Source organism: Bufo bufo, chromosome 2, assembly GCF_905171765.1.
Source record: "Bufo bufo chromosome 2, aBufBuf1.1, whole genome shotgun sequence".
Taxonomy (NCBI): domain Eukaryota; kingdom Metazoa; phylum Chordata; class Amphibia; order Anura; family Bufonidae; genus Bufo; species Bufo bufo.
Window position 1 is genome coordinate 492,768,808 of NC_053390.1, and position 288,358 is coordinate 493,057,165.

Here is a 288,358-nt window from a genome sequence, read left to right on the forward strand (position 1 = left end):
TGGGAAGAAATTGGTCAGATTGGTTGGTGTAATACAGCCCTTATGCACCAATTTCTGGCACTGTTCACTGTTGTTATCCTAGAGCAGTGTTTCCCAACCAGTGTGCCTCCAGCTGTTGCAAAACTACAACTCCCAGCATGCCCGGACTGCCTTTGGCTGTGCGGGCATGCTGGGAGTTGTAGTTTTGCAACAGCTGGAGGCACACTAGTTGGGAAACACTGTCCTAGAGCTCTTAGGACAGACAGACACCAGGTGTATGCAATAAAACCCTTCCCTGGGTGCGTCCAGTGAGGTCTTTTTTATTTACCATAAAGCCTGGGGGCACACCTCTTATATACCAGTTATTAAACTGACCGATAACATGTATAATACCCAAAAATGTATCTACATGGGGAGACATTCTATTATTAGATTAAGCATATGATTTTGTATGGCTGTCCCTGAAAATATTGCTTGTTCATCTGTTCCTCTTTCCTTGCATTGTGTAAAAAAAAAAATTTGAGTTTTTGTAGTATATGATATTAGGTAGACATTTAACCATTTAGGTACAATTAGCACAATTTATTCAACCACTTCAATTATTTCACAAGACTGATTAAAAAATTTCACTGTTATAATTATATGGAACATGCAATTTGGATATTTTACAAGGAGCGAAGTAGAAATCTCCTGCTCTGGGACTCTGTAGCAGACTTTTTTTGGGCCAATGTTCCCCGTAACCACAGAAATCCAGGCTTCATTGCTGGGAAGGTTTTTGGTGGCTTTAGAATTTGGAAACATTCTCTCATTTTTGGGACAAAAGGACCTCCTAGACTCAGGGTTGAAAAGGAAAGGGAAGCACTTCTTATTTGAGGCCTTTTCCAGTAAAACAATAAATGACTCAAACAAAAACCACCTGTGGCAGTCTTGCTTTAGATCCAGCATCCTCATTTCAACTCTTAAGCCAGTGGACCCTATGTGCAGAGAACAGCAGCCATGGCAGCTAAACAGAAAGTCAGCAGAGGCATCAGACAGAAAATCCACCATACAAATAATAAGAATGGAGGACAAAAGCTGTTCTCTAGTGATACCGCCTCTAAGTGGTCGATCCAGAGTTTTTGAAATCTAGCCACTAGGGTAGCAGCAATAGCAGGTTTAATGCTGCAGCTGAGGCTTCCCATTTCTTTCTCAAGTAGATTTAACGGTTCATTTGTTCCTTATTTTTTGTGTAGGGACAGTGATGGGGAACATTTTTCTAATAAACTTTATTTAGAGAACTTGTACATTTATATGAGAAAAAGTGCCCTGAAATGTCCATTAGCAGCACTCTCTAGCATTGCTAAGGCATGTTCATCTACAAAGTACAGAGCAGTGCTCACTGTGACAATGGCTGGGGTTAGTTCTTTTGCCATTCCTGCTGGCTCCTATATATTTCTAGAAATCAACATATATAATATGCACATATATTTGCTCTGCCCTCCTGCTATATTGACACTGATCAACATGGCCAGTACCGACAGTGAATAATTCTTCTGTATCCCTGGAGGCCAAGTAACCAGCCACTGGGAGATGCAGGGCAGATAGTGCAGTCAGCACTGGCTATTGAAGAGGAGGGGCTGATTTACAACATACCATATAGGGACAGTATATACAGGGTGGGCCATTTATATGGATACACCTTAATAAAATGGGAATGGTTGGTGATATTAACTTCCTGTTTGTGGCACATTAGTATATGTGAGGGGGGAAACTTTTCAAGATGGGTGGTGACCATGGTGGCCATTTTGAATCCAACTTTTGTTTTTTCAATAGGAAGAGGGTCATGTGACACATCAAACTTATTGGGAATTCCACAAGAAAAACAATGATGTGCTTGGTTTTAACGTAACTTTATTCTTTCATGATTTATTTACAAGTTTCTGACCACTTATAAAATGTGTTCAATGTGCTGCCCATTGTGTTGGATTGTCAATGCAACCCTCTTCTCCCACTCTTCACACACTGATAGCAACACCGCAGGAGAAATGCTAGCACAGGCTTCCAGTATCTGTAGTTTCAGGTGCTGCACATCTCGTATCTTCACAGCATAGACAATTGCCTTCAGATGACCCCAAAGATAAAAGTCCAAGGTCGTCAGAATGGGAGACCTTGGGGGGGCCATTCAACTGGCCCACGACGACCAATCCACTTTCCAGGAAAATGTTCATCTAGGAATGCTCGGACCTGACACCCATAATGTGGTGGTGCACCATCTTGGAGGGATCTATCCAATGTGGGTTAGTGTCAGACCAATAGCGGTGGTTTTGTTTGTTAACTTCACCATTCACATAAAAGTTTGCCTCATCACTGAACAAAATCTTCTGCGTAAACTGAGGGTCCTGTTCCAATTTTTGTTTTGCCCATTCTGCAAATTCAGTGCGCCGATCTGGGTCAGCCTCGTTGAGATGCTGGAGTTTGTAAGGGTGCCATTTGTGAGTAGCTAATATCCGCCGAAGGGATGTTCGACTAATGCCACTCTCCAGTGACATGCGGCAAGTGCTACGCTGTGGGCCCTTGCTGAATGAAGCTAGGACAGCCACTGATGTTTCTTCATTAGAGACGGATTTCATGCGTCCACATTTTGGCAAATCCAACACTGAACCAGTTTCACGAAACTTAGCAAGCAGTTTGCTAACTGTAGCATGGGAGATGGGTGGTCTCGTAGGGTGTCTTGCATTGAAATCTGCTGCAATGACCCGGTTATTGTGTTCACTAGACATCAACACAATTTCTATCCGCTCCTCACGTGTTAACCTCTGCGACATGTCAATGGCTGTAAACAAAGAGAAACTTGTAAATAACTCATGAAAGAATAAAGTTAAAACCAAGCACACCATTGTTTTTCGTGTGAAATTCCCAATAAGTTTGATGTGTCACATGACCCTCTTCCTATTGAAAAAACAAAAGTTGGATTCAAAATGGCCACCATGGTCACCACCCATCTTGAAAAGTTTCCCCCCTTACATATACTAATGTTCCACAAACAGGAAGTTAATATCACCAACCATTCCCATTTTATTAAGGTGTATCCATATAAATGGCCCACCCTGTACTATAAATCAGCTACTTCCTGAGCACTGCTCTGTACTGTGTAGACTGATATGCCTTAGCAATGCTCAGAGAACACTGATAAGGAACATTTTAGGGCAAGTTTTCTCACATAAATGTACACACTCTCTAAAATAAAGTGTATTATAAAAATGTTCTCTATCATTGTTTCTACACATTAGAAGAAAAAAATAAATAAATGGCAGTTACACTTAAACTGCCACAGAGATTATAAAAAATAAAAAATCCTATCATGCTTTTTCCATTTCCTAGAAATAACTGACTGAGGGGTTGAAGATAAGATAGAAAAGATTTTTCTCTATTCATAAAAATGTTCAAACATTTTATCCTGCACAGACTGTGGTTCTTTCACACTTTCAGTCCATAGTAGATCTCATTGCCTTCACCAATACATTAATATTCCCACTTGAAAAAGCAACTTCCCTGCCAACTCATCTACTGAGGAATGCTCCTCAGCAGGCTGTAACCCTCCATCAGCCTCCAAGCCAATGACAATGGGTCACTGGCACTAGTAGGGAGACTGGATACACCCACTGAACTACTTTGATGCTGTTTAAAGAGGTTGTCTCACTTCAGTGAGTCTTCAAAAACGGGCGTATCTAGATTCCGCTCGGAGATGAGGGGAATGAAGACAAAAAGAGGGGGGGGGGGGGCGCACAATAGGATAGTGCGTCCAACACAAATATAAGATCATTAAAAGACAAAGGTGCTCACCTTTTAGGGTTGTGCTACTGATAGGCACAACACTATTGTAGGCTTGTATAATTTAGACCCTTTATCCAGGACTGCAGCCGCAGAAGAAGTTTCTTTGTGATCAGATGCCTAATCCCCCAAAGGATACTTGTAGAGGAGAGAATTCTGGTCAGGCGCAAAATCACTGGTGGAGAAGGTCTTAAAGATCAATTCTTCTTTATTTAAGGGTAGCGTATATACATCTTTAAGACCTTCTCCACCAGTGATTTTGTGCCTGACCAGAACTCTCTCCTCACTTCAGTGAGTGGCTTTTATCATGTAGAGAAAGTTAATACAAGCCACTTACTAATGTATTGGCATTATCCATATTGCTTCCTTTGCTGGCTGGATTCATTCTTCCATCACATTAACCATGGAAATGAGCAGTGTATACAGACATCCCTGCAATCCATCAGTGGTGGTCGTGCTTGCACACTATAGGAAAAAGTGCCAGCCTGTCTGGTGGCCAGGACCATGGGAGCGCATATAAGCTTTTGTTTTTTTCCTATATTGTGCAAGAATGGCCACCACTGATAGATTGCAGGGTGGTCTGTAACCATGGAAACAAACAGTGTATAATGTGATGGAAAAATGAATCCAGCCAGCAAAGGAAGCAATATCGATAACAATATATTAGTAAGTAGCTTGTATTAACTTTTTCTACATGATAAATGCCACTTCCATTTTAATCACCTACTAAATCAGTGAAGGGAACTCATCCTTTGCCAATTTCCCAATGTAAGCTTGACAGAGGTTTAGTACAGAAAGATGACTCTTCAGAAACCTAAGTAAAAACCCTAAAACTCTCCAGGGTATTGAAGTCTCAGTGGTGGTGTCGGTGTTCTTGGCATGCTGAGCAGGATACAGCATGGGATCGCAGACTCCAGGAGCAGAAAAGGTAGCCAATGCTAAAGTTCCTCTTCAGCCATCTCCTTTTGGTTTAAAAACTGGCTGTGCCAGAGCAAGTGTCCCTAAGCTTCTCCCACTTAAATCCCATATTGCTGACCACTTTCTTTTCTCTGCCTCATAGACCGGAAGTCCTCATCAGTAGACTTCCCGTTCAGGGATAAACAGTCTATGAGGCAGATGGGCAGACAAGCATGGCTCGCAGACATCCGCATGCAACTGGGAAAATAACTTGCCCACCACCTACACACTGGAGAGGAGGCCAGAAGGTACAGGGTTCCACTCTGTCAACAGCTCTTAAAGGAGACAGGCTGGCTGGGATAACCCAAGCTTAAATTTCAATACTGACTGGGTCCCCACAGATTTCCATAATAATGATCCTATATCCCTCGTCATGAAACAGAACTGGGGATGTGAATGCTGTTCCCTCCTTTAAACAATTATAATTCCTGTTTCCTGTCCAAGGGTCCAAGACCCCCTTTTCAAACCTCAGATGAGACCCCATCAGACCTCCAGGTTAAACCCCTGATATCAGACCCCCTTTAGACCTCCATGTCAGACCGCCATATTAGATCCTCAGACCCCCTTTACAAACCTCAGATGAGACCCCAACAGACCACCATGTTAGACCCCTCAGATCAGACCTCCATGTCAGACCCCCACATTAGATCCTCAGAACCCCATCTCAGTCCTCAGATCAGAGTCAGACCCCCATATCAGATCACACCTAAAATTAATAAACTTCCTTCTCCTGCTCCGCCGCTACTCTCCAGGTCCGGTGTGCTCTCCTTCAGTGTCCTCTTGCTGATCTTCTCCAGGCCCACGCAGCACTCTAACCTGACTGTGTACAGCAATTGAGAGTGCTCCACTGATAAGAGGGGCCCAGTTTCAATTGCAACTGTTGCAACTCCTATAGCTATGCCACTGATAAAGGAACACTTGGAACAGCACTGAAATGGACGGGTGAGGGTTTTTTTTATTTTTATTTCATCCTAGCCCTTTAAAAATTTCCCCATCACAAAGAATTTACAGCTGTTTCAGTGGCAGACAAGAGGCTACAGATGTTTATTCAATAAAGTACAATTAAAGTTCCAAACATCAAAGACTATTATTGCATACCTGTCCAAAGCTGGTCACAGAGCTTCATACTGTGTGACTAGTGCATCAGTTTACAATAAATAAATATCTGGAATGGCATCCCTCTCTAAAGAGCTTTCTAGCAAATTAGGAAGCCTGTTACACTTTAGTGGTTTGCTAAAGCATATATGGTACAGACTATGAATCAAACAACGACAACTCCACATATAAACTATTAAGTAGGTTCTACAAAAGTTGCAGAGTGACTGACATGAGAAGTGTTGCACTGAAGATATGACGGCAAATCTTCCCTTCCACCTGGTTTTATTTCAGGTATGATCAAGATCCTCTGCACAACAGTGTAAGTACGAGTATGAATTTACCAACATCTTAAATGGGTTCCCTCACAACAATATAAGTTATGGACCTGAAAGTGCTCAGCCTAAAGAAACAAAGCCACTTACCAATTCCCCAGCGCTCCATTCCAGCGCTAAAAGGTCCCAACCCCGCTGCTTCGATCCTCTGTATACCAGAAGTGTGATGTCCCATCATCATGTGCTCACCACACTTCCAGTCCACAGAAAGCAGAGTGTATAGGGCCCAGTGAATAGGTAAGTGGCATTGTTTTTTTTAGGATGAGCAATGTTGGGCCCATATCTAAATATCTAGCAGTTATTTAAGTGATAGCACAGATGAATATTTAACAGGTACATGTATATGGACATTTTTACAAAGATTCAAAGATAATTTTATTCTACAGTCAAAATAAAGTTATAAAAACATGAAAAAGTTAAATAAATTACTTGTTTACACATCAACCTTAGAATAGTTAAAAACACACACTCTGTTTTTTGGTGTGCAAAAATCTAAACTTTGTGTTTGTATTCAGCTGAACACTACTTTTGGCTTATTTTCCTTCATATCCACAAGTCTTCCAGTTATTATAACAAGCTGACAATCTATAGCATTTTATCTGCTTATCTACCTAAATCCTGAGAGGTCATAACACGTATGGGGGTAAAATGTTAACAAAATCACTATCGAACCATTAGACTAATGTGAACTAGGGAGATTTTCAACAGCACTCAGGAGGCACTTATTTAAAATAGATTGTTTTCTTCCAGAAGCTTTTAGCCCCTCACTGAATAGACTATGAGAAGTTAAAGTGGATTTGACCCTGACCATAATGAACACAGCATGAAATGTTTCTATACAGAAAAAAAATAAGGTTTTCTTAAAAGCATTCCTGAAGAATCCAACGTGTGGTGAAAAAAAAATATATGGCTACACTGAAATAGCACTACTTTGATGGGATGACAGCATCAGTAGGCGTCACAGCATCCAGATAAAAGTTATTGATTTGGTCTTTGTACATTTTGGAAACTACTGGTCTCTTCAGTTTCATGGTGGGGCCTTAATAAAGTAAAGGAAAAAATTGGTTATTAATTATGTTGCAATAGCAGCAATGTATACAACCATTTTAAAAAATGTAGGCCTAGTCCACACTTACATGTTTGGTCAATGATTGTGAGCCAAAAGTGTGGGTCCAACAACATAGAACAGGTGTGAATCTTTTCATTATAAAAATAGGTATAAAGGAAAAGGCTCATTGCAGTAAGATAAGCCCAGAAATATCCACCAGCACACAGACAGACTATTGGCCCACAGTAAGCAATGTCAAAATTGTCCTCATTCCAATCCAGTGATTACCGTATTTTTTGCCCTATAAGACGCACCGGTCCATAAGACGCACCTAGGTTTTTGGGGAGGAAAATAAGAAAAAATATATTTTTTACCAAAAGGTGTGCTTTTGGTGGGTTTGGAACCAATGGTGGTCTGTGGATGGCACTATTACTGGGGATCTGTGGATGACAGACACTGTTACGGGGGGGGGGGGAATCTGTGGATGACAGACACTGTTACGGGGGGGATCTGTGGATGACAGACACTGTTACGGGGGGGATCTGTGGATGACAGACACTGTTACCGGGGGGATCTGTGGATGACAGACACTGTTACGGGGGGGATCTGTGGATGACAGACACTGTTACCGGGGGGATCTGTGGATGACAGACACTGTTACCGGGGGGATCTGTGGATGACAGACACTGTTACGGGGGGGATCTGTGGATGACAGACACTGTTACGGGGGGATCTGTGGATGACAGACACTGTTACGGGGGGATCTGTGGATGGCAGACACTGTTACGGGGGGATCTGTGGATGGAAGACACTGTTACAGGGAGAACTGTGGATGGCTTGCACTGTTACAGGGGGGTCTGTGGCTTGCACTGTTACAGGGGGGTCTGTGGCTTGCACTGTTACAGGGGGGGATCTGTGGCTGGCACTGTTACAGGGGGGGAATCTGTGGGTGGCACTGTTAGAGGGGGGGAATCTGTGGGTGGCACTGTTAGAGGGGGGGAATCTGTGGGTGGCACTGTTAGAGGGGGGGGAATCTGTGGGTGGCACTGTTAGAGGGGGGATCTGTGGGTGGCACTGTTAGAGGGGGGGGGAATCTGTGGGTGGCACTGTTATATATGTGCCATCCACAGACCCCCCCACCCCATAACAGTGCCATCCACAGACCCCCCCACCCCTTGACTGTGCCATCCACGGATATTCCTCATAAAACTATCATCCACAGATCCCGCCGCTCCAGTATACAAATATAAGATGTCTTATTCAATTAAAAGGGATTACACATGCCCCCCCACTCCTAATAGTACCGTACATCCTAACAGCTTCAGTAGAATGCAGGCAGGCAGGCCGGCGCGTCACGTCACTCCCTGACGTCACTTGCCTGCGCCGCCTGCTTCATTCATAAAGTAGGCGGCGCAGGCACGTGACATCAGGGAGTTACGCTGCCGCCCGCCCGACCTGCCTGCCTGCATTCTACTGAAGCGGTTAGGATATACGGTACTATTAGGAGTGAGGGGGCATGTTTAATAACTATTAATTGAATAAGACATTTTATATTTGTATACTGGAGCGGCGGGGCTATAGTACACTGACTGCACCCCCCGCCGCTATTGCCGGCCCCCAGTCCCTCCCCGCTCGCTCGTACATCGCAGCCTGTGATGTAAAACTGTCAGCATTTGCCCCATAAGATGCAGGGGCATTTTCCCCCCATTTTGGGGGGAGAAAAAGTGCGTCTTATGAGGTGAAAAATATGGTATTCTTTATTGCAGGATAAACATTTTATTAGAACACTGTATTCTGATATTTTGATATGAGCAAAATAAAAAATATATTTGTAACCAAGTGCTGGATTGGAATAATACAATCTTTCCATTATACTTGATCTGACTGTGAGCCAAAAAGTATGAACTACAGATGTAGCAGGGGTAACACACACTCTTAACCCAAAAGCAATTGCTTAACACATTTAGTTACATTTAATTTCGATAACATGTCTCATAAAGCATGTTTGTTAACCCTCCTACAGCCGTAGGTATTAAGGTCCTGTTACAAGGACTGATTACTGCTTCATCTTCAGGAAAATGAGAGCTGCAATTTTGTGTATCATGTCCTCTAAATAGAATTTACACAGACCGATCTGCTGCACAGAAACTGACACTTGGTGCTGGCTAAAAGACATGATTACCTGATGAACGAGCAAATGCTCATTTATGGGATGATTGTCGGGATCTTTTACACAGGCCAGTTATTGGAAAGAACAGTTTCTACAAATGCAAATCCCAGATAATTAGCCAGATTGTCCATGTTAAACAACCATTACAGTGAAGTTCTGATTTGGAGCCACTTTCCTGATATTACAATTACTTAATGGACTATTCCAGTAAGCCCAAATAGAATGGTGGGTGCTGCCACAGCCTGTATTCTTTTACTGTTCTACACAGAGCTAGTTGTGACTATGCACACCTTTGCTTGCAAACAGTCTGGAGTTTATACAAGTGAATACCTAGAACTCTGTTTCCTAATATTTGAAGCAACTCCAAACCAGCACTATATAATGGTCTCAAGAGCTAAGGCTGGTTTCACACCAGCACTAAAATGTTCCAGCAGGCTGTTTCGAGAAATTGCCTGCCGGAGTTCATCACATCCAGCGTAGTCGCAAACTGGCAAAGCACCACAGGACCTATTGACTAAAATGGGACCCGGCAGGAATCCGGCCTGTTTCCGGCATTAGTGCCGACATTCGGCTGGACAAACACTGTTTTTGTCAGGCTGAATCCTGACACTAATCACGGAAACAGACTGGATCCCCACTGGGTCCTATTGTCATCAATGGGCTCTGGCAGGGAAACGTAGTATTTGGCTATGCCAGATACAGGGAACTCTGGCGGGCTTTTCATCTACCGGACCAGTCTGCAAGAACACTTTTGTGCTGGTGTGAAACTAGCTTAAGCATCACCTGGAGTAAGGATGTAGCTTCTCGATACTCACCTAGTTCTCCTCCAGCAATAGAAAAATCCTTATCCAGAAGCATCCACTTCTGGACTTTTTGTGCATTTGATGTGGACTTCTCATTCACTGCATTTACACTTTCCTGAATAGCAGCATACACCAGCTTGTCTTTGGGTCCTACTATGTCGGACACTTTGGTAGCTTTACTGCCAAGTTTCTGGCAAAACTCTATGGCTTCTGTAGTCAGTTCATCTTCTGGTTCCCCAGTGTCAAAATTTACATTGCACTATTGGAGAGAAGAGAAACATTAATTATCATCCGTGGGACAATGTTCCCATACTGTAAACCAGGAATATAAGACAACAAGGATATCTGCGACCATGTAGAAGTATAAAGGCCACAGGCAGAGTGCATTTTTTAAAAGTCACAGAACCACTAAATAAATTCTAACAATGTATAATTTTAAGCAGGGGGTATTACCAGAAGTAGGTACTACCTTCTAGGGGTACATTACAAAGGGAAACCTCATGCCTCCCTGATTTTTTATGTCACATTATCAGTAGGAATCCTCATATGAATACCTCACAAAGTGCTTCTTTAGTTTCAGGGTCTCCAATACTCAAAGTTCTTAGAAATTTGACGATCTCTCTCCAAATTCCTGAGGCCAAAGTTCCTAACGATATTGGTCCTGGGCCTGAACTCCCCATCCCCATAAGCTGGCATCTGTGGATAGCAGGATGTAGGGGGTTCAGATTCCAGGGAACCTCTTGCTGTAGGATTGCTAGACCGTTTTATTACTCTGAGCAGAATAATCTTCAGATTTAGGGATCGATTGTCCTGCTTCCAGCTAACCAGAACTAATTTCTGAAGAAACTATGTTGATGCAAGAGGACATTAAACCTAAAATGCTCTTGACCTCTCAGTGAGAATCAGTTTTTTTTAAAAGGTTGAAATTGTTTCTCTGATCACCACCTGTTTGGGAATCGGTAGGAACAAATGTTGTTCAGAAGAATAATATAATTCTCCCATAGTGTTCCCCTGTATTACAATGCCCTTTATAGTGCCAATATATACTGTATATAATTTCCCCCTGTAGTGCCAGTATATAAAGCTCCCCTGCCTCCCCCTCTGTAGTGCCAGTATATATATTGCCCCCTGTAGTGCAAATATATAACACTCCTCTGTGCCCCCTCTTTAGTGCCAGTACATACAGTCAGGTGCATAAATATTGGGACAATCGACACAATTCTAACATGTTTGGCTCTATACACCACCACAATGGATTTGAAATTAAACAAACAACATGTGCTTTAACTGGAGACGGTCAGCTTTAATTTGAGGGTATTTACATCCAAATCAGGTGAACGGTGTAGGAATTACAACAGTTTGCATATGTGCCTCCCACTTGTTAAGGGACCAAAAGTAATGGGACAATTGGCTTCTCAGCTGTTCCATGGCAAGGTGTGTGTGTTATTCCCTCATTATCCCAATTACAATGAGCAGATAAAAGGTCCAGAGTTCATTTCACGTGTGCTATTTGCATTTGGAATCTGTTGCCGTCAGCTCTTTGGATCTCATCTTGAGAGTTGTCACCGTCAGTGAATCAAGCCATCATTAGGCTGAAAAAAAAAAAAAAAAAAACTATCAGAGAGATAGCAAAAACATTAGGCGTGGCCAAAACAACTGTTTGGAACATTCTTAAAAAGAAGGAACGCACCGGTGAGCTCAGCAACACCAAAAGACCCGGAAGACCACGGAAAACAACTGTGTTGGATGACCGAAGAATTCTTTCCCTGGTGAAGAAAACACCCTTCACAACAGTTGGCCAGATCGAGAACACTCTCCAGGAGGTAGGTGTATGTGTGTCAAAGTCAACAATCAAGAGAAGACTTCACCAGAGTGAATACAGAGGGTTCACCACAAGATCTAAACCATCGGTGAGCCTCAAAAACAGGAAGGCCAGATTAGAGTTTGCCAAACGACATCTAAAAAAAACCTTCACATTTCTGGAACAACATCCTATGGACAGATGAGACCAAGATCAACTTGTACCAAAGTGATGGGAAGTATGGAGAAGGAAAGGAACTGCTCATGATCCTAAGCATACCACCTCATCAGTGAACATGGTGGTGGTAGTGTCATGGCGTGGGCATTTATGGCTGCCAATGGAACTGGTTCTCTTGTATTTATTGATGATGTGACTGCTGACAAAAGCAGCAGGATGAATTCTGAAGTGTTTCGGGCAATATTATCTGCTCATATTTAGCCAAATTCTTCAGAACTCATTTGACGGTGCTTCACAGTGCAGATGGACAATGACCCAAAGCATACTGCAAAAGCAACCAAAGAGTTTTTTAAGGGAAAGAAGTGGAATGTTATGCAATGGCCAAGTCAATCACCTGACCTGAATCCGATTGAGCATGCATTTCACTTGCTGAAGACAAAACTGAAGGGAAAATGCCACAGGAACAAGCAGGAACTGAAGACAGTTGCAGTAGAGCCCTGGCAGAGCATCACCAGGGATGAAACCTAGCGTCTGGTGATGTCTATGCGCTCCAGACTTCAGGCTGTAATTGACTGCAAAGAATTTTTCGGCCTTATGTACTATGTTACTAAGTATTAAAAAGTGAAAGTGTTATGATTATTATTATGTCCCATTACCTTTGGTCCCTTAACAAGTGGGAGGCACATATGCAAACTGTTGTAATTCCTACACCGTTCACCTGATTTGGATGTAAATACCTTCAAATTAAAGCTGACAGTCTGGACCTGGCTTATGTTCTTCCTGTAGAGCTAGTATATAATGCTGCTCCATCCCCCCCATAGTGCCAGTATATAATGCTCCCTCCCTGTAGAGCCAGTATAGAATTTTCCTCCTGTAGTGCCAGTATATAATGCCCCCCTAGTGCCAGTATATAATGGCCCCCACTGTTGTGCCACCCCTAGTACCTGTATATAATAACTCCTCTGTAGTGCCAGATAAATATAATGCTCCTCTCCCCCTTTCTTGGTGCCCCCAGTAGCGACAATGTGTAGTATTTAAAAAAAATTTAAAAAAAACACCCACCCACCTCATTTCCATTCCTGTGGCCTGAGTTGCCACTTCCCAGTACAGGTGGTGCTAATGAAATTACCACTCCTGCAATGGGTCTCACGTGAACTCTTGTGCCATTCTACTGCCTCATAGGTCTGAAGCCGATGAAGCTGAAAGGCCACAGATGCGGCCATGATAGCGCCCCCTTTACAGGTAGTGAGGTTGCACCCTAGATGGATGCCTACATTTGCCTACCCATCGTCCCAGCCCTGATTGTTTGGTCTTGGAATTGTTGGGATTAAGCAGGAAACCTCTGCCCTTGCCTTGTTTAGGGTAACTATCTCCCCATCTTCCCTTTTTCTTTTGATGACTGGTTCTGGTGCTGGTATCTGGGTCTATGGAAAAGCTGGGTTTTGTTTTTCCACATGGAAAGAAATTATCTTTTAAAGGCAATAGAGAATAATTTTTTTCAGATAGGATATCTCCTGACCAGGATTTTAACCAGTGTACGTGTCTGGCGGAGTTGAACAAGGCCCTATTCCTGACTGCAAACCATGCAGATTCGACCAAGGCATCATCCATAAAAGAATTTCTTCTCATAATGTTTTCATTATAAGGTGTGATACTAGTTATTTTAGCCACAAAAACATTGACCTGGCCACCAATGTTGCAACTACATGATTCCCATGCTCATCTTAGGGTACTTTCACACTTGCATTGTTTGATTCCGGCAGGCAGTTCCGTTGCCTGAACTGACTGTATGCAAACGCATGTCATTTTTTCTGACTGATCAGGCATTTTTCAGACTGATCAGGATCCTGATCAGTCAGAAAAATGCATTGCAATACCGGATCCGTTTTTCCAGTGTCATCAGGCAAAACGGATCCGGTATTTATTTTTTTCTCATTTTTAAAAGGTCTGCGACAAATTCTTAAAGGTGATTGCTGTTTTCTTCCCACTGTCCTAAAATCTGCTCCCTTAGGTTAGAATTCATTATCTTCTTCCTTTTTGCTCTAAGGACCCCAAACATCTTGTCTGGAATACACCTGGGTTGAGGTACATAAATGTCCTTGTTTTCTCTTATCATTGACCGTAGCGACTCAATATCTTTTGAGGAGACGTAATATTTCCTTTCCTCTTCCACAGAAGTAGACTGATGAATCTCTTCCTCTTCTTCCAATTTACCCTCCTAGAAATAGTGGCTTTCCACATCTCCCACTGAAATCTGAATCCAGCTCATGTCTAGGTTTTTTCAACAAGCAGGAGGGGAAGAGCTGACATGGGGAGAGATGGTGGACATGGAAACCTGGACTACTACATGAATCAGGGGTTGCTCTTCCTTCACCACTTTTGCAATTCAGTCCAGGAGGAAGGTGTTTGTTAGAGATGAGCGAATTTTTCTAAAATTCGATTCGGCCGGTTCGCTGAATTTTTTGAAGAAATTCGGTTCGATCCGAATTTATTTGCAGTGAATTTAGTTAAAAAAAAGTCTATTTCCTGGCTGCAGAAAGCCTTTATAGTTGTGTAGAACACTGTGCCTTGCAGTAACACGCATACGGAGTCTGCTGTAGTAGTGAAATAATACTGTGAGTCCGTATGACATGCAGATGACAGGTGTCGCTCTTAGAATCACTGCACACTTCACTTATTTGGGCAGTCACGAGGCCAAAACTGACCAAATAAGTATCAACTCAGCCTTACAGGTCAATGTTAGCACCAAGAAGAAGTGCACTCCTTTTACACCGTCAGCTGATTCCACATAGATTTCTACAGAACCTGTTCTATTAAACGCTTCTACAAGTAGAGCCCCCCTGACAGAGTGGAGAGGGTGTCAGCAGTAAGTTTGTGTTGACGTCACTGTTTATTTTGCCCTTCCTCTGATCTGTTGTCACGAACCGGCAGGACAGGTAGTGAATCCTCTGCACCAGAGAGGCGATGGCGCGGGTTGTACTAGAGGACCGGTTCTAAGCAGTTACTGGTCTTCACCAGAGCCCGCCGCAAAACGGGATGGATTTGCCGCGGCGGTAACTACCAGGTCGTGTCCCCTAGTAACAACTCGACCTCTCTGGCAACTGATAAGGCGTGGTACACAGGGAGAAGGCAAGAGCGTAGTCGGACGAATTAGCGGTCAGGGCAGGCGGCAAAGGTTCAAAGGCGAGTGGACGGTAGCAACGGGTACGGCAACAGGTAAGGCAAACTAACATCATAGGGAACGCTTTCTCTGAGGCACAAGGCACAAAGATCCGGCAGAAGGCTGTGGGAGGAGAAGGTATAAATGGGCAGTGCACAGGTGCAGCCTAATTAAGTCAGCACTGCCTCTCACAACCTTAATAACCCCTTTGGACCAGGCACCAATCACTGGTGCACTGGTCCTTTGAATCTAAGAGTCCCGGAGCGCGCGCGCCCTGGAGAGCGAGGATGCACACGCCGAGACACTGGATTGCTGCCTGGGGACATACGCTGTGAGCGCTCCGAGACCAGCAGGGGACCCGGAGCGCTCAGCGTAACAGTACCCCCCCCCCCTTTGGTCTCCCTCCCTTTTTGGTACCGAAGAACTTGCGGATGAGACTGCGGTCCAGGATGTTCTCCTCCGGCTCCCATGACCTCTCCTCAGGACCGCAGCCCTCCCAGTCGACCAAAAAAAATCTTTACCGGCGACAGGGGTGGGAGAAACAAGCTTGGGAGAAAAACGGTTAAAGATAGCAGGTTTAAGAAGGGAGACATGGAAGGAGTTATGGATTCGGAGGGAGGGAGGAAGATGGAGCTGATAAGAAACTTGATTGATACGACTCTTGATTTTATAGGGTCCCAAGAAACGAGGGCCCAACTTGTAACTTGGGACCCTAAATCGGATGTACCTAGAGGAGAGCCACACCTTGTCACCCGGGCGAAATTCCGGTGGAGATCTGCGTCTCTTGTCAGCTTGAACCTTCAAACGGGCGGAAGCCCTGAGGAGAGCAGCGTGGGTTTCTCGCCAGATGGAGGAAAAATCCTGTACAAGACTGTCAACGGCAGGTACAGAAGAAGGAGTGGGAGACTGCGGCAGCGGTGGAAGAGGATGACGGCCAAAAACTACAAAGAAAGGAGACTTGTTAGAGGCAGAGGATTGTTTGTAGTTGTAGGAAAACTCCGCCCAGGGAAGTAGATCAGCCCAGTCGTCATGGCGAGAGGATACAAAGTGACGCAGATAGTCACCCAAAATCTGGTTCACCCGTTCTACTTGGCCGTTAGATTGAGGGTGGTACGAAGAAGAAAAGTCCAATTTGATCCCGAGCTGGGCACATAGAGCCCTCCAGAATTTGGAGACGAATTGTACCCCACGATCCGAGACAATTTGTTTGGGAAGGCCATGGAGACGGAAGATGTGTTGGAAAAATTGTTTGGCCAACATGGGTGCAGGGGGTAGACCGGGCAGGGGTACAAAGTGAGCCATCTTTGAGAAGCGATCCACCACGACCCAAATAACGGACTTGCCATGGGAGGAGGGAAGATCAGTAATAAAGTCCATGGCGATGTGAGACCAGGGAACTTCAGGAACAGGTAGAGGCAAGAGGAGACCCGCTGGTCTCTGGCGAGGCGATTTATCCCGGGCGCAAATCATACAGGCCTGGATGAAGTCCGAGACATCTTTCTCCAGAGAAGGCCACCAGTACCTTTGGGAGATAAGTTGGAGAGACTTTAGCACCCCTGGATGACCGGCAAAAGGGGAGGCGTGGCCCCACTTGAGAATACGCAGCCGCTGACGTAGAGGTACGTAGGATTTGCCAGGAGGAAGAAGGCGCAGGTCCACGGGAGCGACTGTAATAAGGCGTTCTGGAGGGATAATATATCGAGGTGTTAACTCGTCGCCCACCACATCAGAGGAGCGAGACAGAGCATCTGCCCTAATGTTCTTGCAAGCCGGACGAAAATGGATCTCAAAGTTAAAGCGGGCGAAGAACAGAGACCAACGAGCCTGACGGGGATTTAATCTCTGAGCAGACTGGAGATAAGCCAGGTTCTTGTGGTCCGTGAAGATGTACACAGGATGTGTGGCGCCCTCGAGTAAATGTCTCCATTCCTCTAGTGCCAATTTAATAGCCAGCAGTTCCCTGTCCCCAATGGAGTAATTTCTCTCTGCGGAAGAAAATGTTTTTGAAAAGAAGCCACAAGTTGAAGTCTTGCCCCGGGAAGACTTCTGGGTGAGGACGGCTCCGGCTCCCACCGAGGAGGCATCCACTTCAAGAGAGAAGGGCTTGGTGGAATCTGGTCTAGAGAGAACGGGTGCAGAGGCAAAGGCGGATTTCAGGGACTGGAAGGCTTCCTCGGCTTGGGAAGGCCAGGATTTGGGGTTAGCTCCTTTTCTAGTGAGGGCCACGATAGGAGCTACCAGAGTGGAATAGTGAGGGATGAATTGCCTGTAGTAATTCGCAAAGCCCAGAAATCTTTGTATGGCTCGGAGACCAGAGGGACGTGGCCAATCCAGAACCGCCGAGAGTTTGGCTGGGTCCATTTGAAGTCCTTGGGCTGAGTAAATGTATCCCAGGAAAGGCAGGGAGGTCTGTTCAAATAGACATTTTTCAAGTTTAGCGTATAGGCGATTTCTCCTGAGACGAGTAAGAACTTGTTGCACATGGACCCTGGGTTGATCCAAATTGGAGGAAAAGATGAGGATATCATCCAGGTATACGACCACTCAGGTGTAAAGTAAGTCCCTGAAAATGTCATTGACGAATTCCTGGAAGACAGCAGGTGCGTTGCAGAGGCCGAGGGGCATCACCAAATACTCAAAATGGCCGTCCCTTGTGTTAAAGGCGGTCTTCCATTCGTCTCCCTCACGGATACGGATCAGATTATAGGCCCCTCGGAGGTCCAATTTAGTGAAGATCTTAGCCCCTCGGAGACGATCAAATAGCTCAGAGATTAGAGGCAGAGGGTAACGGTTCTTGATGGTAATTTTATTAAGACCTCTGTAGTCAATGCAGGGGCGGAGGGAGCCGTCTTTTTTTGTCACGAAGAAAAAACCGGCCCCAGCAGGAGAAGATGATTTTCTTATGAATCCTCTCTGTAGGTTCTCACGTATATAGTCGGACATGGCAAGAGTCTCAGGAGGTGAGAGAGGATAAATTCTGCAGAAGACATCCGTGAAGGAATGGTATGGCTTGGGCAGCCCAGAAGGCGGAGAAACTTGCGGATTCTGTTTGACCAGAGCAGGCTTGAGACAGCGGTCCGAACAGGAGGAGCCCCAATGCAGGATCTCACCGGTGGACCAATTCAGGACAGGACTATGACGTTGAAGCCACGGCAGACCCAGGAGGAGTTCGGAAGAACAGAAGGGAAGGAAAAAAAACTCTAAAGTCTCGGTATGAAATATTCCGATGTCCATCTGTAGAGGCTGGGTACGGAACTGCACGGTGGCTGAGAGTCTCTCACCGTTAACAGTAGAGATGAAAAACGGCTTGGGTAGACGGATTACTGGAATACGATACTTGTCAACCAAGGTGGCGTGAATGAAGTTGCCAGCTGAACCGGAATCCAAGAAGGCGGCTGCGGAGAAAGAGGACTTGGAAGAGATGATCAACTGCACGGGTATGATGAGACGTGGAGAGGAAGAATCCACACCTAGCAATGCCTCTCCCACGCTTACTAGGTGCGAGCGTTTCCCGAACGCGGTGGACGGAGAGGACAATCTCTAAGGAAGTGCTCGGTACTGGCACAGTACAGACACAGGTTCTCATTTCTGCGGCGGCTTCATTCTTGCGGAGTCAAGCGTGACCGATCCACCTGCATGGCTTCCACGGCGGAAAACCCAGTAGCGGGTTGAGGTGGATGCGGAAAAACGGGAGCCAGACGAGGAAAGCGTCTAGGACGAGCTTTTTCCTTTTCAAGGAGGAGTTCCTCCTGTCTTTCGGCGAAACGTTTGTCTATCCTAGTGGCCAGCAAGATGAGGTCACAAAGAGTGGAAGGAAGCTCACGTGCAGCCAGAACGTCCTTTACTTCACTGTTAAGTCCTTTCTTGAAGGTGGCACAAAGGGCTTCATTGTTCCAGTTCAGCTCAGAGGCCAGAGTGCGAAACTGAATGGCATAGTCACCCACGGAAGAACCTCCTTGGGTCAAATTTAGTAAGGCAGTCTCTGCGGAGGTAACCCGGGCAGGCTCCTCAAAAACATTCCGGAACTCTAGGCAGAAACTCTGGACGGATGCGGTGGCAGGATCTGCGCGGTCCCATAGTGGTGTAGCCCAGGCCAGGGCCTTCCCAGACAGTAAACTGAGAATAAAGGCTACCTTGGCTCGCTCAGAAGGAAACTGGTCGGACAGAAGCTTGAGGTGGAGAGAGCACTGCGACAAGAACTCACGGCACTGCTTAGGATCTCCGTCATATTTGTCTGGTAGGGACAAACGGATTCTGGAACCGGTGGTAACTGCAGGCGGAGGTGATGCAGCAGGAGCAGACGGAGGAGCTGGCTGTTGCAGAGAAGGCAGGAGCTGCTGCAACATAGCGGTCAACTGGGCCAGCTGTTGACCCTGCTGGGCCACAATGGTGGTGAGGTCCTCCAGGCTTGGCAGGGGAAGATCAGTGGGATTCATGGCCGGATCTTACTGTCACGAACCGGCAGGACAGGTAGTGAATCCTCTGCACCAGAGAGGCGATGGCGCGGGTTGTACTAGAGGACCGGTTCTAAGCAGTTACTGGTCTTCACCAGAGCCCGCCGCAAAGCGGGATGGATTTGCAGCGGCGGTAACTACCAGGTCGTGTCCCCTAGTAACAACTCGACCTCTCTGGCAACTGATAAGGCGTGGTACACAGGGAGAAGGCAAGAGCGTAGTCGGACGAAGCAGCGGTCAGGGCAGGCGGCAAAGGTTCAAAGGCGAGTGGACGGTAGCAACGGGTACGGCAACAGGTAAGGCAAACTAACATCATAGGGAACGCTTTCTCTGAGGCACAAGGCACAAAGATCCGGCAGAAGGCTGTGGGAGGAGAAGGTATAAATGGGTAGTGCACAGGTGCAGCCTAATTAAGTCAGCACTGCCTCTCACAACCTTAACCCTTAATAACCCCTTTGGACCAGGCACCAATCACTGGTGCACTGGTCCTTTGAATCTAAGAGTCCCGGAGTGCGCGCGCCCTAGAGAGCGAGGACGCACACGCCGAGACACTGGAGTGCTGCCTGGGGACATACGCTGTGAGCGCTCCGAGACCAGCAGGGGACCTGGAGCGCTCAGCGTAACATCTGTCAGAACAATAACCCACAAAAAACGGATGCTGTCTGTGGAGCATCTGCCTTCACTCGGTCAGCTATTGGTCAGTAATCCATCAGTATTGCTAATGCCAAAAAAAACTCGAGTGGATCCAATACAGAGATGACACGTGAAGCTGAATATTTGCATGTCTTCTGTGTTTTGTACCCACTTTTGCTTTTGGCTACCAAATCATAAGCCAATTCTGATAGGACCATACAGGTCTTATAGCTGCTACACATAAAGGATCCGTTGTGAGTCTCATTTTTATTTCCTTCTGACAGATCAGAAGAAGGGTCAAATAAATGATTATGTCAGCCAAGCCAAAAAGGCTAAATCGTGGCCCAGTCATGAAGTGGGGAGGGTGGGAACAGCATGAGGAGACCACAGAGAGGTCCAATGACAGAGTGAGGAGGTGGCGGCAGCATCAGGAGACCACAGAGTGGCAAAGTGACAGTATGGAGGTGGCTTCAGGATCCACAGAGTGGCAAGGTGACATATTGTGGAGGTAGCAGCAGCATCTCCTGTCCGATTGGATCATCAATAAATCATTGATGGCCTTTCTCTGTCCGTATAGTTGGTCCAACATATGGAGGGTGGAAGTCCAATGGGTGGAAACATTGCATATCAGCTTATGTTGTGGGATGCCGTTCTGCCGCTGCAGCTCAAGGAGGGTGTGCTTTGCGGTGTACGAGTGGCTGAAGTGCATGCAAAGTTTGCTGGCCATTTTTAGGATGTTTTGCAGATGGGTAGAAGACTTCAGGAACCGCTTGACAACCAGACTGAACACGTGTCCCATGCAGGGCGCATGGCTCAGCCCTCCTTGACGCAGCACCGACACCATGTTCTTCCCGTTGTCGGTCACCATGGTTTCCGATTTTGAGTTGTCGCAGAGAAAGCCAGGATTTGATTTCTTCCTGAAGTACACAGAACAGTTCCTCCCCTGTGTGACTCCATTCTCCCAGGCAAACCAGGTGCAGAACAGTGTGAGAGTGATGAGAGGGGCATAGCTGGTGACATTGACTTCACAAGAGATACAGAGCAGTGGAGTTCAGCCACCTCTATTTGCTTCCCCCGGTTTACTGCTCCCGAATTAAAATTGGGGCAACCAGCTTCAGCTTCCTCTGATGTCTATGCCTACGGAGTCCTTTTGTTATGGCTTTGCACAGGAAGCAAGAATGTTACGCACAATTCTGATGGAACTCCTGATCTTAAGAAACTGGACTTTGACTCCAAAGCAGAGACTCTCCTGTCATGTCTTGTGTGCTGTGGAGATCAAATGCAGACGGAGCAGATAAAAACACATGATAATTTTCAACTTACTGAAGCTGCTTGATTTAATTGTGAATAGATGGTAAAAGCAAAGTCTGCTGGTGTGTTGTCTTTAGCGTCTTCATTATGTTTAATGGAGGACCCAAGACGACATAATTCGGTCCATACAGCAAAAGGAGGTCTACAATCACCTATCAATTTTCTCCCAAAAACCTGTTTCACATAAAATATTTCCCCACTATGTAATTCAGCCCATACTGCAAAAAATGGCTTTACCACATATAACTGCACCCCTGAACGACAAATAGGCCCTTATTTTTTAAGGCTTTTCAACATAAGTGCAACACTGAACGGCAAATATATTTTTTCTTTTTCCACTAATACACGCCACAAAAGGCTTTACAACAGATAACTGCACCGCTGAGCGGCAAATATATATTTTATTTTTGCCACTAATGCACGACAAAAAGGGCTGTAATTTTAGCACTTTACCATACAACAGCTAATAAGCCCTTTTTTCCCCACTAATACAAGCCAAAAAATGCTTTAGAACGTATAACTGCACTGCACAAGGTCAAAGAAGACGTATAAATATTTCCTTGTAATAAACCCTGTTAATGCCTGTATCAAACAGCACTTGCACCCTAATAAGAACGATTTTCTGGAATTATAGAGCTGTATAATGGCAATTTGGATCCCCAGTCAGTGCAGCAAGGTGTAATCTGATTGTTCCTATTACCCAGGCTGTAACCTCCCCTACTGAACCCTGTTCAACATAAATGTTGTGGAATGATTCCTCCCTATCATTTCCCTGCACTTGTAAATCGTTTTTATAGCACAATGACATTTTTTCTAACACTGTCCCTAGCGCCTGCTGACGTCTCTCCCTGCACTAAGTACACTGGTAAATGGCAGAATCCAAGATGGCTGAGGCTATTTAAAGGGCTGTGACATCACAGGGCTGGCTGGCTGCTGATTGGCTGCATGCATGGCATTATGGGTGATCCCGCCTTCCCATAGTTACTTTCTCCATGTCCTCACACATGCAGCAGCCATTTTAGGAAAAAATGCGATTCGTTACCAAGAAGCGTGAGGAAATTTGGCTTCGGTGCGAATCAAATTTTTCCTGAAATTCGGATCGAATTCCACTATGTCTGCTTCGATTAGTTCATCTCTATCGTTTGTTATAATAGAGAGTAAAGGGGTTCACAGCAGCATGTCCGGTGTGACTATTTATTGGGAACCAAGAGTGCACACACAAAAAGATACAACGTTTCGGCTGCGCAGTAGCCTTTATCAAGTATACAGATACAAAAAAGTGAGCAGTCATATATACATCAGAGTGGCCACCCATGTGACATAGTGTAGCCAATCAGCTAAAAGCTCAATCTCATCAGCACATGTGTAATAATTAAAATGGCCTGAGCTCCAATCAGACTAATAATAAATAGAAGCTATGTGTATCTGATACTCATTGAAACTCATCCAAATGCCTCAGCCATGTCGCTTCCCAAAGTCGGCGTCTCAACAGACGTGATGACGTCACGTGATGATGTCACGGACATGCGCAGTTGAGACGCAGACTTTAGGAAGCGACATGGCTGAGGCATTTGGATGAGTTTCAATGAGGATCAGGTACACATAGCTTCTATTTATTATTAGTCTGATTGGAGCTCAGGCCATTTTAATTATTACACATGTGCTGATGAGATTGAGCCTTTAGCTGATTGGCTACACTATGTCACATGGGTGGCCACTCTGGTGTATATATGACTGCTCACTTTTTTGTATCTGTATACTTGATAAAGGCTACTGCGCAGCCGAAACATCATATCTTTTTGTGTGCACTCTTGGTTCCCAATAAATAGTCACACCGGACATGCTGCTGTGAACCTCTTTACTCTCTACCATTGCTTATGGGACTGCTGTGGATCGGTGGTCCTATCGCGGCTGGTGCATTCCAGATTGGTCAGGAGGTCCATTTGTGCTGCTCTGCAACTGTCTTCTATCGCTCATTTGGATCCTAGGAGCGGGCACTGGGGATACGGTTACAACTGACCGATGGATGTACCCCTTGGACCGGGTAAGACCTCTGAGAGGGCCAATATGAGTGCATACTTGTATACTGAAGAGGACATTCACAGGTTAATTATTGAGGATGCCAGTGATGTGACATTCCTCAGCACTCCATCTATTGACCTGCTGAAAATAACATTTTAAAATGAGTCAAAGAGGCTCACTACCATGGAATTGCACCTCAACATGCTGAGGGAATACTACAAAGCACAACGTGTGCCCAGAGGTTTAAGATCACACCTCCGCCCTAACCTCTTTCCCAACAATGAGGACTTTTGTAAAAAGTTTGAGTCCGTTAACAACAAATATTCCTTTGTTAATGCTACTAAATATCGAATATTTGCAGAAAGAGGCTGAGAGCATTAAGAAATCTCTTGCCACTCTGGAGGTGCAGATTCAAGGTCTGCTGTCTGCTGATGATTTTGTGGCTCACAAAGAAAATATCACTCAACATGTCCAACGGCACAGAATTGAGGTTGAAAAAAACAAAAGAGATAAGTGGCACCGTGACCTGGAGGACTATCAGTCTGGATGGATATACAGTATGATTGGCAAAACCAACAATCTCTTAACAGACCCCCCAGAAGAAGGGGAAGAGGGAGGAGATTTGATCAAGGTCATTTTGGCTTTACAACAGGTGAATCTGAGTCAACAGATGAGTCCACCAAGTCTACTTTTTTAGGAAGAGCAATGCACGCAGCGGGAGGAAACTCTGACTTGGCGGCAGAAAACACCACAGAGTCCATAAAAGACTAGCCGCCACCTATGTATCCGGGATACAATCAGGGAGTACGAGAGAGAGTGACGAGACGCATGCACAAGAAATAAATAATCTGGTGGTCAGCATATCATCTACTGAGTTGAACGACGACCAGATAAATGTTTTGCGACATGGACTTTCCTTATGTCTTATGGCGGACATTGATTGGTTCGAGATGCAACTTGATTTATGTTTTTTTAGGCGGCTTAGATTAAAAGCATTTTTTGATAACAATGTCAACACCAGGGGTACCCCCAATAAGGAAGTTGCTGAATTGTCCTTGGCCAAATTTGAGCTACGTAACAAGAGCAACTTCATGCCCCCATATAACAATCATATTGTGGAATTGTATATCCAAATAGTCATTAAATATGGTAGATCAGAAATTTGCAAGAACGTAGTAGACAGCAACAGTATAATCCCAATATGTCATATAAAGAGAGGGAAGCCCTCAAGGCATTGACACAAAACAGGGACTTCACTATCAAACCAGCCTACAAGGGGGGAGCTGTGGTTGTCATGGACACGGACAGATACATAGGGGAGATACATAGGCAGTTGGGTGATGCAGAAGTGTATGAAAAATTGAAACAGGATCCCAAATGGGAGATTGCCAGGGTGGTGACTGATATTGTTGATACAGCACATGCACAAGGCATTATTGATTCAGATTTATGCCAGTTTCTCAAGGTACCTTTTCCCATCACCCCGCTGATCTATGTTCTCCCTAAGATACACAAGCGGTTGGTAGACCCCCCCGGGCAGACCCATTGTGTCGGGCAGGGGGTCTATCTTCAGCAATATCGCCATATTTTTGGACAGACTGCTCCGTGTCCACGCAACCTCAGCTCCCTTCTATGTCAGGGACACGGGACACTTTTTCACCAAGTTGAGTGAGATCACTCTACCGGTCCACTTCTATTTGGTGAGTTTTGATGTGGTGTCTCTGTACACGTCTATTATGCACGACTATGGATTAAATGTAGTCGATGTGGCCCTGGCCGGCACGGGACTCACTCTTGATGCGTGCCATTTTGTCCTCAACCTCCTAGAGTTGGTCCTCAAGAGGAATTATTTTCTCTTTGGCAACACCTTTTACCAACAGTCACGCGGTGTGGCCATGGGGTCCAACGTGGCACCAACTTATGCCAATATTTTTATGGCGGAGGTCCAGGACAAATTGGTATACGCATCACAATTTCAACAGTGGGTCCTGTGCTGGTGGCGCTACATCAACGACACTTTTATGATTTGGAGTGGCTCGATGGACTCCTTGAATGAGTTCCACCAACATCTTAATAATGGTGTACCTGGGCTTCAATGCACTGTGACTGCCTCTTCTAAAGAGTTACAGTTTCTTGATGTCAGGGTATACCGTGAAGGAGGTGTATTAAAAACTGACTTGTACAAAAAGCCTACAGATAGGAACAATCTCTTAAGATATGACAGTAATCAGCCACGCCTCATGCTTGACTCCTTACCCTGGAGCCAGATGCTGCGTGTGAGACGAGTGGTATCTGATGATGACAAATTCATGAATTGTATTGATGAGATGTGTAATAAGTTCTCCAATAGAAGATATCCAGGCAGGCTGCTAGATAGAACGAGGACCAGGATCTCCTCGGCTGACAGAGTGTCCACTTTTCAAGTCTCTCCTAGGAGAATGAATGCAGGACGCATCCCGTTTGTATCCACCTATGGCAATCACAGTGCTGATATAGCACAGATTTTGAGAAGGGAGTGGCACATTTTACACAGGGGCCTCCCTAAAGTAAGTGAATTTGACAATCCACCATTGATGGCATACAAACGGGGTACCAATTTGCATGACAAACTGATTAAGACTGACACGTGTTATGTTAACAGAGGGGGCCAGACTTATTTGATGCCCAGAAAGACTGGGAATTTCCCTTGCTTGGGTTGCTGTAATTGTGGGAACATGTTGAAAGGTAATACTTTCGTTCACCCATACAGTGGCAAGAAATTATTGCAGAATATTACACGTGCCGGTCTAGGTTTGTCATCTACATGATCGTTTGCCCCTGTAATTTGATCTACGTGGGAGAAACGACCATGGAGATTAGGGAGCGTATCAACAAACACAAAAATACTATAAGGAAAAAAAATTATGGACAAGCCGGTGGCTAAACATTTTATTGATTGTGGACACTCTGTCAGCCAACTGAGATTACGGGTCATCGATTCTGTTGAGGTCCCTAAGAGAGGAGGGGATAGGGAGCGCATGTTGAGGAAGAAAGTTAAAATTGATTTTCACATTACAATCCCTACAACCCCAGGGACTCAACATTGAATTTAATGTAAACAGTGTAGATAGAACATTTTCATTTATTGTTGTCCGATCAGGTGACGATCACGTGGGCTGATCATGCACTCTGCATGTGACTTGCTGTATGAGCGCTCATTGGTTGCAGGTGTGGCCGCATCAGAGAGAGGTGTGACCGCATCGCTGATGCTCGTGAGGACGTCACGGACATGCGCAGTGGGTCTGTTGAGACGCCGACTTTAGGAAGCGACATGGCTGAGGCATTTGGAGGAGTTTCAATGAGGATCAGGTACACATAGCTTCTATTTATTATTGGTCTGATTGGAGCTCAGGCCATTTTAATTATTACACATGTGCTGATGAGATTGAGCTTTTAGCTGATTGGCTATACTATGTCACATGAGTGGCCACTCTGGTGTATATATGACTGCTCACTTTTTTGTATTTGTATACTTGATAAAGGCTACTGCGTAGCCGAAACGTCGTATCTTTTTGTGTGTGCACTCTTGGTTCCCAATAAATAGTCACACCGGACATGCTGCTGTGAACCTCTTTACTCAGTCTCTACCATTGCTTATGGGACTGCTGTGGATCAGTGGTCCTATCGCGGCTGGTGCATTCCGGATTGGTCAGGAGGTCCATTTGTGCTGCTCTGCAACTGTCTTCTATCGTTTGTTACAAGTCGCTTGGAGCATGTAGCACATTTCTTCTTATTAACCTCTGCAAGAAGTTCTTCTCATTCTAAAATAAAGGAAGGGAAACAACCTGACGCACAAAAAGTCAGAAGAGAAATAGGATGGTGACCTCTGAGCATGAACTGTGGACCCCACTTACATGACCCTAAATATGAAGCTTTGGAGTAGTCATATTAACCAGGCCAAAGTTCTAGGCTCCTATAGCATTACAGTTCTGAAACCAGAAGACTGTGCCTCTCTAGTCCATGGTATGTAGTCCATGTATGCTTTATCCTGATATACAGGAAGAACACTGGAGGGTGGTGGTGGGAGGGATCGTTTAACCTCTTTGGGTTCTTGTTCCTACAGATGATTAAAAGGACAACTTCCTGTGGTGCTGTCAGAAAAGACATCCTAGAAATAAGAACTAGTTTCGACCAGCCAAGCTCAGGAAAAAACTGACAAAGCACTTCTGCTGATCCGGGCTGTTAGAGCCAAGCCCCCCTCTACACTGCACATGAAACCTGTGCAGCACTTAGACTGGGTTGCCATGAAAAGGCGGAAGTCCAACCTAAGGCTATTGACCACTGTAAAAAGGCATATTGGTTGTCACTAAGGGATAAAATGGGTAACAAAAAAAATATATATATATGAAGGAGTATTCTGTTTAGCGAAGATACCTTCAAGGTCAGCAGCATGGAAAGAAATTTTCTCTTGTCCCCTATTACCATGACATTACTAATTATCGGTAGGTGTTCCTTCATGGCATCCTCAATGGGCACAGGAGGGATATTTTCACCTCCTGCTGTAATAATGAGCTCTGAAATAGAACACAAACAGTCTGAACGTGCATCAACACACCTAATATACCCTTTGTATACAACAATCTGCATTTGTAAAGGTAGTTTTTTTTTTTAAGTCACTGCATTTTTTGATGCAGTTTTTTGAGCCAAAGCATATATGTATCCCATAGGAAGAAGATGTACAAGTCCTTCCTTTATATTTCCTCTAAATTTGAGTCCACTTCTTTGGTTTAAAAAAAACTACATGAAAAACTGCCACAAAACTGTAGCTTTTTGCCCCTGCCCTTAAAAAAAAATAAAAAATAAATCACCTTTAATTCTACCAGTAATGAACAAGAATCCTTTGTCATCATGTTTTCCAATGTCTCCTGAATGCAGCCATCCCTCTTCATCTATGGATTCCTTTGTTTTGACCTCCATGTTTAGGTAACCCATAAACACATGTCGGCCCCAGAATAATATTTCTCCACTGCCATCACCGTCTGGCTGGTAGATTTTTGTTTTGCAACCAGATATTACTCTTCCACAACTATAAAAGTAAGAGAGGGATAGGGGACAATAGTACTATCTATTTTACAATGTTTTGGCATGAGGACATCAAAATAGGCCAATAACACATGAAGTTTAGTAGCAATAATGGATTTCCAATGGTCACCCCACCCCACCCCACACAGGATGATTAACCATCTTTTCTATATACACATTGATACAGAAAAAGCTGTCAGTCAATCTGTGTAGGCGCATCGTGCCCAATCTGCGTATGACATCGTGCAGCTTCTCTTCACCATTCCCTGGTGTCAGACAGGACAGCAGAAATCAGCTGACAGATTTACTTCAAGTGTGTAGTTCCAAGGAAATGAAAATGCAATGAAAACATTGATAGTAAATAAAAGTTTATATACAAGTCAAGTGTACCTGGTAATTCTGAATGCATCAGGCAGGGAAATAGTGTGTGGACCGGAACTTTCACTCATTCCATAAAGTTCATATACAGGGATATTGAGGCTGAGGAAAAATTCCAGAGTATCCTTTGTAATAGGAGCAGCTCCAGTGTAGCATTTTGTACAGCGGTCCAAACCGAGAGCTTTGCGGACCTTCTTAAAAACCAGTTTTTTGGCCATATAATACTTCACTGGTTGTGGAGATACTCTGTAGCAGCAAAGATATATTTATTATCAATAACAGTACAATGACTTTCTAAGTAACAAATTATTCCAAAACATATCTTATACAAACAGCAAGCCAACTTCTCAAATGATTACCGAAAAGTTATGCTAAACCATTTTAGAGAAAAATCATATTAGTATGATGAAGATCTACTAGAGCAAATTTTTTAGTCTTACCCATTCATTCTCTTTAAGTTTGTTTCTAAGCCTACACCTTTTGCCCAAGAAGCCACCTTGCGTCTGATAGTTGAAGATTTGGCTGCAACGGATTTCATTTTCTCCTGCATTTTCTCCCATACCCTAGGAACACCCATAAATGCAGTCGGTCTTACTTCTTTTAAGGTGTTTACCAATGACCCCTGAGAACAGAAAGTACATGTTTAAAAGGGATGCTTCCATCAAAATATTTTTATCAGTCACATCTGTGAATATTTTATGTATTATTTTTTTACTAAGAAACTGGTGGATGTATTCTATATCTAATTTTTTGAAGTAACCCCATGTATTTTACTTCCTGTACTTGCTTTTTAACTTACTCTTTATGTGGTCTTCTAGCATGGCAAACAATCTTGCTTGACTTTCAGTCAGACCATTTCTATGTACAGAGAAATAGCTGTGTCTCTTTAAAGTGCCCCTCCAGGTCCACTAATTCTGAGGCTCTTCTACTGCCATCCAAGATGGCCATACCACTTCTCAGACTCACACTGTGCATTTGGTAGCTCAGAACACTTTCTACTTGTCCAGCCCTGCTCTTAGATTAGTCAGCCCTATTCACATGAGCAAGTGCTGGCCAATCAAAGGGCAGCAGGAATGAATTGTCTTGGACTACCAAATGCACAGTGTGTGTGAGGTAGTCTGAGAATTGGTGCGGCTATCTTGGATAGCAGAAACGGAGCTCAGGAATTGATGGATCTGCATCTAAAAAGAAAAGAAGTGTACCATGTAAGTATTTTGGTTGTTCACCAGTTAATGAAAATATTTTACCTTGAACCAGAGGGTCACTTAATGAAATTAAACGTTAATCACTAATCCTTTTTTTTCACAAATGCTGTGAGCTCTAGGCTGTTTAATTAGCAGTACAGAAAAAAGTTACCTTCAAAGCATCTGGCATAGCAAAATAAGTGGCTCCACCATACTTCATCGTCAACCAGATGTCTATCATCTGCGCTGCAACATGACTAAGGGGCAAGTAACTAACTACTATTTCTTGTTGGTCAGTAGCCTCTCTGAGACGAACTGCCCTTCCAGCTGCTGTGGCTGTCCAAGTGATCTGAAAGAAAAAACACATTACATTTATAATTTATCAATAAAAGTGGGTCCGTCAGAATAAAGGGGTTGGGTTAACCTAGGACAACCCCTATAGGGCAGATAAACATCATAGTTAGAGTGCCAAACTGTGTTTAAAGGGAGGCAGTCATGTCATTTTCACCAATATACTGTAACAGTATTGCCCAAAAGACGACTGCAAATGCATTCCAAACTTACCTGTGTGTGCTTTGTGTCTTTATTTCATATCCCAGAAAAGCACTTTTATTCTGCTGAAATACAGCTACCCAGTTCCCAGCTGGTTTGTTCTGGACACTTGTAAAAGCCCGCCCAGCTGGACACTTGGAAGTAGGTTTTCAGCAGAGTAAAAGTGCTTTTCCTGGACATGGAATAAATATTTCATATTGGTGAAAATAACGTGACAAATACAACAAACATTTGGTACTTACATTGTCATGGCTTAGCATTACACCCTTAGGCTGTCCAGTGGTTCCAGAGGTGTAAATCAGAGTGCAGCACTGGTTAGGCTTCTGGGAAGAAATTATTTGGTCCAGCTGAACATCTGGGACATCTTTGCCCAGCTCCATGAATTCTGCCCACTGTAGAGATAGATTTTTACAGTGATTACCTTGGCCTTTGTTACTCTAATAAAAAAAAAAAATGAGTTCCATAGAATTAAAAAATGTAAAAATTGTAGGTCGTGACCCATGATTTGAAATGAGACCTTAAATTTCTCCAATCGACCCTCTAGTGTAGAAATGTGTATTGTTGTGCATTTTCATAAGTGTACAATGTATCTGATGATACTATATTCAATATGGATGATCATTGCCTTTAACAACATGTGATCAGCATGAACCTGAAAAAAACCAAGATGGGTTCATAGCAAGTTCAATGTGTTAAAAGTGAATATATAGAGAAGACTATACTTTTATTATTGTTTAGAGACATGGATTTATCTACACAGGTTTCTCTAAACTTGTCTGTCTGAGGAACAATGGGTGTTTCATGGCTAAACCATGATCTGATAAGAGACGTCCATAAAACACATCTGGTGTGGAACAGATATCTATTCATATATTCGCATATAGATATATATTCCTGTGTGCATTTATTTAGCGTTTGAACTTATTAATGATTCATATATACTATGCAATATTGATGTATTATAACCAAATATTATTAATGTATATTTATGTGTCTGTATCTCATTGAGAGGATATATTCTAGGGGATATAGAATTTTCTTAAATAGGGTTTATTTTAGAGGAGCTGATGTTATTTCAAACATCATTACTCAATAGCTGAAGACAGTTAAGGTACACAAACCAGAAAAACCATCCTGACTCCTATCTGCCCCATAAATTCAGGGATTAGGAAAACTTCTGATACCGCCAGTCAGTCTGAGCCAAGTGTCAGAAAGAGCCCCTCCTAATTGATTTAAGGTGTGAAAGGGCAAAGTTTAAGTAGTAATAAAACAATCTGGATATATGTTAATTCTTAAAATATTCAAAATTGTTATATGATACAACAGTGCCATCAAGTGGTAGATGGGCAGAAGTTTCTTAGGAATGTCAATTAGATGACATCATCCCCATGTTTAACATACGTCACACCCACCTTATCTAATTCGTTATCCCTAATCCAAGAGGGGATGGGCATAGATAAGGATTGGGATATCTGATCCAGTTTTGGGAGAGCAAACACTTTCTTCAAACACTTCACAAACCTCACAAAAAGAAAAACTTCACAAGGACTTCACAACGGAACTATTTTACAAAGATTCATTCATCAGCATCACTTCACACGTCAGGAACATACCATAGGACGGGACATATCTGAACCTTGGAAAGCTGGGTCCATACTAAAAGCTCTTTATCCCAAAGCCAGGGGTAATGTATAATCTATTTCATTTGCAGTAATTATAAATCGCTCCAATTGGCATATAGTTGAGACCCCATTATTAGTGGGTCAATAGTGTTAAAACAATAATTTTATGGGAAATTTTAATGAACGTGCACATCATTCGAATTCCTGTAATATTGATATCAGAGTAGAATCTCTGATCGGATTTTATTATCCGTAGTTAGGCCAACGGGCGTATTTATAAGGTGTCTCTTACTGCCATATTCTTTGATTGAGCATAAGGGATTTTCCACAGATTCATTTCTATTGTTTTATTGTTGTTGTTACATTATAATATTTTGGTAATCAGTATACTAATTGGTAATAATTTGATAATAATTTGAATAACATTATATTGTACTTGGTGTACTAAATTAAGTGAGCCCGGCGTAAACGGCGGAGCATCATCTTGTGGTCAATTTTGATATTATCCTTGTATTCATTTGTATGCCATTTTTACTGCATGTATTTATTTGTAATAAATTATATTTTATATAATTAATTGCACCCTGTTTCATTATCTGCACAAATTAACTTTAGATCTCATCAATAAAAGAACTGGCGTTTATATGTCCGCCAATAAAAAATTTAATTTTTAATTTTTCATATTTCATAAAAATATGAAATTATAATTTTTATGATTTCATATCTTATATGAAATAAATACCCGACAGTATACATTGGACATGCACTAAAAGTGGCTCCATTTAGATCAAAGTATGAGCACTGTCCCACTCCCACACCATAGGCAGGCCCGGTGCTATAATAATAAGGCAGACCAAGCGGCTGCCTTAGGGCGCAGAGACGCCAAGCCAAGGAAGAGGGTTGGAAAAATGAAACTTTTTTTTTATATCTGTATATGTAGCGCGGCGCCCTGGGATCTCACTGCCCTTGCTATTATCCCTTGGCGCCGCTCCTTCGCCCGCTGTGGCCCCCGTTACTGTCTCCAGCACCGTATGCTAATTACTACTAACTTTCCAACAGGGAGGAGACATCAGCTTCTTCCTGGCGATTGGACAGCGCTACAGCCAGGGAGAAGCAACGCCCAGGAGAGAAGCTGAGGTCTCTTCCTCCCTGCTCCGATAATAGTAATTATCATACAGCGACGGTAACGGGGGCCACAGCGGGCAAACGGAGCGGCGCCCAGGAATAATAGTAAGTGCAGGGAGATCCCTGGGCGGCGCGCTACATCTACAGATAGTTATCTTACAATGTTTGGACCCATGAAAGGTCCTCTTTAAATAAATCATGATTGAGGGGGAGAAATGTGCCATGGGGGGGGAGAAATGGGACATGACACGAAGGGGGTGATGTGACATAGAGGGGGAGAAATATGACATGGGGGGATGCCAAAAATCCTTGCACCGGCCCTGACCACAGGCTGTATACATACTGTATATATGTTGGGTTGTTTCTCTTTTATTTCATCTTTGTACTGTATAATTGCTTTCAAATGAGGCAACTGGTCCTGAATCTAAAAAGTCAAAAGAGTTTGTAAAGTGTGAGAGAGACAGCAAAGTTACAGATTTGGAGCAATTATATTTTAAGTATTAGTCAGTCTGCAAGATTAGCTGGGTTCCTTGGATTATGGACAAAACAGGGATTTCTACTGCTACAGCGGCATATCCTTAACTAAAAACATTTTAAAATACCAATGGAATCAAAGACACTTACCAGCTGATGCCAATGTCCAACTTATCTAAATGTAACACATCAATATTCAGAAAGCTATAGTCACTATATTTAGTAGCAAATACAGATGGGCCATCCTGTGAAAACTTACCTGTAAAATTTTTTGAAGCTGCTTGCGATTTTCTACTACCAATATATTAGCCTCACAGTTTTCCGCCACATAATGACATGCATCTGCAGAGTTTGTGGTGTAGATGCCCACAGCAAATCCTCTACAAGAGAAGTTTGCGTTATTGTTTCAGTACCACACTCACTAGATTATATATCAGCATGTACTGGATTTCCAACACAACAATGTTTCAGCAGTTAAAATAAGTACTGATAAGCAATCATCAACATAAGAGACTCTGGTCCCCAAGACAAGTACTTTTACCTGCAGGGGTTAATCTAAAACTAAACATATCTCCATCCCCATCTCTAAATATGTGAAATTCAATGGGACAGAGGAGCTGTAATTACACCTGCTTGCCACTGAGTTTTACAGGGGAAGGGAAAACACCAAATACACACCACAACGAATAGACAACTATCTAGGCCCCAAAAGCTAAGGAAGAGGGATGGTGACCTATTAATCCCTAGGCCTTTCCCTAACTTCTGCCAGTATGAGCAGATCCTGATGGTGGAAATACTCATGCATCGGATACCTAAAGCCCTGCTAAAACGGACGAGCCCTAAAATAGGTAGCATGGGATAAGACAGCTGGTTCCTTCCAGAATGAAGGAACCTGCGTCTCCCTAAGTCCTAGAAACAACACACACCAGATAATAAGAAACAGCGAAGGCAACAAGTACTTAGCTTAGAGATGTATGGAGAAGCAGGAGATCCAAGACAAACCAGCACTAGCAACTCCAAGCAGAAACTATCAACCGCATAGTCAGCATTGTGAGGCGGATCTAAATGGAGCCTCATCACTGATAACAAGCGGCACCTTAGGAGAGGTGAGATCCTGCCAAACAACAACATACGTAGAAGAAAACAGAGAGACCTGTCAGATAGCCTCACGTGCAGCAAGTCTATGCGATCTTCTCACCTCTCTTACAGGAGGGACCGTGACACTGAGATGTTGATAGTGAGCAGGTATGATAGGTCATCATTCATCAATATAGGAAATGGGACAACTTATGAGACGGCTTAAACTTATGGGAAAAAAAAGTTTCTCAAAACAGGAACAAGTAAAGTTAACTAAATTACATGTAAACACAAAAGTGTTACATGTAGTTTTCAAGTGTCAAAATGCATCTCTACGGACAGTGATATTTTTTTTTTTTGTTTGGTGGCAAAATAGCATAGGAAAGCACATTCTGACAACTATGCAGTATCTACTGTGTGGCACAAAATACTAGTTATATATAGTTGTATTGAAAAGCACTGCATTTGGGGCTGTGGAGTCACTGTGGATAAAATTCATGTCCACCCATTAAAGTCTGTGAACACACCTGCACATCACTATGGTCTCTTCAAAAAGTAACGCCTTCTGATCCACACACATGGCTTGCTCTCGTTACTAGGATCGGATATGCCCCTAATTTCTGATAGGTGTGGGTCCGAGAGGAAGAATCCACACCTATCTCTAGAACAGAGCCTGCAAAATGAAGGTGTGTGGACAACACATGCATGTCTCCCCCCCATTAATTTCTCTGCGACTGCTGAAAATAGCCGAGCAGTGTGCTTCCTATTCATTTCTATGGGACTTCCGAAAATAGATAAGTGTGCTGCTTGGCTATTTTCACCAATCCCATAGAAATGTATTAAGGGGGGGGGGGGGGGGGTCACGCATGCACGGTCAGGTCTCCTTCACTTTGCTGGCTCTGTTCTAGAGATATATCCTAGCCATATGCCCCCAATGTAACAGATGGGCCAACCCATTTAAGTGTTTTGTCCTCCTAACCAGGGTTTGTTTGTTTTTTTACAATTCACGGGATATAATTATTTTGTGATAACCATTACCAAGTGAATCACTAACCCCAGCCCCCCCTATATCCCATTCACCTATTTTTCCAGCACTATCACCCATCTGGTCCTCCTGTATGGCACAGTGATAGACTGCAGCTGTCAAGTGCCGTACAGTTGCAAGTTACTGTGCACATCCTCTGAACACTCCTTTCTAATAGTTGTCCCATGTAAAGCTAACTAAAGGCCAACGTTTTTTTATTTTTATTAGTTGTTTAACGTGTAGAATGATAAAGGGGGGGGGGGGGGAGTTGCAGAGAGCAATGAGGAGAAAGCCAAGCTATTAAATATATTTTCTCCACTGTATCCACTGAGGAAAATAAACTGTCAGATGAAAAACAGAGTGTAAAAGTAAAATTCCCCATTAAAACTGGCCTGTCTGACCCAGGAAGAAGTGCAACAGTGTCTGAAAAAGATTAAAATAGATTAAAATAGACAAAATCGTCAGAACCAGATGGCATATACCCCCATAGAATTAAGTAATGTCATAGACAGACTCTTGTTTTAAATATTTAAGGAGCGTTCCACAGGACTGGCACTCAACAAATGTGTCAATATTAAAAAATGGGTAAAAAAACAGAGCCAGGAAACTAAAGGCCGGTAAGTTGAACATCTGTTGTAGGTAAACTGTTTGAAGGTTTTCTTAGAGATGCTATCTTGGAGCACCTCAATGAATATAAGCGACTAACACAATCAGCATGGCTTTATGAGGGATAGGTCATGTCAAATCAATTTAATCAGTTTCTATGAGAAGGTCCGTTCGTATATCTTGACTTCTCCAAAGCATTTGATACTGTGCCACATAAAGGGTTAGTATATAAAAATTAGAATGCCTGGACTAGGAGAAAATGTCTATATGTGGGTAAGTAACTGGTTCAGTGACAGAAAACAGAGGGTGGTTATTAAGGGTATATACTCAGATTGGGTCACTCTCACTAGTGGGGTACCACAGGGCCCTATTCTCTTCAATATATGTATTAATGATCTTGTAGAAGGATTGAACACTAAAATATGAAATTTTTGCAGATGACTGAAAAGTGGGCCAGAGAGATATTTAAAGGGATTCTGTCACCAGGATTATCGCTATAGCGATATTTATATGTGCCCATCAGTCTCCTTGCTGTGTTTAAAATGATTCCACTGTTACTGCTCTGTGTGTGTTAGATTCTTATAAAAACCGATCTTATTGATATGTAAATTACCTTGGTCAGTAGCCCAAGGGGTTGTCCCACATCTGTTGGAGCTCAGCCGTGCCTATCGATCCGGAGCCCAGCGCCGTCTACCACTTGATTTATTCACTCCACTTGCCCTGACTTAATTTCTTCTCAGTGCCGTAGTCTCGCACAGGCGCAGTGGACACTGTATTCTGCGCCCCGTGCGGACTACTGGCATCGGCTTCGACGAGTCAACAGCGCATGCGCCGGCTCCCTGCGCACCATGCTGGCACCGGAAAAGGGAGTCGGCGCATGCACAGTTGACTCGTCGAAGCCGATGCCAGTAGTCCGCACGGGTGCAGACTACAGTGTCCACTGCGCCTGTGCAAGACTACGGCACTGAGAAGAAATTACGTCAGGGCAAGTGGAGTGAATAAATCAAGTGGTAGGCGACGCTGGGCTCCGGATCGATAGGCACAGCTGAGCTCCAACAGATGTGGGACAACCCCTTGGGCTACTGACCAAGGTAATTTACATATCAATAAGATCGGTTTTTATAAGAATCTATACAGAGCAGTAACAGTGGGATCATTTTAAACACACAGAGCAGTAACAGTGGGATCATTTAAACATAGCAAGGAGACTGATGGGCACATATAAATATCGCTATAGTGTTAATCATGGTGACAGAATCCCTTTAAATCCCATGGTGTAAGAGATGGGAATACATTTTGTCTCCGAGTACAAAGGTTCTTGGTGGAAAAATGCAGAATGCTGACATGGCACTGTGAAAGATGGAGAGGGTTAAATAGAAAAAGGCTATATGAAGATAATAAGATGTGTGTGTGATAGTGCCCACCCCACACAAGTTTCCTCTTTAGCAGAAAGTAGTCTGAACCAGGAAGTGCGGGGGGAGGAATGGAAATCAAACGTATGGTCTTATGGTCTGTATCTTGTACCCGCAAATTTCATGTTCCTCATATGATGGTTTGAAGCCTATATTATTGTGAGCTTGTCTTTAAATTAAACAGAGACTTGTTTGGATACAACCCTGATTGTAGTATTCAATTCTTCCGAGTTCTCGATACCTATTTGCCAAACTAATTTGGAACTCAGCATAAATCAGAGAAAGGGTCTTTGCCCTGACAATTCTTTGGCGCCCAATGTGGGGCTTGACCAGTGGACTCTTGACCCTGCAGTTCCGACCACGACGGGAGGAGAACTGGACTTACAGATAAAATATACAGCGCTGTAAGGTAAGAACTTTATTCTTACACAGTATATCTGTGTTTCCCGTGTCTTCAACCGGGTCCGATGCAGCGGGTCTATTGAAGTCTTACTGACGGTCAAGTCTATTATGGTAAGAACCTATTTATGCTGAGGTATGGGATTTGATTGGTTTTGGGAAACATTTGGATTGGTCATTGGTGTTGTTATACATGTCTTGGTTGTTGTTTGAATTTTGGATCATATCACAGAAAATGCCCGTAGAGGAAATAGTGAACCATGGAGTCCTCTGGGAAAGTGTTAAGACAATATAGAGTTTTCCTATCTGTAATATAGTTGATATATTAACAGGAGATTAGTGAGGAAATCGGCTATAAGGAAGCAGATAGATGGTTGTCGAAATTTAGTTTTAACTAAATATTTCAGATGTCTGGTAGAGAAATTCTTAACACAGACATGGGCAATACACATAGTATAATTGAGGGGTACAAATTAGCCAAACACAGTCGAAGATGTAGAAGGAAAACAAGACAAGAAAAAGACAGAGAAGGTGTTACAGAAGGCGGGTATGAAACGTGGTAATTTAGATTCTGAAGTTTGGGATAGGTTTAAAAGAACACATAGTGGTTGGATGAAGGATCAGATATGTGAAGAGGTTGTGGAATGTTGGCATCGGGCAGCAGAGAAAGTGAAGAATGAGAAATGGCCAAGCGTAGCATTTGGAGGAAATATGTATTATGATACCAATGGGAAAAAGGATGATGTGGAAAGACTGGAAGACAAAAAGTGTCCAGTACCCTGTGCTCCACCGCCCTCTTATCCGATGGTCACGAGTGGCCCGGGATACTGAACAAGTGGTGTTTGTGGAAATCAGGACCCTGACTGGACTGAGACATGTAGAGTTTGTGGGGCACCGAAGCCCAGACCACGGACAGGACTGTACCTAGTGACTATCAGAACAAAATTTTATTCCACGACTACCCGCACCACCACCACCAGTTGATGGGCCTGCAGAAGGAGTAGACAGGGCAGACAATCAGGCTCCCCAAACCCCACCAATGAGAGGTCAGTATGAACAACAACACATACTGTCATATTTACCTTGGAGTCCTAAGGATCAGATGGGACTTTTAGGTAGAATTCCTGACTCACTGACAAGACCTATTCCTGCCCACCGTATGTTACAACAGATACAAGCCACATATAGGGCAACATGGGCTGACTTAAATGACTCAGTGGCCTTAAAAATAGGACAGCGCGGTCAAACGGATATTGTGAACTATGCCCTTTAACCAGGGAACTGCCACCACACAATTAACACCGGGCTGAGAAACAGCGGCATGACGTAGGTGTGCCGCGCTCCTCCTCTGGCTGCCCTCTCCTCTCTCTCCCCGCCTCGCTCTTGGATGTGGATCCTGAAGGAACGCCGCCCCCTGGCCAGGCCGGGCTAGTAGAGCCTAGATGGGACTGTGATCTACCTTATGCTGCCGCCTGCTGCCCGCTGTGTTCCGTCGTATGCTGTCTGCCTTGACCCGCCACCTGCTGTCCGCTGCCTGCTGTGACCCGCTGCATGCTGTTTTGCTGTCTGGGAGGTGCTGGGTGTTGGAGCTGGTAAGCCACCTGATAAGTTGGGCTGCGGCTCCTGCTTTATCCCGCCGCCTGCTGCCCCCTGTGACCAGCCGCCTGCTGTATACTGTCTTCCCTGACTTGCCCTGACCCTTCACCCGCTGCCCACTGCCTGCCGTGACCCGCTGTATGCTGTTTTGCTGCCTGTGAGGTGCTGGGTGTTGGAGCTGGTAATCCACCTGACAAGTTGGGCTGCGGCTCCTGTGGGTGAAGTAGGTGCTCGGTGCCCGTTGTCCTGTGGGTGAATTTGGTGTCCCGATCCCGATGCCGAATGTGCTGACCTCCGGGCGCTGTTGGGAGACGGTAGTGGGTTGGTGCTCCCGGCAGGGGGCAATGTGAGGCCTGCTTGTGCTGTTTGCGGTCCCTGTTGGAGAGCCCGGCTGTTTGTGGCAGTCAGCTGCGAGCCCTGGGGCTGTCAGCCGTGTGGTTTGCTGTGGTCGCTGGAGTCTGAGGTCGTGAACTCAGTGGAACGGTTCCCCTTTATGGGTAAAGTACAGATGAAGAGTCAAGGCCCATAAAGACCCTCTTCGATTTACAGTTGTCTGGACCCTGCCTTTTTTTTCCTTTGGATGGACTGCCCCTCTTGATAATTTCAGCCGCTAGCTGGAAATTAAGTGGGGCGTTCTGATATCGCATCTATGTGGCTGGAAAGTCATACCTTTGGGGCCGCAGTTTGAACGCAAGAAGGTGCACCCACTGGGTATCCTGCTCCTGCATTCTGCTTATGGGACACATACCCTAAATCTGAGCTTCAACAATTTATTTAGACATTAAGTGGGTTTGCTCCACTTCTATCTATATGACCGGTATATAACTGCTGGCAACTCTATTTTAGCTTGTTAGTGGTTCTGCTCCGCTTCCGTTTATATGATTGTTATATAACTGCAGGCAATCTTATTTAGCCTGTTATTTGGGGGAAGTAACTAGTTAGTTCGCATTTACCCTGAGTGTCTGGTTTTTACATCTACTCAGTATCTATCTTTTTCTCCGATGTGTATATCTAACCAGTATCTATCTCTTTTTCCTATGTGTACCTGCTAATATTGATGAGTGGTGCTCTGTATATATATGAGATATTAGTGTGTGGGAACTGTGTTCATAGTTGCAATATATCGACTTGTTGGTAAGGCTGATTAGTCAGCCTGCATTTGTGGGAGGGGCGGAGGCTCTTCATATACGAGCCACAGCCTCACTCACAGGCGTGGGTTCTCAGGTGCACAGCTGCTGCTGGGTGTCATTAGCAAACTAGCTTCTCTGGTGGTAGGATTTCTCTTTTCAGCATGGAGCCAGAATTGAGCTTGTTGTTTTTCTCTCTGCTACCGTAGCATGCACGTGCCATACAATGTAAGTAGGTTGGGCCGGGGCCGTCTCTCCTGGCCGGTCGGAACCGACTTTGCTAGCAAATGGGAGGCTTTGCCTCTGAATCTGCTACCTCAAGTTTGCTCGTTGGGGCTAAATACTTCTATTTCTTTTCAACTTGGTTTTGTGTCTCCCCCTCCCCCCGCTACCACCATCCTTAGACTTCACGTATTTCACTGCTCCATGTACTTAAAAACCCTGCTGCACTTTTATGCTCTGCTGTTATCCTGAGTGACATTTACACTTTTGGCTTTTATTTTATGTTTTTATGCTGCATCCGCACGTCTTTACTGTCCAGCACATTCCTACTCTTGGTTCGTATTCACTCAGATTGGTCTCACATTCAAGCTGCGGTCACCTGTTGACTGTTACATCTCATTCCGTCCCCAGCCGACAGCCGGATCTGTATTACACGCCTGTTATTACATGTTGTGTACTCGGCTTACAGCTGCTACTGTTACTCCATTTTTATTCTCTGGACGCACAACCACCCTGGTGTTCACACCTTGCTCCACTCACAACCAGAGCTGCGTTCATGCATCGACTGATATACCATGTTTGCTCTGCTCACTGTGAGAGCTGTGTTTACACGTCCGCTGTCACAACATGTTCATACTAGGCTTGTTTCAGAGCTGCATTCACGTTCACTGTTACATCATGTTTATGCTCCACTCACATTTAGAGCTTCTGTTCTACCAATTTAATTCTCGGCCACACCCAGAGGTGCATTCACACTACGCTGTCAAATCATTTTTTTCACTCCACCCTCGACCAGAGTTGCATTCATCCGTCTATCGATATATCAGGTTTACTCTACTCACACCCAGAGCTGCGTTCACACGTCCTATGCTACTACAGGTTCTTTCCATGTCTGCTGTCACATCAAGTTAATATTCTGTTCACATCCAAAGCTGCGTCCGCATGTCTGCTTTTACATCTTGTCCTATACGCCATTCCCATACTCAGAGCTGCGCCCATACCATGTTTTTTAGGTACCACTCGCATCCAAAGCCCCATTTGTTGTTACATCATGTGTTGTACTCTGCTTCCACTCAAAGCTGCATTCTCCTGTTCATTGCTACGTCATGGTTTTACTCAATAATCTCACCGGGGCAGTCTGCACCCACCGCTCTGGTACCTCTCTCCCGACAAACATAACGGCGTTCTTTTCAGGCTTACGTTCCTTTCCTCGGTGGTCTGTTACATTCCATAGGCCTACTTTTCTGTTCACCTCAGGGAGATTTTTTTTATTTCTTTTTGGTCTTCTTTAACCCCTTAGTGACCACCCATACGTGTTTTTACGGCGGTCACTAAGGGGCCTTAGGCTGGGCCGCCGCGTTTTTACGGCGGCACAGTTTAAGCGCCGCGCGGCTCCCCCGTGCAGCGGGGAGCGCGGACCTGGCTCTCACATGAGAGCCGGGTCCCTGCTCTAACAGCCCGGAACAGCAGGAGTGCCGATCCGGGCTGTTTAACCCTTTACATGCCGGGCGCAATGGCGCCCGCTGCATGTAAAGTGGTGACAGAGGAAGCGGACTCCCTCTGTCTCCCATCAGCACCCCGAAAATGCGATCGCGGGGTGCTGATGTGCTGGGAAGCTTACCTTGCTTCCGATGAGGGCCCGAGCCTGTCTTCAGTTACTTCCAGCAGGCTGTGCCTCTCTGGCGCAGCCTGCTGGTCAATGTTCGAATAGCATTGCTATTGAAATGCAATGCATTATAGAGATAATGCATTACATTTTAAAAGCAATCAAAATACTGTATATTATAGTCCCCTTGTGGGACTATTAAGTAGTAAAAAAAATAGAAAAAAAATACACATTTATTAAATAAAAAAAATTCCATAAAATAAAAAAATATGCCTTTTTTTCCATTGAAAATACGCTTTTCAATGAAAAAAATTGCAAAAAGAAAATATCCCCCATATGTTTGGTATTGCCGCGTCCGTAACGACCGGGACTACATAAATATTACATAAATTATCCCCTATGGTGAACGCCATAAAAAATAAAAAAAAACAGAATTTCTAATTTATTCTTAGTTTCCACCGAAAAAAAAAGTAATAACAAGCCATCAAAAAGCGGCATTTACTCCAAAATCATACCCATGAAAAATACAAGTCGTCTTTCAAAAATCAAGCCCTCACACAATTCCATATAAAAAAATTAAAAAAAGTTATGGGTCTTGTGAAGTGGCAATGCAAAATAATTTTTGGGGTTAATAAAAGGTGTTTTATTGCAAAAAAAAGTAGTAAAACGTAAACAAAATTATAAGTATTTAGTATCACTGTAATCGTACTGACCCAGAGAATAAAGATATTATGTTATTTGCACCGAAAAATGAACGCCCAAAAATGTATAATGTAAAAACGCAGTGGCAGTATTGCTATTTTTCCCCATCTCCCTCCCAGAAAGAGTTAATAAAAGTTAATCAGAAAGTTATGTGTACCCCAAAATGGCGCCATTAAAAACTACAACTTGTCCCGTAAAAAACAAGCCCTCATAAAGCTATATAGACGAAAAAATAAAAAAGTTATAGCTCTTGGAACGAGACCATAAAAAAAGGAAGAAAAACGCTTGGTCATAAAGGCCCAAACAGGCTTGGTCACTAAGGGGTTAATCCTGGTTCATATTCACTCAGACTGGTCTACTTTAAAATAAAATAAAATAAAAAAATCGCTTTCACTGCTGCAGTCCGAGTCGTCCGCCGCTTTACACCGCCTGTACGCGTCTACAGGACGGGTAAGCTCCTTCCCTCAGTCCATCCCCTCCACAGGACTCCTCCGATCAGCCCTCATGTGTTTCCCTGCTTCCGGTCGCGGGGTCGGCGTGCGTTCCAGCGTAGGAACGCATGTTGAGAGCCACTGCCAGACTTGTGTGTTTTGAATTACAGGTGGTGTCCTGGTTAGTACTGTGTCATTGCTGCCCAAACTTACCGGTGCTCGCTCCTCCCGGTTCCTCTATGCTATCTACAGCGGCATTTTGCAGATCAGGTTCACACACACTGACATCGCTCTTGATAGTGGCTTGCAGCTAAACCAGCTCCTCTATTCCTTGTTGTGGTTGCTAGGAGCTGGTCATACAATGCAAAATCCTCACGTTGGCGGCGCATGCTGGGCTGTGTTTTACATGAATACGACTCCCCTGGGTTGGAAATACACAGCTTCAGCCTAGACACTATGCACAGTCACTGCACGCTGACCATTTGCCTGCCGTCATCTGCACTGATATATAGTGGTAGCAGGGCCGTTCTGTATGTGTATGTTCATTTATTCATATGCTATGTTTTTTCCTGTTTCCCACTGGATCGCCCAGGCTCGTACCTTCCTCTGTCTCCTGGATCGCCCAGGCTCATGCCTACCTCTGTCTCCTGGATCGCCCAGGCTCATGCCTACCTCTGTCTCCTGGATCGCCCAGGCTCATGCCTACCTCTGTCTCCTGGATCGCCCAGGCTCATGCCTACCTCTGTCTCCTGGATCGCCCAGGCTCATGCCTACCTCTGTCTCCTGGATCGCCCAGGCTCATGCCTACCTCTGTCTCCTGGATCGCCCAGGCTCATGCCTACCTCTGTCTCCTGGATCGCCCAGGCTCATGCCTACCTCTGTCTCCTGGATCACCCAAGCTGTCATCTCCTCAGTTATTCCTCCTTCTGACTCGACTCGATTTTGTTCTACTGGGAACGGGTACGTTCGGTTTATTTTTTATGTATCATTACCCGCGGTCCATCCAGGCCCTTTTCTTCCTTCTCTGCCTGGTACGTTCAGGTCTGGTCTCCCTGCATGTCTACTATTCCAGGTTTTTTCCAGGGTCTCCCGCTGTCGGCGGATCCGTCCAGGCTTAGCCTCCTATCCATTAAGATACTACCCCATGATCCGCACAGGCCCCCTACTCTTTCACACTCGTCTCACCCATGCCTGTCCCTTCCTGATTTACTTTTTCAGGTCGGTCCTTCACCGGGCTACGTAATGCGGTATTTCTGGGTCACCCCCCTTTTTCTTTTTTCTTTTTTTTTTCAGGTGATGCCAGAAGCAGATCCCGCAGGGTCCCCTCTCCCAGCCTTCAATTCCCGGGTGATGGATTAGAGTCCCTCCTTTCTCACGCCAGGAACCTGGTACAACATTCCCTCTCCTCCAACATGGCCAGGAATTATCAAGCCGACTATAAAATATATAAAGAATTCTCGACCCCACGGCTTCGGGGGCCCGGTGACGGCTTCGGGGGCCCGATGACTGTTTTTAGTCCTGCTGGGCTGATTGCCTGGTTGGTTGTCCATCTGTGCATCTGGGCTGATTTGGCCCGTATGTATCACATACATAACTGCTTCCCTAATTTCCTAATAATCCATGTTGATTGCTCACTTTATGTTTTAGGTTCGCCCTACAGCATCATTGTCATGTCTTACGCAGATATTTCGTCTTGCTTTAATTGTTCATGCTTTCGGTCAGGTCCTGCCAGAGGAGGAACAAGTAGGGTAATTCCCTCTAGCATTTCAGTCTCTGATCGTAGTCGATCATATCTTGCCAACCAGGTCCCCGCGCAAAGTCTTTGCCTTTTTACAACGACCAGGAATTCATTTTCGCCGGTAGCTTCATTGCAATTGCATTCCCTCACTCATGGGAGGGCATAGACAGAATCTTGTATATTATGGCTTCGTAGCTTCTTTCCGCACTAACCTCAGACTCCCTACAACCACGTTGAATCGAGTTTTAGACAAAGTTCAGCATTTCCTCATGGTAGAAGATTCAGATAGTAGGTCGGTCTTCTCGTCTCAAGCGTTAAAACAATTCTCAGGGGCACACAGTAGAACAACGCGCGGACCACGGCTAGCAGATAGCTGTTGTCTGGGGAACTATTCAAGGATTCTCTTCCTATCTACATAGTTCTTTTTGGCCCTCATTCCTGCATAGTCTAGGCAGTTAGGTTTCGGTCCCACGATCTCCTGAGGCTAGGGCATTGCCAGTACTCCGTAGAACCAAAACTTTACAAGGTTCATTTGGTTTTCATGATCCATTTCACAACGTATTCCCGGTCCTCCATTCCGCTTTGGGGCAGTATCCGCAATATTGAGTATCATGTCTCTGGCCTTGTCATCCACAAGATGGGTTGTAGGTCTCCTTCTGGCCTTGCCTCATACACCCTGAATTTTTCGCTCTAGATCCCCGACGCCTCGCAGTTGGCTTCGGGATTAGTTTGCACATGCTATTCGAGTTCCTTTTCTACCCTACTTGGCTTGGTTTTTGCCCACTTATAGGCCTACCCACGATCATGGCTTAGGGCACACAACAAGCCATTTAGTCAGGTTAGCTAAGACACGCCTAGCTGGGTTAGGTTGTTCCCGTTGTTTCTCTCCCTAGGGTTCTTCAGATCTCTCTTGGCCGTAGCCATGACCACAAATATAGAAATGCCGCCAAAATATCGTAAATCAGTTGGACTGACCTCTCCAAAAGGTGGATTAGGGGGGAGCCCACAGGCTCAATTAGATAAATTTTTGAAGTCACCACCACCTAAAACTAGAGGAGGGGTACAGAGATCTGTTCCTCAGGCTGAGCTAGGTTTAGATAATACGGACCGGTTAGAACAGGGCTTATCAAAGACCAGTTCCTCCCATAGTGAAGGCTTTGAGAACATTAAGAAAAAACTGCAGGATATACTGGGAGTTGTAAATGCTACTAGTACCTCGGTTGCAGAGTTGGCCTCTTCCCTTGCAGTAGTACAAGGGGATGTCACCATAATAAGAGACGAAATGACGAAGCTGAGACTAAAGGTGAAGGAATTGGAATCTGCAGTTAAATCTGTCACTGTAGAGAACGGTGTATTAAAGAACAGATTAGAAGAAGTAGACGAAGACCGTTCTTGGTTAAGAAGGAAAGTGGTAGAGCTGGAGGATAGGTCTCGCAGATATAATTTGCGATTAGTAGGGTTCCCAGAAGGGGTAGAACAGGATAACCCGTCGAAATTTATTCAGAAGTGGTTGGTAGAAAGTTTGGGGCCAGATTATGATGCATCTACCTTCTGTGTGGAAAGGGCCCACAGAATTCCCTTTAAAAAACCTCCTCCAGGGGCCCCTCCTAGGGCAATCTTAGCAAAATTTGTTTGCTCAAAGGACCGGGACTGGGTTCTTAGACGTAAAAGAGAAGTAACAAACACATTTTTACAGTAATCTGATATCAATATTTCCTGACTTCTCCCGAGAGACCCAAAGTAAAAGAAGATCTTTTTTTGATGTTAAAAAAAGACAGATTTCAGCCAAGATTAAGTATTCAATGTTATATCCCGCTAAACTGAGAGTGGTACATAATGATTCTGTCAGTTTCTTCTTCACACAGGCGGAGGCGGTGCAATGGCTGGATTCAAGGGGTTTATGAAATAGTATGAAAAGGTGGCGAGGAGGGAGGTTATTGAGGGGAGGTGGCGGGGGGGAGGTTTGGTGGAAGGAGAGAGGTTGATGGGTATTGTGAAATGCCTTGTCAACCATGCAGGGGATTTTTTGGGGGTGGGTTTAAGGGAGGGATTGGCTGCCGTCGTCTGCTTCGTAGCTATGCGTGCCTCTCCGTTAAGATGGGGGACTTGGAAATACCTTTACTCATAGGATATGCAGTGTAACATTCTATGTTGGAATGTGAGAGGGTTGGGAGACAGAGTGAAGAGGACGGTGGTATTTGATCTCGTGGTTCGTCATCTGCCTGCGATTGTGGTACTATTAGAGACCCATGCAATATCAGACACGATTTATACATTGAAAAGGAAATGGGCTTCTCTTGAGTACCACGCTTGTTACTCTTCTTATGCAAGAGGTGTCAGTGTATATATTCACAGAGGGATGGAGTTCCAACCGTTAGATAGTGTCATTGATAAAGAAGGGAGATATGTATTTCTTCATGGGTATTGGAAAGGGCAGGAGGTGATATTGGCCTTTATGTATATCCCCCCACCATTTAAATCAACGATTTTTTTCACATTTAGCCCAATATATATCCACCAAAAATCAATGTGCGTTATTAGTGGCAGGTGACTTTAACGCAGTACCTGACCCTGAGTTGGACCGGTTCTCTTCGCTTTCTGGGCACGGTCGCACTGGGTCCCCTTTGACTGCTGTGTGCCAGGAGCTGGTTGATATCTGGCGCCACCTCTATGGCAATAAAAAAATCTTCTCATGTTTTAGCCAGTCATACGGGTCTATGTCCCGTATTGATCTGGCCTTTGCAAGCCAGGATCTGTGCGGTCGCGTCCTGAGAATGAAGTACGAACCTCATGGAATCTCGGATCACTCCCCAGTTCTGATTGTGTTTTCGGAGGCTCCAACTTCAGGAAGAACTTTTAAACTGAACCCGCACTGGTTTGAGGTGATAGGGGAGCAATCCCGATTAGACCAGGATATTCAGGAATTTTGGGGCTTCAACGTAGGCTCAACACACATTCATTATGTGTGGGACGCGTTGAAGGCCCATATTAGGGTGTAGGGAACAACAACTGACAGAGTCAATAAGGAGTTTACGTGCCGCATTAATTGACTGCCACAAGGAGCAATACATCAATCAGTTAAAGGAGGCTAATTCACAGCTTAAGACACTCTTATATAAAAAAGTACAACACAAGCTCCTATTTCAAGGCCAGAATAGTTTCTGCGAATCTGGTAAAACGGGCAGGTTTTTGGCTCGTTTGGTGGCCAACCAGAGAGAGGCTACCAGTATAACAGAAATTAGGAATCTGGGGTGAGATCCGCAGAGGAGATTAGAGAGGAATTTGTGAAATATTATTCTACCCTCTATAAATCTGAGTCTATGCTTAGTCGTACTGACATGGATCAATTTCTTCAACAATTGGAGCTCCCCCAGTTATCTATTCAAGATAGAGAGATGTTGGACTCCCCCATCCTTTTGGAGGAACTCCATGCGACTCTTCCCTCCCTAAAATATAGTTCATCTCCCGGCCCAGATGGATTGCCGTTTGAAATGTATAGGTACCATGCCAAATCACTCCTGACGATCCTACTTCAAGTTTTCAATGAATCGTGCGCATTCGGCTCTTTACCTCCATCATTTAGAGAGGCAGTGATTATCCTGGTCTTGAAAAAGGAGAAGGATCCATGCAATATGGGGTCATATAGACCTATATCGCTCCTAAATACGGACTATAACATTTTTGCAAAAATTCTGGATAGTCGCTTGAAGAGGGTTATAGCTTGTCTGGTACACCCTGACCAGACGGGCTTTATCCCGGGCCACCAAATACAGATGAGTATATATAGGGTCTATCTGAATCTGTCTGTTGTGGGCAGTATAGACCACTCCATCCTGTCCTTAGACGCCGCAAAGGCGTTTGACAGGATGGAGTGGCCTTTTTTATTAGTTCTTCTCCTGTTATGATGCGGAGAGGGATGAGACAGGGTTGTCCCCTGTCTCCCCTCCTCTTCGCTCTTTTTATTGAACCGTTGGCTTGTCGGATCCCTTTAGATAATTGTATAGATGGCTTCGGGGTGGCGGGTGTGAGCGATAAAATAAGCCTATATGCAGATGATGTGATTCTGTTCCTGGATCAGGGTTGGAAAATCCTCCCGTATGTGATAGAAGTAATAGAAGACTATGGTAAACTATCAGGCTATATGATCAACTGGACAAAGTCATCGCTCCTCCCGCTGAACCGGAAAGCTGTAGATGAAGGGCAGCGAGTCCGCGTCTTGGTTCCTAACGATACCTTGGATTATTTGGGGGTTAAGATTGGGGTTCCTATAAGTAGGTTTTATGAGCTTAATTTGGCCCCAGTTTTGAATAAAGTTAGGGCCAAAGTTGGCGCTTGGCGGAAATTGATACTGGCACAGACAGATCGAATGGCATGGATTAAGATGATTATTTTGCCTATAGTCTTGTTCCCGATGTGTGCTTCCCCCATCTGGATCGACGATATCTTCTTCCATAGATTGGAGACCTTGATTAACGACTTAATTTGGGGAAGGAAGAGGGTGCGTATAAAGCAGAGATATTTATGGTTGTCGGAGGCAGATGGTGGGCTGTCACTACCTTTTTTTCAAGGTTATTATTTATGTGCACAGATTCAGCGTTGTTGTTATTGGAAAGAGAGCTTACTTTCACGGTATTTGACTAAAGTTATCGATAGGCCAATAGAGAATATTTTTGCATGTTTGGAGACTGGGTCTATGGGAATGAGGAAGTCCTTGCTGATCCCTTGCTCACTACAGAGGGTGTGGAACAGGCTGAAGGAGATCCTTAAAGTCCCCGGTCCGTTTGTTTTCACCCCTCTGTGGGGGAACAGGGGGCTGGAGGAATTCTTCAAAATTACAGATTTTGGTTATTGGTCACGAAATGGCATCAATAGGGTGTCTCACCTTTTTCATGTAGGTCGTTTTAAATCACTTTCGGAATTTGGTTTTACCGATAGTTCACCATTAGATTTATTTATGTATGCACGTTTGAAACATATATTTGAAGCCTCTAGGAATAAGGGTCGTATTTTTCCGCGAGAGAATATATTCTTTGATTACTGTGACGCTCAGAAGGATGTGAAGGTGAAGATATCTAGATTATATGCTAAACTCCGAATGGCACTGGCAACTGTAACACCTTTTAAAAGCCCAAGTAAGTGGGAGCAAGAGTTTAATTGCCCCCGAATACAGTGGCCCACTATCTATAGGAACGTGAGAAAGGCGACAGTTTCCAGTGCTCATAGATTAATCCAATTTAAGATTCTCCATAGATTGTACTATACGCCCAAAACCCAAGGAAAATTTCCCCAAAATAAGGACCGGGACTGTTGCTGCCCTAAATGTGGATATGTAAATGCAAACTATGTCCATTTGCTTTGGAGCTGCAGTAAAATAAGAAAATATTGGGATGAGTTTTTTTCTGCCCTACAAAAGGAATTTTCGATGAACTATAACCCGGGAATCTTGATAGTGATTTTTGGAGATTATGGCTCAGAAACGGAAGTCCCGCCCCAGGTTAGACGGATTTGGAGGAGAGGATTGATGGTAGCGAAAGCTATACTGATCAAGTATTAGGGTTCTGTCTCCCAGCCCTCGTCAAGGGAGTGGGGTCTATACCTTCAACAAATTTAAATATATGAGGATATTGAAAGGAAATGGAGAGTTGCACGCAGAGCTACGTAGCTATATTTAATATAATTAATATTGATATTATGTCACACTTGATTGAACGGAGGGGACGACAGCGAATGGGGGGGGGATATAATGATGTTTATGATTGTTATATTATATACACTGATGTGACTAATATTGGTTTATGTATTAATTTTATGCTTTCTAAAATAAAAATAAAGATAAATTTAAAAAAAAAAAAAAATAGGACAGCGCCTGTAGTTTAAAAGACGTAATACAGGAGACTAAAGAAGACGTAGTGGCATTTGAGTCTAGACTACGGACAGTGTGGACAGACATGGATTGGGATACCACTGGACCTATGGGACAGAAGTTACTGACATCCGCTTTCATGGAGGGACTGAGACCTGCCCTCCAGACAAAACTGAAGGCATGCAAGCCTGAATGAAGGGTGACAGCACTACCTCATTTAGTTGCTGCTGCTAAGGGTTTAGAACTAGACAGGTCCACTACCAAATCCTCAAAAATCTATATGGTACAAGGACAACAGAGACCATGGTCTGGTCAACAGACCAGACAGAGGAGGGATGACTTCAGATGTTAAAATTGTGGCAAACCTGGTCACATACGCAGAAACTGCCGGTTACCCCCTCAAGAACAACAGGTGAACTCACAGAACCAGGGTTCAGTGCACACCCCTGGTCCGATAACCTCACAATAGGAAGTTGGCAACCCTGTGTCCTTATCTGCCATGACCACAGTGACCGAAGGTTGCCGGATCAAAATACCAGTTCAGGTGGATAATCAGCAGGTTCCCTTTTTAGTTGACACGGGGGCAGCCAAAACCGCAATTAATCCAGATTATGTGAAACCATGGCAGATAAGTGGACAACGTATACCCGCCTCAGGGTTCACGGGGGAAGTTGTTTTTGTTCCTGAAACTATACCAATGAAGTTGAAAATCAAAGATAGTACAGCGGTTACTCAGTTGTTAGTAAAATAAAATATCCCATTCAATTTGCTGGGTACTGATGTCCTGCAGGCACTAGGGGATCATATTCACTTTAATGAGGATGGTACTACACATTTAGATATTGACACCCCTGATTATGTTTTAACCTGTGTTCTAGCTTTACACCTGGAGCCGGACCAAACATCCTGTGTGGTACAATTGGAGCAGGACCTGCAGCCAGTCCCTGACAAATTGTGGGCAAAGGGTAAAACTGATATTGGTAGATTGGTGTCACTCCTTTTATGGTTCATTTGAAAACCGGGTGCAGTCCACCTCGGGTCCGCCAGTATCCTCCGAGTCACGCACAAGAACAGTCTGTAACCGACCAGATTGAACAATATGTTCAAATGGGTGTCCTGGTGGTTACCAACTCACCTGCCAATACTCCCCTGTTTCCGGTCAAGAAAAAGGCCTCAAAAGGTCAGCCTATAACTTATAGGATAGTACATGACCTAAGGGAAATCAACAAGGTCCCTGTCCTACAGACCCTGATTGTCCCCAATCCACATACCTTGTTGATGCAAGTGCCTTCAAAGGCTTCATGTTATACTGTGATTGATCTTGCAAATGCATTTTTCAGTGTTCCTATCCACAAAGACTGTCAATATCGGTTTGCATTTAAAGGGATTCTGTCACCAGGTTTCACCCCTGCCAGCTAAACATATGCTGATGTTCAGGGCCTCATCAGGATTCCTAATGTGGGCTTCTAAATGTGATCCGTAGCCTTATTTTGCTAAAAAACAGGTTTTACTAACCTGTCACTCAAAGAAATAAGGTGCCCAAGGGGATGTCAGGGGATGTCAAGGGATGCAAGGTGCCCGCCGCACCCACCGCCGTTCGTGCCCAGCGCCGCCTTTCCAGACTTCTGCACCGCCTCCTAATCCTCTGTGCCGCCTCTCGCTCTCCCTCCATCCCCCCCCTCCTCCCTCCTCCTGCTGCAAGATCTCGCGAGTGCGCACAGGGCTCTGCCTGATGCGCCCGTGCGGACTTCTCGATTTGGCTTCTTGAAGCGAAGTGCGCATGCGCCAGCACTTCACTAAACCCAGGTATGACCTGCACTCTGGCGCCAGCCTCTCAGAGCCCTGTGCGCACGCGCGATATCTTACAGCAGGAGAAGGGGGAGGGAGAGCGAGAGGCGGCACAGAGGATTAGGAGGCGGTGCAGAAGTCTGGAAAGGCGGCGCTGGGCGCGAATGGCGGTGGGTGCGGCGGGCACCTTGCATCCCTTGACATCCCTTGACATCCCTTTGGGCACCTTATTTCTTTGAGTGACAGGTTAGTAAAACCAGTTTTTTAGCAAAATAAGGCTACTGATCACATTTAGAAGCCCACATTAGGAATCCTGATGAGGCCCTGAACATCAGCATATGTTTAGCTGACAGGGGTGAAACCTGGTGACAAAATCCCTTTAACTTTAAGGGTAGACAGTATACCTGGACAGTACTGCCACAGGGTGCCCAGAATTCACCCACCATGTATACTCAAGCCCTTCAGTCCGTGTTGACAGGGTGGTCAGTTCCAGATGGTATAGTCCTTTTGCAATATGTTGATGATCTGTTGCTTTGTGCCCCCAGTTATGAAACATTTAAAAATGCATCATTGTCATTGTTGATCTTTCTGGCAGAAAGTGGTTGTAAATCTTCAAAGGACAAACTGCAATTTTGCCAATCCCGTGTTACTTTCCTCTGTAAGGTGACTGGCACCTTCTGGCAAACAGTAACCGAGGAAAGAAAACAGGCTGTAAAATACACCACACTCCCTCGAGGGCCAAAACCCCTCAGAATGTTTTTGGGATTGGTGTCTTATTACAGACCCTGGATTCGAAATACATCCATGTTGATGCAGCCTTTGTACAACTGCCTGAGTACTGAACCTTTTTCTCTCAGTGACCAGGCAGAAGAGTCTTTTTACACTCTCAAATTAGCAATTTTGTCAGCACTTGCACTGGGAATACCAACTATGACCAGCCTTTTAATGTTTTCTGCTCAGAGCCGAGTGGCCATGGCACCTCAGTCCGGACACAGAAACATGGAGACAGGCAACGTCCGGTTGCCTACTTTTCTGCCAGATTAGATCCTGTAGAGCGCGGAGCCCCTTCCAGTGTCAGGGCGGTCGCGGCAGTGCAACTCATGGTGGAAAAAGCATCAGAAATTTTGCTTGATTACCCCCTGGTGGTACAGACTCCTTATGACATTCAAGGAATCCTCAGTCAAGTACAGGCAAAGCACATATCAATGGCCTGTCAACTTCGATTGCAATGCTGCCTCCTTATGCCTGACTCAATTACATTCAAAAGATGTACGATTCTGAATCCTGCAACGTTGCTGGCCATTACAGATTCAGAAATGGGGGAGGGAGGTACAGGGTCTCTTTTAAATGATTTAAATGAAAATGATTCACATGACTGTGTACAATTGATGCAACAAGAAAAGTCTGGATTTTCTCATGTACATGATCAACCTTTGTCTAATCCAGATCTTGAGGGTTTTTTTGTAGATGGCAGCAGATACATGGGTGAGGATGGTTGATTTCATACTGGATATGCAGTGGTCACGCAACATGAGGTAGTATTGGCTGAACCACTTCTTCCTCACATGTCAGCACAGGAGGCCGAGTTGAAGGCAGAAGTTGAAGGCTAGCTGAAGCGTGTAAAATGGCAGATAGTAAAAGGGCAAATATCTTTACAGATTCCAGGTATGGCTTCAGTATTGCACATGACTATGGCCCCATCTGGAGGGCCAGAGACTTCCTCACTTCAGCAAGGCAACCAATTAAAAACAAAGATGCTGTGTTTGAACTAATGAACACACTGTTGCTTCCAGAGGAAGTAGCAATTGTAAAGGCAAAAGCACATACCAGGCAGGAAACTGGTGAGACTAGGGGCAATGACAGGGCAGATCAAGCTGCCAAACAGGCGGCATTGAAGCCTTGGAACTCCGAGGTCCTCCCTGTCAGCGTCCTGAAGCCGCACCACATGTCTGAAGACGTGCTTGTTAAACAGTCTGCACAGGCAGATGAAAGAGAGAGACTCTTGGGTACAGAAAGGAGCAGCCCTGAATGAGTAAGGTGGTCTCTGGAAGGTCTCAGGTAAAATCTGCCTCCCAGGGCTCTCTACCCTATGATGGCACAAGAGGCCCATGGGCCCACACACCTGGCCAAAGGGCCAATGGTGGACACTGTGCTGAAGAAATGGATTGTTTCTCCACAACTGCCAGCAGGTTTGTACAGGGTTGCATGATCTGTGCTCTGAATAACCCAGGACAGGTAGTAAAAACACCCAAGAAACACACACCCAGACCATTTTACCCATTTCAGAGATTGCAGATAGATTATATACAACTTCCAAAAGTGGGAGTATACAAATATGTGCTTGTGTGCATTGATCTCTTTTCAGGATGGCCAGAAGCCTACGCTATCGGCTGCAAATGCTAAGAATACAGCAAAGAAATTGGACAGTAAACTTGTCTGCAGGTATGGGGTTCCAGAGGTCATAGAATCAGACAGAGGAGGCAATTTCACTGGGGAGGTGATGAGGGAGATAATGGGAGCTCTGGGAGTCACTCAGGCTTTCCACACGGCCCATCACCCCCAAAGCAGCAGCAGTGTCGAAAGATTGAATGGCACAATAAAACTAAAAAAACAGAAGGCCATGAGAGAGACTGTAAGGCCCTGGACAGAGTGCCTCCCACTGGCCCTGTACTCCATTAGAACCACCCCTGTAAAAAGGTCTGGTTTATCCCCTTTTGAGATATTATTTGGATCTGTGCTCAGACTAGGACTGTATTTTCCTCAACAGTTGCAGCTCCAGACTGACAGCATGGTCAGTTACATGAAGGCCCTCACCCGCAGGTTAGAACACATGCATAAACAAGTGTTTGCTTCACTTCCAGAGCCTGACTCAGTAGAAGGAACTCACAGTCTGCAACCAGGTGACTGGCATGTGGGAAAATGTCTGGATCCCAGATTTGATGGTCCTTTCCAAGTACTGCTGACTACACACACACAGTGGTGAAAGTAGAGGGAAAACCCAACTGTATTCATGCCTCACACTGTAAAAAGGTACAGAGTCCTGAAAGAGGAGGATCCTTGTACTGGTAGTCCTGTCTCTGAGCATCCAAGCTCTGCATGTGAACCTGAAAAATGACTGGGACAATGCCCTTATCAAGCATCATCAGGTCATGTTGAAGAACATGACAGGTGTGGATAAATATAAAAACTGTTGGATCTGCACTCACAGTCTTGTGAGTTCAAAGACTATGCCTTATCTGGCCATTTCAGTACCGTGGTCAGAGCTAGCCGACATGAACTGCAAAAACTTCCTATCGATCAGGAGGCCAGAAAGTGATAGCCTCAACTTTAATTCTACAAGTAATAGTACAAGTAGTTATAATAGTTTTAGCAATATATATGATTATTAAAGTTGTTTTAATATGTATAAATAAAATCTGCACAAGAAAGGGACAGTATCGAGATTATTGAGACAATCTGGATGACTGCGTCACCTTTAGGGAATCCAGGATTTATACTGGCAGGTGGGATTAGCCCATCTTAAGTACCGGAGGTGAGGCTTGTGGTCCCCAGATATCTCAAAATGTGGAAATTGTGAGAGATGGGAATCCACTTAGTCAAAGGTTCTTGGTGGAAAAATACAGAATGCTGACATGGCACTGTGGGAAATGGAGAGGGTTAAATAGAAAAAGGCTAAATGCAGATAATAATAATGGTCTTATGACTAGAGATGTCGCGAACATAAAATATTCTGTTCCCGAACGGCGAACGCGAATTTTCGCAAAATGTTCGCGAACGGGCGAACCGCCATAGACTTCAATAGGCAGGCGAATTTTAAAACCCACAGGGACTCTTTCTGGCCACAATAGTGATGGAAAAGTTGTTTCAAGGGGACTAACACCTGGACTGTGGCCTGCCGGAGGGGGATCCATGGCAAAACTCCCATGGAAAATTACGTAGTTGACGCAGAGTCAGGTTTTAATCCATAAAGGGCATAAATCACCTAACATTCCTAAATTGTTTGGAATAACATGCTTTAAAACATCCAGTGTGTGTATACGATCAGGTATGATGTTGTATCGATCGGGTAGTGCAAGGGTTACGCCCGCTTCACAGTGACAGACCAAACTCTGACAGACCAAACTCCCCGTTTAACGCACCGCAAACAGTCCATTTCCACAACCGCAAACTCTCCATTTGCATAAAGTTGGATAGCAAGCGAGCCATGTCCCATTCCTTGTCCTCACTGACGTCATTGAATGTCTCTTACTCCACCCAGCCACGTACAACAGCAAGGGTCCCTGAAAGGTGACAACAAGCCCACTGGGACGCCTGCTGTGGTTGGTCTTCCACCTCCTCAAAGCCACCTTCCTCCTCTGACTCCTCTTCTTCAGACTCCTCTCTCTGCATTGCCGCAGGTTTAGCAATCGACGACGACAAGGCTGCTTCTGGTGGTGACCACAACTCTTCCTCTTCATGCTCATCTACGTCCTGATCCAGCACTCTTTGCAGGGCACGCTCCAGAAAAAACGCATATGGGATGAGGTCGATGATGTTGCCTTGGGTTTGACTGACCAGGTTTGTCACCTCCGCAAAAGGACGCATGAGCCTACAGACATTGTGCATGAGCGTTCAGTAACGCGGCCCAAAAATACCCAGCTCTGCAGAGGCTGTCCTTTTTTTTAGGAACCAGGAGATGGAAAAAGATGCTTGGTCGGTCCGCTTACTTCTAATTTGGGGCACTGTGCATGCACCGTGCAATGCCAATATGAGTGGTATGTTAAGTAGTACTATTACTATCAGTAGTTCCCTAAAATTGATGTCACTTCTCCTTGATGAGGAAAAAAGAACTTTTGAGAATACGTCAGAAAAATTTAAAGTACTTATAGAATCGGCCCTCAAAATTAAATCTGATCCTGACTTTGACAAGAGGGAATCGTCCCTTCAAACAGCGGTAGACAGATTCCAGAACCTCATCAAGGAGAGGAAACATAGACAATTTATTAAAGATTTGGGAGAATTCAGAGAAAACGGGGCATATACCTTTATAAGGAGTAATAACTTACAGACCGATTCAGAAATCTCATCTTCGGAACCTGACTTCTCTGATTCGGAGGGGGCAGTTTTCCCAAATACCAGAGGAACGATTAGAGGGGGCCGCTACTCAAGGGGACGTAGAGGTGGTCAGAGATGGCGATGTTCAAGGGGACAGAGGCAATAATTGGGCGGGGATCGGGGGGGGTGGACATTCAGGCCCCATGCCATCAGGGTCCCAGAATCGCTTTCAAACAGATAACATGCCCCAGCAAATTCCTCATCTAAATGTAGCCAACTCTGCCTCATTGCCTGCTCTAATTTCTCTACCATCATCTTCCTCCTCCTCTTTTTTAGCCAAAGGCCCGGCCTCTTATCAACTAAGGGACCGGAACAGGAACAATTGAGTGACAAACTACAGGTAATTAACCTTTCTGACTACAGTTTGACTCCTGCAGAGACGACCCTCCTACAGAAGGGATTATCATTTGTGCCCACGACAAGACAGGATACCTTTAAGTGGATAAAAGATCTGAATCTTTTTGGGAGAAAGCTCAAGTGGCACAAATTTTTCCAAAATTGCAATAAAAAAACCTGCCTGGACCTAGGGATCAACCCAGAGGACTTCCCTGATTTTCAAAATCTCATGGAACTCTGGGAGGAGAGCATAAAAACACCTGGTAAAGGTCCATTTACGGAATTACGATCTCGAAGTACCAGGTTGCCACCATTAGTCAATACTGAGCATATTGACATTTTTTTGCGCCTGGTGACCTCTGAGATTGAACAGTTACAAACGATTGATCCCTATCACTCTAATTTATCTGGGCCAGAATTCAAGGCTTTACGAAACTTGGAGGATAACAAAAACTTGATTATCAAACAATCTGATAAGGGTGGCAATCTGGTACTGCTCGATCATGACAAGTACCAAAAAATGTGCCTCACTCTATTAAATGATAAAAAAAAAGGTATAAAAAAATCCATTCTGATCCTACGGAGAGCTTTCTTGCAGACCTGACCAGAATATTGGTCCAGGGTTTGCAACAGGGTATTGTGAATAAAACCGAATTTGACTTCCTACTTCCTAAAGCCCCCCAAACGGCTACATTCTACTGCTTGCCAAAAATACATAAGGTGGTACACCCCCTTAGGGGATGGCCCATCGTATCAGGTATTGATTCCCCAACACACCACACTGGAATCTACCTCGATAAGGTACTTTGTGATTTTGTACTGACCCTACTATCGTTTACTAGGGATTCTATGGATTTTCTCCGTAAAATTGAAACGTTATCTGTTAACCCCAATAGTATTCTGGCAAGCATAAACGTGGAATCGCTTTACACGTCCATTCCACACGACCAAGGAATTGGGGCTGTTTCCTCGTTTCTCAACACCAGAGGTACTCAGTTTAACCAACACAATGATTTTGTTTTGCGGCTCTTGGAATATACCTTAACACATAATTTTTTCCTGTTTAATGGTTCCTTTTACCACCAACTCAGGGGGACGGCAATGGGGAATTCCTGTGCCCCGACGTATGCCAATCTCCTCCTGGGTTGGTGGGAGGACCAATATGTCTTCCTAGATCAGTACCGTTGGTGGAGCGAGAATATCACCTTTTGGACTCGCTACATCGACGATGTGTTCCTGATCTGGGAGGGTAGCACATCCGCTTTCCACAAGTTCATTATTACCCTCAATCAAAACGATATTGGCTTGAGCTTTACCTATGAGACGCAGATGGAGCAGATTACGTTCCTCGATGTAGTAGTGAAAAAAACCGAGGGGACCCTGAGCACTTCGGTGTATTATAAACTGACGGCAACCAATAGCATCCTTCATTGGGATAGCCATCATCCACTTGCTGTAAAGAGATGGATCCCTAGGGGGCAGTACCTGCGGGTCCGCAGGAACTGCTCCTCAGGAAGTAATTTTTATTTTGAATCACATGTGCATGAGCGTTCAGTAACGCGGCCAAAAAATACCCAGCTCCGCAGAGGCTGTCCTCTTTTTTTAAATAAAAAAAAAATCCGTTCTTAACAGTTTAATCTGTGTTTTGTCCCCTATCAGGGGACATGTATGGAATAGATTTTAGGAACCGGGAGATGGAAAAAAGATGATTTGTCGGTCCGCTTACTTCCAATTTGGGGCACTGCACGTGCGCCGTGCAATGCCAATATGAGTGGTATGTTAAGTAGTACTATTCCTATCAGTTTAATCCCTGTTACGTCCCCTATCAGGGGACGTGTATGGAATAGATTTTAGGAACCGTGAGATGGAAAAAGATGCTTGGTTGGTCCTGCTACTTCCAATTTGGGGCACTGCGCGTACGCCTTGCAATGTACTGTGCCACCAGATAGGAATAGTACTACTTAACACACCACTCCTATCTGGTGGCACAGTACATTGCAAGGCGTACGCGCAGTGCCCCAAATTGGAAGTAGCAAGACCAACCAAGCATCTTTTTCCATCTCACGGTTCCTAAAATCTATTCCATACACGTCCTCTGATAGGGGATGTAACAGGGATTAAACTGATAGGAATAGTACTAAACACACCACTCATCAGTTTAATCCCTGTTACGTCCCCTATCAGGGGCCGGTCTATGTAATAGATTTTAGGAATCGGGAGATGGAAAAAGATGCTTGGTTGGTCCTCCTACTTCCAATTTGGGGCACTGCGCATGCGCCGTGCAATGTACTGTGCCACCAGATATGAGTGGTGTGTTAAGTAGTACTATTCCTATCAGTTTAATCCCGTGTATGGAATAGATTTTAGACAACCACAAAGAGTTGTCAATAGTTGACACACTCATGACATAAATTTTATTCCTCTATGCGTCAATCTTGGTGTAGTGATGACTATGCTCGTGCGCACGTTTGGGAGATTGCAGGCGATGGTTTTTTTTCAAAGCCTATGGTCGTGCTGAGGTAGTTCAGTGACAGTTAAGTGACCCAGAAAACAATGATTCTGCAGTGTGGGCCCATTGTTGGCCTAGTAGGCTTTAATGATCACCTTAGATGATCACAAAGAAAATTAATCTTTTTTCTATGCAAAATTATCCAGCCGATCGCTTTTAGTCTGTTCACAATGAAGCAACGACCTTATCATCAGAGGTGTGCCAACATTGCCATTGCCAACACACTCAGAGGTGGTCGCTTCATTGTGATACGCAAGCCCCATCACCACAACAAGGTAACGATCACGAAGGGGAATTGACACATGTATGTGCCTTTTTTTTAGTTTTGTTTTTGCAGCCACAGTGCAGCACCAGAGGCCAGAAAAATTACGCATGTACACATGCCTGAAAAATTAGGTATTGTCGTAGCAGCGGCCAGAAAAATTGATGTTTTCCAGGCAGAAAGTGCACTAAAACATTGCGGCTTGAATCCTAGTTGGTGGCGGATAAGTCACACAAGTCACCCGGCATGCAGAGATAAAATACAGCGTGTGAACCATTTTTAGCCCAAGGCAGCTCATCTCATCAGGCCTTTTTTAGTCAAATGTATCGCCCACTGTCAGTCCCTTCGGGATCCATGCCTCATTCATCTTAATAAAAGGTGAGGTAATCTAGACTTTTTTGACCTAGGCGACTTCTCTTCTCAGTGACAATACCTCCTGCTGCACTGAAGGCCCTTTCTGACCGGACATTTGAAGCGGGGCAGGCCAGAAGTTCTATCGCAAATTAGGATAGCTCAGGCCACAGGTCAAGCCTGCACACCCAGTAGTCCTGTCCTTGCCGGCGCGGTCGTGGTAGGAGGAGGATTACTTTCACCTCTTCCCCTGTTAGATTCCCGTCGTGCTGTGACATCACCCTTATACGCTGAGTAAAGCATACTTTTTAACTTGTTTTGGAACTGCTGCATCCTTTCCGACTTCTGGTAATTTGGTAACATTTCAGCCACTTTCTGCTTATACCGGGGGTCTAGTAGCGTGGCCACCGAGTACAGGTCGTTCTCCTTCAGCCTTTTTATACGAGGGTCCAGCCTTTTTATACGAGGGTCCCTCAACAGGCACGACAGCATGAAAGACCCCATTTGCACAAGGTTGGATGCCGAGCTACTCCTGTCCCGTTCCTCGTCCTCACTGAAGGTCTGTTCTTCCCCCCAGCCACGTACAACACCACGGGTACCAGATGGGTGACAACGAGCACTCTGTGATGCCTGCTGTGGTTGCCTTCCTCCTCCTCAAAGCCATATTCCTCCTCAGACTCCTCTTCCAGCATTGCCGTAGGTCCAGCAAGCGATGCTGATAAGGCTGTTTCTGGTGGTGATGTGACCACAACTCTTCCTCTTCACGCTCATCTACGGCCTGATCCAGCACTATTCGCAGGGCACGCTCCAGGAAGAAAACAAATGGGATGATGTCGCTGATGGTGCCTTCAGTGCGACTGACTAGGTTTGTCACCTCCTCAAAAGGACGCATGAGCCTACAGGCATTGCGCAGGAGCGTCCAGTAACGTGGCCAAAAAATTCCCAGCTCCGCAGAGGCTGTCCTAGCACCCCGGTCATACAAATACTCGTTGACGGCTTTTTCTAGAACATTAGGAGTGTTGAATTCCAACGTGTCGGGCTGTCGCAAATCAAACGCCTCACTGGCATGTTGTTTCGCCGCTGAATATCTGAAAAGTGCGCCATGGCCGTGTAGGAACGCCTGAAATGGCCACACACCTTCCTGGCCTGCTTGAGGACATCCTGTAAGCCTGGGTACTTATGCACAAAGCGTTGTACAATCAGATTCAACACATGTGCCATGCACGGCACATGTGTCAACTTGCCCAAATTCAATGCCGCCAACAAATTGCTTCCGTTGTCACACATCACTTTGCCGATCTCCAGTTGGTGCGGAGTCAGCCACTGATCCACCTGTGCGTTCAGGGCGGACAGGAGTGCTGGTCCGGTGTGACTCTCTGCTTTCAGGCAAGTCAACCCCAAGACGGCATGACACTGTCGTATCCGGGATGTGGAATAGCCCCTGGGGAGCTGGAGGGGTGCAGTTGATGTGGAGCAAGACGCAGCAGCAGAAGAGGACTCAGCCGAGGAGGTTATCGAAGAGGATGGAGTAGGAGGAGTAGAGGAGGTGGCAGCAGGCCTACCTGCAAGTCGTGGCGGTGTCACCAACTCCTCTGCAGAGCCACGCATTCCATGCTTGGCAGCCGCCAGCAGGTTTACCCAACGCGCAGTGTAGGCGATATACCTGCCCTGACCGTGCTTTGCAGACCAGGTATCAGTGGTCAGATGGACCCTTGCCCCAACACTGTGTGCCAGACATGCCATGACTTCCTTTTCCACAATAGAGTACAGGTTGGGGATTGCCTTTTGTGAAAACAAATTTCGGCCGGGTACCTTCCACTGCGGTGTCCCAATAGCTACAAATTTTTTGAAGGCCTCAGACTCCACCAGCTTGTATGGTAAAAGGTGGCGGGCTAAGAGTTCCGACAAGCTAGCTGTCAGACGCCGGGCAAGGGGGTGACTCTGTGACATTGGCTTCTTACGCTCAAACATTTCCTTGACAGACACCTGACTGTGAGCAGATGAGCAGGAACTGCTCAAGGCAAGAGACGGAGTGGCGGATGGTTGAGCGGGGGCAAGGAGGACAGAAGTGGTTGACGTGGCTGAAGATGCTGGACCAGGAAGAGGATGGCGGCTTTGAGTTTGTGTGCTACTTGTACTCATGTGTTGATCCCATAGGCGTTTGTGATGTGAGATCATGTGCCTTCGCAAAGCAGTTGTACCTAGGTGGGTGTTGGATTTCCCACGACTCAGTTTCTTTTGGCACAGGTTACAAATGGCATCGCTGTTATCAGAGGCAGACACAAAAAAAATGCCACACTGCTGAGCTTTGCAATGACGGCATTCTGGTGGTGGCAACAGCATGCGTTGATTGGCGCGCTGTCTGGCTGACCCCGGGAGCCGATACATGCTGTCTGACTGTGCCACTAGCTCCTTGCGAAGACCTCCCCCTGCTTCCAACTCGTCTCCTCGTCCTCTCTGTTTCCCCATCTGAACTTTCCCCCTGTTCTTCTTCTCTTCGAGCGGGCACCCACGTGACATCCACGGACACATCGTCATCATCAACCGCTTCACTTGTATCTGACAACTCAGCAAAGGAAGCAGCAGCGGGTACAACATCATCATCATCACACCGTACGTCCATGTGTGTAATGCTGACTGACAGACATATCCCTGTTATCTACATCCTCTGGCAATAATGGTTGCGGATCACTCATTTCTTCCAACTGATGTGTAAATAACTCCTCTGACAGGTCAAGTGAAGCAGCTGTGGTGCTAGTGTTGGTGGTGGCGGCAGGCGGGCGAGTGGTAACTTGAGAGGTGCCCGAAGCTGAGCTGGAGCAGGATGGTGCATCAAGGTTCCGAGCGGAAGCTGTAGAAGATTGGGTGTCCTGTGTTAGCCAGTCAACTATGTCCTCAGAACTTTTCGAATTCAGGGTACGTGGCCTCTGAACACTGGGCATTATTCTAGGGCCAAAGGGAATCACAGCACCACGACCACGACGGCCCCTGCGGGGTGGCCTGCCTCTGCCGGTCATTTTTTTTATATTAGTTTAGTTGTACTATGCAAGCTACTGTGACACCAGATATGAGTGGTGGCACTGAGCACTGGCAGTAGTTGGCACAGTACACACTGTAGGCCTAACACACACGCTTGCAGGCAACTAACTGCAATTATAATACAGTCAAAAAAGTTTTAGTTTTTTTTAATGCAAGCTACTGTGACACCAGATATGAGTGGTGGCACTGGGCAAGTGGGCACAGTATACGCTGTGTGCCCGACACACACGCTGTAAGGCAACTGCAGTTAGATTACAGAGAAAAAAAAAGAAAGCAGACTGATGTACTAGCCCTAAAAAGGGCTTTTTGGGGTGTTGTCAGGACGCTGTCCTTACAGCAGATCAGATCAGTCTTTCAGAACTGGAGTGGACACTGAATACACTGGCCTAACTATCGATTTCCCTATTAAAATCAGCAGCAGCTGCACTGTCCCTCCTCTCACTAAGACTGCAGCTTCCGAATGAATCTAAAATGGATGCGGTCCAGGAGGTGGGAGGGTCTGGGAGGGAGGGTATGCTGCTGATTGGCTGGAATGTGTCTGCTGACTGTGAGGTACAGGGTCAAAGTTTGCTCAATGATGACGTATAGGGGGCGGACCGAACATCGCATATGTTCGCCCGCCGCCGCGAACAAGCGATGTTCGCCGGCGAATAGTTCGGGACATCTCTACTTATGATCTGTATCTTGTAACTGCAAATTTCATGTTCCTAATATGATGGTTTGAAGCCTATATTATCGTGAGCTTGTCTTTAACCCGTACATGTACGGCACTTTGATCGGGCGTGTTGAGGAAGGGTTGAGACGTATGCATATATATCCATGCATGCCTGCAAACATGCGGGCATGTATGGTATATATATGCATACATTAACCACCGCATCATGGGGTGATGTGCGCAGATGTGCCCAGCATCTGCGCACGTCTGCCCATGGTGATCCCCAGGGGCTCATGGTGGCCCCTGTGGGAAATATGTGCCCCCTGGAAGATTGAGCCCCCTTATAATGTAGGGGCTTGTGCCCCCTTATAATGTAGGGGCTTGTGCCCCCTTATATAATCATGTGGCCCCTGTGGGAGATCTGTGCCCCCTTATAAGATAGGGGCTGTGCTCCCTTATAATGTAGAGGCTCTGCCCTTTTATAATATAGGGGCTGTGCTCCCTTATAGTGTAGAGGCTCTGCCCTCTTATAGTATAGGGGCTGTGCCCCCTTATAGGATGTAACTATGTCCCTTACATCCCCCTTCATAATGTATACGATCAATGTATACACGTGTATGGATGTGCCCCATGTGTATATATATATTAATTATATCCCCCCCCCCCCCATCTCCATAGGCTGTAACCAGGTGCATCGGTGTGAATAGGCCCCAAGCATTCACACCGATGCAATCTGGCTTATTGCATCAGAATGACCGGACTAGGGTCCGGTCATCCTGATGGATACAAAGAGCTCAGATTCAACAGAATTGTCTCTAGCGCCACTGGAGATGATTATGCATGTTGGAAGAGGAGAAGAAACCTCCCCTCCTTCCATTATGCACATACCGAAAGTGCGATTACTATCGCGCTGTCCGGAATGCCAGGTGCTGCAGGCGGGAGATCAAAGACTTCTCCCGCCTGTCTGCTAGAAGCGCGGCCCCGCTGTGCGCGTGCAGGGACGCGCGGGCTGGCGCGGTGATGTCATATCGCCGTGGCGGCCCATGTGTCCTGACTAGGCGCGCGCGCGCACAGCGGCCCGGGAGTGCGGGCTGCAGGGTATAAAGCCCGGCAGCCCTGCACATAGGGAGAGCGGATCGGGACCCCCCCCCCCCACCTGAAAGAGCTACGCATCCTGCGCTCAAACCCGACAAGAGCCGTGCCGCCCCCCCCCCCCCCCCCCGCCACTGAAGGAGACCCCCTGGACGAACGAGCAACCCCTAGACGAACGAGCAACCCTTGGACGAACGAGCAACTAAGTATCATGTAGGGTTACCAGGGGTGTATAGGGTTACCAGGGGCAATAGGGCTTATATAGGTTGAGATATAGATAAGGGGCAATAGGGAACAAGGGGTATATAGGATAGGGTTACCAGGGGTAATAGGGAAATCGTTGGTGGGATAGAGGATATATATATATATATATATATATATATATATAAACCAAAAAAGGGGTCACAGCAGCACAAGACCAGAATCACGGGTGCAAGTCCTCTCAGCCGCAGGCTCAAACGGCTATAGATGAGTATAGTATCCAAAGAATGAGGCAGCACTCCAGATAAAATGAAAAAAAGTGGATCCTTTATTCCCCTCTGTGCAACGTTTCAACCGTCTCAATGCGGTCTTTCTCAAGCATATCAAAATGGTGTCATACACGGGTATATATACCCACAATCCATAGCAAACAATAAAAGTGACAATTATATGATATTAAGTGTATTTATGTGACAAAAACAATATAAAGTATATCAAAACTGACGTGATTTGTATGACCTGATGATTTACATAACCTAATATTCTACACAGTGCAATACAGCGTACATGTATATATTGATCATAGTAATAACATGAGTTAATTGACCATAATCAAGTTTATCAACACCTGGGTGCATAAACAGAGTGAATAATACAGTGAAATTAAAACCAGTCACACTGTGGCGCATGGACAGGAGCTCCAAGGTCCGCGTCCTCACCGCTGAACCACGCATGCCCAGAGTCCTCATCACGTCACAGGGGCAACACCCTCAAGGAGGAGCCCAGCGCCGTCACAGTGGAGACGTGTAAACACCTGACCAGTGCAACCGTCACGTGACCCCTCAAGAGGATATGTCAGGCGGGACCCCGCCCACGAAGCCGGACTCGCGTCGCCAGGCAACAATATACACATTGCTGTCACGGCAAACGCCAGCCCAACACCGCGCGCAGCGGCCCGCCCCAAACCAAGGACAGATTCGGACAATCGGCAACAAGGATCAGCAGGGGAAGGGGAGAGAAATACTGACACCGGGAGAGAAACACAAAGGGCACAGTAACATAGAAGTAAATGAATAGATAGAGGGAAACCGATAAGTTCACCTAAGGGTCACTATATATGAAATTCTTAGATGTAAAGATAGGGGTAACAGTGGTTTGTTAAAGTATATCGGCACTAGAATAAACCTTCATGATTTGTGCCATACTGATAATATAAGACAACAGGACGGGGACCAAAGGGTCACGCCGCTCTCACGGCAGAGACCCCAGGTCCATTGAGGGTTTGGGGCCAGAGACATGTCCATGCCACAGGACCCAAACCCAACAACCGACCCCTAAGTCTGTCATTCAAATAGAAAAAACCACCACTCCAAACAAACAATATAGCCATGGTTGACCCACATATTATATAGCATAAACAATGTACATGCGCCCCAAGGTTCTCCCCCATCAGCACAGTCCCAACACAGAGACGCAGAACAGAAGGCACACCGTCCATGAACACCGCCAGCGGAGCACCAATAATCTAGAGAAAGAAAAAAGATAGTATAAGTAATAAGGCAGTAGAAACTATACATCTATCTGAAACAAATGAATTACTTAATTGATGACACCAATGAAGAATTCAACATACACCAGGGCATAGAACGGAGAGGAACACAAGAAGATAATGAGCAGCCACATCCTATACTACACTCCACTTAAAATCAACATTGAGACCATGAGGTCTCAGTGTGTTGAGACGATGGATCCATCTTAGCTCACGTTGTTTGAGAGCCAATGTCCTGTCTCCTCCTCTTCTAGACAAAGTGATATGGTCCACTAACATAAATTTTAAATCCTTCTCCTTATGGTTGGCCTCAACAAAATGTTTAGGAACCGGCAGGTCTTTTCTTTTTTGTCTGATGGAAAACCGGTGATTATTTAACAGTGTCTTTATGTCACAGGTGGTCTCCCCTACATAAAGGAGGCCACAAGGACAGGAGAGCACGTAAATCACAAAGGAGCTGTTACAAGTCAAAAAATGACTAATCTCATATTGGGTCCCCGTAACTGGATGGGTGAACCTCTCCCCCTTGGTCATGTAGGCGCAATTAACGCAGCCAAGGCAGGGATAGGAACCCTTCTTACGAGAACCAATGTGAGTCTGTACCAATGTCCTAGCCGGAAGATCAGCCCGGACTAGCTTGTCTCGAAAATTAGCAGAACACCTATAAGAAAGCAAAGGTGGCACAGTCAAAGCCGTGATATTGGAGAAATTGCTCTTGAATATTGACCAATGTTTGCGGGCAATTTGAACACTTTGTTCCGAAAACGTCGTTATGAAGGGTATCCTCTCCACTTTATTATGTTTGTCATCTACTGGTACATGTTGTGGATTTTTCACCCTGGTAAGGTGTTTATCAATCACCCGAGCAGGGTAACCACGTTCCCTAAACTTATGTACCATCTGTGTAAGGCGAGTCGGGAGTAGATCTGGATCCTGTACCACCCTTTTAACCCTGAGTAGTTGACTGTATGGTACAGAATTGATGATAGACCTTGGATGACAGCTGCTGTAGTGCAGCAACGTATTACAGTCAGTAGGCTTGGTGTAAATGTCCGTAGATAATTGATCCCCCACTATAGTGACAGTGGTGTCAAGAAATTAGACATGGGTGGTCGAGTGCACAAGAGTAAAACTGATGTCCTGGTCCATATGATTCAAAAAGTCATGAAAGCTCTCAAGAGCAATAGTGTCACCATGCCAGATGAGGAAGACGTCATCTATGTATCGCCACCACCCCAGAACTTTGCTGAAGTGGTGGGACACATAGACAAGGTCTTCCTCGAGGGCCGCCATGAAGACATTGGCATAAGTGGGTGCCACATTAGACCCCATGGCGGTCCCTCGTAACTGAAGATAGAAACTATCCATAAACAGAAAATAATTATTCCTCAAAACCAATTCCAAAAGATGGATAATAAAATCTTGACAGTGTAGAGAATAATTGCTGCCAGATAGCTGTCTCCGAACTGCAGCCACCCCCCTATCATGATCAATGGAGGTGTACAGGCTCGTGACATCAAAGGATGCCAGGAGACAACCATCTGGCAGCATAATGTCAGAGATTTTATCCAAAAAATCACCAGTGTCCCTGATGTAGGACCTGGCGCTGATCGCATAATGTCGAAGTACTCGGTCCAGGAAAATGGAAATATTGGAAAAGATGGATCCCGTGCCCGCAACAATGGGGCGACCAGGCGGGTCCATCAGTGCTTTATGAATTTTTGGAAGTACATATATGACTGGTGTACGTGGCTGTGACACGATTAAAAAAGAATGGAGCTCACCATCAATAATGTCCTGACCCAATGCTGTATCAAGGACTTTCTTGATGCATCTAACTATATTGAACCTTGGATCACCAGTCAATACCTTGTAAACACTCTGATCACCCAATTGCCTCCTAATCTCCTGAATGTATTTGGGGGTGTCCATGACAACAACCGCACCACCCTTATCAGCTGGTTTGATGGTGAGGCTGCTGTCACGGCACAAACCCTCCAAAGTAACAACCTCAGCAGTGGTCATGTTGGGAAATCTAAGGGGCGTGTTGGTAACCTTTTCACGTAGGGAGGCTATATCATTAGAGACAGCCTTCCTGAATGTGTCCAATGCAGGTGAATTACTGTGTGGTGAAAAATCACTCTTATTGAACAAACCAAACGATTTCAGTCTCAACTCAGTATCAACAGTATCTACAGTCGACTGGTCAATCAGAGGGCGACCTGCAAACCAAACCTTAAGTTCAATGTTCCTGTATAGGCGTTGCAGGTCGACCTCCAAATGGAACCAGTCGACTCTAGTAGAGGGGCAAAATGAAAGGCCTTTAGACAGTACATTATTTTGTATATCAGACAAGGGTACAGAGGAAATATTTACCACAGTGGAAACATTTCTTTTCATCATTGGGCCTGATTTCCCTTTCTGCGTAACGCCATAGGTTTGATCAGTTCTGGAGGTTTGAGATTTCCGCCATCTGTGGTGTCTTCTGCCGCCCCGTCTGGTTCTCTGACCGTCACAGGGCCCATCTCTAAAAAAGACTTGGTGGATGTAGGATTATATATGTTGTTAGTGGTCACGGACCCAGACTGTCCCAACGGATGATACTTCTTGTTGATCGGGCGATGTGGAGGGAATTGTCTCTTCTATGCCCTGGTGTATGTTGAATTCTTCATTGGTGTCATCAATTAAGTAATTCATTTGTTTCAGATAGATGTATAGAGAACCTTGGGGCGCATGTACATTGTTTATGCTACATAATATGTGGGACAACCATGGCTATATTGTTTGTTTGGAGTGGTGTTTTTTTCTATTTGAATGACAGACTTAGGGGTCGGTTGTTGGGTTTGGGTCCTGTGGCATGGACGTGTCTCTGGCCCCAAACCCTCAATGGACCTGGGGTCTCTGCCGTGAGAGCGGCGTGACCCTTTGGTCCCCGTCCTGTTGTCTTATATTATCAGTATGGCACGAATCATGAAGGTTTCTTCTAGTGCCGATATACTTTAACAAACCACTGTTACCCCTATCTTTACATCTTTGAATTTCATATATAGTGACCCTTAGGTGAACTTATCGGTTTCCCTCTATCTATTCATTTACTTCTATGTTACTGTGCCCTCTGTGTTTCTCTCCCGGTGTCAGTATTTCTCTCCCCTCCCCCTGCTGATCCTTGTTGCCGATTGTCCGAATCTGTCCTTGGTTTGGGGCGGGCCGCTGCGCGCGGTGTTGGGCTGGCGTTTGCCGTGACAGCAATGTGTATATTGTTGCCTGGCGACGCGAGTCCGGCTTCTTGGGTGGGGACCCGCCTGACATATCCTCTTGAGGGGTCACGTGACGGTCGCACTGGTCAGGTGTTTACACGTCTCCACTGTGACGGCGCTGGGCTCCTCCTTGAGGGTGTTGCCCCTGTGACATGATGAGGACTCTGGGCATGCGTGGTTCAGCGGTGAGGACGCGGACCTTGGCGCTCCTGTCCATGCGCCGCAGTGTGAGTGGTTTTAATTTCACTGTATTATTCACTCTGTTTATGCACCCAGGTGTTGATAAACTTGATTATGGTCAATTAACTCACAGTCATGTTATTACTATGAACAATATATACATGTACGCTGTATTGCACTGTGTAGAATATTAGGTTATGTAAATCATCAGGTCATACAAATCACGTCAGTTTTGATATACTTTATATTGTTTTTGTCACATAATTACACTTAATATCATATAATTGTCACTTTTATTGTTTGCTATGGATTGTGGGTATATATACCCGTGTATGACACCATTTTGATATGCTTGAGAAAGACCGCATTGAGACGGTTGAAACGTTGCACAGAGGGGAATACAGGATCCACTTTTTTTCATTTTATCTGGAGTGCTGCCTCATTCTTTGGATACTATACTCATCTATAGCCGTTTGAGCCTGCGGCTGAGAGGACTTGCACCCGTTATTCTGGTCTTGTGCTGCTGTGACCCCTTTTTTGGTATATATATATATATATATATATATTTATATATTTATATATATATATATATATATATATAATCTATCCTCTATCCCACCAACGATTTCCCTATTACCCCTGGTAACCCTATCCTATACACCCCTTGTTCCCTATTGCCCCTTATCTATATCCCAACCTATATAAGCCCTATTGCCCCTGGTAACCCTATACACCCCTGGTAACCCTACACACCCCTGGTAACCCTACCCTATATACCCCTGGTAACCCTACTCCCTATTCTATATCCCTACCTATTAGTCCTATTACCCCTGGTAACCCTACTCCCCTTATTAGCCCTATTATCTATATCCCTACCTATTAGCCCTATTACCCCTGGTAACCCTACAACCCTATACTACACCTCTTGTCAACCCTATTACCCCTGGACACCCCTGGTAACCCTTTACACCCCTTGTTGCCCTGATCCCTGATTTACCCTATTCACCTCCCGCAGTCCTATCACTGTATTTGTGCTTTGTGGTCGGCTTACACCCCTGTAAGACCACCGTTAACCTTCGTCTACCCCATAGGGATAGTATATAGAACCAGGTGGGTGGGCTGTTAATATTGAATGTGTGTATTGTATAGATAGTTTGTGGGTGGAATTTGGGAACGTGTAGTCTAGTTTAGTACTGTATATTTAGTGTTGTATTGTTAGTGCATTGCGTGCATAGTGTATTGTTTAGTATTAATAAATACTATGTTTGGTTTATAACTATCTGTGTGGCGTGTAGTTATTGGCGATAGTCTAGTTAGGCGCATGCAGCTAGCTTAGTGATTAGCGTACGGTATAGTGAAAATATTGTATTTATTATATAAAGGTATAAATAGGCGGAGTCATCAATAGACGGCTCCTCCCATTTATGAATATTAATCACTGATATTGGCATAAATATTAGTGACTAATATTCCCCCTTTACAGGGCGGGTGCAGGAGATGCGCCCGCCCAATCCGCGGCAGGCGTCCGGCAGTCACTGATAGCCGGACCCCTGCTGCATGCTCCGGCAGTCACTGATAACCGGACTACTGCTGCATGCTCCGGCATCGGTCAAATCACAGATGCCGACGCATTAACCCTTGATGTGCCACGGTCAGCGCTGACCGCGGCACATGCGATGTTCTCGCGGGTATCGGAGCTGCCATCGGGTCCCCGTTCTGCTGTCACAGGGACCCGATGGCATGGAAGACAGCGCAATGCCTTCCTTAGGCATCGGGGTTGCCTTCCGGGCAGAGCCTGTGAGATCCAGTCCCCTGGATCTCACGGGCAGGAAGCTGTATGTGTAATACACACTATATTACACTTACAGCCAATGCATGCCAATACAGAAGTATTGGAACACCGTACATTGTAAAGGGGATCAGACCACCAAAAGTAAAGTGAAAAAAAAGTTACAAAAATAAAGTTTTCCCCAAAAAATATAAAAAGTTTCAAGTAAAAAACTAAATATCCTTTTGCCAAAATAAAGGGAAATATATTTTTAAAAAAATGGGTATAAAAAAAAGTAGACATTATGGGTATCGCCGCGTCCGTATCAACCGGCTCTATAAAACTAACATATGACCTAACCCCTCAGGTGAACACAGTCAAAAAAATAAAATAAAAACTCTGCTAAATAAACAATTTTTTGGTCACCTTACAACAGTGCAACACCAAGTGATCAAAAAGGCGTATACCCCCCAAAATAGTACCAATCTAACCGTCACCTCATCCTGCAAAAAATGAGCCCCTACCTAAGACAAAAAATAAAAAAACTATGGCTCAGAATATGGAGACACTAAAACATCATTTTTTTGTTTCAAATATGCTGGTATTGTGTGAAACTTACATAAATAAAAAAAGTAGACATATTAGGTATCGCCGCATCCGTAATAACCTGCTCTATAAAAAAAAATATATATTCCATGACCTAACCCCTTAGGTGAATAAGGTGACTTCAGACCTGAAATGGTCCTGAAAAAGTGGGTTTTAGAAATTTTCGGAAAAATTTCAAGATTTGCTTCTAAACTTCTAAGCCTTATAACGTCGTCAAAAAATAAAATAGCATTTCCAAAATGATTCAAACATGAAGTAGACATATGGGGAATGTAAAAAAACTTTTTGGGAGGTATTACTATCTATTATAAAAGTAGAGAAATAGAAATTTGGAAATTTGCTAATTTTATAAATAAAAATGATTTTTTTTTTTAACTCCATTTTACCAGTGTCATGAAGTACAATATGTGATGAAAAAACTATCTCAGAATGGCCTGGATAAGTAAAAGCGTTTTAAAGTTATTCACACATAAAGTGACACTGGTCAGATTTGCAGAAAATGGCCATGTCCTTAAGGTGAAATATGGCCGTGTCCTTAAAGGGGTTATCCGACTTAAATAAATCTATTCTAATTGCTTTTATTGTAGACCAGTGAAAGTTTTATTAAAATCACTTTCATCACCTATCTATCACTGTTTGGCCAGTTCAGTTCAGGGTCATGTTACACCTGACGTCAGTAAGCCTGCTCTGCTAATGACGTTTCGTTTACAAGCTTCTCCCTGCTTGAGGGAGTGTCCAGGCTCTGTAAACGAGACGTCAGAGCCTCTGGTGCCCTCCCCCCTCCAGCTCTCCTCACTGCCTCGGCTCTGGTATGCGATCACTCATGTGCACTTGTGCAGTACATACCAGAGCCGAGGTGATCTCCAGCAGCACAGGGTATGTTTGTCCCTCCTGCATTCACTGGGGCTAGAGGTGGCAGTTTGTAAACGTTCCCCTCTGCATCTGGGGATCGTTATTACAGCCCTGCCCCCCCTCCCCCACACTAGTACACATTGAACACCCCCTGGGAAATATAAATAAATAATTGGCCATCATTATTACCATCATCATTATTCAGCTATATAAAATCCTTATCTGCCACCAATATATGTATTTATCTAAGCAATATCCATATTGAATATATATTTGAATAATATAGATATTGCTTAGATACAGATAATGCTAATGAAATTTTCACACTAGCGGCAGGACGTATCCGACAGGCTGTTCACCCTGTCGGATCTGCCCTGCCGCTATTTGGCCGTGCCGCTGGAAGGATCCGTTATTGCAATGCATTTCTAGACGGATCCGCACCTGGATCCGTGTACAAATGCTGTCAGTTGTCACACTGATCGGCGGATCCAGCAGGCACGCAGCTCCGACGACGGAGCTGCCTTGCGGATACGGCATTGCAAAACAACTGAAGGACGAATCCGTCCTTCCGGTCTGCGCATGCACAAACCGGGAATACTGTGAAAAAGACTGCCAGAGGGATCCGTCCATCCGCATGACAAGCGGATAGACCGATCCGTTATTGCAATACATTTCCAGACGGATCCGCACCCGGATCCGTCTACAAATGCTGTCAGTTGTCACACTGATCGGCGGATCCAGCAGGCTGCTCCGACGATGGAACTGCCTGCCGGATCACACTAATGCTGTGTGAAAGTACCCTAAAAAGTCGGAAATCCAGTACTTTTAGTCAAGCGGCAGCTCGCTGTGCACTGCTGTGCTGCGCCATAGCTCCACCACCGTCCCCTTTATAGTCAATGGGGACAGAGCGGCAGTCCAGCGGCACGGCCAAATAGCGGCAGGGCGGATCTGACAGGGTGAACAGCCTGTTGGATCGATCCTGCCTCTAGTGTGAAAGTACCCTTAGGCTCCATTCACACATCCGCAATTGGGTCCACATTCGTTCCGCAATTTTGCGGAACGGGTGCGGACCCATTCATTTTCTATGGTGACGGAATGGATGCGGACAGCACACAGTGTGCTGTCTGCAGCCGCATTTGCAGGGCGCTGCCCCGATCTTCAGGTGCGCAGCTCCGCAAAAGATAGAACATGTCCTATTCTTGTCCGCAGCTTGCGGACAAGAATAGGCATTTCTATAGGGGTGGCGGGCGGGTGTGTTGCGGATCCGCAATTTGCGGGTCCGCAACACACAACGTATGTGTGAATGGAGCCTTAGTGTGATCCGGCAGGCAGTTCCGTAGTTGGAGCTGCCTGCCGGATCTGCCGATCGGTTTGTCAACTGACAACATTTGTAGACTAATCCGTGTGCGGATCCGTCTAGAAATGCATTGTAGCAGAGCTGTGTGTGTACAGGGTGCATGCAGCAGTGTAGCAGAGCTGTGTGTACAGGGTGTGTAGTATAGCATGTAGCAGAGCTGTGTGTGTACAGGGTGTGTAGTATAGCATGTAGCAGAGCTGTGTGTGTACAGGGTGTGTAGTATAGCATGTAGCAGAGCTGTGTGTGTACAGGGTGTGTAGTATAGCATGTAGCAGAGCTGTGTGTACAGGGTGTGTAGTATAGCATGTAGCAGAGCTGTGTGTACAGGGTGTGTAGTATAGCATGTAGCAGAGCTGTGTGTGTACAGGGTGTGTAGTATAGCATGTAGCAAAGCCGTGTGTACAGGGTGCATGCAGCAGTGTAGCATAGCAGGAAGTCTGGTAGGGACTCGGTGACACGATTCTTTTGACTAATAAACACTCAGACAATTCTCTGAGTCCCTGCAATAACTATAGCCACTACATCACAGTCTGCTCCACTGCATTCACTGCAGCAGAGCCGTGTTTGCCAGGAGCAAGTCCCTCCTGACCTTCGGTTCACTTGAGAGCCGACTCAGCAAGTGAACCAAAGATTCAATGAGCTGAGCATGCGCATTGATCTTCAGTTCACTTGCTTCTGCCGGCTCAGGAAGTGAACCGAAGATCCGATTCATGAATCGGTTCTTTTGAGTGAACTGATTCAAATGAACCGATTCATGAAAAAGATCCGAACTTCCCATCTCTACTGTACAGCTGCAATGTGACAGGAAGATCTTCTGCCCTGTGTGTGTATTTATTTATTTTTATGCAAAGTGCAGAGCAGGGTGAAGGAAAGGTCAGGTTGTTCACGCCCAGAAATATTCATGAGGCAGAGCTCAGGCTTTGTTGTTATAAGCCCCCTCAGCATGTACTTCAGCATGTAAACAAAGCAATGACAGAACCATGAAAAGGTGTAAATATGGGTTTTAACTTGATGAAATCTAGCTTAACCAAATTGTATGTATATCCTGATGGATTTTAAGTGTTTTTTTTGTTTTTTTATTAACTCGGATAACCCCTTTAAGGGGTTAATTTAGCTGAAACCTTAAAGGGGTCATTCAGTAAAAATAATATTGACCTATCAACAGGATAGGTCATCAACATCACATCAGCAGGGGTCAGAGTCCAGGCACCCCTACCAATCAGCTGTTTCGGGAAGCTGCGGCACTCACTGGAGCTCTGGCGAGTGCGGCAGCCTCCTGGGCACTTACCAAGCACAGCATCATACATCATGTAACGGCTGTGCTTGGTATTGCAGCTCAGCCTTACTGGCCTGAATGGGGCTAAACTGCAAATAGGCCATGAATAGATAAGTCACATGGCCTAGGAAGAGGCTGCTGCAATGTGCCCGGCCTTTTTGAACAGCCAATTGATATGTATTGGGACAAGGTTATACGCATTCTTAAATGTCTATAGACACAATGAAACAATGCTGAAATAGATAATGAGTGATGGAAGCAAAGGATTCCATGCAGAATTTTTGGTAGGATAGACATTTAGGTCCTTGAAGTTTATAATGGTGCAGAGGACTATATGGTTTAATACCAGATAAAGTAACCCTTTCTCTGGTATTAGGGTTAGAACGGTTTTGTACAAAAGATCTAAGCCTTCTCTTAATAATGCCAAATACTTTGTAGAGTGTGACCTTAAAAGGGTTTTCCGACATTTTAATACTGATGACTTATCCTCCAGAGAAGTCATCAGTATCTGATTGGTGGGGGTCCTGTGAGAGCTGTGGTCTTCTTGCAGCTTACTAAGCACAGTGCTGTATTATGACCAACATTTTGTAAATTTTCTAGACACTATATGGATGGATATCTTTATACAAGATATACAAAAAAAACTGATAAGAACAGTATTTTACACTATCAGAGTGCCCATCCACCAGCCCGAAAAAAAGCTATACCAAAGTCACAATACACTAGGGTCAGAAAAATAGCAACAGATCTGTCAATCCAACAAAAAAGGATTGAGGAGATTACATCAAGATTTTTGGATAGGGATTATCCACAGAAGGTGCTATTGGAGGCTCAAAAAGACGTAAAGTCATTGACTACTTCTAAAAAATATAACAATTATGGAGAACCTTCATCCACAAATTTCACTCTTTAAATCGCCGTCTTGATAACATCATCCGTAAACATTGGCATATTCTGGGAAAGTCATACCCCTCAGTTGAAGAATTAAAAAATCTGCCGCTTATCTGTAACAAGCGGAATTCCAGCCTCTGAGATCAGCTAGTACAAGCCGATATCGGAAGTAGAAAAGGTAGTTGGAAACAGCAGACCCTCAAGTCAAAAAAACAGGACATTCCTGTGCTTGCATGGCACACAATGATCAAATGTGTTGAAGGCTCCGTTTTTCTACCATCCACGAACTGGGAAAGCATTTAAAAATCAAAGGATATTACACATGTGATAGTTCAAATGTGATATATCTGATAAAGTGCCCATGTGACTTGATATATGTGGGGGAAACTATGCAGACTGTAAAAGAAAGGATCAGTAAGCATAAATCCACTATACACAAGAAAAATCTTCTGCTGCCAATACATTCTCATTTCCACAGTTGCAAACATACTATCTCACAGCTAAAATACCAAGTAATAGAACAGGTCCACCAACCAAGAAGAGGGGGCGATATTAAAAAGTTGTTGTTAAAAAGAGAAGCATTTTGGATCCACATGTTGGATACCTTGCAACCTAGAGGTTTAAATAGGGACTATGAGATCATGAGTCTGGGAGATTAAATGAATAAGATTCACTGCCTGTCACAAAAAAAAAAGTCACCACCTGGATTTAACTAAGCAAATAGGTATGAGCCTCCTATCGGATAATTACTGCATGGGAGATCATCTTTCAGCTAGAAACAACTTATTTAACTCCAACTGGTGCAATGAGTTGCTTCTCATTTCTTAAACAACCATGTCGAAAGACACATCTCGTGGTCATGGAAAAAGATGTTAGTCTGTTTGAGAAGGGTCAAATCATTGGCATGCATCAAGCAGAGAAAACATCTAAAGAGATTGCAGAAACTACTAAAATTGGCTTAAGAACTTTCCAACGCATTATTAAAAACTGGAAGGATAGTGGGGACCCATCGTATTCGAGGAAGAAATGTGGCGGGAAAAAATCCTTATCGGCGACCACTTAAACGTTTGGTGAAATCAAATCGAAGAAAAACAACAGTAGAAGTCAGGGCTATGTTTAATAGTGAAAGTATTATGTATTTTTTTTTGTTTATTTAAATTTTGTGTGCATCACTTTCTATTGGATAATGTATTCATGATGTCACTAACATGTGATCCTATCCCTTAACCTATAAAATGTCACTATGTATCAGTTTGTGATATCAGTTGAGATAGGCTGGACGGGCCGAAACGCTTCCTGGAAACACCATGATTTACTGGCTGTCATAAAGAATACACCATGTTGAATGACATACGCCTTCTGGGATTACTTGCACATTGATTGTGGGGATTGCCCCTTACCGTGCAGAGCGGATAGCAGATCAAGTGCTGTTGGACTATCTATATTATCCTCCAGATAAGTCATCATTATCCGACTGGTGGGGGTCCTGTGAGCTGTGGTCTTCTCGCAGCTTACTAAGCACAGTGCTGTACATAGTATAGCGGCTGTGCTTGGTATCGCAGTTCAGCCCCATTCACTTCAGTGGGGTTGAGTTGCGCCTAGGCCAAGTGACAGATGAACGTGTCATCACTGGCCTAGGGAAAGCTATGAGTGCTGCTGCCTTCTCAAACAGCTGATCGGTGGGAGTCCCGGGTGTCAGACCCCCAACGATCAGATACTGAAGACCTATCCAGAGGATAGGTCATCAGTATTAAAATCTCAGTAAACCCCTTTAAGTATATAATCCTGAATCTTTCTGGTCGAGTGGTGATGCAGTTGAGCTGATAGCGTTCCTTATATAAATTATATTTTTGACCCAGGAACTTGTAAAGATACCTTCCCAGGCCTGAAATAAAAAAAAGATGACCCCCTCCCCCCACCTGAGGCCTGGCGTCATTGTTGGGTAGAATTTGAGAACAGAGATTGTGACTTGTAAAGGAGGCCTTTGGACCTACTACCTTTTCCACTCAGAACCTTTCTTAGAGTCCCTAAAGTCCTCCCTCCTTCCATTTTTTCTTGTCAGAGGCCTTTTCAAGAATATAAACTAAAGCAGACCTGAAGAGAAATTTCCCCTAATAGGGCAAAGCCCACAACTTAGAATTGGTTCCCACATCTCCCTTCCACCCTTTTAACCACATCATCTGACGGGCATAAAAATATAGACGTCTGTTAAACTCATCCTTACAGCAAATGGAACCAGGACAATGGGGACACCTGGTGGAAAAAACATCGTGACAACGCCTTAGTGTTTCCAGCCTGTCATGCCTAAGCCATGGGCAGATTTCGGCATGCTTCAAGGGTGCCAGGAAGTGATGTCATCAATGACATGTTACCAGGTCATGTGACCATCACATGGCTTGCATCATAACTGACCCACTACCAGGTAATGTGACTGGTCACGTATCTCACCTCATTAGGGACCAGATTAGTGTCATGATAAGCACACTGATGAGTCACGTGATACAATATCACATAACTCCCATCACCAAGAAAATTCATTATGATTATTAATATTGTTAGCAGGATCAGATGGCATACACCCCCGTATCCTAAGAGAATTAAGTAATGTCATAGCCAGACCCTTATTTCTGATATTTAAGGACTCTATACTGACGGAGTGTTCCACAGGATTGGCGCATAGCAAATGTGGTGTCAATATTCAAAAAGGCTCCAAAAACAGAGCCAGGAAACTATAGGCCGGTAAGTTTAACATCTGTCGTGGGTAAACTGTTTGAAGGTTTTCTAAGAGATGCTATCTTAGAGTACTTCAATGAGAATAAGCAAATAACGCCTTATCAGCATGGCTTCATGAGGGATCGGTCATGTCAAACTAATTTAATCAGTTTCTATGGGAGGTAAGTTCTAGACTTCGAATCAATCGATGTCGTATATCTGGACTTCTCCAAAACATTTGACACTGTACCACATAAAAGGTTAGTATATAAAATGAGAATGCTTGGACTGGGGGAAAATATCTGTATGTGGGTAAGTAACTGGCTCAGTGATAGAAAACAGAGGGTGGTTATTAAAGGTCACTGTCACTAGTGGGGTACCACAGGAGTCAGTATTGGGCCCTATTCTCTTCAATATATTTATTAAGGATCATGTAGAAGGCTTGCACAGTAAAATATCATTTTTTTCAGTTGACACTAAACTGTGTGAAGTAACACAAAAGAGGACATTATACTGCTACAGATGGATCTGGATAGATTGGAGGCTTGGGCAGAGAAGTGGCAGATGAGGTTTAAACACTGACAAATGTAAGGTTATGCACATGGGAAGGAATAATGCAAGTCACCTTGGCAGCTGTTGCCAAGGCCAAAAAGATAATGGGTTGCATCAAAAATGGGCATAGATGCCCATTATGAGAACATAGTCCTATCACTTTACAAATCATTCGTCAGACCAGAGGGTTCAGAGGAGGGAAACTAAAGTAATAACTGGAATGGGGGGGGGGGGGGGGGACTATAGTACCCTGAAAGAATCAAAATTAGGGTTATTCACTTTAGAAAAAAAGACGACTGAGGAGATCTAATAACTATGTATAAATGTATCAGGGGTCAGTACAGAGATCATCTATTTATCCCCAGGACTGTGACAAGGGGACATCCTCTGCGTCTGGAGGAAAGAAGGTTTGCACACAAACATAGAAGAGGATTCTTTACGGTAAGAGCAGTGAGACTATGGAACTCTCTGCCTGAGGAGGTGGTGATGGGGAGTTCCCTAAGAGAGTTCAATAGCGGCCTGGATGTATTTCTGGAGTGTAATATTACAAGCTATAGCTACTAGAGATGGGTTGTTGATCCAGGGAATTATACCGATTGCCTGATTGGAGTCGGGAAGGAATTTTTTTCCCCTAAAATGAGGAAAATTGGCAGCTACCTCAGTTTGTTTTTTTTGCCTTCCTCTGGATCAACTTGCAGGATAACAGGCTGAACTGGATGGACAGATGTCTTTTTTCGGTTTTATATACTAGGTTACTAGCAGCAAAAGTGAAGGAGGTAAATGTTCAACAAATATATGTTAAAAGAATGCAAAGATATTATATAATAAAACCCATCATGTGACGAGGACCTCATCATTACATGAAAAAAATAAATAAAATCAAATAAGTAGAATAAGTGCAAATCAAGTGCTAATTGCCAGTAGTGTTTTATTCATTTTCATCACGAAATGCATGGGGAGTGGGGCACCACTGGTACTCGGCATCTGTTTCCATTGTATCCTGCCTTGTTTTTGGTACACTGTTGCCTGTTTACTGATAGCAGTCTTTTTACACTGTGTGTGTTACTTGCCATATACATATTTATTGATGGTATTGTTTGGCGCTTGATGTTTAACACTGGGTGTATTCAGTATATGTGGTTTATATGTGATCTTGGCTTGGTGCTGCTACACATTTTGTCCACCAGCTGTCCCCCATTGTCCTTTCAGTTTCGATTTGTGTGAGTCATTTTAAGACATCTTTGTATTTTTATGGTATTTATTAGTAAACATTTATAGTGATTTTGATAGTGGTTTACATGTCTTTTTCTGAGTATTATAATGTTACCCAGTGTAATTAGGTCAAGTTTTGATATGTAAATCAGTCTTATAAAATATACAAACTTACCCAGCAAGTATAGCTGCTATATTGGCTATGAACCACTCAGCAGAGTTGAACCCCAGAATACCCACTCCATGGTATCGCTCCAAACCTAACTAAAAATAACAAAAAAGTTTCATGAATAAGTTGAAAGTGCAGAAACTACACAAAAAAAAAAAGTTATTTTACATTTTGTTATTTACCTTTATGAATCCTTTAGCAGCCAGTCTGCACTGCTCATGGTATTGTTTGTATGTCAGTTTGATCCACTGGTCTCTCTCTTTAGATGCAAGGGCAACATAATCCCCATATTGCTTAACAGCCTCTTCAAACATCTGATTAATTGTTACTGGAGGAAGACAGGCCACGCCAGATTCTTCCATGCGCAACTGCACATCACTGTCTCTCTGTGTTGTCCACAGCATCAGGCCAGAAGTGTCAGGATTTGAAGAATTGCCTGTAGAGATGGAGGATTTAGATGCATTCTTAGTTTTGTTTCAGTTGGAAGACAGTTTTCAATAAGGACTTTATTAACACAAACAAATAAATAATAGTTGGTGGGTGGGGGTCTATTGAAGGAGATGCCCAATATGCATAATACTGTATATGGCGCAACTGACACAGGTAAGGGTTTGAACGGCTGGTTTGCCTTTACCTATGTGGGTGAAGGTGGCTGGTAGTAAACAAAGTGTTACAGGTATTAACAACCTATCTTCCTGATAGTTCATCAATATCAGAACAACAGGTGTCTGTCAAAGGACACCCCAGCCAATCAGCTGTTTCGGGCTGCAACAGCACCAGCTCAGTTTTAGTACGCCGGTGACGGAAACCACTCGGTTTTCGAAGCCTTCGGTTTCCCCTTTGGATACTGGTAGTGTCAGGCGATTTTTCCTGTATTTCAAGCTGGCAGTTCAGGGGGCATGTCCTTTCTCATGGGTATGTCCTTTCTGCTGAAGCTCTTTCCCTGTAACTGTCACTGTGAATAGACCCATAGACTGCAATGGTTTGTAGCCTCAGTGATGTTACTGAGGTGATGGGGGGGGGTAGGAAAAACAGCCGGTAGTGCTATACAGATTTTATTGAATAACTCAGTCTATACTAAGGAGAACTATGATATAGTGGTAATAACTGAGACATGTCTGGATGATAGCTATGACTGTTTGGAATGTACAGGGTTACAGACTGCTTAGAAAGGATCGTCAAAACCGGAGTGGGGGAAGGGTTTGCCTGTATCTAAAGTCCTGTCTAAAGCCCACAGTCCGAGAAGATATAAGTGAGGGACATGAACATGTGGAGTCACTGTGGGTAGAAATAGACGGAGGCAAAAATAATAATAAATCACTAATAGGAGTTTATTATAAGCCACCTAATATACCAGAGTCCACAGAAAATCTACTACTAAGGCCGAATGCACACGGCCGTGGAATGCCGGGCTGGATTCCTGTTCAGAGCAGGAGCGCACTGAGTCATTGGTTGCTATGACGCCGTGCGCTTCATGCCGCCGCTGCACGACAGTAATACACTCGTATAGTGTATTACTGTAGTGCAGCGGCGGAATGAAGCGCACGGCGTCATAGCAACCAATGACGCCGTGCACTCCTGCTCTGAACAGGAATCCAGCCCGGCATACCACGGACCGCTCTCGGCCGCGGAACACGACAGTGTGCATTCGGCCTAAATGAAATAGATTAGGCAGCAAATCAAAATGAGTGTTATTATGGGGGACTTTAAATTCCCAGATATAGTTTGGGAAATGGAGATCTGTGGATCTCATAAAGGAAGCAGGTTCTTGGCAATAACCAAAGACAAATTACCTTTCCCAACTGGTTCAGGATCCAACTAGAGAAACGGCCATACTGGACTTAGTATTAACCAATAGACCTGACAGAACAACAGATGTGCGGGTTGGGGGACACCTGGGAAATAGTGACCATAAAGTAATAACCTTCCAATTGTCATTCAAAACAGTGTTTCAGCACCCCTGCTGATCAGCTGACTGAAAAGAAGGCCGCTCTCCGTGTAAGCGCAGCCTTCACTTTATGGTTTACCTGTTCGCCGTCGACATCACAGCAGTGAGCAGGTGTAATTACAAGCCGTCCATTCATCTCAATGGGACAGCTCATTCCAATTCAAGTGTATAGGAATGAGCTGTCCCATTGAAATGAATGGGACAGCTTGTAATTACAGTATACCTCCTCACAGCTGTGCTATTGATGGCGAGCAGGTAAACAATGAAGGGAAGGCTGTGCTCGCACGGAGAGCGGCCTTCTCTTTAACCTGCTGATTGTCGGGGGTGCTGGGCGTCGGACCCCCGCCAATCTGGTATTAATGACCTATTGACTTAGGCTACTTTCACACCTGCGTTTAGGTGCGGATCCGTCTGGTATCTGCACAGACGGATCCGCACCTAATGCAAACGCTTAGATCCGATCAGAACGGATCCATTTGCATTACCATCCGTTCTGAACGCCGCCAGACTGATGCATTCTGAGCGGATCCGCGTCCACTCAGAATGCATTAGGGCTGGACGGATGCGTTCGGGGCCGCTTGTGAGCCCCTTCAAACGGAGCTCACGAGCGGACACCCGAACGCAGGTGTGAAAGTAGCCTAAGTCTGGACGGATCCGTTTGCCTCCGCACGGCCAGGGGGACACCCGAACGCTGCAAGCTGTGTTCGGGTGTCCGCCAGCGGAGCGGAGGACAAACGGTGCCAGACTGATGCATTCTGAGAGGATCCGCATCCACTCAGAATGCATTAGGGCTGGACGGGGCCGCTTGTGAGAGCCTTCAAACGGAACTCACAAGCGGAGCCCCGAACGCTAGTGTGAAAGTAGCCTTACATGTCATTTGGTATTAACTTTTTTTTTTCTTAATTTTTTTTATTGAAGGAAAGTAAACATACAGAAAAGTGCAAACAGTAAGATTTAAAAGTACTGCATAATAAGGAGTCCGGCAGTCACTGATAGCCAGACACCTGCTGTATGCGCCGGCATCGGTGAAATCACCGATGCTGGCGCATTAACCCCTGCACAGCCGCCGTCAGAGCTGACCGTGGCACGTGCGATGTCCGTGCAGGGCAGAAGCAGCCATGGGGTCCCCGCGCTGCTATGACGGGGACACGATGGCAGGGAAGGCAGCCCGATGCCTTCCTTAGGTATCGTAGCTACCATCCGTGACAGCCTGAGATCCAGCCCCCTGGATCTCAAGCAGGAAGTCTGTAAGTGTATTGCAGTGTGTAATACACTTACAGCCAATGTATGACAATAAAGAAGTATTGTCATGCATTGTAAACGGGATCAGACCCCCAAAGGTTGAAGTCCCAGAGTGGGACAAAAAAGTTAAGTGAAAAAAAAATAAAAAATTTAAGTAAAGTTTCAAGTAAAAAAATAAAATAAAAAGGAAAAAAGTTAAAAACTTAAAAAATAAATAAATAAATAAATAATAAATTGTAAAAAAAAGAAAAAAAAAAAAAAGAAAAAGTAGACATATTAGGTATCGCCGTGTCCATATCCACCGGCTCTATAAAAATATCACATGACCTAACCCCTCAGGTGAACACAGTCAAAAAAATAAAATAAAAACGGTGCTAAACATTTTTTGTCACCTTACCTCACTAAAAGTGCAACACCAAGCGAATAAAAAGGTGTATGCCCCCCAAAATAGTACCAATCAACTGTGCCAAAACAGCTATTTTTTTTGTTACCGTGCCTCACAAAAAGTGGAATATAGAGCAACCAAAAATCATACCCTAAAGTAGTACCAACAAAACTGCCACCTTATCCCGTAGTTTCCAAAATGGGTTCACTTTTTTGGAGTTTCTACTCTAGGGGGTGCATTATGGGGTCTTCAAATGTGACATGGCAGCTTAAAAATTATCCCAGTGAAATCTGCTTTCCAAAAACCATATGGCATTCCTTTCCTTCTGCATAATGCCGTGTGCCCGTACAGCAGTTTACGACCACATATGGCGTGTTTCTGTAAACTACAGAATCAGGGAAACTACAGAATCCAGAGGAAACAAAAAAGGCTGGTTTTGAGAGCGTCATTTATATAAGCAGGCATATAATGCAAGTTTGCGTGTCGCGTGTTTGGATTATAGTGTGCGTTTGTATAAGTGTGCAACTTTAGATTAAGGCCCCTTTCACACGAGCGAGTATTCCGCGTGGATGCGATGCGGGAGGTGAACGCATTGCACCCGCACTGAATACTGACCCATTCATTTCTATGGGGCTGTGCACACGAGCAGTGATTTTCACGCATCACTTGTGCGTTGCGTGAAAATCGCAGCATGCTCCTCTTTGTGCGTTTTTCACGCAACGCAGGCCCCATAGAAGTGAATGGGGTTGCGTGAAAATCGCAAGCATCCGCAAGCAAGTGCGGATGAGGTGCGATTTTCACGCACGGTTGCTAGGAGACGATCGGGATGGAGACCCGATCATTATTATTTTCCCTTATAACATGGTTATAAAAGGGAAAATAATAGCATTCTGAATACAGAATGCATAGTAAAAACAGCGCTGGAGGGGTTAAAAAAAAAACAAAAAAAAAAAAACATGTTATAAGGGAAAATAATACAATCTACAGAACATTGATCCCAAGCCCGAACTTCTGTGAAGAAGTTCGGGTTTGGGTACCAAGGATATAAAAATATATATAAAGTTTATTGGACACAACAACACACACGCATTAAAAAATTGTATACAACATAGAACAAAGTGCGGTATGCAATAGAATATATGAAACCGACACACACGTGGGTCAGACTGGCCAGGAAGTACGGAAACGTATTCAACAACATCTATCAAACATCGCCTTGGCCCGACGGGATAGGACCCAGGCAAAGAAACCATTAACCTCAGTCGCTGCACATTTCCTGGACTGTCACCAATGTATAGTCTCCAGACTTAGGATTGCGGGACTTGATCTGGTACGCACGAATCTGAGGGGAGGATCGTCTGCCTCTCAACTACTGCGTCTCGAATCCAAATGGATTTTCAATCTGGACACAGTTGCTCCACATGGATTAAACGAGGAACTTACGTTCACTGGTTTTTACCATACTTGACATGGAGGGTGGATCCTAAACCCTCATGGTTGGGGGCCATCCACTATTCCCCATCTAGGCAGTCGGGATGTATCTTACAAACCATGGCGAGAACACAGGAACAGCCACATACATTCCCTATGCCTTTCGAGCACTCACAGTGGGGGTGTATATATATTTTTTTGGGGGGGGTCCTTGCTTTATGTGGAGGTATTCATGTTATTTCATTCTATAGTGTGCTATTCAGTTATTGCATTGAGATGGGTAATGGCCATATATTATGATACAAATGGGGCACGGAATATTCACTGCCTCTATGGGGGCTCTATACGGGGGCTGCAGTTAGGGCATAGATTATGCAAGGCTTACACTTTATAATATTATTATGGGTATTCTGTTTAATGATTTAAACTCTGATTTGTACTAATCCCTTTATGTCATTTTTTACAGGTCTTTCTCACTTCTTCACCTTCATCACTATTGCGCACGCACGCTTCGGGCACCACTTTATCCACCATGCTTTTCACTTCCACACTCGTGGTCTTTTTACTTTGGTCTCACTTTATCACAATTCTTTCCTATTTTTTAGGTCTTTCTGATCTTGGATTATAAACTAGGGTCATCTATTATTATGCACATGCATATTATTGTTCACTTTGATTAATGATCATGCTCATTAAGGGATGTGTATTGTGAGTTTTGACAGCACCATGAATTGAGGTGTTTGGTCAGATATTCCTGATACATTTGCATACATATGCCTCCATGTGCACTCATTGTGTTATATATAATTTATGTCCATATCCTCTCTATACATTGTATGCATGAATTGTGCATATAATGTATATGCTCTATTCTCCATCAGTGTGTTCATTGCCATGTATGTATTATCACATTATTATAGTGGATCCATCATGATTATCATCTATACATGTATTAGTGGTTATATATGCACCTATTCTACCACTGTCATATATCATGTATATGCCTCTGTTTGATCGGGTACAACACTGCCTGTCCCAGATGTATGCAGAAAATGCATTATTACCATCAGACCACCCCTATTCTTCCTGGTCCCCCTTAGTATGCTGCCGTGCCTCTGTGCGTGTGCTGAGCGCATCGTGCGCTCCACTATTCACAGTGGAGCGCGCTATGCGTTCCACCATGCGTTCCACAGCGGCACCTCACTTCCGGTCATGTGATTATTCACATCCGGTTTGGTAATATCGCTCGGCTTACTTACCAGCCTGTCTGGCATTGCCGTTGCGGCTATAAACAGCCTCATTTTACTTAGTTTTGTCCTATGATCTATTTGTCTGTGCCCACTGTGTCCCCATCTTTTATGTGGCTGTGTTTTTGGCTGGTGGGGCACATATGCGTTCCACCATGCGTTCCACCAGCCGATCATGTGACCCACACTTCCGGTTTCCTGCTCTGACTGGAGCCTGAGATGTACACACACTGGCCACAGTTCCTGCTGCACAGGTGAACGTAATTATACCTCATCTAATATCCTATATTAACTGACGCCCTAACACACAGTCCTTTACCCCTGAGGAAGCCGGATTGCTCCGGCGACACGCGTTGGGCGCTTGTTATGTTTCCAGGTCCACTGCACCAGCTGGATATGTAGGTTTGGCCCTTGATATTTGACCTTATGCTGGTCTATCTGTATCTTCAATTTTAGTGGTCTTACCTTACCTTACATTTGCTACATGTGTCTTATTGTATTGTTTTATATGCTGGTTGATAACGCATACATCTACATGCGATAGTTCAGTGGACCTGTGTGTGTCGGTTTCATATATTCTATTGCATACCGCACTTTGTTCTATGTTGTATACAATTTTTTAATGCGTGTGTGTTGTTGTGTCCAATAAACTTTATATATATTTTTATATCCTTTATGGTTGGATGTGCATTCATGGGGTGGCCCTTTTTGACTCTCTCTTTGGGTCAGATGACTTGTCATATGTAGCTTTTTCCACCCTTTGCACTCCTTTTAGTATTTGGTGTGCCCCCTGTCTCTTTAAACTCGGGTTTGGGTACCAAACATGCGCGATTTTTCTCACACGCGTGCAAAACGCATTACAATGTTTTGCACTCGCGCGGAAAAATCGCGGGTGTTCCCGCAACGCACCCGCACATTTTCCCGCAACGCCCGTGTGAAAGGGGCCTAAGTCACTTCAGATTCAGGGACTTCACTGGGGGACTGCAGCAAATCAGTTTCTTATTACTGCATTATATTGTATTTTTCGCTTTCTTTGTGTAATATCCATTGAGTATGTGTTCCATTATTGACAGCGCAGTCCAGTGCACATCTTGTCTGATGTATGCAGTCCTAGAACAGCCGTTCGAGGGTGTATATCATTGTTTAAAATGTGAGCAAATTACCCACTTGGAATCACAAATTGAGTATCTAAACGGGCGAGTTTCAACACAGAGGCGTTAACAATTTGGAAAAGAGTTTGCTGCTCACTGAGCAAGCACTCTATGGGGTAGATGAGGGGGAGGGTGAAAGCGAAGAGGCTGAGGAAAGTAAGGTAGGTAGCTGGGTAACAGTTAAAAAAGCGGGTAGAGGGAAGAGTGCCAGGGAGGCTAGCCCTGATCTGTCACACCCCAACAAGTTTGCACGGCTGGCAGATGAGGGGGATGTGTGTAGTGTCCCACTAGGTTAAGGTGGGCACTGCACAAAAGGGGTTAATGTGTTGTTATTACCTGTAATGTTATATGTATGCATTTCCCTGTGTTAGCTGTAGTTTAGCCTCCCAGACGTTAGAGGGAGCTAGAGAGCCCTAGATATATATAGGAAGGCCCAGACAGGGGAGTGGTAGTTCATTCCAGGGGACTAGAGGAGTTACTTCGTCCACCTGAAGCTCCTGAGGCTAGGATTAGCTCAGTAGAGACACCCCAGTTGCAGGACAGCACCTCCTGGGAGAAACCTGCAGCTTCCCAACCAAGCAAGGATAATACAAGTCAGATAAGTACCCTGATGGGCAGAGGTTCTAGAAAGTACAGCAAGCGCCAATACTGGAGAGAGGATTTATATACCAAGGATTAAAGCCAGCATTTAGGCATCCGGGCCTTGGGATCCAGCCAGCTAGAATAGCTGAAGGGGATAGAGCAGCATTGCACTGCAAAGCATTAACCGTTGTGCCCTCCAAGTATCTTGCATGATCAATACCTGCCATTATTCAAAGTCTACCTGCTTGTGAAGTATTGTTCAAGGGACTGCATTATCATCACAATCACCTGTAACTGTATGTACAAAGTTGGACTGTGTTCACCAAGTAAAGCAACGTTTGGTTTATCCACTGAGTACTCAGTTATTCCTCCTATAAATCGGTGTGCCACCGTTACAGGCACTGGCGTCACGAAACCAACAGGGACCTTGCCCCAGGCACTCAAAATACCTGTAACATCCAGGGCACCTCATCCACCATCCGGCCTGGTCCCTACATACCGAGTGTGCCCCAGAGGAACTGTGTCTACCTCTCATTCACTGCTGCATGCCTGCCCAGGGTTCTCTAATATAGTGAGCAACCCTCGATTGCCTATAACCGTGACCTCGCTTCGCTATACCCTGCAGGTCTGGCGTGCTGCATAAATTGGCGTCACGAACAGGATTTACGGAACATTCCTGCGCCATTGCGGATAAAAAAATGTGTGCTAAAAACTGCCCTAAAGTGACCAAGCCCTATTGTTTTATTCAAAATTGCTGGGCCAAGGAACTGAAAAGAATTAGCGGTGTGAAGATAGTGTTTTCTGGACTGTTTGCTGCTTGTTTGAGCCACCGCTTGCTGTCAGTGAATAGACAGCCATTTTGCCACTTAAACCTGAGGTGGATTACAAGTGCGCCCGGTGAACTGTTTGGCGCGAAAAAGAGGACTTTGGCGCGAAAAGAACCAGGCGGAGTCATCACCCAGCCGGCGAGGAGGAAGAACGCCGCCCTGTCTGGAGAAAAAGGTGCCGCCTACCTGAGTCCCGGAGCTACGAGAGGCCGCGCCCACCTGCTGACGCTGTACGCAGGACGTCCGACGCCCGTAGCCACGCATCTCGCGAGACTTGGAGCGAGCACCACCGGAGTGAGTACCAACTTAAAACTGTTGCCGGCTCTGCTATTTACCTTACCGGAACGTTCCCGACCCCTGCCAGGGCACCGGAGGGAGCCCCGTTAGCGACAAAAGACTTTTCTGTGGAAAAAAAAAAAAAGTTATTATCATTGCTGCTCCGGTCCGCTCTGCTACATTTAAAGGGCCATACTCACCTAGCAACGCCATGTCCACCCCTGAGGAAATCGGACAGGTGGCCCCAGTCGTGCCTTCTGGAGTATCCCCAGCCGACCCTAGGGCCCCTGCCCCCGTGGCACCGCCAAGCATGATGCCGCTAACTATGCCGTACTATTTTGGGGCCCCCTGGTTCCCACGTTATTCAGGGGAAGCCCATAAGTTAAAGGACTTTAGGGAACAGATACTGGCCTTGTTCCGGCTTTACCCCATAAATGCCGAACAGCAAATGGAGATCCTCCTAGCTCAGTTGAAAGGGGCCGCCCGCAGGGAAGTCATGTCGTGGCCCCGCTCTGAGAAAAGTAGCCTGGGCACCACGTTTGAGGCCAGAACGGTGTCAGAAGTTAAAATGCGTTTCTTCAGCAGAAAGCAGCAACCTGGGGAGTCGCTCCGTGATTTTGCCCTGTCCTTACAAGAGACACTGAGAGCTGTAGTCCAAGTAGATCCTAAAGAAGCTGAGGACCAGGACCGGACTCTTAGAGAGCAATTCATTGCAGGCGTAAGTAATGAGCATTTAAAGGGCCAGCTACGCATGTTGTCAGCTCAACACCCCCACTGTGCATTTCTGGACTTTAAAGAATTGGCCATCAGTATATTGGGCCAGAACCCTGCTCCAGGGCCGGCAGCCTCCTATGAACCCCAGGCTTGCCAACCAAAGACTGTTAATGTGGGACCTGCAGGAGTCAGTCAGGCGACCCAAGCTCCAGTTACAGACGTAGTGGCAGCCCTCATGGAGCAAGTGAACCATCTTACTCTAAGTCTAGAGAAGGTGTGCAAAAAGATAGAGGAATGGGAGAGACCATTATTACTAGAAGATGAAAGTCCTCTTCCTCCAAGGCTCCCACCTGCATATGGAGACGTATATCCAAAAGAGCCTGATGGGCGACCAAGGTACCGGCCCAGAAGCAGAAAACAGCCTGTCTGTCACCACTGCAAGAAATATGGACATACTGAATCAATGTGCTGGCAGTTAAACGGGCAACCCCTGAGGCAGAGGACCGCCCCTCGGGAGGTAGAACAGTAGGTCCAAAGGATCCAAGCTGGATGCCTAAGTATGTAGGATCCCGTCCAAAAATTAATATATGCATCAACGGGATACCCTTTGAAGCCCTCTTGGACACTGGGTCACAGGTCACCACCATTCAACGGCCTGCCTTTGACAAGTTCTGGGATCCAAGTCTTCTCACCCAGCCACCAGAGTCCTGGCTAGATATCATTGCTAGCAACGGTAAGCCAGTGAAAGTGCATGGGTATTGGGAACCTACCCTTCAAGTGGGAGAAGCCACCCTGCCACAGCAAGACGTGATTGTGGTACAAGCAGGAGATAAAGGAGGACACCCTGTGATCTTAGGGACTAACGTTCTGAAAAATTGTTACTCTGAAGTGCTTGACGCCTTAAATCAAACTATATCTTCAGCCTCACCTGCTTCCAGAAGAGTTATCCAAAAGACTATTAGTGTGCTGAGTGCTCAACAAAAGTTTGCCAACAAGAAAGGAGAAATTTGCACTGTCCGGATCCGGGATAACCGGCCGATAATTCTGCCTCCAAATTCCCAGATCATCCTGTGGTGCCGTGCTGTGTTAGGGATCCAGGGCCAGGACTATCAAGCCCTAGTGGAACCTATTCCCTTTGAAGATCATCCCTTCGTACGGACAGCCAAGAGCATGGTGACTGTGTCTCAAGGTAAAGTGCCTGTCCGTTTAATTAACTTTGGTGATCATCCCGTTACTCTCCTTAAACACTGCCCCGTTGCTCAGCTTTTCCAGATGTCTTTCCAGGATGTAATCCGTCTGCCTGCCACGGAGGCGTTCCAGACCACACAGAGCAACAGCACCCCTACGACATCCTGGTGGGAAGAACTACATGTGGGGAACGAATCCACCCCAAGAGAGCAAATAGAGGGAGTCCTGAGGCTGGTGAAGGAGCACCACCAGGCTTTCAGTAAGCACTCCACGGACTACGGAGAGGTCAGTGTAATCAAACACACCATACCCACTGGCTCTCATCCTCCTATTAAGGAGAGGCACAGACCCATACCACCTACTACCTATCAGTCTGTGAAAGAAATGATAAAAGAGATGAAAGACTCTAATATAATCCGGGACAGCCATAGTCCCTGGGCTGCGCCCCTAGTTCTTGCCCGAAAAAAAGATGGCAGCATAAGGTTCTGCGTGGATTACAGGAAAATTAATCAAATCACCCACAAAGATGCATATCCATTGCCATGCATTGAGGAGTCCTTGACTGCTCTGAGGTCATCAGCCTATTTCTCTACCTTGGACTTAACCAGTGGGTACTGGCAAGTACCCATGGCCCCAGAAGATCGAGAAAAGACTGCTTTCACTACCCCTATGGGCCTGTTTGAATTCAATTATATGCCTTTTGGACTGTGTAACGCTCCAGGAACGTTCCAGAGGCTGATGGAACGTTGTTTAGGCCAAAGGAATTTTGAGACTGTACTCTTATATCTGGATGACGTCATTGTATATTCCAAGACGTATGAGGACCATTTAAAGCACCTGGGTGAGGTGTTTCAAGTTCTTGCTAAATATGGCCTCAAGATCAAACCATCCAAGTGCCACCTGCTGAAACCAGCGGTCAAATACCTTGGGCACGTTGTCAGTGCCGATGGAATACAGCCTGATCCTGATAAACTGGCTGCTGTCCGAAACTGGCCTACTCCAACGACCGTGAAAGAGGTGAGAAGCTTTCTCAGTTTTGCAGGGTACTACAGGCGTTTCATCCCGCACTTCGCACAAATTACGGATCCCATCCAGGAACTGTTGAGGGGGCATCCAAAGAAGAGCCCGAAAACCCCTATTCCTGTGGAATGGAACCAAGAACGGGAAATTGCCTTTCAAATCCTAAAGAAGAAGTTGACTGAACCCCCTGTTCTGGGTTACCCAGATTATCAGAAGCCGTTCCTCCTCTACACGGATGCCAGTAAAAGAGGCCTGGGGGCCGTGTTGGCTCAAGTGCAAGACAACAAAGAAAGGGTAATTGCCTACGCCAGCAGATCCCTGAAGGGAGCTGAAAAGAATGATCAGAATTACAGTTCTTTCAAGCTGGAGTTTCTTGCCTTAGTGTGGGCTGTGACTGAAAAGTTCAAAGACTATCTCGCTGCCACACCGTTTGTTGCCTTCACGGACAATAATCCCCTGGCGCATCTGAACACGGCCAAGTTAGGGGCACTGGAGCAAAGATGGGCCTCCCGCCTTGCCAACTATGATTTAACTGTGAAGTACCGGGCAGGCCGCTCCAATGATAATGCTGATGCCCTGTCGCGGCTTCCCACTACAGAGGCCCCAGATGATCTAAAAGATGCCTGGGAAGAAGTGGAGATGCCTGCGTTCTACAATAAGTTCGCCCAGCAGGATAATATCCGTACTGAAAATCTCCCTGCTGCTGATCTTCCCTCAGATGATCCTGAGTCCGGAGGCGATCAAGAAAGATGGATTAAGCTCCAGTCCGAAAGTAGAGTCCTGGGTGAACTGCTGGACTTCCTTACCAGTGGGAAAATCCCTGAGAGAATCCGCAGGAAGAGTGCAGACCCAGAACTAGTAAGACTGTGGAGACATCGCTACCAACTATTCCTTCAAAGAGGCCTGTTGCTCAGAAGGATCCTGGATCCAGAGTCCTGTGATAGAGTCTACCAGATTCTCCTGCCACGTCGGGATGCCAGCCTGGTACTGGACATGTACCACAACCAGTCCGGACACTTCGGGGTGCAAAAGACTGAGGCCACTATACGGAGGAGATTCTATTGGATTGGGATGAGAGAAGATGTCGAGAAATGGTGCCGAGAATGCACTGCCTGTGCTGTGGGGCGGACGGAACGCCATGACCAGAGGGCGCCTCTCCATCCTATTGTAAGTACAGCTCCTCTAGAATTGGTCGCGATTGATCATGTGAAGTTGGAGCCGAGTCGCTCTGGATATACATATGCCATGACTATAATTGACCACTTCACCAAGTTTGTCGTAGCAGTGCCTGTGAAAGACCTGACAGCCAAGACTACAGCGGAGGCGTTCTGGAAACATTTTCTTCTGCCCTACGGCTGTCCAGAAAGGATCCTCACCGATCAAGGGTCTGCGTTTGAGTCACAGCTGTTCCATAATATGTGCCTGCTGCACAACTGCCAGAAAGTCCGGACCACCGCCTATCATCCGCAAGGTAACGGACTCTGTGAAAAGATGAATAAAACTCTCATTGAAATGCTGAGAGCAGTACCCCCTGACACGAGGGGTGATTGGCCTACTCTGTTGCCACAACTGATGTACACTTATAACAACACCATCCATTGTTCCACCGGTTACACCCCGTTCTACCTGATGTTTGGGCGACAAGGTAGATTACCTGCGGATCACTCCCTGGGGGTACAAGTGCCGGATGTGATCAACCCACTGCCCAGGACTGATTGGGTAGTGGAGCACCAGAGACGTCTTCTTAATGCCAAGGAGATTGTGCAAGAACGCATGGAGAATGTCCAGGAACGCCAGCAAAAAGACTACGACCAGACTGCCCATGCGGGACCCCTGGCTCTTGGAGACAAGGTTTGGTTGAAAAACAATCACCGGACCAGCAAGTTGGACAGCAAATGGGAAAGGATTCCCTACCTGGTTACTGCCATACCTAATGCTGCAGCCCACATATACCAGGTCTCCAGAGAAGGAAAAGGTCCCCAAGTTGTTCACAGGAACCGCCTTAAGCCCTGTATTGAAGGAGAACCAGTGGCGGAGGAGATGGAGTCTGAGCCTGCTGAGGAGGAATTGCCGGCTCCACCTATGGACCCTATGCAGGCTGTGGAGAACTTGATCCACGATAAAGAGCCACTCCACTGGGCCCTCACGCCTTGGCTGAATTTGCTGGTTCCTGCTCCTGTTCCTGTTGGTCTCCCGTCTCAGGAGACCTTACCTCAGAGAGTTCCTGAAGAAGTTCCAGAGGCGGTGAGCTCCCTTGACCTTGCTGAGTTCAGGCAGGAAGAATCTCCGCCACTAAGGAGGTCTACCCATTCTACCAGGGGACACCCACCTGTGAGGTTTGAGGACTACATCATGAGCCCAGGTAGCCCCTCACGGGAAACCCCTGTTTAACTCTGTTGTAAGCCTGGGTACGGACTCATATTTGTTCTTCGAGCCTCCAAGGACTTTACATCGTTTTATATTGTTCTACTGTTATATTAAGGACATTTTGCACTTATGGACTATCCTGGTAATAATGCTACGCTGCACCAGGTCAGCGCCCCTGTTCCCTTCCATTATCCTGAGAGAAGAGAACAACGCCCCTTTTCACCATTCCTTCAGTTTAATGTTTGTATTGTTGCTGTGATATTTGCCATGTATGCCAGTTCTCATTTTGTCTTTCAGGCTGCAGTATCCAGCTGGGCAGGGCCCCTCCATGTTGCGCCGAGGACGGGCAACGTTATAGCGTGGTGGTATGTAGTGTCCCACTAGGTTAAGGTGGGCACTGCACAAAAGGGGTTAATGTGTTGTTATTACCTGTAATGTTATATGTATGCATTTCCCTGTGTTAGCTGGGTGTCAGGCCTGTCAGGGTGTAGTTTAGCCTCCCAGACGTTAGAGGGAGCTAGAGAGCCCTAGATATATATAGGAAGGCCCAGACAGGGGAGTGGTAGTTCATTCCAGGGGACTAGAGGAGTTACTTCGTCCATCTGAAGCTCCTGAGGCTAGGATTAGCTCAGTAGAGACACCCCAGTTGCAGGACAGCACCTCCTGGGAGAAACCTGCAGCTTCCCAACCAAGCAAGGATAATACAAGTCAGATAAGTACCCTGATGGGCAGAGGTTCTAGAAAGTACAGCAAGCGCCAATACTGGAGAGAGGATTTATATACCAAGGATTAAAGCCAGCATTTAGGCATCCGGGCCTTGGGATCCAGCCAGCTAGAATAGCTGAAGGGGATAGAGCAGCATTGCACTGCAAAGCATTAACCGTTGTGCCCTCCAAGTATCTTGCATGATCAATACCTGCCATTATTCAAAGTCTACCTGCTTGTGAAGTATTGTTCAAGGGACTGCATTATCATCACAATCACCTGTAACTGTATGTACAAAGTTGGACTGTGTTCACCAAGTAAAGCAACGTTTGGTTTATCCACTGAGTACTCAGTTATTCCTCCTATAAATCGGTGTGCCACCGTTACAGGCACTGGCGTCACGAAACCAACAGGGACCTTGCCCCAGGCACTCAAAATACCTGTAACATCCAGGGCACCTCATCCACCATCCGGCCTGGTCCCTACATACCGAGTGTGCCCCAGAGGAACTGTGTCTACCTCTCATTCACTGCTGCATGCCTGCCCAGGGTTCTCTAATATAGTGAGCAACCCTCGATTGCCTATAACCGTGACCTCGCTTCGCTATACCCTGCAGGTCTGGCGTGCTGCATGTGTAGTGTCCCACTACGTAAGGGGGGGCACTACACAAGGGTCAAGTTGTTCTCCACCTCCTGTGGAACATGGTCATGGTATTTTATATTGCATTGTAATGTGTATTTTCTTATTATCTCTTGTGTACCAGGCCTGTTAGGGGTGTAGTTCCTCCTCCTAGGCAGTAGAGGGAGCTAGGGAACCCCCTAGTATATATAGTTAGGCCCGGACAGGAAAGAGTTAGTTCAATCTAATCCAGGAGGCTAAGTAGCTCAGTCTAGCCTGCCTGAGGTCCCTGAGCAAGAGAAGCTCAGAAGTTAATCCAGGGGAAGAAGTTACCTCCTGAAGATATATAGCACCTTGAAAAGTACAGTGCAGACCCATTTTTATCCAGCCAAATAGAAAGCTGAAGGGCAGAAGGATATTTACAGCAAGAGGATATATACCAGAGGAAGGTTTCCCTACCCAAGGATAAAGCCAGCAATAGGGCATACGAGCCTTGGTAAAAGCCAGACAGGATCTGAGAAAAGTACAGCCTGATCTGTAAGTGTTATTCCCTCTGTGTATCTTGCAAAGACTTTGCCTGCCATTTGTATGAAGTCTGCCTGTATTCAACATTATGCATATGGAACTAACTGAAGACTGCATATAGTTGGACTGTTCACTAAAAATAAGTTCTGGTTCACTGCAACTTTGTGTACCTCAATTATTCCTACAACAAATCGGTGTGCCACCGTTACCGGCACTGGCGTCACGAACTTTAAGGGATCTTGCCACAGGCACACTAAACCTACAACACCCAGGGCACCTCACCTACCACCTGGCCTGGTCCCTATACACAGAGAGTGCCCCAGAGGATCCATGTGCCAGCCTCTCCATCACTGCTGTACGCCTGCCCAGGGTATATAAAAACTGAGTACCAAGAGCAACCCTCGGTTTGTTAACTACCCCTGTGACCTCACATTCGCTCACCCTGCAGGGCTGCGTACTGCAGATGTCGGTTCAGGGACAGAACTGCTGCAGCCGGACACTTCCTCTGCCAGTCAGGAGAATGTCAGCTCCAGTAAGCAGGGGACCTGGAGAGCAGGGCAGGGCAGACAGGTGCTTGTAGTGGGAAACTATTATGTGGCTGAAAAGAAGACAGAGACTCACCTGGAAAAAGACTGTGTGCTGAATCACCCAGGGTGGCGCTACCCCAACGTGCATTTCAGCGTGCCTTCATCTGGGGGTAACGCCATCACTGTGAATCGTGTATTTAAGAGCTCTCTCAACCAATAGAAGGTTGAATAACCATACCTGTCCTCAGCTGTGGATGTCAAATGGCGCACGAGGCTGTATTCAAACCGCGCCCAGTTGCCTCCCGGCCGGCGTCCCGCCGACACGCCCACACCACACCACGTGACAAAGTCACATGATCGGACGATGGTGGCGTAAGGACGCACAGGCGAGAGGCGCCGAGGAGAAGGATAAACACATTGCCAGTCAGGAGAATGTCACCTCTTATCATATAAAAAAAAACACCTCACATCATATAACCCGAGTATCTCCACGGACATAGTACATAGGTGGTGCGCACCACTATAGAATACATAATTAATACCAAAAGTTCCGTTTTACATAAGGTATACATGAAACAAAAATACATGTGCAATAAATAAATCTAGGTACCGGAATACATAATAAATGCAAATTTTGTATAATAGTGTAAGAACCAAAGGTGATACAGAATTAAGCCTTTGTTATATATGGTCGATATGAAGAATAAAGAATAATAATGAGCATAAAGTGCAAGTGCATATACTGCTGTATGGGATATAGATGAAAATCTATAAAGTGACAGTGTGCATAGAGGTAATATGTGCAAATATATGCTCGGGGAGTGAATGTCTGCATGACTAATGCAGAGCAAAAACTTATAATGGAGGATTGAGGGGGAAGGGGGGTGAAAAAAAGTGAAAAAAAAGTGATAAAAATGTATGTATAAAGTGAATGGTGGAGCACAAAGAATATAAAATAGGTTACAGTTCATATCAACCAATACAATAGAAAAGACTGTGCATGATAAATGAAGAGTAAGGATACTGTATGCGGTAAGATGCATTTTTGTTTCATGTATACATTATGTAAAACTGAACTTTTGGTATTAATTATGTATTCTATAGTGGTGTGCACCACCTATGTACTATGTCCGTGGAGATACTCAGGTTATATGATAAGAGGTGTTTTTTTATATGATAAGAGGTGACATTCTCCTGACTGGCAATGTGTTTACCCTTCTCCTCGGCGCCTCTCGCCTGTGCGTCCTTACGCCACCATCGTCCGATCATGTGACTTTGTCACGTGGTGTGGGCGTGTCGGCGGGACGCCGGCCGGGAGGCAGCTGGGCGCGGTTTGACTACAGCCCCGCGCGCCATTTGACATCCACAGCTGAGGACAGGTATGGTTATTCAACCTTCTATTGGTTGAGAGAGCTCTTAAATACACAATTCACAGTGATGGCGTTACCCCCAGACGAAGGCACGCCGAAATGCGCTTTGGGGTAGCGCCACCCTGGGTGATTCAGCACACAGTCTTTTTCCAGGTAAGTCTCTGTCTTCTTTTCAGCCACACAACATTCAATATCAGGATGGCTTCATGAGGAATCGGTCATGTCAAACTAATTTAATCAGTTTCTGTGAAGAGGTAAGTTCTAGACTTGTACCACATTAAAGGTTAGTATATAAAATGAGAATGCTCGGACTGGGAGAAAACGTCTGTAAGTGGGTAAGTAACTGGCTCAGTGATAGAAAATAGAGGATGGTTATTAATGGTACACACTCAAATTGGGTCACTGTCACTAGCGGAGTACCTCAGGGGTCAGTATTGGGCCCTATCTCTTCAATATATTTATTAATGATCTTGTAGAAGGCTTGCACAGTAAAATATAAATTTTTGCAGATGACACTAAACTGTGTAAAGTAATTAACACTGAAGAGGACAATGTACAGCTACAGATGGATCTGGACAGATTAGAGGCTTGGGCAGAGAAGTGGCAGATGAGGTTTAACACTGACAAATGTAAGGTTATACACATGGGAAGGAATAATGCAAATCACCCAAACATACTAAATGGTAACACTGACATGGAAAGGGACCTAGGAATTTTAATAAACCGTAAACTAAGGAGTAAAATCCAGTGTCAGACAGCTGCTGCCAAGGCCAATAAGATAATGGGTTGCATCAAAAGGGGCATCGATGCCTGTGATGAGAACATAGTCCTACCACTTTACAAATCACTAGTCAGACCACACATGGAGTACTGTGTACAGTTCTGGGCTCCTGTGAACAAGGCAGACATAGCAGAGCTGGAGACGGTCCAGAGGAGGGCAACTAAAGTAATAACTGGAATGGGGCAACTACAGTACCCTGAAAGATTATCAAAATTAGGGTTATTCACTTTAGAAAAAAAAAAAGACAACTGAGGGGAGATCTAATTACTATGTATAAATATATCAGGGGACAGTACAAAGATCTATTTATCTCCAGGACTGTGACAAGGGGACATCCTCTGCGTCTGGAGAAAAGAAGGTTTTTACACAAACATAGAAAAGGAATCTTTACGGTAAGAGCAGTGAGACTATGGAACTCTCTGCCTGAGGAGGTGGTGATGGGGAGTACAATAAAAGAATTCAACAGGGGCTTGGATGAATTTCTGGAGTGTAATATTACAGGCTATAGCTACTAGAGAGGGGTCGTTGATCCAGGGAGTTATTCTGATTGCCTGATTGAAGTCGGGAAGGAATTTTTTCCCCCCTTAAGTGGGGAAAATTGGCTTGTGCCTCTCAGGTTTTTTTTTGCCTTCCTCTGGATCAACTTGCAGTATAACAGGCCGAACTGGATGGACAAATGTCTTTTTTCGGCCTTATATACTATGTTACTAGCGCAATAAATATTGAGTTTTGTTTGTCTGTTAACCCTTGCTTAGTTAGTGGGAATTTTTTTTTATTAAAATGGATACCTGCCAAAAAGTGAAATTTGGAAATTTCATCTCCATTTTCCATTAATTCTTGTGGAACACCTAAAGGGTTAACAAAGTTTGTAAAATCAGTTTTGACTACCTTGAGGGGTGTAGTTTCTAAAATGGGGTCATTCTTGGGTGGTTTCTATTATGTAAGCCTCACAAAGTGACTTCACACCTGAACTGGTCCTTAAAAAGTGGATTTTGAAGATTTGCTTCCAAGTCTTCTAACGTCCCAAAAAAATAAAATGGCATTCACAAAATAATCCAAACAAAGTAGACATATGGGGAATGTAAAGTAATAACTATTTTTGTTGTTATTACTATCTATTATAAAAGGAGAGACATTTTTGTAAATTTGGTATTTTTTTATAAATAAAAATAAAATATTTTGACAAACTTTTACCACCGTCATGAAGTACAATATGTGACGAGAAAATCTCAGAATGGCCTGGATAAGTAAAAGCGTTTTAAAGTTATTACCACATAAAGTGACATGTCAGATTTGCTAAAAATGGCCTGGGCAGAAAGGTGAAAAATGGCCTGGTCCTGAAAGGGTTAAATGAGAGTTTGATAACAGTAATAGGTTATTGAATGATATGTGATTAATTTGTATGTGACAGGTTTGCCATAGGTTATTGAATGATATGTGATTAATTTGTATGTGACAGGTTAGCGTCCTGGCTGCCATAGTAACACTGAACGCATTTTGAAGACTGATCAGTCTTCAAATGCTTTCAGTTCACTTGCGGTGTTACGGATCCGGCGGGCACCTCCGGCATCGGAAGTGCACGCCGGATCCCAAAAACGCAAGTGTGAAAGAGCCCTAAGGCCTCATGCACACGACCGTATTTGGTTTCAGTGTCCGTTCCGTTTTTTTTGCGGATAGGATGCAGACCCATTCATTTCAATGAATCAGTGTGCTGTCCGCATCAGTATGTCCGTTCCGTTGCTCCGCCCAAAAAATAGTGCATGTCCTATTTTTTTCTAGTTTGCGGACAAGGATAGGCATCATTACAATGGATCCTCAAAAAAAACGGATCCGCAAAAAAACGGATGCCATACGGAACATCATCCGTTTTTTTTGCAGACCGCAAAACACATACGGTCGTGTCCATGTAGCCGAACACGCATCGTTTGGTCCGCAAATAAACTTTCAAACCAAGTCAATGGGCACATCAGTGCTTGTTTAGGCACATGCTTGGAAATAAATGAGTGTAAAAATGATATTAGGAGGTGGGAAAAAAACTACTTTCAGGGAAATCGTTGTGATACAGCTTCTCTTCCCAAGACCTCGCCCTCCTCGCTGAATAGATCCAAAACAGATTGTGTAGAATTTCGTATGGAGTGAGGTAGACTTTCAAGCAGAAAGGTGCATGAGCTAGTATATCTTGTATTTCGATTAGAGGTGACTGTAGGGGGATAGCATAGGGAGATGACTGAAGCCATCTCCAAGCTACAAGTTTACTTTTAACTATTGGTTTGGGTGATCTATCCACGCATGGATAGCTGCTCATTCCCACCAAGAGACCCGTAAAGGGCAATCCAAAGTTTGACTGCTCCATAGGAACCCAGGACCTGCTGGGCTGCCTAGTGTACCTATTAACCACCCTTGATAAAGAGAATGGCCCTCCCATACATCTCCGGGTCGGGTAGACCAGTCCCACCGTAGGATCTGGGACTCTACTCTACTGAGAATAGAATATGCCAAACGTGCTCTCCTTCCCGCCCCTATAAAGGCTTGGATTTGCCGTTTCACTGTAGTGTAGTATGATCTCGGCACAGGGATGGGTAACACCTGTTGTAGATGCGTTAACTTAGGCAATATAAGTGATGTGACAATATTCTTCCTGCCAAACCAGGATAGCATGAAGTTTTTTAGTGTGGAGAGCTGATCTGTTAGCGATTGTAAGAGGGATATACCGTATTTTTCGCCCCATAAAACCCACTCCCCCCCCCCCTGCATCTTATGGGGTGAATACTAATGAAGCGCTTCCATTATGGAAGCGCTTCATTAGTACCGGAGGACCGGGAAGTGGTGAAGGCTCTGTACTCACCGCTTCCTGGTCGTTGGCTCGGCAATCGGCTGTGCACAGCGTAAGTGCACTCTGACCTCACACTGTGCGCCGCGATACACAGCCGACAGCAGGATGAAGAGGATCGAGATGTGAGGAGCGGTGGCGTCCAGGAGCAGGAGGGAACGTGAGTTTTGCACTGGGGGTTGATGGCTGACATATAGGGGTTGATATATGGGGCTGATGGCTGATATATAGGGGATAATGGCTGACATATGGGGCTGATATATGGGGCTGCTGGCTGACATATGGAGGCTGATAGATGCCTGAAGATTGGAGGGTTGATCTGAGGCATTGGAGGTCTGATCTGAGGTCCGATTAATTTTGGGGGTCCGATTGCTGGTCTGACCTGAGGTGTAATGAAAAATATTTTTTTCTTATTGTTCTAAAACCTAGGTGCGTCTTATGGGCCGGTGCATCTTATAGGGCGAAAAATACGGTAGTTAAGTCGGAAAAGTGTTGAAGAATTAGGCCCTATCTTGATAACAAGATAAGCAATATATGGGGTGTCCCAGTTAAAGGGGGAATTAGTCAGGAAGGTTCATGCTTAATATATGGGATTTGTTCATATCAATTTTAAAATTGGAGAAAAAACTAAATTGTTCCAAGACACAGTAAATGCAGGGCAGTAAGTTTGCTGGATTCATGGTCATAATGAGTAAATAATCTGCAAAGGCTGCTATTTTATGTTCCTGTGGACCTATTTTGACTCCCCTGATCTCACCTCACCCCCCCCCCCCCCCAGGGATCCTAATAGATAAAGTTGTGGGATTTCCTCTGTTTGATGCTCTGCATCATAAATTTTGAAGCTTTGTTTCCATGAGCATAATACTTAAATTGAGAAAGATAAAGCTTAGCTGAGGTAGTGTTCAGTAAGTTTCTCAATGTAGCTCATAGATCAGTGAGTGCAGCAAGATGAGTGTCTAGTAGGGATTTTTTATGTAGGCCCTCCAGGTTTTGTATCTGAGAAAGAAGCGTGTCTATATGGAGCACTCTGCATATAAACTAACCTCTCATATACTGTATGCCTTATGGGCATCCTATAGAGTGTGGTGTGCGGTCCCTGGGAGGGAGTTGAGAGAGAAAAATTCCTCAAGTAGTTTTTAAAAACGTATTAAAGGCTCTCTAGGAGAGATAAGTTGCTCATTTAAACGCCATCTAAATGAACGAGGTTCCAGGGTAGGCACTAGGATGGTGAGGAACACAGACAGGAGAATGGTCAGATAAGTGCATAGTGCCTATACGGGCACGAGTACCGAGCTGCAAGTGCTCTTTGGATATGAACAAATAAATCAAGCCTCTGATAGGAGCCGTGGACCATTGAGAAGAAGGTGTAGTCCTGGGTGGAGGGATTCACAAGTCTCCAAGCATCTAATAGGGACCAATGTTGTATTTTTTTCTTAACATATCTAAGGGCCTTAGCAGAGATCGCAGATTTCTTAGATGTTGAGTCCAAGTTAGGTTCCAATGTTACATTGAAATCACCACCACACCCTCTTTATATGACTCCAACAGTGAAAGCACCCCATCAAACCAGGTTATCTGATTAACATTAGGAGCGTAAACATTAACAAAAGTGTATATCTGATTAGAAACTTAATACAAAAATTTGTTCGCAATCAGTCGGTTGCTGCTGTATATAGGGTTCCCACCCCAGGCTATATATTCACTAAATTACAGCAAAAAAAATTTTTTTTTTCTGTGTTTGCTCTTTTATTTTGTTTTCAACAGAAGCAGAGTAACATACGGCAGTACGTGTGAAAGTTTTCGGCTATGCAAAGCCTTCTTCAGACAGTGAGAGATTACAAAATAAAGCCATATGTAAATACTACATTCAAATAACAATATATTGTTATAAATGAAGAGAAAAAAATAAATAAAAAATATACGAAAATAATACAATATATATTACAGATGTCGACACAATGAAATCACGGAAATATAGATAATATCTTGTCCGGATCTCGAGGTCACTGGGGCAATATCCACTTTTTCACATAAGAGAAAATTTGCGTTGTAGCATCCTAAATAACTCACAGCGACACAAGATCATCTAGGAACCATGTGTTCCACTGGCCGGATGTATATAGAGGCATGATAGAAAATTACAGGCGCATTAGAAATTGGAATCTTATGTATTTCATTTGTTAAACCCTACAGTGTAATGAACTGGTTCTTATGTGAAAAAGTGGATGTTGCCCCAGTGACCTCGAGATCCGGACAAGATATTATCTATATTTCCGTGATTTCATTGTGTCGACATCTGTAATATATAGTGTATTATTTTCGTATATTTTTTTCTCTTCATTTATAACAATATGTTATTTGAATGTAGTATTTACATATGGCTTTATTTTGTAATCTCTCAGTGTCTGAAGAAGGCTTTGCATAGCCGAAAACGTTCACACGTACTGCTGTATGTAAGGGTACTTTCACACTTGCGGCAGGACGGATCCAACAGGCTGTTCACCCTGTCGGATCCGTCCTTCCGCTATTTTGCCGTGCCGCCGCTCCGTCCCCATTGACTATAATGGGGACAGGGGCGGAGCTCCGGCGCAGCACGGTAGTGCACGGCGAAAGGCCGCCGGACTAAAAGTCCTGTATGTCCGACTTTTTAGTCCGGCGGCCTCTCACCGCGAACTGCCGTACTGCGCCGGAGCTCTGCCCCCGTCCCCATTATAGTCAATGGGTCGGAGCGGCGGAACGGCGAAATAGTGGGAGGACGGAGCCGACAGGGTGAACAGCCTGTCGGATACGTCCTGCCGCAAGTGTGAAAGTACCCTTACTCTGCTTCTGTTGAAAACAAAATTAAAGAGCAGACACAGAAAAAAACATTTTATCTGCTGTAATTTTGTGAATATATCTGATTAGAAATGGACCCTTTGAGTAAAATATATCTGCCTTCTTTGTCTTGAAGTTGGTAATAACTTTTAAATGCTTTTACTTATTCAAGTCATTGTGAAAATGTTTTCTCGTGAGGCATTGTACTCAAGATAGTCATGTAACTACATGGGTCACAGTAGTAGCAATTGCATCCAGGCCCGCACCACAGATTAGCAGGGCTGGGCCATGGGAAATGAGCACTTCCATTGTGGAATCATTCATCTTTCTATAACCAACTGTATGGTCGTTCTCAGGATGGAGGCCTGCACCGCATCACTGACAGCCGCCTTGAGGTAAGTATTTGAGTTTATTATTTTTATTTGACATTTTTGTACTGGCACACATTATGTGGAGCACTATGGGGACATTGGCTCTACTGGGGGCACTAAAAGGGGGTATTTTTTGTACCAAGGGTACTTTCACACTAGCGTTATTCCTTTCCGGTATTGAGTTCCGTCCTAGGGGCTCAATATCAGAAAAAAAACTGATCAGTTTTATCCTAATGCATTCTGAATGGAGAGCAATCCGTTCAGTATGCATCTGGATGTCTTCAGTTCAGTCAGTCACTCTTATGGTATTTGGCCGGAGAAAATACTGCAGCATCCGGATCGGTCTACAAATGCTATCCGTTTGCACACGGATTTCTGGATCCGGCAGGCAGTTCCGGCCATGGAACTGCCTGCCGGATCTTCACAACGCAAGTGTGAAAGTACCCTAACACACAAAAGGGGGCATTTTTTGGACAAGCATGCATTATAAAGGGGGCATTTTTGTACTGGTGCACATTATAAGGGGGCATTTTTGTACTGGCACACATTATAAGTGTATTATTGTACTGACACATTATAAGGGGGCATTTTTGTACTGGAGCACATTAGGGGGAACACATTGTAAGGAGAAGTATTATTACCTGGCACAATGGTGGCATCATTACTATTGGGGGCACTGTTAACACTAAGTGCACTCTGGCAGAGAATTATTACTATTGGTGGGACTTTGGGGAGCACTCTTAGGGTCCATTCACACGTCCGTTGTTTCTTTCCTGATCTGTTCCGTTTTTTGCGGAACAGATCTGGACCCATTCATTTTCAATGGGTCCTGAAAAAAAAAAAATCAGACATTGAGCTGTCCGTTTTTTTTCAGGACCCATTGAAAATGAATGGGTCCAGATCTGTTCCGCAAAAAACGGAACAGATCAGGAAAGAAACAACGGACGTGTGAATGGACCCTTACTGTGAGGGGCACCCTGGCACATTATCAGTTTAGTCAATTATTTTTGGGGCACATGTTTTTTTGCTGGGCATGGTAATTTTTTTAGGGGATTGTGTGCCAATAATTGGGGGCATTAACTGTGTGGCACTAGTATTTTCAGGGAGCCTGTTTCTGCAGTATACAGTAGTATTGAGGAGCACAGTGGGCACAGTATTGGGGGTGGCAGGATAGGGTGTTTCCTTGTGGGAAGACGATGGAAAAGTAGGAAACCAAGATGCCTGTTTGTCAAACTCTGCAGAGACAAGAAATGGCTCAATGAGGAATGAGAACATCTACATCAATTGAGACATCACTGGATGTAATAGGTATGTGGTTCTGTATTACCCATGTTTTGTAGTGCTGTATATAATGTTTCCCAAGTACGCCTTTAACAGTACAGCTGGAGGGAAGTGGTTAGATTGATGAATTTGGCATGGGGGAGGGACTTGTTTTAATTTTTGCCTCAGGCAGCAGAATTGATCGGTGCAATCCTACCCCAAATCACTGACAGACTGACCACGACCACACTATTGAATTTTTGCTCCTGGCCAGAGCCATCCCTACAATACACATGCAGCACGTGGAAGGCAGCCCAGGCTAAGTGATTTCAGAGACGCTGGTAAGCTGCCAGAAGAGCGGCGTGTGGATGGCCTGCAGTGCAAGTGGAGCCGCAACCTACAAGGTGTGAAGTTGAGGTGTGAAGGGACATTGAGGGTAGGCGGGCCCAAGTTGAACTTTCAGCAGGACCCATGAGCCTTTAGTTCCGTCCCTGCTCCATGATAGCGGTAAATTTGAGTCGACATGCTTTACATTTATTTACACTGCTCAAAAAAATAAAGGGAACACTTAAACAACACAATGTAACTCCAAGTCAATCACACTTCTGTGAAATCAAACTGTCCACTTAGGAAGCAACACTGAGTGACAATCAATTTCACATGCTGTTGTGCAAATGGGATAGACAACAGGTGGAAATTCTAAGCAATTAGCAAGACACCCCCAATAAAGGAGTGGTTCTGCAGGTGGTGACCACAGACCATTTCTCAGTTCCTATGCTTCCTGGCTGATGTTTTGGTCACTTTTGAATGCTAGCGGTGCTTTCACTCTAGTGGTAGCATGAGACGGAGTCTACAACCCACACAAGTGGCTCTGGTAGTGCAGCTTATCCAGGATGGCACAACAATGCAAGCTGTGCCAAGAAGGTTTGCTGTGTCTGTCAGCGTAGTGTCCAGAGCATGGAGGCGCTACCAGGAGACAGGCCAGTACATCAGGAGATGTGGAGGAGGCCATAGGAGGGCAACAACCCAGCAGCAGGACCGCTACCTCCGCCTTTGTGCAAGGAGGAACAGGAGGAGCACTGCCAGAGCCCTGCAAAATGACCTCCAGCAGGCCACAAATGTGCATGTGTCTGCTCAAACGGTCAGAAACAGACTCCATGAGGGTGATATGAGGGCCTGACATCCACAGGTGGGGGTTGTGCTTACAGCCCAACACCGTGCAGGACGTTTGGCATTTGCCAGAGAACACCAATATTGGCAAATTCGCCACTGGCGCCCTGTGCTCTTCACAGATGAAAGCAGGTTCACACTGAGCACATGTGACAGACGTGACAGAGTTTGGAGATGCCGTGGAGAACGTTCTGCTGCCTGCAACATCCTCCAGCATGACCGGTTTGGCATTGGGTCAGTAATGGTGTGGGGTGGCATTTCTTTGGAGGGCCGCACAGCCCTCCATGTGCTCGCCAGAGGTAGCCTGACTGCCATTAGGTACGGAGATGAGATCCTCAGACCCCTTGTGAGACCAAATGCTGGTGCGGTTGGCCCTGGGTTCCTCCTAATGCAAGACAATGCTAGACCTCATGTGGCTGGAGTGTGTCAGCAGTTCCTGCAAGACGAAGGCATTGATGCTATGGACTGGCCCGCCCGTTCCCCAGACCTGAATCCAATTAAGCACATCTGGGACATCATGTCTCGCTCTATCCACCAACGTCACGTTGCACCACAGACTGTCCAGGAGTTGGCAGATGCTTTAGTCCAGATCTGGGAGGACATCCCTCAGGAGACCGTCCGCCACCTCATCAGGAGCATGCACAGGCGTTGTAGGGAGGTCATACAGGCACGTGGAGGCCACACACACTACTGAGCCTCATTTTGACTTGTTTTAAGGACATTACATCAAAGTTGGATCAGCCTGTAGTGTGTTTTTCCACTTTAATTTTGAGGGTGACTCCAAATCCAGACCTCCATGGATTGAAAAATTTGATTTCCATTTTTTAATTTTTGTGTGATTTTATTGTCAGCACATTCAACTATGTAAAGGACAAAGTATTTCAGAAAAATATATAATTAACTCAGATCTAGGATGTGTTATTTTTGTGTTCCCTTTATTTTTTTGAGCAGTGTCTATTTATTTAAATCAAAAAATGTACAAAAAAAATTTAGGAAAATTCACAATTTTCTAAATTGGAATTTGTCTGATTTTAAGAAAAATAGCGATACTTCATAAAATAGTTACATTCTCCATATGTCTACTTTAAGTTGGCATCATTTTGTAAATGTCAATTTTTTAGGACGTTAAAAAGGCTTAGAATTTTAGACGTTATTTTCTTTTACATAATAGAAACCACCCATAAATGACCCCACTTTAGAGACTAAACACCTCAAGTGTTTCAAAACTATTTTACAAACTTTCTTAACCCTTTAGGTATTCCACAAGGAAAATGGAAGTGAAAATTTCAAGGGCATGGCCTGTACACTAACATAGCAGATGCATGTCGATAATCTATGCATATACCCGGTCTCTGAGCCTCACACCTGCTCCCAGACTATCCCTAGTCTGATACAAAGGGGTTGTGCGTCATCTGACCCCTCTGGTGCTCTTTTTTTGACAGCAGCCTACAATTGGCCTCATGCTGGGACTTCAATTTGAAGCCACCATCTGGAGTGCATCCCAGAGTCTCAGAGCGCAAGACCTTCCTGCCTACCCTTCCATTGCCCTCCGTTTAGGTGCAGGATTCAATAGCCAGATGCAGTTATGACCATGCTTCTTCATCTCCACCAGAACCAGCTGCGCTGCAGAGGCTCATTGCTGGTGCCATCTTGGCCCCAGGATGATCGGCAGCAATTGTCTCTCAACATAGCCATGCTACCTGGCAGATGAACATCTATGCCTTATTGTCTGCCCGGATTCTATGTCAGGCCTACGCAGGGCCGCTGATAGAAATCATGGGGCCCCGTACAGCATACATGACGGGGCCCCCTTCAGCTCCACCCCCTGATCCCTCCTTCAGCCACACCCCTGGCCCCGCCCTTGGCCCCTCCCCAGACGCCGCCTTGAAACAACATGCAGATTTGTCTACAAGTGATATTTATTTTTCTCCAGCCAGTTATAAGTTTTATTATCCAAAAAAACATAAGTAATGTGGATGACACTTATGGGGGGATCTGTGGATGACACTTATGGGGGATCTGTGGATGACACTTATGGGGGGGGGTCTGTGGATGACACTTATGGGGGGGGTCTGTGGATGACACTTATGGGGGGGGTCTGTGGATGACACTTATGGGGGGTCGTCTGTGAATGGCGCTGTTATGGAGGGGATCTGTGAATGGCACTGTTATGGAGGGGATCTGTGATTGGCACTTTTATGGAGGGGATCTGTGGATGGCACTGTTATGGAGGGGATCTGTGGATGGCACTGTTATGGAGGGGATCTGTGGATGGCACTGTTATGGAGAGGATCTGTGGATGGCACTGTTATGGAGGGGATCTGTGGATGGCACTGTTATGGGGGGATCTGTGGATGGCACTGTTATAGAGGGGGATCTGTGGATGACACATACCGTATATAGCATCTTATGCTATATGTCATCCACAGATACCCCTCCATAACAGTGCCATTCACAGATACCCTCCATAACAGTGCCATCCACAGATCCCCCCCATAACAGTCATCCACAGATCCCCCCATAACAGTGTCATCCACAGATCCCCCCATAACAGTGTCATCCACAGATCCCCCCCATAACAGTGTCATCCACAGATCCCCCTCCATAATGGTGGAGCAGACAAACCTGTACGCCCAACAGTTCGTTGCTCAACACCCGGGCTCCTTTTTGGCCAGGCCCGGTGGCTGGACACCGGGCAGTGCAGCCGAGAGGAGGACATTTTGGGGCCTCGTGCTGCATATGGGCCTGGTCAAGAAACCTAGTGTCAGGCATTACTGGAGTGGGGACGTCCTCTACCAGGCCCCACTTTACAGTATGGCCTTGACATGCTCCCGGTTTGGGGCCATCCGGAAACGTCTGCATTATTCAGATAATGCAGCATGTCATCCCCCCAAGGTGATCCTGCCTATGACCGTCTGTATAAGATACGGCCGGTCATCGATCATTTTGGGGACAAATTTGTACAGGCCTATGTACCTGGAAGGGAGGTCGCGGTAGAGGAGTCTCTCATTGCGTTCAAGGGGAGACTCATTTTCGGCCAGTATGTGCCCTCCAAGCGGGCGAGGTATGGCGTGAAGCTATACAAACTTTGTGAGAGTACCTCAGGGTACACTTACAAGTTTCGTGTATAGGAGGGTCGAGATTCCCGTATTCAACCCCCAGAATGTCCCCCCACTCTGGGTGTTAGCGGGAAACTTGTGTGGGACCTTATGTACCCACTGCTAGATAAGGGTTACCACCTTTACGTGGATAACTTTTATACTAGTATCCCCTTGTTCCAGTCCCTTGCCGCCAGATCCACGTCCGCTTGTGGGACCGTGCGGAAAAATCAACGTGGCCCACCCCCTCCAGGTACCTATCCCCATGGGTGCGACCCGTGCCCTTACCAGTGAAAACCTGTTGCTGGTCAGATATAAGGACAAGAGGGATGTCCTTGTACTGTCCACAATTCATGGTAACGGCATCACCCCTGTCCCTGTCCTCAAGCCCGATTGTATCGTCGACTACAATCGGTATATGGGAGGAGTTGATCTCTCTGATCAAGTCCTCAAGCCATATAACGCCATGAGCAAAACCCGGGCATGGTACAAAAAAGTTGCTGTCTACTTGGTGCAGGTTGCCTTGTACAACTCTTTTGTACTATCCCGAAGCGCTGGCAACACAGGGACATTCCTTCAGTTCTATGAGGCAGTCCTCAAGGCCCTGATCTTTTCGGACCGGGAAATAACAGGCCGGAGAACCTCGGGAACTGGAGGCGCCCGGATCGTCCCTGGCCAACACTTTCCAGGTGTGGTCCCCCATACTGGAAAGAAGGGACGAACCCAAAAAAAGTGCAGAGTGTGTCGCAGGAGGGGGATACGGAAGTGCGACACGTGCCCCGATCATCCGGGCCTCTGCATTGACGGTTGCTTCAGGGAGTATCACACTTCCATGGAGTACTAAATTTATATCCCAATTTAGGCTACTTTCACACTTGCGTTCAGAGTGGATCCGTCTGGTGTCTGCACAGACGGATCCGCTCCTATAATGCAAATGTTGGGATCCGTTCAGAACGGATCCGTCTGCATTATAGTTCAGAAAAAATTCTAAGTGTGAAAGTTAGTCAGACTGATCCGTCCAGACTTTACATTGAAAGTCAATGGGGGACGGATCCGTTTGAAATTGCACCATATTGTGTCAACTTCAAATGGATCCGTCCCCATTGACTTACATTGTACGTCTGGACGGATCCGTTTGGCTCCACACGGCCAGGCGGACACCCGAACGCTGCAAGCTGCGTTCAGATGTCCGCCTGCTGAGCGGAACGGAGGCCAAGCGGAGCCATCCTGATGCATTCTGCGCGGATCCGCATCCACTCAGAATGCATTGGGGCTCTACGGATCCGTTCGGGGCCACTTGTGAGAGCCTTCAAACTGAGCTCACAAGCGGAACCCCGAACGCTAGTGTGAAAGTAGCCTTAGCCACTGACATCGGATAAAAAAAAACTGGTTCTCAGACTAGACACCCAAAAAAAACTAAAATAATAAAAATAAAAAAAAACTATACAAATTAGGTATCGCTGCGTCGGTAATAATCTCCCCTATAAAAATATCCAATGACCTAACCCCCCAGATTAACACGGTCCAAAAAAAATTAAAAAAAAACGATGCAAAAAGAACTTTTTTGGTCACTTTACACAACAAAAATTTTAATAGCAAGCGATTAAAAAGTCCTATAGCCCCCAAAATAGTGCCAATAAAACAGTCCTCTCATCCCGCAAAAAATGAGCCCCTACATAAGATAATCTGCTAAAAAAAAAAAAAAAAAAAAAAAAAGACTCAGACTTTAGAGATACAAAAACTTTTTTTTTGTATCAAAAAGGATAATAGTCTAAAACCTAAATAATTGTAAAAAAAAGTAGACTTATTAGGTATCGCCGCGTCCGTAAGAATCTCCTCTATAAAAATACCCCATGACCTAACCCCCCAGATTAACACGGTCAAAAAAACAACACTGTGCCAAAACAGCTATGAGTTAACAACCAAACAAAACTTAATATTTATTACCCTGATACTGCAGTTTACAGAAACGCCACATTTGTGGTCGTAAACTGCTGTATCACTAAAAGGCAGGGCGCAAAAGGAAAGGACCGACATGGTTTCTGGAATGGGGTCACTTTTAGGGAGTTTATACTCCAGGGGTGCATCAGGGGGGTTGAAACAGGACACGGTGTAAATAAACCGGTCAATAAAAATCAGCCCTCCAAAAACCAAACCTTTCCCTCTACGCCCCGCCAGAGTCAGGGCAATAAAGATACAGTCTTGTTTGGCTGTTAACCCTTGCTTTGTTAGTGGAAAAAATGGGTTAAAATGGAAAATTATTTAAAAATTTCATTTTTTTGCCTTTCATCCCCATTTGCCAATAACTCTTGTGCAACACCTAAAGGGTTAACAAAAAGTTTGTAAAATCTGTTTTGAATACCTTGAGGAGTGTAGTTTCTAGAATGTGGTCATTTTTGGGTGGTTTCTATTATATAAGCCTCACAAAGTGACTTCAGACCTAAACTGGTCCCTAAAAATTGGGTTTTTGAAAATTTCTGAAAAATTTCAAGATTTGCTTCCAAACTTCTAAGCCTTGTAACATCCCCAAAATATAAAATATCACTCCCAAAATGATCTAAACATGAAGTAGACATATGGGGAATGTAAAGTAATAACTATGTTTGGAGGAATTACTATGTATTATAGAAGTAGAGAAATTGAAACTTGGAAATTAGCAATTTTTTTCAAATTTTTGCTAAATTTGGTATTTTTTTATAAATAAAAAAGATTTTTTTTTAACTTCATTTTACCAGTGTCATGAAGTACAATATGTGACGAAAAAACTATCTCAGAATGGCCTGGATAAGTCAAGGCGTTTTAAAGTTATCACCACTTAAAGTGACACTGGTCAGATTTGCTAAAAATGGCCTGGTCCTTAAGGTGAAATAAGGCTGTGTCCTTAAGGAAACATAGAAACATACAGGGAGTGCAGAATTATTAGGAAAGTTGTATTTTTGAGGATTAATTTTATTATTGAACAACAACCATGTTCTCAATGAACCCAAAAAACTCATTAATATCAAAGCTGAATATTTTTGGAAGTAGTTTTTAGTTTGTTTTTAGTTTTAGCTATTTTAGGGGGATATCTGTGTGTGCAGGTGACTATTACTGTACATAATTATTAGGCAACTTAACAAAAAACAAATATATACCCATTTAAATTATTTATTTTTACCGGTGAAACCAATATAACATCTCAACATTCACAAATATACATTTCTGACATTCAAAAACAAAACAAAAACAAATCAGTGACCAATATGGCCACCTTTCTTTGCAAGGACACTCAAAAGCCTGCCATCCATGGATTCTGTCAGTGTTTTGATCTGTTCACCATCAACATTGCGTGCAGCAGCAACCACAGCCTCCCAGACACTGTTCAGAGAGGTGTACTGTTTTCCCTCCTTGTAAATCTCACATTTGATGATGGACCACAGGTTCTCAATGGGGTTCAGATCAGGTGAACAAGGAGGCCATGTCATTAGATTTTATTCTTTTATACCCTTTCTTGCCAGACACGCTGTGGAGTACTTGGACGCGTGTGATGGAGCATTGTCCTGCATGAAAATCATGTTTTTCTTGAAGGATGCAGATTTCTTCCTGTACCATTGCTTGAAGAAGGTGTCTTCCAGAAACTGGCAGTAGGACTGGGAGTTGAGCTTGACTCCATCCTCAACCCGAAAAGGCCCCACAAGCTCATCTTTGATGATACCAGCCCAAACCAGTACTCTACCTCCACCTTGCTGGCGTCTGAGTCGGACTGGAGCTCTCTGCCCTTTACCAATCCAGCCACGGGCCCATCCATCTGGCCCATCAAGACTCACTCTCATTTCATCAGTCCATAAAACCTTAGAAAAATCAGTCTTGAGATATTTCTTGGCCCAGTCTTGACGTTTCAGCTTGTGTGTCTTGTTCAGTGGTGGTCGTCTTTCAGCCTTTCTTACCTTGGCCATGTCTCTGAGTATTGCACACCTTGTGCTTTTGGGCACTCCAGTGATGTTGCAGCTCTGAAATATGGCCAAACTGGTGGCAAGTGGCATTTTGGCAGCTGCACGCTTGACTTTTCTCAGTTCATGGGCAGTTATTTTGCGCCTTGGTTTTTCCACACGCTTCTTGCGACCCTGTTGACTATTTTGAATGAAACGCTTGATTGTTCGATGATCACGCTTCAGAAGCTTTGCAATTTTAAGAGTGCTGCATCCCTCTGCAAGATATCTCACTATTTTTGACTTTTCTGAGCCTGTCAAGTCCTTCTTTTGACCCATTTTGCCAAAGGAAAGGAAGTTGCCTAATAATCATGCACACCTAATATAGGGTGTTGATGTCATTAGACCACACCCCTTCTCATTACAGAGATGCACATCACCTAATATGCTTAATTGGTAGTAGGCTTTCGAGCCTATACAGCTTGGAGTAAGACAACATGCATAAAGAGGATGATGTGGTCAAAATACTCATTTGCGTAATAATTCTGCACGCAGTGTAGAATGTGTCGGCAGATAAGAACCATTTGGCCCATCTAGTCTGCCCAATATATCTGAATACTATGGATAGCCCCTGGCCCTATCTTATATGAAGGATAGCCATATGCCTATCCCATGCACGCTTAAACCCCTTCACTGTATTTGCAGCTACCACTTCTGCAGGAAGGCTATTCCATGCATCCACTACTCTCTCAGTAAAGTAATACTTCCTTATATTACTTTTAAACCTTTGCCCCTCTAATTTAAAACTGTGTCCTCTTGTGGTAGTTTTTCTTCTTTTAAATATGCTCTCCTCCTTTACCGAGTTGATTCCCTTTATGTATTTAAAAGTTTCTATCATATCCCCTCTGTCTCTTCTTTCTTCCAAGCTATACATGTTAAGGTCCTTTAACCTTTCCTGGTAAGTTTTATCCTGCAATCCATGTACTAGTTTAGTAGCTCTTCTCTGAACTCTCTCTAGAGTATCTATATCCTTCTGGAGATATGGCCTCCAGTACTGCGCACAATACTCCAAGTGAGGTCTCACCAGTGTTCTGTACAGCGGCATAAGCACTTCAGTTTAAGGAGTTAAAGGGGTTTTCTGGGATTTTGATGCGGATGACCTATGCTCAGGGTTTGTCAATAGTATCTGACACCCGGGACCCCCCGCCGCTCCTATGAGCTCAGCAGCCTTCTCTCTGCTTTTCCTAGGCAGAGTGACGACGTTCATCTGTCACATGGCCTAGGAGCAGCCCAGCCCCATTTAAGTGATACAATGTGCAGCGCTGTGCTTTGTAAGCTGCAAGAAGGCAGCGGTGCTCACAGAAGGATAGGCCATCAGTATCAAATTCTCGGAAAACTCCTTTAAGAAAGAGAAAGCTAAACAAGTATTTGATTTATTAACCCATATTAAACAACTTAAGAGAATGGCTATGATATAAACCACAGATGCTACATTAGCTGAACTTAAATCCCTCAGTGTTGAACTTAAAAACTTGCTAAAACTTGACTCTAAAATGCCATACATGAAATCCCACATGTGGCCATAATCTTTTGCCTATACATACAACATGGCTCAAGAGTAAAAGAGAACCATGCACATTTGAGGCCATTGTGGCGACTTACTCATCTTGCGCTGAGACAGCTGTAGAGGCTTGGGGGGTGAAATAATAAATAGAAACTGTGCTCCTCAAGGTATTTATTAAGGCGTGTAGTGAGCATTTTGACCCCACTAGGAATATGAAATGAAAACTGCCCAATGTCATGCCATCTAAGACACACCACACCCTTCAAATTGTTAAGCTGGCTATACTGGGTAATGAAATAACATAAATGTGTTTCGTACACTGCAAGGGTCGGAAGGGAAAAAACACTTTTTGGCTTTTGCAGCACATATTTTGATGGGTTTACAGGCAAGCATGATGCTTTTATACATCCTCTGGGGTACCAGCACAGCTGTTTTCTGACGACCATTTGTTTTTTATTTTTCTCTCAATAGGGCTACATGCACACGACCGTTCCGTTTTTTGCGGTCCGCAAAACGCGGATGGAGTCAGGGTGTGCGTTCCGCAATTTGCGGAACGGCACGGACAGCCTTTAATATAACTGCCTATTCTTGTCCGCAAAGCGCGGACAAGAATAGGACATGTTATTTTTTTTTTTGCGGGGCCATGGAACAGAGCAATGGAAGCGGACAGCACACGGAGTGCTGTCCGCATCTTTTGCGGCCCCATTGAAGTGAATGGGTCCGCATCCGAGCCGCCAAAACTGTGGCTCGGATGCGGACCAAAACAACGGCCATGTGCATGAGGCCTAAATGTGTGAGTGTTTATTTTTTTGCAGGATGAGTTGCCATTATCATTGGTTCTATTTTGGGGTATAAATTACCTTTTGATCACTTTTTATATTACTTGTTGGGAAGCACTATAAGGCCTCATGCACACGACCGTTGTGTGCATCCGTGGCCGTTGTGCCGTTTTCCGTTTTTTTTCGCGGACCCATTGACTTTCAATGGGTCCGTGGAAAAAACGGAAAATGCACCGTTTGGCAGCCGCATCCGTGAGCCGTGTTTCCTGGCCGTGAAAAAAATATGACCTGTCCTATTTTTTTCACGGCCAACGGTTCACGGACCCATTCAAGTCAATGGGTCCGTGAAAGAACACGGATGCACACAAGATTGGCATCCGTGTCCGTGATCCGTGGCCGTAGGTTAGTTTTTATACAGACGGATCCGAAGATCCGTCTGCATAAAAGCTTTTTCAAAGCTGAGTTTTCACTTCGTGAAAACTCAGAACCGACAGTATATTCTAACACAGAAGCGTTCCCATGGTGATGGGGACGCTTCTAGTTAGAATACACTACAAACTGTACAAGACTGCCCCCTGCTGCCTGGCAGCATCCGATCTCTTACAGGGGGCCGTGATCAGCACAATTAACCCCTTCAGGTGCGGCACCTGAAGGGGTTAATTGTGCTGATCACGGCCCCCTGTAAGAGACCAGGGCTGCCAGGCAGCAGGGGGCAGACCCTCCCCCCCTCCCCAGTTTGAATATCATTGGTGGCCAGTGCGGCCCCCCCCCCCCCCCCTCCCTCTATTGTAATAATTCGTTGGTGGCACAGTGTGCGCCCCCCCCCCTCCCTCCCTCTATTGTAATAATTAGTTGGTGGCACAGTGTGCGCCCCCCATCGGCCCCCCCTCCCTCTATAGCATTAACAACATTGGTGGCCAGTGTGCGGCCTCCCATCTCCCCCCCCCCATCATTGGTGGCAGCGGAGTTCCGATCGGAGTCCCAGTTTAATCGCTGGGGCTCCGATCGGTAACCATGGCAACCGGGACGCTACTACAGTCCTGGTTGCCATGGTTACTTAGCAATAGTACAATAGTAGAAGATTCATACTTACCTGCTGCTGGCTGCTGCTGCGATGTTCGTGTCCGGCCGGGAGCTCCACCTACTGGTAAGTGACAGGTCTGTGCGGCGCATTGCTAAATGAACTGTCACTTACTAGTAGGAGGAGCTCCCGCCCGGACACGAACATCGCAGCTCCCAGGTAAGTATGATGGGGGGGGGGGGGGGGGAGATGGGAGGCCGCACACTGGCCACCAATGTTGTTAATGCTATAGAGGGAGGGGGGGCCAATGGGGGGCGCACACTGTGCCACCAACGATTTATTACAATAGAGGGAGGAAGGGGGGGGCGCGCACACTGTGCCACCAACGAATTATTACAATAGAGGGAGGAAGGGGGGGGGCACACTGTGCCACCAACGATTTATTACAATAGAGGGAGGAAGGGGGGGGGGGCGCACACTGTGCCACCAACGAATTATTACAATAGAGGGAGGAAGGGGGGGGGGAGGCCGCACTGGCCACCAATGATATTCAAACTGGGGAGGGGGGGAGGGTCTGCCCCCTGCTGCCTGGCAGCCCTGATCTCTTACAGGGGGATATGATAGTACAATTAACCCCTTCAGGTGCGGCACCTGAGGGGTTAATTGTGCTGATCAAGGCCCCCTGTAAGAGATCGGATTCTGCTAGGCAGCAGGGGGCAGTCATGTACAAAGTTTGTAGTATATTCTAACTAGAAGCGTCCCCATCACCATGGGAACGCCTCTGTGTTAGAATATACTGTCGGAAATGAGGTTTCACGATCTAACTCATATCCGACAGTATATTCTAACATAGAGGCGTTCCCATGGTGATGGGGACGCTTCAAGTTAAAATATACCATCGGATTGGAGAAAACTCCGATCTGATGGTATAAAAGGGACTCCAGACTTTACATTGAAAGTCAATGGGGACGGATCCGTTTGAAATGGCACCATATTGTGTCAACGTCAAACGGATCCGTACCCATTGACTTGCATTGTAATTCAGGACGGATCCGTTTGGCTCCGCACGGCCAGGCGGACACCAAAACGACTTTTTTTTCATGTCCGTGGATCCTCCAAAAAACAAGGAAGACCCACGGACGAAAAAACGGTCACGGATCACGGTAAAACGGAACCCCGTTTTGCGGACCGCAAAAAAATACGGTCGTGTGCATGAGGCCTAAAGAAAAGGCAGCAACTGCTTTCTGTTTTTTTTTTTTCATTGCAGCATACACCCTACGGGAAAAATTACATGTTCCCTTTATTCTGCTGGTCAACACCATTACAAAGATACCAATTTTGCTTTATTTATTTTTTTAACGTTTTACCACTTTTACACTTTTCTATTATGATGGAATGCAATACAGAATGCCTCTTATAGGCTTCCGTGGTGCATGCCATCATAGAATTCTATTATGGTCAATGGTAACGGAATCCATTACGGAATTCTTAGATAATCTGAACGCCAAACTTGTAAATCGCAAGTTTGCTCGACACTAATCTGGATGCATCAATTCAGTTCAGTTGTATTTTGGGTTCGCACAAAACCACTGCAACCAGCAGCGTTTGTGTGTCCGGTTTGCAAAACTGAACAAACCATGAAAATCAATGTAAGTCAAGTCAATGGTGCCTGATCATTTATTTATTTATTTATTTATTTATTTTTTTGTTACAGAGGTGTCAATTGACTTTAAATGATTTTCATGCCTGATCAGGTTTGTTCAGTTTTGATTTATTACAACCGGATCCGGATGAAACAGAGCCATCAGGATGTATTAAATGGAACGGATCCTTTTAATTCAGGTTTTGAAAGCCTCTGCTGGATCTCAAAATCTGAAGTAAAAACGCTGATGTGAAAGTAGCCTAGAAGATACATGCACTGCCGGAGATAACAGACAGCCAAATATCTCCCTCCCCATACAACAACAAGCACATTTCAGGAATATGTGGAAGGAGGAGAGTGCTGCAGTCATACCGTCACAATGAGCAATGTCTGCTTCAACCTTTTTTTTATCCCCATGTGGACCTTCATTTTCAGGGTCAAAAGGTGCAGGATTTGTCGCTGACTGCTCATGCACCATATCTTCTTTGCTGTAATATTTCAAATAAAAACAATTAAATATTGTACAGTAGGAAATAAAATAGAACATTCAAGCTAGTAGTAAGTCAACTATAGTTGTATAGTTGGGCAAAAGGGCCAACTATACACGGACGTATATGTATAATATGTATGCTTATTGCTCTGTGCATGGTTACTTACAGTAAAAGCGAAGTTCTACACTTCTTGTATATGTATAATAAAAGGACAATATAATCTGAAGGCACATACAATTATCTGGTAAAAAAAAAATAAAAAAAAATGATCATAAAATTTATACACTCTTTGAAAAACGAAAAACAACCAAACCAGATAAAAATGTACAATTGCTTAACACTGTATCCTATCACAAGAGGGTGTAAAAATGAGTACTCCTCCCACTGCCCTATAAAAAGGTTCTCAGAGGCTACTTTTGGGCAGTGTACTTCTTGGTGAGAAACTGTTAACTGCAAGACAAGCCTCTATGATGCACCTGGCAGATCATTGGACTGAAAGAAGCAGGATGTTTTTTTTTCAGAAACTACCCGCCATCTAAGCCATTCTAACCTAACTGTTAGGAGGAGTTGAAAACATTAGGGTACACATAAATGGGCAAAGGGCTCCAGACGGCCCAGACCGACCTCCAGTAGAGAGTGGATCGTTTGATCTGCCAATAAGCATGAGCAGTTCCCACAGTTTCATTGTCTACCATCCAGACATGAGCGACACCCGCTTCATTACATACCCATAGCAAAAGGAAATTTTGTGTCATGGCACCCATTACATGTCTTACAATTATTAGCCAGGCACCTCACCTTTATTTTAAGTGGTGTTGTGAATGAGAAACCTAGACCTCTATGGAATGGAACGTATAGTCTTTAACAACAAATCTAGGTTCAGTTTTGGATCAGACAACATTCACTTTCAAGTATGGAGGCCTTGTGGTGGCCGCTTCAATCCTACTTGGCTTTGAAGAGACACACTGCCCAACTGCTGGTGTGATGATCTGTGGAGCCATTGCATTTGACAGTCAACCCTAGTAGCGATATGAGGGAGTCTAACAGCCTAGCGATATGTGCAGGACATCCTAGGGCCACATGTGTTGCCTCTCATGTCAGAACCCCCCCCCCCCCTTCACACACACACACACACACACACACACACACACACGCACAAAGGGTTCCCAGGAATATCTTCTCCGGGTTGCAACATTTTCTTGGCCTGTCTGGTCACCAGATTTATCGTCTATTGAGCATTTATGGGACTGGGACACAAGCTTCAGCAACCTATAAGTGTGCAGGATCTACAGGCCTAGCTGCAACATCTGTGGGCAAATATGCCACAGGATACCATACAGACGCTGTATGCCTCTATGCCCAGTTGTAGCTCAACGTGTATCCAGGCAGCCCAACAGGATACTAGAGACTCCTGTCAAATGTACAGTTTTTCCCAATGGACTTATCCTTTCACTCCAATGTTGTAATCACTTACATATATCATCATTGCATTCACACAAAGTTTAATTTGATTCCAACAGCTCCTTCTCGGTGCATTCCCCCCCCTCACCCCCTCCCTGAGAATACATTTGCCACTAAAGTCCTACTATCTAAATTGAGAGATCTTTAAACATCAGAGATTTGGAATTAAATAAAAGATATAAGTGTAAGATTTAAAAAGAGCTTACTTTTGTGAGGAAGTTACAAATATATCATTCAAGCATAAGTCTTGTTCTGTGGTCTCACGTGGCTTTACATGTACATCCATAGCAGACATGTCAGAATAACACTGCTGTGTCACTAAGAGAAAAAAATAATTTTTTTTAGTTTATTTTACTCACTTATATAGTGCTGACATATTCCGCAGAGCTTTACAGACATCATCATCACTCGTTGTCCCCAATAAAGCTCACAATATAAGATTCCTATAAGTGTCTTTGGTGTGTGGAAGGAAACCCACGCAAACACATGGAGAACATACAAACACCATGCAGATGTTGTCTTTGGTCATATTCAAACCTTGGAATCCAGCATTGGAAGGCTCAGTGCCTTGTACGTAATCGTACACACAGGTATTCAAAATGTTTACTAGAATATATAAGAAAGGGCATCAAAGTTCACCAAGGATCCAACAGTTTTCCTAGCTTGTGGTCTACAGCAAGTAATAATAGCACATTGTGTTATATACATTTAGAAAAGTTCAGTAATATTAATTAAATATATTTTATGTTCTCTTAATCTAAGACCCTTATTTAGCAAAAACAGTGTTAAGCAGCGTGTTCTCTTCTGTCCCTTAGGTATCTTCATGCTGAAATTGTGCCTAAAATTGTGTTGCAACTACTCAGTAGTAAGTTCCTCCTGTAAAGAGCAGAGGAGGAAGTTCACTACTGGGAATGCCTGCAGTCATCTCAGAATTGACTGCTTTAAAGGGGTGGTCCGGGAAAATATCTAATATATAAAGCTGAGTGTATATGTATGTATGTCCACTAAAGGAATCCGCACCGTCGCATTTACAATCACGAAATTTGGCACACAGGTACATCAGGTGTCTGGGAAGCTCTCTAGGACGTACCGTTCGAGATATTCCCAAAAAATGCATTAGCCAATAGAAGCTTGGTCACATGACCCTTATCAGCTATTAGAAGCTCTCAGGTCCTTCAGCCTCCACATACAGTTTTACTTCAGGTTTCAATAACAACCCAGCCATTTATTTTCACTGCTGTAGATGAGTTTTAAAAGGAAACCTGTCACCAGGATAATGTTTTTATCCTCTGAAAATCCAGTTTATTTGGTATGCAAAGGAGCCAGTAAGGTGCCCAGAGGGCCGTCATTCACGCAGGAAGGAGCCCAGACATGCCCCCTGCCACAATGTGTTCACAATGTGTCCACCCTCAAAAGACTTAAAACCCCGCCCCAGGTCCTGCTAAGCAACGCCCAGACTTTCTCTCTGCAGCTCACACTCACTTAGGCTCCACTACACTTAAGCTCCATTCAGACGTCCATAGTGCATTGCGGATCCGCAAATTGTGGATCAGGCAATACACCCAGCTGGCATCCCCATAGAAATGCCTATTCTTGTCCGCAATTGCGAACAAGAATAGGACATGCTCTATTTTTTTCCTGAGCTGAAGATCGGGGCCGCGCTCCAGAAATGCGGATGCGGACAGCACACTGTACTGTCCGCATCTCTTCCGGCCCCATAGAGAATGAATGGGTCCACACCTGTTCCGTATAATTGCGGAATGGATGCGGACCCATTCTACGGACGTGTGAATGGACCCTTAGAGTGGGCTGTTCAAAAGGACACTCTCCCGATCTGGTTAGGCCACGCCCTCTCCCACTTCTCAGCCGACTGAGATTGATAAAATGAAGTTAAAAATCAACTTCTAGGTCCCACTAAGCCACGCCCATATCTGGTTAGGCCACGCCCCTCCACTCCTTAGCCGACAGGGATTTAAAAAATGAAGGTAAAAATCAACCCCTGTCAGCTGCAGAGGTGGGAGGGAGGGTGACTTTCTCCCTGCAGATCACTCAGACAGCATAGTGCTGCTGTCTTAGAGTGAGCTGTTCAAAAGGACACGCCCCCGATCTAGTAAAGGCCACGGTTAAGGGGGCGGGCCCCTGTGGAGGTCACTGTCAAGGGAGTGGTATGCTGTGAAAGTCACTGTTAAAGGGGAAGGCTGCTGTAAAGGTCAAAGTTAAGGGGGTGGGCTGCTGTGGAGGTCCAATTTTAAGGACATGGCACTGTGGGGGCTCAGTGTTAAGGGGTGGTGGGCTGTGGAAGTCACCGTTTTAGGGGCGGGGTGCTGTAGATGTCACTGTTATAGTGGATAGTGTTGAAATCTTTTAACAACACAAACATTAAATGAAATAAAATATATATATGTAGCTTAAGGCTGACATGTCAGCCTGCATTTGTGGGAGGGGCGTAGGCACGCTTAAAAGGAGGCACGCCCTCTGCTCATTTGCATGCATTTTCGGTGCCTTTCCCGCCATTAACGTCACGCCCTTTACTGCCGTGCTGCTCATCAGGTAAGTTTCTGCGAGTTCTCCACCGATGCTAGTCGCTCGTTCCGGCTGCCAGGGTAAGTTAAGTGCTATCCTCCCGAACCCCCTCCCCAGCGTGCTTCTCCTCCTCTGCCCGGTGCAAGTCACTACCCACCTTCTACTCCAGGTGATGCGGCCGGCGCGGTCCACGCTTCCGGCGCCGGCATGCGAAGGTCACGTGGGACGCCGGGCAGAGTCTCCGTTGCCTCGGCAACGGAGCCGGCGTCCCGGCCTGCGTAACGTGATGGGCTCCCCCTCTCGGCTCCGGGCACCGCAGCGGCTTGCTCTCATTCCTGGTCTGGCCCTGTCACCCAGGGGTTGGGTCCGTCCTGAGCCAGGGCCGCGCCGGGGGTGCCGCTTCCACTCCACCGCAGCTGCTGGCCGGCGGTTGTTAGTTCAATAAAGTTAGGGGAAAAAAAAAACACATTTAAATCATGAACTGCACCCTGGTCCCAGGCTCCGCTGAGGTCATGCGCAAACACCAGGAATGACAGACAGTGTCTGTCATCCTAGTCCCAGTACCATTCTCCTCCCTGGACACAAATCAAATTATTAAGTCGCATATACATATGTCAAGTTATTGGCGGGCGCGTTCTGGTCTGCTTATTCTCCCCCTCACGTCAACAATTGTTTTGCAGACCCCGGGTGCAGCGTCACTCTAGCGACGCTCGTCAGCCAGGTTGCTCTCATTGGTGCCGTCTGATCCAACCATCGCTCTTCCACTTCGCTACATCCACGGATATTTCCGGTAACTGCTGCTCTTCCCACACACTCGCCGTGTCTCAGTCCACGCTGCAATGCAACTTCCAAACCTTCTTGTCACCCGCGCCAGGGTCACTTCGTAGTCACCGGGTGGTCTCCAGTCACGGCTCAGGTTACCATGTTTGCTTCACCATCATGTCGGTCAATAGCACGCTGTTGCTGTTACGTGTCAGGCCTATGTAGAGATGGTCGGTTCGGCCAGGCTTCGCCTCTGCCATCCACGGCCTGTTCCGCCCAGGCGTTCGCTCCTTCTTCCTCATTTGCCTGACACTTTCAGATTCACGTGTTGTTGACCTTTCAGCCTGTCACGCTCCAGGCTTACGTTCACGTCCCACCATGTCGGGTGCCTGCCACGGTTCAGGCTGACGTTTTTGTTCAAATGTATCATCTGTCGCCTGTCACGTTCAAGCTCACGTCATCTCTCATCTGTTGCCAGTCACGCTTCAAGCAGCTCACAGATTGCAATGTATCATCTGTTGCCTGTTACGTTTCAGGTTTACATTTTTACTTATCTGTTGCCTGTTACGTTTCAGGCTTACGTTTCTAACATACCATGATCGTTGTCTGTTGCGCTTCAGGCTTACTTTTCTACTGTACCATGACTGTTGCCTGTTACGTTTCAGGCTTACGTTTATAATTTATCATCTGTTGCTCGTTACGCTTCGGGCTTACGTTCATAGCATTTCATCTGTTACGTATCAGGTTCACGCTGATAATTACCATTTCTGTCGCCTGTCACGTTTTTTCAGACTCGATCCATATTCTTTTTCTACGGTACGATTCCAGGTTTGATGTTCAATTTTTATGTTTTTAAACTCCCTGTCGGAAGCCACGTCCTTGTAGCTCTTACGTCATTTCGCGCCTTAGTCTGGCAAGGTCCTCCACAGTAGCGCCCGTTTTACAGCACTAGGCACTCGCCCACCCTAATTTTCTTTTACCACCACTCACGGTTCGGGTGTTGCCTTCGTAAATGCGGGGCCTCCAGCTCAGCTATTAATTTTTGTTTGTCACCTCACAGCTGCAGTATGTCGCATATTTCGAACATCGAGGAAGCCCTATCAATTCCTGAGACACCCGCATCAGAGCAGCCCAGCTTCTCATCACTAAGGAGTTGAACAATCGCAAAATTAATTGCGGAACTCAACAGGAGAGGGATCCAACACCCTGCTTCCGCCCGGAAAGCAGAATTATATAGACTGCTCATGGCTGAACCAGCGGCCCCGGACTTGGAGCAAGTCTCCATGTCCACTTTGCAAGTGTCTCTGACACAGTTACATGCCATGATGAACACCATTGCCTCCTCAGTCTCGGACGTGCAGTCCAGACTCCTGGCCGTCGAATCCCACCAGGGGCTGGCATCTGAACGTTCCGCTTAACCTCTGCCTGTAACCTCCACTGCAGGGCTCGTTCCCCCAGGTAGGGTCCTTTGCGCACCTGAGGTAGCTCCAGCGCACTTCATCCCCAGCAACATCAAAAAGGATATTTTAGAGGGCAAGGACGTCAATCTGGCGTCCATCCTGATAGCTACCCACGACACGGTAGAGAGCAAAACCATAGCTTGCGGCGACATGTCCATCGTCCTCAAAGCTAGGGATCCCCGTCTAAACAAAAAATTAACCATCACGGAGTTCGCCCTCGCGTTTAGTTTATTCAGGGATGTCATCTGCTCTGTCCATCCTGAGAGGCGGGAGGAGTTAGACACGTACCTTTACAGGGTCACAGACTTGGGCCACAAGTACGGTGGGCAGGCATTCTACGATTATCATCGCTCCTTTTCAGCCAAAGCCGCCGCCGCACTGGTCCAATTCCAGCACATCACGAACTGGGCGGCCATGGATATGGAGCTTTTCTGCCGGCATTTCGCGGGCCTCAGGGCCCCGGCGTGTGCGTCTTGTCAGTCCATCGCCCACTCCGCTGATTGGTGCCCCAATACAGGTTCCTCCACGTCCCATGGCAGATCCCTTCGCAGTAGCTCCGGGTCCCTCCAACGGTCTGGCTCAGCCACGGACAAACTAGGACAGCCAATAGTCTTCCTGGGCAACAGCCAGGTTTGTAATAATTTCAATCAGGAGGCTTGTTACTACAACAAACGCAGGGCCCTTCATGTGTGCGCAGGCTGTTTCAGGGCTCACCCATAGACGGCGTGTCCACAAAGATCAAGGCCATCCTGACTAAGCGGGGTCAATGTGGTTCTGCTAGAATCCCTGTTGCGCAATTATCACAACCCTCAGTTGGTACAGTTCCTGGTTTCCGGGTTCACCACCGGGTTCCACAAGGCTCTGGTAGCCAGGGGCGTACATAAAAATCACTGGGCTACTTTGGAGGTTCTATGGCATCAAGTGGCAAGACCAGTATTTCTTTGCCAATCGCCTGACGTTCGGGTCCAAGAGCAGCCCCTGGCTGTTCGACCAGTTCGCTCAGGCATTGCACTGGATCCTGGTCAACCACTGCGATTGCCCTCTGGTCATCCATTACTTGGATGACTTTCTTCTAATCGAAAGCCCAGACCGCCAGCCGTGCAAGCTCCAGGCTCTGCTTCGGCTGTTCGCCCAACTCAATGTTCCGGTGGCACCCTCAAAAACGGAAGGCCCCGCAACGGTAATTACCTTCCTGGGCATAATCCTGGACACAGGGAAGATGGAGGCCAGGATGCCAGCTGAGAAGTTAGCAAAAATCAAGGAGGCCATCTCAAAGGCAGCAGGCAGCAGGACATGCGCCAAGGTGGAGTTGCAGTCCCTACTAGGCATGCTCAATTTTGCCACCAAAGTCATGCCCCAGGGCAGGGCCTTCATGTCCAGGCTCCTTCAGTTACTCCCCTCAGCCCCCGAGCAAGACAGCCTCATCACTCTGGACGCCCAAGCCATGGCCGATCTGGCCATGTGGAAGGACTTCATGGCGTCTTGGAACGGAGTCTCTTTATTCGTACCTCAGCTGGGGCCAGCATCCACCTTGATTTTTTCGGACGCCGCCGCCTCCGGAGGTTTCGCGGCGATCTGTGGAAACCAATGGTTTGCGGGCCCCTGGCCACCCGAGGTTTCATCAGCCAGAGGCGCCTTAAAATCATCCCCGTTGTTGGAATTCTATCCAATCGTAGTGGCGGCCCAGGTTTGGGGCAGCCAGTGGGCCAACTCTTCCGTGGCGTTCGTCACTGACAACCAGACAGTGGTGGACATTATCACCAAGGGCAGGTCGCAGTCACCACAGATCATGTCTTTTGTCCGCAGGCTGGTCTGGCTCTCGCTGGAACACAACTTCCATGTGGCGTGCCGGCACATTCACGGTGTTCATAATGTGGCCGCAGACGCCTTGTCCCGCTTTAATTTCAAAACTTTCTTTCAGGTCATGCCAGCGGCAGACCGAGTGGGGTTACCTCCTCCGTGGTTTCAAAATCTGGTGATGGATTAAACCGTTTCATTGCTTCAGCAAAGTCTTTGATGCGGAAATCTTTATCTTGTAATACTGCCAGAAACTACAGGACCGCTTGGAACACCTTCAACAGGTTCATGGTCCTACATCCGAGACAAGACACTGACAAGACCACTTACATCACAGCTTTCATAGCCTACTGTCACATAGATCTAAAGCTATCCTTTAATACCATCAGACTGTATTTGGCCGGTGTCCAACATTTCCACATGTTGGAGGACCCCGAAAGTAGGTCGGTTTTTCTGTCCCAAGCAGTCAGGGCAACACTCAGGGGTGTTCAGAAGAGTGGTCACGCAGCCATCCCGGGCAGGCAGCCCGTGTCAGGGGAATTATTTAGAAAACTTTCAACCTCCCTAGATGGTCTTCCTTTTGGGCTCCTTCCCAGCACGGTCATCAAGGCCACAATGTACCTTCGTTTCTATGGGTTCTTAAGACCCGGCGAATTCACCCGCACTTCAGCAAGGTCCAAGGGTCTAACCAGGGGTCAGCTAGTATGGCACCACGACCATTTCTCCTTACACCTCCTCACTTTCAAAACCTCGCAGGTGGGACCACCAGTGGAGGTGAAGTTCTTCCAGTCCACTAACGCATGGTGCCCAATCCAGGTACTCAGGAGCTTGCTGGCAGCTCTGGGGGACTCCGCCCCTGACCGCCCATTGCTCCCGTTCCAGGCCTCGGCCCTCACGGCCTCGCAGTTCATCTCCCACGTTTGCACCCTGGCGTCGGGCTTGGGTTTCGACCCCAAGGCCATTTCAGGGCACTCATTCCGTATTGGAGCTGCATCCGCGGCTTCAAAGCACAACCTCCCCGGCCACGTCATCCGCAAAATGGGTCGCTGGCGCTCCTCATGCTTCACACGTTACATACCTAACCCTCAGGCCGAGATATCCCAGGCATTCCACAGTTTGGTATTGTAACTTGGTCCGCTGCAATAACGTTTTTTTTTCTCCCTACTCATGTGTGTTTTTGCCCGCTTTTAGGCTTACCCGCGGCATGGCTAAGGGCACCTCTCCAGCCATATTAGTTAGGCAGGTTGGTTTTCCTCTGTCAGGTCTCGGCACGTTCGGGGCGCTAGCTCTCTGCCGTAGCCATGACATACATAGAAAAGGTCAGGCAGCACTCCTTAACATGGAGCTGTAGCTGTAAGGTGCCCGCGGTGGTCCCTCGATACAGGACGGATAAACAACACAGAAAATCTGCAGCACTCCTTGAAGTAAAAGAATGTGTAGTTTATTCACACATGTCGAAAATTGACGTCAATTTTCGACATGTGTGAATAAACTACACATTCTTTTAGTTCAAGGAGTGCTGCGGATTTTCTGTGTTATATATACATACATACATATATACATATACACTCACCTAAACACACCTGTTCTATTTCTCATTAATGCAATTATTTAGTCAACCAATCACATGGCAGTTGCTTCAATGCATTTAGGGGTGTGGTCCTGGTCAAGACAATCTCCTGAACTCCAAACTGAATGTCAGAATAGGAAAGAAAGGTGATTTAAGCAATTTTGAGCGTGGCATGGTTGTTGGTGCCAGACGGGCCGGTCTGAGTATTTCACAATCTGCTCAGTTACTGGGATTTTCACGCACAACCATTTCTAGGGTTTACAAAGAATGGTGTGAAAAGCGAAAAAAAACATCCAGTATGCGGCAGTCCTGTGGGCAAAAATGCCTTGTGGATGCTAGAGGTCAGAGGAGAATGGGCCGACTGATTCAAGCTGATAGAAGAGCAACGTTGACTGAAATAACCACTCGTTACAATCGAGGTATGCAGCAAAGCATTTGTGAAGCCACAACACGCACAACCTTGAGGCGGATGGGCTACAACAGCAGAAGACCCCACCAGTTACCACTCATCTCCACTACAAATAGGAAAAAGAGGCTACAATTTGCACGAGCTCGCCAAAATTGGACTGTTGAAGACTGGAAAAATGTTGCCTGGTCTGATGAGTCTCGATTTCTGTTGAGACATTCAAATGGTAGAGTCCGAATTTGGCGTAAACAGAATGAGAACATGTATCCATCCTCTGATGGCTACTTCCAGAAGGATAATGCACCATGTCACAAAGCTCAAATCATTTCAAATTGGTTTCTTGAACATGACAATGAGTTCACTGTACTAAAATGGCCCCCACAGTCACCAGATCTCAACCCAATAGAGCATCTTTGGGATGTGGTGGAACGGGAGCTTCGTACCCTGGATGTGCATCCCTCAAATCTCCATCAACTGCAAGATGCTATCCTATCAATATGGGCCAACATTTCTAAGGAACACTATCAGCACCTTGTTGAATCAATGCCACGTAGAATTAAGGCAGTTCTGAAGGCAAAAGGGGTCCAACACCGTATTAGTATGGTGTTCCTAATAATGCTTTAGGTGAGTGTAATATATATACACTAGTAATATATATAATAGTCAGATCCATAAATATTGGGACAGACAATTCTACAATTTTTGGCTCTATACACCACCACAATTGATTTGAAATGAAAGGAAACAAACAAGATGTGCTTTAACTGCAGACTGTCAGCTTTAATTTGAGGGTATTTACATCCAAATCATGTGAACGGTGTAGGAATTACAACAGTTTGCACTTGTTACGGGTCCAAAAGTAATAGGACAGAATAATAATCATAAATCAAACTTTCACTTTTTAATACTTGGTTGCAAATCCTTTGCAGTCAATTACAGCCTGAAGTCTGGAACGCATGGACATCACCAGACGCTGGGTTTCATCCCTGGTGATGCTCTGCCAGGCCTCTACTGCAACTGTCTTCAGTTCCTGCTTGTTCTTGGGGCATTTTCCCTTCAGTTTTGTCTTCAGCAAGTGAAATGCATGCTCAAATCGGATTCAGGTCAGGTGATTGACTTGGCCATTGCATAACATTCCACTTCTTTCCCTTAAAAAACTCTTTGGTTGCTTTTGCAGTATGCTTTGGGTCATTGTCCATCTGCACTGTGAAGCGCCGTCCAATGAGTTCTGAAGCATTTGGCTGAATATGAGCAGATAATATTGCCCGAAACACTTCAGAATTCATCCTGCTGCTTTTGTCAGCAGTCACATTATCAATAAATGGGCCAGACTAGATGGGCCAAATTGTTCTTCTTATCTGCCGACACATTCTATGTTTCTATAAATACAAGAGAACCAGTTCCATTGGCAGCCATACATGCCCACGCCATGACACTACCACCACCATGCTTCACTGATGAGTTGGTATGCTTAGGATCATGAGTAGTTCCTTTCCTTCTCCATACTCTTCTCATCACTCTGGTACAAGTTGACCTTGGTCTCATCTGGCCATAGGATGTTGTTCCAGAACTGTGAAGGCTTTTTTAGATGTCGCTTGGCAAACTCTAATCTGGCCTTCCTGTTTTCGAGGCTCACCGATGGTTTACATCTTGTGGTGAACCCTCTGTATTCACTCTGGTGAAGTCTTCTCTTGATTGTTGACTTTGACACACATACACCTACCTCCTGGAGAGTGTTCTCGATCTGGCCAACTGTTGTGAAGGGTGTTTTCTTCACCAGGGAAAGAATTCTTCGGTCATCCACCACAGTTGTTTTCCGTGGTTTTCCGAGTCTTTTGGTGTTGCTGAGCTAACCGATGCGTTCCTTCTTTTTAAGAATGTTTCAAACTGTTGTTTTGGCCATGCCTAATGTTTTTGCTATCTCTCAGATGGGTTTGTTTTGTTTTTTCAGCCTAATGATGGCTTGCTTCACTGATTGTGACAGCTCTTTGGATCTCATCTTGAGAGTTGACAGCAACAGATTCCAAATGCAAATAGCACACTTGATATGAACTCTGGACCTTTTATATGCTCATTGTAATTGGGATAATGAGGGAATAACACACACCTGGCCATGGAACAGCTGAGAAGCCAATTGTCCCATTACTTTTGGTCCCTTAACAAGTGGGAGGCACATATGCAAACTGTTGTAATTCCTACACCGTTCACCTGATTTGGATGTAAATACCCTCAAATTAAAGCTGACAGTCTGCAGTTAAAGCACGTATAGTTAGTTTCATTTCAAATCCATTGTGGTGGGGTATAGAGCAAAAAAATATATATATATATATATATATATATATATATATATTAATTATGTCGATGTCCCAATATTAATGGACCTGATAGAGAGAGAGAAAGAATTGTGTATGATAGTATTTTCCAGTTATTAAATGCTTTGTGCATTGCATACAGGTGCGTAGCTATAGGGGGTGCAGAGGTAGCAGTCGCTACCGGGCCCAGGAGCCTGAAGGGCCCCAAAGATCCTTGTACCACATGAGAAGACACCTGTTTTATTGAAGGTGCATGCTGGTCAAGTTACACCTCTGGCTGGAGGGAAGCTGTTAGGTCAAGAATTTGGCACGGTGGGGGGTGCAGTTTCAATTTTTGCCTCAGGCAGCAGGAAGGCAATGTGCTCTCCTGCCCCTGGCCACAAAGCAATGAGGGATGGGGGGCCCAAGGTAAACTCTTGCACCAGGGCCCATGAGCCTTTAGCTACGCCCCTGATTGCATATCTACTTACAGGAATTTAGAAAATTGTATGGTTTACAAGAAATATGGTTTTAAAAGGGAACCTGTCACCATGAAAATGCAATGTAAGTTGCAGGCAGCATATTATAGAGCAGGTGGATCTGAGCAGATTGATATATAGTGAGCGGTCCGTGGTATCCCGGCCTGGCATCCTGCTGAGAGCAGGAGTGCACGGCGTCATTGTTTGCTATGACGCCGTGCGCTTAATGCCGCCGCTGCACTACAGTAATACACTCGTATAGATCACACGAGTGTATTACTGTACTGCAGCGGCGGCACGAAGCGCACGGCGTCATAGCAAACAATGATTCCGTGTGCTCCTGTTCTCAGCAGGATGCCAGGCCAGGATACCACGGACCGCTCACGTCTGTGTTCAACGGCCGTGTGCATTCGGCCTTATACTAAATTTTTTCACATAGAACTTTATATCACTCTGTTCCACTCCTCCTGCTCTATAACATGCTGCCTAAGTTCTATCTAAATAGCCCCATTATTTACATCAGGCTCCAACTGGCCCATAGGGGAACAGGTGAATCCATTGGTAAACCCTTTTTGTAAAGGGGGCCCCTAGTCCTCCACCCTCTGCACAAGTGCCACAGCAGACTGACCGCTCTAAATGTACAGTAGATCACCAGCGTACAGTATCTCAACCAGCCTATTTGTCCATATAAAAACTACCCATTGTGTTATTCAGGGGCGGACTAAGCGGTTGGGCACTTCGGACGTGGTCCGAGGGCCTGGCCGGTAAGGGGGCCCGCGGCAGGTCACAGGGAGATAAACGCTTCCATTGTGGAAGCGTTCATCTCCATAATCATCTGTATCGCAGTCCCTAGGACAGCGATACAGATGGCTGTGCTGTGGGGCAGGGGAGGGAGAGGCATCTCCCTTCCCTGTTCCTCTGATAGGCACATGGCGGGGGGGCACTTGATACTGGCACATTATTATGGGGCACTATGGGGGCTTCTACTGAGGCCACAAAAAAGGGGTATTTTATATGGGGGGGCTCTGCGGTTTGTTGCGTTTCCGGGTCATTCGGGTCTCCGGTGACCCGATAACCTGGAAAATGATGGTGATCGGTGGTGTGATAATACACCACCAATCACCATCCTTGGATCCTGAGAGGTGGCGGTGACATCTCCTCTCAGGATCGCATCCTATTGTCTGGACAGGCGGGCGGGGGTTAACTTCCCCCAGCTCTGTTCTCCTCCTCCACACTGCTTCTGTGGAGCCAGGAGAGAGGAGCATCCGTCCACCTCTGAGCCCAGCACCGCCACGTGAGCCAACATAGTGCCATCTGGCATACAAAAGTTTGCAGGGACAGGTTTAGGGAAAGGTTAGATTAGGCAGGGAGACTGAGGGATAGTTTTAGCTGTGTGACCCTAGACCCCCCCCAGGGGTACTGCAGCTTGCGCCCCCCGCCCCCCCACCACACACACATTTTTTGGGGCACAAGCGCTTTTTTTTCTGTGTGTGCGTGCGCTGACTGTGGCCGGCACTCTTAGCGTCTGGCCACTGTTAGCGCATTGCCCACCCCACCGCTGATCAGCTTCGGACCGCTGATCAGCCAGTTTGAATCTTTTTTTATTTTTATTTATTTTTTATTTTTGGGCCTGTATTTATTTTTTTATTTTGTTTTTTTACTTTTTTCTGTTAGGTTTATAAGTGAACGTGAACACCTGTCCCCCCCCCCACACACACGCACACACACTCCCCTATGGCCCGCCAGACGTTCTCGGCCGAGGAGGCATACGCCCTGCTTGTCTCAGACTCCGAGAGCCCCAGTGAGGACGAGGATGACCCCACTTTCCTTTTGTCATCCGCGACCTCCTCATCATCTAGTGATGATGAGCACCCAAGGTTGCGGAGACGCTGCCAGGCGGAGCCAGGGGACCCCCATGCCAGGGACCCTGTGGCCTACACTAGTATGAGCAGCCCTGGGGATCCTACTCGTTTTTTGGCCCACCAGATAAGGCCACCTGAGCCCCCTACCGAGGATTTTGAGCCCGTGATTCCTGACTTTGTTGGCGAACCAGGAATCCAGATTCGCACAGTGGACTTCACTAAACATGATTTTTTTTTATTTTATTTTTTTTCAGTGACCACTTTGTGAATCTGATGGTGGAGCAAACGAACCTGTTCGCTTAACAGTTCATTGCTCAACACTCAGGCTCCTTTTTGGCTAGGTCCAGTGCAGCCAAGATAAGGACGTTTTGGGGCCTCGTGCTGTGCATGGGCCTAGTAAAAAAAAACAGTGTCAGGCAGTACTGGAGTGGGGACGTCCTCCACCAGACCCCACTCTACTTTATGGCCATGACACGGTCCCGTTTTGAGGCCATTCGGAAATGCCTGCATTATGCAGATAATGTAGCATGTGCCTGGAAGAGAAGTCGCTGTTGATAATTCTCTCATTGCTTTAAAGGGGAAACTCATTTTCCGCCAGTATGTTACCTCTAAGCGGGCGAGGTATGGCGTGAAGCTGTACAAACTTTGTCAGAGTACCTCAGGGTACACTTACAAGTTTCGTGTGAACGAGGGGCAAGATTCCCGTATTGAACACTCAGAATGTCCCCCTACTCTGGGTGTTAGCGGGAAACTTGTGTGGGACCTTATGCACCCACTGCTAGATAAGGGTTACCACCTGTATGTGGATAACTTTTATACTAGTATCCCCTTGTTCCAGTCCCTCGCCGCCAAATCCACGTCCGCTTGTGGGACCATGCGGAAAAAAATCAATGCAGCCTCCCTACCCACCCCCCTCCAGGTACCTATCCCCAGGGGTGAGACCCGTGCCCTTACCAGTGGAAACCTGTTGATGGTCAGATATAAGGACAAGAGGGATGTCCTTGTACTGTCCACAATTCACGGTAACGGCATCACCCCTGTCCCTGTGCGAAGTACCGCGGCAACGGTCCTCAAGCCAGATTGTATCGTGGACTACAATCTGTATATGGGAGGAGTTGATCTCTCTGGTACAAAAAAGTTGAGGTCTACTTGGTACAGGTTGCCTTGTACAACTCTTTTGTGCTGTCCCGAAGCGCTGGCAACACAGGGAAATTCCTGCAGTTCTATGAGGCAGTCCTCAAGGCCCTGATCTTTTCTGACCGGGAAAGAGCAGGCCGGGAGTACCTCGAGAACTGGAGGCGCCCGGATTGTCCCTGGCCAACACTTTCCAGGTGTGGTCCTACAGACAATCGCCCAGGGAAAAAAAAAAAAATAATAATAATATGGCTCTCAGACTTTAGAGACACTAAAACAAAAAAAAAATATTTAGAAAAACTCAAATAAAAAAAGTATACATATTAGGTATCACCGCGTTCGTAAGAACCTGAACTATAAAAATACACATGACCTAACCCGTCAGATGAACACAGTACAAAAAAAAAAAAAAAAGAAAGATATTATAGTGTAAAACCTAAATAAATGTAAAAAAGTAGACATATTAGGTATTGCCGTGTCCTTAAGAATCTGCTCTATAAAAATAACACATGACCTAACCCCTCAAATGAACGCAGTAAAAAAAAAAAAAAAAGTGCCCAGAGAGCTATTTTTTGCTAAATTTTCTATTTTAATCCATTTTTTCCGTTAACAAAGCAAGGGTTAACAGTCAAACAAAACTCAATTTATTGCCTTGATTCTATAGTTTACAGAAACACCCCATAGGTGGTTGTAAAATTCTGTATGGCCAAACGGCAGGGCACACAAGGAAAGGAACCCCATACGGTTTTTGGAAGGCAGATTTTGCTGGACTGTTTTTTTTAAACCATGTCCCATATGAAGCCCCCCTGATGCACCCTTAGAGTAGAAACTCCATAAAAGTGACCCCATCTAAGAAACTACACCACTCAAGGTATTCAAAACTGATTTTACAAACTTTGTTAACCCTTTAGGTGTTCCATAAGAGTTATTGGCAAATGGAGATGAGATTTCAGAATTTCAATTTTTTGTAACCTTGCCTCACAAAAATTTAATATAGAGCAACCAAAAATCATATGTACCCTAAAAATAGACTCAACAAAACTGCCACCTAATCCCGTAGTTTACAAAATGGGGTCACTTTTTTGGAGTTTCTATTCTAGGGGTGCATCATGTGGGCTTCAAATGGGACATGGTGTAAATAAACCAGTCCAGCAAAATCTTCCTTCCAGAAACCATATGGTGTTCCTTTCCTTCTGTGCCCTGCCGTGTGCCCGTACAGTAGTTTATGACCACATATGGGGTGTTTCTATAAAACTACAGAATCAGGGCAATAAATATTGAGTTTAGTTTGGCTGTTAACCCTTGCTTTGTTACTGTAAAAAATGGATAAAATTGGCCAAAAAAATTTAATTCTGAAATTTCATCTCCATTTGCCAATAACTCTTGTGGAACACCTAAAGGGTTAACAAAGTTTGTAAAATCAGTTTTGAATACCTTGAGGGGTGGTTTCTATTATGTAAGCCTCACAAAGTGACTTCAGACCTGAACTGGTCCTTAAAAAGTGGGTTTTGGAAAATTTCAAGATTTGCTTCTAAACTTCTAAGCCTTGTAACATCCCCAAAAAATAAAATGGCATTCCCAAAATGATCCAAACATGAAGTAGACATATGGGAAATGTAAATGAATAACTATTTTTGGAGGTATTACTATGTATTATAGAAGTAGAGAAATTGAAACTTGGAAATTTGCAAATTTTTCTAAATGTTTGGTAAATTTGGTATTTTTTTTTATAAATAAATGTTTTTGACTCCATTTTACCAGTGTCATGAAGTACAATATGTGACGAAAAAACAATCTCAGAATGGCCTGGATAAGCAAAAGCATTTTAAAGTTATTCACACATAAAGTGACACTGGTCAGATTTGCAAAAAATGGCCTGGTCCTTAAGGTGAAAGACTTACATTACTCTTACCGGTAATCGTTTTTTTCCTTTAGCCTCCACAACGGCAGTAAACATGGAGATTATCCCGCCTTCTCAGGGACAGGAAAACAGCTTTGTGGATCAGCCCATATAAGGCCCCCTCCCTATTACCTCTCCAGTTAGTAACCTAGATAAATGCAAGGAAGGTTTAATAAAGAACATAAGTAACAAAATACAAATATCAGAGCCAGCATGCTCTAACTTACAGGATTAGAAGAACATATATATTCCACTAATAGAATATATATATATATATATATATATATATAAAGAATAATAATAATAATAATAATAAATTATTATTATTATTATTATTATTTTTTGGGGGGTGGGGGGGAATTCCTACTGCCGTTGTGGAGGCTAAAGGGAAAAAACGATTACCGGTAAGAGTAATGTAAGTTTTTTCCCCACGCCTCCACAACGGCAGTAAACATGGAGGAAATAACATAGGAAAATAGCCTAGGGTGGGACAACTGCAGATAGGACCCTACGCCCAAAAGCTAAATCCCCATTTGCAGAAACATCCAATTTGTAATGCCTAAAAAATGTACATGGATTGGACCATGTGGCTGCACGGCAGATGTCCTCTAAGGAAGCTGAAGCACCCTCGGCCCAGGACGTGGCCCTGGTAGAGTGAGCTTTGAGAAACGGTGGAGGAGAAACACCCTCTGTCTGGTAGGCTAGATAGATACAGGACTTGATCCATCTTGATATTGAAGTCTTGCTGGCAGCTTTCCCCTTCAACATGCCCAGGTATTGAATTAGAAGTTGATTAGTCTTCCTAATCTCCTTAGTGGCTTCCAGATATTGGAGGACACATCTCCTGACGTCCAGGTTATGAAAAAGTTTCTCTTTTTCGTTCTTTGCCTGAGAACAAAAGGAGGGAAGGGTAATTTCCTGTTGGCAGTGGAATTTAGAGACTACTTTCGGAAGGAATTCAGGAGGGTGTTTTAGCGTGATCCTTTCGTCTGAAACAGAAAGGTATGGATGCAGGATAGAAAAGGCCTGTATTTCGCCTACTCTTCTGGCCGTAGTGATGGCTAGCAGGAATTATGTCTTAAGAGTAAGAATTCTTAAGGTTATATCTGCAATTGGCTCAAATGGAGGGTACATAAGTTTGGACAGTACCAAGTTTAAGTCCCAGGGAGGCACTAGGGATCTTAACCTAGGGCGAATCCTGGTGGCCGCCTTAAAAAACCTTTTTATTATTTCCATGTTAGCCAGTTTACAGTCCATAAACACACTCAAGGCTGCTATCTGAACTTTCAATGTACTTACTGCGAGACCTTTATCCAACCCCGCTTGGAGGAAGTCCAGTATGAGGGACAATTGAGGTTCTCCTGATGGATCGTATTTGTTTTCCCCAAAAAGTAGAAAGGATTTCCAGGACCTCAGATATATTTTTGAGGTGACAGGTTTCCTACTAAGTAGTAAGGTGGAGATCACTTTTCCGGAGAAACCTTTGTTCCTCAGGATATTTCTTTCAGCCTCCAGGCCGTCAGACGGAGTTGAGAGACTTGAGGATGAGAAACCGGACCCTGAAGTAGAAGGTCTGGGCGAGGGGGGAGGATCCAGAATTCTTCTCCTGCTAGATTCTTCAGGATCGGAAACCATGATCTCCGGGGCCAAAATGGGGTGATCAGGATGATCTGGACTTTTTCTTCCAAAGTTTTTGCTATGACCCTCTGTATGAGGGAGAATGGCGGGAATGCATATAATAGGATTGGTGGCCAAGGTACCGAAAGCGCATCCACTCTTAAGGGTTGATCTTCTACAGCCAGAGAGTAGAAATTCAGAACCTGTCTGTTCTTTCTTCTGGCGAACAGGTCGATCTTCGGCGTTCCCCATCTGGAACAGATCTGTTTGAATACCTGGGGGTTTAGCATCCATTCTCCTGCGTTTAGCTGGTCCCTGCTGAGGAAGTCTGCCACCTGATTCTCTTTTCCTCTCACATGGGCTGCTGAAAGAGACTGAATATTTTTTTCCGCCCAACTGAAGATTCTTCTCACCACCAGGGCAAGAGATAGGCTTCTTTCTATTAAAGATGGGGTCTCCTCTGACACAACCTTGTCACAACACTTTTGGCACAAGGATTTCTTGCATGCACTAGATAGCGACTTTTTGCACATAACGCATTTTTTCTTCAAGGGTGGATCTTTTTTTGAGGATTCTTTACCCTGAGAGACACAAAATTGGAGAGGAAAAGATTATCCTTAGTCTCTTTAAAAAAGGGCAAAGAACCACCACCAAGGAGACCCTAAGTGCAGGATAAAGCAACCTGTCATTTAGTAACGGGAGGAGGCTTACCGGGCTAGAGGGCCTGGAGGTGTCTGTGGGCCGCCTGGGTGAATCGTCTGCTTGTTGGGACATTCTCAGGAGAGGAGCGCAGGAGCTGCATCGGAACGCCGGCAGCCACGCTCCTTTACTTCCTGGTCACGATGATGACGACATATGCTCCGCCCCCCTCCTGCGCCACGCGCTGGCCACTGACGTCACTTAGGATCCTGCCGCCGGCGCGCGCGCACAGGGGAAGATGTGGAGAGCGTTCCCAGGCCCAGGAACGCTCCCCCGGCTCGCAGAACAGGGCCGGTCCGCACTGGACGCAGGTCTATAGCCCGGGGTGGCCAGCTTTGCTGGGCTTAAACCGAAGGGAAGAAGGAACCATTACAGAGTTCCGCGACCCTATCCCCTGCCTCAGCCCTCCGGCCAGAGCCGGGATAACAAACCAAAAGGCTGGGCGCGTGACTGATCCATCCGGCAAGTCCTGACCTTCTGAGGGACAGGAAAACAACAGGAGAGGTAAGAGGGAGGGGGCCTTATATGGGCTGATCCACAAAGCTGTTTTCCTGTCCCTGAGAAGGCGGGATAATCTCCATGTTTACTGCCATTGTGGAGGCGTGGGGGAAAATTAGCCCGGTCCTTAAGGTGTTAACAGTGACCTTCATAGCTCCCACCCCTTTAATAACAGTGAACTCAACAGTGCTTGCCCATTTAATAACAGTGACCTCCACAGTGCCCGCCCCTTTAAGCAGTAAAGAAAAATGGCAGGGTTGTTATGGAAACCTGGAGTAAAACTGTGTTTATTGCAGTTTGGATTTGAAGAGATAGGGCTGTTTCACACGAGCGGATGCCGTGCGTGACATCCGCTGCGTGAATGACAGCCAAGACTCGATGCGGACAGCAGAAGCACGGAGCATTAACATGACTGATAATGCTCCGTGCCTCTCTGTGATCTCTTTACTACGAAATCACAATGACAACTTTATCTCACTGTGATTTCATAGTAAAGAGATCACAGAGAGGCACGGAGCATTATCAGTCATGTTAATGCTCCGTGCTTCTGCTGTCCGCATCGGGTCTTGGCTGTCATTCACGCAGCGGATATCACGCACGGCATCCGCTCGTGTGAAACAGCCCTTAGACTTTCAGGCTTGTATTGGCTAATGTGGGCCATTTTTTGCAAATATCTCAGGAACGGTACATCCTAGAGAGCTAAAACCTTCACAGAAACCTGATGTACATGTGTGCTAAATTTGGTGAAGATCGGTCGAGTCATTTGGTCGCGCATAAAGAACAGACAGACAGAAACTCATTTTTATATATAGGAGATATATACATACATCATAATCTGGAGAGAAGTAGTAAAGAAGATCGCGGCACTCACCGGAGAAGATACAATGTTGCTGCTTTATTCAAGTGCTTCAAAAGAAGTAGTGCATGTGGGATCCAGGGGGCAGACACACTGTATCAAGCGACGACGGCCGTTTCGCGCGGTGGATCGCGCTTCTTCTGGCAGCTATGCACGTCATTGCGCAGACCTGCGCTTTATAGGGGCGGACTCAGGGCGGCCGGCACCATCAGCCACAGCTGTGCGCCCGTGGATCTATGACGTGGATTAAAAACATGGGACCAGCATGGATAGGTACAAACACACAAACGGGGGGAAGGTATTCATGAAATCAACTTCCTATGGCGATGCCTATTAAATATAGGCACACAGTTGCAAACTCATATGCATATGGCAACAGGAACAAATTGTAACAGTACACATTCATGTGCGACTATTAATGTCGCAATCTATCAAGAGGTTACATAGGAGACAAGTGCATACATAGTGTGGGTATGGAAAACTGGATGTAGCTATTTGTCCCCCAAGATGAATGCATCCCATTTACAAAAACACGGACATGTCATTTTTATCATTTAACCCTGCCGCTCTCATCGCTCCAGTTTGCATGATCCACCTTGCCTCCCTCTGCAGGAGTAGGCGGTGGCGATCACCCCCCCCCGGGGATAGGTCGGACATGTTCCACCCCCGCAAAGGATAGACAACGCGGATGAGCATCGTGGGCGGTGCGGATATGGTCAATAAGATGTGGGCTACCTCTGCCCGACCGTATAGAACCGACATGTTCACGGATGCGTTCAAATAAGGGGCGGATCATTTTGCCTATGTAAAAGCGTTTACAAGGGCAAAAGACTACATACACCACATAAGATGTGAGGCAGGGTTAAATGATAAAAAGAGGCAGTGAAGAGACATATATCTTCTCGGTGGATAACCCCTTCCTACGGCATATTCACTTGTTCTTAAGATATGTGGACGATGTTTTTCTGGTCTGGTCGGGGAGCGAGGCGTCTTGTAACGCGTTCGTCGATCCCCTCAATGCACGTAACCGGATGAATATGAAGTTCACCATCAATTTTGGTGGTGGATCTCTTGATTTGCTGGACGTGCATGTTACTATAAAAGAGGAAATCGTGCACACTAGTGGCTATCGCAAGCCCACGGCGACCAACTCGCTCCTCCACCAGACCAGTTTCCACCCGCCATCGGTTAAACGGGCAGTCCCGTACGGACAATTTGTCCATTTGCGCAGGATAAATTATACCGATGCGGGTTTCCACAAACAGGCCAGGGAACTTGGTGATAGGGGTTATCTATCGAGAAGTGTCTCAGCGGCCCTATTTAGGGCTTCAAAATTGGACCGTAACGCTTTGCTTATGGAGAGGAAAAAGGATACCACACCCTTGCGCTTCGCTTTTTCCTTTCAATACAGTCCTGCCGCAGATGTAATTAGGCAGACCATCAATCAAAACTGGGACTTATTGAAGGGGGACCCCTCTCTAAGCAGCCTTGCTAACGAACGACCTCTGGTCACATTTAGAAGGTGCCCCACAATTAAGGACAAGCTGGTCAGAAGCGTATTGAATACGCCCCCAGATAAGACCTGGCTTAAGAAACCCAGAGGGAATTATAAATGTGGCCATTGCTCGTTCTGCACACTCAATGCCTGTAGTAAGGATTTGCAGCTTGGGGGAATAAGACACGTTATACGTGAATTTATTAACTGCCGCACATCTTATGTGGTGTATGTAGTCTTTTGCCCTTGTAAACGCTTTTACATAGGCAAAACGATCCGCCCCTTATTTGAACGCATCCGTGAACATGTCGGTTCTATACGGTCGGGCAGAGGTAGCCCACGTCTTATTGACCATATCCGCACAGCCCACGATGCTCATCCGCGTTGTCTATCCTTTGCGGGGGTGGAACATGTCCGACCTATCCCCAGGGGGGGGGTGATCGGCACCGCCTACTCCTGCAGAGGGAGGCAAGGTGGATCATGCAAACTGGAGCGATGGAAGCGGCAGGGTTAAATGATAAAAATGACATGTCCGTGTTTTTGTAAGCGGGATGCATTCATCTTGGGGGACGAATAGCTACATCCATTTTTCCATACCCACACTATGTATGCACTTGTCTCCTATGTAACCTCTTGATAGATTGCGACATTAATAGTCGCATATGAATGTGTACTGTTACAATTTGTTCCTGTTGCCATATGCATATGAGTTTGCAACTGTGTGCCTATATTTAATAGGCATCGCCATATGAAGTTGATTTCATGAATACCTTCCCCCCGTTTGTGTGTTTGTACCTATCCATGCTGGTCCCATGTTTTTAATCCACGTCATAGATCCACGGGCGCACAGCTGTGGCTGATGGTGCCGGCCGCCCTGAGTCCGCCCCTATAAAGCGCAGATCTGCGCAATGACGTGCATAGCGGCCAGAAGAAGCGCGATCCACCGCGCGAAACGGCCGTCGCCACTTGATACAGTGTGTCTGCCCCCTGGATCCCACTTGCACTACTTATTTTGAAGCACTTGAATAAAGCAGCAACATTGTATCTTCTCTGGTGAGTGCCGCGATCTTCTTTACTACTTCAGTCCAGATTATGAAACATTTACCTAACTTCTACTTCGCTGAGCACCACGCTGCAGAGCATTAACCACAGTAGCGGTTTCCCATCACTCAAGCTATTTCAGCAAAGGCAGTGCCGCCGAGCCTCACCTCCTTCATACGTATGATATATACATACACACACACACACACACACACACACAAATATAATCTAATATGAAAAGGCCTAACACATGCGACATAAAATTTTTTGAGCTCCTTTGGAAAATGAAAGGTGGAATCGGATTGGTTGCTATGGGCAACTAAACCAGTTTTCCTTTGATAAATCTCCCCCACTGTTTGTTAACACACTGTCATTATTTGCGTTCAGGAGCTTAAAGTGTTATTCCCATCTGAGACAATAGGGGCATATCACTAGAATACGCCCCCATTGTCTGATAGGTGCAGGTCCCGCCTCTAAACTGAGAAAGGATTTCCCCCGGGTATGGCCACCACCAAGCGGTCTCCCCATAGTACTGAATAGGAGCGCACTAAGATTTAGTTAGCCACCACTCCCTTTCCATGGGGCCGACAGAAATAGCCAGGCCAGTGCTCATCTATTTTCAGCGGCCCCATAGAAATGAATGGGGGAGGCTGCGCATGCACTGTGCGTCCTCCACAACTTTTGGGCCACCATTCTAAATGTCGGTGCGGGTCCCGCCGCTAGTAGAGATATGCCCTCATTGTCTGAGATGGAAAAAACCCATGAGATCGGAAAGCGATTGAATAAAGAGCAAACATTAAAAAAAAAGAATTTGGGGACCAATTGGAGCATATCTAATTTGTGTAGAATCTGAAGAGAATCAATTTTTTTTTAACATTTTACAAATCAAACACATAACGAATTTCAAGAAATTCGCTCATCTCTAGTAATCAGTAATGTGCATGCAGAAAGTTCCATTGCTCAAATGCCTGCTGTCAGGAGGAAAGGAAGGTGCAGCATGCAGAATTGACAAAATGTCCAATACCTTGTTTCCTCAGAAGGTAAGTAACTTTTCACGCTCAAATGGATGAGGTATTTTTTATTTATTTTTTACCGCCATTTCATGGAAAATTCATTCGTTACCACGAAGCATGAGGAAATTCTGCTTTGTGGCAAACCGAATTTTTCTTGAAATTCGGATCGAAGTCTACTTTGGATACTCTAATTGCAACTTTTATTATTATCAAATTGTTTCTGCTCCCTTCCCACCAATTTAAAATCACCGGACTAGCCTGTTTATGGATGTCCTGTGTTTGCTGCTGATTATTGCTAGTCAAAATTCAAAATAGGTGTATTTGCTCCAGATTTCCCCCGTAGGCTACTTTCCAGATTTCCCCCGTAGGCGTTTCTGGGTCCGCTTGTGAGATCCGTTTCAAGGCTCTCAGAAGCGGCCCAAAATGGATCAGTTTAGCCACAATGCATTCTGAATGGATAAGGATCCGTTCAGAATGCATCAGTTTGGCTTCGTTCCGCCTCCATTCCGCTCTGGAGGCGGAATGGGGACGAATCCATTTTCACTGACACAATATGGTGCAATTGTAAACGGATCCGTCCCCCATTGACTTTCAATGTAAGTCAGGACGGATCCGTTTGACTTAGACTTAGATTTTTTTTTTTTACAGAGTAATGCAAACGGATCCGTTCTGAAGGGATACCAGCGTTTGCATTATAGGTGTGGATCCGCCTGTGCAGACACCAGATGGATCCGCACCTAAACGCAGGTGTGAAAGTAGCCTTAGATTTGCACAGGGAAAATCCACAGCAGACAACAGTACATGGCTGGTGGATGATATTTAACAAATCTCATGCACATGCTGTGTAAATATTCTATGCAACAAATGTTTTTTTTCACCACAGATCTCATAAATTTTTGTGTAGCAGGGGAGAAATCTGTGGGGAAATCGACAGCAGAATTTGTGGACTTATCCTTAGGCCTCATGCACACGACCGTGCTGTTTTTTGCGGTCCGCAAGAATAGCCAGTTCTATGGGGGGTGCAGGCCGGGTGTATTGCAGATTTGCAATACACTATGGACGTGTGAATGGACCCTTATACTTATCTCTGTGGAGGCTCCAATCCTGGTTTTTGCTCATGGAAACCACTGACATGTGACTGAGGCTCAAGGTAGCACAAAACTGGCAATTCTATTTAGGATACAATGCATAATAAGGCATGCTTCATGTCCTGGGTGTATGAAGGGCTGTATCTGTGACAGTTTTGATGTGAGAATATAAAATGTAACCATATACACAAGATGTATATATAAAGAATGAAACAACTTGTAAATGCATATATAGCACATCATCCTATAAAATATGCAAATAGCAAGAAACATGAACGGTCATGACATTGTGGGATCTACGGCTATAAAAATGGAAATCACTGGATGTGATAATAGGAGTCTGGATGGGTTCACAATACTCACATTGCATATTGCCAGTCATATGTTCCCTGCAGCTATGTGTGCCGGGGAAGAGTGCATCAGCTTTCATCCACACCAGTAGAACTGACTGGTAAGAGCAGCCCACATCACAATGTCTAGTAGTGGAGTGACATCACCCTGCTGCCATTCTGTGATTGGAAGGCAACCATCAGCCCACAACACCATCTGCAGTGCTGCATCACAAGCTTCCCTCAGGAAACGCTGCTTATTTCCTCTGACTTCTATTAGTACACTGCTCTGGGGTTACCCTCGTTCAAATTCAGAAATGTCAAAATTCCTTGCCAAGAGTTGCACAAGTGCATAGAACAAACTGGCAGCTAATGGAAGATATTATTAAAAACACCTTTGTTTAAAAGATGAGATTTATTACAACTTCATACAAGTGAAAACACACTGGGGGTCATTTATCAAAGACCGGCGTTTTATGCTGGCCCTTAATAGCCCCTGCACTGCCAAAGGCCGCTTTCACACAAGCATATTGTAATCCGCTTGTATAACAGTTCTGGAATAACATACTTACCGACATCTCAATTGGTAAAATCTTGGCATCTAAGCCTCCCCCTGGGAATGCCCTGACCCCGGGACAGAGCAAATTTGCCAGGACTGTCTGAAAATCAGGGCCAGATTCAGGGCAGTTGGCAACTATGGAATATGCTTGAATTCCAGATGATTTACCATCAGTATTTCCTCAGTATTTCATCTGGATGGATTTACTTGCATGTTCTTTCCCTCCTGCATTTTATATGCTCCCGTAGACTGTAATGAGCGTATTTGTAAGCTAAAATGCACATAAGGCCTCATGCACACGACCGTTGTTTTATTCCGTGTCCGTTGTGCCATTTTTCGTGATTTTCTGCGGACCCATTGACTTTCAATGGGTCCGTTGAAAACTCGGCTAATGCACCGTTTGTCATCCGCGTCCGTGACCCGTGGTTCCAGTCCGTCAAAAAAATATAACCTGTCCTATTATTTTCGCAGAAAACGGTTCGCGGACCCATTCAAGTCAATGGGACCGCTAAAAAACACGGAGGCACACAAGATTGTCATCCGCGCGTCCACGTCTGTTTTTTTTTCCTATCATTTGCATGGCAAACCTGTCTTAGATTTTTTTTAACTTTCCTTTATGTCTGGTGATCCTCCAAAAATAAAGGAAGACACACGGAAACAAAAACGGAAACGGATCACGGAACAACGGAACCCCTTTTTGTGGAACGGAACACAACAACGGTCGTGTGCATGAAGCCTAACTCAGACATGCTGGAGTTTTCAAAAAATGCCAGAAAATTGACACACATGTGAATAGCCCTATTCATTAACATTAGCATCGGATTCCGGTACATAATATCCAGGCCATATATGGATTACGGATTGCAAATACGTTTATGTGTAGGCAGCCAGAGCATGTGCCTCATCATAAATTACGCACATCCCCCGCCAGTCTGTGCGACTGGAGTGAAATCTACTCTAACCCCTGACTGGAGTAGATTTCAAGTGTCATTTACGGTTGTCTCTAGGTGTAAATGTTAGTGAATTTGCTGGGACCGATAGCTCATCCTGGCCCCCACCACTCCCCAGTGGCGAGGGCGTTAGAAAAATACCTGTGAGACTTAAGTGTCGTACCTGCTTTTAAAAAGCCGCAAAACGGGGTCTTGCAAGTTTTTTAGCCTTATTAGTGAATGACCCCACATTCTTTCCATGATCAATCCGTACAAACCAATTTACAGTATCATCATGATACATAGTTCTATTTAGAGTGGCTTCTGGGACTAAATCATCAAAATTAGTTTAGTGCTGCCAATGAACCATGTGAAAGGGCCACGTCACTCACCCCCACCATTGTTTTCATGGTGCACCCCACACCTTTAGTAGTGGCTGTGCCTGGTATAATAGTTCGATCCCATGAAGACTGTAATATCAGACACAGTGGGGCACATTTATTATGCTCGCCTGTTTTTAGACTTTCAGTTAGAGATTTGCTCCGTCTATTGGTCTTTTGCTGACAATTTTTTAAAAGTCTCACAGCAATTCATAAATTAGACTGGGTGTATTGGCATTAGTCTGACCCCTAGTGGTTCTTTATCAGTACAACAGGTTCATATTCACTAAGACTGCTCTAATTGGTGTGCATGAAAACGTGGCTAAAGTGAGCTGAAAGTAGGGGCACATCTCCATGAAAGTATGACTTCTAAGGCTACTTTCACATATACCTTTTTGTTGATCCAGCATGGGATCTCAAAACCGGCTGCATCCGTTCAGAACGGACCCAGTTGTATTATATCAAAAATGAAGAAACCGGTTCTGGCACTAAAACCATTGTAAATCAATAGGCGCTGGATCAGTTTTTTTATTCATGTCCAAAAAATAAAAAGGAACCGGCACCATTGACGTACATGGTTTTTGCTTTCTTACAGCGTTTCTTGCAGCAATTTTGTGTCCAGTATGGGAACGGAAAACAAACCGGAATGGAATACATTCTGGTGCACGCCGTTCTGGTTTGTTCAGTTTTGTCTCCATTAACAATGAATGGGGATAAAACTGAAGCGTTTTCCTCCGGTTTTGAGATCATCTGCCGGATCTCAAAACCGGAAAGGAAAATGCAGATGTGAAAGTAGCCTAGGCAAAATATGGCACAACTCACCACTCAAAACAGGCAAAGAAAAGTATGCCAGGCCTGGAGATGGAGTAAAAACTAGACAGTTTTTGAGACTAAAACAGGCTCAAAAAAGGTGCACATAAATAGGTCGGAAAATAGGCAAAAAAAAACAAAACTCTGAATTGGTCTAAAAAATAAAGATAGGTGAATGAGGTACAAATGCCTCCAAAACAGGCACATTTTCAGTAGACAAAAAAAAAACAAGACAGGCGCAGACACCATACTAAATGTGTGACCCAGTGGCTCCTAGGAGTACAGTGCTGTGCCTGACAAACAATGATTGGGATGACCAGAAAGCTGATCAGTGGGGCTGCTGCGAATTGGACCTTCCGCAATCTAATGTTGATGGCCTATCATAACGCATTAAAGTCAAATATAACCCCCTTTAACACCTTCCCGACCAGTGGCGTACATGTATGGCGCCATACTGCCTCTGATTGGGTGAGTGCAGGATCACCCGCCGACCGCCGTCATGTACGAGGGTACGAGGGTCCCAGGGCTGTGGTGATGGGGATCCGATGGCTGCTATGGCAGCCTGTTGCCTTCTACAGGCATCGGAGCCTACTAGCTACAAAAGCCTATGAGACCCAGGTGTATTACACCGGAAATCTATTGTAATGCATTGTAGAGGGGATCAGACTCCCTCATATTATGGGGACCATTTATTAAAGCCCCTGCGCTGGCGGTGGATCGCTGAAGTTATGTAGAGGTGCCGACTTCTACATAACTTTAGCGCATCCAGCGCCGCTTCTAAATGTAAGTCAGCTTCTAGCTGGCTTACATTTAGACAATTTTCTACGCCTAAACCAGGTGTAGAAAATGATGAATAAGATGGGCCTGCCAGCCCGCGCTCTTCACCTCCCACATCACGCCCACTTTTTTAGACCTGACATGAGTGGGGAAAAGTCACAGATTGTGGTGCAACTAAGGCTACTTTCACACTTGCGGCAGTGAGATCCGGCAGGCAGTTCCGTCGTCGGAACTGCCCGCCGGATCCGCCGATATGCCCCTAACTGAAAGCATTTGTGAGACGGATCCGGATGCGGATCCGTCTCACAAATGCATTGCAAGGACGGATCTGTCTCTCCGCTTGTCATGCAGACAGACAAATCCGTCTTGTATCTTTATTCACATTTTTACCGGTCTGCGCATGCGCAGGCTGGAAAGACGGATCCGGCATTCCGGTATTTTGAATGCCGGATCCGGCACTAATACATTTCTATGGGAAAAAATGCCGGATCCGTCATTCAGGCATGTCTTCAGTTTTTTTCGCCGGAGATAAAACCGTAGCATGCTATGGTTTTATCTCCGGCGAAAAAAACTGAAGACATGCCTGAATGCCGGATCCGGCATTTTTTCCCATAGGAATGTATTAGTGCCGGATCCGGCATTCAAAATACCGGAATGCCGGATCCGTCTTTCCAGCCTGCGCATGCGCAGACCGGTAAAAATGTGAATAAAGATACAAGACGGATTTGTCTGTCCGCATGACAAGCGGAGAGACGGATCCGTCCTTACAATGCATTTGTGAGACGGATACGGATCCGTCTCACAAATGCTTTCAGTCAGCGGCAGATCGGCGGATCCGGCGGGCAGCTATACCCGCCGGATCTGGCAGGTATAGCTGCATGCTACGGTTTTATCTTTAGCCTGATTAGTCAAAACGACTGAACTGAAGACATCCTGATGCATCCTGAACGGATTACTCTCCATTCAGAATGCATGGGGATATGCCTGATCAGTTCTTTTCCGGTATAGAGCCCCTGTGACAGAACTCTATGCTGGAAAAGAAAAACGCTAGCGTGAAAGTACCCTAACTATAGCGCTGCAATCTGCCCTTGAAATACGCCTAATATAGGCGTATTTCAGGTAAATAAATGACCCCCTATGTATAGCTGCATGTGAAATTACCTACTCTAGAAAAATATCCCATGATTCACTGCGTCAAGTTAATGTAAAAAAAAGTAAAATAAAAACTGTGCCAAAACAGCCATTTTTGGTGTAATACCAGGCGATCAAAATGTTGCCCAGAAAAAATAAATATATTATGGCTTTCAGAAAATGGCGATGCAAAAGAATGATTTTTCTTTACAAAAATGCTTTGTGTAAAAGATAAATAATAAAAATAAGATATTATTTTTCCTAAATACAGTGTACGCTGCAAAAACAAAACCCATAAAGCAATGGCAGAATTGCTGGATTTCTTTATCCTGCTTCCCAAAAAGTTAAATAAAAGGTGATCAAAAAGTTGTATGTACCCCAAAAATAAAACCAATGATGATAGCAATTCATCCTGCAAAAAATAAGTCCTTACACAGAGAAAAATGTATGGTTGTCTGAAAATCTCAGGGTTGTGTCTCTGACAAGATGATCTGCAGTACGGGGGCACCACGGGGAACTTCTTCTTAACCACCTCCTATCCGCCCATTGAATATAAACGTCCGGGAGGTGGTTCTCTCATTTTGGGATTAGGTGGTCACTAGGACCTGAGCGTGACTTTGCAACCTCACTGACGAATGTTAAAACTCACACTTTTATTTCATTCTATTAAAATTAACAACAAGCTACTTAGGAACATATGTTAAAACTCTCAGGAATGGAAACAGGGGCATATACCATTTGTGTTGGTATATACACTCACCTAAAGAATTATTAGGAACACCATACTAATACGGTGTTCGACCCCCTTTTGCCTTCAGAACTGCCTTAATTCTACGTGGCATTGATTCAACAAGGTGCTGATAGCATTCTTTAGAAATGTTGGCCCATATTGATAGGATAGCATCTTGCAGTTAATGGAGATTTGAGGGATGCACATCCAGGGCACGAAGCTCCCGTTCCACCACATCCCAAAGATGCTCTATTGGGTTGAGATCTGGTGACTGTGGGGGCCATTTTAGTACAGTGAACTCATTGTCATGTTCAAGAAACCAATTTGAAATGATTTGAGCTTCGTGACATGGTGCATTATCCTGCTAGAAGTAGCCATCAGAGGATGGATACCTGTTCTCATTCTGTTTACGCCAAATTCGGACTCTACCACTTGAATGTCTCAACAGAAATCAAGACTCATCAGACCAGGCAACATTTTTCCAGTCTTCAACAGTCCAATTTTGGTGAGCTCGTGCAAATTGTAGCCTCTTTTTCCTATTTGTAGTGGAGATGAGTGGTACCCGGTGGGGTCTTCTGCTGTTGTAGCTCATCCGCCTCAAGGTTGTGCGTGTTGTGGCTTCACAAATGCTTTGCTGCATACCTCGGTTATAACGAGTGGTTATTTCAGTCAACGTTGCTCTTCTATCAGCTTGAATCAGTCGGCCCATTCTCCTCTGACCTCTAGCATCCACAAGGCATTTTTGCCCACAGGACTGCCGCATACTGGATGTTTTTCCCTTTTCACACCATTCTTTGTAAACCCTAGAAATGGTTGTGCGTGAAAATCCCAGTAACTGAGCAGATTGTGAAATACTCAGACCGGCCCGTCTGGCACCAACAACCATGCCACGCTCAAAATTGCTTAAATCACCTTTCTTTCCCATTCTGACATTCAATTTGGAGTTCAGGAGATTGTTTTGACCAGGACCACCCCCCTAAATGCATTGAAGCAATTGCCATGTGATTGGTTGACTAGATAATTGCATTAATGAGAAATAGAACAGGTGTTCCTAATAATTCTTTAGCTGAGTGTATGTGTATATATTCACACTCAGTTTCAACTGACTTGTGGGATATTGCACCCTCTAAATATCCAATTTTCCAGTGACCACCCTGCCTCAATTCCTGTCTAAAACCTAAGTCCTGTGTCCCTACATCTTTCGCCGAGCCTCTCGGCGTCTTCAGGGGAAACTATACAGGTACTGGCTGGGGGACGGGGTCTGGGCTTTTAAATCCTCGGTCGTTCTAGGTAAAATTATCCGACCAGTCAAACGGCCGTTCAATTAAAGTGACAGCCGCTGCCTCCAATGGGCAAGATATCTGGACATGCGTAGCATAGACATGCCCTCTAACGTCACCATCCCATGTTGCAGATTACCTACCGCATCCATTCTTGCCCATGATGTCATCAGTGGTGCGCCGTTCTCACATCCTGGTCGGCGCTTAGATCCGTCATCCCTTAGTGGGTTTCTGCGCTTGCGCCCTATGACTGTGCGCTCCACTCTTCACTCCTTCTGCGCATGCGTCCGCACTTAATAATTCTTCTATCCTTCTCCTTACATTGCGCATGCGTCCACACTCTGAGGATTCTCACCGGAGGGCCTGCTGTGTCACATAGCGACATCAGAATGAAAAAGATGAAGAAGAATATAGGTGCTGTACTATCTGTGGAGCTGGATCTGTGCCTGGCTCGACACCCATTGTTGTGCAGTGATGTTGTCAATGTTATCAGAGTTACATTATACATATATACCCATACACATATGGTAATTGTTATTAAGGGTCATATCAGATCTATTACAGATCCTTATTATATGTATCAATGTCCATAAATTTGACTGTCTCCTTTCTGCACCTTATCTCTCAATATTTTTGTCCACAGACCCATCCCATCAGCGTTCCAGACCCTCACATCAAGTGCTCCCGGAGGCAAGCCCGGTACCCAAGCTAAGTGTTATATATGAAGAGATGAATTGCTGCTTCCTATTTGCAGGGCTAGATAGGATGGATATAACTTGGGAGCCCTTTACTGGTATCCCCTCCCCCTCCGCTATCCCGCCCATTTCTCTATAATATGAGAATACATTTTGGGGGGAATTATTCTACTTATGCTCCTTATATTATTTGTTATTTCTTGCCATTTATTTTGATTAAACTACAAATTAAATTGTGGCCAGGTCAGTTCAACTTGTAGGAATGAGGCGAAGGTGAAACCTTCATTAAGCCCATTTGGGGCAAGAGAATGGAGACGATAGATCCATTTCGTCTCCTCCTGTTGTAATTTCCGGTCCATGCTGCCCTGTCTAGGAGATCCCCAAAGCTTCTGTATCCCCCAGATTTTTAACCCACTAGTTTTTCCATCATGACATCACTGTAAGTGTCTAGATAGTGGTGTCTCCACACTTGTTTTTAGGATACTGAGATGTTTGGAGATCTTCCACCTTAGGCCTCTTTCACACATGCGTTGTCCGGATCCGGCGTGTACTCCACTTGCCGGAATTACACGCCGGATCCGGAAAAACGCAAGTGTACTGAAAGCATTTGAAGACGGATCCGTCTTCAAAATGCTTTCAGTGTTACTATGGCAGCCAGGACGCTATTAAAGTCCTGGTTGCCATAGTAGGAGCGGGGAGCGGGGGAGCAGTATACTTACAGTCCGTGCGGCTCTCGGGGCGCTCCAGAATGACGTCAGAGCGCCCCATGCGCATGGATGACGTGCCATGCGATCACGTGATCCATGCGCTTGGGGCGCCCTGACGTCACTCTGGAGCGCCCCGGGAGCCGTCACTCTGGAGCGCCCTTGGGGATATAGCTCTGTTTTCGCTATATTGTTAAGTTCTGATTGAAGTGTTGGTATTAAATGGGAGAAGTTAGCTTTATAAAGGTTGTGAGGGGTGGAGCAAAGACGGATTCCTAAATATAAAATGTCATCTGATCTCCAGTCTAGGGGAAACTTTTTCTGTAGGCGAATTAGCTCGTCTGTAGGTATGCCCAGTGGGAGGACTTGTGACTTAGTCTCATTAATCTTATAGTATGACAAGGCACCAAACTCCCGTATTATATTCATCGCCGACGATAATGACGTATTAGGGTTAGTAAGTGTAAGTATGATGTCGTCCGCATACAATGAGATACGGTGTTGTCTATCCCCTATTTGAATGCCCGTTATCTCTGGGGCCCTCCGTATAGCCTGGGCTAAAGGTTCTATGGATAAAATAAAAATAAGTGGGGAAAGAGGACATCCCTGTCTCGTGCCGTTAGACAGAGCGAAAGAATCCGATAGGGTACCATTAGCTAAGACCCTTGCTGAGGGATCCTTATATAGTGCCTTGATGGCTCTCATCATCTGGCATGGGAAACCCATTTTCTCGAGTACCGAGAAGACATACGACCAATTGACCCGGTCGAATGCCTTCTCGGCATCCAGGGTAATGAAAAGCGCCGGTTTAGTGGACCTATTCGCGTAGTCTATTAATTTTAGGACTCTCCTTGAGTTGTCAGTGATTTGCCTTTTTTGCACAAAGCCCACCTGGTCTGGGTTAATTAAGGTCGGAATAATAGGAGCTAGCCTATTCGCGATCAATTTTGCATATATTTTGAGATCCACATTTAAGAGTGATATTGGGCAGAAATTTTGTGGGATATCCGGGTCTTTTCCCGGTTTCGGCAAAGTCACTATGATTGCTTCTAACATTTCTTTTGGCATCCTTCCATCTGCCACAGCACGAGACAGGGAAGCCTGAAGGTGGGGAATTAGTGTTGGGGCATACAATTTGTAATACATGTTAGATAGGCCGTCAGGTCCTGGGCTTTTATGGCTCGGGAGATGGCGAATTATGCGGAGGATTTCTTCTGCGGTTATGGGAGAGGTGAGAGAGTTTATGCTCTCCGTGGCGAGAGTGGGTAGGGATAGCGAATCCAGAAATTTATCTAGGTCAGTGGGAGAAGGATGAATGACAAGGGGGTCCTGATCCAAATTATAGAGGTGGGAGTAAAATTCCATAAACCGATTGGCAATATGTTTAGGGTCATATATTTTTTGGGATTTAGCAGGGTTTCATAAATAGGCTATACGGGATTTAGAAGCTCTTGCTTTTATCCTATTTGCGAGTAGTCTTCCTGCCTTGTTAGCTTGGGAATAATACCTGGCTTTAGTTTTCTTCAGGGCATGTTCATAGGAGTGTAATAAGAGTTCCTTTAACTTAAGTCTGAGAGACCTCAAAGTGTGTGATGTATTCTCATTTGGAGCAGCTTTGTTAGCTTTTTCTAACTGTTCTATTTGGGATATTAGATCCCTCTGGGTTTTCTCCCTCTGCTTTTTGTCAATGTGGCCTAGTTTTATCAAGACTCCTCTTATGTACGCTTTATGCGCGAGCCATACCATTGAGGGGTCAGAAACAGAGGCTGACTTAAATAGGAAATACTCCTCCAGTTCTTTAGTGATCTCCTTTGTGTATTGGGAATGTGTTAGAATGAAATCATTCGCTCTCCAAAGCTGACTAGGGGGATATTGAAACTGCTCCTTAATTTCCACAGTAATTGTTGCGTGGTCAGACCACATAATCAACCCGATATCCGCTTTTTGTATCTGGCCAATGGATCTACGATCTACTAGGATCAGGTCTATGCGGGAGTAAGAACGGTGGGAGGGCGAGAAATATGTATAGTCCCTTTCTGAGGCATGCAGAATACGCCATATGTCATAGAGGGAGTTGTGTAGCAATAATTGGGCGAGATTTGCAGAGACACTCCTATTGGAGGTAGTGGTATCAAGGGAAAGGTCAGGAACAGTGTTGAAGTCCCCACATATAATGACCCTACCTTTCTGCATTGAGTTTACTTTATTGAGTAGTTTTTGTAGAAACCTGTACTGTTTCTTGTTTGGGGCATATAAGCCCACCACTGTGTATAGTACATTATTTAGGTAGCAGATATGAATGATATATCTACCTCTTTGGTCTAAAGTAGTGGAGACTTCTGTATGAGCTACTGTGTTTTTAAAGGCTAGGAGGACCCCCCTCTTCTTTTTCGTATCATGTGCTTGTATGATCACTGGGAAGCAGTTGTGCTTGAGCCTGTGGGCATCTTTCTCTAGTATGTGCGTTTCTTGTGCACAGAAGATGTCACATTTAAGATCAAGGGCCTCTTTCCATAACATGCGGCGCTTAAATGGGCTATTTAGGCCTCTAACATTAAGGGAACCTAATTTAAGTACCATTGTAATGGAAGTATTGCACTGTTAAGAGCCTATATGAATATTTCAGGAAAGAGGAACCTCCTCTCACTACCACACATGCATGACATTTATCACCTTCCAACTTATCTCTACTCAAGCATGGAAACCCTGGGGAGGTAAAAGAAAAAGAAAAGGAAAACACTAAACATAAGAATAACAAGGCTATCTGAACCCGAGACGCCCTTGAACTCGGGCAATCGGGCTGATAGGTTAGAGGCAGGTGTAGTCGCCTCTCAAATATGTTGGGGGAAAACATAGTCAGCCAATATGGGGAAGTGAATACTCATCCACTCCTACAACTTCAGAAGCAGTATAACGGCAAGTCCTTCAACGGTTTTTCTTCTTGCGCCTGCCCTCCACCAACTGCCATTCCTCCTCTGTTGAGATCTTGCTTCGAGGTGGCAAATCATGAGAAGGATCCGTCTGGATGTTCCATGTGGATAGCAATTTCTTCCCTTCTTCCACAGATTTGACCACCATAACGGAATCGTCCTTCCGGATTAGCAGCTTGACTGGAAATCCCCAGCGGTATGCTATAGAGTGAGCCCGCAAAGCGGACGTTATAGGGAAAAGCGTGCGACGGAGCTGCAAGGTGGCTGCTGATAAGTCCGCGAAGAGCTGAACTGATTGGTAAGGATCCGGCAAGCAGTCTCTCTTCCTAGCATTCGCTAGTGCACTTTCTTTTATGTGGTAAAAATGGATCCTAGCAAGGACATCTCTGGGGGTACCTTCTGAAAGATGTTTAGGCTTGGCAACCCTATGTGCTCTATCAATAATCAGGTCGCGATCCGAGCAAGAGGGTATCAGCAATTTCAATAGGCACTTTATATAATCGGACAGATCCTCTGGGGCAACACTCTCTGGGATCCCCCGTAGTTTAAGGTTGTTTCTGCGGGATCTGTCTTCAAGATCCGCAACTTTAGCCTTAAGATATGATACTTCAGCAGCAAGTGCTTCATGATCGTCGATCAGGTTGTTGTGTGAAGCGGCAAACTCCCCCATTTTTTCTTCCACATGTTGCGTTCTATTACCCAGATCCGTGACTGTGGCCTGCAATGGCGATATTAGATTCGACATATGTGCGGTCATGGAACTATTGAATGCTAACAGCATTTGCTTCATTAAGCTGCTGGAAGCGGGTAAGTCGTTGGTGGGGAAGGATTGTAACGCCTCAGCTGTGTAAGGAGAGTCTATCTCCTCTAGAGTGTCCGTTATATTGTGGCATTGGTAACCGGACTCTTGGACCCGTGGCCTCCACTTCTCTGGACTGGCCGACGGTGAGGCCTGAGTGGCGTTTACTACAAGCGGGGATCCCGCGCCTGAGCTAGGCCGACTGACCTGAGAGGATGAACGGGGGGGGGGGGGAGATGTCGATGCTATGGAGGCTGCAACTTTCTCTGAGCTCCGGTGTATCTTCTCCCTCTCCTCCGCTTGTCTTGGGGATGGTGTCTTGACACCCCCAGTGCTGCTCGTGTCTGGGGCCATGGAGGAGGTCTCCCCGTCTTCGCCATCTTGGCTCCGGTCTTTGCTGAAGAAAAATTACAGCTTTCCTTGCGCTTTAGGCGCTCTTTTACCCCTCGTCATCATGAGGGTCTTCACCAGTGTCTGGCAGACGTTCTATTTTATTGAAAAAGACCACTTTGAAGGGCTTTTGCTGTGGTAGTCGCAGTGTAGGAGCGGGATCTCTGGTTTATGCCTCCATCTCCCTCGGCAGCTTGGCCACGCCCCCCCAGGTCTAGGAAATTAATACTTTCTGATTGAATTTCTACTGTAAAGATGAGACCCAGTTCATTATTATTAAGCCTATCCGTGAATTCTCTGAACGCTGTAGTCGTGCCATCCCAAAAAATTAAAATGTCATCAATATAACGACCCCAAAACAAAATATGAACCATGAATTGTGTATTCTCTTCCGTAAATACGTGTTGATCTTCCCACCACCCAAGGTACAGGTTAGCGAAACTTGGTATGCGCAAACCGTACCCATTGCTGTTTCCGTGCGTCTGCAAATAATAAGTGCCATCAAACATAAAATAATTGTGAGTGAGTAAAAAACGTAACAAGTGAATAGCGAAATCATTGTGATTGTAGAATTGTGTCCCCTTGTGTATAGATAGTGCTTCACCGCTTCTATTCCCATTTAGCTTTCTATACTTGTGTATAGGGCCTCTACATCAAGGTTTGCTATCAGGGTGTTGGGGCCTACTTGGATGCCATTCAATTTTTTGACCATATCTAGCGTGTCTTTTATATATGATGGCAGAATTTAGACAAAGGGTCTAAGAAATATATCCACATATTCCTTCGCATAGGCTACTATTACCGGATACGATGGGTCTACCCGGAATGGGGTCCCTCTTTTTATGCACTTTCGGCAAAGCATAAAAAGTCGCAATCGTGGGGTATGCATTAAATAGAATTTTAAATTTGTCTTTTGAAATTAGGTTCTTTTCTCTGGCTTGTTTTAAAAGGGCCTCTAGTTCAAGTTTGTACTTGACTGTGGGATTAGACTCTAGCTTTTTGTAAGTCTTCTGATCGTCTAGCAGTCTTTTGACCATGTCTACATAATCCTTTTGTTTTAATAGGACGATATTTCCCCCTTTGTCCGAGGCTTATCACAATCTCGTCTTTTTTGGTCAAATCTGCTAGAGCTTCCTTCTCTTCCTGCGTCAAGTTGTTACCCACATCATTCTTTTTGGTCTTGATTCTTTCTGGGTCACTAGTTACTAAGTTGACAAAGGTCTCCACACTGGCATATCCTGAAGACGGGGGGGTGTATTTAGATCTTGGACCTAGGTCTGTTAAAGGGGCTGCAGGAACTACAACCTCACCCCTGCCTTCTCTCGCCAGATCTTCCAGAACAGACAATGCCTCTCGTTCCCTCCTACCCGGATCCTGTCTCTCTTTCTCTTTGAATTCTTTGTGTAATGCCAGCTTTCTGACAAAGAGGTTGACATCTTTTACCCAGGTGAAACAATTGAACCCTGGTGTGGGGGTGAACGAGAGGCCCTTTCTCAATAATGACTCATATTGGGGTCCCGAATAGATCCCAGATAAAATGATGATCTGTAACATGGGATTATCCTCTATATTTTCTGCTGGTTGTACCCCCACTTGTCTCTGTCTCTTAGTTGGATCCCTGGTACTAAAAAAGACGGCGGCATTGCAAGAGTACCCTGTGCTGTCATTTGTGTTGTGATTCCATGTGTTCCATGTGATAAAGGGGGTAAGGATGAGGATGGCATAGAAGAAACTGCCGGTTGTGAATCTATATCCTGCATATTCGGCGTCCGATTTGTCTGTGATGGATTTTGCCATTTCACACTTGGATTGGATGCCACAGGCATCCCTGATTTTGTGGGTACTTTTTAGGTTGATATCCTCCTCTATAATATCTGTTCTTCTTTCTGGCACCTGTTTTGGGGTATCTAGTGTTTCCCTCTGGCTCCGAGACCTCAGACTCTGATATGTCGGTGTAGTCTCTTTGCTTTGTCTTCCTAGTGTAAAAGGGATTATTACTATTCTTGTTATTATAGATATAGCCTGTTTCAAAGTCTCTTCTATCCCTCAAGTATTTTTTGTGTTTTCGCTCTTTGATTTCAGTTTGTAGACTTTCTATATTTTTTTGAAGTCTAGTTTCCAGCGTAGTGAATTCTGGTTGTGTCCGGAATGTTTGTATGTCGCCTATCTCTTTTTCCAATTGTAAGGCTATCTTTGTTAATAGCTTTTTTTCGTACTCGCATATATAGGATTGCATCCGAAGGGAGTTATCTGTAAGTAGATCCTCCCACCCCTTGACAAATTCTGTGTCCTCCTGATGAGCGTTAGGGGTAATCCATATGCGCATACCCCTATACACAATTTTTTGTTGGAGATAGGTCTCCAAACTTGTAATCTCCCAGAGAGATCTGATGTACCTCTTATATGTTTTATTGATCTCTTTAAATGTTTGAGATATATCTTGGCAATTAAGTGGGAGGTTATCACTTGAAAACACTATATTCACTTCAGAGAGAAAGGTTTGACTGTTTAATTGGCTTGAAAGAAATCCCGCCATCTCTGAACGATTATCCCTCATATACACTGGTCACTAAGTAGTGTCACAGAAGTTCGTCAGAAATCCCTATATAGAGCAGCATGGACCTGTTGACCGGCTTATGTAATGGATCCCACATGAGGTTGGGCGGATGAGCCCCTCTAAACACTTCAATATAACACACGGGGAAATCCCTCAGGAGGTTGCTACGCTATTATATTATATAATTTTGGGATTAGGTGGTCACTAGGACCTGAGCGTGACTTTGCAACCTCACTGACTAATGTTAAAACTCACACTTTTATTTCATTCTTTTATTTCATTCATTTCATTTTTTTGGCCTCCGGGAGCACTTGATGTGAGGGATGACGGATCTAAGCGCCGACCAGGATGTGAGAATGACGCACCACTGATGACATCATGGGCAAGGATGGATGCGGTAGGTAATCTGCAACATGGGATGGCATGTCTATGCTACGCATGTCCAGATATCTTGCCCATTGGAGGCAGCGGCTGTCACTTTAATTGAACGGCCGTTTGACTGGTCGGATAATTTTACCTAGAACGACCGAGGATTTAAAAGCCCAGACCCCGCCCCCCAGCCAGTACCTGTATACAGTTGTGTTCAAAATTATTCAACCCCCAATGCTGTAAAGGGTTTTAGGGAATTTAGTGTACATTTGTAATTGTGTTCAGAATGATATCTTACAAGGACTTTTTAAAGAACCAAATGCAACTAAAATGACATCAATTGTTTTTGTAATACAGTATTAAATGTTTTTTTTGTGATTTCTTCATTGACACAATTATTCGACCCCTTAAAGACTACCACTCTTAAGAACAGAGGTTCATTCAAGTGTTTTCGATCAGGTATTGAAAACACCTGTGGATGTCAAGGAGCAGCAATCAAGCATAATAAGCACCAATTAGGCAGATTTAAAAGGACTGTGATACTCAGCTCCTTCTAGACATTTACTGGTGTGTTTACAAACATGGTGAAGTCAAGAGAATGGTCCAGGAAGACAAGAGAAGAAGTGATTTCTCTTCACAGGAAGGGCAATGGCTATAAGAAGATTGCAAAGATGTTAAACATACCAAGAGACACCATAGGAAGCATCATTCGCAAATTCAAGGCAAAGGGCACTGTTGAAACGCTACCTGGTCGTGGCAGAAAGAAGATGCTGACTTTGACTGCTGTGCGCTACCTGAAGCGCAAAGTGGTGAAAAGTCCCTGTGTGACTGCTGAGGAACTGAAAAAAGATTTGTCAGATGTGGGTACTGAAGTTTCAGCTCAGACAATAAGGCGCACACTGCGTAATGAAGGCCTCCATGCCAGAACTCCCAGGCGCACCCCCTTGCTGTCTCCAAAGAATAAGAAGAGTCGACTGCAGTATGCCAAAAGTCATGTGGACAAACCACAAAAGTTTTGGGATAGTGTTCTATGGACTGATGAAACAAAATTAGAACTATTTGGGCCCATGGATCAACACTATGTTTGGAGGAGGAAGAACAAGGCCTATGAAGAAAAGAACACCTTGCCTACTGTGAAGCATGGTGGGGGGTCAATCATGCTTTGGGGCTGTTTTGCTTTTACAGGTACAGGGAAGCTTCAGCGTGTGCAAGGAACCATGAATTCTCTTCAGTACCAGGAGATATTGGATGAAAATGTGATGCAGTCCGTCACAAACCTGAGGCTTGGGAGACGTTGGAACTTTCAACAGGACAATGATCCCAAGCATACCTCCAAGTCCACTAGAGCATGGTTGCAGATTAAAGGCTGGAACATTTTGAAGTGGCCATCGCAGTCACCAGACTTAAATCCGATTGAGAACCTCTGGTGGGACTTAAAGGGCTTCTGTCAGCCCACTAAACCGTTTTTGGTTTTTTTTGCTTAATAATAACCCCTACACTGCGATTTATCCATACATAAGTAAAATAATAATTTTGGTTCAGTAGAATTTGCTAAAACCCTAATTTTATAATATGTAAATTACCTTGCTACCAGCAAGTAGGGCGGCTACTTGCTGGTAGCAGCCGCATCCTCCGATGGTAATGACGCCCCCTCTGCTTGTTGATTGACAGGGCCAGCGGACGGGATCTTTCTCTGCTGGCCCTGCCTGTTTTCATTCAATATCTGGCGCCTGCGCCGCGGCAGTACCTATCTTCAATCGGCGCAGGCGCACTGAGAGGCGGCCACTCCCTCGGCCGCTTCATCCTCAATGCGCCTGCGCCGGGTGTAGATGTGACGTCATCGGCGCAGGCGCATTGAGGATGAAGCGGCCGAGTGAGTGGCCGCCTCTCAGTGCGCCTGCGCCGATTGAAGATAGGTACGGCCGCGGCGCAGGCGCCAGATATTGAATGAAAACAGGCAGGGCCAGCGGAGAAAGATCCCGTCCGCTGGCCCTGTCAATCAACAAGCGGAGGGGGCATCATTACCATCGGAGGATGCGGCTGCTACCAGCAAGTAGCCGCCCTACTTGCTGGTAGCAAGGTAATTTACATATTATAAAAATAGGGTTTTAGCAAATTCTACTTAACCAAAATTATTATTTTACTTATGTATGGATAAATCGCAGTGTAGGGGTTATTATTAAGCAAAAAAAAAAAAAACGGTTTAGTGGGCTGACAGAAGCTCTTTAACCACTTCAGCCCCCAGTGCTTAAACACCCTGAAAGACCAGGCCACTTTTTACACTTCTGACCTACACTACTTTCACCATTTATTGCTCGGTCATGCAACTTACCACCCAAATGAATTTTACCTCCTTTTCTTCTCACTAATAGAGCTTTCATTTGGTGGTATTTCATTGCTGCTGACATTTTTACTTTTTTTGTTATTAATCGAAATTTAACGATTTTTTTGCAAAAAAATGACATTTTTCACTTTCAGTTGTAAAATTTTGCAAAAAAAAACGAGATCCATAGAGAAATTTTGCTCTAAATTTATAGTTCTACATGTCTTTGATAAAAAAAAAATGTTTGGGTAAAAAAAAAATGGTTTGGGTAAAAGTTATAGCGTTTACAAACTATGGTACAAAAATGTGAATTTCCGCTTTTTGAAGCAGCTCTGACTTTCTGAGCACCTGTCATGTTTCCTGAGGTTCTACAATGCCCAGACAGTACAAACACCCCACAAATGACCCCATTTCGGAAAGTACACACCCTAAGGTATTCGCTGATGGGCATAGTGAGTTCATAGAACTTTTTATTTTTTGTCACAAGTTAGCGGAAAATGATGATTTTTTTTTTTTCTTACAAAGTCTCATATTCCACTAACTTGTGACAAAAAATAAAAACTTCCATGAACTCACTATGCCCATCAGCGAATACCTTGGGGTCTCTTCTTTCCAAAATGGGGTCACTTGTGGGGTAGTTATACTGCCCTGGCATTCTAGGGGCCCAAATGTGTGGTAAGGAGTTTGAAATCAAATTCTGTAAAAAATGACCTGTGAAATCCGAAAGGTGCTCTTTGGAATATGGGCCCCTTTGCCCACCTAGGCTGCAAAAAAGTGTCACACATCTGGTATTGCCGTACTCAGGAGAAGGTGGGGAATGTGTTTTGGGGTGTCATTTTACATATACCCATGCTGGGTGAGATAAATATCTTGGTCAAATGCCAACTTTGTATAAAAAAATGGGAAAAGTTGTCTTTTGCCAAGATATTTCTCTCACCCAGCATGGGTATATGTAAAATGACACCCCAAAACACATTCCCCAACTTCTCCTGAGTACGGAGATACCAGATGTGTGACACTTTTTTGCAGCCTAGGTGGGCAAAGGGGCCCATATTCCAAAGAGCACCTTTCGGATTTCACAGGTCATTTTTTACAGAATTTGATTTCAAACTCCTTACCACACATTTGGGCCCCTAGAATGCCAGGGCAGTATAACTACCCCACAAGTGACCCCATTTTGGAAAGAAGAGACCCCAAGGTATTCGCTGATGGGCATAGTGAGTTCATGGAAGTTTTTATTTTTTGTCACAAGTTAGTGGAATATGAGACTTTGTATGAAAAAAAAAAAAAAAAAAATCATCATTTTCCACTAACTTGTGACAAAAAATAAAAAATTCTAGGAACTCGCCATGCCCCTCACAGAATACCTTGGGGTGTCTTCTTTCCAAAATGGGGTCACTTGTGGGGTAGTTATACTGCCCTGGCATTTTCCAGGGGCCCTAATGTGTGGTAAGTAGGTAAATGACCTGTGAAATCCTAAAGGTGCTCTTTGGAATATGGGCCCCTTTGCCCACCTAGGCTGCAAAAAAGTGTCACACATGTGGTATCGCCGTATTCAGGAGAAGTTGGGGAATGTGTTTTGGGGTGTCATTTTACATATACCCTTGCTGGGTGAGAGAAATATCTTGGCAAAAGACAACTTTTCCCATTTTTTTATACAAAGTTGGCATTTGACCAAGATATTTCTCTCACCCAGCATGGGTATATGTAAAATGACACCCCAAAACACATTCCCCAACTTCTCCTGAGTACGGCGATACCAGATGTGTGACACTTTTTTGCAGCCTAGATGCGCAAAGGTGCCCAAATTCCTTTTAGGGGGGCATTTTTAGACATTTGGATACCAGACTTCTTCTCACGCTTTGGGACCCCTAGAATGCCAGGGCAGTATAAATACCCCACATGTGACCCCATTTTGGAAATAAGACACCCCAAGGTATTCAATGAGGGGCATGGCGAGTTCATAGAAATTTTTTTTTTTTGGCACAAGTTAGCGGAAATTGATATTTTTAATTTTTTTCTCACAAAGTCTCCCGTTCCGCTAACTTTCATGGACTCAATATGCCCCTCACGGAATACCTGGGGGTGTCTTCTTTCCGAAATGGGGTCACATGTGGGGTATTTATACTGCCCTGGCATTCTAGGGGCCCTAAAGCGTGAGAAGAAGTCTGGAATATAAATGTCTAAAAAATTTTACGCATTTGGATTCTGTGAGGGGTATGGTGAGTTCATGTGAGATTTTATTTTTTGACACAAGTTAGTGGAATATGAGACTTTGTAAGAAAAAACAAAAAAAATTCCGCTAACTTGGGCCAAAAAAATTTCTGAATGGAGCCTTACAGAGGGTGATCAATGACAGGGGAGTGATCAATGACAGGGGTGGTGATCAATGACAGGGGTGGTGATCAATGACAGGGGGAGTGATCAATGACAGGGGGGGTGATCAATGACAGGGGGGGTGATCAATGACAGGGGGGTGATCAATGACAGGGGGGGTGATCAATGACAGGGGGGGTGATCAATGACAGGGGGGGTGATCAATGACAGGGGTGGTGATCAATGACAGGGGGGTGATCAATGACAGGGGGGGTGATCAATGACAGGGGGGGTGATCAATGACAGGGGGGTGATCAGGGAGTCTATATGGGGTGATCACCACAGTCATTGATCATGCCCCTGTAAGGCTTCATTCAGACGTCCGGATGCGTTTTGCGGATCGGATCCATCTATCAGTGCATCCGTAAAAATCATGCGGACATCTGAATGGAGCTTTACAGGGGGGTGATCAGGGAGTCTATATGGGGTAATCACCACAGTCATTGATCATGCCCCTGTAAGGCTTCATTCAGACGTCCGGATGCGTTTTGCGGATCCGATCCATCTATCAGTGCATCCGTAAAAATCATGCGGACATCTGAATGGAGCTTTACAGGGGGGTAATCAATGACAGGGGGGTGATCACCACAGTCATTGATCATGCCCCTGTAAGGCTTCATTCAGACGTCCGGATGCGTTTTGCGGATCGGATCCATCTATCAGTGCATCCGTAAAAATCATGCGGACATCTGAATGGAGCTTTACAGGGGGGTGATCAGGGAGTCTATATGGGGTGATCACCACAGTCATTGATCATGCCCCTGTAAGGCTTCATTCAGACGTCCGGATGCGTTTTGCGGATCGGATCCATCTATCAGTGCATCCGTAAAAATCATGCGGACATCTGAATGGAGCTTTACAGGGGGGTGATCAGGGAGACTATATGGGGTGATCACCACAGTCATTGATCATGCCCCTGTAAGGCTTCATTCAGACGTCCGGATGCGTTTTGCGGATCGGATCCATCTATCAGTGCATCCGTAAAAATCATGCGGACATCTGAATGGAGCTTTACAGGGGGGTGATCAGGGAGTCTATATGGGGTGATCACCACAGTCATTGATCATGCCCCTGTAAGGCTTCATTCAGACGTCCGGATGCGTTTTGCGGATCGGATCCATCTATCAGTGCATCCGTAAAAATCATGCGGACATCTGAATGGAGCTTTTCAGGGGGGTGATCAGGGAGTCTATATGGGGTGATCACCACAGTCATTGATCATGCCCCTGTAAGGCTTCATTCAGACGTCCGGATGCGTTTTGCAGATCGGATCCATCTATCAGTGCCTCCGTAAAAATCATGCGGACATCTGAATGGAGCTTTACAGGGGGGTAATCAATGACAGGGGGGTAATCAATGACAGGGGGGTGATCAGGGAGTCTATATGGGGTGATAACCACAGTCATTGATCATGCCCCTGTAAGGCTTCATTCAGACGTCCGGATGCGTTTTGCGGATCCGATCCATCTATCAGTGGATCCGTAAAAATCATGCGGACGTCTGAATGGAACTTTACAGGGGGTTGATCAATGACAGGGGGGTAATCAATGACAGGGGGGGTGATCAGGGAGTCTATATGGGGTGATCAGGGGTGATCAGGGGCTAATAAGGGGTTAATAAGTGACGGGGGGGAGGTGTAGTGTAGTGTAGTGGTGCTTGGTGCTACTTTACTGAGCTACCTGTGTCCTCTGGTGGTCGATCCAAACAAAGGGGACCACCAGAGGACCAGGTAGCAGGTATATTAGACGCTGTTATCAAAACAGCGTCTAATATACCTGTTAGGGGTTAAAAAAAACACATCTCCAGCCTGCCAGCGAACGATCGCCGCTGGCAGGCTGGAGATCAACTCTCTTACCTTCCGTTCCTGTGAGCGCGCGCGCCTGTGTGCGCGCGTTCACAGGAAATCTCGGCCATCGCGAGATGACGCATATATGCGTGACTCTGCGCAGGGCTGCCACCTCCGGAACGCGATCCTGCGTTAGGCGGTCCGGAGGTGGTTAAAGAAAGCAGTTGCAGCGCGCAAGCCTAAGAATGTGACTGAACTGGAGGCTTTTGCCCATGAAGAATGGGCGAAGATACCCGTAGATCGCTGCAAGACACTTGTGTCAAGCTATGCTTCACGTTTAAAAGCTGTTAGAACTGGAAAAGGATGTTGTACTAAGTACTAAGATTGAATGTCACTTGGGGGTTGAATAAAACTGATAATGATGTGAGCACAGAAAAGACATTTGTGGTTATTTCATTATAAATGTTATGTTACATTTGTCTGACTTACAAGTGCCTCTTTGATTTAATTGTAAACAAGATGACTGAAATGATCAAAATCAATGTCAAACTGGCCAAAACACTCAATTTCAGTGGGGGTTGAATAATTTTGAACACAACTGTAGTTTCCCCTGAAGACGACGAGAGGTTCGGCGAAACATGTAGGGACACAGGACTTAGGTTTTAGACAGGAATTGAGGCAGGGTGGTCACTGGAAAATTGGATATTTAGATGGTGCAATATCCCACAAGTCAGTTGAAACTGAGTGTGAATATATACACATATATACCAACACAAATGGTATATGCCCCTGTTTCCATTCCTGAGAGTTTTAACATATGTTCCTAAGTATCTTGTTGTTAATTTTAATAGAATGAAATAAAAGTGTGAGTTTTAACATTAGTCAGTGAGGTTGCAAAGTCACACTCAGGTCCTAGTGACCACCTAATCCCAAAATGATATAATATAATAGCGTAGCAACCTCCTGAGGGATTTCCCCGTGTGTTATATTGAAGTGAGGAGGTGGTTCTCTATCCCTGAATGGACGTTTTAAAACGTCCATTCAGAGATCACAGCTGCACGCTAATCGTGCAGCTGCTGATCGGGTTGCCCGCTGTCAGTGACAGCAGGGTAACCCTTAGAGAAGGCAGGGACAGTGCTCAGGTGTCCCTGCCTTCTAGATCACTGTATACACAGCGCTCACCGATATGCGCTTCCTGTTCCGGCCCGGCGGCCATGTGATCGCCGGGGCCGGGTGAGTGCAGGAGCTGTGAGGTCTTTCAGAGACCTCAATCAGCCCTGCACTGAGGCTGTACAGCCTCTCTGGGGGGTGCATTTCTCCTGTAACTGGGGCTACTATGTCAGCCCCAGTTACAGGAGAAATCAACAGTGAAAAAAAAAAAAGTGAAGTAAATGTCTCCCAGAAGTCTTGTATGACCTTATAGGTGATGCAAAATGCAAAATGCAAAAAAAAAAAAAAAAGGTTTCACATTAAAAAAAAATCCCCATGTAAGAAATTAAAATAAAATGTTAAAAATAGAAAAAATAAAATAAAATAGACATATTTGGTATTGCCGCGTCTAACTGTGTCCAAAAAAGCAATTTTTGTCACCTTAAATCACAAAAAGTGCAACACCAAGTGATCAAAAAGGCGTATGTCCCACAAAATGGTACCAATAAAACCGTCACCTCATCCCGCAAAAAATGAGCCCCTACATAAGAAAATCTCTTAAAAAATAAAAAAACTATAGCTCTTAGAACATGGAGACACTAAAACATCATTTTTTTGGTTTAAAAAATGCTATAATTGTGTTAAAGTGAAATAAATAAAAAAAAGTATACATATTAGGTATTGCCGCGTCCGTAAAAAACAGCTCTATAAAAATATCACATGAACTAAACCCTCGGGTGAACACCGTAAAAATAAAAAAATAAAAACTGTGTCAAAACAAGCAATTTTTGTCACCTTACATCACAAAAAGTGCAACACCAAGTGATCAAAAAGGCGTATGTCCCACAAAATGGTACCAATAAAACCGTCACCTCATCCCGCAAAAAATGAGCCCCTACATAAGATAATCTCTCAAAAAATAAAAAAAACTATAGCTCTCAGAACATGGACACATTAAAACCTAATTTTTTTGTTTCAAAAAGGCTATTATTGGGTAAAACTTTAATAAATAAGAAAAAGTATACATATTAGGTATCGCCACGTCCGTAACAATCTGCTCTATAAAAATGTCACTTGACTGAACCCCTCAAGTGAACGCTTTAAAAATAAATAAATAAAAACTGTGCTAAAACAACAAATTTTTTGGTCACCTTGCCCCATAAAGTGTTATAATTAATGATCAAAAAATCATATGTACCCAAAAATAGTACCAATAAAACTGGCACCTTATTACCTAGTTTCCAAAATGGGGTCACTTTTTGGGAGTTTCTACTGTAAGGGTGCATCAGGGGGGCTTCAAATGGGACATGGCATCTAAAAGCCATGTGGAGTTCCTTTTCTTCTGCGCCATGCCGTGTGCCCATACAGCAGTTTATGACCACATGTGGGGTGTTTCTGTAAACTGCAGAATCTGGGTAATAAATATTGAGTTTTGTTTGGCTGTTAAGCATCGATGTGTTAAAGAAGAAATTGGATTAAAATGGAAAATCTTCCAAAAAAGTGAAATTTAAAAATTTGATCTCCATTTTCCTTTAATTCTTGTGGAACGCCTAAAGGGTTAAGAAAGTTTGTAAAATCAGTTTTAAGTAACTTGAGGGGTATAGTTTCTACAATGGGGTCATTTATGGGGTATCCACTATGTAGGCCCCACAAAGTGACTTCAGACCTGAACTGGTCCTTAAAAAGTGAGTTTTGGCAATTTTCTTAAAAATGTGAAGAATTGCTTCTAAACTTCTAAGCCTTCTAACGTCCTAAAAAAATAAAAGGACATTTCCAAAATGATGCCAACATAAAGTAGACATATGGGGAATGTTAAGTAATAAATATTTTATGAGGTATCACTTTCTGTTTAACCCCTTAAGGACCGGGCTCATTTTCACCTTAAGGACCAGGCCATTTTTTGCAAATCTGACCAGTGTCACTTTAAGTGCTCATAACTTTAAAACGCTTTGACTTATCCAGGCCATTCTGAGATTGTTTTTTCGTCACATATTGTACTTCATGACACTGGTAAAATGAAGTCAAAAAAATTATTTTTTTTGCACAAAAAAATACCTAATTTACCAAAAATTTGAAAAAAATTAGCAAATTTCAAAGTTTCAGTTTCTCTACTTCTGTAATACATAGTAATACCCCAAAAAATTGTGATGACTTTACATTCCCCATATGTCTACTTCATGTTTGAATTGTTTTGGGAATGATATTTTATTTTTTGGGGATGTTATAAGGCTTAGAAGTTTAGAAGCAAATCTTGAAATTTTTCAGAAATTTACAAAAACTCAATTTTTAGCGACCAGTTCAGGTCTGAAGTCACTTTGCGAGGCTTACATAATAGAAACCACCCAAAAATGACCCCATCTAAGAAACTACACCCCTCAAGGTATTCAAAACTGATTTTGCATACATTGTTAACCCTTTAGGTGTTGCACAAGAGTTATTGGCAAATGGGGAGGAAATTTGAGAATTTCATATTTTTGTCAAATTTTTCATTTTAACCCATTTTTTCCACTAACAAAGCAAGGGTTAACAGCCAAACAAGATTGTATCTTTATTGCCCTGACTCTGCCGTTTACAGAAACACCCAATATGTGGCCGTAAACTACTGTACGGCCACACAGCGGGGCGTAGAGTGAAAGGTGCACCATATGGTTTTTGGAAGGCTGATTTTTATGGACTGGTTTTTTGACACCATGTCCCATTTGAAGCCCCCTGATGCACCCCAAGAGGAGAAACTCCCTAAAAGTGACCCCATCTAAGAAACTACACCCCTCAAGGTATTCAAAACTGATTTTACATACGTCGTTAACCCTTTAGGTGTTGCACAAGAGTTATTGGCAAATGGGGATGAAATTTGAGAATTTCATTTTTTTGCCTAATTTTCAATTTTAACCCATTTTTTCCACTAACAAAGCAAGGGTTAACAGCCAAACAAGATTGTATCTTTATTGCCCTGACTCTGCCGTTTACAGAAACACCCCATATGTGGCCGTAAACTACTGTACGGGCACACAGTAGGGCGTAGAGTGAAAGGTGCGCGGTTTGGTTTTTGGAAGCCAGATTTTGCTGGACTGGTTTTTTGACACCATGTCCCATTTGAAGCCCCCCTGATGCACCCCTAGAGTAGAAACTCCATAAAAGTGACCCCATCTAAGAAACTACACCCCTCAAGCTATTCAAAACTGATTTTACAAACTTTGTTAACCCTTTAGGTGTTGCACAAGATTTAATGGAAAATAGAGACACAATTTCAAAATTTCACATTTTTGGCAGATTTTCCATTTTAATATTTTTTTTCCAGTTACAAAGCAAGGGTTAACAGCCAAACACAACTCATTATTTATGGCCCTAATTCTGTAGTTTACAGAAACACCCCATATGTGGTCGTAAACCGCTGTACGGGCACACGGCAGGGCGCAGAAGGAAAGGAATTCCATACGGTTTTTGGAAGGCAGGTTTTGCTGGACTGTTTTTTTTGACACCATGTCCCATTTGAAGCCCCCCTGATGCACCCCTAGAGTAGAAACTCCAAAAAAGTGACCCCATTTTAGAAACTACGGGATAGGGTGGCAGTTTTGTTGGTACTAGTTTAGGGTACATATGATTTTTGGTTGCTCTATATTACACTTTTTGTGCAGCAAGGTAACAAGAAATAGCTTTTTTGGCACGTTTTTTTTTTTTGTTATTTACAACATTCATCTGACAGGTTAGATCATGTGGTCATTTTATAGAGCAGGTTGTCGCGGACGCGGCGATACCTAATATGTATACATTTTTTTTTATTTATGTAAGTTTTATACAATAACTTCATTTTTAAAACCAAAAAAATGTTTTAGTGTCTCCATATTCTAAGAGCCATAGTTTTTTCAGTTTTTGGGCGATTATCTTGAGTAGGGTCTCATTTTTTGCGGGATGAGATGAAGGTTTGATTGGCACTATTTTGGGGTGCATATGATTTTTTGATCGCTTGCTATTACACTTTTTGTGACGTAAGATGGCAAAAAATGGCTTTTTTTACACTGTTTTTATTTTTATTTTTTTACGGTGGTCATCTGAGGGGTTAGGTCATGTGATATTTTTATAGAGCCGGTCGATACGGACGCGGCGATACCTAATATGTATACTTTTTTTTTATTTATGTAAGTTTTACAGAATGAGTTCATTTTTGAAAAAAAAAAAATCATGTTTTAGTGTCTCCATAGTCTAAGAGCCATAGTTTTTTCAGCTTTTGGGCGATTATCTTGAGTAGGGTCTCATTTTTTGCGGGATGAGATGACGGTTTGATTGGTACTATTTTGGCGTACATGCGACTTTTTTGATCACTTTTATTACCTTTTTTGGGAAGTAAGGTGGGCAAAATTTTAATTTTCTCATAGTTTTTATTTTTTTATTTTTATGGCGTTCACCGTGCGGGGAAAGTAACATGACCATTTTATAGATCAGGTCGTTACGGACGCGGCGATACCTAATATGTGTAGTTTATTTTATTTTTTTAATTTTTATTCAGTGATAAATGTTTTTTTTTTTATCTTAACTTTTTTCACTTTTTTTTACATTTTTGTGACCCAGACCCACTTGGTTCTTGAAGATCCAGTGGGTCTGGTGTCTGTATAATACAGTACAGAACAATATATATTGTTCTGTACTGTATTTTACTTACACTGAACAGATCTGTGCTTTTAGCACAGATCTGTTCAGCACCATGGACAGCAGGACGCCTGAGCAGGCGTCCTGTTGCCATGGGAACCCTCCCCGTCTGCTCAGAACTTCGCAGACGGGGAAGGGTAAGGACGGGGCTGAGGGGGGCTCTCTGGGGGCTCTCTCCCTCTCCATCGGGGGGCTGCAAAGGCACAGCAGCCCCCCGATGGAGAGGGAGGGAGCTCCCTGACCAATGACAGTTAACTTTTTCCATACAGCGGTCCGTACGGACCGCGGTATGGAAAGGGTTAAACGGCTGACATCTTCACAGATGTCAGCCGTTTATACCAGGGTGCCAGCAATGTGCTGGCACCCTGGTATACCCACTAGAAGCCAACGATCGTTCATGGGGAGGCGGGCGGGGGATCGCGATCCCGCCTGCCGCACCGCCCGCCTCCCGCAACGCCCCCACCGCCTGCGACACCCCCCCCGCACCACCCTCCGGCATAAAATCGTGCAGGGGGGGGTGAAAAATAATGATTTTAGCCACTCTAAAGTTTCTGATCCCCGCGGTCAGGGACCGCGGCGATCAGAAACTGCAAAAAGCGCAGCAAACCGCAGGTCTGAATTGACCTGCGGTTTGCTGCGATCGCCGATACGGGGGGGTCAAATGACCCCCCCCTGCGTTGTTACGGGATGCCGGCTGAATGATTTCAGCCGGCGTCCCGTTCCGATTAACCCCTGCGGCGCCGGAATTCCGAATTTAAGTCAGGACGTACCTGTACGCCCTTGGTCCTTAAGGACTCGGGAAATAGGGCGTACCGGTACGCCCTGCGTCCTTAAGGGGTTAAAAAGCAGAGGAATTGAAATTTAGAAAATTGCTAATTTTTCTAAATTTTTGGTAAATTTGGGATTTTTTCATAAATAAAGGTGAAATATATTGACTCAAATTTATGACTATCATGAAGTACAATGTGTCACGAGAAAACAATCTCTGAATGACTTGGATAAGTAAAGGGGTTCCAAAGTTATTACCACATAAAGTGAGATAGGTCAGTTTTGCAAAATTAGGCCTGGTCAGGAAGGGGGCAAATGGCCCAGATGGCAAGTGGTTAAATCACAAAAAGTGCAACACCAAGTGATCAAAAAGGCGTAAGTCCCACAAAATTGTACCAATAAAACCGTCACCTCATCCCGCAAAAAATGAGCCCCAACATAAGTAAATTGCTCAAAAAATAAAAAAACTATAGCTCTCAGAACATGGAGACACAAACATAATTTCTTTGGCTTAAAAAATGCTATTATTGTGTTAAAGTGAAATAAGTATTAAGCAAATATATTGCTGCATTTGTGGGAGGGGAGGCTGATTACAAGGCTAATTACACGCACCTGTGGGCCCAGGCTGGCTGATTACTAAGCTGATTATACGCACCTGTGGGCCCAGGCTGGCTGAATACTAGGCTATTTATAGGCACCTGTGGGCCCAGGCTGACGATGATTCAGCTGATTTCACTACCTCTGAGTCAGCTCTAGGATACAGCAGCATGGTGTGGAGGCTCCTTACGGCTGGGCGACGGCAGGAGTGCGCTGGTATTCATGGTAGGATCGGAGTTGTTTGCACGGGACCCACGCTGCGCTCCACGACATGTAGCGCTCTGGGATGAAGCAGAGTTTGGGCACTAATGGTCGAACCATGGTTGTTTGTATTGTTTGTCTGCGTATTCAGAGGCCTGGTGGGGCCATTGCATACAGTTATTGGAGTAGCATGTGCTTAGAGTAGGCATGGTGGTATGTTTTCTGATACCTGGTTTACATGCGGGGCGCGTGTCTGCAGTTGGCTCAAGCTACGCGTGCTGGGTTTAAGTGATGGTAAATGTGAATCAATGGTAGATTAAAAGAAGAAAAAAAAAACTCCTGCAGCATCATGTGGAGGTTCGGTTGCGCCTGGGCAATGGCAGAAGGTGCCAGGCGAGTGCTTGCATTCACGGTAGGATCGGACTTGGTTACACGGTCCGTGACTTGTAGCGCTCTGGGGCGAAGGGGGTTGGGCTCCATGGTCAAATGATCGTGGTTAGGATTGTTACCTTCAAAGCTACATCCGTGTGTCTGCATTTACATTTTGTCCTATACGCCATTCACTACTAGAGCAGCGTTCGCTGTTGCATTACATTAATACTCTGCTCACTTTCAGATTGCATTCATACGGCTGCTTTATACCATGCTACTCATGCTCATACTCAGTGCTGTGCCCATACCATGTTTTAGGCACCACTCACATCCAGAGCTGCATTTACCCACTTGTTCTTACATCATGTGTTATACTCTGCTTCCACTTAAAGCTGCATTTCTTTTCATTGCTACATAATGGTTACTCAGTATTCTTACTAGGGCTATCAGCACATTGCTCTGATACTGCTCTTCCGATAAACATAGCTGCTTTCTTTTCAGGCTTACGTTTCTTTCCTCGTGGTTTGTTACATTCCTTAGGCCTACCTTTTTCTGTTTACTTGGGGGGAAGAGAGGGGAAAAAAAAATAAAAAATGGGTGGTGTTCCTTAATCCTGGTTTGCATTCACTCAGACTGGTCTCCTTTTACTTCTGGTCCGCATTCACGCAGATTGATCTCCCGCCCCAGTTAACCAAATAGCTCCCTAGCGGACAGTAGGCCAATAGGAGTAAGTTCCTACTATGTTTTCACAGTTGTTCATTCGTTTGTCACGACAAGGGTCTTTTCTTAGTGAACTGCAATGCCTCTGGCTCTTGTTTTTCTCCCATCTGTTTCAATTTCGCGGTTGGGTAATGTTTCATTCATGCAAGTGGTTCGGATCACTAATGTCTATGCATTTGCCATTAGGTCTGGCTCACGTTTTAATTACTTATCGTCACTGTAAGGTCATCCAGGTCAATCTCTTGGCTTCAGGGGGCCTCCTGGCTTTGGGGGCCCGATGACCGTTCTTCATGTTGTTCGTTAGGAGTACAATATGGTTGTAGGCTGGTTAGCGTCCTAGGTTTATTGTCGGAGAGGGTCATGGTTATGCAAGTCCCCAAGTCATACTGGTGCTGCATAAGTGGTTTATAAATAAATAAAAAATAAAATAAAAAAAAATCTGCCATTAGAGTCTCTCACGCATGGCTTCTCCGTTTTTAGGTTTACGCATGGCTCCGCCATTAGAGTCTCTCACGCATGGCTCCGCCATTAGAGTCTCTCGCGCATGGCTCCGCCATTAGAGTCTCTCGCGCATGGCTCCGCCATTAGAGTCTCTCGCGCATGGCTCCGCCATTAGAGTCTCTCGCGCATGGCTCCGCCATTAGAGTCTCTCGCGCATGGCTCCGCCATTAGAGTCTCTCGCGCATGGCTCCGCCATTAGAGTCTCTCGCGCATGGCTCCGCCATTAGAGTCTCTCGCGCATGGCTCCGCCATTAGAGTCTCTCGCGCATGGCTCCGCCATTAGAGTCTCTCGCGCATGGCTCCGCCATTAGAGTCTCTCGCGCATGGCTCCGCCATTAGAGTCTCTCGCGCATGGCTCCGCCATTAGAGTCTCTCGCGCATGGCTCCGCCATTAGAGTCTCTCGCGCATGGCTCCGCCATTAGAGTCTCTCGCGCATGGCTCCGCCATTAGAGTCTCTCGCGCATGGCTCCGCCATTAGAGTCTCTCGCGCATGGCTCCGCCATTAGAGTCTCTCGCGCATGGCTCCGCCATTAGAGTCTCTCGCGCATGGCTCCGCCATTAGAGTCTCTCGCGCATGGCTCCGCCATTAGAGTCTCTCGCGCATGGCTCCGCCATTAGAGTCTCTCGCGCATGGCTCCGCCATTAAATTTTACACACAACAACGCCAGTCGAGGCCGGCTGCGTGGTCCCACAACAAGTAAGTTCCATGTCTTTTTCTGCCTTCAGACCCGCTCGCATGGCTCGGTCATCTGTGGCTCGCAATACAATTTTCTTGTGGTGGCTCGCACATGTGACTTGTGCCATTAGAGTCTCACTCACGTTATTGTTTTCCCTGACTTTTTTATTTTCTAGGTTGTTGGGTTTTCATTGTTTTCTTTATAAGCAGTCATCCCAAGCCTGCCTTTGCGGACATCATCTTCTCCCAGGCATGCTTATTTCATCTACAAACTCGGGCTAAGGGTGTTGGTGTCCGGCCTAAGTCCTGGGTATCGGTCCATCTTCCAGTAGGAGGTACAGTAATAAGGCGCAGTTTACGAAGTCTGTCATGTCTTCTGACACGACAAGTCCTATCACGACTACAGGCGCAGCATACATATTTTATCACGACCTTAAGCATTTTCTGTCACAACTGCAGGTATTGTGTACGTTCTGTCCTTATTACAGGCAACATTAGCTCGTTAATCGAAATAGCCATGTATTCCTGTGGATGGTTACCCAGGCCTGGTGGGTTTACACATTTCACTTAATTTACTACTACAGTAAGACGGCAGACACCATGTTCTGACTTTTGGGCCCTTAATAGGAAGTGTGGCCTGGGGAATAAGTAGAGGTAAAGTATTTTGCCACCAGGAACAGTTGGTGCCCGATCAGGGCCCTTGGCGGATGGTTGGGGTTCATCTGGGCCGGGGGTCTTCGGCTGCGGCCCTCCGGCTGTTGCGGGGCTGCAGCTCCCACGGTGCCCGGACAGCCTACAGGTATCAGCCTACAGCAGGGCGTTGAGGGGGTTGTGGTTTTGCGGCAGCTGGGGGGGCCGCAGTTTGGGATGCCTGATCTAGGCACTTCCAACAGATTCACCATTGTTTGTTTCAGTCTGCAGCTCTCAGGATTCAGACCTTCTCGTAATATGGTCATATGTTAGTCAACATAGGAGTAAATCGTTCCTGGTTACCAGACACTTTCAATTGCATCAGCATTAACCATCTCCAAGAACGATGTGGCGGTACACATGACAGAGGTAAGGTAGATGGAAGTCACTGTTATATATACGGTATATTCCGCACCTCCATCGTGAAGGGTCTTTTCCGTTCAAAATCGGGTGTCGTAACGGTATGTATATATTTACTCTAAACAAGGTCTGCTCTTTTTGGCCCCTTTAGGCTGCCCTACCACCTCTTTACTTTTCGAAAACTTGAAGACATCCCAGCGGCATCATTATTTTGAAACTTCATTTAACCCTATCACTGCTATTATGGAATACTTACTATTTGAATTGTCAATTGATTGCGGCTGGGATCCTTTCTTCATTTTCTTCACCTGCTACATCTTAATTGTTTAATTATTTTGTTGATATCGTCACCATGGTAATGTGATGTCATTTCCGCCTTGGCTGGCTATTTAAATGCCGTGTGCTTATTTCTGTTTGTACCATATCCTATACGTCTGAGGAAGGCTCCAGATGTGAGTCGCAACGCGTCACGGATTATATGTGACAATAAAGATTTCCTTTTCTTCAAGCTACAGTGAGTGCCGGTCTTTCCTTACTATATTTATGAGATCGTGATCTCTGACGCGAGCACCACGCCATTGGTTACGGAGTGCCGGCTGATCATTATTTTCACCCTACCACGGCAGTCATGGCATAATTCTACTGCTTGTTGTAGATAGGGGTTAGATAGGTTAGGTTCACCTTTCTGATAGCCTATCCGACCACAAGTATTAAGCAAATATATTGCTGCATTTGTGGGAGGGGAGGCTGATTACAAGGCTAATTACACGCACCTGTGGGCCCAGGCTGGCTGATTACTAGGCTATTTATAGGCACCTGTGGGCCCAGGCTGACTATGATTCAGCTGATTTCACCAACCCACACCTTCTTACAGTCACTTCACATTAGGGTGGCCCCCTTTAGGCTGCCCTACCACGGCAGTCATGGCATAATTCTACTGCTTGTTGTAGATAGGGGTTAGTTAGGTTAGGTTCACCTTTCTGATAGCCTATCCGACCACAAATAAAAAAAAGTATACATATTTGGTATCGCCACGTCCTTAACCACTTACCGCTACGCTAACGCCAAAAGGCGTCATCGCTGCGGCGCTCCCAGGCTACACTAACGCCGATTGGCGTCATCTCGCGTGAGCCGAGATTTCCTGTGAACGCGCGCACACAGGCGCGCGCGTTCACAGGATCGGAAGGTAAGCGAGTGGATCTCCAGCCTGCCAGCGGCGATCGTTCGCTGGCAGGCTAAAGAATCGATTTTTTTAACCCCTAACAGGTATATTAGACGCTGTTTTGATAACAGCGTCTAATATACCTGTTACCTGGTCCTCTGGTGGTCCCTTTTGTTTGGATCGACCACCAGAGGACACAGGTAGCTCAGTAATAAGTAGCACCAAACACCACTACACCCCCCCCCGTCACTTATTAACCCCTTATTAACCCCTGATCACCCTATATAGACTCCCTGATCACCCCCCTGTCATTGATCACCCCCTTGTAAGGCTCCATTCAGACGTCCGTATGATTTTTACGGATCCACGGATACATGGATTGGATCCGCAAAACACGTACGGACATCTGAATGGAGCCTTACAGGGGGGTGATCAATGACAGGGGGGTGATCACCCCATATAGACTCCCTGATTACCCCCAATAAGGCTCCATTCAAACGTCCGTATGTTTTTTACGGATCCACGGATACATGGATCGGATCCGCAAAACACATACAGACATCTGAATGGAGCCTGACAGGGGGGTGATCACCCTATATAGACTCCCTGATCACCCCCCTGTCATTGATCACCCCCCTGTCATTGATCACCCCCCTGTAAGGCTCCATTCGGACATTTTTTTGGCCCAAGTTAGCGGAAATTATAATTTTTTTTCTTACAAAGTCTCATATTCCACTAACTTGTGTCAAAAAATAAAATCTCACATGAACTCACCATACCCCTCACGGAATCCAACTGCGTAAAATTTTTTAGACATTTATATTCCAGACTTCTCACGATTTTAGGGCCCCTAAAATGCCAGGGCAGTATAAATACCCCACATGTGACCCCATTTCGGAAAGAAGACACCCCAAGGTATTCCGTGAGGGGCATATTGAGTCCATGAAAGATTGAAATTTTTGTCCCAAGTTAGCGGAAAGGGAGACTTTGTGAGAAAAAAATTAAATAAATCGATTTCCGCTAACTTGTGCCAAAAAAAAATATTCTATGAACTCGCCATGCCCCTTATTGAATACCTTGGGGTGTCTTCTTTCCAAAATGGGGTCACATGTGGGGTATTTATACTGCCCTGGCATTTTAGGGGCCTTAAAGCGTGAGAAGAAGTCTGGGATCCAAATGTCTAAAAATGCCCTCATAAAAGGAATGTGGGCCCCTTTGCACATCTAGGCTGCAAAAAAAGTGTCACACATCTGGTATCGCCGTACTCAGGAGAAGTTGGGCAATGTGTTTTGGGGTGTCATTTTACATATACCCATGCTGGGTGAGATAAATATCTTGGTCAAATGCCAACTTTGTATAAAAAAAAATGGGAAAAGTTGTCTTTTGCCGAGATATTTCTCTCACCCAGCATGAGTATATGTAAATAAACACCCCAAAACACATTGCCCAACTTCTCCTGAGTACGGCGATACCACATGTGTGACACTTTTTTGCAGCCTAGGTGGGCAAAGGGGCCCACATTCCAAAGAGCACCTTTAGGATTTCACAGGTCATTTTTTACACATTTTTATTTCAAACTACTTACCACAAATTAGGGCCCCTAGAATGCCAGGGCAGTATAACTACCCCACAAGTGACCCCATTTTGGAAAGAAGACACCGCAAGGTATACCGTGAGGGGCATGGCGACTTCCTAGAATTTTTTTATTTTTTGTCACAAGTTAGCGGAAAATGATGATTTTTATTTTTTTATTTTCTTACAAAGTCTCATATTCCACTAACTTGTGACAAAAAATAAAAACTTCCATGAACTCACTATGCCCATCACGAAATACCTTGGGGTGTCTTCTTTCCAAAATGGGGTCACTTGTGGGGTAGTTATACTGCCCTGGCATTTTAGGGGCCCGAATGCGTGAGAAGTGGTTTGAAATCAAAATCTGTAAAAAATGTCCGGTGAAATCCGAAAGGTGCTCTTTGGAATGTGGGCCCCTTTGCCCACCTAGGCTGCAAAAAAGTGTCACACATCTGGTATCACCGTACTCAGGAGAAGTTGGGCAATGTGTTTTGGGGTGTTTTTTTTACATATACCCATGCTGGGTGAGAGAAATATCTTGGCAAAAGACAACTTTTCCCATTTTTTTTTTTTATACAAAGTTGGCATTTGACCGAGATATTTCTCTCACCCAGCATGGGTACAGTGGCGGAAATAATTATTTGACCCCTCACTGATTTTGTAAGTTTGTCCAATGACAAAGAAATGAAAAGTCTCAGAACAGTATCATTTCAATGGTAGGTTTATTGTAACAGTGGCAGATAGCACATCAAAAGGAAAATCGAAAAAATAACTTTAAATAAAAGATAGCAACTGATTTGCATTTCATTGAGTGAAATAAGTATTTGAACCCTCTAACAAAAAAAGACTTAATACTTGGTGGAAAAACCCTTGTTTGCAAGCACAGAGGTCAAACGTTTCTTGTAATTGATGACCAAGTTTGCGCACATTTTAGGAGGAATGTTGGTCCACTCCTCTTTGCAGATCATCTCTAAATCCCTAAGGTTTCGAGGCTGTCTCTGTGCAACTCTGAGCTTGAGCTCCCTCCATAGGTTTTCGATTGGATTAAGGTCCGGAGACTGACTAGGCCACTCCATGACCTTAATGTGCTTCTTCTTGAGCCACTCCTTTGTTGCCTTTGCTGTATGTTTTGGGTCATTGTCGTGCTGGAACACCCATCCACGACCCATTTTCAGTTTCCTGGCAGAGGGAAGGAGGTTGTCGCTCAGGATTTCACGATACATGGCTCCGTCCATTTTCCCGTTTATGCGAATAAGTTGTCCTGTGCCCTTAGCAGAAAAACACCCCCAAAGCAAAATGTTTCCACCCCCATGCTTGACGGTGGGGACGGTGTTTTGGGGGTCATAGGCAGCATTTTTCTTCCTCCAAACACAGCGAGTTGAGTTAATGCCAAAGAGCTCTATTTTGGTCTCATCAGACCACAGCACCTTCTCCCAGTCACTCTCTGAATCATTCAGGTGTTCATTGGCAAACTTCAGACGGGCCTGCACATGTGCCTTCCTGAGCAGGGGGACCTTGCGAGCCCTGCAGGATTTTAATCCATTGCGGTGTAATGTGTTTCCAATGGTTTTCTTGGTGACTGTGGTCCCTGCTAATTTGAGGTCATTAACTAACTCCTCCCGTGTAGTTCTAGGATGCTTTTTCACCTTTCTCAGAACCATTGACACCCCACGAGGTGAGATCTTGCGTGGAGCCCCAGAGCGAGGTCGATTGATGGTCATTTTGTGCTCCTTCCATTTTCGAACAATCGCACCAACAGTTGTCACCTTCTCTCCCAGCTTCTTGCTAATGGTTTTGTAGCCCATTCCAGCCTTGTGCAGGTCTACAATTTTGTCTCTGACATCCTTGGACAGCTCTTTGGTCTTTCCCATGTTGGAGAGTTTGGAGTCTGCTTGATTGATTGATTCTGTGGACAGGTGTCTTTTATACAGGTGACTAGTTAAGACAGGTGTCCTTAATGAGGGTGACTAATTGAGTAGAAGTGTCTAACCACTCTGTGGGAGCCAGAACTCTTAATGGTTGGTAGGGGTTCAAATACTTATTTCACTCAATGAAATGCAAATCAGTTGCTATCTTTTATTTAAAGTTATTTTTTCGATTTTCCTTTTGATGTGCTATCTGCCACTGTTACAATAAACCTACCATTGAAATGATACTGTTCTGAGACTTTTCATTTCTTTGTCATTGGACAAACTTACAAAATCAGTGAGGGGTCAAATAATTATTTCCGCCACTGTATATGTAAAAAGACACCCCAAAACACATTGCCCAACTTCTCCTGAGTATGGTGATACCAGATGTGTGACACTTTTTTGCAGCCTAGGTGGGCAAAGGGGCCCACATTCCAAAGAGCACCTTTCGGATTTCACCGGACATTTTTTACAGATTTTGATTTCAAACTACTTCTCACGCATTTGGGCCCCTAAAATTCCAGGGCAGTATAACTACCCCACAAGTGACCCCATTTTGGAAAGAAGACACCCCCAGGTATTTCGTGATGGGCATAGTGAGTTCATGGAAGTTTTTATTTTTTGTCACAAGTTAGTGGAATATGAGACTTTGTAAGAAAAAAAAGAAATCATCATTTTCCGCTAACTTGTGACAAAAAATAAAAAATTCTAGGAACTCACTATGCCCATCAGCGAATACCTTAGGGTGTCTACTTTCCGAAATGGGGTTATTTGTGGGGTTTTTCTACTGTCTGGCCATTGTAGAACCTCAGGAAACATGACAGGTGCTCAGAAAGTCAGAGCTGCTTCAAAAAGCGGAAATTCACATTTTTGTACCATAGTTTGTAAACGCTATAAATTTTACCCAAACTATTTTTTTTTTTACCCAAACATTTTTTTTTAATCAAAGACATGTATAACAATAAATTCTGCGAAAAATTTATATATGGATGTCGTTTTATTTGCAAAATTTTACAACTGAAAGTGAAAAATGTCATTTTTTTTGCCAAAAAATGGGTAAATTTCGATTAATAACAAAAAAAGTTAAAATGTCAGCAGCAATGAAATACCACCAAATGAAAGCTCTATTAGTGAGAAGAAAAGGAGGTAAAATTCATTTGGGTGGTAAGTTGCATGACCGAGTAATAAACCGCTAAAGTTGGGAAGTGCCGATTTGTAAAAAAGGGCCTGGTCTTTAGGGGGGTATAAACCTGTGGTACTTAAGTGGTTAACAACCAGCTCTATCAAAATATCACATGAATTAACCCCTGGGGTTAACACTGTAAAAAAAAAAAAAAAATAGCTGGAAAAAAAAGCTATTTTTGTCACCTTACATCACAAAAAGTGCAACACCAAGTGATCAAAAAGGCGTATGTCCCACAAAATAGTAACAATAAAAACATCACCTCATACCGGAAAAATGAGTCCCTAGATAAGAAAATCATAAAAAAAATATAAAAAAACTATAGCTCTCAGAACATGGACACATTAAAACATATTTTTTGTTTCAAAAATGCTATTATTGTGTAAAACTTAAATAAATAAGAACAAGTATACATATTAGGTATCGCCACATCCGTAACGATCTGCTCTATAAAAATTTCACTTGACCGAACCCCTCAGATGAACACTGTAAAATAAAAAAATAAAAAACTGTGCTAAAACAACCAATTTTTTGATCACCTTGCCCCACAAAGTGTTATAATGAATGATCAAAAAATCATATGTACCCAAAAATAGTACCAATAAAACTGGCACCTTATCCCCTAGTTTCCAAAATGGGGTCACTTCTTGGGAGTTTCTACTGTAAGGGTGCATCAGGGGGCTTCAAATGGGACATGGCATCTAAAAACCATGTGGCACTCCATTTCTTTTGCGCCCTGCCATGCGCCCATATAGCAGTTTATGACCACATGTGGGGTATTTCTGTAAACCGCAGATTCTGGGTAATAAATATTGAGTTTTGTTTGGCTGTTAACCATCAATGTGTTAAAGAAAAAATTGGATTAAAATGGAAAATCTCCCAAAAAAGTGAAATTAAAAAATTTGATCTCCATTTTCCTTTAATTCTTGTGGAACGCCTAAAGGGTTAACAAAGTTTGTAAAATCGGTTTTAAGTAACTTAAGGCGTGTAGTTTCTACAATGGGGTCATTTATGGTGGTATCCACTATGTAGGCCCCACAAAATGACTTCAGACCTGAACTGGTCGTTAAAGTAGGTTTTGGCAATTTTCTTAAAAATTTTAAGAATTACTTCTAAACTTCTGTTGTGCCTTTTCATAGGTATATGCATTGATATCGAATTCATTCTAGTCAAGATGGATGTTCATTGCCTTTAAGAGCCATGCTTGACTATATTTATAATTTTGTATGTCTTGAGTAGGCCAAAGTAAGGTCGTACAAAGGTTTCTACTTTTTAGTGTTATTCTTCTCATGAATGTACCAGTCTGAGAAGAATCCTCCTTGTCTACTTATAAATTTATGACGGGAGATAAAGATAAGCTCTATGCAGCTGGTGATAATTACCTATACAATTAGGTATTTATTAATGAAGCTAAATATATAATATGTATGTATTCATTTAATGAGCCTTAGGGCTCTTTCACACTTGCGTTCTTTTCTTCCGGCATAGAGTTCCGTCGTCGGGGCTCTATGCCGGAAGAATCCTGATCAGTTTTATCCTAATGCATTCTGAATGGAGAGAAATCCGTTCAGGATGCATCAGGATGTCTTCAGTTCCGGACCGGAACGTTTTTTGGGCGGAGAAAATACTGCAGCATGCTGCGCTTTTTGCTCCGGCCAAAAATCCTGAACACTTCCCGCAAGGCCGGATCCGGAATTAATGCCCATTGAAAGGCATTAATCCGGATCCGGCCTTAAGCTAAACGTCGTTTCGGCGCATTGCCGGATCCGACGTTTAGCTTTTTCTGAATGGTTACCATGGCTGCCAAGACGCTAAAGTCCTGGCAGCCATGGTAAAGTGTAGTGGGGAGCGGGGGAGCAGTATACTTATCGTCCGTGCGGCTCCCTGGCGCTCCAGAATGACGTCAGGGCGCCCCACGCGCATGGATGACATGATAGCATGGACACGTCATCCATGCGCATGGGGCGCTCTGACGTCATTCTGGAGCGCCCCGGGAGCCGCACGGACTGTAAGTATACTGCTCCCCTGCTCCCCACTACTACTATGGCAACCAGGACTTTAATAGCGTCCTGGGTGCCATAGTAACACTGAACGCATTTTGAAGACGGATCCGTCTTCAAATGCTTTCAGTTCACGGCGTGTAATTCCGGCAAATGGAGTACACGCCGGATCCGGACAACGCAAGTGTGAAAGGGCCCTTAGTTAGTCCTTAGCATAAGACAATCAGTAGGATATCGATATATATATATATATTAGTGGGGGATTAGCTCTTTTCCGGTGGTTGCAATCACACACTTCTTCACAGACACCAGGATTTAGGGGCCAAACTGTGCTTTATTGTGGCACACGGCATAAAGAAAAACACACAAAGCCAAAATAAAATACCTTGCCCGTCTGGGCCCTATCTAAACACATAGGTTTCCCTGACTCACCTAAAGCGTACCACAGTTCACACCCGTGATGAGATGCGGCTTTCCCAGCCGAACCTCCAGCAGCCTCCAGGCTGCTCCCACACCAGTGTCTCTTGTGGGATAGTGGTCTCTCAGCCCTCCCAGCTCAGACCACACAGAGCCACTCCAGCCTTCTGTGTGCAAGTCCCCCAAAGTCCAGGCTATTGCCTAGCCTCGTGGCCCCTCAGCCTTGCCTAGCTGAGACCACACTGACAGAGCCTCACCAGGCCTCTGTCTGCACACTCTCCAGAGTGAGACACACCCAAGATCCAGTAGCAGGATTAAATAGAATCCCTGGACATGAGCATGCCCTAAGTCCCGGACTGGAACCTGGGGAAACACCACCTCAATGCTCACATTGCCACAATATATACAGTACAGACCAAAAGTTTGGACACACCTTCTCATTCAAAGAGTTTTCTTTATTTTCATGACTATGAAAATTGTAGATTCACACTGAAGGCATCAAAACTATGAATTAACACATGTGGAATTATATACATAACAAACAAGTGTGAAACAACTGAAAATATGTCATATTCTAGGTTCTTCAAAGTAGCCACCTTTTGCTTTGATTACTGCTTTGCACACTCTTGGCATTCTCTTGATGAGCTTCAAGAGGTAGTCCCCTGAAATGGTTTTCACTTCACAGGTGTGCCCTGTCAGGTTTAATAAGTGGGATTTCTTGCCTTATAAATGGGGTTGGACCATCAGTTGCGTTGAGGAGAAGTCAGGTGGATACACAGCTGATAGTCCTACTGAATAGACTGTTAGAATTTGTATTATGGCAAGAAAAAAGCAGCTACGTAAAGAAAAACGAGTGGCCATCATTACTTTAAGAAATGAAGGTCAGTCAGTCAGCCGAAAAATTGGGAAAACTTTGAAAATAAGGGCTATTTGACCATGAAGGAGAGTGATGGGGTGCTGCGCCAGATGACCTGGCCTCCACAGTCACCGGACCTGAACCCAATCGAGATGGTTTGGGGTGAGCTGGACCGCAGAGTGAAGGCAAAAGGGCCAACAAGTGCTAAGCATCTCTGGTAACTCCTTCAAGACTGTTGGAAGACCATTTCAGGGGACTAACTCTTGAAGCTCATCAAGAGAATGCCAAGAGTGTGCAAAGCAGTAATCAAAGCAAAAGGTGGCTACTTTGAAAAACCTAGAATATGACATATTTTCAGTTGTTTCACACTTGTTTGTTATGTATATAATTCCACATGTGTTAATTCATAATTTTGATGCCTTCATAGTCATGAAAATAAAGAAAACTCTTTGAATGAGAAGGTGTGTCCAAACTTTTGGTCTGTACTATATATATATATATATATATTTTGATAAAACATTCTTCGCCAAGCTAAGTGATGGATTCCCACAGGAAAGACTTGTATCAAGTCCTTCCCATTTAAGATCCTAAATCCCTGTTATTTGTCTTAATAGCCTTACCAAAGTCATATATGTGAAAATAGTCCAGGATGGGGCGGAAGGATACAGTTATCTCTTCTAAGTTATATCCTTGGATGGAAGTGCCCATCTTGAAGCCATGTGATGTGTAGTTGGTTAGGGGGGGCAGAATGTATTTAGCATTCTATATTGATGTCTAGGATTAGACATGCCCATCTTGATATCACAAGGTTTTCTCTGAACAGAAGTGATGTATATAACTTATGTTCCTACTTTGATATCCTAACCTAATAATAGCTTGGTTATAATGTAACAAGTTATTTCCACTCACATGTATTGTTAAGCTTGTAATGCTTTATATTAACGCTATATATATTCATTTGCATGTATCATTGTGTTTATTTACTTATGTATGTTTATAATCTTGTAACCAATAAATCTGCATATTTTTATAATACCTGCATATTATTGTATAATGCAGAACTACATGTTTATCATTAACGTCATCTCACGTCAAAAAGAACTTATTTATCTGAGGAAATAGTCGGACTCAGATGTGAATTGTATCAATTAGGTTGTCTACAATTCACCAGGTCATGATTTTAAGAATTTATGACATTTTATAAAAATTTATTTTTTATGGTTAATTATTTTTATGACCATAATTAATAATTCTTAATTGAATTATTACCCCCCGACACTTCTAATCCTTCTAACGTCCCCCAAAAATAAAATGGCATTTTCAAAATGATGCCAACATAAAGTAGACATATAGGGAATGTTAACCACTTCCCATCTGGGCCCTTTGCCCCCTTCCTGACCAGGCCAAATTTTGCAAAACGGACATATCTCACTTTATGTGGTAATAACTTTGGAACGCCTTTATTTATCCAAGTCATTCAGAGATTGTTTTCTCGTGACACATTGTACTTCATGATAGTCATAAATTTGAGTCAAAATATTTCACCTTTATTTATGAAAAAATCCCAAATTTACCCAAAAATTTAAAAAAATCGCAATTTTCTAAATTTCAATTTCTCTGCTTTTAAAACAGAAAGTGATACCTCATAAAATATTTATTATTTAACATTCCCCATATGTCTACTTTATGTTGGCATCATTTTGGAAATGTCATTTTATTTTTTTAGGACGTTAGAAGGCTTAGAAGTTTAGAAGCAATTCTTCAAATTTTTAAGAAAATTGCCAAAACCCACTTTATAAGGACCAGTTCAGGTCTGAAGTCACTTTGTGGGGCCTACATAGTGGATACCCCCATAAATGACCCCATTGTAGAAACTACACCCCTCAAGGTATTCAAAACCGATTTTACAAACTTTGTTAACCCTTTAGGCGTTCCACAAGAATTAAAGGAAAATGGAGATCAAATTTTTAAATTTCACTTTTTTGGCAGATTTTCCATTTTAATAAATTTTTTTCTCTAACACATCGATGGTTAACAGCCAAACAAAACTCAATATTTATTACCCAGATTCTGCGGTTTACAGAAACACCCCACATGTGGTCGTAAACTGCTGTATGGGCACACGGCAGGGCGCAGAAGGAAAGGAACTCCACATGGTTTTTAGATGCCATGTCCCATTTGAAGCCCCCTGATGCACCCTTACAGTAGAAACTCCCAAGAAGTGACCCCATTTTGGAAACTAGGGGATAAGGTGCCAGTTTTATTAGTACTATTTTTGGGTACATATGATTTTTTGATCATTCAATATAACACTTTATGGGGCAAGGTGACCAAAAAATTGGTTGTTTTAGCACAGTTTCTATTTATTTATTTTTACAGCGTTCACCTTAGGGGTTCAGTCAAGTGACATTTTTATAGAGCAGATTGTTACGGACGTGGCGATACCTAATATGTATACTTTTTCTTATTTATTAAAGTTTTACACAATAATAGCATTTTTGAAACCAAAAAATTATGTTTTAATGTGTCCATGTTCTGAGAGCTATAGTTTTTTTATTTTTTGAGAGATTTTCTTATGTAGGGGCTCATTTTTTGCGGGATGAGGTGACGGTTTTATTGGTACCATTTTGTGGGACATACGTGTTTTTGATCACTTGGTGTTGCACCTTTTGTGATGCAAGGTGACAAAAATTGCTTGTTTTGACACAGTTTTTTTTTTTTTTTTTTTTACGGTGTTCACCCGAGGGGTTAGGTCATGTGATATTTTTATAGAGCTGGTTTTTACGGACGCGGCAATACCTAATATGTATACTTTTTTTTATTTGTTTCACTTTAACACAATAATAGCATTTTTGAAACCAAAAAAATTATGTTTTAGTGTCTCCATGTTCTAAGAGCTATAGTTTTTTTATTTTTTGAGAGATTTTCTTATGTAGGGGCTCATTTTTTGCGGGATGAGGTGACGGTTTTATTGGTACCATTTTGTGGGACATACGGGTTTTTGATCACTTGGTGTTGCACCTTTTGTGATGCAAGGTGACAAAAATTGCTTGTTTTGACACAGTTTTTTTTATTTATTTTTTACGGTGTTCATCCGAGGGGTTAGGTCATGTGATATTTTTATAGAGCTGGTTTTTACGGACGCGGCAATACTAAATATGTCTATTTTATTTTATTTTTTCTATTTTAATTTTTTTTTTTTTATTCCTAACTTGGGAACTTTTTTTTTTTTTACATGTGAAACTTTATTTTATTTTATTTTTTCAACCCTTTATTTTTTTTATTTTTTTTTACACTTTTCGTCCCCCATAAGGTCATACAAGACCTCTGGGGGACATTTGCTTCACTTTTTCTTTTTTTTTTCACAGTTGATTTCTCCTGTAACTGGGGCTGAGATAGTAGCCCCAGTTACAGGACAAATGCACCCCTAGAGAGGCTGTACAGCAGCAATCCTGCGCTGTACAGCCTCAGTGCAGGGCTGATCGAGGTCTCTGAGAGACCTCACACAGCCCCTGCACTCTCCGGTCACGGCGGTCACATGACCGCCGGGCCGGAACAGGAAGCGCACAGCGCTTCCTGCTCTGCAGACACAGCGCTCGGTGAGCGCTGTGTCTGCAGCGATCGTGAAGGCAGGGACACCTGGGAACTGTCCCTGCCTTGTCTTAGGGTTGCCCTGCTGTCACTGACAGCAGGCAACCCGATCAGCAGCTGCACGATTAGCGTGCAGCTGCTATTTCTGACAGGACGTTTTAAAACGTGCTGTCAGAAATAGACGTCCACCCATAGGACGTTTATAGTCTATGGGCGGACGTGAGGCGGTTAAGTAATAAATATTTTATGAGGTATCACTTTCTGTTTTAAAAGCAGAGAAATTGAAATGTAGAAAATTGCTAATTTTTCTAAATTTTGGGTAAATTTGGGATTTTTTCATAAATAAAGGTGAAATTTATTGACTCAAATTTATGACTAGCATGAAGTACTGTACAATGTGTCACGAGAAAACAATCTCTGAATGACTTTGATAAGTAAAGGCGTTCCAAAGTTATTACCACATAAAGTGAGAAATGTCAGATTTGCAAAATTAGGCCTGGTCAGGAAGGGGGCAAATTGCCCAGATGTGAAGTGGTTAAAATAGCTGTACTGGTACCTCAGAGACTGTTCAATACAAACATGGTGCCCATAAACCAATCAAAATGGCGCTCATTCCCTTCTGAGGTGTGCCCCTACAGCACATGTGGGGTGTTGCCATTGTTGAGGAAGGGTTGAGATATATGCATATGTCCCCCATCCCTCCCATCCCCCCTCCCCCTCTTCCCCTTCTTCCCACCTTCTTGTCATGTTGGTTTACCTTTTTTTTTCACCTCCATCATTTGGAGAATATTAGTTTCCCCTATTAGACCTCCAGACCACATCAGACCTCAGACAAGACCCCCATTAGACCTCTCAGACCCCCATTAGACCTACAGAACCCCATATCAGACCTCAGATCAGACCCCTATTAGACCTCTAGACGGCCATATCAGACCTCAGACCAGATCCCCATTCGACCTCTCAGACCTCCATACCCCCATATCAGACCTCAGACCAGACACCATTAGACCTCTCGGACCTCAGATCAGACTTTAAAATAAATAAAGTAACTTGCCTCTCCTTCTCCACCACCACTCTCCCGGTCTGGCAGTCACCCCGGCTCTCTTGCAGTTCTCAGGTCAGGTTCACAGGTGACTGTCCAGCGTCAGGTCATAGCACGCTCTGTACGTCCTGACACTGTAGGCAGCCAGGACACAGCAGCACGGGCCCTGAGAAGAGCAAGCAGGGAGGAGGCGTAAGTACAGAACTTCACTTCCCCATCTCCTGCAGACTAATGAACACTTCCATAATGGAAGCTGTTACTAGTATTTGCTTTGTAACTTGCACTGCATCTTCTAAATTGAAAAGTACAGCACCACTAGCAAAGCGGGCCCTGCGACCCCCTATTGCTACGCCAGTTCCTAGGGAGTTCAAGAATAGGGGAGGGGCACATGAGAAATCTTGCAGTCGATTGTGTGAGGAACAGACAAGTGTGTGTGGGGATATATCCAGAAAGTAGGTCAGAGACAAACTGTGGACAGGGGCTCGACCGACCATAGACCCTACAGGGAAATTTCCTGGTGGGCCAAAGGCCAGGGGGCTGCCTAAGCCCTCCTCATTGCCGCTGGCTTGGTACATAATTATCTGATACTGTCCACATTTATTAACAATGGGAGTATTAGCTCCTTATATACCTGGCCGGAGGCTGCACATGCCTTCTTGAATTCAATTGCATGGCTGTCCTCAGGACAGTGATACAGTTGAATACTGTAGCAGGGCATTGGAGCTGTTCACCCTTATAGGCCACTATTTGAAGCAGTGTACAAATGGTGTAGGGACACAGGTGTCTCGGGGTGCAGGCTGGAAAAGGTCTGTTGCCTGCACTGGAAATAGTGACTTGGACCGCACTCAGGTATTTTATTTTATTCTTCTTTCCTTGGCCACTTGGGGACGATACTACTGGGGGCACTATAGGGGTCATTACTGCGGGGATGTCCAGGCAGTATGCTGAAAGCTGGGTTGGCTTGGTGCTGTGGCGCATATCTAACCTCCTCTACTCCATAGCTTAATTAGAGACAACTGGAGAACAGAACATGGCAACTATTGATGGCCACCACAGAGGGACAGCTTCTGTGGCTGTATATTATGCTGCACTGTGTTAATTTGGTTCCGCTTAGGCAGTATATTGTGCTGCCCCATGGTATTTGGTTCTGCCAAGGCAGTATATTTGTAGCGGGGTTCCGAAGGTGCACTCGGTCCCCCATTACCCGCAGACCTGTTGCTTAGCTTTGGGAATGAGGATCTGTGTTTGACCTCATTCCCAGGGCGGCGTTACTAGCTGGGTGGCTCCCTGCTCCTAAGTCTGCCTTGAGCGCCGAGCTGATCACTCGGTGCTCGACTGGTTGGTCTGTCGGTCATGTGATGCTGGCCACGTCACATGACCCTCACTCCCCACTATAAATACAGGCAACCTGCTGGCCACAGGTTGCCTGTTAATTTAGGTTCCACCTGTGATTTGGTCTTTCCTGGTGTACTTACCTCCTGCTGAATTCCTGACGATCCTCTGCCTGCTCCTTGTGTACTTTGCTGCTCTCCTGGTATTTATGACCCCGGCTTCTCCTGACAATTCTCTGCTTGCTCCCTTTGTACTTTGTAGCTTTCCTGGTATTGACTCGGTCCGTTCACGTCCTGTTGCTTGTCTGTCTGTCATCCCTGCACTTATTCCAAGTTAGGGATTGCCGTCCAGTTGTCCCCTGTCATTAGGACTCGCGAGGCAAGTAGGCAGGGCCAGGGGTAAGGGTGGAGCGCAGTGGTCACTTTCCTTCCCCCTGTGTGTGTGTGTGTGTGTGTACGCGACCGTTACAGATTAACAGGCCCAATAACCACTGTATTATGAATCCTCTGGTGACCCTGACCGACCATGTCTCTAATCTGACGCAGAGGGTGCAGGAGTTAGGGGAAAAACTCAGTTCTTTTGAGTTAGGGCAAGGTTCTTCCACTCCTCAGGCCTCCAGTCCGCATTTTGAGCCCCAGATTAAGCTCCCAGAACCCTTTTCTGGAGACCGGAAGAAGTTTCTCTCTTTTAAGGAGAATTGTAAACTTTACTTCCGTTTGCACCCCGTGTCCTCTGGCCCCGAGAGTCAACGCATGGGCATTATCATTTCCCGATTACAGGGTGATCCCCAGGACTGGGTGTTCTCTTTACCTGCTGGCGCCAGTTGTTTATATTCTGTGGAGGGGTTCTTTCAGGCCCTGGGTACCCTCTATGATGAACCAGACAGGGCTCTAGTAGCCGAGACGGCTCTAAAGGCACTGGTTCAGGGCAATCTACCAGCGGAGGATTATTGCACCCAATTTAGAAGGTGGTGTGTCCCCTCAGGATGGAACGAACCAGCCCTGAAGAGTCAGTTCAGGTCAGGTCTGTCTGATAAATTAACCGCCTCCGGACCGCCTAACGCAGGATCGCGTTCCGGAGGTGGCAGCCCTGCGCAGAGTCACGCATATATGCGTCATCTCGCGAGACGCGAGATTTCCTGTGAACGCGCGCACACAGGCGCGCGCGTTCACAGGATCGGAAGGTAAGCGAGTGGATCTCCAGCCTGCCAGCGGCGATCGTTCGCTGGCAGGCTGGAGATGCGATTTTTTAAACCCCTAACAGGTATATTAGACGCTGTTTTGATAACAGCGTCTAATATACCTGCTACCTGGTCCTCTGGTGGTCCCTTTTGTTTGGATCGACCACCAGAGGACACAGGTAGCTCAGTAAAGTAGCACCAAACACCACTACACTACACTACACTACACCCCCCCCTGTCACTTATTAACCCCTTATGAACCCCTGATCACCCCATATAGACTCCCTGATCACCCCCCTGTCATTGATCACCCCCCTGTAAGGCTCTATTCAGATGTCCGTATGATTTTTACGGATCCACTGATAGATGGATCGGATCCGCAAAACGCATACGGACGTCTGAATGGAGCCTTACAGGGGGGTGATCAATGACGGGGGTGATCACCCCATATAGACTCCCTGATCACCCCCCTGTCATTGATCACCCCCCTGTCATTGATCACCCCCCTGTAAGGCTGCATTCAGATGTCCGTATGATTTTTTACGGATCCACTGATACATGGATCGGATCCGCAAAACACATACGGACATCTGAATGGAGCCTTACAGGGGGGTGATCACCCCATATAGACTCCCTGATCACCCCCCTGTCATTGATCACCCCCCTGTAAGGCTGCATTCAGATGCAGCCTTACAGGGGGGTGATATAGACTCCCTGATCACATAGATATAGACTCCCTAATATAGACTCCCTGATCACATAGATATAGACTCCCTGATCACCCCCCTGTCATTGATCACCCCCCTGTAAGGCTGCATTCAGATGTCCGTATGATTTTTACGGATCCACTGATACATGGATCGGATCCGCAAAACACATACGGACATCTGAATGGAGCCTTATAGGGGGTGATCAATGACAGGGGGGTGATCACCCCATATAGACTCCCTGATCACCCCCCTGTCATTGATCACCCCCCTGTAAGGCTCCATTCAGACATTTTTTTGGCCCAAGTTAGCGGAAATTTATTTATTTTTCTTACAAAGTCTCATATTCCACTAACTTGTGTCAAAAAATAAAATCTCACATGAACTCACCATACCCCTCACGGAATCCAAATGCGTAAAATTTTTTAGACATTTATATTCCAGACTTCTTCTCACGCTTTAGGGCCCCTAGAATGCCAGGGCAGTATAAATACCCCACATGTCACCCCATTTCGGAAAGACACCCCAAGGTATTCCGTGAGGGGCATATTGAGTCCATGAAAGATTGAAATTTTTGTCCCAAGTTGGCGGAAAGGGAGACTTTGTGAGAAAAAAAATATATATATCAATTTCCGCTAACTTGTGCCAAAAAAAATAAAATTCTATGAACTCGCCATGCCCCTCATTGAATACCTTGGGGTGTCTTCTTTCCAAAATGGGGTCACATGTGGGGTATTTATACTGCCCTGGCATTCTAGGGGCCCTAAAGCGTGAGAAGAAGTCTGGGATCCAAATGTCTAAAAATGCCCTCATAAAATGAATGTGGGCCCCTTTTCGCATCTAGGCTGCAAAAAAGTGTCACACATGTGGTATCGCCGTACTCAGGAGAAGTTGGGCAATGTGTTTTGGGGTGTCATTTTACATATAGCCATGCTGGGTGAGATAAATATCTTGGTCAAATGCCAACTTTGTATAAAAAATGGGAAAAGTTGTCTTTTGCCGAGATATTTCTCTCACCCGGCATGAGTATATGTAAAAAGACACCCCAAAACACATTGCCCAACTTCTCCTGAATACGGCGATACCACATGTGTGACACTTTTTTGCAGCCTAGGTGGGCAAAGGGGCCCACATTCCAAAGAGCACCTTTCGGATTTCACAGGTCATTTACCTACTTACCACACATTAGGGCCCCTAGAATGCCAGGGCAGTATAACTACCCCACAAGTGACCCAATTTTGGAAAGAAGACACCCCAAGGTATTCCGTGAGGGGCATGGTGAGTTCCTAGAATTTTATTTTTTTTGTCACAAGTTAGTGGAATATGAGACTTTGTAAGGAAAAAAATAAATAAAAAAAAATCATCATTTTCCACTAACTTGTGACAAAAAATAAAAAGTTCTATGAACTCACTATGCCCATCAGCGAATACCTTAGGGTGTCTACTTTCCAAAATGGGGTCATTTGTGGGGTGTTTGTACTGTCTGGGCATTGTAGAACCTCAGGAAACATGACAGGTGCTCAGAAAGTCAGAGCTGCTTCAAAAAGCGGAAATTCACATTTTTGTACCATAGTTTGTAAACGCTATAACTTTTACCCAAACCATTTTCTTTTTTACCCAAACCTTTTTTTTTTTATCAAAGACATGTAGAACAATAAATTTAGAGAAAAATTTATATATGGATGTCGTTTTTTTTTGCAAAATTTTACACCTGAAAGTGAAAAATGACATTTTTTTGCTAAAAAATCGTTAAATTTCGATTAATAACAAAAAAAGTAAAAATGTCAGCAGCAATGAAATACCACCAAATGAAAGCTCTATTAGTGAGAAGAAAAGGAGGTAAAATTAATTTGGGTGGTAAGTTGCATGACCGAGCAATAAACGGTGAAAGTAGTGTAGGTCAGAAGTGTAAAAAGTGGCCTGGTCTTTAAGGGTGTTTAAGCTATAGGAGCTGAGGTGGTTTCTTCTGGTCAGTTATCAACTTCCAGCGACCTTAGAGGAGATGATGACCCTTGTTGTCCGAGTCGACCGACGGGTTAGAGAGAGACGACAGGAACAACAGTTTTTTTCCCAGATGGTGGTCCAGCCAGAGGCCTATCCCAGAGACAATGCTGAGGTCTCCACCGAGGAACCCATGCAGGTTGGCATGACCCGAGGGAATCTTCGCCGCAGACGTGGAGAATGCTTTTACTGTGAAGATCCTGACCATTGGATCAACCAGTGTCCTAAGAAGGTCCTCTCTGTCAAGTCTCCTAAGGCAAGGCAACCTAAAGACCATGTACACCCTGAATTTTCTAAATGTAAGCTTTCGGTACCCATTACGATTTCTCTGGGAGTAGATAAATGGCCGGTATCTCTTAGGTTGGAGCTGCCCGAGTCATTCCACATTCATAATGTGTTCCATAAGTCTCTACTTAAAAAATATTTTGAACCGGTAGTACCATCGAAAGCCTCGCCTCCGCCTGTTCTTGTTAATGATGCTGTCGAGTATGTGGTGTCTAAAATAGTGGATGTCAGGAAGGTGCGTAGTTCCTTGCAGTACCTGATTCACTGGAAGGGGTATGGACCTGAAGAGAGATCTTGGGTACCTGCCAGGAAGGTTCATGCTCCTAGACTTGTTCGAAAATTTCATTTAGAACACCCTGAAAAGCCATCGCCTGAAGTCTTGGGTCCGGTGGCCCCTCATAAAAGGGGAGGTACTGTAACGGGGTTTCCGAAGGTGCACTCGGTCCCCCATTACCCGCAGACCTGTTGCTTAGCTTTGGGAATGAGGATCTGTGTTTGACCTCATTCCCAGGGCGGCATTACTAGCTGGGTGGCTCCCTGCTCCTAAGTCTGCCTTGAGCGCCGAGCTGATCACTCAGTGCTCGACTGGTTGGTCTGTCGGTCATGTGACTCTGGCCATGTGACATGACCCTCACTCCCCACTATAAATACAGGCAGCCTGCTGGCCACAGGTTGCCTGTTGAATTAGGTTCCACCTGTGATTTGGTCTTTCCTGGCGTACTTACCTCCTGCTGAATTCCTGACGATCCTCTGCCTGCTCCTTCTGTACTTTGCTGCTCTCCTGGTATTTATGACCCCGGCTTCTCCTGACAATTCTCTGCTTGCTCCCTTTGTACTTTGTAGCTTTCCTGGTATTGACTCGGTCCGTTCACGTCCTGTTGTTTGTCTGTCTGTCATCCCTGCACTTATTCCAAGTTAGGGATTGCCGTCCAGTTGTCCCCTGTCATTAGGACTCGCGAGGCAAGTAGGCAGGGCCAAAGGTAAGGGTGGAGCGCAGTGGTCACTTCCCTTCCCCCTGTGTGTGTGTGTGTGTGTGTACGCGACCGTTACAATATTGTGCTACACTGTGGTGTTTGGCTCTTCCTGTGCAGTATATTGTGCTTCACTATGGTATTTGGTTCTGCCGAGGCAGTATATTATGCTGCCCTATGGTATTTGGTTCTGCCGAGGCAGTATATTGTGCTGCCCTGTGGTATTTGGTTCTGCCGAGGCAGTATATTGTGCTGCCCTGTAGTATTTAGTTCTGCCAAGGCAGTATATTGTGCTGCCCTGTGGTATTTGGTTCTGCCAAGGCAGAATATTGTGCTGCCCTGTTGTATTTGGTTCTGCCAAGGCAGTATATTGTGCTGCCCTGTGGTATTTGGTTCTGCCAAGGCAGAATATTGTGCTGCCCTGTTGTATTTGGTTCTGCCAAGGCAGTATATTGTGCTGCCCTGTGGTATTTGGTTCTGTCGAGGCAGTATATTGTGCTGCCCTGTGGTATTTGGTTCTGTCGAGGCAGTATATTGTGCTGCCCTGTGGTATTTGGTTCTGTCGAGGCAGTATATTGTGCTGCCTTGTGGTATTTGGTTCTGCCAAGGCAGTATATTGTGCTGCCCTGTGGTATTTGGTTCTGCCAAGGCAGTATATTGTGCTGCACTATGTTATTGCTGACGCCACCTACTTTTATTGGCTCCATCTACTTTTGTTTGCCCTGCCTGGCCTACACTTTTAGTTTGTTTTTTTAGGGCCACTTTACGGTCCCAGTCCACCCCTGACTGTGGACGGCCTTATACTTAGTTATATTTTAAATTGAGCAACGGGGAACCAGTGAAGGCACTGGCAGAGGAGGGAGGTAGATGTGAGGCCACAGAGGAGAATGTTGCAGTAGTCCAGGTGGGAGATGATGGGGGCATGCACTAGCATTTTAGTTGACTGTTAAAGAGGTTAGCTAATTTCCTATATTTGATGACCTATCAGGATAGGTCATCAATATCAGATTAGCAGGCATTGAATTCCCCCCCCCCCCCTCCCGATCAGCTGTTTGAAGAGAACGCAGAGTTTGTATAAGTTCTCCCATTTATTCACTGTTTATCTGCTCGCCATCTTTATTATATTGGCGAGCAGGTGTAATTGTGGCTCCTATGTCCTCACACACTTTAAAGGGGTTGTCCGGGATTGGGGACATTGGTGTAATAGTACTAGAGTGACATACATAATACATGTCCTACTTTTGCCACATATTTCTGAAGCCCCGTTTTCATATAGGAAATTCTTAGCCAGAAGTGACTGTTTTCTTATACTCGGTGACGTACCGGGTCTCTTGCAGGCGAGCTGAGGCCTCTTCTTCCGGCTGCGCAGGGACCCCGGTGACGTCACCGGCACTGATGGGCGGGCTTTAGTGCTGCTCTAGCCAGTAAAACGGCTAGGGCAGCGCTAAAGCCCGCCCATCAGAGCTGGTGACGTAACCGAACACACTGCTGGTCGGAAGCTTTCGCACGGCAGTGTGTTATTGTAGACAAAAGAGCCTTTGCCCTGCGCGATTTAGCGCAGGGCAAAGGAGAGCATCGGAGCATGAACTGCTCCGATGCTCAAGTCAGGGGGGCTGCCTGGGTGAAAATGGAGGTTTGTCCGGGTTCAGCTCTGAACCCGGACAACCCCTTTAACCCCTTAAAGGGTTTCAACCACCACATTTGGACCTAATTAGCTGTCAGACACTAGTGATCTGCTAGTGTCTGCTCTACCTAACCATGCTATTCTAAGACCTTTGTGTGCAGCCGTTACATAAATTTTTTTTTTTTATTGCTATGAAAATGAGCCTCTAGGTGCTATGGGGGGGTCTTTTCAGCACTAGAGGCTCCGTCTACTCACCCTGTATTCCGCCCCGCTCGTCCGTCAAGCCCGCCCATCTCTAGATTGCCAGCCTCCATCTCATCCATCGGCCTTATTCTCGCGCCTGCGCCGTGTGCGTCTGTATTTGGCGCAAGCACAGTGACTGTCTGACCGGCCGGGCGTCGTCTGTTTGGGAGCGGTCAGACAGTCACTGCGCCTGTGCCGAATACAGACGCACACGGTGCAGGCGCGAGAATAACTTTAAAACGCTTTGACTTATCCAGGCCATTCTGAAATTGTTTTTTTGTCACATATTGTGCTTCATGACACTGGTAAAATGAAGTCAAAAAAATTCATTTTTATTTATAAAAAAATACAAAATTTACCAAATTTTTTTTAAAAATTGCAATTTTCCAAGTTTCAATTTCTCTACTTCTATAATACATAGTAATACCTCCAAAAATAGTTATTACTTTACATTCCCCATATGTCTACATCATGTTTGGATCATTTTGGGAATGATATTTTATTTTTTGGGGATGTTACAAGGCTTAGAAGTTTAGAAGCAAATCTTGAAATTTTTCAGAAATTTTCAAAAACCCAATTTTTAGGGACCAGTTCAGGTCTGAAGTCACTTTGCGAGGCTTACATAATCGAAACCACCCAAAAATGACCCCATTCTATAAACTACACCACTCAAGGTATTCAAAACTGATTTTACAAACTTTTTTAACCCTTTAGGTGTTCCACAAGAATTAATGGAAAATAGATATACAATTTCAAAATTTTGGCAGATTTTCTATTTTAATAATTTTTTTCCAGTTACAAAGCAAGGGTTAACAGCCAAACCAAACTCATTATTTTTGGCCCTGATTCTGTAGTTTACAGAAACACCCCATATGTGGTTGTAAACCGCTGTACGGGCACACGGCAGGGCGCAGAAGGAAAGGAATGCCATATGGTTTTTGAAAGGCAGGTTTTGCTGGACTGTTTTTTTTTTTTACACCATGTCCCATTTGAAGCCCCCAGATGTACCCCTAGAGTAGAAACTCCATAAAAGTGACCCTATCTAAGAATCTATACCCCTCGAGGTATTCAAAACTGATTTTATAAATGTCGTTTACCCTTTAGGTGTTCCACAAGAATTAATGGAAAATAGAGATACAATTTCAAAATTTCACTTTTTTGGCAGATTTTCCATTTTAATAATTTTTTCCCGGTTACAAAGCAAGGGTTAACAGCTAAACCAAACTCAATATTTATGGCCCAGATTCTGTAGTTTACAGAAACACCCCATATGTGGTCGTAAACCGCTGTACGGGCACACGGCAGGGCGCAGAAGGAAAGGAATGCCATACGGTTTTTGGAAGGCAGATTTTGCTGGACTGGTTTTTTTGACACCATGTCCCATTTGAAGCCCCCCTGATGCAGCCCTAGAGTAGATACTCCAAAAAAGTGACCCCATTTTAGAAACTACGGGATAGGGTGGCAGTATTGTTGGTACTAGTTTAGGGTACATATGATTTTTGGTTGCTCTATATTTTACACTTTTTGTGAGGCAAGATAGCAAGAAATAGCTGTTTTGGCACCGCTTTTATTTTTTATTTACAACATTCATCTGACAGGTTAGATCATGTGATATTTTTATTTATGTAAGTTTTACACAATGATTTCATTTTTGAAGCAAAAAAAATCATGTTTTAGTGTTTCCATAGTCTGAGAGCCATAATTTTTTCAGTTTTGGCACGATTACTTTGGGTAGGGTATGATTTTTGCGGATGAGATGACCGTTTTATTGGCACTATTTTGGGGTGCATATGACTTTTCGATCGCTTGCTATTACATTTTTTGTGATGTAAGGTGTTCATCTGAGGGGTTAGGTCATGTGATATTTTTATAGAGCCGGTTGATACGAACGCGGCGATACCAAATATGTACATTTTTTTTTTATTTATGTGTGTTTTACACAATAACAGCTTTTTTTCAAACAAAAAAAATTATGTTTTAGTGTCTCCATATTTTGAGCCATAGTTTTTGGGCGATTTTTTGTGGGATAAGGTAACGGTTAGATTGGTACTATTTTGGTGGGCAAACGCCATTTTTGATCGCTTGCTGTTGGACTTTTTGTGATGTAAGGTGACAAAAAAATTGTTTATTTAGCACAGTTTTTATTTTTTACGGTGTTCATCTGAGGGGTTAGGTCATGTGAAGAAAACCACAGAAATAAGATAATAATGCACTTAGTAAAGTAGATGCAAACATTATACATGGACAAAGTCCTCACTCTGATATAATAATATCTGAGACACTTAGTCAATATATTTTGATCAAAACACATCTATTAATGTGGTCATGCTATTAGGTCATGTGATATGCTTATAGAGCTGGTCGATACGGACGCGGCGATACCTAATATGTATACTTTTTTTCCCCCTATCTTTTACCAATTTTTTTTACTTTATTTGGGGAAAATGACGTTTTCGTTTATTTTTACTTGAAACTTTAAATTTTTTGGGGGGAAAATTTATTTTTTCAACTTTTTTTTTCACTTTATTTTTTGTCCCACTTTGGGACTTGAACTTTGGGGGGTATATTCCTTTACAATGCATTCCAATACTTCTGTATTGGAATGCATTGGTTGTATGAGTAATACTGTGTGTATTACTCATACAGCTTCCGGGGCCTGTGAGATCCAGGGGGCTGGATCTCACAGGCTCTTCACCGGAAGGCAGCGCGATGCCTTCCTTAGACATCGCGCTGCCTTCCATGCCATCGGGTCCCCCCCACAGCCGCATGGGGACCTGATGGCACCGCCGCCGCAACCGCAGGTAAAGCCGCAAACCGCAGGTCTGAATTGACCTGCGGTTTGTGGCGATCGCCGAGACGGGGGGGTCACATGACACCCCCCCCGGCGTTGTGACAGGATGCCCGCTGAATGATTTCAGCGGGCATCCTGTTCCGATTAACCCCCGCCGCGCTGCAATCGCGGTTTAAACCCATGACGTACCGATACGTCATGGGTCCTTAACCTCTTAAGGACATAGGGCGTACAGGTACGCCCTTGTGCCCTGGTACTTAAGGACACAGGGCGTACATGTACGCCCTGTGTATTTTCGATCACTGCCGTGCGGCTGGCAGTGATCGGAACCCGGTGCCTGCTCAAATCATTGAGCAGGCACCTAGGCTAAATGCGCGGGGGGGGTCCCGTGACCCCCCCATGTCGGCGATCGCGGCAAACCGCAGGTCAATTCAGACCTGCGGTTTGCTGCGATTTCTGAAGTTTCTGGTCCCCGCAGTCCCTGACCGCGGGGATCAGAAACTTTATATGCCTAAAAAAAAGTTTTATTCACCCCCCCCTGCACCCCCGAATGATTTTTATGGTGGCGGGAGGTGCAGGGGGAGGGTTGCGGGCGGTGTGGGCGGTGCGGCAGGCGGGATCGCGATCCCCCGCCCGCCTCCCCTTGTATAATCGTTGGTGTCTAGTGGGGATACCAGGGTGCCAGCACATTGCTGGCACCCTGGTATAAACGGCTGACATCTGCGATGCGATGTCAGCCGTTTAACCCTTTCCATACAGCGGTCCGTACGGACCGCTGTATGGAAAAGGTTAACAGCGCAGGGAGCTCCCTCCCTCTCCCATCGGGGGGCTGCTGTGCCTTTGCAGCCCCCCGATGGGGAGGGAGAGAGCCCCCAGAGAGCCCCCCGAGAGATCCCCTCCTTACCCTTCCCCGTCTGCGAAGTTCTGAGCAGACGGGGAAGGTTCCCATGGCAACAGGACGCTCTGCTGTCCATGGTGCTGAACAGATCTGTGCTGAAAGGCATAGATCTGTTCAGTGTAAGTAAAATACAGTACAGAACAATATATATTGTACTGTACTGTATTATTCAGACATCAGACCCACTGGATCTTCAAGAACCAAGTGGGTCTGGGTCAAAAAAAAAGTGAATAAAAGTGAAAAAAAAGTAAAAATCAAAAAACACATTTATCACTGATAAAAAATGAAAAAAATAAAATTCCCTACACATGTTTGGTATCGCCGCGTCCGTAACGACCTGATCTATAAAACGGTCATGTTACTTTACCCGAACGGTGAACACCATAAAAATAAAAAATAAAAAACTATGATGAAATTGAAATTTTGCCCACCTTACTTCCCAAAAAAGGTAATAAAAGTGATCAAAAAAGTCGCATGTACGCCAAAATTGTAACAATCAAACCGTCATCTCATCCCGCAAAAATCATACCCTACCCAAGATAATCGCCCAAAAACTGAAAAACTATGGCTCTTAGACTATGGAAACACTAAAACATGATTTTTTTTGTTTCAAAAATGAAATCATTGTGTAAAACTTACATAAATAAAAAAAAAGTATACATATTAGGTATCGCCCGCGTCCGTATCGCCCGGCTCTATAAAAATATCACATGATCTAACCCCTCAGATGACCACCGTAAAAAAATAAAAATAAAAACGGTGTAAAAAAAGCCATTTTTTGTCATCTTACGTCACAAAAAGTGTAATAGCAAGCAATCAAAAAGTCATATGCACCCCAAAATAGATGCCAATCAAACCGTCATCTCATCCCGCCAAAAAATGAGACCCTACTTAAGATAATCTCCCAAAAACTGAAAAAAACTATGGCTCTTAGACTATGGAGACACTAAAACATTTTTTTGGTTTTAAAAATGAAATCATTGTGTAAAACTTACATAAATAAAAAAAATTGTATACATATTAGGTATCTCCGCGTCCGTGACAACCTGCTCTATAAAATTACCACATGATCTAACCTGTCAGATGAATGTTGTAAATAACAAAAAAAAAACGGTGCCAAAAAAGCTATTTCTTGTTACCTTGCCGCACAAAAAGTGTAATATAGAGCAACCAAAAATCATATGTACCCTAAACTAGTACCAACAAAACTGCCACCCTATCCCGTAGTTTCTAAAATGGGGTCACTTTTTTGGAGTTTCTACTCTAGGGGTGCATCAGGGGGGCTTCAAATGGGACATGGTGTCAAATAAACCAGTCCAGCAAAATATGCCTTCCAAAAACCATATGGTGTTCCTTTCCTTCTGCGCCCTGCCGTGTGCCCGTACAGCTGTTTACGACCACATATGGGGTGTTTCTGTAAACTACAGAATTAGGGCCATAAATAATGAGTTTTGTTTGGCTGTTAACCCTTGCTTTGTAACTGGAAAAAAAATATTAAAATGGAAAATCTGCCAAAAAAGTGAAATTTTGAAATTGTATCTCTATTTTCCATTAAATCTTGTGCAACACCTAAAGGGTTAACAAAGTTTGTAAAATCAGTTTTGAATACCTTGAGGGGTGTAGTTTCTTAGATGGGGTCACTTTTATGGAGTTTATAATCTAGGGGTGCATCAGGGGGGCTTCAAATGGGACATGGTGCCAAAAAAACAGTCCAGCAAAATCAGCCCTCCAAAAACCAAACGGCGCACCTTTCACTCTACGCCCCGCTGTGTGCCCGTACAGTAGTTTACGGCCACATATGGGGTGTTTCTGTAAACAGCAGAGTCAGGGCAATAAAGATACAGTCTTGTTTGGCTGTTAACCCTTGCTTTGTTAGTGGAAAAAATGGGTTAAAATGGAAAATTAGGCAAAAAAATGAAATTCTCAAATTTCATCGCCATTTGCCAATAACTCTGTGCAACACCTAAAGGGTTAACGACGTATGTAAAATCAGTTTTGAATACCTTGAGGGGTGTAGTTTCTTAGATGGGGTCACTTTTAGGGAGTTTCTCCTCTAGGGGTGCATCAGGGGGCTTCAAATGGGACATGGTGTAAATAAACCAGTCCATAAAAATCAGCCTTCCAAAAACCAAACGGCGCACCTTTCACTCTACGCCCCGCTGTGTGGCCGTACAGTAGTTTACGGCCACATATTGGGTGTTTCTGTAAATGGCAGAGTCAGGGCAATAAAGATACAGTCTTGTTTGGCTGTTAACCCTTGGTTTGTTAGTGGAAAAAATGGGTTAAAATGAAAATTAGACAAAAAAAATGAAATTCTCAAATTTCCTCCCTATTTGCCAATAACTCTTGTGCAACACCTAAAGGGTTAACAACGTATGCAAAATCAGTTTTGAATACCTTGAGGGGTGTAGTTTCTTAGATGGGGTCATTTTGGGTGGTTTCTATAATGTAAGCCTCGCAAAGTGACTTGAGACCTGAACTGGTCCCTAGAAATTGAGTTTTTGTAAATTTCGGAAAAATTTCAAGATTTGCTTCTAAACTTCTAAGCCTTATAACATCCCCAAAAAATAAAAATATCATTCCCAAAACAATTCAAACATGAAGTAGACATATGGGGAATGTAAAGTCATCACAATTTTTGGGGGTATTACTATGTATTACAGAAGTAGAGAAACTGAAACTTTGAAATTTGCAAATTTTTTTCAAATTTTTGTTAAATTAGGTATTTTTTGGTGCAAAAAAAATTTATTTTTTGACTCCATTTTACCAGTGTCATGAAGTACAATATGTGACGAAAAAACAATCTCAGAACGGCCTGGATAAGTCAAACCGTTTTAAAGTTATCAGCACTTAAAGGGACTCTGGTCAGATTTTCAAAAAATGGCCTGGTCCTAAGGTGTAAAAAGGCTGTGTCCTTAGGGGTTAAGGACTCGGGAAAATGCCTTACCGGCACGTCATGCGTCCCTAAGGGGTTAATGAAAAGAGCAGTGTAACTACTCCTTCCCACTGAAGTGAATGGGGATGAAGGATGTGTAATTACACCACTCACAGCTGCGATGTGGACAGGTAAACAGTGAAGAGTAGGCAGCACCTATATGCGTGCTGTGTTCTCTTCAAACAGCTGATGGTCAAGGGTGCCAGGAGTAGGATCCCCGCCGTAGGATATCAATATAGGAAACCTGCAACCCTTTTAAAGGCTCATACACACGAACATATTTTTTTTCTGTGTGCGTTCCGTTTTTTTTAGGCCTGTATGCAGAACCATTCACTTCAGCAGGTCCGCAAAAAAAATGGAAATGACTCTGTGTGCATTCAGTTTCCGTATGTCCACATGGCCGTTTGAAAAAAAAAAAGAGATGTTCTATTCTTGTCCATTTTGCGACAAGGATAGGCATTGTTACAATGGATCTGCAAAAAAAAAAAAAAAAGATGCAATATGGATGTCATCAATATTTTTTGTGGATCCGTATTTTGCGGACTACAAAATACACTGTTCAAAAAAATAAAGGGAACACTTAAACAACACAATGTAACTCCAAGTCAATCACACTTCTGTGAAATCAAACTGTCCACTTAGGAAGCAACACTGAGTGACAATCAATTTCACATGCTGTTGTGCAAACAGGTGGAAATTATAGGCAATTAGCAAGACACCCCCAATAAAGGAGTGGTCTGCAGGTGGTGACCACAGACCACTTCTCAGTTCCTATGCTTCCTGGCTGATATTTTGGTCACTTTTGAATGCTGGCGGTGCTTTCACTCTAGTGGTAGCATGAGACGGAGTCTACAACCCAAACAAGTGGCTCAGGTAGTGCAGCTTATCCAGGATGGCACATCAATGCGAGCTGTGGCAAGAAGGTTTGCTGTGTCTGTCAGCGTAGTGTCCAGAGCATGGAGGCGCTACCAGGAGACAGGCCAGTACATCAGGAGACGTGGAGGAGGCCGTAGGAGGACAACAACCCAGAAGCAGGACCGCTACCTCTGCCTTTGTGCAAGGAGGAACAGGAGGAGCACTGTCAGAGCCCTGCAAAATGACCTCCAGCAGGCCACAAATGTGCATGTTTCTGCTCAAACGGTCAGAACAGACTCCATGAGGGTGATATGAGGGCCCGACGTCCACAGGTGGGGGTTGTGCTTACAGCCCCAACACCGTGCAGGACGTTTGGCATTTGCCAGAGAACACCAAGATTGGCAAATTCGCCACTGGCGCCCTGTGCTCTTCACAGATGAAAGCAGGGGTCACACTGAGCACATGTGACAGACGTGACAGAGTCTGGAGACGTCGTGGAAAACGTTCTGCTGCCTGCAACATCCTCCAGCATGACCGGTTTGGCATTGGGTCAGTAATGGTTGGGGTGGCATTTCTTTGGAGGGCCACACAGCCCTCCATGTGCTCGCCAGAGGTAGCCTGACTGCCATTAGGTACCGAGATGATATCCTCAGACCCCTTGTGAGACCATATGCTGGTGCGGTTGGCCCTGGGTTTCTCCTAATGCAAGACAATGCTAGACCTCATGTGGCTGGAGTGTGTCAGCAGTTCCTGCAAGACGAAGGCATTGATGCTATGGACTGGCCCGCCCGTTCCCCAGACCTGAATCCAATTGAGCACATCTGGGACATCATGTCTCGCTGTATCCACCAACGTGACGTTGCACCACAGACTGTCCAGGAGTTGAAGATGCTTTAGTCCAGGTCTGGAAGGAGATCCCTCTGGAGACCGTCCGCCACCTCATCAGGAGCATGCACAGGCGTTGTAGGAGGACATACAGGCACGTGGAGGCACAAACACTACTGAGGCCCCATTTTGACTTGTTTTAAGGACATTACATCAAAGTTGGATCAGCCTTTAGTGTGTTTTTCCACTTTCAATTTGAGTGTGACTCCAAATCCAGACCTTCATGGGTTGAAAAATTTGATTTCCATTTTTTTATTTTTGTGTGATTTTGTTGTCAGCACATTCAACTATGTGAAAGAACAAAGTATTTCAGAAGAATATTTAATTAATTCAGATCTAGGATGTGTTATTTTTTGTGTTCCCTTAATTTTTTTTAAACAGTGTACATTTGTCGTGTGCATGAGCCCTAACTATAATGGATAGGTCTGGGTAGGAGGCTGAATTACATGGTGGAATATGAAGAATTGGATTGTGTCCATTGGAGTTTAAGAAGCAGAAGAAGGCCGTATGTATTTTGCGGTCTGCAAAAAATATGGATGACATCCATGTGCATTCCGTATTTTGCGGAACGGAATAGCCGGCCCCTAATAAAACATTACTATCCTTGTCCGTAATGCGGACAATAATAGGATCAAGTTCTATGATTTAGCGGAAATGATATACGGAAACGAATGCACGCGGAGTAACTTACGTTTTTTTTTGCGGACGCCATTGAAATGAATGGTTCCAATATGGTCCGCAAAAAAAAACGAAACGGAAATGAAAATACGTTTGTGTGCAAGAGGTCGAATGAAGATATAGATGATTGACACTCTGGGATCTGGACAAAAGGTAGTAAAACATTAAAACAAAACTAAATGTGTTTGGTATTACTGTAATGGGTCAATGCACACGTCCGCAAAATGGGTCCGCACCCGTTCCACAATTTTGCGGAACGGGTGCGAACCCATTCATTTTCAATAGGGCCGCAAAAGATGCGGACAGCACACAGTGTACGTGTCTGCATCCAAACTTCCGTTACCCGGCTCCGCCAAAAAATAGAACATGTCCTATTCTTGTCCGCAGACACGGATAAGAAAAGGCATTTCTATTATAGTGCCTGGCATGTGCGGTCCGCAAAATGCGGAACACACATGGCCGGAGTTCGTGTATTGCGGATCACCAAAACACTTAGCGGATGTGTGAATGGACGCTAATCGTCAGGGAGACCGCCGTGGAAAACGTTCTGCTGCCTGCAACATTTTCCAGCCTGACCGGTTGGCATTGGGTCTGAATAGTGTGGGGTGGCATTTCTTTGGAGTGCCGCACAGCTCTCCATGTGCTCGCCAGAGGTAAATTCTGGAAAGTTGTAAAAATAGGTGACTTTTTTCCTGTGTCTGTTAAAAAAATAGATGTGTCCGTGATTTTAATGTGAGGCTGAGGTGGACTTGACTAGATTAACATTTTACAGCTCACGGTAAATGCTGTGAAATTAGCTATAGACATGTAATACATATATTGTTTATTATTTATAAAAGGGGTTATCCCATCTTAGACAGTGGGGGCATATGTCTAGGCACCTACAAGAGAAAGGAGCAGAGAAAGTTGAGGAGGGCGCACTGCGCATGCACAGCTGCCCTCCATTCATTTCTAAAGAGCTACCGAAAATAGCCAAGTGCTTGCTCGACAATTTTCCGTCAGCCCCATCGAAATGAATGGGAGCGGTGGCCGCGGATGACCGGTTCACTCCTATTCACTTCAATGGGAGAGGCGGGGAACTGCGCCTGGTGGTGGATGGACCTCTGGAAACCCGGGTCCTCCAGCCGCAACTCTCCCCGGCTCCGTTCTCCTTGTAGGTGTGGGTCCCAGAGGTGGGACCCGCACCTATCAGACAATGGGGCATATCCTAGCGATAAGCTCCCATTGTCTGTGATGGGACACTTAGGCCTCTTTCACACGGGCGTTGCTGAAAAATGCGCGGGTGCGTTGCGGGAACACCCGCGATTTTTCCGCGCGAGTGCAATACATTGTAATGCGTTTTGCACTTGCGTGAGAAAAATCGTGCGTGTTTGGTACCCAAACCCGAACTTCTTCACAGAAGTTCGGGCTTGGGATCGGTGTTCTGTAAATAGTATTATTTTCCCTTATAACATGGTTATAAGGGAAAATAATAGCATTCTGAATACAAAATGCTAAGTAAAACAGGGCTGGAGGGGGTTAAAAAAAATAAAAAATCATTTAACTCACCTTAATCCACTTGCTCGCGATGCCGGGCATCTCCGTCTGACTCTTTTACTGTCTAGGACCTGTGGAGAGCATTAACTATAGTTTAAGGACTGGGATGAAGTCACTCTGGTCATCACATGGTACGTCACATGATCTTTTACCATGGTGATTCACCATGGTAAAAGATCATGTGACGTACCATGTGATGACCAGAGTGCGTCATCCCAGGTCCTTAAACTATAGTTAATGCTCTCCACAGGTCCTAGACAGTAAAAGAGTCAGACGGAGATGCCCGCATCGCGAGCAAGTGGATTAAGGTGAGTTAAATGATTTTTTATTTTTTTTTAACCCCCTCCAGCCTGTTTTACTTAGCATCTGTATTCAGAATGCTATTATTTTCCCTTATAACCATGTTATAAGGGAAATAATAAGGTTCGGGTCACCATCCCGATCGTACTCCTAGCAACAGTGCGTGAAATCGCACCGCATCCGCACTTGCTTGCGGATGCTTGCGATTTTCACGCAACCCATTCATTTCTATGGGGCCTGCGTTACGTAAAAACGCACAAAGAGGAGCATGCTGCGATTTTCACGCAACGCAAAAGTGATGCGTGAAAATCACCGCTCGAGTGCACAGCCCCATAGAAATGAATGGGTCAGTATTCAGTGCGGGTGCAATGCGATCACCTCCCGCATCGCATCCGCGCGGATACTCGCTCGTGTGAAAGGGGCCATAAAGGACACAGCCTTTTTTCGCCTTAGGACAGGCCCATTTTTTGCAAATCTGACCAGTGTCACTTTAAGTGCTAATAACTTAAAACGCTTTGACTTATCCAGGCCATTCTGAGATTGTTTTTTCGTCACATATTTTTACTTCATGACACTGGGTAAAATGAAGTCCAAAAAATATATTTTTTTGCACAAAAAAATACCTAATTTACCAAAAATTTAAAAAATTTGCAAAGTTTCAGTTTCTCTACTTCTGTAATCATAGTAATACCCCAAAAAATGTGGATGACTTTACATCCCCATATGTCTACTTCAGTTTGAATTATTTTGGGAATGATATTTTTATTTTTTATGGGGATGTTATAAGGCTTAGAAGTTTAGAAGCAAATCTTGAAATTTTTCAGAAATTTACAAAAACTCAATTTTTAGGGACCAGTTCAGGTCTGAAGTCACTTTGCGAGGCTTACATAATAGAAACTGTTAGGAAAATTTACTCTCTTTTACCTAACTTGTCCCTGTCTTCAGATTTCGGCGATCAGCTTGAATTAAGTCTAACCGGTACCGGGAGAATGAACTAGATTGACCAGATGAACACATGTCTATTTCCAATCCATTCTGGTTTATTCACAGCTGGCAAACAGTTTTAATAGAGGGGGTTGAGCTTCCTTAACATCCAATCATATGTTAGCATTAGTATTTGACCAATACTATGGTCACACATAAGCTCTGCATTAACATAATAGCTGACTCATAGTAACAGCATTTGACCAATCAGGTATATACACATACGCTAGCAGACACTTGAGCCGGATGACCTTATATGGCTTGGACTGTTCATACTTTCAAACTAAGGTATGTATGGATTTCTTTGAAACAGTTTAAGGAAGTGTCTCACATTCCATAGGGGGAAGGGAGGTTTTGTAGTGCACTAACCAAATGTAATACACATGCATGCATAAGACAAAATGGAGTTACTTATACACCATCAATCCCCTCTAATAACCTTATATATATACCTTATACTATTTGGTTCTTTCTCTGCTCTTCCTTGGTATTGCTTGTAAGCCTTTAGGTATTCCAGATACCCTGTCAGGAGTTATAATCCTCAGGCTTTGTTGAGGTTGGGTTTACCTCTTCTACCTCTACCGGAGTATAGAGGGATGTTGAGGTGTACCCCTCTTTCGGCCACCTTTTGACATATGGCTAAAAGGGAGGGGCACACACTGCAGACAAACAGCAGAGACCCACTATTGCAGCGACCACGGCAAATGCCACTCCTAAAACATACCTTATTTGACCAAAGTCAGGTATTCATCCAAAAAGCCAGTCCCACCAACCTTGGTCAACATCCTGTTTTAATAGGTTTTTCATCTCCTCTAATTGGCCTATTTTATCTTATATTCCACGGGAGTGATCTAATAGATTGAAACAACACATCCGCCTGCGAACGCTGAGCATCCTATACCATGTTGGAGCAATAAATAGACATAGTTGCCCTATTCCGCAAGATAGCTTTTTCATACGATTGTATATCCAGCAGCAATATCTTGCAGAATTGCACCCGTGACATTTATCTGTTTTACCATATTACAGGCAAGTTTTGATATTGTCCTGTGGTTATATATGGCCAAACCTGGTACTCCTATCAAAGACAATCCCTAAACTCATATATTCTGATCTAGAGAGGAGATCACATTATAATCACAATTGTCTGTAACTGTAGGGAAGTGTCTCTCGTGTGTCGTGTCTGCATTGCTGGGATAGTGGTATCATTGCTAAATGTCAGCCTGGCAATAGTACAGGGTCCCTCTGTAATATAGGCCGGTATGTATGTGGTAACTAGTATTCCCACAGGCCAATACCCATCCTGCAGGTAAAGGTACATGTTTGTCTAGGAATGGTACTGTTTTTGTAATATTACATTGCATATTTTTTTCTGATACTATTTTTTTACAACTACCTAAATCTCTATCACAAATATTTGGCTTAGTCTAGTTCTGCATTTTTGCTTGTAAGCAGGGAGGCAATAGTGTCTCATCACAGGTGAAGTTATAACATATTTCCTGCTGCTGTGACAAGACCTGTAATTATTTCTACCATATTACTTTGCAGAGTCTCATATGTAGGACAGTCCATAACAAGCATGATAAGGATTTACATATCCAAATTTAACATCATTGATCCTCCATATCTGCGTCATTCCATGGGAACGTAGGAGCTCCGTCCATACATCTAGTGGGTGGGGACCGCGCTACCAGACATGTCTCCAAAATGTTAGATGCCGATAAAGTGGTTTGGAGACAAAAGTCAGTTAAGTTCAGAGTTTTGGCCAGGTACAGCCAGAAGTTCTCCTTTGTCTTGCATAGACTGTCTTCCCCTCTGCATTCTGTTTTCAGGTATATCTGTCTGTTCCACAGCCATGGGACAGTAAGTAGGAGACACAAAATTACAATTATTAAGGCACTACATCTCAGCCATCTCGAGGAATTTCCCGACTGCGTCATCTCGTTGGGGGTCAAGGCTGTCTGCCTCCGTTAGTACCCCTTCTGTATCTTCTTCGAGGTCAAGGCTGTCTGCCTCCGTTAGTACCTCTGGGCCTCGTTGGAGGTCAGGGCTGTCTGCCCCCGTTAGTACCTCTCTTTTCTTCACCAACTTATTCCTTGTGGCGTGAATCCACGTGGGCGATTGTTCAGTGAGGACTGCTGTTCTGATGATCACGACTACCTCGGTGGGTTGTCCGTAGGTGAAGCTTCCTGGTTCCTTTCCCTTCTTTAAGATCTTGATCATCACCTGGTCGCCTATCCGGAATGGATGGGTTGATTCCTGTGAAAGAGAAGGAGACTTACAAGCAACTTATTCTTCAGTTTTACTGAGGACTTTGATCAGATTAGTAACATACTCCTCCCTGATCAGGTCCAAGTCCCCTTCCTGTACTACCCGGGGGCGTCTTGCCCATGGTGTGGGGAAAGTCCTACCCATGAGTATCTCAATGCTGTTTATGTCCTACTCTGTGGAAATGTGCTACTTAAGATGGAAGCACTGTATTGGGGAATGGCATAACTTCCCCCTCTTTGCAGACTAATTCTAATCCTGTCTTAGGATTTTTCTGCAATACTGGATAACACCCAGTCTTGCTGTTCCAGTTCAGTGGCATACCACTAAAGATCAGTAAGCATTTGCAACATCTCAGGGGTTGGAGGTGCCAAACATGGCATCTCCCAATGGTTATCAAACCGTGAGGTTGCTTTTGGCCACTCATTTCGCCATCTTAACTGCCAGCGCATTGCCCTGTGAGACATGATCCTTACCATCTGCTGCCGTGAAATCCTCTCCTCTGCCAGATCATACCATGGTCCCACACTACCCCATGTGTGTACCTACTTCTCAGTACAAATGGTGACAGGTCTATCAGCATGTAGAATACATGTCCTAGTGAGTGCAATGAGCTCAGCTGCCTGCTGTGTTGAATGCGGATGTCCTTGAGTAGGCCTACAACATCATGAGTGGTGTGCAAAATGGTGTAATGTCACATTGTGAAAGAATTTGTCAACTCTACCATCATAGCACAGGCTGCAAGAGAACACAGACATGCCGACATTCCTTGAACAGAGGTGGGCATTACCTTTGAGAAAAACACACAAGGACGCAACTTGCCTCCGTTTTCTTGTGTCAGTACACCCGCCATGGTTTTACAATTTTGGCGTGCAAACATGTGGAAGGGCATATTATAGTCAGGGAGGCCCAGCCCTGGGCTCGACATGAGTAAACATTTCAAATAATCAAATGCATTGTACATTTCAGAAAACCATTTAATCAAATCTGGATTTCCATCCAGAGTGGCTTGCCTCAAAACATTGTCAATAGTGGGAGCAATCAGGAATCCATTGTCTACCGTTTATCATACCAAGGAAAGATAACATTTCCTTCTTGGTGTGCGGGGCGACCAAACCCGCAATAGACTGGACTCTTTCTGCGCTGATTCTCCGTTCACCTTTTGTGAGGACAAAGCCCAAGTATTCAACCTGCATTTTACACCATTGCATTTTCTTAAGTGTCACTTAGTGACCACTTCCTGACAACCATTATAACAGTGATAAACCCTCCTGAATGCTGGCCTCCGCTGACATGCTACACAGTAATAAATCATCGACATATTGCAGCAGCACAGAACCTTGGGGGATGTACCATGACTCTAACATCGCTTGGAGGACTATGCTGTACACTACAGGTGAATCAGCATATCCCTGGTGGCATTTCTGCACCAGGTCAGTTGGCGTCTGTCAAAGGAAAAAGCAAAAAGTAGTCTGGTTATCTTATCAAGTGGGATAGAAAAGAAAGCATTTTTCAGATCAATACACTGAACCAAACAGCGTCTGCTGGAATGGCAGATAATATTAAGTGACATCAGGTACAACAGGGGCTATAGGCACAATGATGTTGTATGATGGCCCTTAAATCCTGTACAAGCGGGTAGTACCATCTGCCTTTGTCACTGGATTCACGGGCGTGCTGTAGGGTGAAATCACCTCTGCCAGGATTCCCTTTTGAGGAATTCCTTTATCATATGGCCTAAGTCCATCAAGTTTCGCTTTTTACAGCGGGTATGTTTCTGGAACACTGAGATGACACCTGGTTTCACATAGCTGAGAAATGTGTGCAATCTATGAATCCTGTTTCATATTCATTTGAGGACAAAAATGCAGGGGTTAATGTTATTCTGGGTGGTCCTGTATGTTTGCAAGAATCAGTGGCACTGGTGTAGAGACTGGAATGAGATCTGAGTGTACTCTTATGTCCTGATTTTTTTTCTTTGCATGATAACCTGCAAGTCAAGCTTAATGAACAAATCTCTCCCTAATAGGCCTGACTGGGCAATCTAGTATAATGCTAAATACATTGACATTGATGTATTCCCTGTCCAATGGTTTCTACTGGTAAGGAATCTGTTCTGTATATCCTTGTCAGTACCCCATTTATTCCCATAGAGGCTCACATTTCCTTCCTCCACTCTGAGTCACCTAAGTCCACCCCTTTTGGTGGACGCTTGGTCTGTCCTCTGTTCTGCCATTAGTATCTTAGCTGTCATACGAGCAGAGCTCTGATGTTAAGCACAACACTGAACATGTAACATGTAACTGCAAACATTGAAACAAACAGATCTGACAATACAGACATGAACACACAAAGGGCCCATAAAAACTTTTCATTGAAATAAAAAATGTACATCTTGATCAATGTCTGTTGGTACCAATAAAAAAAACCAAGAAAATAAAATAAAATCTTAATGCGCATATTAAAAACAAATACCGTATTCCATACGCATGTCATAAACATTTTCATGTACTCAGCTTCACAAACCAGCTCATAACCACGCCTTACACATAAAATATGAATTGCACACACAGCTCTGCTACGTACATACAACTCAGAGCCACACCCATTCACATTCCACTGAATCATGTATCTTTCACCCAATCACACAATCTCTTTGTTACATTCCAAAATTTGCAGCACAGACAAACACAGCTTTCCGGGAAGCAGATATTCATACCACACCCAGAATTGCTGATGGTCTGTCACTGTAAAACAATATACATGTTAATCATACAGTCATTTTGTTAAAATTAACAAATCATCTTATATGCCATGTAGTTTTTTTGGTTTAGTGTTATACATATCGCCCCTTATTCTATATAACTACGCCTTCTACTTCCTCTTGTCTTGCGTCTCTTATTTCAGGAGTGTTCAAACAGGGGAAGTAAAGCAATACATCAAGACGTTCAGCTGTACCACATGTTCCTCAAACTTTTACTCATATCTAAATAAGGACTTAGCGACCTTAGATTGATATGAGTGGACACTTCCAATTAGCATCATCAACTGCAGGCACATTTTAAACCATCGGAACATACAATTGGGAAAGATCTAATCCAATACTGGAGCCCCTGTCTGGAAGATCTTTATAGATAACACAGGTTAGTATCTTCACATTCTGCTGAGTGCATTTACCAATTAGCAGCCCCCCTCCCCCCCCCTCCCTCTGCTAGCATATGCGTGTGTGGGGGAAGTTGCTTTCCTAATCTCAAAGCATCCAGCTGCTTCCTTTGCAAAGAGATGTTTCTCAAACTCATCAGTTGCATCTGAAGTCCAAGAGGACACATTTTGTTTTACAGTTAAGATCAATTTATCTGATAGATTGTTTACAAATGTGGAGATAATCATACTATCAATGTCACGTACAGGTAGACCCCGCCTCGGTCTTCCAGCAATCAATAAATCGCTTCCAAATTCAGGTGACCGATTTAGCAGATTTCTGTTTGCAGGCTACTGCTACGAGCAATGAAGATTTTGTTTAAATACCTCATTCATATGTTCCTCCATCTCCGCCCATATCCTTTTCTGGCCCGCTTCTGTATTACATACATAATCTAGAGCATCACTGCGTTGTGTAATAGTAGATATGGAGCTAACCTTGTCCCAATTCCAGGTTGTGTGTGTTCCTATAATACTATCCAGGATAAGCCTTAATCTTCCTGTGTGTAGTTGCGCCTCTACAGGCCTTTTTTTAGGTATGTAATAGTCCCCAGTGGGGCTATGGAAGGTTTGGACAATACTTTATAATTTTTGTTGAGATCCTCTATTTCTATGGGCTTTTTTACTAAGTGCTGTCCTACTGTCAGAAAGGGAGCGATTACTTGGTCTTCCTCTTTTGATTCTTCCTTTTCTGTTTCATCTTTCATATCTACTTGTACTGCTGTAAGTATAACTAGTATGCGGTGTGCCAATATTTAGACTGCGCTCTACTAAGTTTCCAAATGTTGCATGGGGGGGGTCGGTATTTTTCTTCTAGTTTAAAGGTATAACCACTGTTACAGCATCTTCCTCAATCTGAGTCAGAACTGGATACAGAGGTGCCGTGGGGATGGATTTATTATAAGGTGGAGGGGATTTCTGACTTCTCTTCTTTGTACCTACCTCCTGTTCTATTTCATGTAGAGACCTATCATTTTTGGGACTTTTTAGATTCTTATTCTTCTTGCTATTACCTGCATCATACCAGTGGGGGGCTATTTCCAGCCATTGTTCTGCACTCCTGGACATGTAATCCATGTCCCAGGAAGGATCCGCATCGAAATGCGGCCAGGCTGTTTTATCACCTAGACATAGTCCTTTGACCATATCCATATGATAAATACTATTATCACCGTCCCTGGGGAATGGATCTGCAGCATCCATTACCTCAGTCCAGCCTGCTAGATTATCTACCCACGGGTTGATCAGGTAATAGTTTGTTGGACTAACACGGGCTACATAGATTTTACAAGTTTCTCCTGGTTCTGGTTTAGGGAATTTAGTTTTAGACCCTTGTCCTCCCATGTTAGTATTTATAGTTCAAAGAATAAGTGAGACAATCACTGTCAGGACTGGCTGTACTGCACTGAAATAGCGCCGACAAGACCTGTCAACTGATCAGCTGATTCGTATCTTAATGTCTCTCTATACTCTTTGGACCCCTATCGACTATTGTTGTTTCGGACTGCCACTTGCGTTCAAATTTTCCGGGTCAACAGATCACTCTTAGCCGAAAAACTGGGGTGTCTTGCAGTCCTCCACAACACAAACAATTTTACACATTAACAGTAGTTAACCCAAAATACATCAATTTGATAATAACAGTGGGATGCGACCGTACACTTACCAACCGGTCAGTATCTCACACAAACAGATAATCTTATTACTTCTAAAATACTTATACTATATATACATAAGAGTTAATTCAAGCTTGTATCCTTCTGTTCCCGGAACAGATATCCTTATATAGTGCACTATCTCTTAACGATATGGACTTACTAAGCCTCTTATAATCAACATTTTTACCTAACGATATGGACCCTATGATATGAGCCGCTTAAAATCAACATTTGCGTGTCCCAGACATCGCAATCCACTGAAATCATAAATAGATGGTTCGACTTACTTGAATGGGATTTTTGGTCATTGCTCCCAGGTCCAAGGCGGACAAGAATTTATGTCTTTCACTGTAGACCTGAAGAGTTGACCCTCCCAATCCCGGAAACCGAGCCCCCAGAACTGTTAGGAAAATTTACTCTCTTTTACCTAACTTGGCCCTGTCTTCAGATTTCGGCGATCAGCTTGAATTAAGTCTAACCGGTACCGGGAGAATGAACTAGATTGACCAGATGAACACATGTCTATTTCCAATCCATTCTGGTTTATTCACAGCTGGCAAACAGTTTTAATAGAGGGGGTTGAGCTTCCTTAACATCCAATCATATGTTAGCATTAGTATTTGACCAATAGTATGGTCACACATAAGCTCTGCATTAACATAATAGCTGACTCATAGTAACAGCATTTGACCAATCAGGTATATACACATACGCTAGCAGACACTTGAGCCGGATGACCTTATATGGCTTGGACTGTTCATACTTTCAAACTAAGGTATGTATGGATTTCTTGAAACAGTTTAAGGAAGTGTCTCACATTCCATAGGGGGAAGGGAGGTTTTGTAGTGCACTAACCAAATGTAATACACATGGCTGAATAAGACAAAATGGAGTTACTTATACTCCATCAGAAACCACCCAAAAATGACCCCATCTAAGAAACTACACCCCTCAAGGTATTCAAAACTGATTTTGCATACGTTGTTAACCCTTTAGGTGTTGCACAAGAGTTATTGGCAAATGGGGAGGAAATTTGAGAATTTCATTTTTTTGTCTAATTTTTCATTTTAACCCATTTTTTCCACTAACAAAGCAAGGGTTAACAGCCAAACAAGACTGTATCTTTATTGCCCTGACTCTGCCGTTTACAGAAACACCCAATATGTGGCCGTAAACTACTGTACGGCCACACAGCCGGGCGTAGAGTGAAAGGTGCGCCGTTTGGTTTTTGGAGGGCTGATTTTGCTGGACAGTTTTTTTGACACCATGTCCCATTTGAAGCCCCCCTGATGCACCCCTAGAGTAGAAACTCCATAAAAGTGACCCAATCTAAGAAACTACACCCCTCAAGGTATTCAAAACTGATTTTACAAACTTTGTTAACCCTTTAGGTGTTGCACAAGATTTAATAGAAAATAGAGATACAATTTCAAAATTTTACTTTTTTGGCAGATTTTCCATTTTAATATTTTTTTTCCAGTTACAAAGCAAGGGTTAACAGCCAAACAAAACTCATTATTTATGGCCCTGATTCTGTAGTTTACAGAAACACCCCATATGTGGTCGTAAACCGCTGTACGGGCACACGGCAGGGCGCAGAAGGAAAGGAATGCCATACGATTTTGGAAGGCAGGTTTTGCTGGACTGTTTTTTTTTAACACCATGTCCCATTTGAAGCCCCCCTGATGCACCCCTAGAGTAGAAACTCCAAAAAAGTGACCCCATTTTAGAAACCACGGGATAGGGTGGCAGTTTTGTTGGTACTAGTTTAGGGTACATATGAGTATTGGTTGCTCTATATTACACTTTTTGTGCGGCAAGGTAACAAGAAATAGCTTTTTTGGCACCGTATTTTTTTTGTTATTTACAACATTCATCTGACAGGTTAGATCATGTGGTAAGTTTATAGAGCAGGTTGTCACGGACGCGGCGATCTCTAATATGTATTCAATTTTTTTTTATTTATGTAAGGTTTACACAATGATTTCATTTTTAAAACAAAAAAAATGTTTTAGTGTCTCCATAGTCTAAGAGCCATAGTTTTTTCAGTTTTTGGGCGATTATCTTAACCACCTCCGGACCGCTGTACGCAGATTCGCGTTCCGGAGGTGGCAGCCCTGCGCTCAGCGACGCATATACGCGTCATCTCGCGTGAGCCGGGATTTCCTGTGAACGCGCGCACACAGGTGCGCGCGCTCACAGGAACGGAAGGTAAGAGAGTGGATCTCCAGCCTGCCAGCGGCGATCGTTCGCTGGCAGGCTGGAGATGTGTTTTTTTTAACCCCTAACAGGTATATTAGACGCTGTTTTGATAACAGCGTCTAATATACCTGCTACCTGGTCCTCTGGTGGTCCCCTTTGTTTGGATCGACCACCAGAGGACACAGGTAGCTCAGTAAAGTCCCACCAAGCACCACTACACTACACTACACCCCCCCCAACACTTATTAACCCCTTATTAGCCCCTGATCACCCCATATAGACTCCCTGATCACCCCCCTGTCATTGATTACACCCCTGTCATTGATCAACCCCCTGTAAAGCTCCATTCAGATGTCCGCATGATTTTTACGGATCCACTAATAGATGGATCGGATCCGCAAAACGCATACGGACGTCTGAATGAAGCCTTACAGGGGCGTGATCAATGACTGTGGTTATCACCCCATATAGACTCCCTGATCACCCCCCCGTCATTGATTACACCCCTGTCATTGATCAACCCCCTGTAAAGCTCCATTCAGATGTCCGCATGATTTTTACGGATCCACTGATAGATGGATCGGATCCGCAAAACGCATACGGACGTCTGAATAAAGCCTTACAGGGGGGTGATCAATGACTGTGGTTATCACCCCATATAGACTCCCTGATCACCCCCCTGTCATTGATTACCCCCCTGTCATTGATCAACCCCCTGTAAAGCTCCATTCAGATGTCCGCATGATTTTTACGGATCCACTAATAGATGGATCGGATCCGCAAAACGCATACGGACGTCTGAATGAAGCCTTACAGGGGCGTGATCAATGACTGTGGTTATCACCCCATATAGACTCCCTGATCACCCCCCCGTCATTGATTACACCCCTGTCATTGATCAACCCCCTGTAAAGCTCCATTCAGATGTCCGCATGATTTTTACGGATCCACTGATAGATGGATCGGATCCGCAAAACGCATACGGACGTCTGAATGAAGCCTTACAGGGGCGTGATCAATGACTGTGGTTATCACCCCATATAGACTCCCTGATCACCCCCCTGTCATTGATTACACCCCTGTCAATGATCAACCCCCTGTAAAGCTCCATTCAGATGTCCGCATGATTTTTACGGATCCACTGATAGATGGATCGGATCCGCAAAACGCATACGGACGTCTGAATGAAGCCTTACAGGGGCGTGATCAATGACTGTGGTTATCACCCCATATAGACTCCCTGATCACCCCCCTGTCATTGATTACACCCCTGTCATTGATCAACCCCCTGTAAGGCTTCATTCAGATGTCCGTATGATTTTTACGGATCCACTGATAGATGGATCGGATCCGCAAAACGCATACGGACGTCTGAATGAAGCCTTACAGGGGCGTGATCAATGACTGTGGTTATCACCCCATATAGACTCCCTGATCACCCCCCTGTCATTGATTACACCCCTGTCATTGATCAACCCCCTGTAAAGCTCCATTCAGATGTCCGCATGATTTTTACGGATCCACTGATAGATGGATCGGATCCGCAAAACGCATACGGACGTCTGAATGAAGCCTTACAGGGGCGTGATCAATGACTGTGGTTATCACCCCATATAGACTCCCTGATCACCCCCCTGTCATTGATTACACCCCTGTCATTGATCAACCCCCTGTAAAGCTCCATTCAGATGTCCGCATGATTTTTACGGATCCACTGATAGATGGATCGGATTCGCAAAACGCATACGGACGTCTGAATGAAGCCTTACAGGGGCGTGATCAATGACTGTGGTTATCACCCCATATAGACTCCCTGATCACCCCCCTGTCATTGATTACACCCCTGTCATTGATCAACCCCCTGTAAAGCTCCATTCAGATGTCCGCATGATTTTTACGGATCCACTGATAGATGGATCGGATCCGCAAAACGCATACGGACGTCTGAATGAAGCCTTACAGGGGCGTGATCAATGACTGGTTATCACCCCATATAGACTCCCTGATCACCCCCCTGTCATTGATTACACCCCTGTCATTGATCAACCCCCTGTAAAGCTCCATTCAGATGTCCGCATGATTTTTACGGATCCACTGATAGATGGATCGGATCCGCAAAACGCATACGGACGTCTGAATGAAGCCTTACAGGGGCGTGATCAATGACTGTGGTTATCACCCCATATAGACTCCCTGATCACCCCCCTGTCATTGATTACACCCCTGTCATTGATTAACCCCCTGTAAAGCTCCATTCAGATGTCCGCATGATTTTTACGGATCCACTGATAGATGGATCGGATTCGCAAAACAAATACAGGCGTCTCCCTGGAGCCTTCCAGGGGGGGTGATCACCCCATATAGACTCCCTGATCACCCCCCTCTCATTGATCACCCCCCCTGTCATTGATCCCCCCCCCCCCCCTGTCATGCTGCATTCAGATGTCCGTATGATTTTTACGGATCCACGGATACATGGATCGGATCCGCAAAACACATACGGACATCTGAATGGAGCCTTACAGGGGCGTGATCAATGACTGTGGTGATCACCCCATATAGACTCTCTGATCACCCCCCTGTCATTGATCACCCCCCCTGTCATTGATCACCCTCTGTAAGGCTCCATTCAGACATTTTTTTGGCCCAAGTTAGCGGAATTTTTTTTTTTTTTTCTTACAAAGTCTCATATTCCACTAACTTGTGTCAAAAAATAAAATCTCACATGAACTCACTATACCCCTCACGGAATCCAAATGCGTAAAATTTTTTAGACATTTATATTCCAGACTTCTTCTCACGCTTTAGGGCCCCTAGAATGCCAGGGCAGTATAAATACCCCACATGTGACCCCATTTCGGAAAGAAGACACCCCCAGGTATTCCGTGAGGGGCATATTGAGTCCATGAAAGATTGAAATTTTTGTCCCAAGTTAGCGGAACGGGAGACTTTGTGAGAAAAAAATAAAAAATATCAATTTCCGCTAACTTGTGCCCAAAAAAATTGGGAACTCGCCATGCCCCTCATTGAATACCTTGGGGTGTCTTCTTTCCAAAATGGGGTCACATGTGGGGTATTTATACTGCCCTGGCATTCTAGGGGCCCCAAAGCGTGAGAAGAAGTCTGGTATCCAAATGTCTAAAAATGCCCTCCTAAAAGGAATTTGGGCCCCTTTGCGCATCTAGGCTGCAAAAAAGTGTCACACATCTGGTATCGCCGTACTCAGGAGAAGTTGGGGAATGTGTTTTGGGGTGTCATTTTACATATACCCATGCTGGGTGAGAGAAATATCTTGGTCAAATGCCAACTTTGTATAAAAACATGGGAAAAGTTGTCTTTTGCCAAGATATTTCTCTCACCCAGCATGGGTATATGTAAAAAGACACCCCCAAAACACATTCCCCAACTTCTCCTGAATACAGAGATACCAGATGTGTGACACTTTTATGCAGCCTAGGTGGGCAAAGGGGCCCATATTCCAAAGAGCACCTTTCGGATTTCACAGGTCATTTTTTACAGAATTTGATTTCAAACTCCTTACCACACATTTGGGCCCCTAGAATGCCAGGGCAGTATAAATACCCCACAAGTGACCCCATTTTGGAAAGAAGAGACCCCAAGGTATTCGCTGATGGGCATAGTGAGTTCATGGAAGTTTTTATTTTTTGTCACAAGTAAGTGGAATATAAGACTTTGTAAAAAAAAAAAAAAAAAAAAAATCATCATTTTCCGCTAACTTGTGACAAAAAATAAAAAGTTCTATGAACTCACTATGCCCATCAGCGAATACCTTAGGGTGTGTACTTTCCGAAATGGGGTCATTTGTGGGGTGTTTGTACTGTCTGGGCATTGTAGAACCTCAGGAAACATGACAGGTGCTCAGAAAGTCAGAGCTGCTTCAAAAAGCGGAAATTCACATTTTTGTACCATAGTTTGTAAACGCTATAACTATTACCCAAACCATTTTTTTTTTACCTAAACATTTTTTTTTTATCAAAGACATGTAGAACAATAAATTTAGAGCAAAATTTATATATGGATCTCGTTTTTTTTGCAAAATTTTACAACTGAAAGTGAAAAATGTCATTTTTTTGCAAAAAAATCGTTAAATTTCGATTAATAACAAAAAAAGTAAAAATGTCAGCAGCAATGAAATACCACCAAATGAAAGCTCTATTAGTGAGAAGAAAAGGAGGTAAAATTCATTTGGGTGGTAAGTTGCATGACCGAGCAATAAATGGTGAAAGTAGTGTAGGTCAGAAGTGTAAAAAGTGGCCTGGTCTTTCAGGGTGTTTAAGCACTGGGGGCTGAGGTGGTTAAGTAGGGTCTCATTTTTTGCGGGATGAGATGACGGTTTGATTGGCACTATTTTGGGGTGCATATGACTTTTTGAATGCTTACTATTACACTTTTTGTGACGTAAGATTGCCTTTTTTACACCGTTTTTATTGTTTTAGTCATGTTTTAGTGTTTCCATAGTCTAAGAGCCATAGTTTTTTCAGTTTTTGGGCGATTATCTTGGGTATGGTATTGTTTTTGTGGGATGAGATGACGGTTTGATTGTTACAATTTTGGCGTACATGCGACTTTTTTTTATCACTTTTATTACCTTTTTTGGGAAGTAAGGTGGGCAAAATTTCAATTTCATCATAGTTTTTTATTTTTATGGCGTTCACCGTTCGGGTAAAGTAACATGACCGTTTTATAGATCGGGTCGTTACGGACGCGGCGATATCTAATATGTGTAGTGTATTTTATTTTTTTTATTTTTATTCAGTGATAAATGTGTTTTTATCTTAACTTTTTTCACTTTTTTTTACATTTTCTTGATCCAGACCCACTTGGTTCTTGAAGATCCAGTGGGTCTGATGTCTGTATAATACAGTACAGTACACTATATAGTGTTTTGTATTGTATTTTACACTTTGTCTGAACAGATCTATGCCTTTAGCACAGATCTGTTCAGCACCATGGACAGCAGGACGCCTGAGAAGGCGTCCTGTTGCCATGGGAACCTTCCCCGTCTGCTCAGTAGTGGCCAGAACTGCGCAGACGGGGAAGGGTAAGAACGGAGCTGTCGGGGGGCTCTGTCCCTCTCCATCGGGGGGCTGCAAAGGCACAGCAGCCCCCCCGATGGGAGAGGGAGGGAGCTCCCTGAGCTGTTAACCTTTTCCATACAGCGGTCCGTACGGACCGCGGTATGGAAAGGGTTAAACGGCTGACATTGCATCGCAGATGTCAGACGTTTATACCAGGGTGTCAGCAATGTGCTGACACCCTGGTATACCCACTAGACGCCAACGATTATTCAAGGGGAGGCAGGCGGGGGATCGCGATACCGCCTGCCGCACCGCCCGCCTCTTGCAACCCTCCCCCTGCACCACCCACCAGGCTAAAATCACTCAGGGGTGCAAGGGGAGGGGGAGATACAGACATATTTTAGGAATACTAAAGTTTCTGATCCCCGCGGTCCCTAAATTGCAGAAATCGCAGCAAACCGCAGGTCTGAATTGACCTGCGGTTTGCCGCGATCGCCGACATGGGGGGTCACGGGACTCCCCCACGCATTTAGCCTAGGTGCCTGCTCAATGATTTGAGCAGGCACCGGGCTCCGATCACTGCCAGCCGCACGGCAGTGATCGAAAATACACAGGGCGTACATGTACGCCCTGTGTCCTTAAGTACCAGGGCACAAGGGCGTACTTGTACGCCCTATGTCCCTAAGGGGTTATGTTTTCTAATATGCCCATAAAATACGTTTGCTGTCTGTGATTTTGGGATAAGTTGTTCAGAAAACTTCTGGTTGGCCACCCTGGTTATTGTACTGATTCAGAGACTAAAGGCTACCATGTTATTTATGCCAGGAAATAAAGCCTGTACATAAGAACTCAGTGGCAGTATTGCGGTTTCTTCCCACCCCAGAAAGAGTTAATAAATGTTAATCAGTAATGTGTACCCCAAAATGGTACCATTAAAAACTACAACTTGCTCTTTAAAAAACAAGCCATCATACAGCGACATGGAGGGAAAAATAAAGAAGGCGATGATTAAGATATGAAAACAAATTGCTTGGTCATTAAGGCCCCAAAAATATCTGGCTGGTCAGTAAGTGGTTAAAGATTCCACGCTCCAAACTTCGCCGGAGTTTGGCGTTGTCCGGGTAACTGCCCTTCCCCCACCATAAACCAACCACCTCCTCCGCCATTACCGGCGCCAAAGCTCAAACCCCGCCCTGTTTCACGACAAGGAGACTGGAGCGGAGGGCAGGAATGTAGTCTAAAGGCATCCCTAACTGGGCAAGCCTGGGTGACGGGCTCCACGACGTCAGCCAGTAACAGCCAATGGAAATGTGATAGGCGAGCGAGTTGGGAGTGGAATAGTCGTTGATGACGTCAAGGGAGAGGATAGCACAGTTGCCTTGAGACCCCCCGGCGCCAGTAGTGACTGTAGCCGTGGAGACTGTTACTTGCCAACCAGGGACACACGTTTAGCAGTGGCCGGAGGAGCAACCCGGGGACCGCGGGGCCACAAGTTTCACTTCATCAACCGCACAGGGAGCCGTACCCAGGTGAACCGCTCACTCCCTTAGCCCGTACTGCGCCGGAGACGGGATACTAGAGGTCGGGTCATGGAGGTGTTCGCAGGAGCTGCACGTACGGGCTGCGCAGGCAGTAACCCCTTGTGTATGCTGGGCGATGTATTACATTACATGTATATTTCCGCACGCGGTGTGTGAGGTGCTGCCGGCAGCTTCCGGTCAGCTATGAGTGTATGGGGAAGTAGTGTCCATGGATACACCTGTGACCCATCCCCCAAGTACAGGACACTTAGCCTTTCACATGGTGTTTCTCCCTACTGTGTTATACTGTCCATGGATACACCTGTGACCCCATCCCCAGTGCGGGGGGCAGTACAGGACACTTAGCCTTTCACAGGGTCAATCTCTCTCCCTCCTGTGTTATACTGTCCATGGATACACCTGTGACCCCATCCCAGTACAGGACACTTAGCCTTTCACATGGGGAGTGTTTCTCTCTCCTGTGTTATACTGTCTATGGATACACCTGTGACCCCATCACCAGTGCTGGGGGGGCAGGTACAGGACACTGACCCTGTGAAAGCGTAAATCTCTCTTCCTCCTGTGTTATACTGTCCATGGATACACCTGTGACCCCATCCCAGTACAGGACACTTAGCCTTTCACATGGTGTTTCTCTCTACTGTGTTATACTGTCCATGGATACACCCTGTGACCCCATCCCCAGTGCTGGGGGTCAGTACAGGACACTTAGCCTTTCACCAGGGTCAATCTCTCTCCTCCTGTGTTATACTGTCCATGGATACACCTGTGACCCATCCCCAGTACAGGACACTTAGCCTTTCACATGGTGTTTCTCCCTACTGTGTTATACTGTCCGTGGATACACTTGTGACCCCATCCGCAGTGCTGGGGGGCAGTACAGGACACTTAGCCTTTCACATGGGGGAGTGTTTCTCTCTCCTATGTTATACTGTCTATGGATACACCTGTGACCCTCATCCCCAGTGCTGGGGGGGCAGTACAGGACACTTAAGCCTTTCACAGGGTCAATCTCTCTCCCTCCTGTGTTATACTGTCCATGGATACACCTGTGACCCCATCCCCAGTACAGGACACTTAGCCTTTCACATGGTGTTTCTCTCTACTGTGTTATACTGTCCATGGATACACCTGTGACCCCATCCCCAGTGCTGGGGGGCAGTACAGGACACTCAGCCTTTCATAGGGTCAATCTCTCTCCCTCCTGTGTTATACTGTCCATGGATACACCTGTGACCCATCCCCAGTACAGGACACTTAGCCTTTCACATGGTGTTTCTCCCTACTGTGTTATACTGTCCGTGGATACACTTGTGACCCATCCGCAGTGCTGGGGGGGCAGTACAGGACACTTAGCCTTTCACATGGGGAGTGTTTCTCTCTCCTGTGTTATACTGTCTATGGATACACCTGTGACCCCATCACCAGTGCTGGGGGGGCAGTACAGGACACTTAGCCTTTCACATGGTGTTTCTCCCTACTGTGTTATACTGTCTATGGATACACCTGTGACCCCATCCCCAGTGCTGGGGGGGCAGTACAGGGACACTTAGCCTTTCACATGGGGAGTGTTTCTCTCTCCTATGTTATACTGTCTATGGATACATCCTGTGACCCCATCCCAGTGCTGGGGGGCAGTACAGGACACTGACCCTGTGAAAGGCTAAATCTCTCTTCCTCCTGTGTTATACTGTCCATGGATACACCTGTGACCCCATCCCCAGTGCTGGGGGGGCAGTACAGGACACTCAGCCTTTCATAGGGTCAATCTCTCCTCCCTCCTGTGTTTATACTGTCCATGGATACACCTGTGACCCCATCCCCAGTACAGGACACTTAGCCTTTCACATGTGTTTCTCCCTACTGTGTTATACTGTCCGTGGATACACTTGTGACCCATCCGCAGTGCTGGGGGGCAGTACAGGACACTTAGCCTTTCACATGGGGAGTGTTTCTCTCTCTGTGTTATACTGAGGGTTGTACTGTCCTGGCAGGAAATAACTTTTCAGTGTCCTCTATTGGAAATCCTTCCTCCAGTTAGGTGGATGTACAGATGTCACCTGTGAGCGCCCAGTCCCAGAGATGGCGGCATTTGTTGTGTCCATTGCTATCACATGCTCTTCCTTGTATGTAGTATGTGATCACATTTGCTGTTTTTCATATTCAGGCGATATTGCAGTATATATCGGTCTTCCTTCTGTGCCTTCTACGTCTCTCTATCTGGAAGGCAGGGCTGTTTTATTTTGTTGCCTTTGGATACCAAACAGCTCAGCTGTGCACAGTCCGCCGCACACAATTCTATCCGGCAAGCAGTTTGTTTCCCTATAAAAGGGCACTGAAAGTAAACCACACACAGGTAGGAGCCGGTAGAAGTGACTAGCTCATATGGCCCAGAGAAGGTTACTTCATATAGCTCTTCCTTGTTCTCACCACGCTTGTTGAGTGGTAGTCTTCATTGTATACTATGGTGGTGAGGAATCAACCAGTTGTTATTGTCCATAGACTGTTTCCATAGTTACTAATGCCAGACATAGGGAAAAATAGCTCTCTATGAGCAGAATTTAGTAGTCACAGGCCTCACCCATTTGTCTTCAATAAGGATTGTAAGGGAGCTCATACAGGTTGTTACCCAACCACTTTCTGGTTACTGTTAACCAATGTGTTTGAGATGATTATATGGGTCTTACTCTTACTAATATAGCCTTTGTTAATTTCTGCTCCGTTTTTCTATATTTCATAAGCCTTGTCCCCTTATTTGCGTATTTATATATTTTTTTGTGCCGTCCACACAGAGGTCCTGTCCATAAAATGGCTGCTGATGGAGGATCATGGTGTCAGACACCTCACTCAGCCGTCTCCATTATAGCACACTGCACTAAACTTCCAACCATGCAAGTATAGGTGGCAGGTGCAGTGTATTTCAATGGAGGGGACATCACATGGAGGTGCTTTGCCTGGTCACATGACCGTCAATCAGCGGCCATCTTGTGGATAGGATCTCTCTCTGTGGACAGCAGAATAAAGGGGGCATACCTTATGAAATATAGCAAATGGCACAGATTATCAACAAAGGCTACATTAGTAAGTGCCATATAGTCATCTACATTAGTAAGTGTCATATAGTCATCTTACATACACATTAGTCAACATTAGCCAAAAAGTGGCTAACATCTTAAGACCTCTTCTAGATGAGAGAGTGTGACGTTCCGGACTTGCAGCCTCCTAGCACTGACAGGGTCACATAGCATTATATTGATTTATGATGCTGTGTAACCCTTACAGTTCTGGAATGTATTGTATAACACTGATATAATGCTGTAAGTGTTATGCAATACATTCCAGAACTGTAAGGGTTACACAGCATCATAAATAAATATAATACTATGCGACCCCGTCAGTGCTCAGGAGTTCAGGACGGGTGCCTGCGCTTTGAGTCGGAGCGTCACACTCGCTCGTCCGAAAGCGGCCTAAGGCCTTATTCACACGAGCAATATTTAACCTTTCTGAGTAAAAACTGATGATTATTATTTTATTTTATTTTTTTTCTTCCCTGCACGAATGTTATCAGTTTTCATGTGTTTTTCACACGCATGAAAAAAAAACCTGAAGAATAACATGCAACATCTCCTAGCAACCATAAGTGAAAACAGATTGCATCCTGCTTCCCCCACCCCCTTCCCCCACTGAACCGTTGAGACTTCAGTGGACAAGTCCTGCATGAAAAATGCATTAAGATAGAATATGCTGCAATTTTTCTGAACGGGCAGTTGGTCAGTGAAAAACCCTGCTTATGTGCACATAACCATTGAAATGAATGGGTCAGAGGTCAGTCCGGATGCTATCCATCCAGATGGGTAACTTGCTCATGTGAAATAAGCTAAAGGTTTCATGCACCAAGACCATGTCCATATTTTGATCCGCAAAATACTGATACATTCCAATGGCTCATTAGCATAGAAGGCGGGAAATATTGTGGGGGGCACCGCGGACAAACTGGGGCACTGAGTGCAAAATGAACAACTGAATAAGCACCACCGGGGGCTGGCATGTAAGGGTATATCTTTAGTTTAACTTGCATTTTCCAGGAGAAAGGTCCTCTTTTAAGGGGTTTTCCGAGATTTTGATATTGATGTCCTATCCTGAGGATAGGTTATCAATATCTGCTGGGGGTTCGAAACCCCAGCCAATCATCTGTCTGAGAAGGTATCGGCGCTCATGTGTATGGGGCTGAGCCAAGCACAGCCTCAGTACATGTATGGCGTTGGTGCCTTCTCAAACAGCTGATCGGCAGGGGTCCCAGGTGTTGAACCCCCACCACCAGTCAAAATTAGGGCTCAACCATTTATCCGATTTACCGATATTATCGGACGATATTTATGATTTTCAAAGTTATCGGCATCTAACCTTGCCGATATGCCAATAGTGCATCCAGCGCTGCTCGCTTATGAGAAAACATGGCGCAGGGCGCGTGCCGCCATGTTCAGTGGCCAGAGTCAGTGCAGCCGCTGCAGAGCCCAATGAAATGAGCTGGCTCTGAATGTCTGGCTATTATTAAAGGGAGTCTGTCACCTCCATATGGCCATATACAGTGCTTACATTGTCCTATAGCACACCTATACATAAATGTAATGGTACCTTTGTCTTTTTCTTTACACTTGCAGAAGTTGGAAAAACGAAATGTAATTCGTATGCAAATGAGCACTCGCAAGTGCCCAGGGGCGGCGTTCACTGTGTTGCAGTCCTGGCTGTTCTGCATTTTTTTTTTTGTTTCCCTGCCCCAGCCTCTGCCTATACCGCCCCTCCTATTCCTTTACGTCATCTGACTGAGATCCCACGCCTGTGCACTGCCATGCTGGCAACCAAGTAGAGAGATTGACCCCTGACCTCTGTAGGGGCAGGAACAGGGAGAGGTTATTTAAATTGCCCCCTTCCACCACCATTCACCAGTGTGTTACTGCCCCTAAGTGGCAGTACAGAGGAAGTCCTCTCTGCCAGTCAGGGAGGTGAAAGTGGATTTGAAACTTCTTTGTTATTTTCTACCTGGCTCTGCATTGGGGGTTTGCGCTTCCCTTGCTTAGATCCGGCCCCTGGGTATGTCCCCTGTCCTCCGGCGGTTCATTCCAACGCTGGCAGGGAGACTGCAGGAGCCTACCCTGATGCTCCTAGTGAGATCAGCTGACTTAGACACAGAAACCGCGCGTGTACTCTGGAAGTGCTTCTGTGACTGGGGGCCGAAGGGATTTAAGTCAGAGCAACCACGGATCTGACTGCCGCCTGGTGTACTGGTCGATGTCGGACCCAGAGATTCAGCCGCCTGGAGAACTGGATGCTCCAACGCAGCAAACCGCGAGTTCCCCCATGCAGGATACAGTGGCAGCAGGGCTTAGTAGTAGTAGTAGTATGTTGGGGACGATACTTTTGTACATAAGGCTGCAATTTGTGTATTACTTAAAGGGGTTGTCCGGGATCAAGCTTTTTTTTTTTTTTTTTTTTTTTTTTAAACTGCTTACTCACTGTTAGTAGCCAAATCTATCTTCCGAAGATGTTTTTAGGTAGCTTTTGCACTGCTCATGCTCCTACAGTCCCCAGCAGACTGTTTACATGCATGTTGTTATGTGCCATCACTTCCTGCCTGCAGTGCATTGTGGCTTCCAGTGCAGATCAGCAGCTCCTGGTTTCTACAGTGTAAGATCACCTCCCTGCACACCCGCCCCCCTCATACATATTCAGCCTCCTCCACATCATCCACGCCTCCATAGATCCACCCCCCTCTTACATATTCCTCCCCATAAACTCCTCCTTGCTCTGTCTCTTGCACATGTCATGTGCTCAGTGTTTGCAGACAGTGAACGAACACACAGGGAGCAGCTCCATCTTTCCGCAATGTAGATCATTTTTAGTTTTATGTGTACATTCATCATTACAATAACCAATATTAGTAATATATCTTAGCATTGCTAATGTTTTACAATTTCCCTAGTTTTGTTCTGCTACACAGTAAGGCTATTTCCAGGACGTCCTCCATGACAGCACTACATGGAGCTGTCTCCCCCGCCCACTATTGGGACAGGAAACAGAGAGGTTAAAAGCTCCCCCCCCACCCACCCTCACCAGTGTTTTTTTCCTGTCCCAATAATGGACAGGGCAGAGAGGGGTCTCTCTTGTAGACCTGTATAAATTTTTTCTTTTTTCCTATTTCGCCGGGCTAAAACCCCTATGCTGGGGTCCCTTAGCCTCCCAGCTCTCTCCAGTACCTGTGGGTCATGCGACTCTCTCGCTGGAGGCGGGTATACCAGGGGCTTAGAAACGGTAGCCGCAACCCCGCCGGGGCTCTGGGCTGCAGGACGCTCCTCCAGAGGGATCGCGCGGGAGCCGGGGCATTTTTCTTCTCACTTCCGGGTTCGGCGCTAAGCCGGATGTGACGTCTAAGCGCCGGCAGAGGAGTGTGCATGTGCGTGACCTCCGACGCCGGATCCAGTATGGCGGCGCCCTGTGATCGGTCCCCAAGCGACGAGGGACGCTGGAGGCCTAGCGAACGGCCTCGCGTCCATCCAGAATCTATGGGAGGAGCTTCCACGTCAGGAGGGTAAGTGCCAGTGGCATTTAAAGTCTGGTTGGGCTAGGTGTCAGTCCCTCAGTCATGGACTCGTCCGGTATGAGAGAGCAGTCCCCAGACCCTCCTGCCCAAGGACATGTGAGTAACCCAGCACTACATGGTGGGAATAGTGATAGGCTCAGAAGGTTTATGGCCTGTTTTTTCTATCATCATGTCTCCTAGGGAGAGAAAGATCCTACCCTAAAGGTGGACATCAAAAAGAAGCCCAAATGATGCGCTATTTGCAACAAAAAGGCTTCAGGAGTCATATACAAAGAAGCTTTGTACCGATTGTATTAACAAAATGATGAAAGAGGAACAGTCGTCCCTTTTAACAGACATTAGAGCCATCATTAAAGAAGAGGTCAAAGCGTCAGTTTCCTCCTTAACGCCTAAGGTGGCTGAACAGACCACTGGGATTAAAAGACCTAGGGAAATCTTGGAATCAGACACAGAAGTCATAGAGGTGGAATATTCAGGGGAGGAGGAAGAAGAGGAGTCTTTACCTTCCTCATCCCATGAGGAGAAACGCAAGTACTGTTTCTCAACTGAGGATATGGATTCCCTCCTAACTGCAGTTAGACAGACTATGGATATCTTAGACGAACCAACTAAGAGGTCCATTTAGGAGGAGATGTTTGCTGGCCTAATTACAAAACAGAGGAAGGTGTTCCCCTTAAATTCTAGCCTAAAACAAATGATCCTGGATGAATGGGAGGATGTAGAAAAAAGGCTGTTTATTCCCAGGGAATTTAAAAGCCGTTTATCCTTCGACAAAGAGGACACTAAAATTTGGGAAGAAATCCCCAAGATCGACGCCCCGGTCGCCAGGGTAGCTAAAAAAAACCGATCCCATTCGAAGACTCCTCCCAGCTGAAAGACCCCATGGACCGCAAAGCCGATGGTCTCCTGAGGAAATCTTGGGAAGCTTCTGCGGCCTTAATGTCTACTAACGTGGCAGCTACTTCAGTGGCTAGGTCCCTATTATTGTGGTTATCTCAGCTGGAGAATCATTTGTCAATGGGAACTCCCAGGGAGGACATTTTGGAGACTATCCCGCTCCTAAAGATGGCGACAGCCTTTGCAGCGGACGCCTCAGCAGAGTCAGTCAGGTTCGCAGCTAAAGGCGGGGCCCTTCTGAACACCGCAAGAAGGGCTTTGTGGCTGAAGAACTGGTCTGGTGATCTCACCTCAAAGAATAAGCTATGTGCAATCCCCTTTTCAGGATCATACGTGTTCGGCCCTAGTCTGGACAAAATTCTGGAGAAGGCCTCAGATAAAAAGATAGGGTTTCCTGAAACTAAAACTAAGAAGACACAGTTTTTTCGTAAAAGATTCCAGCCAAAAAACCAAACGTATAAGGATAAGGGGAAGTTGGGGAGATGGTCCTATCCTAAAGGGGGTAGGGGCAGAGGATTTCTGCTTAATCCCAACACTTCCCAGGACAAACAATGACGCCAGACCAGTCGGGGGGAGATTAAGATCCTTTCTCCCAGCATGGAGCCAGATAACTCGGAACCCTTGCGTGCTCCAAATTATTCAAGAAGGATACAAGATAGAATTTATATCCATTCTGCAACACAAATTTGTGCTGACCGGGTACGGAGGAGGTACACAACAGGAAAATCTTTTAAAAGACGTCGCAAAATTAAAAAATCTAGGCGCAGTGACTCGCGTCCCTGCGGGTCAGGAAGGCAGGGGCTTCTATTCAAGATTATTCCTGGTCAAAAAGCCAGATGGTTCTTTCAGAACTATAATCAACCTAAAACCCCTAAACGTCTTCATAAAGTACCGTCGTTTCAAGATGGAATCAATAAGATCAACAACACCCCTCATTTCTCAGGGAGCGGTAATGTGCACCTTAGACTTAAAAGATGCTTATTACCATGTACCAATACATCCGGACCACCAAAAATTCCTAAGATTCGCGGTAAGGGAAGCAGACAAAGTAAACCATTATCAGTTTCAGTGCCTGCCCTTTGGGATATCAACAGCCCCCCGGGTGTTTACATAATTGATAATAGAGATAATGGCCTTCCTCAGACTGAAGGGGATAAAGATTGTACCTTATATAGACTATCTCCTCCTAACCGCAGACTCTGCACACAAACGCAGACAACAATATCCCTCTTACAGGATCTCGGCTGGATCATAAATTGGGAAAAATCGGACCTAGTACCAGAGACCAAGAAGATCTTCCTGGGAACACTACTAGATTCGAACCTACAGAGGTCTTTCCTTCCACCTCAAAAACAACAAAACCTTGTCAAGAAATTGAAAGCGTTTCAGGGGAAATCAGTGTGCACCATCAGAAACGCCATGAGCATTCTGGGCCTGATGACATCTTGCATATTCACGGTACCGTGGAGTCAACATCACACGAGAGTCCTACAGAAGATGATTCTATCAGTCTGGGACGGAGACCACCGATCCATAGACCGGAAAATCCTTATAAAGGAGAATGCTCGGAGATCCCTGGATTGGTGGCAGACATCAAGCAACCTATCAAAAGGCGTCTCCTGGAATCTAAATCCGTACGTTGTAGTAACTACAGATGCCAGCCAACAAGGTTGGGGGGCAAAGGTTGGAATTTAATATTTCCAAGGAACCTGGAGCCAGACCATAAAAAACAGGTCTTCAAACTTCAGAGAACTTCAGGCCGTTTGGGAAACTCTCAAACAGAGTCAGGATCTTCTGAGCGGACAGAACATACGAATCCTGTCAGACAACATGACAGCAGTCTCTTTCCTCAGACATCAGGGAGGAACAAGATACCCTCTCCTCCAGAATCTAACAAACAAGACTTTTTCCTGGGCAGAGGAGAATGTGCTGTCAATCTCAGCAGTACACCTACAGGGTTCAAAAAACCAGTCGGCAGATTTCCTCAGCAGACACTTTATAGATCCAAACGAGTGGACTTTGAACAGACAGGTGTTTCTAGAGTTGACAGCTTCATGGGGATATCCGGACATCGACCTCTTTGCTTCAAGGGAGAATACTCAAACAACCTACTTCTCCCGGAATCCTGCCGATCACCCCACGGCAGTAGACGCTTTATCTCAGTCCTGGAACATGAAGCTGGCGTATGCGTTTCCTCCTTTCCCTCTGATTTCAGTAGCCCTAAAGAAGATCAGCAGGGAATCGGCCAAAGTGATCTTCATAGCTCCCTTTTGGCCAAAACAAGCCTGGTTCCCGGTCCTGTCCTCTCTGAGTCAAGAAGAACCAATTCCCCTCCCTCTCAGGCCAGACCTGTTGCATCAGGGTCCAATATGGAATCCGGAAATAAACAGGCTGAAATTAACAGCGTGGCTTCTGAAAGGGACTTGTTAAGATTACAGGGGTTCTCAGACGAAGTAATAGCCACTATTCAAAGAGGCCATAAACAGGTGACCTCGGCGATTTATAATAAAATCTGGAAAAAATTCTGCTCCTGGATGGCGCTGAGAGGGAAGAATCCTCTACTCCCGAGTGTGGGAGATATTATTGATTTCCTCCAGGAAGGGTTTAACATGGGTCTCAGGCCCAGTACCCTTAAGGTCCAAACTGCAGCCTTAAGTTGGTTTCTAAATTACTCCCTGTCAGAAAATCGATGGGTAAGCAGGTTCTTAAAGGCAACCACACGGATTAGGCCAACACTAAGGTCCCCGGTTCCTCCCTGGGATCTGTCGCTAGTTCTTAATGCCTTAACAAAACCACCTTTTGAACCCCCTACACGAGAGTAGCCTAAGAAACCTAACCTTAAAGATGATGTTCTTAGTGGCTATCACATCAGCCCGTAGGCTAGGAGAGATCCAGGCCCTCACCATCCGTGAGCCGTACCTTACAATCTGTGAAGATAGTCATATTAAGGCTAGACCCGTCCTTTATACCGAAGGTAGCTTCTTCCTTTCATCGTAACCAGGAAATAGTACTACCAACTTTCTTCACAGACCCAAAGACCGAAAGGGAGAAGGAGTTCCATCTTCTAGACGTCAGACGTTCTCTCCTTTCCTACCTAGACGTTACCAGTACCTTTTTAGAGTGGACTCAAATCTGTTTATTCAATTTTCAGGCCGCAATAAAGGCAAGAAAGCTTCTAAAGCAGGGCTTGACAAATTTCCTTGGAATCTAGGAGCCAGCTAAAAAAGTTAGGAGCCAGGCGGAGCCGCGTCATAAAATCTATATTGCGATATAATTTTAAGCATGTATATCGCAATATATTGTTTTCTATATTTGGGGGGGGGGGGTTTAAACTTTTTTTTTTTTTTTTTTTTTTTAAACTTTATTTATTAACTATTAGCCTTCTTAAGGGCTAGAACCCTTGTCATATTCACCCTAATAGAGCTCTATTAGGGTGAATAGGACTTTACACTCTCCCTGCTGCCCTGTGCATAGTGCACACAGCAGGGAGCTGACCATGGCAGCCAGCCTCTGATCAGCCCCTCCAGCCTCTGATCAGCCCCTCCCCCCCCCTACCTCTGATCAGCCCCTCCAGCCTCCCTCTGATCAGCCCCTCCAGCCTCCCTCTGATCAGCCCCTCCAGCCTCCCTCTGATCAGCCCCTCCAGCCTCCCTCTGATCCCCTCCCCTCTGATCAGCCCCTCCAGCCTCCCTCTGATCAGCCCCCTCTGGTAACAAACCCACCCCGCCTCCCTCCCCAGTATTAATCATTGGTGGCAGTGGCCACAGGGTCCCCCTCCTCCCCCCATCATTGGTGGCAGTGGGCAGTTCTGATCGGAGTCCCAGCAGTGTAATGCTGGGGCTCCGATCGGTTACCATGGCAGCCAGGACGCTACTGAAGTCCTGGCTGCGATGGTATGTTAGTGAGCAGCATTATACTCACGTGCGCTGTGATCGCCGGGAGCTCCTTCTTCTCATAGGTCTGTGCGGCGCATTGCTAATGCTATAAGCATTAGCAATGAGCCGCACAGACAGAAGAAGGAGTGACCGGCGGCCACGGCGCACGTGAGTATAATGCTGCACACTAACATACCATCGCAGCCAGGACTTCAGTAGCGTGACTCCTGGCTGCCATGGTAACCGATCGGAGCCCCAGCATTACACTGCTGGGACTCCGATCGGAACTGCCCACTGCCACCAATGCAGACAAACATTCCCGGCACCCGACCTCTGACAGGACGCTGTGATCCGCGCGAATAACCCCTCAACTGAGGAGTTAATCGCGCGGATCACAGCGTGCAGTCATAGGGGCCGGGATATGGCCGACACATTCATTGGTGGCACAGTGGCCACAGTCCCTCCCCTTCTCCTCCTACTCTGTTCTTAGTGGCCAGCGGCAGCCGCGCACAGTGGGGAGGGAGGGACTCCTCTCCTTCTCCACTGTGCCGGCTCAGGAAACCATGGTGCGCGCCGAGAGCGCATCTTTGAAAACGGGCTGACAAATACCCAAGCGCCAGGACCAAATTCCTGGTCACCATGGCGACCTGGCGCCCGGGATTTGTCGAGCCCTGTTCTAAAGCAACATTAGCAAGATGGATTAAGAGTCATTAAAGAGGCCTATCAGAGCCAGGAGCTTCCCTGTCCCCAGGAGATTAGGGCTCATTCAACGAGAGCAGTCTCGGCTTCATGGGCCGAACATGCGAATGCTTCTATCGACCAGATATGTAGGGCAGCCACCTGGGCAAGCTCCCAAACCTTTTGTAAGCATTACAGATTAAATGTGTCAGGGAATATTGACCAGTCTTTTGGACGTAAAGTTCTTCAGGCTGCGGTCCCTCCCTAGTTATTGGATTAATTTGGTATTCCTACTCCATGTAGTGCTGTCATGGAGGACGTCCTGGAAAGTAAGAATTAGTCTTACCGGTAATGATGTTTCCAGGAGTCCGACATGACAGCACTGGTAGTTCCCTCCCTAATGGTTAGAGTAATCTTCCTTTTCTTCTTTTCTTTTGTACTATGTTACCCATTATTGTGTGATAATCTATAAAACACTGGTGATGGTGGGTGGGGGGGGGAGCTTTTAACCTCTGTTTCCTGTCCCAATAGTGGGCGGGGGAGACAACCTCCATGTAGTGCTGTCATGTCGGACTCCTGGAAACATCATTACCGGTAAGACTAATTCTTACTTTTCACACTCACGTTTGGTGTGGATCCATCATGGATGGATCCGCACTGATAATATAAATTGCTGCATCCGCTCAGAATGGATCAGTTTGTATTATCTTTACCTTAGCCAATATGGATCCATCTTGAACACCATTAAAAGTCAATGGGAGATGGATCCATTTTCTATTGTGCCAGATTGTGTCATAAAAAACAGATCTGTCCTCATTGACTTAAGCGCTTGGCAGCTGTAGACATCTCTGTTGGTCCCATGTTCATATGTGCCCACATTGCTGAGAAAAGTGATGTGAAAGAGGCCTAACATTGTGTGTCAGGACGGATCCGTCTGGCTCAGTTTGGTTATGCGGACATCAAAACACAGCCAGCAGCGTTTTTTTGTCTGCCTCTTATGTGAAATGGAGGCAGATCGGAGCCAAACTGATGCATTCTGAGCAGATCAATTCAGAATGCATTAGGGCAAAACTGAAATGTTTTGGAGACCTCTTGTGAGATCTAAATCTCCTGTCTGAAAGAAGTCTTATTGCGGATCGCATTGGTGGATCCGCAATATATGTGCACCGTTACATTTGCATTATGATTCACCGATGCAGACCCAATCCGCAAATCATGAGATTTGGCATGGGGCACTATGGAGTGTTTCCTGGGGTTCCATTCGATTCCTCTGCACAGAAAAAGGATAGAACTTGCTCTACGGATGAATCGTGGACCCATTCAAGTGAATGGGTCCATGATCTATATGTGGCTGGCCCACGGTCGGTGCACGTGCATTGTGGACCTCAATTTGCGGTCAACAGCACGGGCTGCACATGGTCACGCGAATAAGCCCTTATGCGGCAGTTAAAAAACACGAATGCCGCCTGTTTGCTGTCATAAATTTGTCTAAATAAACAGTCCATCAGGGCTCATGTACACTGCGGCTGGCCAGCCATGGCCGTATTGCCTCCCGCATACAGTGGGCCCATAATACACATCCACTGGTCATATGCAACACGGATCAAGGACCTATTCACTTGAATTTGTCCGCAATCAAGGAGATGCAGTGCAGAAATGCACAGGGGAACCCCACAGAAACACTACGGAGTGCCTTTGTGGTGTTTCTGGCCTCCGCACATAAAAAAATAGTGCATGCAATACTTTTTTGTGTAAAGGAAGTATCACGGATGGATCCATCCCGGCGGCTGCACAGACGTTGCCCGTGACTTGGTGACCTGAAATTGAGGCCAACAGTGCACGGAAAGGCACTCCTACGACCGGGTGAATGAGCCCTCATAGAAACACCTCTTCTTTTCAGTAAAACATACACGAATAGGACATAATATATACTTTTTTTTGTGGTCACAGAACTGCTCAACGAATGCGGACAGCACACATACACTGCGTGCAGAATTATTAGGCAAATGAGTATTTTGACCACATCATCCTCTTTATGCATGTTGTCTTACTCCAAGCTGTATAGTCTCGAAAGCCTACTACCAATTAAGCATATTAGGTGATGTGCATCTCTGTAATGAGAAGGGGTGTGGTCTAATGACATCAACACCCTATATTAGGTGTGCATAATTATTAGGCAACTTCCTTTCCTTTGGCAAAATGGGTCAAAAGAAGGACTTGACAGGCTCAGAAAAGTCAAAAATAGTGAGATATCTTGCAGAGGGATGCAGCACTCTTAAAATTGCAAAGCTTCTGAAGCGTGATCATCGAACAATCAAGCGTTTCATTCAAAATAGTCAACAGGGTCGCAAGAAGCGTGTGGAAAAACCAAGGCGCAAAATAACTGCCCATGAACTGAGAAAAGTCAAGCGTGCAGCTGCCAAGATGCCACTTGCCACCAGTTTGGCCATATTTCAGAGCTGCAACATCACTGGAGTGCCCAAAAGCACAAGGTGTGCAATACTCAGAGACATGGCCAAGGTAAGAAAGGCTGAAAGACGACCACCACTGAACAAGCCACACAAGCTGAAACATCAAGACTGGGCCAAGAAATATCTCAAGACTGATTTTTCTAAGGTTTTATGGACTGATGAAATGAGAGTGAGTCTTGATGGGCCAGATGGATGGGCCCGTGGCTGGATTGGTAAAGGGCAGAGAGCTCCAGTCCGACTCAGACGCCAGCAAGGTGGAGGTGGAGTACTGGTTTGGGCTGGTATCATCAAAGATGAGCTTGTGGGGCCTTTTCGGGTTGAGGATGGAGTCAAGCTCAACTCCCAGTCCTACTGCCAGTTTCTGGAAGACACCTTCTTCAAGCAGTGGTACAGGAAGAAGTCTGCATCCTTCAAGAAAAACATGATTTTCATGCTGGACAATGCTCCATCACACGCGTCCAAGTACTCCACAGCGTGGCTGGCAAGAAAGGGTATAAAAGAAGAAAATCTAATGACATGGCCTCCTTGTTCACCTGATCTGAACCCCATTGAGAACCTGTGGTCCATCATCAAATGTGAGATTTACAAGGAGGGAAAACAGTACACCTCTCTGAACAGTGTCTGGGAGGCTGTGGTTGCTGCTGCACGCAATGTTGATGGTGAACAGATCAAAACACTGACAGAATCTATTGATGGCAGGCTTTTGAGTGTCCTTGCAAAGAAAGGTGGCTATATTGGTCACTGATTTGTTTTTGAATGTCAGAAATGTATATTTGTGAATGTTGAGATGTTATATTGGTTTCACTGGTAAAAATAAATAATTGAAATGGGTATATATTAGTTTTTTGTTAAGTTGCCTAATAATAATGCACAGTAATAGTCACCTGCACACACAGATATCCCCCTAAAATAGCTAAAACTAAAAACAAACTAAAAACTACTTCCAAAAATATTCAGCTTTGATATTAATGAGTTTTTTGGGTTCATTGAGAACATGGTTGTTGTTCAATAATAAAATTAATCCTCAAAAATACAACTTGCCTAATAATTCTGCACTCCCTGTATTACTGTACGCATGTATTGTGGTCACAATGAAGTGACTGTGTACGTACCCGAGACACAAAAAACACGCAGTTCGGATGCTGAGACAAAACATGGATGTGTGCATGAGGCCTTAGGCTACATTCACACGTCCCTGGTGTGTTGCGGACCCGCAAATTGCCCGTCACCCCCATAGAAATGCCTATTCTTGTCCGCAAGCTGCGGACAAGAATAGGACATGCTCTATCTTTTTGTGGAGCTGCGGACCCAAAATCGGGGCCGCGCTCCGCAATTGCGGCTGCAGACAGCACACTGTGTGCTATCCGCATCCATTCCGCATCCATTGCGCCCCCCCCAATACCCCAGTATAATAAACATTGGTGGCGCAGTGCGCCCCCCTTCAATATAATAAACATTGGTGGTGCAGTGCGCCCCCCCCAATATAATAAACATTGGCGCAGTGCGGCCCCCCCAATATAATAAACATTGGTGGCGCAGTGCGCCCCCCCAACAACCCAGTATGATAAACATTGGTGGTGCAGTGCACCCCCCTCAATATAATAAACATTGGTGGCGCAGTGGGCAGTGCCAATGAGGGTTAAAAAATAAAAAAATAATTAACTCTCCTCCTCCTATTGATCGTCTCCTGTTCTTTCTTCAGGACCTGTCAAAGGACCTGTGGTGACATCACTGTGCTCATCACATGATACATCACATGATCCATCACCATGGTAATGGACCTTGTGATGAGCTCAGTGACGTCACCACAGGTCCTGAAGAAAGAACAGGAGACCGGCAGCTACGCGATCAACTGGAGGAGGTGAGTTAATTTTTTAAATATTATTTTTAACCCTCATTGGCACTTCCCACTGTGCCACCAATGTTTATTATACTGGGGGGGGCTGCGCACTGTGCCACCAATGTTTATTATACTGGGGGGGGCTGCGCACTGTGCCACCAATGTTTATTATACTGGGGGGGGCTGCGCACTGTGCCACCAATGTTTATTATACTGGGGGGGGCTGCGCACTGTGCCACCAATGTTTATTATACTGGGGGGGGGCTGCGCACTGTGCCACCAATGTTTATTATACTTGGGGGGGCTGCGCACTGTGCCACCAATGTTTATTATACTGGGGGGGGCTGCGCACTGTGCCACCAATGTTTATTATACTGGGGGGGGCTGCGCACTGTGCCACCAATGTTTATTATACTGGGGGGGGCTGCGCACTGTGCCACCAATGTTTATTATACTGGGGGGGCTGCGCACTGTGCCACCAATGTTTATTATACTGGGGGGGGCGGCGCACTGTGCCACCAATGTTTATTATACGGGGGGGGCTGCGCACTGTGCCACCAATGTTTCTTATACAAATACAGGAGGCGGGTGCTGGAATCAAATAGCCGGCACCCGACCTTTGTGACAGGGAGCTGCGATCAGCAGCAGTTAACCGCACCTGAAGGGTTAACTCAACTGCAGCTGATCGCAGCTCCCTGTCATAGAGGTCGGGTGCCGGCTATTTGATTCCAGCACCCGCCTCCTGTATTTGTATTACAGGTCAGTTTTCTTCATTGGTGGCGCAGTGGCCACAGCCCCTCCCCTCCTCCTCCCGTCTCTTCATATTGGCAGAGGCGGGGACAGCAGCAGCACAGGGGGGAGGGAGAGACTCCTCCACTGCGCTGCTGAGAACGATCATCTCCTGTGCCCCATTCAAAGTCTGATTAGCCTTAGGTCCATAGCAACCAGGACGCCTTTGTTAGGCGTCCGGTTGCCATGGCAACAATCACGCCGCTGCAATCGCAGCAGCAGGGCCGCGATGGTAGAGAGAGGGAGCTCCCTCCCTTCTCAACCACATGGATCTGGATGGCCGGGTGTTAGCTGTTACAGTTACAGCTAACGCTCTCTGCTGATGGCAGCGGCTCCGTTCCTGAGCCGCTGCCATCAATATCGGCACCGGACTGGAGGGGCGGAGCTTAGCGCAATCTTGGCCAGGAGAGTTACTGCCCCTCCTAGACTTTTGAATAATTAATTAGGCTGTCGGTGACGTCACCGGGTTCCCGGAGCAGCGGAAGAGGAAGCTTTCCTCCTCTGCAAGGGACCCGGTACGTCACTGACTGAAAGGAATCAGTTACTTCCTGCCATAAAGGTTTTGGGTAAAAAGAGTACTTAGAAACATGCTGAAAAGGTAGGACATGGGTGTATGTAAAGTGTGTGTATGTGCAATGCTATTAAACAATGGTCTCTAATCCCGGACAACCCCTTTAAAGGGGTTGTCTGTGATTGGGGACATTGCTCTAATAGTACAAGTGTGGCATACACATTACATACAAGCATGTAGTTCCTTTGGCACAGATTTCTGCAGCCCTGCTTTCATCTTTGAAATTCATGGCTGGAAGTTACTGGTTTCTTCTCCTCATTGATGTACCGGGTCCCTTGCAGGCAAGCCAAGCTCCCTCTTCCGCTGCTCAGGGAGCCCGGTGACGTCACTGGCAGCATAAGTAATTTATGTAGAGTGGCTGATATCCCGCTAAGCACCGCCCCTCTAGTCCGGTGATGTCACCTGGCAAGGAGCTTTAGAATGAATGGGGGTGAATATTGAGGAGGGGGTGGAGTTACAGCGGAGCAGAGAGACAGCTGTAACCACCTGATGCTGCGCTGCCCCAGGACCCACAGGGCAGTGCAGCCGAAAGTTAGGGAAAGATAAACAGATATATAAACAATGAGTGGGGGACCGTTGGAGCCACATAGAAGAGGCGAAAATAGCTGAAAATATATGGAGGCAACTTTATTTAATGTACATTGAGAGTAAACGTGTGTGTTTTTTTTTTTTTTATAAACATTTGATAACCCCTTTAAGGGAGCAGGATGGGTCTTTCTCTCCCTCAGAGATTATTCTATGTATGGAAACTCTATATACTTTACGGAGTCCTTACGTCCTTAAGGACATATATGTATATTACATGCTGTATATAAGTGTGTTAGACAAAGAATCCTGCACTGATAGAGCTGCTCTCTTACCATAGGTCTCTAAACAGGCTTTGAAGAAGCCCAGGAGAAGCACTAAATGCATTCAATGCTATGTTAAGCTTCCTGATCAATAAAAAAACTCTGTAAAGAGTGTATTACTAAAATTGTAAGAGATGAAGTTAAATCTCCACTGGCATCATTCCGAGAGGAGAGTCTTGACCTGCAACCGCCCATACGCCAAAGATTGACTAGAAATTCCTCCTTAGACTCTGATGGTCTGAAAGATGAAGCTTCCTCGTCAAAAAGATGGGATGACGAAAATCCCTTATCAGAAGGGGAAGTAGTTGAAGAATCGAGAAAATTCTTTTTCCCCACTGAGGAAATGAACGACATTTTAAAAGCGGTCAGGGATACTATGGAGATAGAAGAGGTCCAAAAACCCTATTCTATACAGGAGATGTTCGGAGGTTTAAAGACCAAATGCTCTAGAATGTTTCCCATAAATGAGAACATCAAGGAGTTGATTATGGATGAATGGGCGTATCCAGAAAAGACATTGGGAGTCTTTAGGGAATTTAAAAATAGGCTGTCATTTGATCCTACTGAGTCTAAAGTTTTTGACGACTTGCCCAAGATCGATATACAGGTAGCGAAAGTTAATTAAAAGACCTCGCTACCATTTGAAGACACCACTCAGTTAGAAGACCTCATGGAGAGAAAGGCGGATAGCCTTCTATGAAAGTCCTGGGAGGCGGCCATGTATAGTCTTAAAACCAATATTGCAGCAACATCAGTGGGATGTACCTTTGGTTGAATAAGCTTCAGAACCATTTGAGTAATAAAACTCCTAGGGATGAGATAATAGATTAAATTCCCTTATTAAAATCAGCAACTTGCTTCTTAGCGGATGCCTCAGCTGAAACAGTCCGGTTCTCAGATAAAGACCCGGCATTATCTAATGCTGCTAGGAGGGCACTCTGGATGAAATTCTGGATGGGGGATAAAACATCCAAAAGGAAATTGTGTTCAATAGCCTTCTCGGGAGAATGTCTTTGGGCCAGTCTTGGACTAAATCCTAGAGAGAGCTACTGATAAGAAAAAAGGCTTCCCTGAGGAGAGACTCCCTAGGAGGAAGTTGCCCTTTCGTCCCCAGAATAACCGGGGAAAAGGTAAAACGAGGAGCTGGAGTTGCCCTCTACCGCGCCTCCCTTTTTGGTATCTCCTCAATCCCCAGAATAAAAGTAGCGACTGACAATAATGCCAGGATAGGGGGAGACTAAAAGATTTCGTTCCCCAATGGGAATTTGTAACTTAAAACCCCTGGGCCTTGAACATCATAAAACAGGGTTGCATAATAGAATTCCCCCCCCCCCCCCCCCCCTCCTCTAGCAAGGTTCCCTGTCACTTGTCATCCTTCAATAACACAACTAAAAAAGATCTGGGAATGTGTTCAGGATCTCCTAAAGTTGGGAGTGGTAGTCCCGGTTCCTCAGTCACAACAAGGACAGGGCTACTACTCAAATCTGTTCCTAGTAAAACCTGGAGGTTCTTATCGAACGATGATAAACTTAAAAGATTTAAACAAACATATAACCCACAGGAAATTCAAAACCCTACCATCCCACTGATAAAAAAGAACGCGCTAATGTGTAAGATCGATTTAAAGGATGCGTACTATCACGTTCCGATCAGAACTTGGTCACAAAGGTACTTAAGATTTGCCATAAAAAGTCCTATGGGAAATATAGTCCATTTTCAATTTGTCGCTCTTTCCTTTGGAATTTCATCTGCACCCAGGGTCTTCACCAAACTGCTAGTGGAGATAATAGCTTTCCTGAGAACAGAAGGGTTAACAATAGTCCCCTATCTGGACGATTTTCATAGTTCCTAGTATCAGACTCAGAACATCAAATAGAAACGGATCTAAACCGATTTTGTCATCTTTTAGAAAGTCTAGGATGGGTGATTAAACTAAGGCAAATCGTGCCTACTACTGAAAACAAAGGTGAAATTCCTCGGTATTCTCCTAGACTCTGTAAAACAAACATCCTTTCTTCCAGCAGAAAGGATAGAAACTATACAAAGAACGACCAGGCGGTTTCTGAAAAAAAGATCTTGCTCCTTCAGAGAAGCCATAAGTCTTTTACGTCAAATGACATCCTGCATTGTGGTGGTTCCCTGGTGTCAGATCAACTACAGAACTCTCCAAGCCTGGTTACTGAGTAAGTGGGACAAATGCCAGACATCAGTGGACCAGAAAATTCTGATTCCGAAACATGTAAAAACTCTTTCCTCTGGTGGCTGACATTAAAAAATTTGAAGAGAGGAGTAGTCTGGCAGAAAACACCATCAGTAGTGATCCACACCGATGGAAGCGGTACAGGATGGGGAGCAAAGGTCAATAAAAGCCTCTATCAAGGGGTCTGGTCAGCAGAGATGGCAGTCCTATCCAGTCATCGAATTATCGAGAGCTCAGAGCAGTCTGGGAGACCTTAAAAGCAGCCTCGGAAGTATCAAAGGGCCGACCTAAAAATTTTCTCAGACAATGTGATGACTGTATCCTACCTCAGACATCAGGGAGGAACAAGATTAGTAAGACTAGGGAATCTGTCAGGGAAAATATTCTCCTGGGTAGAAAGTACAGTGAAATCTGTCTCAGCTGTACATTTAAAAGGGAGCAAAAATTTGTAGCAGATTTCCTAAGAAGGAAGAAAATAGATCAAGGAGAATGGTCCTTAGACAGACATTCGACTTGATGGTAAATAGATGGGATTGACCATCTATAGATCTGTTTGCCTTGAAAGAAAACACCAAGGTCCCACTGTTCTACTCTCTGAATCCAAGGGACAAACCTTGGGCAATAGATGCGTTCTCCCAGAGCTGGGATTGGGACCTCGCTTATGCTTCCCTTCCCCCATTACAACTAATCCCCAGAGTAATACAGAAGGCCATGCAAGAGAGAGCAACACTAATTTGAATAACTCAATTTTGGCCAAAAAAGCGGGTGCTTCTTTAGAGCAGATGTGCAGGGCTGCAACCTGGTCCAGTATGAACACCTTTGTCAAACATTACAGATTAGACCTGTCAAGGTCCTCTGAGCTATCATTTGGGTGTAAAGTCCTATATAATCTACACATGGTGGGTTATGGAGCACTGTAATCTAGTAACACACTGGTGAACGGTGGTGGGAGGGGGCAATTTAACCTTTCTCTGTTCCTGCCTCTACAGAGGTCAGGGGTCAATCTTGGTTGCAGTCATGGTGGATTCATGGAAACTGAATTACCTGTAAGACTAAATTGTTTTTTTTCCATTGTCTGTTCAGTTCCGTTTCTTTTTTTTTTTTTTTTTTTTTTTTTTTTGCAGCCAGTGTGCAGAACAATTGACTTCAATGGGGCCACAAAAACATTCAACAGTTGTGTGCATGAGCCCATAGATCAACAAAATAATGCACCAAGAAGGAGATGTTGCAATCAAATGAAATGTGTATGATTGTAATAATTGTAAGTTTTTATTTTGGTAAACTGTACAATTGGAAGGAAGCTATAGTACCCTATAAGGCCATCTCTAGCTTGACTCCAAGATGAAATAAGGTTGCACATTGAGGTATACAGCTTCTGTATAGTATCGTGCTGCACATTTTCCCACAGATGTTGCAGCTGGACCTGCAAATCCTGCACACTTATAGGTTGCTGAAGCTGGCGTCCCAGCTTGTTCTGTAAATGCACAATTAGTGATGAACCTGGTTATTGTGCAGTCCAAGGAAGTGTTGAAATCTAGTGGAAAAATTCCTAGGACACCCTTTCTGAAAATTCCCAGTTGGAAGCCCTGCAATAAGAGGCAACACATGTCCTGCACAGATCATTACACCAGCAGTTGGGACAGTATGTTGCTCCACAGCAAAGGGAGGTTTGAAATGCTTACCACAAGACATCCATACTCGAACTAACCGTTGTAGGATCCCAAACAGAACCGCCATTCATCTCTAAAGACTATGCTGTTCCAGTCTTTAGCTGTCCAAATTTCTTCTCCCCAGCACCACTGCAAATGAAGGTGACAGTGGCTGGATATTAGTTGCAGAACACTAAGGGTCCATTCACACGTCCGTTGTTTCTTTCCTGATCTGTTCCGTTTTTTGCTGAACAGATCTGGACCCATTAATTTTCAATGGGTCCTGAAAAAAAATCAGACATTGAGCTGTCCGTTTTTTTTCAGGACCCATTGAAAATGAATGGGTCCAGATTTGGTCCAGATCTGTTCAGCAAAAAACGGAACAGATCAGGAAAGAAACAACGGACGTGTGAATGGACCCTTAATGTGTGCCGTGACGCTAAATCTCCTTTTGCTGAGTGCCTGGAAATGGTCTGGGCAGAGGCAGTTTTGGTTTATGAAGGTGCTTACTTGTGTCTGGATGGTGGACAATGAAACTGTGGGTCCTGCTTGTGCTGTTCTGCTGATCAAATATTCATCTGTTCTGGTGGTCTGTCTGAACTGCCCGCAGCCTGTTCACTATGTGTGGATGCCTTCATGTAACCACTGCTCCCAACACCTCCTAACAGCTAGGTCATAACAGCCTAGATGGTGGGCAGTTCTTTGAATCAACCATCCTGTTTCATTCCCAATGATGCGCCCCCTCTTAAAGTCTGTTTACTGGTCAAAATGTCTTCCAGTGAGTCAGAGGCTTGTCCAGCAGTCAGCAGTCGTTCACTTAGTGGTATGCTGCCCAAAAGTTTCCTCTGAGAGCCTTTTTATAGGAGAGCACTTTTATGTCCTCTTGTGGCAATTCCTGGGTTCTAGCAGCAATCTGACATTTCTATCTGGTTGCATTGCTTTCTTTGTCAGTGATCGTAGCATGTGCTACAGAAATGTATGTCACTGATACATTGGCCTCAAATTTATGGTCTGTTTGGCTATACAATTTGTTCCAAATGGCTATATGCAAGGCATTGTGGGACCTATGAAATCAGCTATGTAAGTGCAGATGTGGCATTTACAGGCTTAGGCCTGATTCAGGTGTCCATATTTCTGTCAATGTGCTCAGTGGATTGCACACAGACCCCACCCCCATGATGAAGGGTCCATATGGAGAAATTCCCAGCACACACATATACCATTGTCTCAGGTGGTTGCAAGGTTTTGTGTCCTACGCAGACATACGGACCACAGTGCATATATCCCTCCTTTTCTTTGCTGCAAGTTTCTCTCTGATCGTTTCTTTAATTCTTTTCAGTAGATTATCAGTTTCTCTTAACTCTTCTAAGGTCAATGCACACAGATATTTGTTTTTCTCAAAGTTACAAGCTATAAACCTCCTCCATGCCACCTGTATCCTAATTCCTCCAGGCGCTATTTAAAATACGCCGGCATCACAATGTTTTCATATTTAAATCTGGTCTCCTTGGTTCCCTCACTAAACATGAGTGGACTTACCATGATCCTCACTGAGCAGAGACACCTACTGGTTAGAGGAACACAGTTGGATTAAGCACCCCTTTACTCCCCCTTAAGCATATTTAACTTTAAATCCGACTGGAATTTTTTGCCTGGCGTAGAGGCGAGCATATTTTTAAATCTGACTCCCACAGTCTGTTTAAAGAGACATGCCTGCAATAATTGAGCCGGCCAAGAAGTTTGTTTTCTCTGAACTGTCAACTACACAGCTCCAGTGCTAAATGTCCTGTGCTTGGTCATTGCCCTGCAGATGTTTTGAGATCTCTGTACAAATTGCATGGTGTTCTGAGTATCTCCTTCAAAGTTTTCTGTAATGTATTTATTAATTCTCATCCGAGGACCTCTATTCTTTATGCCATCCTGTCCAGTGACATGCCATTTTTGTTGTCCTGCTACTTCTGGCAATACAGAAGGAGCAGGAGAAAATAATGAAACCTCCATACTTTGGTTCTAGAGTTGTTGCGATACCAAATTTTTGATTGAAAAAATAAACCAAAAAAGCCACGTGCATTCTGCATTTTAAAAAATGGCAAAGTGCAAAGTTTTTATTTATTTTTTTATGTTCCGCCGTTCACCCCATAGATTTTTTTAAAAATATTTTAATAGTTTGGACTTTTCTGATGTGGCGATATGTGATATGTTTATTTATTGTTTATACATTTTATATGTGAAATTAGGAAAGGGGGTGATTCATACTTAATATTTTGGTGGGTTTTTTAAACTTTTATTTTTATTTTTTACACTTTTTATTTTAAGGGTTTCTACCACCACATTTTGACCTAATTAGCTGTCAGACACTAGCGATCGGCTAGTGTCTGCTCTACCTAACCATGCTATTGTAATTCCTTTCTCTGCAGCGGTTACCCTAAAAAACGTAGTTTTATTGGTATGCAAATGAGCCTCTAGGTCAGGGCTTGACAAATTTCCTTGGAATCTAGGAGCCAGCTAAAAAAGTTAGGAGCCAGGCGGAGCCGCGTCATAAAATCTATATTGCGATATAATTTTAAGCATGTATATCGCAATATATTGTTTTCTATATTTGGGGGGGGGGTGTTTAAACTTTTTTTTTTTTTTTTACTTTATTTAATAACTATTAGCCTTCTTAAGGGCTAGAACCCTTGTCATATTCACCCTAATAGAGCTCTATTGGGGTGAATAGGACTTTACACTCTCCCTGCTGCCCTGTGCATAGTGCACACAGCAGGGAGCTGACCATGGCAGCCTCCCTCTTATCAGCCCCTCCAGCCTCCCTCTTATCAGCCCCTCCAGCCTCCCTCTTATCAGCCCCTCCAGCCTCCCTCTTATCAGCCCCTCCAGCCTCCCTCTGATCAGCCCCTCCAGCCTCCCTCTGATCAGCCCCTCCAGCCTCCCTCTGATCAGCCCCTCCAGCCTCGATCTGATCAGCCCCTCCAGCCTCGATCTGATCAGCCCCTCCAGCCTCGATCTGATCAGCCCCTCCAGCCTCGATCTGATCAGCCCCTCCAGCCTCGATCTGATCAGCCCCTCCAGCCTCGATCTGATCAGCCCCTCCAGCCTCGATCTGATCAGCCCCTCCAGCCTCGATCTGATCAGCCCCTCCAGCCTCGATCTGATCAGCCCCTCCAGCCTCGATCTGATCAGCCCCTCCAGCCTCGATCTGATCAGCCCCTCCAGCCTCGATCTGATCAGCCCCTCCAGCCTCGATCTGATCAGCCCCCCAGGGCTCCAGACAAAAAAAAATCTCAAGGAGCCATTGGCTCCTAATCTGAAAAGTTTAGGAGCCAAATGAATTTTTTAGTCGCCAAATGTAAAATACATATAATTATAATAAAAAATAAAAGACTTGTCTGGCTACAGTGCGGGGAAAGCGGACTGGGGTGACGTTACGCAGTCCGGCATGCTGCCCAGGTGTGGCATGGCACAGTAGGGCCCATCCCTTGCGGCTCTTCAGCGTACGGGGCCCCAGTGAACACTGAACAGACGCGTCCACTCTGGGGTTCACCTGAACCCCTACTACTTTGGTGTAAGAGCGGCTCAGCCCCAGCCCCAGCTGGCTGAGCAAGGCCTACAGCTGAGCCCATATCCGGTAGTTATCCAGGCAGTTAAAGAGAAGGGCAGACTTCATGGGCACCCTTGTAGGGAGGCTTCCAGTAGGGCCCCTTGGGTTTGTAGTAGGGGGGCTGTAGCCGGTAAGTGGGCCCATAGTTTGGGAAGGGCGGATAGGGAGGGTGCATGATCTGAATCCTGCAAGGAGCAGGTGGGCTGCGCGGCTGCCCCTTATATCAGCCTAACGTTACTTTAACGACCGGCAGCCTTAACACCTTCACTGCCAGCCACACCTGAGCCTCCCCAGCGTGGTGGCATCTCCGCATCGTAGGCTGTACAAATGGCAGAGTGCTCCCTCATACCGCTGCACGTGTGCCAACTGATGGAACTGGTCACAATCACACTTATCAGGCTCACACCAGAAAAGGTTCCCCCCCCACTTTAGCATAAAATAGGAGATGTGCAGAGAAAGGTAGGTAGGTAGGTAGGCGGGGGGAATACTGGGCAGCAGCACCCATTAGCAAGTGGTGAGGTGATCATCAGTCATCTCACCACTTGCTAATGTTAAGTATGTAAAGGGTTAATAGGAGCCCTGCGCTGGTGAAGACACTAAAAAGCCAGTGAACCATATCTCTTTCAAAAGTCTTAGGAGGAGGAGATAACCTCCAGGAGATAACCTCTCCTCCTACTAAGCAAGGACTATTGAAAGAGATATGGTTCACTGGCTTTTTAGTGTCTTGACCAGCGGCTCCTATTAACCCTTTTATTCCCTTATTAAGAATGTTTGTGAGCCCAGGCAGGGAGCTCACACGGAGCACCAGCAGCGGCCCCTTGAGTGTTATCAGGGTTGTAAAGACGATAAGGATTAGCCTTTATCAGCGGCAGCGCAGGGACGACTGTGACAGTCTGTGGATTGTTCGCTTCTCAAGCTAACCTCTGTTCTATGGAGCGGCTCCCTGTCTTTATGACTCTGAAGCTGCTGCTGTGTTCAGCGTGGGAGAATGGGGGTGTGAGAGGAGCATCCAATGGTACAGCAGCACACTGATACTGACCAATCAGCAGCCTCCTCTCTAATAACAGAGCTCTATACTGTGCGGAGCTCTGTTATTGGATTGCCGCCTGCCTGCTGTATGAAATGCCGTTCTTCTTAAAGCGGCAGAGCAGCGGAGGCTCTAGGCGCAAATGGCGACAAGACTACAAAGTCTTGTCGCCATTTTGCAATTCTAAGTCGCATTGGCGACCATTTTGGTCGCCATCTGGAGCCCTGCCCCCCCAGCCTCTGATCAGCCCCCTCTGGTAACAAACCCACCCCGCCTCCCTCCCCAGTATTAATCATTGGTGGCAGTGGCCACAGGGTCCCCCTCCACCCCCCATCATTGGTGGCAGTGGGCAGTTCTGATCGGAGTCCCAGCAGTGTAATGCTGGGGCTCCCGATCGGTTACCATGGCAGCCAGGACGCTACTGAAGTCCTGGCTGCGATGGTATGTTAGTGAGCAGCATTATACTCACGTGCGCTGTGATCGCCGGGAGCTCCTTCTTCTCATAGGTCTGTGCGGCGCATTGCTAATGCTATAAGCATTAGCAATGAGCCGCACAGACAGAAGAAGGAGTGACCGGCGGCCACGGCGCACGTGAGTATAATGCTGCACACTAACATACCATCGCAGCCAGGACTTCAGTAGCGTGACTCCTGGCTGCCATGGTAACCGATCGGAGCCCCAGCATTACACTGCTGGGACTCCGATCGGAACTGCCCACTGCCACCAATGCAGACAAACATTCCCGGCACCCGACCTCTGACAGGACGCTGTGATCCGCGCGAATAACCCCTCAACTGAGGAGTTAATCGCGCGGATCACAGCGTGCAGTCATAGGGGCCGGGATATGGCCGACACATTCATTGGTGGCACAGTGGCCACAGTCCCTCCCCTTCTCCTCCTACTCTGTTCTTAGTGGCCAGCGGCAGCCGCGCACAGTGGGGAGGGAGGGACTCCTCTCCTTCTCCACTGTGCCGGCTCAGGAAACCATGGTGCGCGCATCTTTGAAAACGGGCTGACAAATACCCAAGCGCCAGGACCAAATTCCTGGTCGCCATGGCGACCTGGCGCCCGGGATTTGTCGAGCCCTGCTCTAGGTGCTATAGGGGCGTCTTTTCAGCACCTAGAGGCTCCGTCCACTCACCATTTCTGCCGCCCAACCCGCCCCTCTCCTCTAGATTGACAGCCTACTCGCGCCTGCGCTGTGTGCTTCTGTATTCGGCGCAGGCGCAGTGACTGTTGGACTGCTCCCTGCGCCGAATACAGAAGCACACGGCACAGGCGTGAGTAGGCTGTCAATCTAGAGGAGAGGGGCGGGCTGGAGCGCGCTGGGCGGCAGAAATGGTGAGTGGACGGAGCCTCTAGGTGCTGAAAAGACGCCCCCATAGCACCTAGAGGCTCATTTGCATACCAATAAAACTATGTTTTTTAGGGTAACCGCTGCAGAGAAAGGAATTACAATAGCATGATTAGGTAGAGCAGACACTAGCCGATCGCTAGTGTCTGACAGCTAATTGGGTCAAAATGTGGTGGTAGAAACCCTTTAACTATTTCCCCCCTTAGGGGCTAGAACCTGGGATTTTTTTTCATCCCTTGTCCTATTCACCCTGATAGAGCTCTATCGGGGTGAATAGGACTTCACACTGTCCCTGCTGCTCTGTGCTCTGTGCACACAGCATCAGGGATGTTACAATGGCAGCCAGGGCTTCAGTAGCATCCTTGCTGCCATGGTAACCGATCGGAGCCCCAGGATTACACTGCTGCGGCTTCGATCAGAAGCTGCCACTGCCACCAATGAGGGGGAGGGGAGAGGACCCTGTGGCCACTGCCACCAATGATTTTAATACTGGGGGTTGGGGGGAGTGGGCACTGTGCCACCAATGATTTTAATGGGGTGGGGGGTTGAGGGGGGGTGGTGCACTACGCCACCAATGATAATTACCCCTTGATACAGGAGGCGGGCATACTGGCAGATCAGCGGCTCAGGTGCCGCACCTGAGGGGTTAACTGCCGCTGATCGCAGCTCCCTGTCAGGGGCAGGGTGCCGGCAATGTGATTCTGCTGCCGGCACCCACCTCCTGTATTATGTGTTAAAGTCTGCACCCATAAAGTAGCCTTTAAGTATTAGGCTACACAGAGCTCCGTTCGCCCGCCGTGCCCCATCACGGTCTCTTCTCCTGCTCCATATGCTAATTACTATCGGAGCAATGGGGAGGAGACATCAGCTTCTCTAGTGGGCGTTCCTTCTCCCTGGCTGTAGCACTGTCCAATCGCTGGTCGAAGGAATGCCCACTAGAGAAGCTGATGTCTCCTCCCCATTGCTCCGATAGTAATTAGCATATGGAGCAGGAGAGGCGACCGTGATGGGGCACAGCGAGCGAACGGAGCGGCGCCCTGGAATAATAGTAAGTGCTGGGCGCCGCTCTGTGTAGGAAAAGTGCTATCATTGGTGGCGCAGTGTGCCCGCCCCTCCTCCGCCTCTTTCTCCTCATTGGTGGCAGCGGCAGCACAGGGGGAGGGAGAGACTGCTTCCTTCTCCCCTGTGCTGCTGAGGGAACAGGAGCGCGTTGACAGCAGCTCTCATGTTCAGAGATACTAGGCTGTGCAGTAGTGCGCAGGCCAGTATTGAAAAAATGGAAATCCCGGTATCGTATTGATACCGGGACAAAAGTATCGATTGAGTATCGAAATTTCGATACCTGCAACAACCCTATTTGGTTCATGGTTTGTTTGGTGTTGAGGGGAAAGGTCTCAATCAAACAATTTACTGCTGCATGTTACCTGTTACTTTTTTCAAATGATTTTTATAAAATACTAGCTGAAGGACCCGGCTTCACTCGGGTATATTTAATCTATTTAATTTAATGTTTGTGTGGGTCGTTGATAGACATCAACACTATCCACTATTGCAGTGACCTCCACAGTGCCCCGTCCCTTAAAATTGGACTTCCACAGCAGCGTACCCCTTTAACTTTGACCTTTACAGCAGCCTTCCCCTTTAACAGTGAGTTTCACAGCACACCACCCCTTTTGACAGTCACCTTCACAGGTCCCCGCCCCCTTAACAGTGGCCTTTACAGCAATCTGCCCCTTAACACTGACCACCATAGCGGCTCGCCCCTAGGGTGGCCAGAGGTCCAGTTCTAGACCGGTCAGTCCAGCTTTCAGACTCCCTGTCCTCCGTCTGGAGCAGGGCCTGGACGGACACAAGGATGTCCTTTTGAACAGCTCACTCAGACAGCAGCACTGTGCTGTCTGAGTGTGAGCTGCAGGGAGAAAGTTGATTTTTACTTTTTTTTTTTTCAATCCCAATCGGCTGAGTGGGATGGGGCGTGGCCTAACCGAATCAGGGGCGTGGCTTAGCGGGACCTGGGTGCAGGGTTTTAGGCTCGTCCATTGAGGGTGGACACATTGTGGCAGGGGGCGTTTCTGGGCTCCTTCCTGCAAGAGTGACACCCCTCTGGGCACCTTACTGGCTCATTTGCATACCATATAAACTGGATTTTCGGAGGATAAAAACATCTATTGCTGGAAAAAGGCACATCTTGAAATAAGGTACTAAGTGCTATTAGGCCATGGCTTTGCTTTAATAGCGATTATCCTGGTGACAGATTTCCTTTAACCCCTTAAGGACTCAGCCCTATTTCACCTTAGGGACTTGGCCATTTTTTGCAAATCTGACCAGTGTCACTATAAGTGGTAACTTTAAAACGCTTTGACTTATCCAGGCCATTCTGAGATTGGTTTTTCGTCACATATTGTACTTAACCTCCTCAGGACCGCCGTACGCAGGATTGCGTCTTTGCGGCGGTCCTGTTGTTCTGGGTGGACGCGCCGGTGCGTCCTCTCGCGAGACGCGAGATTTCCTGTGAACGCGCGCACACAGGCGCGCGCGTTCACAAGATCGGAAGGTAAGCGAGTGGATCTCCAGCCTGCCAGCGGCGATCGTTCGCTGGCAGGCTGGAGATGTGATTTTTTTTAACCCCTAACAGGTATATTAGACGATGTTTTGATAACAGCGTCTAATATACCTACTACCTGGTCCTCTGGTGGTCCCCTTTGTTTGGATCGACCACCAGAGGACACAGGTAGCTCAGTAATATGTTGCACCAAGCACCACTACACTACACCCCCCCCCCTTGTCACTTATTAACCCCTTATTCACCCTTGATCACCCCTGATCACCCCATATAGACTCCCTGATCACCCCCCTGTCATTGATCACCCCCCTGTAAAGCTCCATTCAGATGTCCGCATGATTTTTACGGATCCACTGATAGACTGATCGGATCCGTAAAAATCATACGGACGTCTGAATGCAGCCTTACAGGGGAGTGATCAATGACTGTGGTGATCACCCCATATAGACTCCCTGATCACCCCCCTGTCATTGATTACCCCTCTGTCATTGATCACCCCCCTGTAAAGCTCCATTCAGATGTCCGCATGATTTTTACGGATCCACTGATAGACTGATCGGATCCGTAAAAATCATACGGACGTCTGAATGCAGCCTTACAGGGGAGTGATCAATGACTGTGGTGATCACCCCATATAGACTCCCTGATCACCCCCCTGTCATTGATCACCCCCCTGTAAAGCTCCATTCAGATGTCCGCATGATTTTTACGGATCCACTGATAGACTGATCGGATCCGTAAAAATCATACGGACGTCTGAATGCAGCCTTACAGGGGAGTGATCAATGACAGTTGGGTGATCACCCCATATAGACTCCCTGATCACCCCCCTGTCATTGATCACCCCCCTGTCATTGATCCCCCCCCCCCCCCCCCTGTAAGGCTGCATTCAGTCATTTTTTTGGCCCAAGTTAGCGGAATTTTTTTTTTTTTCTTACAAAGTCTCATATTCCACTAACTTGTGACAAAAAATTAAATCTCACATGAACTCACCATACCCCTCACGGAATCCAAATGCGTAAAATTTTTTAGACCTTTATATTCCAGACTTCTTCTCACGCTTTAGGGCCCCTAGAATGCCAGGGCAGTATAAATACCCCACATGTGACCCCATTTCGGAAAGAAGACACCCCCAGGTATTCCGTGAGGGGCATATTGAGTCCATGAAAGATTGAAATTTTTCTCCCAAGTTAGCGGAACGGGAGACTTTGTGAGAAAAAAATAAAAAATATCAATTTCCGCTAACTTGTGCCAAAAAAAAAAAATTTCTATGAACTCGCCATGCCCCTCATTGAATACCTTGGGGTGTCTTCTTTCCAAAATGGGGTCACATGTGGGGTATTTATACTGCCCTGGCATTCTAGGGGCCCCAAAGCGTGAGAAGAAGTCTGGTATCCAAATGTCTAAAAATGCCCTCCTAAAAGGAATTTGGGCCCCTTTGCGCATCTAGGCTGCAAAAAAGTGTCACACATCTGGTATCGCCGTACTCAGGAGAAGTTGGGCAATGTGTTTTGGGGTGTCATTTTACATATACCCATGCTGGGTGAGATAAATATCTTGGTCAAATGCCAACTTTGTATAAAAAAATGGAAAAAGTTGTCTTTTGCCAAGATATTTCTCTCACCCAGCATGGGTATATGTAAAATGACACCCCAAAACACATTGCCCAACTTCTCCTTAGTACGGCGATACCAGATGTGTGACACTTTTTTGCAGCCTAGGTGGGCAAAGGGGCCCACATTCCAAAGAGCACCTTTCGGATTTCACTGGTCATTTACCTACTTACCACACATTAGGGCCCCTGGAAAATGCCAGGGCAGTATAACTACCCCACAAGTGACCCCATTTTGGAAAGAAGACACCCCAAGGTATTCCGTGAGGGGCATGGCGAGTTCCTAGAATTTTTTATTTTTTGTCACAAGTTAGTGGAAAATGCTGATTTTTTTTTTTTGTTTTTTTTTTTTTTTTCATACAAAGTCTCATATTCCACTAACTTGTGACAAAAAATAAAAACTTCCATGAACTCACTATGCCCATCAGCGAATACCTTGGGGTCTCTTCTTTCCAAAATGGGGTCACTTGTGGGGTAGTTATACTGCCCTGGCATTCTAGGGGCCCAAATGTGTGGTAAGGAGTTTGAAATCAAATTCTGTAAAAAATGACGAGTGAAATCCGAAAGGTGCTCTTTGGAATATGGGCCCCTTTGCCCACCTAGGCTGCAAAAAAGTGTCACACATCTGGTATCTCCGTACTCAGGAGAAGGTGGGGAATGTGTTTTGGGGTGTCATTTTACATATACCCATGCTGGGTGAGAGAAATATCTTGGCAAAAGACAACTATTCCCATTTTTTTATACAAAGTTGGCATTTGACCAAGATATTTATCTCACCTAGCATGGGTATATGTAAAAAGACACCCCAAAACACATTCCCCAACTTCTACTGAATACGGAGATACCAGATGTGTGACACTTTTTTGCAGCCTAGGTGGGCAAAGGGGCCCACATTCCAAAGAGCACCTTTCGGATTTCACTCGTCATTTTTTACAGAATTTGATTTCAAACTCCTTACCACACATTTGGGCCCCTAGAATGCCAGGGCAGTATAACTACCCCACAAGTGACCCCATTTTGGAAAGAAGAGACCCCACGGTATTCGCTGATGGGCATAGTGAGTTCATGGAAGTTTTTATTTTTTGTCACAAGTTAGTGGAATATGAGACTTTGTATGAAAAAAAATAAAATAAATAAAATCAGCATTTTCCACTAACTTGCGACAAAAAATAAAAAATTCTAGGAACTCGCCATGCCCCTCACGGAATACCTTGGGGTGTCTTCTTTCCAAAATGGGGTCACTTGTGGGGTAGTTATACTGCCCTGGCATTCTAGGGGCCCAAATGTGTGGTAAGGAGTTTGAAATCAAATTCTGTAAAAAATGACCTGTGAAATCCGAAAGGTGCTGTTTGGAATATGGGCCCCTTTGCCCACCTAGGCTGCAAAAAAGTGTCACACATCTGGTATCTCTGTATTCAGGAGAAGTTGAGGAATGTGTTTTGGGGTGTCTTTTTACATATACCCATGCTGGGTGAGATAAATATCTTGGTCAAATGCCAACTTTGTATAAAAAAATGGGAAAAGTTGTCTTTTGCCAAGATATTTCTCTCACCCAGCATGGGTATATGTAAAATGACACCCCAAAACACATTCCCCACCTTCTCCTGAGTACGGAGATACCAGATGTGTGACACTTTTTTGCAGCCTAGGTGGGCAAAGGGGCCCATATTCCAAAGAGCACCTTTCGGATTTCACAGGTCATTTTTTACAGAATTTGATTTCAAACTCCTTACCACACATTTGGGCCCCTAGAATGCCAGGGCAGTATAACTACCCCACAAGTGACCCCATTTTGGAAAGAAGAGACCCCAAGGTATTTCGTGATGGGCATAGTGAGTTCATGGAAGTTTTTATTTTTTGTCACAAGTTAGTGGAATATGAGACTTTGTAAGAAAAAAAGAAAAAAATCATCATTTTCCGCTAACTTGTGACAAAAAATAAAAAGTTCTATGAACTCACTATGCCCATCAGCGAATACCTTAGGGTGTGTACTTTCCGAAATGGGGTCATTTGTGGGGTGTTTGTACTGTCTGGCCATTGTAGAACCTCAGGAAACATGACAGGTGCTCAGAAAGTCAGAGCTGCTTCAAAAAGCGGAAATTCACATTTTTGTACCATAGTTTGTAAACGCTATAACTTTTACCCAAACCATTTTTTTTTTTACCCAAACATTTTTTTTTTATCAAAGACATGTAGAACAATAAATTTAGAGCAAAATTTATATATGGATGTCGTTTTTTTTTGCAAAATTTTACAACTGAAAGTGAAAAATGTCATTTTTTGTGCAAAAAAATCGTTAAATTTCGATTAATAACAAAAAAAGTAAAAATGTCAGCAGCAATGAAATACCACCAAATGAAAGCTCTATTAGTGAGAAGAAAAGGAGGTAAAATTCATTTGGGTGGTAAGTTGCATGACCGAGCAATAAACGGTGAAAGTAGTGTAGGTCAGAAGTGTAAAAAGTGGCCTGGTCTTTCAGGGTGTTTAAGCACTGGGGGCTGAGGTGGTTAATGACACTGGTAAAATGAAGTAAAAAAAAATTCATATACCAAATTTACCAAACATTTGTTAAACATTGCAAATTTCCAAGTTTCAATTTCTCTACTTCTATAATACATAGTAATACCTCCAAAAATAGTTATAACTTTACATTCCCCATATGTCTACTTCATGTTTTGGATCATTTTGGGAATGGTATTTTATTTTTTGGGGCTGTTACAAGGCTTAGAAGTTTAGAAGCAAATCTTGAAATTTTCAAAAACCCAATTTTTAGGGACCAGTTCAGGTCTGAAGTCACTTTGCGAGGCTTACATAATAGAAACCACCCAAAAATGACCCCATTCTATAAACTACACCCCTCAAGGTATTCAAAACTGATTTTACAAACTTTAACCCTTTAGGTGTTCCACAAGAATTAATGGGAAATAGAGATACAATTTCAAAATTTCACATTTTTGGCAGATTTCCCATTTTAAGCAAGGGTTAACAGCCAAACCAAACTCAATATTTATGGCCCTGATTCTGTAGTTTACAGAAACACCCCATATGTGGTCGTAAACCGCTGTACGGGCACACGGCAGGGCGCAGTAGGAAACGAATGCCATACGGTTTTTGGAAGGCAGGTTTTGCTGGACTTTTTTTTTTTTTTTTTTTTTTTGACACCATGTCCCATTTGAAGCCCCCCTGATGCACCCCTAGAGTAGAAACTCCAAAAAAGTGACTTCATTTTAGAAACTACGGGATAGGGTGGCAGTATTGTTGGTACTAGTTTAGGGTACATATGATTTTTGGGTGCTCTATATTACACTTTTTGTGAGGCAAGATAACAAGAAATAGCTGTTTTGGCACTGTGTTTTTTTTTTTTTTTTTTTTGTTATTTACAATATTCGTCTGACAGGTTAGATCATGTAATATTTTTATAGACCAGGTTGTCACGGATGCTGCGATACCTAATATGTATACTTATTTTTTTATTTATGTAAGTTTTACACAATGATTTCATTTTTGAAGCAAAAAAAATCCTGTTTTAGGGTTTCCATAGTCTGAGAGACATAATTTTTTCAGTTTTTGGACTATTACCTTGGGTAGGGTATGATTTTTGCGGGATGAGATGACGGTTTTATTGGCACTATTTTGGGGTGCGTGTGACTTTTTGATCACTTGCTATTACACTTTTTGTGATGCAAGGTGACAAAAAATGGTTTATTTAGCACAGTTTTTATTTTTTACGGTGTTCACCTGAGGGGTTAAGTCATGTGATATGTTTATAGAGCCGGTCGATACAGACACGGTGATACCTAATATGTATACTTTATTTTTATTTCCCCCCCCCCCCCCTATTTTTTACCAATTTATTTTTAACTATATTTGGGGAAAATGCCGTTTTTGTGTTTACTTGAAATTTTTTGTGGGGAAAACTTAATTTTTTTTTCTTCCTTTTTTTTTTTTTCCCACACTTTATTTTTTGTCCCACTTTGGGACTTGAACTTTTGGGGGTCTAATCCCCTTTACAATGCATTCCAATACTTCTTTATTGGAATGCATTGGCTGTATGAGTAAGGCCTCATGTACACGGACGTTTTTTTTTTTTGCGGTCCGCAAAACGGATTTCCGTTGTTCCGTGATCCGTAACCGTTTTTTCATTCGTGGGTCTTCCTTGATTTTTGGAGGATCCACGGACATGAAAAAAAAGTCGTTTTGGTGTCCGCCTGGCCGTGCGAAGCCAAACAGATCCATCCTGACTTACAATGCAAGTCAATAGGGACGGATCCGTTTGACGTTGACACAATATGGTGCAATTGCAAACTGATCCGTCCCCATTGACTTTCAATGTAAAGTCAGGAGTCCCTATTATACCATCGGATTGGAGTTTTCTCCAATCCGCTGGTATATTTTAACTTGAAGCGTCCCCATCACCATGGGAACGCCTCTGTTAGAATATACCTTCGGATTTGAGTTAGATCGTGAAACTCAGATCCGACAGTATATTCTAACACAGAGGCGTTCCCATGGTGATGGGGACGCTTCAGGTTAGAATATACTAAAAGAACTGTGTACATGAATATACTGTCGAATCTGAGTTTTTTTAACGAAGTGAAAAATCTGATCTAAAAAGCTTTTATGCAGGCGGCTCAGCGGATCCGTCTGTGTGAAAGTAGCCTACGGACAAGGATGACGGACGCGGATGGCAATCTTGTGTGCATCCGTGCTTTTTCACAGACCCATTGACTTGAATGGGTCCGTAAACCGTTGTCCGTCAAAAAAATAGGACAGGTCATATTTTTTGGACGGACATGAAACACGGATCCCGGATGCGACTGCAAAACGGTGCTTTTTCCGCGGACCCATTGAAAGACAATGGGTCCGCGAAAAAAAACTGAAAACGGAACAACGGCCGCGGATGCACACAACGGTCGTGTGCATGAGGCCTAATACTGTGTGTATTACTCATACAGCTTCCGGCCTGTGAGATCCAGGGGGCTGGATCTCACAGGCTTGTCACCGGAAGGCATCGCGCTGCCTTCCATGCCATCGGGTCCCCCCTACAGCCGCATGGGGACCGATGGCACGCCCGATCACCGCCGCAAGCACAGGTAAAAGCCGCAAACCGCAGGTCTGGATTGACCCCTTCCGGCGTTGACAGGATGCACGCTGAATGATTTCAGCGGACATCCTGTTCCGATTAACCCCTGCCGCGCCGCAATGTGGTTTTAAAGTTAGGACGTACCGGTACGTCATGGGTCTTTAAGGACTCTGCAAACATGGTGTACCGGTACGTCCTAAGTCCTTAAGGGGTTAAAGCTGACCTACAGCAGTGAAGAAAAATGGCTGTGTTGTTATGGAAACCTGGACTAAAACTGTGTATGTGGAGGCTAACGGTGTGCGAGCTTCTATTGGCTGATAAGGGTCATGTGACCCAGCTTCTATTGGCTAATGCATTTTTTAGGGACTATCTAACCAACGGTACGCCCTAGAGAGCTGAAACCTGGTCTAAAACCTTCCCGGACACCTGATGTACCTGTGTGCCAAATTTCGTGATTGTAAATGCGACTGTGCGGATTCATTTAGCGGACACACACACGCGCGCACACACTCAGCTTTATATATTAGATTTGCTTATACTGTGGTGAGCTAGTTGGGCACATGTATTTCTCTTTCGCCCATGACTGCATCCCTGCAGAGACCGCCTCCACCTCCTCAGGACAGGAAACTGGAACCAAAACCGCCTTTTAAAAGAGGGAGCATCCCCTCTACCTCCAGTTCTGCTTCATATCTTAAGGGGCAGGAGGGAATCTGATCCGCTGGAATAACATTAAGGCTACTTTCACACTCGTGTTTTGTGCGGATCAGTCCAGAACGGATCCGTTTGTATTATCTTTAACATAACCAAGACGGATCTTGAACACCATTGAAAGTCAATGGAGGACGGATCCGTTTTCTATTGTGCCAGTGAAAACAGAAAGGGGATGTGCTGTGTGTAAAAAGAAGCTACCTTCTGCCTGGGCAAAACCACTGTCAAGTGTTTATCAGCAAGTTAATGGAGGAGGAAGCTCCGTCTTTAATTCTCAGAGGCAGCCTCTGAGAATGAGACTGTGCGCAGGCGCGATGCGATCCCGGCCAGTGAGGGTGCCGGGCGCATGCGCTGAAGATGGCCGGGGACACTAGTAGCCGCCCAGCGAAGTGAATATTGATGAGCTGGGCGGCGCTTCAAACTGCAGTTGTGGCGAGGCTGGCTGGGCGCAAGCTAAGATGAAACACCGCCCCTTGGGCAGATTGAACCCGATTCAGGCAGGTTATAAAACTTCGATTACTGTAGTTATAAGGTGGACAGGGGGGATACTTAGATGATTCTAATACACTTTATAAGACCTGTACGGTCATATATATACCTAAATATGCTTTTTGGCCCTGTCAGTGTCCCTTTAAGCAGATGATCCGTGAAGAGGTCAGAGAGTCTGTTAGCAGTGTGTTTAAAAGCCAACCCAGTACTTCTGCAGCTAAGGATTCCCCCTCAAGTGACAGTGATATACTTTCTGGTTTGGAAGAAGAATGGCGGCAATCAGATGAGTCTTCTAAGGACGAGGCTGCAGGGAAACCACTGTTTCATGTTGAGAACACTTATTCCCTAGTCAAGGCGTTTAGAGGTACCATGGGGTTGGATGATCAGAAGCCACAGCAATCAGTCCAGGACTCTGTTTGAAGGTTTAGGTCCCAAGAAAAAAGTGTTTGACGTGCATAAAAATATTCAAGCAGTAATTGCCAGAGTGTGGAAAAAACCTGATGGGAAGTCCCCCCCCCCCCCCCCCTCCTTCTGTGAAGCGGAAGTATCTGTTTGATGAAGAGATCTCCTTTCCTTGGGATAGAGCCCCAAATCTTGATGCTCCAGTGGGATGGGGGAGTTAGAGGCTCACATTAAGGGGGGTACCCCTAGGAAAGTTATTTTCTTCCTTCCCTACTATAAATAATGCCTTCGATATTATTTTTTAGCTGACGCTTCTGCGGACTCCTTAAGATTTTCCGCTAGGGCTTCTGCATTATCTAACTCTGCCCATAAGGCAATTTTGTTAAAAGGCTGGAATGGGGATGCTAGTTCCAAGGCTAAACTTTGTGCTATTCCTTGTCAAAAGCAGTCGGCCATCATCTCAGAGGTTTTTTTCCCTAATGGGGGAAAAAGGTGTTGGTGTGCGTTCCAGAGAAGGAAGTGACGGGTGTTATTCAACCCTTTTTCTTGTCAAAAAAAAAAACCAAATGGCTTGTTTTGGACAATAAATAAACTTATTGTTTAAACCGGTATCTGCTGTACGAGAGATTTTGAATGGAGTCCATCAGGTCAGCTGTGAACAATCTTTTCCCGGACTGCTTTATGGCCCCAGTAGACCTGAGGGATGCGTACTATCATGTCCCTATACATCCCAGCCACCAGATGTTCCTGAGGGTAGCAGTCCGGTTAGAGAGATGTTCTGCATCTTCAGTTCCAGGCCTTACACTTTGGGCTCTCACAGGCTCCGAGGGTCTTCACGAAGATTGTTTCAGAGATTATGGCCCATGTGATGGAGAAGGAGATCGTCATTATACTATATATGGATGATTTTCCTCTAGTGCCTGGTTAAGTCAGAGTCTTCAGGGACAGATTGCCTGGTTGAGAAAGGTTCTAGAGAAACTGGGATGGGAGATAAACCTAGAAAAATTTGAGTTTATGCCTGAGCCAGAGATGCAGCTTCCTAGGAATGATTTTGGACTCCAGTTTCCAGAGGTGCCTGTTACCCCTTCAAAAAGCTTTACTTATCAGATCAAGGGTTCAGCTATTACACACACGTCCGTCAGTCACCCTAAGAGAGGCCATGTCGGTGCTGGGTCTCAGCCACAGCCACTGCCACTATTCCGGAAGTAGAATGGGACCAGTATCATTCAAGGCTTCTTCAGATTCTGTGGGATTGGGACAGACCCCAGACTCTGAGTTCATTGGGGGTGGTGGATGGATCAGCAAAATTTAAAAAAAGGGGTTCCTTGGATCAGGGAGGCGGTACTCCCCTTGACCATGGATGCGAGCCCATCCGGTTGGGGAGCCCATGTGGGGTCCCTGCTGTTGCAGGGGAACTGGAACAGCAATTCTCTATACTAGTCTCACAATTTCAAGGAATTGAATGTAATCAAGATAGCCTTAGTACAGAGTCTCCCGGCTATCGGGGGCAGAAACGTGTGAGTCTACTCGGACAACACGACAGCAGTGGCCTATAACAATCAGCAGGGAGGTACAAGGGCTCAGAGCCTCATGTCTCTCACTCATCAGATTCTCAGTCTAGCAGAAGCTTCTCTATTATCTTTCTGCAGTACATCTAAGGTGTTCAAACAATGTGAAGGTGGACTTCCTCAGTCGTTATCATCTATACCAGGGAGAGTGATCCCTAGATCAGGGGGTATTCAATCAGGTTGCAGCGTTGTGGGGGATTCCAGAGAGAGATCTCTTTGCCACCAGGTCAAACAGATAGGTAGGTCTTCCCCCCCCCCCCCCCCCCCCCCCGATCTCCGGGGGAGCATCCGAGAGTAGTGGACGCATTGTCCCAATCATGGCAGCAAGGCCTTCTTTACGCCCTTTTCCCCCTAAAGTTGTTACCGAGGGTTCTCAGGAGAATCAGAGGAGGGAGACACTGGGATAATTATAGTTCCTTTTTGGCCGAGACGGGTGTGGTTTTCCTGGCTCCACAATATGTCAATAGCGACCCTATGGGTGCTTCAAGAGTCTCGGGAGCTTCTGTCTCGGGGTCCAATCTTTCACCCAGAGGTTGAAAATCTTCATCTGACTGCCTGGTTGTTGAGGGAGATTTCAAACAAAATGGATCTCTCTGGGGATGTAGTTAACACTCTGTTGGCCAGTTGGTAGAAGGTCACTTCTGATATGAGTTTGGAGGGCTTTTTACAAATTCGGCAAAAAAACCTGTGGATGTGCTAGAAGTTCCTGACATCCCGTTCGTATTAGATTTTCTACAGGAGGGATGGAAGAAAAAAACTTAGGCCTATCACTTTGAAGGTCCAAATTTCAGCTTTAAGTGCTTTGAGTTTAAGTTAGCAGAACATCCTTGGGTTAAGAGGTTTGTGACGGCAGTGTCCAAATGCTCTCCGGTCTGTAAAAAATAGAGTTCCCCTTTGGGATTTAAATTTGGTCCTCTCTACGGTCACTTCAGACCCCTTTTGAACCTATTAATAAGATCTCCCCAAAGATGCTCTCCCTTAAACTTGAGTTCCTTCTGGTCTTCACTTTGGCTAGAAGGGTTAGTGAGATCTCTGCTCTCTCGGTTGACCCTACCTACTTGGTAATCTTGGAAGATCGGGTTGTGATTTCTCCTGATCCTTCTTTTTTTACCAAAAGTCTCTTCACTTTTTCACCGTTCTCAGGAGATAGTATTACCTTCCTTCTGTGCTTCCCTTAAAAATAAGAAGGAATCAGAATTCCATTGTTTAGATGTTAGGAGGTGTATTTTGCAATATCTACAGGTCACTCAGCCTTGGAGGTCCTCCTCACGTCTGCTGCTTTTATTTCAGGGATCTAAGAAGGGATCTGCAGTTTCTTCTCAGACTATTGCTAGGTGGATTAGACAAGCCATTTCCATAGCCTACTCTTCTAAGGGGGTTGTTCCGCCCTCCGGGTTTGGGGCTCACTCTACGAGCTCAATGGGCTGAGAGAGCTTCAGCAATATATAAATAAATAAAATAAAAAATAAATCAATATATGATCCCTCCTTTTAAAAGGCTGTTCTGGTTTCTGTTTCCTGTCCTGAGGAGGTAGAGCCGGTCTCTCCAGGGGTGCTAAAAAGAAAACCGATTACCGGTAAGTGTAATCCATCCAATACCGGTAAGTGAGTTTTCCATCTAAATGTGGTCCGGATTTACAGCGGGCAGCATCCAGACTGAACTCTGACCCATTAATTTTGATTGGTATATGCACATGAGGATTGTTTGTCACTGACCGTCTGTCCATTCAGGACTGCTCCACTGAAGTCAACGGATCAGTAAAAAAAAAAAACTGACCGCACATGCTTAGAATCTGAATGCAGTCCATCTTTCACTGCTGGTTGGTAGCGAATGCTGTTATATTGCAATATTTTTCAGCCAAAAAACTTATGACCAACGTGCAGAAAACTCTGAAGCAAAACTGACAAAAAAAATAATTACCTTTTCACTGACAAACTCAGACGAGTTCGCTTGTGCGATCAGGGAAAGTTTGAGGCATGTTTGCTTGGTACATCTTCAAAGTGCAGGACACTTTCAGTTACTTGAGCAATGCATTACCAAATCTGAGAGTAACTCGCACGCTAAAATCCGTGTGGGAAATCCACATAAACTACAGTGCCATACCCATAAACCCTTGCACACGGCAGTGTAGTTTTACATATTTTTGCATGGACTTGGTTTCCTCACAAAAATCTGCGTGTGTTTAAAAAAATAAAATAATCCATCCTTAGTCTGTACCCAGTGCATATGTACCCCAAAAGGGTGGAAACTGCTGCAAATTTCCAAATCCACACTGCTGGGCAGCTTCCACACAGAATATTTCACACGGTCCTCTATTTAGCTGGTACTGGATTAGGGTCCATTCACACATCCGTGTGTGTTTTGCGGATCACCAGCAATGTGCGTTCCGCATTTTGCGGACCGCACATGGCCGGCACTAATAGAATATGCCTATTTAACCTTAGAAATGAATTGGTCCACAATTCCGTTCCGCAAAATGCGGAACGGAACTGCAGATGAGTGAATGGAGCCTTTATGCTGCAGTAAATTTGCATGTAATACGTACTGTGTGCATATACTCCACGTCAGTCTCAAGTAACGCGCATGGATTTGATGTGGAAAATCGCAACGTCTTAAACTCAGGAAGGAGTGATGTGTGAGACATATGTCAGTCCTCTGTCTCTTCTCTTGATTGGTTGGGGTCCCGGAGACCAGAACCCTACCATCTTGTTACAGGGTTGCCTAGCTATGCACCCTCACATTAGAAGATAAGACCTTAGACATTATTTTGGGGCTTCAGCTGACACTTGTGTTTGAGTCAGTATTTCATCCAACCTTCTGAGCAACAGTAGAAATTTCTAAATTTGTAATCTGTTCAGTATAGAAACTGCAAAAGCAGAACCCTACCACCCACTGTGACTTGGAGGTACTGGAATGTTTTTTTTCCTACTTTGGGTTCTGTACGTTTCTATTAAGAGAAGTTTTATATACCGTTCGTGTAACTGCTTGGTTTCCCTGATTGGCTGTATAGTCATCTCGCCTGGCCCTGACAGGAGGAGAGGAAGGGCAAAAGAAGCAGGAGCACGGAGTGGGTTAGGCCTGCATCGGGGGCAACTGGTCTCTAAGTGAAACATTACATTTAATGCAGCTAGATCTACGAGACAGTGTGTCACCAGGAGATTTACTGCTAAAACAGACAGATCGCCTTTATTGGTAATCTACTTTATGTATAGTAAAAAAGAAAAAACATGCCACCTCCTTTGGCTGTGTCCTTCCCCCTTCTAAAATTCCAGCCAGAACTGAAAAAATAACAGTGAAAGGGCTGTGTTCCTTTTGACAGATTTATACATAATTGTTGCACTTTAATTTTGTTCTCTTAAGCTCCTATAACAGATTACATAATGTTATAATATAGATGTGTGGACAAATTTCTGTAAACTTGATGGTAAAACATGATATGCATTTTCTAGATGTTAATAATAAGCAGGGTGGCTCTCTATGGCTTCCCTTTCTCCAGATAGGTCATCGATATCAGCTCGGTGGGGGTCCGACTCCCAGGGCCCCTGCCGATCTGCTGTTTGAAGAGAAGGCAGCACTCGTATGAGCGCTGCCTTCTCTGCTCTGTTTACCTGCTCACCGCAGCAGTTTCAGTGGTGAGCAGGTGTAATTACAAGTATGGCATCCCCATTCACATCTATCGGATGGCTCTGTAGTATTAACTTGAACAGATGGAGCTGACCCATACTTATAATTACACCTGCTCACCACTGAAACTGCTGCGGTGAGCAGGTAAACAGAGCAGAGAAGGCAGCGCTCATACGAGTGCTGCCTTCTCTTCAAACAGCAGATCGGCAGGGGCCCCGGGAGTCCGACTCCCGCCGGTGATATTGATAACCTATCCTGAGGATATCCTGTGTATTTACAAACCAAATTTTCACATGGGTTTCTCTAAATCTGCATCTTTTACTTGTGGATTATGTTGTGGTTTTTCCACGATCTCCTCCTTTGCCATGAAAATCCACACTAAAAACGGACACAATTGACATGCTGGGAATTCCATGCTGTGAGTTGTGGACAGCCACCCCTACAAATTTATCTTCGTTGACTCCAGTTTTTCTGGTGCAAATGAACCCCGAAATATACGACAGCTCTAAGTTGTCTTAGGTTTCTGTTTAGGTGCACAGACTGAAGGTGCACCAAATTTATGGCGAGACGTGCGCCTCATCATAAATTTGGTGCATTTTCTGGCAGCACAGGGGTAATCAAGACAAGAGCAGAAAGCACTTTCACTTAAGGCCTCATGCACACGACCGTTGTTTTGGTCCGCATCCGAGCCGCAGTTTTTGCGGACCCATTCACTTCAATGGTGCTGCAAAAAATGCAGACAGCACACCGTGTGCTGTCCGCATCCCTTGCTCCGTTTCGTAGCCCCACAAAAAAAATATAACTTCCTATTCTTGTCCGTTTTTGGCGGACAAGAATAGGCATTTCTACAATGGGCCGCCCGTTCCGTTCCGCAAATTGTGGAAGGCACACGGGCGGCTTCCGTTTTTTGCGAATTCGTGGTTTGCGGACCGCGAAAAACAACACAGTTGTGTGCATGAGGCATAAGTTGTATACCTTAGGCCTCCTGCACATGACCATTGTGTGCACCCGTGGCCGTTGTGCCGTTTTCCGTTTTTTTTCACGGACCCATTGACTTTCAATGGGTCCGTGGAAAAAACGGAAAATGCACCGTTTTGCAGCCGCATCCGAGATCCGTGTTTCCTGGCCGTGAAAAATATGACCTGTCCTATTTTTTTCACGGCCAACGGTTCACGGACCCTTCAAGTCAATGGGTCCGTGAAAGAACACGGATGCACACAAGATTGGCATCCGTGTCAGTGATCCGTGGCCGTAGGTTACTTTTTATACAGACGGATCCGAAGATCCGTCTGCATAAAAGCTTTTTCATAGCTGAGTTTTCACTTCGTGAAAACTCAGAACCGACAGTATATTCTAACACAGAGGCGTCCCCATGGTGATGGGGACTCTTCTAGTTAGAATACACTACAAACTGTGTACAAGACTGCCCCCTGCTGCCTTGCAGCACCCGATCTCTTACAGGGGGCCGTGATCAGCACAATTAACCCCTTCAGGTGCGGCACCTGAAGGGGTTAATTGTACCATCATATCCCCCTGTAAGAGATCAGGGCTGCCAGGCAGCAGGGGGCAGACCCTCCCCCCCTCCCCAGTTTGAATATCATTGGTGGCCAGTGCGGCCCCCCCCTCCCTCTATTGTAATTATTCGTTGGTGGCACAGTGTGCGCCCCCCTCCCTCCCTCTATTGTAATAATTTGTTGGTGGCACAGTGTGCGCCCCCCATCGGCCCCCCCTCCCTCTATAGCATTAACAACATTGGTGGCCAGTGTGCGGCCTCCCATCTCCCCCCCCCCCCCCCCTTTCCCCAATCATTGGTGGCAGCGGAGTTCCGATCGGAGTCCCAGTTTAATCGCTGGGGCTCCGATCGGTAACCATGGCAACCAGGACGCTACTACAGTCCTGGTTGCCATGGTTACTTAGCAATAGTAGAAGATTCATACTTACCTGCTGGTGGCTGCTGCGATGTTCGTGTCCGGCCGGGAGCTCCACCTCCTGGTAAGTGACAGGTCTGTGCGGCGCATTGCTAAATGAACTGTCACTTACCAGTAGGAGGAGCTCCCGGCCGGACACAGACATCGCAGCTCCCAGGTAAGTATGAATCTTTTACTATTGTACTATTGCTAGTAACCCGCTGCCACCAATGATCGGGGGGGGGGGGGGGGGGTTAGATGGGAGGCCGCACACTGGCCACCAATGTTGTTAATGCTATAGAGGGAGGGGGGGCCGATGGGGGGCGCACACTGTGCCACCAACGATTTATTACAATAGGGGGAGGAAGGGGGGCGAACACTGTGCCACCAACGAATTATTACAATAGAGGGAGGAAGGGGGGGGGGGGGGCGCACACTGTGCCACCAACAAATTATTACAATAGAGGGAGGAAGGGGGGGGGGGGGCGCACACTGTGCCACCAACGAATTATTACAATAGAGGGAGGAAGGGGGGGGGGGGCGCACTGGCCACCAATGATATTCAAACTGGGGAGGGGGGGGGGTCTGCCCCCTGCTGCCTGGCAGCCCTGATTTCTTACAGGGGGATATGATAGTACAATTAAACCCTTCAGGTGCGGCACCTGAGGGGTTAATTGTGCTGATCACCGCCCCCTGTAAGAGATCGGATGCTGCTAGGCAGCAGGGGGCAGTCATGTACAAAGTTTGTAGTATATTCTAACTAGAAGCGTCCCCATCACCATGGGAACGCCTCTGTGTTAGAATATACTGTCGGAAATGAGGTTTCACGATCTAACTCATATCCGACAGTATATTCTAACATAGAGGCGTTCCCATGGTGATGGGGACGCTTCAAGTTAAAATATACCATCGGATTGGAGAAAACTCCGATCCGATGGTATAAAAGGGACTCCAGACTTTACATTGAAAGTCAATAGGGACGGATCCGTTTGAAATGGCACCATATTGTGTCAACATCAAACGGATCCGTCCCCATTGACTTGCATTGTAATTCAGGACGGATCCGTTTGGCTCCGCACGGCCAGGCGCACACCAAAACGACTTCCAAAAATCAAGGAAGACCCACGGACGAAAAAACGGTCACGGATCACCGCAAAAAAATACGTTCGTGTGCAGGAGGCCTTATTCACACGTCGGTGTTCGGTCAGTGATTTTAGGAAAAACCAGGTGCGGCTCTAAACACAGAACCATGTGCAGATCTTTCCCTTATACCTTATGTCTGTGGAGCCTACACTCTAGGTTTTGGCTCACAATCACTAATGGATGGATAGTTTTGGTTCACATCCCATCTGCATTTTATGTGGATCGGATGCGGTCCCATTAAATTGAAATTGTGGACAAGAATAGACATTTCTAACTGAGGGCGGGATGCACCGATTTGCAAAATGTGGAACGCACACGGCCGGTATCTGAGTTTTGCAGACCGCAAAAATGGGTATGGTTGTGTGCAGGAGTCCTAAGGCATTAGCATTACTCGGTCTTCCTGTTACCCCAATAACTACTGCTAAGGCCTATTGCACACGACCGTATGGCTTTTTCAGTGTTTTGCGATCCGTTTTTCACGGATCCGTTGTTCCGTTTTTTGTTTGTTGTGTTTCCGTTTCTGTTCCGTTTTTCCGTTCCGTTTTTCCGTATGGCATATACAGTATACAGTAATTACATAGATAAAATTGGGCTGGGCATAACATTTTCAATAGATGGTTCAGCAAAAAACGGAACGGAAACGGAAGACATACGGATGCATTTCCGTATGTGTTCCGTTTTTTTGCGGACCCATTGACTTGAATGGAGCCACGGACTGTGATTTGCGGGCAATAATAGGACATGTTCTATGTTAAAACGGAACGGAAAAACGGAAATACGGAAACGGAATGCATACGGAGTACATTCCGTTTTTTTTGCGGACCCATTGAAATGAATGGTTCCGTATACGGACCGTATACGGAACGCAAAAAACGTCCACTAAACGGGAAAAAAAAACGTCCGTGTGCAATAGGCCTAATACTGTGCTTTATGGCAACTGAGGATACATGATAAATGCTAGTCCCCCAGCACAAGTATAATGCAGATACAGTCTATGTGCAGCCCTATTTGTAGTAGATATACCCTGTAGTGATAGAGACCCAATACCTCAGGAACGTTGTATAATTTATGAGAGGGATCGTGTCACAGTGGCTGGACAACCTGGTAGTCCCCCAGGCTATATTTCTCTTTAACTATTCATTGCCACGTTATCTACAACAGGCTTCACTCATTAATAACACAATTTTGTGTCTTTCCAGAATTGTATACATGCCACCTATAGGATATGTTTACATGTGGTGAATATGCTGCAGATTTCTCGTCTAGCTTTGTGGATGTATAATCCAGTGTATTTCAGTAGCCACAAAGTGGTAGAGATTTTAACAACAAAAAAATTGGTGGCGATTTTGATGTGATTTTAAATTGGCAACATGTCCATTCTTTCTGTGGATTTTCATCCATGGATTTCGTCATGTATAAATGGCAAGATCAGCAGCTGAAAGTTTGTGGGCATTTGACAGTACAATGCTTGTCTGACACGTAATTTTGTGGTAGCTGCTTATGCAGTTTAAACACTGACTAAAGGTACAGGAGAAAGAAGGCACACACTTGTCAACAATGACCTTTTAGGCGTCCGTGAAAAAACTCTGCCCGTGTTTTATCTTTCAAGATGTCAATTTTTTTTTTCCCCCGCTGTCATCCATATTGCATGGACATTGCTCAGCTGAAAATTAATTTCCAAAGCATCTCCTGTCAGTGAAAGACGGATGCCATCCGTGTGGTCTGTGTTTTTTCACGGACCTATAAAATATAATAGGCGTGTTTGGACTGCATCGCCAACCAAAGTTATACATGTCTCCATGATTTTTTTTTTTCTCAGACTAAGGGCTCTTGCACACAAACGTTTTTTTTGTTTGTTTTGATTTTTTGCAGCCCTTTGAAGTGAATGGTTCAACATAAAGGGGGCCACAAAGAAAACTGAAATGGCTCCATGTCCATTCCACAAAAAAAAGAACATGTCCTATTATAGTGGCTCAGCAAATGCTGAATACACAACGACGATCAGTCAGTAAAAAAAAAAAAAATCCAGACACATTAAAGTCAGTGGGTATGTGTGCTGTTCGTGGAAAATGCAGACAGGACAAGTCTGTGAAAAACAGAAATGTGAACGAGGCCGTAGTAAAGTGCAGCCTAATGGCCTTTGTTTTCTGTATGTAGTGTAATACACTCACCAAATGTGTCATTTTGAAGTTTTAAAAACCTGAGGTGGAGGAACTTCATCTATTAGCCAGAGGGTCCCTGGAGAAACCAGCATGTCCCGTTATATGGACATTGATGTCAATGAGAACTGTAGCGACTTAGTGGAGATGTGTTATGGAAAGTTCATGTTCTCATTTTTCATATTTCACTTTGGAAAGGACTCTAGAAATCGCCCAATTTCATATTCTTAGTATGGATTAGAAGCATCAAAAAGTAAGGCTGCAGATAAGGTATAGACAAAAAAGTGAAGAAATATAGTAAAATAATCATTGACCCTGTCCGTAATGTGGAGAGAGGGATTTAGGTCAAAGGTAAGGAACGTCGAGAGAAGATTTAGGGTCCACACCTGACAGAAATGATACAGATTTTCTGCTAGAAATGTGTGGCAGAAAAACTCCACAAATGGTGCCTTTTTCTTTTGGATTTCATTCAGGGAATGCTACTGATTTGATACAGATTTCACTCTGACAATGAAAATCCTCAGCGTAATTGGCATTCTGCACATTTATATAGTGCACCGTAAAAATTGACAACTGCAAGCTGCAGCATTTTAGTCACATGGAAGCACCCCAAAATGGGTGCTCACAGGCTAGGAACCCGTGGTCAGGGGGCTGTGATGTGGTCCAGCAGGGTCTGGAAGCTCTGGAACCTGAGCACTTGTGACCGTTGAGGTGTTTTATTTAAATATTCTTTTTAATAATTTTTGGCACCATGCCTGATGGTTTCCTGCTCGCTCCCCAGACTTCACCTAGTCTCGTACCTCTGTTAGCATCCAGATTGGATTTTTGTTCCACCATAGATTATTATTACAATAAATGTCACATGACACATGTTGCTGTGTAGTGGTACTATTGCGTGAATTATATTGCCGTATAGCCCTCGCCTTAACTTTTCAAGCAATGAGGCTTGGTTTACACGTCTAGGTTTTCTGATGCTGTTTTTCGGGAGTGAATTAAGAGATGAAGTAGTATCTGTCCTTTGTTTTACTCTTTTTATGATCCTGTACTGGCTTTGACTTCAGATACGACAGCAGAAAACCTGAATGTGGAAATCCAGAATTACAGTTTAATCCTCAGCTCTCTGGCATGATGGAGCTTGCCCCTCTCGGGGAGGGTTTTTCCCTCCTTCATTTTCCTTTCTTCACTTTCGTGAGAACATTCCTGAAATTACTTATTGCTACACAAGTCCTGATTATTGGGTCCACAGACAACCCCTGGAGAGGACATCAGCTATGCATTACAGTGAGTAAGATGGCATATGCCCAGTGTTCTGCTGAGCATGGCATGATGACTACATTATTTTTCACAGCAGTGCTGGAGGCTCCATTATTTTAAGACAAATTCCAGAAAATGCTCTGTGTCCATGACTGAAAACATTATATTGGTGCTTGTCATGCAGTGTAGCAGTCTTTGGCTTGCCTTCCATTCCCTGTGACTGAAGAGAGTGCCTGATGTAGCCCTCTGAGCAATCCTAAAAATCCAGCACACATAGAAGTGAGTGATGAGGCCACATAAAAATAAAGGAAACTAAGAATGGGAAAAAAATGGCAAAAAAAAAAAATCACTTTTTTTTTTTTTTTTTTTTTACATTTTCCTTGCCAAATAAAATAAAAAAATATAAATATATATATATATATATATATATATATATATAAAAAAAATACTGTCCTGACCACCAGTAAGGCCTCATGCACACGGCCGTGCCATTTTTTGCAGTCCACGGATCTGCAAAAAACGGAAGCCACATGTGTTGCCTTTCGCAATTTATGGAACGGGTTCCGTCAGTATAAATACCTACTCTTGTCCGCGAAGCGCGGAAAAGAATAGGACATGTTATAATATTTTTTAATGGAGCCACGGATGCGGACAGCACACTGAATGCTGTCTGCATCTTTTGCAGCCCCATTGAAGTGAATAGGTCCGCATCTGAGCCACCAAAACGGCGGCTTGGATGCGGACCAAAACAACGGTCGTGTGCATGAGGCCTAAGGCTGCCTTTTTTTCTTTTTTTTTCTTTTTTCTTCCTATAGTATGCAAGCAGACACACCACTGATGGATAGCAGGGTGGTCTGTAACCATGGAACCGAGCAGTGTATAATGTGCAAGGATATAATATAGCAGTGTATTATGTGCAAGAATCAGGAAGCAATATGGATAATAGCAATACATTAATAAGTGCCTGGTATTAACTTTACATGATAAATGCCACTTACTGAAGGGAGACAACCCCTTTTAAGGCTTCCTGTCCTTTGAGAACTGCTACATGGACAGGAATTGATCGCATTAACTTTTGTCGGTAATTTTTCTAGGCTTGCACTGTGACCTGTGTAGAGGTCAGAAGGGAGTAGATAAGTTGTGAGATAACCTATTGTAATTGGTGGATCATGTGTTACTTTTCATTGTAATTCTGCCTGTGATCAGAAATGGCTATTGAAAAGTTACCTATACAGGACATCATAATCTATTAGATCTAGTGGCTAGTGTAACATGAAAAAAAGTTTAAAAAAAGAATTACATTTAAAATAAAAACTTAATTTAAACAATCATTTTCTGATGACACTATAGAAAAAGATGTGCACAGTGTCTATATTGACCCCCCCGGTGCCTGGGCCCCTTGTATACCGTATACTTACCTGGCTCCCCGGACCCGTGTAGCTCCGGATCCCTGCACTGCCACCGCTGCATCTTCCCTTCGTGGCCTGCTAATGGATTTCCCCCTCCCCAAGCCAAATCAATGTAAAGAGTGTAACTGTAAGGGCCCATTCGCCCGACTGTATGGTGGCCGTGCCGTGTTGCAGACCGCAAATGGTGCTCTGCAAAACACGGGTAACAGCCATATAAACTGTGTTGCTGTGTGGACCCATTGACTTGAATAGGTCTGTGATCTGCAAGATACAACAAAGGATAGGACCTGCCTTACCTTTTGCGGTGCGGAGTACTGTATCCGAAAGCCCACAGAAGGCCATCTGAGTGTTTCTGTGGGCTTCCGATCCCTGATATGTCCTAATTTATTTCTGTATCTTGCAGACCATAGACCCATTTAAGTCACTGGGTCCGCCCTGCAAAACTGAGTTCACATGGTGGGTTCCCATGTTTTGTGTACCCGCTTTTTGCAACACGAGCACGGTGGTCATACAGTAGTGTGAATGGGCCCTAAGAGACTGATACTAGCTCACTTTTTGAAATCCACTTCTGGGTTTGGCTTCAAAAGCTGAAAGAGATTTCTCTAGCTAGGGTGATATTAGCTGATGAAGAAATGAGACCTTCTCTTTAATAAGCTGTTCTAGCTTTGAGCTGAAGTAAACAGTATCTCTCCCCCTCCACATTTCCCTGAGTCTGGCATAATATATGACACATTGCCTAGTTAATGGTAGAAAGCAGAGCAGCATACAGTAGGGGAGGGGGTGGGGTGGAGTGGCGTATTGTTTAATTTGGGATGTAATCTGTGAGTTGCCCAGCAACCAGATCATGGATCCTGGAGTGGACTGCAGTTGCTCCTAGCAACCGTTGTTTGCAGAGCAACAATTCGAAGGAAAGCAAACAGAGCCAAGCATGAAGGTCTATGCTTTACACATGGAACATCTGCATCTGTTTTCCTGCTGATTACACATAGTCTAACCTCCCCTCCGGAAATGAGCCGCAATCTCTGCTATGCTCTCGTGTGTGTGTGTGTGTGTGTGTGTGTGTGTCAGGATTTTATTCACTCCACTTCTTGGCTAATGCTAGCATTTTCAGCTATTTGCTGTACTGTGAATATCGTCCCGCTCTGCTATGGCTCAGGAAGCGGAGCAGGCTGTATTTTTCAGCCTGTTTTCCTTTTCCACCTGTGTGAAAAACAGGTTTGTTTTAGGCTACTTTCACACTCGTGTTTGGTGCGGATCCGTCACACGCATCCGTTCAGATAATACAACCGCATGCATCCGTTCAGAACGGATCCGTTTATTATCTTTAACATAGCCAAGACGGTTCCTTCTTGAACACCATTGAAAGTCAATGGGGGACGGATCCGTTTTTTCTATAGTCGGTGAAAACTGATCCGTCCCCATTGACTTACATTGTGTGTCAGGATGGATCCGTTTGGCTCAGTTTCAACAGACGACACCAAAACGCTGCAAGCAGCGTTTTTGGTGTCCTCCTCCAAAGCGGAATGGAGACGGAACGGAGCCAAACTGATGCATTTTGAGCGGATCCTTATCCATTCAGAATGCATTAAGGGCAAAACTGATCCGTTTTGGACCGCTTGTGAGAGCTCTGAACGGATCTCACAAACCGGAAACCAAAACACCAGTGTGAAAGTAGCCTAAGGCAGGGCTTGACAAATTTCCTTGGAATCTAGGAGCCAGCTAAAAAAGTTAGGAGCCGTTTTTTTTTTTTTTTTTTTTTTTTTTTTAAATTTTTTTTTATAAAACCTTATTTTCAGCGACAAAAATAACACCTCTTAAATTAACCACTTAAGGACCACAGGTTTATACCCCCCTAAAGACCAGGCCCTTTTTTACAAATCGGCACTACACTACTTTCACCGTTTATTGCTCGGTCATGCAACTTACCACCCAAATGAATTTTACCTCCTTTTCTTCTCACTAATAGAGCTTTCATTTGGTGGTATTTCATTGCTGCTGACATTTTTACTTTTTTTGTTATTAATCGAAATTTAACGATTTTTTTGCAAAAAAATGACATTTTTCACTTTCAGTTGTAAAATTTTGCAAAAAAAACGAGATCCATATAGAAATTTTGCTCTAAATTTATAGTTCTACATGTCTTTGATAAAAAAAAAATGTTTGGGTAAAAAAAAAATGGTTTGGGTAAAAGTTATAGCGTTTACAAACTATGGTACAAAAATGTGAATTTCCGCTTTTTGAAGCAGCTCTGACTTTCTGAGCACCTGTCATGTTTCCTGAGGTTCTACAATGCCCAGACAGTACAAACACCCCACAAATGACCCCATTTCGGAAAGTACACACCCTAAGGTATTCGCTGATGGGCATAGTGAGTTCATAGAACTTTTTATTTTTTGTCACAAGTTAGCGGAAAATGATGATTTTTTTTTATTTTATTTTTTTTCCTACAAAGTCTCATATTCCACTAACTTGTGACAAAAAATAAAAACTTCCATGAACTCATTATGCCCATCACGAAATACCTTGGGGTCTCTTCTTTCCAAAATGGGGTCACTTGTGGGGTAGTTATACTGCCCTGGCATTCTAGGGGCCCAAATGTGTGGTAAGGAGTTTGAAATCAAATTCTGTAAAAAATGACCAGTGAAATCCGAAAGGTGCTCTTTGGAATATGGGCCCCTTTGCCCACCTAGGCTGCAAAAAAGTGTCACACATCTGGTATCTACGTACTCAGGAGAAGTTGAGGAATGTGTTTTGGGGTGTCATTTTACATATACCCATGCTGGGTGAGATAAATATCTTGGTCAAATGCCAACTTTGTATAAAAAAATGGGAAAAGTTGTCTTTTGCCAAGATATTTCTCTCACCCAGCAGGGGTATATGTAAAATGACACCCCAAAACACATTCCCCACCTTCTCCTGAGTACGGGGATACCAGATGTGTGACACTTTTTTGCAGCCTAGGTGGGCAAAGGGGCCCATATTCCAAAGAGCACCTTTCGGATTTCACAGGTCATTTTTTACAGAATTTGATTTCAAACTCCTTACCACACATTTGGGCCCCTAGAATGCCAGGGCAGTATAACTACCCCACAAGTGACCCCATTTTGGAAAGAAGAGACCCCAAGGTATTCGCTGATGGGCATAGTGAGTTCATGGAAGTTTTTATTTTTTGTCACAAGTTAGTGGAATATGAGACTTTGTATGAAAAAAAAAAAAAAAAAAAAATCTGCATTTTCCACTAACTTGTGACAAAAAATAAAAAATTCTAGGAACTTGCCATGCCCCTCACGGAATACCTTGGGGTGTCTTCTTTCCAAAATGGGGTCACTTGTGGGGTAGTTATACTGCCCTGGCATTTTCCAGGGGCCCTAATGTGTGGTAAGTAGGTAAATGACCTGTGAAATCCTAAAGGTGCTCTTTGGAATATGGGCCCCTTTGCCCACCTAGGCTGCAAAAAAGTGTCACACATGTGGTATCGCCGTATTCAGGAGAAGTTGGGGAATGTGTTTTGGGGTGTCATTTTACATATACCCTTGCTGGGTGAGAGAAATATCTTGGCAAAAGACAACTTTTCCCATTTTTTTATACAAAGTTGGCATTTGACCAAGATATTTCTCTCACCCAGCATGGGTATATGTAAAATGACACCCCAAAACACATTCCCCAACTTCTCCTGAGTACGGCGATACCAGATGTGTGACACTTTATTGCAGCCTAGATGCGCAAAGGTGCCCAAATTCCTTTTAGGAGGGCATTTTTAGACATTTGGATACCAGACTTCTTCTCACGCTTTGGGGCCCCTAGAATGCCAGGGCAGTATAAATACCCCACATGTGACCCCATTTTGGAAAGAAGACACCCCAAGGTATTCAATGAGGGGCATGGCGAGTTCATAGAAATTTTTTTTTTTTGGCACAAGTTAGCGGAAATTGATATTTTTAATTTTTTTCTCACAAAGTCTCCCTTTCCGCTAACTTGGGACAAAAATTTCAATCTTTCATGGACTCAATATGCCCCTCACGGAATACCTGGGGGTGTCTTCTTTCCGAAATGGGGTCACATGTGGGGTATTTATACTGCCCTGGCATTCTAGGGGCCCTAAAGCGTGAGAAGAAGTCTGGAATATAAATGTCTAAAAAATTTTACGCATTTGGTTTCCGTGAGGGGTATGGTGAGTTCATGTGAGATTTCATTTT

General features: G+C 45.0%; 2 protein-coding genes and 1 long non-coding RNA gene across 5 annotated transcripts in view; 1 reads left to right on the plus strand and 2 right to left on the minus strand.

Annotated features, from left to right (window-relative positions):
• Window positions 1–255: 255 nt before the first annotated feature.
• On the minus strand, window positions 256–149,965 carry ACSBG2 (acyl-CoA synthetase bubblegum family member 2). Of its 3 annotated transcripts, none has more exons than XM_040417785.1 (16): window positions 149,830–149,965; window positions 125,182–125,293; window positions 123,396–123,511; window positions 83,845–84,098; window positions 83,669–83,757; window positions 34,411–34,531; window positions 34,021–34,101; window positions 31,173–31,322; window positions 30,551–30,727; window positions 29,635–29,816; window positions 29,207–29,296; window positions 28,603–28,820; window positions 28,169–28,308; window positions 10,210–10,456; window positions 7,107–7,215; window positions 256–482 (listed from the first exon to the last, which is right to left on the minus strand). In XM_040417785.1, the coding sequence occupies exons 1-16, from the start codon at window positions 149,894–149,896 to the stop codon at window positions 458–460; spliced, it is 2,178 nt and encodes a 725-aa protein (XP_040273719.1). In that variant the 5' UTR covers window positions 149,897–149,965; the 3' UTR covers window positions 256–457. The 3 variants fall into 3 exon arrangements, with proteins under 3 accessions (XP_040273719.1, XP_040273718.1, XP_040273720.1); XM_040417784.1 differs by having other exon boundaries at window positions 29,207–29,440; XM_040417786.1 differs by lacking the exon at window positions 29,207–29,296.
• Window positions 149,966–181,690: 31,725 nt separating this feature from the next.
• Window positions 181,691–190,248, minus strand: LOC120991634. Its single transcript, XR_005776743.1, has 3 exons — window positions 190,238–190,248; window positions 182,308–182,310; window positions 181,691–181,825 (listed from the first exon to the last, which is right to left on the minus strand). It is a non-coding gene; the product is annotated as an uncharacterized LOC120991634 (long non-coding RNA).
• Window positions 190,249–231,645: 41,397 nt separating this feature from the next.
• RFX2 (regulatory factor X2) overlaps window positions 231,646–288,358 on the plus strand; it is a 136,160-nt gene continuing 79,447 nt past the window's right edge. Inside the window, 1 exon segment of the mRNA XM_040417787.1 lies at window positions 231,646–231,834. The gene's annotated coding sequence lies outside the window, so the exon portion shown is untranslated.

Bases quoted from the DNA above. Each gene is read 5' to 3' on its own strand.
- ACSBG2 (XM_040417784.1), bottom strand. From the start codon at position 149,896: ATGAAAGCTGATGCACTCTTCCCCGGCACACATAGCTGCAGGGAACAT. The intron at 123,512-125,181 runs GTAAGCTCTTTT...GAAATATTACAG, and splicing joins TTTGTAACTTCCTCACAAAA to CAAAGAAGATATGGTGCATG. The intron at 483-7,106 runs GTAGTGCTATTT...TTTTTTTTACAC, and splicing joins GATGCTGTCATCCCATCAAA to AATGCAAGGAAAGAGGAACA.